Source organism: Oncorhynchus keta, chromosome 28 (genome assembly GCF_023373465.1).
Source record: "Oncorhynchus keta strain PuntledgeMale-10-30-2019 chromosome 28, Oket_V2, whole genome shotgun sequence".
NCBI lineage: Eukaryota > Metazoa > Chordata > Actinopteri > Salmoniformes > Salmonidae > Oncorhynchus > Oncorhynchus keta.
Genome location: NC_068448.1, coordinates 22,425,213 through 22,679,514, shown reverse-complemented (window position 1 = coordinate 22,679,514; position 254,302 = coordinate 22,425,213). Strand labels below are relative to the sequence as shown.

General features: G+C 42.9%; 5 protein-coding genes, 2 long non-coding RNA genes and 1 pseudogene across 24 annotated transcripts in view; 1 reads left to right on the top strand and 7 right to left on the bottom strand.

The window, feature by feature from the left end:
- LOC118360856 (segment polarity protein dishevelled homolog DVL-1-like) overlaps positions 1 to 12,084 on the bottom strand; it is a 65,668-nt gene extending 53,584 nt beyond the window's left edge. For all 5 annotated transcript variants that reach the window (XM_052485137.1, XM_052485133.1, XM_052485134.1 and 2 more), the window contains exons 1-2: positions 11,669 to 12,084; positions 4,873 to 4,942 (exon numbers count right to left, since the gene is read on the bottom strand). In XM_052485137.1, the coding sequence (XP_052341097.1) occupies positions 4,873 to 4,942; positions 11,669 to 11,838 (240 nt within the window). In that variant the 5' untranslated portion in view covers positions 11,839 to 12,084. The remainder of the gene's footprint in view (positions 1 to 4,872; positions 4,943 to 11,668) is intronic.
- Positions 12,085 to 26,896: 14,812 nt separating this feature from the next.
- On the bottom strand, positions 26,897 to 45,799 carry LOC118380073 (matrix remodeling-associated protein 8-like). Its single transcript, XM_035767073.2, has 10 exons — positions 45,515 to 45,799; positions 42,189 to 42,215; positions 41,724 to 42,029; positions 41,480 to 41,581; positions 40,861 to 41,370; positions 33,069 to 33,233; positions 28,372 to 28,402; positions 28,167 to 28,246; positions 27,950 to 28,003; positions 26,897 to 27,815 (listed from the first exon to the last, which is right to left on the bottom strand). Exons 1-10 carry the CDS (start codon positions 45,531 to 45,533, stop codon positions 27,790 to 27,792), a joined length of 1,320 nt encoding a protein of 439 aa, XP_035622966.1. The 5' UTR covers positions 45,534 to 45,799; the 3' UTR covers positions 26,897 to 27,789.
- Positions 45,800 to 46,144: 345 nt separating this feature from the next.
- LOC127913021 (aurora kinase A-interacting protein-like) lies at positions 46,145 to 47,181 on the bottom strand (annotated as a pseudogene).
- A 4,220-nt stretch (positions 47,182 to 51,401) lies between these two features.
- On the bottom strand, positions 51,402 to 142,041 carry LOC118380075 (rap1 GTPase-activating protein 1-like). 12 transcript variants are annotated; one of them, XM_052485121.1, is made up of 24 exons: positions 141,895 to 142,041; positions 116,235 to 116,270; positions 87,530 to 87,632; positions 72,506 to 72,541; positions 71,133 to 71,180; positions 70,611 to 70,649; positions 70,258 to 70,446; positions 69,531 to 69,634; positions 68,884 to 68,962; positions 68,694 to 68,747; positions 68,494 to 68,577; positions 67,418 to 67,518; positions 66,111 to 66,240; positions 65,173 to 65,328; positions 64,992 to 65,063; positions 64,799 to 64,885; positions 64,531 to 64,671; positions 62,059 to 62,136; positions 60,811 to 60,920; positions 57,996 to 58,127; positions 54,190 to 54,328; positions 53,971 to 54,082; positions 53,557 to 53,636; positions 51,402 to 52,958 (listed from the first exon to the last, which is right to left on the bottom strand). In XM_052485121.1, exons 1-24 carry the CDS (start codon positions 141,936 to 141,938, stop codon positions 52,863 to 52,865), a joined length of 2,250 nt encoding a protein of 749 aa, XP_052341081.1. In that variant the 5' UTR covers positions 141,939 to 142,041; the 3' UTR covers positions 51,402 to 52,862. The 12 variants fall into 12 exon arrangements, with proteins under 12 accessions (XP_052341081.1, XP_052341083.1, XP_052341082.1 ...); XM_052485123.1 differs by having other exon boundaries at positions 54,190 to 54,307; XM_052485122.1 differs by having other exon boundaries at positions 57,996 to 58,124.
- A 28,934-nt stretch (positions 142,042 to 170,975) lies between these two features.
- Positions 170,976 to 177,142, bottom strand: LOC118360855 (uncharacterized). 2 transcript variants are annotated; one of them, XR_004820931.2, is made up of 6 exons: positions 177,001 to 177,142; positions 176,214 to 176,342; positions 175,669 to 175,730; positions 175,410 to 175,541; positions 175,037 to 175,136; positions 170,976 to 171,772 (listed from the first exon to the last, which is right to left on the bottom strand). It is a non-coding gene; the product is annotated as an uncharacterized LOC118360855 (long non-coding RNA). The 2 variants fall into 2 exon arrangements; XR_004820930.2 differs by having other exon boundaries at positions 176,214 to 176,299.
- A 2,052-nt stretch (positions 177,143 to 179,194) lies between these two features.
- LOC127913253 (uncharacterized) lies at positions 179,195 to 183,741 on the bottom strand. The gene is made up of 3 exons (XR_008085436.1): positions 183,570 to 183,741; positions 181,092 to 181,420; positions 179,195 to 180,969 (listed from the first exon to the last, which is right to left on the bottom strand). It is a non-coding gene; the product is annotated as an uncharacterized LOC127913253 (long non-coding RNA).
- Positions 183,742 to 185,527: 1,786 nt separating this feature from the next.
- LOC118360854 (protein bicaudal D homolog 2-like) lies at positions 185,528 to 220,220 on the bottom strand. Its single transcript, XM_035740336.2, has 10 exons — positions 219,875 to 220,220; positions 218,801 to 219,129; positions 211,113 to 211,325; positions 210,683 to 210,835; positions 201,882 to 202,379; positions 192,639 to 193,553; positions 191,882 to 192,058; positions 190,427 to 190,578; positions 188,419 to 188,767; positions 185,528 to 187,398 (listed from the first exon to the last, which is right to left on the bottom strand). The coding sequence occupies exons 2-10, from the start codon at positions 219,044 to 219,046 to the stop codon at positions 187,393 to 187,395; spliced, it is 2,709 nt and encodes a 902-aa protein (XP_035596229.2). The 5' UTR covers positions 219,047 to 219,129; positions 219,875 to 220,220; the 3' UTR covers positions 185,528 to 187,392.
- An 8,559-nt stretch (positions 220,221 to 228,779) lies between these two features.
- Positions 228,780 to 232,376, top strand: apex2 (APEX nuclease (apurinic/apyrimidinic endonuclease) 2). 2 transcript variants are annotated; one of them, XM_035740334.2, is made up of 6 exons: positions 228,781 to 229,201; positions 229,425 to 229,508; positions 229,845 to 230,028; positions 230,201 to 230,344; positions 230,477 to 230,546; positions 230,684 to 232,376. In XM_035740334.2, the coding sequence occupies exons 1-6, from the start codon at positions 229,087 to 229,089 to the stop codon at positions 231,869 to 231,871; spliced, it is 1,785 nt and encodes a 594-aa protein (XP_035596227.1). In that variant the 5' UTR covers positions 228,781 to 229,086; the 3' UTR covers positions 231,872 to 232,376. The 2 variants fall into 2 exon arrangements, with proteins under 2 accessions (XP_035596228.1, XP_035596227.1); XM_035740335.2 differs by lacking the exon at positions 229,425 to 229,508 and having other exon boundaries at positions 228,780 to 229,201.
- Positions 232,377 to 254,302: the final 21,926 nt, after the last annotated feature.

Sequence of the window (254,302 nt, the reverse complement as noted above, 5' to 3'; positions counted from 1 at the left end):
CAGAGACACACAACAGATAAACAGACCCAGATACACACAAACAGACATAGAGAGAGACACAGAGACACACAACAGATAAACAGACCCAGATACACACAAACAGACATAGAGAGAGACAGAGACACACAACAGATAAACAGACCCAGATACACACAAACAGACATAGAGAGAGACACAGAGACACACAACAGATAAACAGACCCAGATACACACAAACAGACATAGAGAGAGACACAGAGACACACAACAGATAAACAGACCCAGATACACACAAACAGACATAGAGAGACACACAACAGATAAACAGACCCAGATACACACAAACAGACATAAAGAGACAGAGACACACAACAAAACAGACATAGAGACATAGAGACACAGAGACACACAACAGATAAACAGACCCAGATACACACAAACAGACATAGAGAGACACAGAGACACACAACAGATAAACAGACCCAGATACACACAAACAGACATAGAGAGAGACACAGAGACACACAACAGATAAACAGACCCAGATACACACAAACAGACATAGAGAGAGACACAGAGACACACAACAGATAAACAGACCCAGATACACACAAACAGACATAGAGAGAGACAGAGACACACAACAGATAAACAGACCCAGATACACACAAACAGACATAGAGACAGACACAGATAAACAGACACAGATACAACAAACAGATAAACACAGACCAACAGATACAGACACAAACAGACATAGAGAGAGACACAGAGACACACAACAGATAAACAGACACAGATACACAGATACAAAAACAGACATAGAGACACAGAGACACACAACAGATAAACAGACCCAGATACAACAAACAGACATAGAGAGACACAGAGACACACAACAGATAAACAGACCCAGATACACACAAACAGACATAGAGAGAGACAGAGACACACAACAGATAAACAGACCCAGATACACACAAACAAACAGACATAGACCCAGAGACACAGAGACACACAACAGATAAACAGACCCAGATACACACAAACAGACATAGAGAGACACAGAGACACACAACAGATAAACAGACCCAGATACACACAAACAGACATAGAGAGACACAGAGAGACACAACAGATAAACAGACCCAGATACACACAAACAGACATAGAGAGAGACAGAGACACACAACAGATAAACAGACCCAGATACACACAAACAGACATAGAGAGACACAGAGACACACAACAGATAAACAGACATAGAGAGACCAGATACACACAAACAGACAGAGAGAGACACAGAGACACACAACAGATAAACAGACATAGAGACAGATACACACAAACAGACATAGAGAGAGACACAGAGACACACAACAGATAAACAGACCCAGATACACACAAACAGACATAGAGAGACACAAAGACACACAACAGATAAACAGACCCAGATACACACAAACAGACATAGAGAACTATCTGAGAGACATAAGAGAGAAATACTGTCTAAATGAGATGCACCGAAGGGGCCTGAGGAAAGCTGGTGGCTGGTGGCTGATGGCTATGTATAAATACATTGGGAAACAGAGGGAACGACGCAGCTCACATTGCTTTCACTCTGGTGACTGTGTGCGTGTGTGAGCACAAAGGCTTATGTAAAATGGCCCATAGATACAGCTGCTCTGCTTTCAATTGAACCATAATAATGAGTGTTAAAGGAACATGCCAGAGGGAGAATCTAATAACACTGGGACATGATTAAGACACTGGGACATGATTAAGACACTGGGACATGGTTAAGACACTGGGACATGGTTAAGACACTGGGACATGGTTAAGACACTGGGACATGGTTAAGACACTGGGACATGATTAAGACACTGGGACATGATTAAGACACTGGGACATGGTTAAGACACTAGGACATGATTAAGACACTGGGACATGATTAAGACACTGGGACATGGTTAAGACACTGGGACATGGTTAAGACACTGGGACATGGTTAAAACACTGGGAGGACATGATTAAGACACTGGGACATGATTAAGACACTGGGACATGGTTAAGACACTGGGACATGGTTAAGACACTGGGACATGATTAAGACACTGGGACATGGGACATGGGATTAAGACACTGGGACATGATTAAGACACTGGGACATGGTTAAGACACAGTGGGACATGGTTAAAACACTAGGACATGATTAAGACACTGGGACATGATTAAGACACTGGGACATGGTTAAGACACTGGGACATGGTTAAAACACTGGGACATGATTAAGACACTGGGACATGGTTAAGACACTGGGACATGGTTAAAACACTGGGACATGATTAAGACACTGGGACATGATTAAGACACTGGGACATGATTAAGACACTGGGACATGGTTAAAACACTGGGACATGATTAAGACACTGGGACATGATTAAGACACTGGGACATGATTAAGACACTGGGACATGGTTAAAACACTGGGACATTATTAAGACACTGGGACATGGTTAAGACACTGGGACATGGTTAAAACACTGGGACATGATTAAGACACTGGGACAGGGTTAAGACACTGGGACATGGTTAAAACACTGGGACATGATTAAGACACTGGGAGGCCTATCTACAAATGGCTTCCAACACTACTCAGCAAACTGGATGTGAAGTCTATCACAGGCTGGCACCTTATACCACTGACATGGTTAAAACACTGGGACATGGTTAAAACACTGGGACATGGTTAAAACACTGGGACATGATTAAGACACTGGGACATGATTAAGACACTGGGACATGGTTAAGACACTGGGACATGGTTAAAACACTGGGACATGGTTAAGACACTGGGACATGATTAAGACACTGGGACATGATTAAGACACTGGGACATGGTTAAGACACTGGGACATGATTAAGACACTGGGACATGATTAAGACACTGGGACATGGTTAAAACACTGGGACATGGTTAAGACACTGGGACATGGTTAAGACACTGGGACATGATTAAGACACTGGGACATGATTAAGACACTGGGACATGGTTAAGACACTGGGACATGGTTAAAACACTGGGACATGGTTAAGACACTGGGACATGGTTAAGACACTGGGACATGATTAAGACACTGGGACATGATTAAGACACTGGGACATGGTTAAGACACTGGGACATGATTAAGACACTGGGACATGGTTAAGACACTGAGACATGGTTAAAACACTGGGACATGATTAAGACACTGGGACATGCTTAAGACACTGGGACATGATTAAGACACTGGGACATGATTAAGACACTGGGACATGATTAAGACACTGGGACATGATTAAGACACTGGGACATGATTAAGACACTGGGACATGATTAAGACACTGGGACATGATTAAGACACTGGGACATGATTAAGACACTGGGACATGGTTAAAACACTGGGACATGATTAAGACACTGGGACATGGTTAAAACACTGGGACATGATTAAGACACTGGGACATGATTAAGACACTGGGACATGGTTAAAACACTGGGACATGGTTAAGACACTGGGACATGGTTAAAACACTGGGACATGATTAAGACACTGGGACATGATTAAAACACTGGGACATGATTAAGACACTGGGACATGGTTAAGACACTGGGACATGATTAAGACACTGGGACATGGTTAAAACACTGGGACATGGTTAAAACACTGGGACATGATTAAGATACTGGGACATGGTTAAAACACTGGGACATGATTAAGATACTGGGACATGGTTAAAACACTGGGACATGGTTAAGACACTGGGACATGGTTAAGACACTGGGACATGATTAAGACACTGGGACATGGTTAAGACACTGGGACATGTTTAAGGTACTGGGACATGATTAAGACACTGGGACATGGTTAAGACACTGGGACATGATTAAGACACTGGGACATGGTTAAAACACTGGGACATGGTTAAGACACTGGGACATGATTAAGACACTGGGACATGGTTAAAACACTGGGACATGATTAAGATACTGGGACATGGTTAAAACACTGGGACATGGTTAAGACACTGGGACATGTTTAAGGTACTGGGACATGGTTAAGACACTGGGACATGATTAAGACACTGGGACATGGTTAAGACGCTGGGAAAAGGTTAAGACACTGGGACATGATTAAGACACTGGGACATGGTTAAGACACTGGGACATGTTTAAGGTACTGGGACATGGTTAAGACACTGGGACATGATTAAGACACTGGGACATGGTTAAGACACTGGGAAAAGGTTAAGACACTGGGACATGGTTAAGACACTGGGAAAAGGTTAAGACACTGGGACATGGTTAAGACACTGGGAAAAGGTTAAGACACTGGGAAAAGCTAATATAAAGATCTCTATTTACAGTTCCCAATATATAATTCACAGTAATGGTATGCAGTACAGTCTGTCATGATAATGTATGCTCCACTGCTCCTAGCACTATGTACAACTCGTATCCTTAGGTAGGCCAATGTAAATTATTGTTAGCTGACCTCATTTGTTGGTAGAATACTGTATGATATTGCTAGTAAAACTGTCAAGCTTGGACTGTTGTGATGTTGTTGTGTAACCATGCCTTAGTTCATCTCCCATTGGCAAATTCACACCTGTGTAAGGCACTTAGCATAGAAGCTCAACAATGAGTGAGTCCCTCTCTACTGTCTTGTACTGTGGAGGCGTGCCAGTGTGATCTCTCTAGGTAGATACACTATATGGAGCGTTACACTACACGTATCTTTAGCTACCGCTGAGCCAGCGAGCCGCAGCGAAGTGGAGAGGAGAGCAATGAGACGGGGAGAGGAGCTACGGGACAGGGGGTGACACCGCGGAGGCGCCATTCATCTCACTTACCCAGGACACCACTCTCCCGTTGAAGCAGGGCAACTTGGCGTTGTCGTCGGAAATCTCCTCTTTGACAACCCTGTGGAGTGGACAGGCAAACACACACACGCGTGCACAGAGAGAGAGAGGGTGGGAGAAAGAGAGAGAGAGAGAGAGGGTGGGAGAAAGAGAGAGTGGGAGAGAGAGAGAGAGAGAGAGAGAGAAAGAGAGAGAGAGAGAGAGAGAGAGAGAGAGAGAGAGGGTGGGAGAGGTGGGAGAGAGAGGGTGGGAGAGAGAGGGTGGGAGAGAGAGGGTGGGAGAGAGAGAGAGAGAGAGAGAGAGAGAGAGAGAGAGAGAGAGAGAGAGAGAGAGAGAGAGAGAGAGAGAGAGAGGGGTGGGAAAGAGAGAGGGTGGGAGAGAGAGAAAGAGAGAGAGGGTGGGAGAGAAGGTGGGAGAGAGAGAGAGAGAGAGAGAGAGAGAGAGAGGGTGGGTGGGAGAGAGAGAGGGTAGGAGAGAGAGAGGGAGAGAGAGAGGGTGGGAGAGAGAGAGGGTGGGAGAGAGAGAGAGGGTGGGAGAGAGAGAGAGAGAGAGAGAGAGAGAGAGAGAGAGAGAGAGAGAGAGAGAGAGAGAGAGGAGAGGGAGAGGAGAGAGGGAGAGGGAGAGGGAGAGGGAGAGGGAGAGGGAGAGAGAGAGAGAGAGAGAGAGAGAGAGAGAGAGAGAGAGATAGTCAGTGCTCGGGACACACAGTTGCTAGCCTACAACCCAGGGATAATTTCTACTACCCTTTCCTGCTCTGTACAGATTCATGCTTCATCAGTAGAATTTTCCACTTTTTGACCGTAAAGGGCTTGGCATCTATGTTACTGTTGACTAAGTTCATTGAAAGCTGATAGATGTTGAGTCTCAGCCTCCATAAGTGATTAATGGCCCTGACTAAGTACAACAACATGATATTAGTGCAGAAACATTACATGGACAAGCACATAGATCAACAGCAAAGTGAAGACGAGGCAGACCTGTTTGTGCTCTGTGTGCTGTATGTGTATATGTGTGACAGGTCTGGGCATTGAGGAAATACATTGAATCTGTATTTATCGTGTGCACACAATATATTGTACATATCGTCATCACATCCAATTCCAAATATATAGGCTATCCCCTACACTCTTAGAAGAAAAAGGTACTATCTAGAACCAAAAACGGTCCATCGGCTGTTCCCATAGGAGAAAACTTTGAAGATCCCCCTTTGGTTCCAGGTAGAACCCTTTTGGGTTCCATTTGGAACCCTTTCCACAGAGGGTTCTACACGGAACCCAAAAGAGTTCTAACTGGAAAACCCTTTTGGAACCATTTTTTCTAAGAGTGTGCCTCTCCACCCAGCCCAGGCCTAGAATAGTGAGAGTGGTTGTGTTGCGGTGAAAAGGGGACAAGGTACTACCCGCCTGGGTGTCAGGAGCTAGAGGGGTATTAATAGACTGGTTGACTTCAGCATGTACATCTTAGACTGTAAATTCCCAACAAAAATACCTCCCATTTACCCTCTGACCCCTGGGACAGGGTTCAGCAGTAACCATTGCCAGTAACCAGCCACACCTGCTGGGCTCCTGTCACACAGTACAGACTAGAGCAGGCCTGGTCTGGAGGCAGAGGATATACACAGACACACAGAAACCGTCCTGGGCTACAGTCCTGGGCTGTAATTATCCCTATCCCAAAGGTGGGAGAATAATAGCGAATAAATAGATAATATAGGTGTGAATTCTGGAACGTGAACAGGACAAAGAGACGACTTGAAAGGAAAGCAAGTCTGATGAAGACGTTATACTGCATTTCTATTAAACTGCTGCTCCATTGATTTGATTATTTTTCCCTTCAGACATTGCCAGGAGTTCCTACGCACATGACAACACATGGTAACTTACTAACACAGTAGACAGAATGCTGCTGTCTGTGTGGCCGGTTCTGTTCAACCACAGAGAGGAAGAGGGGGTGTGATTCTCATCGTTAGGTAGGAAGTGTATGCATCCTCTACAGCCACGTGACCAACTGAAGGTGACTTGGGAGGATGTGGGAGTGGTCAATAGAAACAGAACGCCTATAGTCAAAGTCATCGCCTTTTAACTCTTAAGGTCTCTGGATGGGACTCTGATATATTATTAGCAGTGCTAATTTAATGCGGTTCCAAACTGAACAACATCATGTTGGTAAATTAGTGGTCAAGGACCCTGTTTAAGGGTAATAAATTGATCAAATAAGCTAGATACAACATGAATTGTAACAATCTCTCTCTCTGCCTCTCACTCTGTTAAAAGCATTAAAACCAAAGGAATCCAGACAAACATCCAAAGTAAACAAAATGATGTGCTCTCTGTAAACCATGACCTTTCTTCATGCATACTTTCATATTCCAACTGATTTCAGCATCACTATTTGCTCCACCGAATCCCCATGCACAAACACATCCAGTAGCTACCCACTGGGCACACACTGGTTGAACCAACGTTGCTTCAAAGTTATTTCAATTAAATTACGTTGAACCAACATGGAATAGACGTTGAATTGACGTCTGTGCCCAAGTGGGTAGATGACACACACACAGGAGAGCTCAGTTTAAAATGTGACAAGTGTCAGACACTGGGTTCCGGTCATCACAACCCTCACTTCTCAAAGCCGGCAGCTTAAACAAGTCTTAACAGATTTCACAGGCTAATGACACAAGATTTAAAGGGAGATTGCTGCATAATGTAGTGGTGGACCATGGTACGGCAGGGCTGGCTGTGTGTGTGTGGGGGGGGGGGTTGTAGGGATTAGAGGACTTTAATTATGCCCAGGGCAGGAGGGAAGCTAGTTATCATCTGGCCTAACAGCACAGGGTCAGGAGGGGCGACAGCAGGCCCATAGTCCAAACATTTCACTCGCCACAATAGTACACAAAATATCTATGATTCAAATTAGAATGAAAATGTATTTAATTATTCAAGAGGATTGGTTCCTCAACCTTAGCTCAGTGCTATTCCTGAAACCTCATGTTCTCAGAACATATCAGGTTACTGTACTAATAACAACAGTAACCTTTCAAGTGAGGTAAGGTGGATGTGGCGCAGGTGGAAAGATCTCCATATTCAGCTGAGTATCCTCATTCATGCCAAGAGCACTTACTTCCTTTCCTTATACTATTACCTTCAGTGATCCTCTATGACAAAGGTTTTACTAATGTCTCAAACAAACATCTCAACCGTTGCCATAACAAAACAGCATATTGACCATACAATTAGGAATTTGAATACTAATAGTTATTTAATAGGATCTCTATGATATCAACCTCAAAGCTCTACTCATTCATATGTGGTTGAACAACATTATAATGCAGTCTTTTGTCAGGCCAGTGAGGGATAAAAATTCAACAGCAAACCGGATTTACATTCTATCCTACACAAATCTATGTTTCAACTGGAAATGGACACACAATATTTCACGAGATATAAGACAGACAATAGATGCGTAATCATACACAGATGGACTAAATATATTTTATGGACCCCCCAAAAAAATCATAAAAACCACGTAGACCACATGAACTAATCCTGGTATTATCAGCACAAATCTAACATTTTATTACAATGAAATAAAAAATAGCTTGCTTCCCCTTCACAACAGGGGATCTACTATGTAAGACCTGGCACTGACTGAACATTTACATATCAAACACTGTCTATAACTGCAAGGGATTCCGTGTTTTCCCTCTCTAATGGAGTCTGATTATTCCCTAGTTCATTTCTCTAACAGCTATACTGTCTGTGTCTATGCGGTACACCAGCCTTATTATCCTCTGTGTGTCTGTCTGTGTTGTTCCCATACTGTATACAGCCAGTACACTGAGTACAATGCTGCTCAAGGATTTCACTTTCACATGTGACTTTCAGTGTAGCCTTTGCCTACTTATCTACTTTAACAATGCTACAGTTATCAGACCATAGGAATGTGTTGATTGAAATGACAAGACCAATACCACCACTGCCCTGGCCCTTGTGAAAGGTGGACCATGGCACGAAGCCTAACACTGCACTCAGCAACAGAAATCTGTAACTCCATGTGGAGGCCTAACCCTAACTATAACTCTTTAGAAGATTATTTGTTTCCATAATCGGATGATGGATCTCCTCACTTGGGGCCTCATGGATCAATCTGCCCTGGCTGGTGACTGGAGGGACAGGGACAGGACAGGAAGGCCCTGCTGAGGACACAGTATAGACCCAACTAACTAACCTGCTACCAGGAAAAAACAGTTCCCTCACAAGGTCGTGCTGCCTGCTGTAGGAATTTCTGACATGACGATATGACGTCCCTGTGCTAGAGACAGACGACTGTCTGTGTCTGTGTGTGTGTGTTTCCTCCTCTGATGATTGTGATAGTGTGTACTAAAAACAGTTTGGCTGTGAAATCGCCTCAAAACATCTTAAAAACTAGAATAACTGGAAATCGCCTGAAAACATCTTCAAAGGTAGAATAACTGGAAACAATAGCACCTTTTGGTAAATGGAATAAAGCTAAATGAATGAATCCCTGAATAAGATAATAGGTTTCAGAATGAGTCATTGCTAAGTTGATGACTCAAACCAAATAAGGGAAATACAATCATATTCACACCAGATGGAGTCAGGTCTTTTACAGAGCTATGCCTGTGTGTGTGTGTGTGTGTGTGTGTGTGTGTGTGTGTGTGTGTGTGTGTGTGTGTGTGTGTGTGTGTGTGTGTGTGTGTGTGTGTGTGTGTGTGTGTGTGTGTGTGTGTGTGTGTGTGTGGCTGTGCCCCTGTGTGTCTGCGGCTGTGTGCGTTTGTTTGAGTGCAATGTGGTGCCATGTGTGCTGTGTGTGCGACTGTGCGTGTCAGAGGAGAAACAGACATTAACACAAATATGTCATCCTCCAAGGAGGACTCTATAACAAGTGAACCTCTGACCTGCAGCTATTAAAGGTGTCCATGTTGTCTGAATGCATGGGAGCGGGGGAGGGGGAAGGAGAGGTCAAACACATCTATTAACAGGACCATAACTAGAGACTTCTACCATCTCTTTAGACCTAGCTGCCTGTCTGGGGAGATATGTCGGTGCAGAAAGACTGAGGAATGACAACACAATACTGAGTGCAATGGAAAGGGTGAGAGGAAATACTACATACAAGAATAAAAACATACTTATAAACTGCATGTTAGGCCTATGGTGAATTATACATAAATGTATCCTGCATTAATTCTAAATACTAGACCATTTGAAAGAACAGAGGATAAATCCCTTTCAGTAAAATAAAATATCAGTGAAAATAGGCTGTTGGCAACATGTGAAAAAGAATGTTAAACATCTAACAATTCAGACTATCATCCTATTTGATATCAGTGAGCATAAATTAAATGTCTGACAGGCAACAATGCAATGAACTAATTGCTACCACTAACCACAGACAATCTATTGGCCAATAGAACTGTAGTGTACATTCACAGGACAATAGGCAGAACTATTCAAACTGAGACAAGGGTCATTAAAATACGTGTTATTAATTAAATTAAATGTCCAATGGAGTATTGGTGTTGGCCAACTGAGCTTGTTCGACTGATTTACATGATGTATGTCAATAAAAAAATGTATGCGCGATTTGAGCGCTATTTGACAATTATGGCAGGCCGTCAGTCCACGGCACTCGCCTCTTTCAGGGAGTGCTCTTCTACCGGGCAGCCATGTTTCTACTCAGGCATTTTTAGCTGATTTGCGGCCTAGGGTCGCATGGCAAAATGGCAAAAAAAAGAGCAAAATCCCAACAACGAAGAGTGAGCTTTTGGCTCTTCAACGCATTCGTTATATAACATGTATGGCGAACACACGGCGCGTTGTTTTCCATGAAAATTGATGTTCGCTTGATTCACCTTCAGCCTAGAATCGGAGGAAATTACCTTTATGCGTGTGTGTGTGTGTGTGTGTGTATTCGTGCGCGTGCTCGTCTGTGCGTGTAAAACAGAGCGACATGAGAGGGATACAGGATCCCTACTGTGACAATTTCAGTCCATCGGAAGCCTATTTGACGCATCGGATTACTTTTTAGACTATCCTATTAAATGAAATGAGATTAACATGACATAGATAAATCAAAGTTCTCATCATATAGTCATGCTGTCACATTTGATAAATGTCTCCTGAAAATCATGATTGGCTACAGTTAATATGTGACTATTATCGATCGGCATCAATCTCTATTATGCCTTTCATTTTCTTCTCTCTCTTTATGACCTATTGCTATAAGTGCTACAAAGTCATGAACACACAAGAGAAACCTGTCTGGCAATAATTCATTTGGAATCGATCCCGAACTCGCGCCACGCAGCAAACATGTGGAGGATTTGTCAATGTAACGTCTATATCATTAAATTAGATGGGTTTATTACATGACGATGACAACACAGCACAACCTCCGAAATGAGATATAATCACTTTTGTGCAGGCTACAGTAGCCTATAACCAACATCGACAACAATAAAAGCGTAACGTTAATCGCGTTTAATGTCCTATGAGATATTGGTGTTACGGTTCTGAACTTCAAAGGACCAATTCTATTGCGCATTGGTTACAATGAACAGGTGCCAACCGCGGATCAGACATTGCACAATCAGTCTTGCGCAAATGTTACAATGTTACCAACCTTTGTTGTGAAATTGGACACATGGTTGTGTCTGTGTAATAACCAATTAGCGCTGAGATACATTTATACTTATATGATAACAATGACAAGACCGCAACACAGACAGGAAGAAAATATAGGATATTCATGGGTGGATTCTTACCCAAAATCCTGGTCCATGGATTTGAAAAAGAATTTGTAGCTATTGACCGGACGATTGTTGAGGACATTTTTAAAATCCGCTAAAGTGACTTTCTCAGGAGAAACGGATAATTTCACTAGATAAGGAGTCTCCTCCTCGTCAATGTGATATATTATTTTAGTCTCCGCCATAAGAGTGAGGGTAGGAGAATCATTGACACAGGAAAGGAACAAGGGTTGGCAGCGCAATAATAAATATGTGGCTATCTAGCTACCTAATAAGACGAAACGCTAACGTGACATCATTAATAAATATAACTGTAGACCTCACGCTGGAAAATAAATAACCTTGTATTTGATAAAATAAATATAAATCTAAACATAATCGAGTCCTAAGTGACTGTATTCCAGCTCCAATGTGTCTCGGTACGGTGGCCCTCTCGGTACTAAAACAGGAAGGGACGGTCCACATCCTTGCGATATTGAGTGGAGAATATTTCTATTTTTTCCAGTAATTCTTTAGACAGTGCTGTCATCTAGTGGTGTGTTTAGGCTAGAGTCCTACTGTTCCCCATTATACAGTACTAGTCACAGCTGGTGTTCTGCAGTCTGCAGTGCACCACACATGAAGAGAGGATTAGAGAACACATTCTATTCAGTAAACCTTTGGAGTGGATTTTACTCAAGCTACTGTAGGCCCTTTCTAATTTACCATAGGCTACTGTATATCAATAGTAACACTGTTAATTATAATGGTTTTGATCAGTAATAATAGTTTGTATTAACTGTTGAAAATATTGATAATTATATTGAGAGCAGAATTATATAATATTACTAACTTATTATTATATTATTAATTAATGTCATTATTTTTGTTATTATTAGCCTACATTATGGAATTCTAATTATCACAATTTAGTAACAATATATCTAATAATAGCAGATAATATAATCATTATAAATCCATTTTATAATCACAAATGAACTACAATAATTATGATCATGTAACGGTTTTCTAGGTGTGGTGAAGGAGAGTCGGACCAAAACGCAGCATGTAGATTACGATTCATGTTTAATGAAAAAACACACTAAACACAAACACTACAAAACAATAAACGTAACGAAAACCGAAACAGCCTAAACTGGTGCAAACTAACACTAGACAGTTACAAGGACACTAAGGACAATCACCCACGACAAACTCAAAGAATATGGCTGCCTAAATATGATTCCCAATCAGAGACAACGATAAACACTTGCCTCTGATTTAGAACCACTCCAGACAGCCATAGACTTTGCTAGATCACCCCACTAGCTACAATCATATACACACCAAAACCCCAAGACAAAACACACCACAATACAAAAACCCCATGCCACACCCTGGCCTGACCCAAAACATAAAGATAAACACAAAATACTTCGACCAGGGCGTCGACCCCCCTAAGGTGCGGACTCCCGAACGCACCTCAAAACAATAGGGAGGGCCCGGGTGGGCGTCTGTCCATGGTGGCGGCTCCGGCGCGGGACGTGGACCCCACTCAGTCAATGTCTTAGTCCCCTCTCCTCGCGTCCCTGGATAGTCCACACTCGCCGCCGACCATGGCCTAGTAGTCCTCACCCAGAACCCCACTGGACTGAGGAGCAGATCGGGACTGAAGGACAGCTCGGGACTGAGGCAGCTCGGGACTGAGGGGAAGCTCGGGAGTGAGAGGAAGCTCAGGAGTGAGAGGAAGCTCAAGAGTGAGAGGAAGCTCAGGAGTGAGAGGAAGCTCAGGCAGGTTGATGGATCTACCAGATCCTGGCTGGCTGGTGGTTCCGGCAGATCCTGGCTGACTGGCGGATCCTGGCTGACTGGCAGATCCTGGCTGACTGGCAGATCCTGGCTGACTGGCAGATCCTGGCCGACTAGAAGTTCTGGCGGATCCTGGCTGACTGGCGGATCCTGGCTGACCCTGGCCGACTGGCACCTCTGGCAGATCCTGGCTGACTGGCACTTCTGGCGGATCCTGGCAGACTGGTGGATCCTGTCAGACTGGCGGATCCTGGCTGACTGGCGGATCTAACTGATCCTGACAGACTGGCGACGCTGGGCAGACTGGCGGCGCTGGGCAGACTGGCGACACTGGCGGAGCTGGGCAGACTGGCGGCTCCTTGCAGACTGACAGCTCCTTGCAGACTGACAGCTCCTTGCAGACTGACAGCTCTGGCTGCTTCATGCAGACTGACAGCTCTGGCTGCTCCATGTAGACTGGCAGCTCTGGCTGCTCCATACAGGCTGGCAGCTCTGGCTGCTCCATGCAGGCTGACAGCTCCTTGCAGACTGACAGTTCTGGCTGCTTCATGCAGACTGACAGCTCTGACTGCTCCATGCAGGCTGACAGCTCTGACTGCTCCATGCAGGCTGACAGCTCTGGCTGCGCTGAACAGACAGGAGACTCCAGCAGCGCTGTAGAGGAAGAAGGCTCTAGCTGCGCTGAACAGGCGGGAGACTCCGGTAGCGCAGGAGAGGAGAAAGGCTCTGGCTGCGCTGAACAGGCGGGAGACTCCGACAGCGCTGGAGAGGCGAGGCGCACTGTAGGCCTGATGCGTGGTGCTGGCACTGGTGGAACTGAACCAAGGACACGCACAGGAAGCCTGGTGTGGGGAGCTGCTACCGGAGGGCTGGGGTGTGGAGGTGGCACAGGATGGGCTAGACCGTGAAGGCGTACTGGAGATCTTGAGAGCAGTGCTGGCACAGGATGTGCAAGGCTAGGGATGTGCACAGGAGTCCTGATGAGTGAGGCTGGCACCAACTTCACCAGCCGACTAACACGCACCTCAGGACGAGTATGGAGCGCTGACCCAGGTGTCATCAAATCCCCGACACGTTCCGTCGGGCGAATTCCATGCAAAAAGCACCAACACACCAACCCCCTCATTTCTCTCTCCTCCAATTTCCCCATTAACTCCTTCACAGTCTCTGCTTCGCTCACCTCCAACACCGGCTCTGGTTCTGGTCTCCTCCTTGGCTCCTCACGATAAACAGGGAGAGTTGGCTCAGGTCTGACTCCTGACTCTGCCACACTCTCCCTGAGCCCCCCCCCCAAGACATTTTTGGGGCTGACTCTCAGGCTTCCATCCGCGTCGCCGTGCTGCCTCCTCATACCAGCGCCTCTCCGCTTTCCTCGCCTCCAGTTCTTCCTTGGGGCGGCGATATTCTCCAGGCTGAGCCCAGGGTCCTTTACCGTCCAGTTCTTCCTCCCATGTCCATTTCTCCAGGTGGTGCAGCCTCTCCCACTGCAGCTGCTGCTGCTCCTGCTGCTGCTGCCTCTCCTGTGGCTCCTGCCTGTTAACACGCTGCTTGGTCCGTTTGTAGTGGGTGATTCTGTAACGGTTTTCTAGGTGTGGTGAAGGAGAGTCGGACCAAAACGCAGCGTGTAGATTACGATTCTGTCACGAATCCCGTTTCCTGAGTCTGTTTTTTGCCTGTGTTCTGTCCTGGAGTGTTTTTTCCGGCGTCCTGGAACGCACCCTGTCTGGTTGCCGGGCAATGTAGCCAGTTGGGAGTTCTGATTACCCGCACCTGTATCCCATCAGCTATCTGCACACCTGGTCCTGATCATCTCTCCTCTTCATAAGCCCGGACCTGACATCCATTCCCTGCCGGATCGTTAGCCATGAACAGTATGTTGTGCCATAGTATCAGCCTCAAGTTGGATAGAATTTGTTTTGTTGTTTTTTTACGTATTGCTTGCCTTAAACTTACCTCCGTTTGTTCTGTCTTCAGTTACTCACCCGGATCATTTACCCCATTCCCGCCTGGTCGTCGGAGGATTCCGCTACCCCATTGGATCCACCTATTTACTCCCATCAACTCACCACCGCTGCCCGCTACGCCACCTGGATATATCTACCCATTCACATTCACTTGTAAATAAATACTCACCTTCTTCCTACTCTCCTTGTCCTGGTCTGCTTCTGGGTTCGATTTTGAAAGAACGTGACAGAACGATCTGGCCAAGGATGAACCCAGCGGACCTGGACTCCGTTTGCCATGCCATTACCCAGCAGGGGAAGATATTGGGACAACACATGACGGCGCTACAGGAGATAGCGGGTTCAATCCAGAACTTATCTGCTAGCTTGACACAAATCCAGGATCAGCTCAGTTTGCCCGCGATTCATTCATCACCTGTTTCACCCATCTCACCTGCCGTGTCTGGTGCGGTTTCCTTCCGTGAACCCAAGGTACCGGCGCCTGATAAATATGAAGGAGATTTGGGAGGATGCCGTTCGTTTCTTATGCAGTGTGGGTTAGTGTTTGATCTGCAGCCCCATTCTTACGCCACTGACAAGGCTAGGATAGCCTTTGTTATTGAACTGCTGCGTGGAAGAGCTCTGGAATGGGCTTCAGCCGTTTGGGAACGACAGGAGACCTGCATGGCTTCATACCAGGAGTTCACGGGAGAGATGAGAAAGCTTTTTGACCATCCAGTCCGAGGTAAGTACGCAGCTAAACGTTTGTTCACTCTTCGCCAAGGAGCTCGCAGTGTGGCAGACTTTATGATCGAGTTCAGGACATTGTCTGTGGAGAATGGTTGGAATAAGGAATCACTACAAGCGGCTTTTTACCAGGGGTTGTCGGAGCAACTCAAGGACGAGCTGATCTCCTATCCAGAGCCTAGTGACCTAGATAGTTTGGTCACCTTAGCTATTCGGGTAGATAATAGAGTCCGAGAGAGAAGGGGGGAAAAGCAGTGGGGTCCATCTAATCAATCTGAGACTCGGTTACCATTCGGGTCAGGAAGTGGACCAGAACGGGTTGATCATTTTCCCTCACACGGGATTAGTGGAGGAGTCCTGCCGCCAGATCCTGAACCTATGCAAGTGGGGCGGCACGGGTTAACTAAGGACGAGCGCCAACGTAGACGTGAGACCAACAGCTGCCTCTACTGTGGTAGCTCGGGACAATACATCTCCGTTTGTCCTCAGCGTCCGTTAAACTGCTCGGCTCGTTAAGTTTGGGAGGTTTGTTAGCGAGCCAGTTTCAACCTCTCAAGAGCCCTGTCAGACCTCGTTTTCCTGCTACCCTCATAAATAAGAATCAGAGTTTAGCGATTAACGCTTTCATCGATTCAGGTGCCGATGACAGCTTCATTGATGCCGACTTAGTGGAACAGCTGGGGCTTTCCAAGGAGCAATTACCGGAAGCCATTGAAGCAACCACTCTGAACGGCAGTAGTCTGGCACGGATCACTATGAGGACTGAAACGGTTAAGATGTTGTTGTCGGGGAATCATTCAGAGGTTATTTCTTTTGTCATTTTGCCTTCCCCCCATGTTCCTCTGGTTCTTGGATACCCCTGGCTAAGAGAACACAATCCTTCGTTCGATTGGGTGACTGGTAAGGTAACTAGTTGGAGCATTGAGTGCCATGCTAACTGCCTCAGGACTGCCTGTTCTCATGCTGTCCCCAGTCAGGTCAGTGAGTCTGCTCCTCCTGATTTGTCCCTGGTTCCTGAAACATATCACGAGTTGGGTGTGTTCAGTAAGCAGAAAGCTCAGTCCCTTCCTCCCCACCGACCTTATGATTGTACAATTAAGCTGTTCCCTGGAGCTGCCTTTCCCAAGGGACAGTTATACAGTATTTCTCGAACTGAGCGGGAAGCCCTGGAGACCTACATAAAGGAGTCTCTTGCTGCAGGTCTCATTCGTCCCTCGTCATCACCCCTGGGAGCTGGATTTTTTTTTTGTGAGTAAGAAGGATGGCTCTCTTTGACCGTGTATTGATTATCGGGGGTTGAATGATATTACGGTCAAGAACAAGTACCCCTTGCCCTTGATGAGCTCCGCTTTCGATTCTTTACAGGGTGCTACTGTGTTTACGAAGCTTGATCTACGCAATGCGTATCATCTGGTTCAGATCAAAGAGGGGGACGAGTGGTTGACTGGATTCAATACACCTATGGGACATTTCGAGTACCAGGTGATGCCGTTTGGACTTTCCAACGCTCCAGCAGTGTTCCAAAGTTTGGTGAATGACGTGCTGAGGGATATGATCGGTCTGTTTGTGTTCGTTTACCCGGATAACATCCTGATTTTCTCCAAGGAGCTTTCCAGCCACATCCAGCATGTTAAGCAGGTCCTGCAGCGGTTATTGGAGAACCGTCTGTTTGTGAAGGCAGAGAAGTGTGATTTTCACGCCCACACTACATCCTTCCTCGGGTACATCATCTCCAGGGGTGAGATCAAGATGGACCAAGAGAAGGTTCGGGCGGTTCGGGATTGGGCCCGGCCTGGTACGAGTTTGCAGCTCCAGAGATTCCTGGGATTTGCGAACTTCTATCGGAGGTTTATCCGGGATTACAGCCGGGTGGCCGCCCCTTTAACTGCTCTGACGTCTTGCACCAGAATTTTCTGTTGGACTCCTGAGGCAGACCGAGCATTTCTGAACTTGAAGAGCCGATTCACCAACGCACCGATTCTCTCTCAACCTGACACTTCCCGTAAGTTTGTTGTTGAGGTGGACGCGTCTGATGTGGGGTTGGGCGCCATCCTGTCCCAGCGTAGCTCCACTGACGGTAAACTCCATCCCTGCGCCTTCTACTCTTGTCGTCTTTCACCAGCTGAGAGAAACTACGATGTGGGTAACCGGGAGCTTCTCGCTGTGAAGCTTGCCTTGGAGGAGTGGCGTCACTGGTTGGAGGGAGCGGAGCAACCGTTTGTGGTCTGGACTGACCACAAGAATCTGGCTTACGTGCAATCGGCTAAACGTCTCAACTCCCGTCAGGCCAGGTGGGCTTTGTTTTTTGGACGCTTCAATTTTTCCCTGATGTTCCGGCCTGGGTCGAAGAACGGCAAAGCGGACGCCTTGTCCCGGATGTTCTCCAAGACGGATGAGAGTGGGGCCAAGACTGAGACTATTCTTCCCCAGAACCTTGTCGTGGGAGCCGTTACATGGAAGATTGAGGAGGATGTGATGGCGGCCCTTCGGACGCAGCCCGGCCCCGGTAACGGTCCACCCGGTCGGTTGTTCGTGCTTGAGTCGGTCCGTTCTGCTGTTCTTCAGTGGTCCCACGCCAGCAAGATAGCTTGTCACCCTGGCGTTGCTCGGACTATGGTGCTACTGCGCAGACGATTTTGGTGGCCTGCCATGGGAGAAGATACCCGGAGGTTTGTTGCAGCATGTCCTGTTTGTGCTCAGAACAAAAGTACCAATCGGCCCAGCTCTGGGCTTCTTCACCCCCTACCTATTCCTCGGCGACCTTGGTCGCATCTGGCCCTGGATTTTGTCACGGGATTGCCCCCTTCTGTTGGGAACACGGTCATTCTGACCATTGTGGACAGATTCAGCAAGTTCTCATTTTGTCCCTCTCTCCAAGCTTCCATCTGCCACGGAGACGTCCGAGATCCTGGTTAGGGAGGTTTTCAGGGTCCACGGATTGCCCAGTGACATTGTTTCTGATCGTGGTCCTCAGTTTACCTCTGCTGTCTGGAGATCCTTCTGTTTGGCCATTGGAGGTACAGTCAGTCTCACTTCTGGATTTCACCCACAATCTAATGGTCAGGCGGAGAGAGCCAACCAGAAGATGGAGTCCACGCTGCGTTGTCTTGTCTCCTCTGATCCCACCTCTTGGTCATCTCAATTACCCTGGGTCGAGTATGCCCATAATACCCTTCCTTCATCTGCCACTGGGATGTCCCCCTTCCAATGCCTGTACGGATACCAACCTCCCTTGTTTCCTTCTCAGGAGAGGGATCTTTCGGTTCCTTCTGTCCAGGCCCACATTCGTTGTTGCCACCGGACCTGGCATCGGGCCAGGCAGGTCCTCCTTAGAGTTTCTGACCGGTATCAGATCCAGGCGAATCGTCGCCGTATTCCTGCTCCCGCTTATACCATCGGAGATAGGGTTTGGTTGGCTACACGGGATCTTCCTCTATGGACTCAGTCGAGGAAACTGTCACCGAAGTTCATTGGTCCGTTTGTAGTGGAGAAGATCATTAATCCTGTTGTGGTCCGACTCAAGTTGCCTGCTACACTAAGAGTACATCCCACCTTTCATGTCTCCTGCCTCAAGCCGGTTCTCCTCAGTCCTCTGTTGCCCCCTCCTCCTCGTCCTCCTCCTCCTCGGATGATCGGAGGTGGTCCTGTCTACACGGTGCGCCGCATCATGGACTCCAGACGGCGGGGTCGAGGGTTCCAGTATTTAGTGGATTGGGAAGGATATGGTCCTGAGGAGAGGAGTTGGATTCCTCGGCGTCAGATCCTTGACGATGACCTGCTTCGTGACTTTTACCGCCTCCACCCTGGCGCTCCGGGTGGTCCGCCCGGTGGCGTTCGTCGGAGGGGGGTACTGTCACGAATCCCGTTTCCTGAGTCTGTTTTTTGCCTGTGTTCTGTCCTGGAGTGTTTTTTTCCGGCGTCCTGGAAAGCACCCTGTCTGGTAGCCGGGCAATGTAGCCAGTTGGGAGTTCTGATTACCCACACCTGTATCCCATCAGCTATCTGCACACCTGGTCCTGATCATCTCTCCTCTTCATAAGCCCGGACCTGACATCCATTCCCTGCCGGATCGTTAGCCATGAACAGTATGTTGTGCCATAGTATCAGCCTCAAGTTGGATAGAATTTGTTTTGTTGTTTGTTACGTATTGCTTGCCTTAAACTTACCTCCGTTTGTTCTGTCTTCAGTTACTCACCCGGATCATTTACCCCATTCCCGCCTGGTCGTCGGAGGATTCCGCTACCCCATTGGATCCACCTATTTACTCCCATCAACTCACCACCGCTGCCCGCTACACCACCTGGATATATCTACCCATTCACATTCACTTGTAAATAAATACTCACCTTCTTCCTACTCTCCTTGTCCTGGTCTGCTTCTGGGTTCGATTTTGAAAGAACGTGACAGATTCATGTTTAATGAAAAAACACACTAAACACAAACACTACAAAACAATAAACGTAACGAAAACCGAAACAGCCTAAACTGGTGCAAACTAACACTAGACAGTTACAAGGACACTAAGGACAATCACCCACGACAAACTCAAAGAATATGGCTGCCTAAATATGGTTCCCAATCAGAGACAACGATAAACACCTGCCTCTGATTGAGAACCACTCCAGACAGCCATAGACTTTGCTAGATCACCCCACTAGCTACAATCCCAATATATACACACCAAAACCCCAAGACAAAACACACCACAATACAAAAACCCCATGCCACACCCTGGCCTGACCCAATACATAAAGATAAACACAAAATACTTCGACCAGGGCGTGACAGATCATGTTAACAAGTGATCATCATCATAATCAATATTATCATCAAGATGGGCAGACTTTCTTGATCACCTGAGTCCAACTTGTGACAGTAGGTGGTAGTCTTGTGCTGCTGTACAGTGTAGGCAGAAATATTGCCGCAGCCAGTGGGTGAAGAAACCTATAGAATGAACGTGGCATTTCTAACCTATGCAAACAAATACCTGTGGCCAAATCTTTTGTTCTTATTTTGAATTATTTTCAAGAAACCAAAACCATTTCCTAATAATTATTTATTGTGAGGCTCTTTCTTGAATAAAATCTAATTTGACCAATATTTTTCTTCATATTCATATATTCAGTGTACCAGTATACCACGTTGTACACATTGTAATGACCTTATATTGATCAAAACACTATGGTTTGTTTTTAACCTTTATTAGAGGGGAAAGAATGGACCAACAACATGCAACTGCATAGATACGTTGCTTGTATGTAAAACATCCAAATAGAAATATTGTCAGGACTTTATATTATATTGTCAAGAATCCAACTGCAATAGTTGAATTCATCATCTTTTAAACACCAGTCTCAACGTCAACAGTGAAGAGGCGACTCCAGGATGCTGGCCTTCTAGGCAGAGTTGCAAAGAAAAAGCCATATCTCAGACTGGCCAATAAAAAGAAAAGATTAAGTTGGGCAAAAGAACACAGACACTGGACAGAGGAACTCCCGGAGTCGCCTCTTCACTGTTGACGTTGAGACTGGTGTTTTGTGGGTACTATTTAATAAAGCTGCCAGTTGAGGACATGTGAAGTGTTTCTCAAACTAGACACTAATGTACTTGTCCTCTTGCTCAGGTGTGCACCGGGGCCTCCCACTCATCTCTCTATTTTGGTTAGGGCCAGTTTGTGGTGTTCTGTAAAGGGAGTAGTACACAGCGTTGTACAAGATCTTCAGTTTCTTGGCAGTTTCTCGCATGGAATCACCTTCATTTCTCAGAACAAGAATAGACTGACGAGTTTCAGAAGAAAGTTCTTTGTTTCTGGCCATTTTGAGCCTGTATTCGAACGCACAAATGCTGACACTCCGGGAACTCAACTAGTCTAAAGAAGGCCAGTTTTATTGCTTCTTTAATTAGCACAACTGTTTTTAGCTGTGCTAACATAATTGCAAAAGGGTTTTCTAATGATCAATTAGCCTTTTAAAATGATGCACTTGGATTAGCCTTCACAACATGCCATTTGAACACAGGAGTGAGGTTTGCTGAAATTTGGCCTCTGTACGCCTATGTAGACATTCCACAAAAAATCTGCAATTTTCAGCTACAATAGTCATTAACAACGTTAACAATGTCTACACTGTATTTCTGATCAATTTGATGTTATTTTAATGTGCTTTTCTTTCAAAAACAAGAACATTTCTAAGTGACCCCAAACTTTTGAATGGTAGTGTGCAGTCAAATTTCAGCCCTGCCACAAAAGGACCAGCTGACATCATGTTAGTGATTCTCTCGTTAACACAGGTGTGAGTGTTGACAAGGACAAGGCTGGAGATCACTCTGTCATGCTGTCGTGACGTTGTATTAGTTAATGTGATGACTGTTGTTCATCGAATTATTAAAGTTTCTAATTGCGTGATTATCTGAATCAAGCAATTATTAACTCATTAACCTGGGGCACCATGGGAAAACTAGTTTTTATTTTCTATTTCCCAAATTAACTCAAATAATATCAGAATATCAATTTTACAACAGCCGCTAATTAACCAGTTGCCTCTACCAGTCTCGTTCTGAACGTCGTATAGCCCGTGAATCTGCACGGACCCGGGTCTCACCAATGAATTCGTACCACACCAATCTTAGTTGAATATTTATTTACTAAAAAGCTAAAATGATAATAAAAGATACACATAGACAAAACACATTATAGGCTATTGATTAGAACTTAGTATAACGGGCCAACACACTATGGCGCGTGTTACCCACGATGGGGATTTCAATAGAGAGAGAAAAAAGAAAGTACACAAGAGAAATATACATTTGGGTGAATTTGTCAGCTATGCTATTCTAACCCTAGCCTTGCCCCAAACTGCCGCTCTTATGGGTCAGAATATAATGATGTAATTACGTGGGGATGATCTCCGTGGATTCTCTGCATAGGCCTTCAGCTGTTCGATGACGCACTACCCCGGCGCACCTCTCTGAGAGTCCTCCCAATGTCAGTGTCCTTTTTTGGCTTAGGAGTCTGTTCCCTCACCCTTTGCTCTGGAAGGGGTCTTCTGAGGGCAGGCAGCTCTGTAGCTCAGAGCTCACAGCATAGGAATGAAACCCTTTAGATACCACGATTTGATGGGAGATGGAGGCTAGGTGGTTCGACTTGAATTCACCCGCTTAGACACAGCTACTCATACGTAGCTTGGGTAGAAAAGGATTCCTTTGTCCTCAAACTTGCGTTGCGTTCTGGGTTTGTTGACTTTTTAGAACTTGCTGCAGCTGGGGTCACGTAGTCTTCCTGTAAATTCTATACTCACAGGTTTTATACCCTTGGGTCAGAAGTGGGCGTAACCGCCTTTAGGGCAATTCTCTGGGCGTACCAGGTTAATGAGGCAAGGTCTAGATTTTACTCAAATCCAATTTTAGACAACTAACCTAACATTTCATCTTCCCCAAAACATTCTCTTTGATTTGGATATTTTCCATACAATTTATAAACATCAAGCATCTACTAGGAAAACTCTATACGTTACAATGTTTTCGTAATAACGTCATCTATTAACCTTTAATAACAAAACCAAAATGACATACATTTTCATATTCGATCTATCGTCATGACCACCATTGTGGCTGACGGAAACCATTGTTCCAAAGTCCTTTTATTTCATGTTTAATGTTCTGAGGCTGGTTCTCCATATTGTGGCAAACCTCTTCAAGGTTATGAGCGTTTGTCACAACCTAAGTGGGAAACTGTCACCAAATCACCCAAGAATGAGAGTTCTTTCACACAGTACCTGTGTGTTTGTTTCTTCGTCCTGGTCCACCCAGGCCGTAGGCAAGGTCAAGGATAGCAGGGTTCGGTACACAAATCGGGTTCTCGTTAGGTCCAGGTCCAAATGCCAACAGGTAAGTCCAAAACAGTCCAGCTCAAACATGGTAAATCCAGCCAATCTCTATTGTCTCTTTATCTATTGTTCATAGATCCTTCCAGCCCTCTCGCATCATCTTCCTGGTTTTTCTTGACCCTTTATCTGTGGGTCGGGGTGGCCATTTCTGATCACTATGGCCATTTTAGTGATTGAGCAGAGCCTGTTTATTAGTTCTGCTCTCACATATCTGCTATTTATCACTCGACCCCCTTCTTTGCCACAATAGTAACAGGACAAAGGAATTTGTCTGTGGCCTGAGATTTACCACTGGCATGAGGGGTCATAAAAAAAACACATCTTCAGACCTTTAGATCTCTCCTCCTCTGTTGGGGTTGAGAGATAATCTGTAGGGTTGTGGTCTCCTGTAACCTGACCTGGTCAGGACAGTCATGACAATGCTGATTGAGTTTGAATAACAGACTGGAAGCTTCAAAAGGAGGGTGGTGCTTGGAATCATTGTTCTTCCTCTGTCATTCATGACAGACTGGCGGCTCTAGTTCTTGTGTTATTTGTTTGCTTTAGTTGGTCAGGACGTGAGTTGGGTGGGTATTCTATGTTTTGTGTTTCTAGGTTGTTTTTCTGTGTTTGCCCTAGTATGGTTCTCAATCAGAGGCAGGTGTCGTTAGTTGTCTCTGATTGAGAATCATACTTAGGTAGCCTGGGTTTCACTGTTGTTTTGTGAGTGATTGTTTCCGTGTCTGTGTTTGTGTTTGTTCGCCACACGGTACTGTTTCGGTTTAGTTCACGTTTATTGTTTTTGTATTAGTGTTCATGTTGAGTTTTTAAATAAACAACCATGGACAATTACCACGCCGCATCTTGGTCCGATCCTTGCTACACCTCCTCTTCAGACAAAGAGGAGGAAAACCTTTACAGAATCGCCCACCGACCAAGGATCAAGCGGCGTGGTAACAGACAGCGGCAGCAGCAGCAGCAGCAGCAGCAGCGGCCAGCATCACAGGTCTCCTGGACATGGGAGGAGATTTTGAACAGAGAAGGACCCTGGGCACAGGCTGGGGAATATCGCCGCCCCAAAGCAGAGCTGGAGGCAGCGAAAGCTGAGCGGCGGCGACATGAGGAGGCAGCACGGCAGCGCGACAGGTACGAGAGGGGGGGCACACGAGGAGTGTGGCTAAGCCAGGTAGCAGACCTGAGCTCACTCCTCGTGATTATTAGAAGCAGTGCGTTACTGGTCAGGCACTGTGTTATGCAGTTAAGCGCACGTTGTCACCAGTACGTGCCCATAGCCCGGTGCGCTATAGGGCAGCCCCCCGAAAGTGTCATGTGAGTGTGGGCATCCAGCCAGCGTGTCTGGCCGCCGATACGCCGCTTCGGTCCAGGGTATCCTGCGTCGGCTCTGCGTGCTGTGTCTCCGGGGCGTTGGGAGGGTGCAGTGCGTCCTATGCCTGTGCTCCTCTCGTGCCGGGCAAATGTGAGAGTGGAGCCTAAGGGAGAGGTGCGCGTAGTAGGCACACAGCCCGGTTCAACCTGTGCCTGCACTCTGGAGGGTCCGGGCTAGAGTAGTTATCCAGCCTGGGGGAGTGGTGCCAAGGCTGCGCACCAGAGCTCCAGTCCTTCACGTGCCTCCTTCTAACACCAAGCCTCCTGGAAGTCTCCCCAGCCTGGTGGGTCCTGTGGCAGCCTCACGCACCAGGCTGTCTCTCTGTCTCTTCCCTACAGGTGCCTCCCGCCTGTCCAGACGTGCTAGAGTATCCCGCCTGTCCAGAGCTGCTAGAGTCTCCCGCTTGTCCAGAGCTGCTAGAGTCTCCCGCCTGTCCAGAGCTGCTAGAATTCTCCCGTCTGGCCAGAGCTGCTAGAGTCTCCAGTCTGTCCTGAGCCGCCAGAGCCGCCAGTCTGTCCTGAGACACCAGAGCCGCCAGTCTGTCCTGAGTCGCTAGAGCCGCCAGTCTGTCATGAGCCGCCAGAGCCGCCAGTCTGTCGTGAGCCGTCAGAGCCGCCAGTCAGCATGGAGCCGCCAGATTCACCAGTCAGCATGGAGCCGCCAGAGGCGCCAGTCAGCTTGGAGCCCCCAGAGTCATCAACCAGCCAGGAGCTGCCAGAGCCGTCAACCAGCCAGGAGCTGGCGGAGCGGTCAGTCAGCCAGAGGCTGCCAGAGCCATCAACCAGCCTGAGCTACCTCTCAGTCATGATCTACCCCTCAGTCCGGAGCTGCCTCTCAGTCCGGAGGAGTTTGTTAAGTCCGGAGGTGTCCCTCAGTGCTGTGGGCCTATTTATTAGGGTTCCCAGGTCAAGGTCGGCGGCAAGGGTCGCCATTCCTAGGAGGCGGACTAAGACTAGTGGGGTCCACGTCCAGCGCCAGAGCCGCCACCGCGGACAGATGCCCATCCAGACGCTCCCCTATAGGTTCAGGTTTTGTGGCCGGAGCCCGCACCGTGGCTCGGGGAACATTGATATTTTGGGTCCATGGCCAAGAAAACTCCCCAGACCTTAATCCCATTGAGAAGTTGAGTTCAATCCTCAAGAGGCAGGTGGACAAACAAAACCCCACAACTTCTGACAAACTCCAAGCATTGATTATGCAAGAATGGGCTGCCATCAGTCAGGATGTGGCCCATAAGTTAATTGACAGCATGCCAGGGCGGTTTGCAGAGGTCTTGAAAAAGAAGGGTCAACACTGCAAATATTGACTCTATGCATCAACTTCATGTAATTGTCAATAAAAGCCTTTGACACTTATGAAATGCTTGTAATTATACTTCAGCATTCCATAGTAACATCTGACAAAAAATATCTTAAGACACTGGAGCAGAAAACTTTGTGGAAATTAATATTTGTGTCATTCTCAAAACTTTTGGCCACAACTGTACATTGTCAACAACCCCATCTGGACGCATTGATTCTGTTTAAGGCTTGATTTCCTGAGTTTTATTCCATGTATAGCCTTTCTTTGTGGTCCATGATCATCAATCGCATGAACTTGGTAAGAATACCATTATAACAGGTATAAAGGCTTAATACAGATTTCTAAGCAAGTTATGAACTAATAATTAACAGCATAGCTATAAAATACTTGTGACCCTTTACAAACCCTTTACACACAGAATGAATGTTACTAGTATATTACTAGTAAATTACAGGTTTGTGCAAATACTTTAATAAACATTCTCAACTAATTCTGAGCTTGCTGAGCTCTGAAATCAGAAAACAGAACATGACAGTTTTCCCACATACATTTAAAGACAACATGCTTTCGGAAAATGAAGTCATATGGTGATAGAAGGTATTTTGTTATGTACCAAAAGACAAGGAATGTTGAAAAGCACACACTGGTTGTTTTTTGTAATATAAAATACTTGACATCAAATATCTGTGTAGTACAATATAAAATTGAAGACATGTTTAGCCATATTGAAATAACAGCAGATCCGAATACAGAATACAGAATACACAAGTATGAAAATTTGAAATAAAATATTAAAAACTGGCGCAGCAACAGAAACGCTTTGGTAAGAGTGTTTGGTAAGACTGTTTGGTAAGAGTGTTTGGTAAGAATGTTTGGTAAGACTGTTTGGTAAGACTGTTTGGTAAGACTGTTTGGTAAGAGTGTTTGGTAAGAGTGTTTGTTTGGTAAGAGTGTCTGGTAAGAGTGTTTGGTAAGAGTGTTTGGTAAGGGGTGTCTATAAAAAGAGAGTCCCTCCTGTCCTTTTTGGATTCCACCATTATAAACCCTTGTTTCCTCTTCATGTGTGTCTGCTCTGGAGCCGCCAGCGGCATATCAGCTCTCTCTGTCTCATATCCACAACTTTCCATCCATTTCTAGAGAGAGCGAGAGATGGAGGAGGGAAGAATATGTGGTAGGAAAGAAATGAGAAGTGACATTAGCAAAAAACAATGGCATTAAATGAGACATGCAATTGTTGTTTTGAACCCCTGCTGTCACATACTCTGACCTTTATTGCAGCCTTTAGACATATCTCTCTCTTTCAGTAGGTTGTTTTTGTAGTCTAAGGATAGAAAGTGCAAAAAGGTGGGTCATTAAATTCGCCATGTCATGATGTACCACGCCATATGAGATCTGTGCAGCGGCAGCCATTATTGAGTCACCCTGTTCAAACTCTCTAGTCTATATGAGGTACAGTAGGTTCTACAGCAGCATGGGAACCTTACCTGAATTTGGGTATTCCTGGGTGCAGACCTTCAGCTCTGTGGCATCCAATGCGATGTCATCGTGGCCAGTCACATGACTCCTGTTTACCAGTAAGAGAGGGAGGTGGTTAGTGTTAACAGTTCAGTGAGAGTTTAGCTCCTCCTTAAAATGAGTCATGTTCTCATTATCAAGTGTGACCATCCACCATACTAAATCAGTTCTGACCGTTCAGATCTTCGCAGGTCGTACTCCAGCCCTAAAACAAGATTAAACATACTTTAATCTCACCATTACAGATCACCAATCACACACAGAGCCATTTAACTGATTTAAATATGAAATTGAGGACATTCATACAAATATATAGTTTGGTTGTGTGTGATAAAGAGTCACGAAGAGACATATACAGTTGAAGTCGGAAGTTTACATACACCTTAACCAAATACATTTAAACTCAGTTTTTCACAATTCCTGATATAAAATTCAAGTAAAAATTCCCTGTCTTAGGTCAGTTAGGATCACCCCTTTATTTTAAATGTCAGAATAATAGTAGAGAGAATGATTTATTTCAGCTTTTATTTATTTCATCACATTGGATGAGGAGGAATCAGACCAAAGCGCAGCGTGGTAAGTGTTCATGCTTTTTATTTAAACTGAACACTATAACAAAATAGAGACATAAAAAGCTCTAAGGTCAGGGTGTGACAGGGTCAGAAGTTTACAAACACTCAATTAGTCGCAGTTGCAAATGAGAACTTGTTCTCAACTAGCCTACCTGTTTTTAAAATAGTTATTTTTTATTTCACCTTTATTTAACCAGATAGGCTAGTTGAGAACAAGTTCTCATTTGCAACTGCGACCTGGCCAAGATAAAGCATAGCAGTGTGAGCAGACAACACAGAGTTACACATGGAGTAAACAATTAACAATAATATAATAATAATAATATAATAATAATATATGCCATTTAGCAGACGCTTTTATCCAAAGCGACTTACAGTCATGTGCGCATACACTCTACGTATGGGTGGTCCCGGGGATCGAACCCACTACCCTGGCGTTACAAGCGCCATGCTCTACGAACTGAGCTACAGAAGAACCACGGTCAATAACACAGTAGAAAAAAAGGGGGAGTCTATATACAATGTGTGCAAAAGGCATGAGGAGGTAGGCGAATAATTACAATTTTGTAGATTAACACTGGAGTGATAAATGATCAGATGGTCATGTACGGGTAGAGATATTGGTGTGCAAAAGAGCAGAAAAGTAAATAACTAAAAACAGTATGGGGATGAGGTAGGTGAAAATGGGTGGGCTATTTACCAATAGACTATGTACAGCTGCAGCGATCGGTTAGCTGCTCAGATAGCTGATGTTTGAAGTTGTTGAGGGAGATAAAAGTCTCCAGCTTCAGCGATTTTTGCAGTTCGTTCCAGTCACAGGCAGCAGAGTACTGGAACGAAAGGCGGCCAAATGAGGTGTTGGCTTTAGGGATGATCAGTGAGATACACCTGCTGGAGCGCGTGCTACGGATGGGTGTTGCCATCGTGACCAGTGAACTGAGATAAGGCGGAGCTTTACCTAGCATGGACTTGTAGATGACCTGGAGCCAGTGGGTCTGGCAACGAATATGTAGCGAGGGCCAGCCGACTAGAGCATACAAGTCGCAGTGGTGGGTGGTATAAGGTGCTTTAGTGACAAAACGGATGGCACTGTGATAGACTGCATCCAGTTTGCTGAGTAGAGTGTTGGAAGCCATTTTGTAGATGACATCGCCGAAGTCGAGGATCGGTAGGATAGCGGCGTGAGTGAAGGAGGCTTTGTTGCGGAATAGAAAGCCGACTCTTGATTTGATTTTCGATTGGAGATGTTTGATATGAGTCTGGAAGGAGAGTTTGCAGTCTAGCCAGACACCTCGGTACTTATAGATGTCCACATATTCAAGGTCAGAACCATCCAGGGTGGTGATGCTCGTCGGGCATGCGGGTGCAGGCAGCGATCGGTTGAAAAGCATGCATTTGGTTTTACTAGCGTTTAAGAGCAGTTGGAGGCCACGGAAGGAGTGTTGTATGGCATTGAAGCTCGTTTGGAGGTTAGATAGCACAGTGTCCAATGACGGGCCGAAAGTATATAGAATGGTGTCGTCTGCGTAGAGGTGGATCAGGGAATCGCCCGCAGCAAGAGCAACATCATTGATATATACAGAGAAAAGAGTCGGCCCGAGAATTAAACCCTGTGGCACCCCCATAGAGACTACCAGAGGACCGGACAGCATGCCCTCCGATTTGACACACTGAACTCTGTCTGCAAAGTAATTGGTGAACCAGGCAAGGCAGTCATCCGAAAAACCGAGGCTACTGAGTCTGCCGATAAGAATATGGTGATTGACAGAGTCGAAAGCCTTGGCAAGGTCGATGAAGACGGCTGCACAGTACTGTCTTTTATCGATGGCGGTTATGATATCGTTTAGTACTTGAGTGTGGCTGAGGTGCACCTGTGACGGCTCGGAAACCAGATTGCACAGCGGAGAAGGTATGGTGGGATTCGAGATGGTCAGTGACCTGTTTGTTGACTTGGCTTTCGAATACCTTAGATAGGCAGGGCAGGATGGATATAGGTCTGTAACAGTTTGGGTCCAGGGCGTCTCCCCCTTTGAAGAGGGGGATGACTGCGGCAGCTTTCCAATCCTTGGGGATCTCAGACGATATGAAAGAGAGGTTGAACAGGCTGGTAATAGGGGTTGCGACAATGGCGGCGGATAGTTTCAGAAATAGAGGGTCCAGATTGTCAAGCCCAGCTGATTTGTTCGGGTCCAGGTTTTGCAGCTCTTTCAGAACATCTGCTATCTGGATTTGGGTAAAGGAGAACCTGGAGAGGCTTGGGCGAGGAGCTGCGGGGGGGGGCGGAGCTGTTGGCCGAGGTTGGAGTAGTCAGGCGGAAGGCATGGCCAGCCATTGAGAAATGCTTATTGAAGTTTTCGATAATCATGGATTTATCGGTGGTGACCGTGTTACCTAGCCTCAGTGCAGTGGGCAGCTGGGAGGAGGTGCTCTTGTTCTCCATGGACTTCACAGTGTCCCAGAACTTTTTGGAGTTGGAGCTACAGGATGCAAACTTCTGCCTGAAGAAGCTGGCCTTAGCTTTCCTGACTGACTGCGTGTATTGGTTCCTGACTCCCTGAACAGTTGCATATCACGGGGACTATTCGATGCTATTGCAGTCCGCCACAAGATGTTTTTGTGCTGGTCGAGAGCAGTCAGGTCTGGAGTGAACCAAGGGCTGTATCTGTTCTTAGTTCTGCATTTTTTGAACGGAGCATGCTTATCTAAAATGGTGAGGAAGTTACTTTTAAAGAATGACCAGGCATCCTCAACTGACGGGATGAGGTCAATGTCCTTCCAGGATACCCGGGCCAGGTCGATTAGAAAGGTTAAGGTTAAATAAAGGTGAAATAAAATAAAATAAAAAACGTATTTGGTAGCATTGCCTTTAAATTGCTTAACTTCGGTCAAACATTTCGGGTAGCCTTCCACAAGCTTTCCACAATAAGTTGGTTGCATTTTGGCCCATTCCTCCTGATAGAGCTGTTATAATTGAGTCAGGTTTGTAGGCCTCCATACTCGCACACGCTTTTTCGGTTCTGCCCACACATTTTCTATAGGATTGAGGTCAGGGCTTTGTGATGGCCACTCCAATACCTTGACTTTGTTGTCCTTAAGCCATTTTGCCACACCTTTGGAAGTATGCTTGGGGTCATTCTCCATTTGGAAGGCCCATTAGCGACCAAGCTTTAACTTCCTGACTGATGTTTTGAGATGTTGCTTCAATATATCCACATAATTTTCCACCCTCATGAAGCCATCTATTTTGTGAAGTGCACCAGTCCCTCCTGCAGCAAAGCACCCCCACAACATGATGCTGCCACCCCCGTGCTTCACGGTTGTAATGGTGCTCTTCGGCTTGCAAGCCTCCCCCTTTTTCCCCCAAACATAACAATGGTCATTAAAGGCCAAACAGTTATATTATTGTTTCATCAGACCAGAGGATATTACTCCAGAAAGAACGATCTTTGTCCCCATGTGCAGTTGCAAACCGTAGTCTGGCTTTTTTTATGGCGGTTTTGGAGCAGTGGCTTCTTCTTTGCTGAGAGACCTTTCAGATTATGTCGATATAGGACTCATATTACTGTGGATATATATACCTTTGTACCTGTTTCCTCCAGAATCTTCATCTTCAAGGTCCTTTGATGTTGTTCTGGTATTGATTTGCGCTTTCCGCCGCACCAAAGTACATTCATCTCTAGAAGACAGAACGCGTCTCCTTCCTGAGCGGTATGATGGATACGCTGTACCATGGAGTTTATACTTGCTTACTATTGTTTTTACAGATGAACGTGGTACCTTCTGGCATTTGGAAATTGCTCCCAAGGATGAACCAGACTTGTGGAGGTCTGCATTTTTTTTCTGAGGTCTTGGCTCTTTTCTTTTGATTTTCCCATTATGTCAAGCAAAGAGGCACTGAGTTTGAAGGTAGGCCTTGAAATACATCCACAGGTACACCTTCAATTGACTCAAATTATGTCAATTAGCCTATCAGAAGCTTCTAAAGCCATGACATAATTTTCTGGAATTTTCCAAGCTGTTTAAATGCACAGTCAACTTAGTGTATGTAAACTTCTGGCCCACTGGAATTGTGATACAATTAATTATAAGTTAAATAATCTGTCTGTAAACAATTGTTGGAAAAATTACTAGTGTCGTGCACAAATAAAAGTCCTAACTGACTTGCCAAACTATAGTTTGTTAACAAGAAATTTGTGGAGTGGTTGAAAAATAAGTTTTAATGACTCCAACCTAAGTGTACGTAAACTTCCGACTTCAACTGTACAGAGGAAGACACACACACACACACACAGATACTACCTCTCTTTCTGCGTCGTCGGGTAAGCACAATGACGATTGTTATGATGAAGGCTAGGAGGAAGAAGGTAGCCAGGAAGTAGACCATCTGCTGGAAGAAGTGCCCTGAGTACTCAGGGAGGATGACGTTGACTACGCGTGGTCTCTCAAGTTCAACCACATCAGGGCCTGAAGGTAGAAGGACAACAGCACAGTGGATTCATCCGTCCACTAATAACACTCAATACTTTATAAACACAGTCTGGTGGTTCAAAGTACATCAAACTATTTATCTTAATGATAGTTCAAATTGTTATATGTAATGTCTATATGTAATTTATATTGCATTTTGAAGGACAATTACAACAGTATGTTATTTCTGCTTCAGTTAAAAACAATTGTTCTTATTTTAGGCTGGTTTTCATTTCTCTCAGGGAGCGTAAGGAAGAGCAGCTTTATGTCAAAACACGTTTCAGCTGTAACGACTTCCAGACCTGATGCAATGCAGCTGCTATTTTTCTCCTTAAAATAGAAATACAGATTAACCAAGAAAGGAAAGGGAGAAAAGAAAGGTGGGAGGGGAGAGGGGAGGAATTCTGTTGTGTGCAGACAAGTCTGTCTGAATGAGTTTTCCAGTTATTTACTTATTCTCATAAACACTGTCAACCTTTTGCACAGTATGGAAAAATAAATCCTAGCCGTTGCCATCTCTCTCAGTCCCTGAAACTCCACCAGTCTGACTGGTCCATGTGAGCAGACATATGACAACACTCACCTCACAGTCATCAAGTCCTCTGCAACACAAACACAACTTCTGCCAGTTTTCAGGCAGAGTTGTGCAATACACCAAAATATCAGACAGAGAGATGGAGGAGGGAGAGGGATTTGTTAATTGTGAAAGCCATATGATTTAATAGATACATTTCAGATTGGCATATACAAGTGTTTCTTCCCTCACTGAGGTGTTTCTTCCACTGTCTAGAATCTGCTCAAACCCTATGCACACAATAATATGTCATCCATCCATACTTTTCCATTAGACAATAACAGTTACTGCACCATAACCCTCAATCAGCATGCCACTGTTATCAAACAGGTCTCGCTCTCACCTGTTGTGGTGAGAACAGAAATTATAGTAATTGGGGATGATGATGGTGGAGACCAAGCTTGGGAAGGCTGATGACACTAACAAATCAAATCAAATGTATTTATATATTATTTACATCAGCTGATATCTCAAAGTGCTGTACAGAAACCCAGCCTAAAACCCCAAACAGCAACCAATGCAGGTGTAGAAGCACGGTGGCTAGGAAAAACTCCATAGAAAGGCCAAAACCTAGGAAGAAACATAGAGAGGAACCAGGCTTTGAGGGGTGATCAGTCCTCGTCTGGCTGTGCCGGGTGGAGATTATAACAGAACATGGCCAAGATGTTCAAATGTTCATAAATGACCAGCATGGTCAAATAATAATAATCACTGTAGTTGTCGAGGGTGCAGCAAGTCAGCACCTCAGGAGTAAATGTCAGTTGGCTTTTCATAGCCGATCATTAAGAGTATCTCTACCGCTCCTGCTGTCTCTAGAGAGTTGAAAACAGCAGGTCTGGGACAGGTAGCACATCCGGTGAACAGGTCAGGGTTCCATAGCCGCAGGCAGAACAGTTGAAACTGGAGCTGCAGCACGGCCAGGTGGACTGGGGACCGCAAGGAGTCATCATGCCAGGTGATGGCACTACTCCATACCCTGCTGAGACCTGTTAGATAACTCAACCCAACCAAAATAGTAGTGATTTCCATCACCTTGGGGCATTTCTCTAGTTTAAATCTATTGTCCTTGGCCAAAGCGCAGTTTTGTCATGACTAGCCTGAGGATATGTAAGAGGTTGAGGCAGGCTTCAAATAAGAAATTATCTGAGGACAGGTACCACTCCTGGGTGGATCTTGCAAACCGCACCAGTCTTACAGAACAAATTGTAGTCAATTAATCTAATTTAACACTTCCCAAAGGGCATCAAAGTTGCTAATTATCTCTTGTCTGTTTTGAATTATGTTAATATGCACAAAACCACCGTGTCACGATCAAGGTTAACTCTCTGGAGAACAATTTGTCAAGCCTCAGTTCTCTCTTCGTGTCTCAGCTGTTGACGGTTTAATTTCCCCTGACAGATAAAATGAGAACATACACGCAGAAACACAGTGTGACGTGCCATGCAGACTGCAGGGGTCACACAGGGTGTGGTTTTAGTCTTGTTGAAACATTGTGGTTAATTTGCAGCCAATGAGCTGAGGGAAGACATCTTCATTTAAACAAGAAGACACTGACAGCATATTCTATTCTATGCTAGCTACACGCTGTTACTGATACTTATGCACGTTCTTGTGGTCACAACAGAACTGAGTTCTACTTCAGCTTGCCATAAATGATTACAGTGTAACAAAAGAGAGGAGTAATGACTGCTGCAATTGTAGAGGATTGTAGAGGTCAGCACAGATAAGAGTTGGCTGGATTTAACAAAGGAAAGGGCACAACTACGTAGGAGAAAAGTAAAGATACAATGAAAGACCTCAAGCCATATATGCATTGATCCATGTGAATATCTTCCCTGCATACTTTACAATGCTGTTAAATGGGTCAACCTATCTTAAAAGGGTGAAGCAGGATCCAAATCTAACACAGAACCCCCCAACTATTCCCTTTTATGTCCCAGCTGGCCCAGATGCTGAACAGATGTAGCACACTTCCTTCTGCTGCTGATAAACACGCCACAAGCAGAGGGCCAGAGAGAAGGAGAGAGACTAGAGATGAAGTGGGTAGGGATATACTACTGTTCTGTAAAGATAGGCTACTGTTCTGTAAATATAGGGTACTGTTCTGTAAAGATATACTACTGTTCTGTAAAGATATACTACTGTTCTGTAAAGATAGGCTACTGTTATGTAAATATAGGGTACTGTTCTGTAAATATAGGCTACTGTTCTGTAAAGATATACTACTGTTCTGTAAAGATAAACTACTGTTCTGTAAAGATAGGCTACTGTTCTGTAAAGATATGCTACTGTTCTGTAAATATAGGGTACTGTTCTGTAAAGAGAGGGTACTGTTCTGTAAAGATAGGGTACTGTTCTGGAAAGATAGGCTACTGTTCTGTAAAGATAGGGTACTGTTCTGTAAAGATAGGGTACTGTTCTGTAAAGATAGGGTACTGTTCTGTAAATATAGGGTACTGTTCTGTAAAGATAGGCTACTGTTCTGAAAAGATAGGGTACTGTTCTGTAAAGATAGGGTACTGTTCTGTAAAGATAGGCTACTGTTCTGTAAAGATATACTACTGTTCTGTAAAGATATACTACTGTTCTGTAAAGATAGGCTACTGTTATGTAAATATAGGGTACTGTTCTGTAAATATAGGCTACTGTTCTGTAAAGATATACTACTGTTCTGTAAAGATAAACTACTGTTCTGTAAAGATAGGCTACTGTTCTGTAAAGATATGCTACTGTTCTGTAAATATAGGGTACTGTTCTGTAAAGAGAGGGTACTGTTCTGTAAAGATAGGGTACTGTTCTGGAAAGATAGGCTACTGTTCTGTAAAGATAGGGTACTGTTCTGTAAAGATAGGGTACTGTTCTGTAAAGATAGGCTACTGTTCTGTGAAGATAGGGTACTGTTCTGTAAATATAGGGTACTGTTCTGTAAAGATAGGCTACTGTTCTGTAAAGATAGGGTACTGTTCTGTAAAGATAGGGTACTGTTCTGTAAAGATAGGGTACTGTTCTGTAAAGATAGGCTACTGTTCTGTAAAGATAGGGTACTGTTCTGTAAAGATAGGCTACTGTTCTGTAAAGATAGGCTACTGTAGAGAGTCTGGGAGAGATTAGGGATGGATGGAAATGTACAGAATCGGAACCTGGAGGAAAATGGGGGAGGGTCATGATTTTTACATTTTAGTCAAGGGGAGGGTTTAGTATTTTTTAAATCTAGTCCAGGTGAGGGTCATGTAGTCTGTAATTGATGACATTTAAATATTTCTCTGTGTTTTAGAATGAGTTGCTCATTAGTCTATATATTAATGTGTGCCCGATGCCGCACCTCATGTCTGGGGAATATCAAGTGTGCCTATAGGCTATGTAGTGTGGTCGCTATCAAATGACCCACAGCCTGTAGGCTATAGGCTATGTAGTGTGGTCGCTATCAAATGATCCACAGCCTGTAGGCTATAGGCTATGTAGTGTGGTCGCTATCAAATGATCCACAGCCTGTAGGCTATAGGCTATGTAGTGTGGTCGCTATCAAATGATCCACAGCCTGTAGGCTATAGGCTATGTAGTGTGGTCGCTATCAAATGATCCACAGCCTGTAGGCTATAGGCTATGTAGTGTGGTCTTAATCAAATGATCCACAGCCTGTAGGCTATAGGCTATGTAGTGTGGTCTTAATCAAATGATCCACAGCCTGTAGGCTATAGGCTATGTAGTGTGGTCTTAATCAAATGATCCACAGCCTGTAGGCTATAGGCTATGTAGTGTGGTCTTAATCAAATGATCCACAGCCTGTAGGCTATAGGCTATGTAGTGTGGTCTTAATCAAATGATCCACAGCCTGTAGGCTATAGGCTATGTAGTGTGGTCTTAATCAAATGATCCACAGCCTGTAGGCTATAGGCTATGTAGTGTGGTCTTAATCAAATGATCCACAGCCTGTAGGCTATAGGCTATGTAGTGTGGTCTTAATCAAATGATCCACAGCCTGTAGGCTATAGGCTATGTAGTGTGGTCTTAATCAATCCATCTTAATCAAATGATCCACAGCCTGTAGGCTATAGGCTATGTAGTGTGGTCTTAATCAAATGATCCACAGCCTGTAGGCTATAGGCTATGTAGTGTGGTCTTAATCAAATGATCCACAGCCTGTAGGCTATAGGCTATGTAGTGTGGTCTTAATCAAATGATCCATAGCCTGTAGGCTATAGGCTATGTAGTGTGGTCTTAATCAAATGATCCACAGCCTGTAGACTATAGGCTATGTAGTGTGGTCTTAATCAAATGATCCACAGCCTGTAGGCTATAGACTATGTAGTACATGTTCGGGGGAAGCACAGAGCAAAGTTATATTTCCTAGATAGCTGCTGGGATGTTTTAAATTAAACTGGGCTACATTATGTACTGCAATGGATATTCCAACCATGAGCCCCGGCCTGCTCTACTCTTGTTGATCAAACCTTTTGTGCTGCCTAACCAATGCTGTGCTGTGTAGGCCTACAGTGGCAGTACAGGAGGAGAATCCCAAAACTTTTCAAAAAATAATTTTTGATTAGGCCTAGTCCCAAAAAATGCAATATCTTGCACAAGGACCGGCCTATAGCCTATGCTCTCCCGTATGGATTACTGCAACTCGCTGTTGGCTGGGCTCCCTGCCTGTGCCATTAAACCCCTACAACTCATCCAGAACGCCGCAGCCCGTCTGGTGTTCAACCTTCCCAAGTTCTCTCACGTCACCCCGCTCCTCCGCTCTCTCCACTGGCTTCCAGTTGAAGCTCGCATCCGCTACAAGACCATGGTGCTTGCCTACGGAGCTGTGAGGGGAACGGCACCTCAGTACCTCCAGGCTCTGATCAGGCCCTACACCCAAACAAGGGCACTGCGTTCATCCACCTCTGGCCTGCTCGCCTCCCTACCACTGAGGAAGTACAGTTCCCGCTCAGCCCAGTCAAAACTGTTCGCTGCTCTGGCCCCCAATGGTGGAACAAACCCCTCACGACGCCAGGACAGCGGAGTCAATCACCACCTTCCGGAGACACCTGAAACCCCACCTCTTTAAGGAATACCTAGGATAGGATAAGTAATCCTTCTCACCCCCCTAAAAGATTTAGATGCACTATTGTAAAGTGGCTGTTCCACTGGATGTCATAAGGTGAATGCACCAATTTGTAAGTCGCTCTGGATAAGAGCGTCTGCTAAATGACTTAAATGTTAAAATGTTATGTTAAGTTAAGACCAGGATCCGAATTGAGGGGTATGAGAGAGTATGCCATAGGCCTTAAAGACAATGGCAAAAAAGCACAGGCTTAGCTTGTTGTTAGCTTACCATTTTGAAGAAAATCAAACGGATCCGATTATAAAGTGATATATAACAGTGCGTTGGTCGGCGATTATTTATGATTATTTATGCTAAAAACAAGCTGTAAAATACCCGGATGCATATGGGAATATCATTGTTTAGTTTCTTTGACATTCAGAGATGGAGCTATAACCCTCTATAGCCAAGGATACAAAAAATGTACTTTGTTTGGGAAGTAATCTAATTCTGTCACTATCAATTGATTTAGCTATTCACTTTCTGTACCATAGAAGATGTTTTAACCCAGACATCTTTTAGGGAAACACTAGCGACCTCCTCTCATTGGGTTAACCCACGGAAGAAGAGTAGCTAGCAGTTAAAGCATACATTTTTCTGCATCAGGTAGACCTAACTTTTGAAAGTACCATGCTCAGATTCATAATAATGTCACAGATGTAATTATTTGCAAACAGAGACAGTTTTTTGCCAACAAGACAGACTGATTTGGCATTGGATAAATATGATAAGATGAACACATAGGCCGAGCCTGTAATTTCAGTCATTTGTGTGGTATTAAATATATTGTGTCAAATTACATAGAATTGCATGAAATGTTTATAGAAGGATCTTTTTTCTCAAATACGATGAAAGAACAACATTCTGGCCCACAGCCCTGTGTGCTATCAACATTCTTGCGTTGCCATGTAATGCTCACAGGATGAAGAACAGTTTCTAGAAACGGCATATCTAAGGCTCTGGTCTGTCCAAAAAGGGAGGGTAAATGGTAGGCATGTTCTCTGCTATCCACTTTATGTTTAAAAAAATTGAAGCGCTCAGGGAGGGTTTTGGTCAAATATATTTTGCTGAAGGGAGGGCTATCCATTTTCATTTCAGACAGGTCAGATTTTCTCCATGTAACCTTTACTATAAATAACGTTCACTCCCTAATGAAACTAAAAGAGACTAACAGAGAAATCCCAATGCACCAGATACAAAGCCTAACCATGCTCCCTCTTTCCCCTGGAGTCTGGCTTTACTGCTCCTGTCTGACTCTGTGGAGCTAAAATGGTGAACTAAGCCATTGCTCAACTGTGGAAAAAGGAAAAAGGTCTCCAATGAAAATGAGAGCACTTCCGTTATGGCCAATTAGTGGCCTTCCAGACAGAATTTTTCAGACTGCCTGCTGTCCAACATCATAGTCAGATTCCCCTTCTCCACACTCCAAAACTCTCAGTTCTCTCTTGCTCTGTCTCCCTCTATGACTTTTTATTCTGCAGCCAAATGCATTATTTCATTCTTTTTTTCTCGCTCACTTTTTCTCAGTCTGTTTCTTTTGTTGCCTCTTTCAACCATTCCTCCATTCCCTCTTTCTCTCCCCCTTCCTCTCGTGCGGACAGGGAAAAGGTTTGAGGATCTGCCACAAAGATGCACTGACTTAACCAACCAAAAATGCCTATACGTAAAAATTATCCATAAATACATCCCAGGAACAGTGTTCTCAGACCACAAAAACTGCTGAAAAGACAGACACACACCAATCAGATTAGGGAAAACGAAACTCAGAGAAGATGTGAAAAAGAGATTATAGAGAGAAGATAGAATGATTTATAGTTGAAAAGAGAAAGAGAAAAGAGAAAGTGCTTTCAAAGAACAGAACTGTGGTTTCATTCTTTGTCATGTTCTAATGAAGATTTCAAAAGGTTCACATTTCCCATCAGAAAAGCAATTTCTAAAATAAAGGGTAATGCTGAGTCTCTTACTTGGGTCATCATTGGGGAGTGTGTGGGGGATAGCAAGGACAGTCGGGACAGCAGGGGCAGCAGGGGCAGCAGGGACAACGGTGAGGACCGGAGGAGGTGGGGGCAGTGAAGGCCCCACCATGAGCCTGTAGATGAGTCTCTCGTGCAGGCCGCAGTAGTGGTGGTGCAGGTGACAGGAGTACAGGCCCTTGTCAACAGGCTGGAGATTAGAGATGGTCAGAGAGAAATCCCCTACAGAGAAGGCATCCTCAGAGACACTCATCTTGTCCACAGGGAAGAGTGGTCCATACTGCCGGCGCTCTCCAGAGGCGTAAAGGTCCACCAGGCGGTCAGCTCCATCAGGTCTCACCCCAGGTGGCTGCCAGTCCCAGTGGGCTACCTGCTGCTGGTCCTCCTGCTGGCCCTCCATCCACAAGGGCCGCCTGTTCACACAAGGCAACACCACAGAGCTCCCCAGCAACACCACAAACACTGTCTTGTCCCCGTCCCAGTAACGCTTCTCCTTACGGACTGAGACAGGACAGGTTGAAATGTGTTATTAAAATAAGCTAAACAAATAGCGCCAATACACAAAATGAATTAGATTGTTACTATTCAGAAATGTATTGAGGGTAGTCACCTGACTTGGTGGTGTTGAGCTGTATCTTGATGGACTGGTGAAGCTGGCAGTAGTGGTGATGGAGATTACAACTATAAACACCTCGATCAGCTGTTCCTACATCTGGAAGAATAACATACATTACAAGTACATTTCTAGATTCCAAGAATTTGTGTAATATTAATGTCGTCCAGCATGAAATGACTGAATATTTTATGGAGCGTTTGCAGTCATGAGCATACAATAGACCACAGGCCCGACTCACTGTTGATGACGAGGGAGAAGTTCCCGTCAGTGAAGGCGGTTTTGGGGATGGTTATGCGGCCCTTGTTGAACCCATTGTAGACTCTCTCTTTGACGCCAGCAGACATGTCCAGTATCCTTTCCACAGAGTACTCTGGTGTGCTCCGGAACAGGTCCCAGTGGACCACCCTCTGGCGATCCTTCAGCCGGTCCCGGGTCCACACCATGCGGGGGCTGTGGCAGGGCAGCACGGCCTGGGTCCCGGCTGGGAGGGTGATGTTACGGGCCTCCACCACCACATCTAACTTGCTGCTGCTCTGGCCCCACGCTAATGCAATGCACACACATGGGACGTATTAGTAAACTTGGCAAAGACCTAAAACCCCATGAGTCACACACTACAAAACAAAGCCGCAAACACATGCATAAATGTTTTCAATGCAATAAAATGAGTTATAGAATTAAGTCATATTTTATGAGGACGTACCACTGGGCAGGAAGAAGACAGAAGAAACTGAAACAAATCATAGAAAATGCAACTGAGTCATTATAGGAACAACAACTATCTGTCTGGCAGGGTTTGACCTGAGCTGATCCCTGACTTCTGGTCATGATGCTGCTAATACAGTAGTCAGGACTGACTGGTATTACAGCTGGGTAACTGAGACAACTGGGTGGAGGGATAGAGAAAAATAGGCCAACAGAAAACCAAGAAGAATATGTAAGAATGAAGCAGGGAGGAGGAATTTAAATAATAGGGAGTGTCAGCACCAAAGGAACAATAAAGACCATGATTGTTTTCATTAAAATACTGTATATGCCTGAATTTAGAATTTAGAGAAATAAGTAAATGAGATGTACAGTACCAGTCAAAAGTTTGGACACACCTACTCATTCAAGTTTTTTTTCTTTCTACATTGTAGAGTAATAGTGAAGACATCAACACTATGAAATAACACACATGGAATCATGTAGTAACCCAAAAAGTGTTAAACAAATCAAAATACATTTTATATTTGAGATTCTTCAAAGTAGCCACCCTTTGCCTTGATGACAGCTTTGCTCACTCTTGGCATTCTCTCAACCAGCTTCATTAGGTAGTCTCACAGCCCTTTGTTTGCTTTTTCCAGGCCCATCCCTCTCCCCCGTCTCATCGACGGCTAACCCGGCATACACGGTGAGGCACCTCCTGAAGGTTCGGCCGTGGGGCAGGGGATCCCAGTACCTGGTTGACTGGGAAGGTTATGGCCCGGGGTAGAGGTGCTCGATCCCCGCTAGGAACATCCTGGACCCAGCCCTCATCACCGAGTTCCATCGCAGGCACCCCGGTCAACGAGGTATACGCCCAGGTAGGACGCCAGGGGGTGTCCCTAGAGGGGGGGGGTACTGTCACACCCTCATCTGTTTCTTATGTCTTTGTGCTTGTTTCCGTCCCCCTCCAGGTGTCGCCCAATTGCCCCGTTATCCCCTATGTATCAAAGCATTCTGCAGCAATACACCATCCCATCTGGTTTGCACTTAGTGGGAATATCATTTGTTTTTCAACAGGACAATGACTGGCCTTCACAAGCACTTGACCTCAACTCAATTGAGATGGTTTGGGATGAGTTGGACTGCAGAGTGAAGGAAAAGCAGCCAACAAGTGCTCAGCATATGTGGGAACTCCTTCAAGACCGTTGGAAAAGCATTCCAGGTGAAGCTGGTTGAGAAGAACACCAAGAGTGTGCAAAGCTGTAATCAAGAATCTAGGCAAAGTGTGGAAACTTTGAGGAATATAAAATATAAAATATATTTTCATTTGTTTAACACTTTTTTGGTTACTACATGATTCCATATGTGTTATTTCATAGTTTTGTCTTCACTATTATTCTACAATGTGGAAAATAGTACAAATAAAGAAAAACTATTGAATGAGTAGGTGTGTCCAAACGTTTGACTGGTACTGTATATACTTCTCTACATTTGTGTTTTTACTCTTTTGGGACTGAAGGATTCCCTGTTGCAAGTCATCTTTTACTAACCCAGATTTCCACTGAGTGCCATTACATGTGCTGTTTACCTAAGGGCCAGCAGCAGCAGTGAGATGTATACAGCCCAGGCAGCACACAGAGGCTTTATTCATTCCCTGATAACCTCTTTCAAGGCCAAGGTCCTGGGAGATAACACAAAGTGACCTCTGCCACAGCCCAGCACTACAGCTGGCTGCCTATTACATAGGTCATAGATGTCTATTGTAATACCAGTGTATGTTAGCTATTCTTGTCAAGTCACATAGGTTTAGCAGGCAGGTTTATGTTTTGTTTAAATTAACGCCATAAAATGGATCATAATGGTTTTGAGTAGGCCTAAAGTATTCTGTTTTGAAGGGGTAGTTGTGGGGTTTATGAGAGACAATAGAGCCATTATGTATTTCAAAGGATCGTTCTAGATTAAAATGACTCTCATCCACTTCTGACAGTTTAATGCTGATGTTTTATATAACTAGACGATACCTAGAAGAGGCTAGATGTCTCATCTATATGATCAACATGTCTATGCATGTCAATGAGTGAAAAAGTGTCAGAGTTTGAGTGACTGCAGTCGGAGGGTTTTGTACAATGAGCTCATAATAGTGCAATACTGAGTATGCCACTGTACTTGTATGTGAGAGCCTACTGGAAAATGGTGGCGTGAGCAGCACTGAAGTGTATAAAGTATTCTGTAGACAGAGAAGAAACTGTCTAAAACCCTATCATTTTCTCCTTGATCTCTGATGCAGTAGCTGACTGACTCAGGCAGCCAAATGAACACTTAAAGACTTAACTACATGCTACTGGATTGCCATGTTTAATGACTGCAACTTTCACAATAACTTAAATATTAAGGTGAATCTCTATTGTGTTTTATATTCAATGTTCAGTTTTAACATGAATTTATTCATTAATGAGGCCACAGGAAGAAATCATGCACATGGTTTCCTCTCGTACGAATCTTTGCAACCACCACGATATTGGTAAATCATTCAGCTGTGAACACGTTATCACACTAATACTTTTCTTTTGCAAGAATTCATGAAGAAATTATTTTTTTCACAGTTCATATAAGACATTGTTATTTGCTAGGAGTCTAAGTCCCCTAAATGTTTTTTTTCGGAGTGGTAATCCCCTTCCCCTGTATCTGGAGTAACTTCAGCTCATTTATGGTGAGACACTCATTACTGACACATATAATGACAGGCTGCAGGGATTGTGCTGACTCTCCTATTCTGACCGCAGTTAACTCAAAACACATCATAATGAACCCATAAGAAAAGCACCTTCACACCACCAGATAACTGAGGCAGACATGATGCACATTTTTTGGGGGGTGTTTACCTCATTTGCACAATGCCTGTCCCGGATAAATGAACATTTGTTCAATTCAGTCTATTTGATTTTTATACACTACTCTATCACGGATCGGTCAAAATGATACACATACACTTCATAAGTAGATCAAAAAATAAATAAATAACAAGGGGGTCAAGATTGTAATTATGATTGTTTTTGGCTTACACCATAAAAGTAAGGTGATGGAGATCATCACCTATAGCTACTTCTTTCACATTGTACAACAAACGTTTAATTGTCAAACAGAACAAACAAAATACCAATGGAGAACAAATGTTTGACTAACCACAGTACAAGAAACACCCCCTTAACTGTGTATAACATCTTAGAAATACATTTATTAAAGCTTTACCATCTTCCCTGGCATTGACTCTTTAAAATGGTTTGCATAGCCTACTTCTCAAAGCGTTGTTCTTGTTTTAGTAAAAACATAGTTGGAACTTACTTAGAAACAACCGCAACATGTCTTCCAGTCTTTCTTCTACAACTCTTACTCAAAGAAATGGGATAAAAGTAGGTAGGTTACGACACAGTGTTTTGCGCATCAATGGATAGAGGACAGCAACACCTGAAGAAAGTTCATCAACCAGCAACAACAAAACTGCAGAAGTCTCCAGAGTGTAAACCAGCTGTGTATGTCCCTCCTTCGCTTGCCTGTGAAACCCTACACCTTCCTGGCACTGCTACTGAGTGAGAACATCTTTGAAAGTGATCACTTCTTCTGACCTAATATCACAGCTTACCAGAATAGTTTTATAACTTTGTCACTGACTGAACAACAATAGACTATTTCAGCTGAACATCTTTGAGACTGGTATTACGATGTTCAATGAAACAAAGGTTGTACAATACTGCCACCCACTGTTTAACTTAGGAAACTGCATAGGAGAAGGTATTAAATAACAGCCTATTCTAAGAAGGTATGAACTCACTGGTATGATATATTAAATAAGATAAGTAGAGTGAATAATCAGGATGTGGAAAAAATGGTATTGTTTTTTTTTCACCTACTTGCAACAACCATCACACTTAACAGGAGAGGGCAGAACACAACTGGAAAATGTCCACATCACTAATGTCTTATTTCAAGTAGCAGAGAGGAGAGCAGGCTGATGAGAAGCATGTGATTCCTGTCAGTCAGCAGTGTGCCAGAAGAGTACAGACGTTCAGTCTGTACTCTTCAATCTCTCTGAGACTTTGGATTGTTTGTTGAAGATCCTCTGTGTATTCAATCCTTCTGGGGATTTCTTTAGTCCAGCTCACATCCAGATCTTCTGAAGATCCTTCTCAAAGCGTTTCTGGATACACAGACACAGTCACTGTTAGATATCTCATAATGGCTATAATAATACAGTAAACAGGTCAGTTCATAATATGTTGGATGCGTTGGGAACATTATTACTGAGGTAAACTTAGCTGTGCAGTTAAGAGTTACTGAGTTACACATACTCATAACAATAACAACTAATAGCACAACATTCTTCCTCCCATCTCCGGCCAAAACACTGACCTGCTTCTTTTTCCTCCTGCCATCCAACACTCTCCTCCTCAGGAACTAGGTGCGTTTCAGCAGCTTCTTGTACTTGCTTCTTGTGCCTGTTCATCTTCCACCGCCGGATCTCCAGCACGTTCTTACAGCGGAGATTCTAAGCTACTTAGTTACTGAGCCTTCACCCTCCTCCAGGAGAGGGCCTCTTAATTACCGGGGGCAGTACCGTGGTGTCCTCCAAGGCAGAGGAGACACTAGAAGGGGAGGGAGTAGTGCAGCTAGAGTCAGCTCTTATGTGGGGACACTGATGGATTACGAGGGATGAGGAACTCTTCCAGCTCTGGCTCCAGTGTTGGGGAGGCTGTGTGTTGTCTGCTGCTGGTTTTACATTTAGATAAGAGCAACGAGTAGGAAAGACAGGAATTAAAGATTCACTCAATGACTGTCCTGGAGTCTGAAGTGCACCTGAGCATTGAAGGAGAATAAACAGAATTGTATTAATTTACTGTTTTCAAGTGATAGTGCCACACTTTAGGTTAGCTATAGATCTGACATGTCTTACAACACTTACCAGTACCTCTGCAAAGCAGACTTAGGTGAGGGGCCACCCTTGAGATAAACATATCTATGACTATTCAAGTGAAGTCATCAGGAATGAATAAGTGAATATGTTTCTCCAGTGCATGCAGTACCCTAAGGAAAAATGTTAGATAACAACAGTCATGTCAGATGTAAAACATGCAATATTAAAGGGAAATTTCACACATTTTCAACTTAATTTTCATCATGTCCAGCACCACCACAACATCAACGTATGTGAAAATTGCACATTTCTATGTTTTGTAGTAAAAATGATAGAGGAAATAAGTGTTCCCAATGACATCATTGGTGTGCATTGTGTAATTGTAAACAATTATGAGTAGGCATTGCCTACTAATTGGTTGATGATGTCATTGAAAACACTTACAGTGGGGCAAAAAGTATTTAGTCAGCCACCAATTGTGCAAGTTCTCCCACTTAAAAAGATAACAAGTTCAAACAGGTGCCATTAATACAGGTAACGAGTGGAGGACAGAGGAGCCTCTTAAAGAAGAGGTTACAGATCTGTGAGAGCCAGAAATATTGCTTGTTTGTAGATGACCAAATACTTATTTTCCACCATAATTTGCAAATAAATTCATAAAAATCCTACAATGTGATTTTCTGGATTTTTTTTTCTTCATTTTGTCTGTCATAGTTGAAGTGTACCTATGATGAAAATTACAGGCCTCTCTCATCTTTTTAAGTGGGAGAACTTGCACAATTGGTGGGTGACTAAATACTTTTTTGCCCCACTGTATCTATCTTTTTTACTACAATTTTCACATATGTTGATGCTAAGGAGGTGCTGGAGATTATGAATATAAATATGAAGAAGAGAAATGGTGAAATTTCCCTATAACTAACTGTATTGCTGGCCCATAGTTTACACTTCAGGCAGTTGGTAACTAGCCAGCTGCTATCTAACATTAGCTTAGCTGACAGCTACCACAGAGATCCTGTTGATTTCCTTGAATGGTCGCTGCTTTGATAGCTAGCTAGTTTACGCTACTCTGAACACTCAGATTATGATGAAATAGTCCCCAAACAGTATTTCCAGTATGACGTTTACTAACGACACATGATTGAATCGACAATTAAACTAATTGATTCCCAATTACTTACTTGGCAATAGCTACAAGTGTAGCTAACATTAGTATAGATTTTCATTTTTAATGTGACTCCAGAAAAAGACTTCCGGTCAGCCCCGAGCCACTTGGTTTCCACTCGCTAGCTACCACCAACACAAGTCAAAATTGGCTATACATCATGAAAACAAAAATGTGATTTTTGGTCTTAATTTAAGATTAGGATCAGGTTTAAAAACACATTTAAGATTTAAAAAACAAACATCCATAGGTGGCGTGGAAGCTAGCCACAATAAGATTTGTCACAGTAATGGCATGTACAGTTCACCTTTAAAATAAAAGTCCCCCATTAAAAGTCCATAAACCGGATACCAACAGTGGAATCATGACATATTTGGACTAGATAATGCTAAACAAGGTCGGAATGTTGCTATATACATTCTACGAAAGACAATAATTAGTTAGTTTGACACAATAAAAGTATAAATCTGTTGAAATCGCACTTTGAATGTATTAGACTTAGATTTGCATAGGGAGACTTCCACTGAGCGTACAAAACATTATCGACACATGACAAAGATGGACCAAATGAATCCAGATGAAAGCTATGATCCCTTATTGATGTCACTTGTTCAATCTACTTCAATCAGTGTAGATGAAGGGGAGGAGACAGGATAAAGAATCATTTTTAAGCCTTGAGACATGAATGGGCAAGACAAAATATTTAGGTGCCTTTGAACAGGGTATGGTAGTAGCTGCAAGGCGCACCAGTTTGTGTCAAGAACTGCAACCAACGCTTGTGGGGTTTTCACACTCAGCAGTTTTCCCATGTGTATCAAGAATGTTCCACCACCCAAAGGACATCCAGCCAACTTGACACAACTGTGATAAGCATTGAAGTCAACATGGGCCAGCATCCCTGTGGAACGCTTTCAACACCTTGTAGAGTCCATTCCCCGACAAATTGAGGCTGTTCTGAAGGGAAAAGGGGGTGCAGCTCAATATTAGAAAAGTTCCTAATGTGTTGTACACTCAGTGTACAAATTGGCATAAAAAAACCCACAACTATTTACTCTATTGCAAAAGTGATATTGAATTGTGTTTGGTTTCCAACACAATCAAACATCAACATTTGAAGGAGATGCATATTCTGCTTGGATAGTTCCATCTGTGCCACTGGCATTACTTCCAGTTTGTCTACAAATTAATAATTGATATGTTGTCTCCATCAACAACCAAACACGTTAGTTCAAGAATATGACTGAATCAAGTCAAACTTTAAATAACGTTTTATTTGATTTAGTCCTATTCTTTAAATTATATTTTTGGTTTAGATGTGAATCCAACATATTAATTATTAACTTGTAGATTCAATTTGAAATCAACCAGAGCTTAAAAACCTAGTCCTATATGTATTGTATATTTTTTAGGTGAATCCTGGGTTGAATTGAAACAATAGCTGTTAATGACATCTCATAAGCTATATAGACGTAAAAAGTATTAATGATGATATACAGTTGATTCATAAAGTATGGTACTATTTGATTTGCTCTCTTAAACACATACCTTGAAATTACTTTAAGATCACAGTCAATCTATAACAATTTTAAGTAGAGACCGCTCAATAGTTTTTCTCACCATAGTACATTGGTAGTAGTCAGTGGTAAATATCTAAAGCTAAGCAGGGGATTAGTTCAAACCAAGGTTGAGAGACCCAAGGTGGAGCTGTAGATAGATCAATTCTCCTGTAAGAGGTGCTGCCCAGCCTACTGACATTGTTTCAAAGGTACAAATTCAACATATTTTATATGTTTGTCTATGCAGAAAATTGGTTACCATGATGACATAATCGTGGGGTTGAAATTTGATAGATTCATGTCACGTTTACGTGACGTTCACGTTTCATACGTTTACAAATTACATTGAAACAATGTTGGTGCCCAGTGGGAAGGGACATTTAGTTTAGTTTTCCTATGTAAATGTGTGTGGCTTTGCTGTACAGGCAACAGAAAGCATGATGCACTCGCTCACTACATCAAACTTTGCTTCCCCAAAAAGCCATGAATCTTTATAACAAAAAAACGGTACTGTAGCGATGTAAAAAATAATACAATTTTCTCTAGAAAATTCTAAACTCAGCAAGACATAATGCATCTGTCGCATTCATTTTCACACATTAATACCATTTCTAGCCCCCTTGAGTATGATAAGTTACTGACTCAATAATTATTAGGCCATGGCTACGAATACAGAGTTTTCGCTCACGCACGGCCGCTACGGAAACCTTTTGCTCAAAGCTAAGAATCCGGATCACGTTCTGCGCAAGTGTTATTTTACGCACACTACGTAACTACTGCTCACACTCCACCTCTCTTTACGTTTCTATCTTTACTCACCCTCTTCCGAACCATGATGATGTAGCCTATCTTTCTGAACAGCTGAAGAAGAAAAAAACCCTGTGGCGATTTGAATGAACATTCATTATTATGCTGCTCTGGTCCATGTGGCACAGTTATAGCATGTAAGAGGAGAGGAGTAGAGGCGCCTCCACTTCTAGAGGGCTCTACTTTTCGAGACTGGTGGTGTTATCCACATCTAATAACGTATTTATGGGACATTCCTTCAATGGTTTCATTCAGTAAAAAAAAACGAAAAAGAGGTATACAGTAGGCTACACACGTTTAATTGTTTAACTGTCACAAGTGTTATGATGGCTTGTGGAACCATGTTGTAGTTAGGATAAACGTTGGGAGGAAATACCATATGATCAACTGCATCTTTCTTTAAGTCATCTCTAAACAGGGATCTAGGGCAAGAGGTGAATGTGTACAGTAGCATTATTCACAAACTATAGACATAAGAATGAAATAATATCCAAAAGGCAATTGATTATAAATGCTATCAGGGCAATTTTAGTTAGATATATAGGCATTGATTGAACAGTATCTGTTCAATCAATGCCTGTTCTACATTCAACCCTTTTTGTTCTATGTTGCCATTCCTCACACATAAGGCAACCCACAAGTTACTTTATAGTTCGCTTTTGACCTTTTATTGAGCAGACAGTGTGGGCTAGTTTTTGTTTACTTTCAAACTTATTTTCAAATTGTACTTGAAAGCTAACAGCACCAGTAATAAAAAGATGGCACACAATGTGAACATTTGGCAGTACTCAATAGAATAAACAGGGTTGTATTTATTATGTATAACTTACTGTATGACACAATCAGGATTTCCACTTAAAGAAATGTAATTGTTGGGCTACAGTAGATCTGGCATGTCGTGTCATCTGAGGTTCCATGGTGGGTAGAGGACTATACTCTATATAACAGGCACAAACTGAAGTATTCATCTCTGTACATTATCAATCTATCAACAGCCTAAGAATTGTTTATAAAACAGTGAAATATACTGTATAATAATAGGCATACAGTGGTGCCCCATCTCATCCCCAAATAAAACCAAATAAATACATACAAACATGTTTTTCTTCGACGGTACTGATGGCAACACTTAAGCTACAGGATTTGTTATATAGAGTACTGTAGATCGGCAGACAAGTTGATTAGATGGACTAATACAGTAGATTATCCAATACAGTTATGAATTACCCTTGTAGTCATCAACACATTTCTACATACCCGACCTCGGTAACCTGCTTGATACACATCATAACAGAGAGCTGTTTCTGAGGACAGAAAGAACAATGCTAACATTGCCTGTTAGCTTACAATGATACAAATATACGGTGGTTCACAATAATAAATAGGTACCAGTTAGCAATGAGCATCCTGTGTGCAAAAACAGTGTGGAACATAAAACCGAACTTCCCCAAATCCATGTAATCTGAAACCACGCATTGTCCAATTAATTACTGGCTGCTTCTGGCCATGTTGTGATAACGGTATTATATTATTATAAATTAATTATGAAGGTATAGAAAAACTGTGTTTGAAAAGTTTAAGGCTATGTCCATTCTTTCTGGTTACATATCTATCATCAATTTCATTTACAGTATGAGCAGGCGAGGCTTGAAGTACATTGTAATGACAATATCCCAGCTATTGTATATTGAGAAGAAAATATTCACTGTCAAAGCAACTGTTTTTGGCTGTACAGTTAAAGCTATGGCTAATAGACAAATTACAATGACTTCACCTGTAAAATCACTACCACATTCAACTGTATTCAACATAACCTACAATTAAAAATGCACATATATTTGTTGTTGGATATTTGGTATTTGGAATGAAATAGGTTCAATTAATAGATTTTTTTCAGGCAGTGCTACTGTCACTATATTGTACAATCCATGTGACTATACCAACATGCCCCTCCCAAAGTCTCTGGCAGAGTTCAATGTCGCTATAGCTACCATGTGATCCACGTGTCTACATACAGTAGGCGTCAACAAAACTGAACCAAAGGTACCATTTGTTCACTGAGACAAATACACCTATTTACACAAAACCAGGCAGAAGATGTGTGTACAGACAGAGGCGAGGGAGTGAGCAGAACGAAACGACACTGTGCAAAAGTTGGCCCCTCTGTGTTTGACTTCCTCTCCTGGTACGACACCACCAACACCACCGCCGGGGCTTCTGGGAAGGGGTGGTCTGGCCTCACTGACTAGCAGACTATCCAGGGTCCACCTCATCCTCATCATCATCCTTGGTTATGGCGAAAGCCTGTGCTCGTCTCACCTCCCAGAAGGACTGTGTCTTATGGGAATGCTTTAGGGACAGGAGACACAAGACAAGACTCTTACTTAAAGTTGACATGACAAAATGAGATGTAAATGAGGCTACAGTATATAAGTGGATAAGCAGGGCAGGATGTGTGTGTTCTTTTGAGGAGTTCTAAAACACATGAGGAAATACATGTACAGTAGTTACAGTATATACTGTATAATGGAGTCCACCACTTTCTATCATTCATCCATGATAAAACCCCATTCAGAGAGAGACAGGCAACCTACAGATGGACACCCAGGAAATAACCAGGCTAACAGTTCTGGACAGGAAGGGTACACAGACAGAGATGCATAGAGTGCAACAAGGAGTTACACAACAACCACAACAGTTATCACGTGACCACAGTAATGAGAATACAACAGCAGCCACAGTAACAGAAGTACAACATCTGAAGTTACAATGCCAATGTTCACTTAATATAATAAAATAAGGATTCATGCAAAGGCAGAGAGCACACATCTATTTACAGTGAGCAAGGCATTTCAAACTGTACAATCTGAACTATTGTATTAGACAGAGGAACAGCTGTAGACCCCTAGCCCTTTGAGGCCTAGACCCAGTATGGATGATGTCTCACCGATGAGGACCGACTATCTTTTGGCCGGTCCAGTTTAATGCGGATCTCTGACCCTTTACCCCCATCAAGTTGACCAGGACCTGGATAATAAAACACATGACCTCAACAGTTATGATCCTGGACCAGGTTGTATTGGGAGAAATGTACAGTATATTGCCTTTCTCGGACTCAATACCCCTATAAATCAGACATATCTACATCATCAAACTGACAAATGTTGTATTTATTTTGGTAGGACCTTTATTTAACCAACCCCCTTTTACAATAACAACCTGGCAAGCAACAGTAACTGACTTCGAGACTCATATGTACCTTATGCCCTCTTTTGTGTACGTCTACATTCTCCCCTTAGCTCCCTAGCCTCCTAGCCTCCTAGCCTCCTAGCCTCCTAGGCCCCCAGGCTCCCCTTCTCACCTGGCGAGCTGCCTCGGCTGGTGGTGCTTGTGCTGCTCATACTGTCCTCTAGCCATGTGCTGTAGGTTAACGAGTCCTGCTTGTGTGGCGTCCCCGATGATGACAGGCTCTCCTGGGGAACACACACAAAAGGTTAGAAGCATGGGCAAAACACGCACACACACATACACACACAACGCGGGCATGCACCTACACACACAAGCACACACACACACTCACCATGCCAGTGTCATAGTCCTCCGTGGCCTCGGTCTCGTTCTCCTCCACCACACTGGCGAAGCTGCTGTCATTGGAGGAGGAGCGGGAAAGGTCGTGACCCTCAGGGATAGACTGAGCCCTGTTGTTACAAAGAGCAAAACTACATCCTGAGTCAGTCAGCCATCCACAATGTGACAGGACCATGCCTGCATTAATAGTCCACCAATAGAACCAGGCACTGTCACACACATACACTGTCTGGAGTAGAAGACGTACATATTGTAGGATATTTGGGGGGGGTACCTAAATCACATTGTCCTAGTGATGTTAAACTTGATAGTGCACTACTCATGTTGATATGATGCTTACCTTTGAATGTGAATGATAATATTGGCCTATACAGTGCATTCGGAAAGTATTCAGACCCCTTGACTTCCCCTCCAGAAATTCCACAGTGCTCTGGTGTAGGTTTTCATCGAGGATCTCATGGTCTGTACATTGTTATGTTCTTTAATCAACATACAGCTGGCTGGTTATACGCTGTATCGGCAGGATAGAACAGCAACGTTTGGTAAGACAAGGGGCGGTGGACCATGTACTTTGTAAATAACAGCTGGTGCACGATATCTAAGGAAGTCTCTAGGTTTTGCTCACCTGAGGTAGAGTATCTCATGATAAGCTGTAGACAACATTATCTACCTAGAGAGTTTTCATCTGTATTTTTCGTAGCTGTCTATATACCACCACAGACTGAGGCTGGCACTAAGACCGCACTCAAGCCAAAATTAAAGCAGGAAGCACCAGTGACACGATGAATAAAAAAGTTGTCAGATGAAGCAGATGCTAAGATACAGGACTGTTTTGCTAGCATAGACTGGAATATGTCCTGGGATTCCAGTCTGTGCTAGCAAAACAGTCCTGTATCATTGAGGAGTACACCACATCAGTCACTGGCTTCATCAATAAGTGCATCGATGACGTCATCCCCACAGTGACCGTATGTACATACCCCAACCAGAAGCCATGGATTACAGACAACATCCACACTGAGCTAAAGGCTAAAGCTGCTGAATTCAAGGAGCAGGACTCTAACCAAGAAGCTTATAAGAAATCCCCATATGCCCTCTGACGAACCATCAAACAGGCAAAGCATCAATACAGGACTAAGATCAAATCGTACAACTGGCGCTGATGCTCATTGGATGTGGCAGGGCTTGCAAACCATTACAGACTACAAAGGGAAGCACAGCTGAGAGCTGCCCAGTGACACGAGCCTACCAGACGTGCTAAACTACTTCTATACTCACTTCGAGGCAAATAACCCTGAAACATGCATGAGAGCACCAGCTGTTCTAGAAGAATGTGTGTTCACGCTCTCCGCAGCTGATGTGAGTAAGACCTTTAAACAGGTCAACATTCATAAGGCCACAGGGCCAGATGGATTACAAGGACGTGTACCGCGAGCATGCGCTGACCAACTGGCAAGTGTCTTCACTGACATTTTCAACCTCTCCCTGTCCAAGTCTGTAATACCAACATGTTTTAAGCTGACCACTATAGTCCCTGTGTCCAAGAACACTAAGGTATCCTGCCTAAATGACTACCGACCTGTAGCACTCACGTCTGTAGCCAAGGAGTGCTTTGAAATGCTGGTCATGGCGCACATTAACACCATTATCCCAGAAACCCTAGACCCACTCCAATTTGCGTATCGCCTTAACAGATCCATAGATGATGCAATCTCTATTGCACTCCACACTGCCCTTTCCCACCTGGACAAAAGCAACTCCTGTGTGAGAATGCTATTCATTGACTACAGCGCAGCATTCAACACCATTGTGCCATCAAAGCTCATCAATAAGCTAAGGACTCTGGGACTAAACACCTCCCTCTGCAACTGGATCCTGGACTTCCTGACGGGCCGCCACCAGGTGGTAAGGGTAGGTAACAACACATCTGCCACGCTGATCCTCAACACAGGGGCCACTCAGGGGTGTGTGCTCAATCCCCTCCTGTACTCCCTGTTCTCTCATGACTGCACGGCCAGGCACTACTCCAACACTATCATTAAGTTTTCCAATGACACAATAGTGGTAGGCCTGATCACCAACAATGACGAGACAGTCTATAGGGAGGAGGCCAGAGACCTGGCTGTGAGGTGCCAGGACAACAACCTCTCCCTCAACGTGATCAATACAAAGGGGATGATTGTGGACTATAAGAAAAAGAGGACCGAGCATGCTCCCATTCTCATCGACGGGCTGTAGTGGAACAGTTTGAGAGCTTCAAGTTCCTTGCTGTCCACATCACCAACAAACTAAATGGTCCAAGCACACCAAGACAGTTGTGAAGAGGGCACGACAAAACCTATTCCCCTTCAGGAGACTGTAAAGATTTGGCATGGGTCCTCATGCAAAACTTCCTGCCATCCAGAACCTCTATACCAGGCGGTGTCAGAGGAAGGCCCTAAAAATGGTCAAAGACTCCAGCCACCCTAGTCATAGACTGTTCTCTCTGCTACGGCACCGCAAGCAGTATTGGAGCACAAAGTCTAGGTCCAAGAGGCTTCTAAACAGCGTATACCCCCAAGCCATAAGCCTCCTGAACATCTAATCAAATGGCTATTCAGACTATTTGCATTGCCCCCCTTTTAAACCTCTGCTACTCTCTGTTGTTATCATCCATGCATTATTCGTACGTATATATCATTTTTAAACTGCATTGTTGGTTAGGGGCTCATAAGTAAGCATTTCACTGTAAGGTCTACTACACCTGCTGTATTCGGCGCATGTGACTAATACAATTTGATTAGATTTTTCCCTCGATCCTGACAATTCTTCCAGTCCTTGCCGCTGAAAAACATCCCCACAGCATGATGCTGACACCACCATGCTTCACAGTAGGGACGGTGCCAGGTTTCCCCCAGGCATGATGCTTGACATTCAGGCCAAAGAATGCAATGTTGGTTTCATCAGACCAGAACATCTTGTTTCTCATGTTCTGAGAGTCCTAGGTGCATTTGGGCAAACTCCAAGCGGGCTGTCATGTGCCTTTTACTGAGGAGTGGCTTCCGTCTGGCCACTCTACCATAAAGGCCTGATTGGTGGAGTGCTGTAGAGATGATTGTCATTCTGGAAGGTTCTCCCATCTCCCCAGAGCAACTCTGGAGCTCTGTCAGATTGACCATGGGGTTCTTGGTCACCTCCCTGACCAAGGCCTTTCTCCCCCGATTGCTCAGTTTGGCCAGGCGGCCAGCTCTAGGAAGAGTCTTGGTGGTTCTAAACTTTTTCAATTTAAGAATGATTGAGGCAACTGTGTTCCTGCAGACCTTCAACGCTGCAGACATTTTTGGTATACTTCCCCAGACTTGTGTCTCAACACAATCCTGTCTCGGAACTCTACAGACAATTGCTTGGTTTTCGCTCTGACATGCACTGTCAACTGTGGGACCTGGATATATAGACAGGTGTGTGCCTTTTCAAATCATGTCCAATCAATTTAATTTACCGCAGGTGGACTCCAATCAAGTTGTAGAAACATCTCAAGGAAGATCAGTGGAAACAGGATGCACCTGAGCTCAATTTTGAGTCTCAAAGCAAAGGGTCTGAATACTTATTTAAATAAGGTATGTCTGTTTTTTTTATTTTGAATACATTTTTCAAAAATGTCGAAAAACCTGTTTTCGCTTTGTCATTGTGTGGTATTGTGTGTAGATTGATGAGGATTTTATTTTATCCATTTTAGAATAAGTCTGTAACGTAACAAAATGTGGTTCTGAATACTTTCCGAATGCATTGTATAGCTGTGTTAAAATGTAATCTACTCACATGTTCTTTGTAATGAGCACTTCTGGTGAGCTTTGATTGGAGGAGTTCTCAGACTTGGGGTCCTGAGAGGCATGGTCACTGTCAGGAGTCTTCTGTGTGCCAGGTAAACACTCCCTACCGCTGTGGCTGCTGCTGAGTGGGGAGTGGACAGGGCGATAGATGGAGACAGGGACAGGGCGATAGATGGAGACAGCGACAGGGACAGGTAGATAGATGGAGACAGGGACAGGGCGATAGATGGAGACAGGGACAGGGACAGGGCGATAGATGGAGACAGGGACAGGGCGATAGATGGATACAGGGACAGGGAGATAGATGGAGACAGGGACAGGGCGATAGATGGAGACAGGGACAGGGCGATAGATGGAGACAGGGACAGGGCGATAGATGGAGACAGGGACAGGGCGATAGATGGATACAGGGACAGGGCGATAGATGGAGACAGGGACAGGGCGATAGATGGAGACAGGGACAGGGCGATAGATGGATACAGGGACAGGGCGATAGATGGATACAGGGACAGGGCGATAGATGGGACAGGGACAGGGCGATAGATGGAGACAGGGACAGGGCGATAGATGGAGACAGGGACAGGGCGATAGATGGAGACAGGGACAGGGCGATAGATGGAGACAGGGACAGGGCGATAGATGGAGACAGGGACAGGGCGATAGATGGATACAGGGACAGGGCGATAGATGGAGACAGGGACAGGGCGATAGATGGAGACAGGGACAGGGCGATAGATGGAGACAGGGACAGGGCGATAGATGGATACAGGGACAGGGACAGGTAGATGGAGACAGGGACAGGGCGATAGATGGATACAGGGACAGGGCGATAGATGGAGACAGGGACAGGGCGATAGATGGATACAGGGACAGGGCGATAGATGGAGACAGGGACAGGGCGATAGATGGAGACAGGGACAGGGCGATAGATGGATACAGGGACAGGGAGATAGATGGAGACAGGGACAGGGCGATAGATGGAGACAGGGACAGGGACAGGGCGATAGATGGAGACAGGGACAGGGCGATAGATGGATACAGGGACAGGGACAGGGAGATAGATGGAGACAGGGACAGGGCGATAGATGGAGACAGGGACAGGGCGATAGATGGAGACAGGGACAGGGCGATAGATGGAGACAGGGACAGGGCGATAGATGGAGACAGGGACAGGGCGATAGATGGAGACAGGAACAGGGCGATAGATGGATACAGGGACAGGGACAGGGCGATAGATGGATACAGGGACAGGGACAGGTAGATAGATCCAGGCACAGGAAGATAGATACAGGCACAGGATCAGGACATCAGACAGAAACACAGGATATTATAACTAACATATAATGGGTATCATAAGCATTAACCCCCTTGGAGCTTTTCACATTTTGTTGCGTGACACAGTGGGATTTAAATAGATTTAATTTAGATCTACACCAGATACTCCATAATGTCAAAGTGAAAAGAAATGATACATATTTTAACAAATTAATAAAAATATAATAACTAAAATGTAGATCAGGAGTAAAATCTGGCTCAACATAAGTTACATGGACTGAAATGTGTGAAATAATTGGGCTAAACATGATTTTTTTAATGACTACCCCTTCCTTTGTTCCCCATACATACAACATCTGTAAGGTCCCTCAGTCAAGTATTACATTTCCAGCACAGACTCAACTACAAAGACCATGGAGTTTTTCAAAGCCTCAAAGAAGGGCAGTGATTGGTAGATAGATAACAAATCAGACATTGAATATCTCTTTTAGCATGGTCAAGTTAATAATTATGCTGTGGATGAAGTATTAAACCACCCAGACACAACAAAGATACAATTGTCCTTCTGAACTGAGCTGCAGGACAGGAAGGAAACTGTGAGGTCATTGGTGATTTTAAAACAGTTCAATGGCTGTGATAGGAGAAAACAGGATGGATTAACAACATTGTAGTCAAAATAATAATACATATACAGAATAAAAAGGCACAAAAGTAATCCTGCAAAAAAACACGACAAAGGAATACTTTTTTGGCCTAAATGTTTTGGGCAAATCCAACACATCTCTGAGAAACTGCCTCCTTATTTTCAAGCATGGTGGTGGCTGCATCATGGTATGGGTATGCTTGACATCAGCAACAACTGCAGAGTTTTTCACAATAAAAAAAAACAGGATGGAGCTAAGCACAGACAAAATCCTAGAGCAAAACATCCTTCAGTCTGATTTACACCACTGGGTAGAGGAATTGACCTTTAATCAATTGCCTACAACACAAGGCTAAATCTACACTGGAGTTGCTTAGCAAGAAGACAGTGAATGTTCCTGTGGCCAAGTTATAGTTGACTTAAATCTGCTTGAAAATCTATGGCAAGACATGAAAATGGCTGTCTATCCATGATCCCCAACACCTGACAGAGCTTGAAGAATATGTGAAAAAATAATGGCCAAATATTGCACAATCCAGGTGTGCAAAGCTCTTAGAGACTTACCCAAGAAAGGGTTTCTAACATGTATTGACTCAGGGAGGTAAATACTTATCTAATCAACGTATATTAGTGTTTTCATAAATTAAAAACATTATGTAAAAACGTTATGATAGCATTTTTCTTCCACTTTGACATTATAGACCATTCCAAAAACATCACAATTAAATTAATTTAAATCCCACATCTTAACGCAACAAAATGTGAAACTAAATGTGAATACTTATGATACCCACTGTATGAACATCATATACAAACATCTATCAACATCAATATGCATATCTATGAACATTGACCTGTCCCTGCTATATGACTAGGTCACACTTACATTTTCTGGTGGACTTCCTGGATATTCTCAATACCGATGGCACTGCTACGTCTGGAGCTAAAGGGACCAGACTTTTTCCTGGTTGGACTCTTCCCAGGGATGATCAGAGACTGACAGGACAAGAAGAAAACAACCACTGAGCATCCATGACACCATATCTTTCACAATAACAGCCTATCAATAGCCAAGAACATGGTATCTGTCTTTAATGCTGTGGTTATTGCATCGTTATGCTCTGTTCATTTGTTTCTAGTACGTTAGGTGTTATTACACAGTATGTCATCCCTTGTATTTTACAAATGTCATGACTTTCCAGGTATTGTATCATTATTCACTGTAAATCTTGAGACAATTTAACCGTCTCTGCGGAAAGTACAAGATGTTCTATCTTGCATAAGAATGAATCATTTTTATCAGGCTACGTACAGAGTAACCATCCTTATGCCTTGGAGTTGTGGCTAACAGAGATAAGAAAACATTAGAATATGCACTTAGAGGCTCAGCAACAAGCCCCAGTTCCGCTCAGATTGGCAAGCGAGAGCAGAGCATGAGATGAAAGATGAGTTGTAGAGCTCCAGGGCTTACCACTAAAATGTGCTTTCTGACTGAACACTTTGTTCACTCAATCTCCCTTTGTAAGCTCTCAAAATAAGGACTTGAAAAATAGATTGTGTTTAATGTGGGCTTCAAAGAGCTTGAGAAGAATCTATGTTCTCTAAACCATTAATATTCATAGTTTTAAACAAATGGAGAATTAGCTAAACAAGATTTGCATGTTGAGAGATATGCTTGTGGAGACTACAGAGGGTGAACACACAATACAATAGAATAACAAAACAAGGAAATAAGGGCATTAAACGGACCACTTGTCTCTACAAAACGTTATTTGTGCTAGTGTTGTACCTACAGTATATCTGATGTCATATGGATCAAAGGCTAGTGTACCGTGTGTTATGTAGTTCAAACAGTTGAGAGAGGCAAGTCATTTCACAAGCCTCAGTAATACCATAGCTTTAAAAATAGGTGTATAATACTGTATAGATGCAATCTCCTGCTAAGAAAGTCACATATTTCAGAATAGGAGTCGTCCTTTTGCATTTCTGGAGGGGTTGCCCTGGAATCCTAAAGTTGTGGTTCACTGACCAACCACAGGAAAAGTGTTTGTCAGGATGCAGTGTAGTCATGCTGAGAAATAAGACACAGAGAAGAAGAGTAGGAAGGAGGGAGTAGTTAGAATTCGATATGAACCTCTTCTACTGTTCCTATCCCTATGGCACTGCCTCGACGTCCATGTTTACCGGGACTTTTCCCTGGGACAAGCAATGACTGAGTCATACAGAGAGAGAGAGTGAGAGAGAGAGAGAAAAACACCATGAGATTAATTACATGCAGCAAGTTACTGTTTGTTAATAAAACAAAATACATTAAAGCATGTGTTATATCTGAACTTTACAAATAAAAGCACAGTTTTAAAATATAGACAGAGAGTGAGACTTTGGGCACCACGGGTGTGACACAGACAGTGAAATAGGGAGACACACTTTAGCAGAGAGAAAAAAATGGCCCACAGAATTGGGCCTGTAAAGAAGAGGATGATGGAGTCATGGAGAAGAAAGAGGAAGAGTAGAAAACAAGTACACATACATATGTTACAGCGTTGGAGAGCGCAGCAGACATGGTCACGAACAAGAAGAAAGCCTCCAGTAGAGTCACATAGAGGTTAGTTACAAATACTTTTCAAAGCACTTGTTATTTGTTTCATGCTTCATCAATATGTTTTCTTTGAGTCTTGTCTATGTATGTGGCATCTTAGACAAAGGGGTGTGACTTAATAGAGAAAGATCTTGTGACTTCCCAAATTAGGTTCCTCTCAGATTTGATATAAATGTATATCATAAGTTTCATCAAAAATCTTAGTGGTATAATACATCCCCAAACATACAGGAAACATTCAAACAGTCATGAGCCACACTTGTATCACTTAGAAGGGCAACTCTTCTGCCACTGGAGTGTCAGACATATCATTCCATCTGTCTGACAAATGGCAAAAACATTCTCGCCATGTACGCACTACGCACTCCCCTTGAACTCTTATAACTAACAAGCTTGTTTTTGATATAAACATCACAAAGCAAACATAAAGTAGGAGCAGGAGCTGGCATGTACACAGAGCATACAGTGCTGGGACCCATTCTGATGCAATGCATATTCATGGAATTTTTATCATGAAAACAATATTAAATTGCATTCAATGTTAAAAACACATTTGATCCAAAGAGATGACTCAGCTCATCCACTATTAATATAAAGGCAAGGGTAATGACAGTCTAGTAATTCTAGCTGTGTGAGTGTCCAAGTCTAATCATGTGCAAGACTATTGTGCAAAAGCTCAGACACACCGGTAGGATTGTCAAATGTTTGTCTGCCGACAGTATTTAGCACCTCTGAACAGTGTTGGCAGTCAATCTCTTTTGTTTACACAGCCGAACCAGAAGGTGGCAGTAGCATTTTTTGCCAATGCATATCCGTGTGTAATACTTATGGTCTAGATTCCAGGCTATCTGCGCTAATGTTTCTATTTTTATAGAAAGCCCTTGTTGATGCTAGCCAGATGGCCAAAGCTAGATAACTACCTAGCAAAATGACGAATAAACATAATCCCATACTGCCTGTGCCAGCCCATAGCCAAATGTTTAGCTAGCTAACTAACTTTAGCATGTTCACTAGCTAGCGCAACATAGCTCATGGAAACTAGCTAATCCGCTGTGACTTAAATATAATGTCAATACTAGCTACTGGTTAGCTAGCTTGGAGGAAGTATTTAGTGTTGTGTGCTTAGCTAACTACCATCCCATAGCTTACATTGCTATGAAGTATGACTGGCTCATCCGTGGGTGTACAGAGAAAAGGCCCTCTGTTTTAATTTCTGTTTGTTGGCTCCCGCATGTTGGAGTTTGTACTCTCTGATTGGCTCAAAGCGAAGTTGTTGGCCACTGATTCTACATTGCGATTCTACAAGTAGAAGCGGTAGGTTCGTCACTACTATGTCGGCACGCAGTAGGTACCGCTTTTGTTCTAGCAAGAGAAGGAACAGCCTTCCACTGTGATAAGTACCTATCAGCAGTGAGATTCTCTGTGTGTTTCATGCTTTAGAAGTTAGTGAGTTGAGTTAGGGCTGGGCCCTATCAAGGGTTTCTCAGGGAAGGGAGAGGGAGCATCGCTCTCCTCACTCTGGAAGGGTGAAACAGAAGGAAATGTATGTCAAATGTATGTCACAAACACATGGTAGAATGCTGCAGACAGAACACAACACCACATAAAGCTTGACATTGAGAAGCTGGTGTGCCATTTGACAGAGCAGCAGAGCATAGACACAAGGATGTTCCCCAGACAGACTAATGGTGACTGATCAAGCAGTTGATGCCAGTGTCCTGTATTATAGATAAGGACATTCTTGGAACCCCCCAGACAGACAACAACCTGTACATCCAAGGGGAACAACAGAGAAATAGTGGCGTGTAAAGAAATGTGTAATTTCCATAAGATGGAAATGATCCTCTGTTTTAGTTTCATAATTCAAATGAATTACAAATAGTTTTATGAGGGTGTTCCGTTTAGTACTGTTACATATTCAGGAACAAGTGATCATATGTAAAAACACATTAGTCAGTGCATACTAAGCTTATTGCCCCAAGCCTTTTCCCAGCCGTGCTGGGTTACCTTAAAGGTTTCAAAGAAGCCCCCTCCTCCTCCGGACCCGTTCTCCATCTTGTCCTCATCTCTTCCCAGGCCCATCATGGCCTGGCTGTTGATGTGCAAGTCCTCATACAATGTCTCCAGTAAGGCTGACCGTGTGCGCTCCTGATAACACAAACAGGTGACAGTTAATATGTAATGATAGGCTGGCAACACTGTCTACCAAGGATGCTGGCCTGTGTCCCTTAGTTGGCTCCTGAAAACAATGACAGAGATCCTTTGAATAACTCACCTTCAGTTTGGCAAATTTCTCAGCTTTATAGCAGGCATACTCAGCATTGATGAGCTTCGTGAAGAGGAACTCCTGGAATTCTGGGCCCTGGGATAAAAGAGAACTGGACTGAGTGACACAAAAGAAGGAGGAGAGAGAAACAACTACCTGACCGGTGTTTTATGGAGTTGGGATTGTAGTTGTGCCAACTTACTTTTCTAAAGACAGCCGGGTCTGGCAGGGGTGGTCCAAAGAAAGGTACGTCATTTCTCGCCGTCACTGACACCTAACAGATGACAATCAAACTGGCCATGAATGATCAATGGTCACAGTATTGTATGTTTGGTATGATGTTGGTTGGCTAGTTTAGTGAAAATCAAGGAATGCTTTAGCACCTTGTACAGTACATCACCAGTGCAGGCGTTCTCCACCTGCACCACTACGTAGGAATGGAGGAAGTTGGAGGCGATCATATCTGGTACAAACGGAGTGCTTTCCTCCTGGAACACTATGGCCACAATGTCATTCCCTATGTGCCTCTTCCTCTGCAACTGCAACACAGGACAGCACGTAAAGCAAAGCTGTATTGAACATTCATGTCACATGGAAATGCTTTCAAGAACAGTAATGAATTTGTCTGTCATGTATTGCTTGAGTAGGAGTAATACAAGTTTTTTATTAAAACTTTCAAACTACTGAATGTTGCAAATGCCTTTCTCTACCACTCTGGGGAGTCCCTTGTCTCTCCCCCTCTCCCCCTCTCTCTCCCTGTTTGTCTTGGCAGGTTTCTGTCTGTCCACAGATGAGCCAGGGTAAACCAACACCAGTTGGAGGGTTGCTGCTCCACCATATCAACCTGGACAACAGCTCTGATTGACTTAACTCTCCGGGAAACCAATCAGCTGCTCCCACTGCAGCTGTGGGCTCTGATTACACATTGTGTGTTCGTCCTGATAACTTATGGTGTGTGTTCGTCTAGATAGGCTTAAGACATTCTTCTGATAAGGTGTCTGTCTGTGTTTGTGTTGGGACAGTTTCCCTGATGAGTGAAGACTGAGGAAGTTTACACTGTAAGACATTATACAGTAGTGCTCCACTGAAAACTGCACTGAAAGAGAAAGATACTGTTTCTAAAGAAAACATACAATATACATAAGCTTTATGGATGCTTCCAGGATGTTCCCAATCATAACGGATCATATGGATACCAATACTCATGTCATACCAGTACACAACGTTCTACTCATTTAAAACATGATCCATAACAGAATAAACAGTGTGATGATGACAGTCTGCATCAGTAGGAGGAGATCAGAGGGGTTTGTAATAGTACCTGTTGTGTGTCCCCCTCAGTGTAAGGCAGCTTGGTGGACACATGAAACATGACCTCCTTGTTGCGGTAGTTGTGGTAGACGGACTCAGATCCTGTCTGCCCGTGGGTCACATCCAACCCACCACGAAACCTAGACAGATAGGACCATTCAGTGAAACCCTCTATCTATTTCCAACACACTGTTCAAGACACAATCAATTGCACAATTGTGGTTGTTGCTATTGAATGTACACTACCGTTCAAAAGTTTGGGGTCACTTAGAAATGTTCTTGTTTTTGAAAGAAAAGCAATGTTTTTGCCCATTAAAATAACAACAAATTGATCAAAAATACAGTGGAGACATTGTTAATGTTGTAAATGACTATTGTAGCTGGAAATGGCTGATTTTTAATCAGTGTCTAGTTTGAGAAACAGACGCCTCACAAGTCCTCAACTGCCAGCTTCATTAAATAGTACCCGCAAAAAAACAGTCTCAACGTCAACAGTGAAGAGGCAACTCCGGGATGCTGGCCTTCTAGGCAGATTCCCTATGTCCAGTGTCTGTGTTCTTTTGCCCATCTTAATCTTCTTGAAACAGGTGTTTTGTGGGTTCTATTTAATGAAGCTGCCTGTTGAGGACTTGTGAGGCCTCTGTTTCTGAAACTAGACACTCTAATGTACGTGTCCTCCTGCTCAGTTGTGCACCGGAGCCTCCCACTCCTCTTTCTATTCTGGTTAGGGCCAGTTTGCGCTGTTCTGTGAAGGGAGTAGTACACAGCGTTGTACGAGATCTTCAGTTTCTTGTCAAGTTCTCGCATGGAATAGCCTTCGTTTCTCAGAACAAGAATAGGCTGATGAGTTTCAGAAGAAACTTCTTTCTTTCTGGCCGTTTTGAGCCTGTAATCGAACCCACAAATGCTGATGCTCCAGGAACTCAACTAGTCTAAAGGCCAGTTTTATTGCTTCTTTAATCAGACAACAGTCTTCAGCTGTGCTAACATAATTGCAAAAGGGTTTTCTAATGATCAATTAGCCTTTTAAAATGATAAACTTGGATTAGCTAACACAACGTGCCATTGGAACACAGGACTGATGGTTGCTGATAATGGGCCTCTGTATGCTTATGTAGATATTCCATTAAAAATCTGCCATTTCAAGCTACAATAGTAATTTGCAACATTAAGTATGTCTACACTGTATTTCTGATCAATTTGATGTTATTTTACTGGAACTTTTATTAGCTTTTCTTTCAAAAACAAGGACATTTCTTAGTGACCCCAAACTTCTGAACGGTAGTGTATATTAGAACGTTGTGGTGAAGTTCTTACCCTTTGAAGTCATACAGCTCGACCTTCTCCCCCAGAAACTCTAGGAATTCAACAAAGGCAGGACTCTCAACACTGTTCCCAAACAGCTCTTCTTCTGATGTCTGCAAACCAGGAGTTTATAGAGGTTGACAGCAGTCAGAAACAGAAAACAATACCACTGACCAAAGCACTATGAGGATTATACAACTTATTGTATATGAAGCTCTCATGATAACATACTTAAGATTTACGCTATATTGTGAATAGAATAGAACTATAATAACTATAATAATAATAATAATGAGTGAACTATAATAATGAGTGAGGAACAATAACACTTTGATCACATAAAACCTCTCTGTGTGTGTGTGCGAGTGTGTGTGTATCCAGTCCTCAGTGTCTCTCCTGTATGTTAATGTCTCTCTGGGTGCTGAGAAGAAGAGGAGAGGGTTCTTGAGGCCCCTGGAGCCCCTGTGAGGTCGAGCCTCTGCTGAGTGTGGCCCTTTCCTTTAAAGTTTATAGATCAAGGATGTGGAGCTCCACCCCCTAGGCTCCATCATAGGATACAATGACCCTCTACTGAGGCTATGCTGAGGCTTCTCCAGCTCCTCTGGCTCAGTGCCGTAAACAATAGGGTTGTTATTGTAATGAGAAGGAATATTGAAGAGAAACATATGGTTGGCTTAGGCTTAGAGAGACTATTAATGTGATGGGGAGGAGGATAAGCATATTGTGCATTCTCTTATGAGAATTGCAAGAGATGGTACTTGTGTTAATGCACTCAGGTCAGCTCTTATTCAGTACATTAACTTTTCCATTCTAGTCATTTATCTGATGCTCCAGATCGACAGATCTTAAGATGGTTAGGTGGGACAAGCACATATCACAGTCATAGTAAGTACATTTTTCCTCATGAAAGTAGCTATCAGCTGAGTCAGTGCTGGTAGGAAAAGTCAAGTGCTCGTTCATTTATTCATCTTTTTTGTTGTTCAATGTGGGGGTCTGTGTGGGATTGAAGAGTTTGGCATTATGATGATGATGATGATGATTTGATTCCCAATCGTTTTAAATGATCCTAATGTATCTCCAAGGCTCACCTGTCCAAATTTCTGGTAGATGACTCCGAACTTGAAGTTGTTGCTTATAATGTGTTCATCAAAATTGACAATGAGTCTTGAAGCCTGTTTAGAGATCAAAAATTGAACGAATAGTCAGGAGTACGACATTTGTATTATCCATGTAAAAAACATATTTCTGTGGTTAATTATCTGAGTACACTTCAAAACCTAATGCTTACTTTTGGGTAGAGGACAGGGTAAAAACGATCCACATTCACCTCTTCACAGACAAGCTAAGGGTCAAAAAGAAAAACATAGAAATAACTGCGCTGAGATCAAATTGATGTAATCACGGTACAATTATGACACTTTTCAACATCTTTTCCACAAACAGTACATGTTGATATTCATCCCCAACCATGATCTCACCTTGGCCATCTGCACCACGTTAGGGAACTCTGTGAGACAGGATATGGGGATAACATCATGGTATGTCTCCAGTTTGGTCCTGGTAGTTTAGACAACCACAACAACATGTTCTCGTCATGATCATAGTTATGCTTCTTAGAAGCTGTCAGTCTGTCACATGGGCTGTGCATCTGGAATGGATCATCTACCCACTGTAACTAACCCAGCCCTGGCCCTAGTCCCTACATCCGCATCCCTCTACCCTCCACCCACACACTGCCTAAATCTGTCACATCATGCAGAAATGACAGTGTGCTGTTTACACTCTCACTGGCTTTATGACTCCTATGAGGATGGGATTATCACCACAATAGGGAATGATTCATAAACACTGGAAGTGAATGGAAAATCTTGTTTTTAGCAACTTTCCATTGATTACAACAGTTACAACTGTGCATTTTGCATTACTCAGTTGCACAGACACAGAATGATGTGAACAATACCAGTATGGTTACAGTTTAGTACTGTATGTACTGTATGTATCCACAGCATTCAGATAAAGGAGAACGTGGGGATGAAAGAGGAGGAAGGGAAAGGGATGAGAACGGAGAGAGAGATGAGAGCCAGCAGAGAGAAGGAGGTGATGGAGGAGGCTACGGGTGTTTAACCTGAGCATGAGGCGGAGGTCTTCCTGGTCTCCGATCTCGTCATACTTCATGGACAACACCAGATGTCCCAGAGTTCCGTCCACTGAGTAGTAATTCAAGTGCTCCTGGGGACACAGCACAAGGACAGAGTTTAGCTGAAGGATACATTTTCTGTCTTTCATACACACACACACACCAACCCAAACACATTTCAATGAGTTAATGAACTATGTCTCAACTGTATGTGCTAGCCAACTGCTGTCATTCCATTCAGGTCTCTGCTCTCCTCTATGGGCACATTAGATTAGTTCATATTACTCTGACTGGTGTGAAACATGTGGCAAAGCCTCTTCATTACCACCCGTCTCTGAAGTGCCACCCGACACGTAGAGTAGCTCTTATTAGGTTACCCAGCTGGGATTGTTCTAACACTCATTCACTTTCATTACCATAATGAATAGGAATCTATGTGAGTTATGGTGTCTTCATATCAGTTGTATGCCCTTTGGGCTGCAATATGTTGTATGAATAGAGGGTGCTTAACAAATGTTTCATACACATGTAGCCTCATTATTCTACAGACAGTGTTTGTTTTGTCTTGTGTTTTAAAGGCAGTTGGAAAAATATGTGATGGAAGGAGAGGAGGAGACAAACTGCAAAAAGGATGAACCGGAAATCGAACCCCGGTCTCCTGCAGTATAACCACTCAGCCAAACTCCAACACAACAGTCCCAGTGTTCAGCCTCACCTTGCCCAGAAAGTGCTTCCTGTACATCTTGGCGGTGGAGTTACTCTCCAGCTTGTGTGTGGTGGGGGACAGAGGCTGGATCTGGTCTGGCTCAGCACTGTCACCAAGCTCATGGTTGTTGCCCTCGATCCAGTAACCCCCAAACTGAGGCAGCAGAATCAGTGGGAACCCACTCTTTCTCCCCAACACCTGGTTCAAAACACAGAGTAGAAGACACAAGAGGGTCATTTTTCCCCCCAAGAAATGTGATAGTGATTTTCAATGAATACTGAAATATCAACCATGAGGCACAAATTGCCAACATCCATGTTACTGGTGAAATGACTGCATTGAAGTTGAGTCTCTGTATGTACCTCATGGACACTGGGGTAAGGAATGTAGTCCTCTTCAGTCTGTAAAGACAACAATACAGACACATCAATTATTCATCTGTCTCAGTAAGAGTCAGTGGTGCTCTACAACTGATTTAATTGATGCTACTGATTTAAAGTGATGCTTTTATTACCATGGAATCCAGCCAAAGTGCCTGTCTGTTTAACGCATAAACAGACAATCATGCTGCATGGTTGATGTTTATATTACTCTGTAACAATAATTGTATTCTAACCTTGTTAGTCTATACATTAGTTGGTAGGGAGGGCTGCTGGATTCGAGCATACCCACTGGGCACAGACGTCAATTCAACGTTGGTTCAACGTAATTCAATTGAATTGACGTGGAAACGACATTGATTCAACCAGTTTGTGCCCAGTATGTACCCACTGAGTGAATACAATTCGACAGTCAGTAGTCAGATACAGAGAGATATGAGGAGTAGTGACACAACGGGTGTATTGTGAGAGAGAGAGAGGTCAGGAGACCCAGCGAGAGCGTACTTTGAGTGGGGGAGGAAAGGTGTATCGCTGCTCCTCCATTCTGTTGCCCTGAGGGAGAAACACACACACAGAGAGAGAGAAGAAGAAGATAATTGTCACACGCTAGTTACACATGACAGATTATGTTACATTCCAAACCCAGGTCATCGGAGGTCTGGAGATGTTCATCATCATTACTGATTCACAGCCGTGTCGTACGTCTTATCTGACAGATTAGTTACATTTGAATTCACAGTTTTAGAGGAAGTAACAAAGTACAGGGAGGACTAATCATATTATCAACAGACAAAGAGGTTACAAAGCCATCCATATGTTTATACAGATAGCAGAAGAGCAAAGGGATGCAGAGTGGGGAGTTGGAGAGAGATTGGTAGGGAGATGCACAACAGAGCAGCCAGTTAACAGCTATCTGGACAGAAAGGCATGGAAGCAGTAATAACACCTTTGGGGCTGTGTCACACAGACTTGGCATACGAACAGTACGTGGCCTGAAATTCCCACACTGTCCGTCAGTCCATGAGTCTGCACAGATACTGGCTACAGACCTATGGGTAAAGGGCTGTGAGTCTGTCTGATATGATGGAGCAGATAGTTGCTGCTGTGAGTTTGATGCGTTGATATGCGATCTGTTATTGAGGAGAAGCGGAATCCCTGGGGCATCTGATATACAAACCGACGAGGAATCTTCTGTTCAAAGAAATGGTTTAATACATAACTATGTCAACATACATACAGAATAAAAACACAAGCCCATATATAATATCCCCAAGCCCAAATATTATGTATATGTTTATGAATAATAATCCTTCAGAAATACATTAGAAATAGAGAAGTAATACAATCTCCATACAGACTTTGTATTACAGCTCTTAAAATAACGTCATATGTTTCTTTATATGACACTGTAATAAAAATGTAGGTTCAGACAGTGTAAAAAGCACACCCTGTTCACCAATGTACTGTATCAAACACAGTCTTGCCTTATGATAAGTAGTAAACTGCTGTAATGTTAACCTGTATTCCTCTAGTTTGTGCATGGAGGCTGGCTACAGTTTTCAAAGGCCAGGGGACAGGGGGTTATTAGAGGCTCTCTGAAGTTAGGTAATTAGCTGAGGGTCTGGGAATAAGCATCAGGAGAGGGGCTGACCAGAGTCAGGCACACTGCTCGTGTCCAGACATCTCCTCTCCAACACTGTCTGTCCCAGCTCTGCTAACCTCCAGTACAGAGCACAGGTAAGACAAGCCGTTGTTACAGGAGAGCAGAGCCAGAAAAGCAGAGTTTACAGTAAAAGAGACTAAATCACTGGTTAGTGTACATTGCCTAGCTTAGAAACATGAGTTAATAAAGGAACAAGAGATCCAAAATACATTACCTGCATCTTCTCAATCATTTCAAATAAATCTGTGGTCTGTAGAGAGGAGAATGAGATGAAGTGGAAATTAAACTCGATTCAGTATTCTATCAGCGTTAGCGTGGGATGTGTTCCCATTGTACTACAAACTGAGTCTTAGGACTGACTGTGTGAACTTTCTACTATAAAATATTATTTCATAGAACCATCACATAATGAATTTGTTACACATTAGTTCTCCATGGCATTGCACATCTGGCCCTGCGGAAACACACACTCATTGTTTTCTTCCCCTCAGAAGTGAGATGAATCTTTCAGTGGAATAATCCTTTAAAAAAAAGACTGTTTACATCTCCGAGAGCAACAGATACATAAATCACCAGTGTGATAAACATAAACTGATACAGTATATTGAAGGGCCTGGCGTGTGAGCCTGAATGGAGATACACGTCCCATCTCACAGAGAGTCTTGTCTGAGCCACAGCTCTCTTCCCTTTGATGATACTGTTTAAAATAATTTTCCCTGACAATAGCAACAACAAAATGATAGTATGTCAGCATGTCTGAGTCTCTTTGGGTTGTAAATCTATATGCTAGGAGATGGTCTGCATCATGCTCAGTCTAGGCAGGTTGCCAGCACACGATTCATCAACATCAAGATGGAAAATGCTGTATCTTCCATGCAGCATCAAGTACGATGCAGTGACATGTTATGTAGGACTATAACGTCCTAAAGGCACTTTGGCATCGTCCATTTCAGAGTTTCAACACTTTACTGGACTTTTTAACAGATTCCATCTGTGTGAACTAATCCGCCCCTCCCTGGTTGAAGTGGACCCTGTTTCATAGTCAACACACCAAAGTAAAGATTGCTTCAACATGTAATATTATTCCCTCACCCTTTCACATGCTGAGAAGTTGATTAGGGTTGGTACTCAGTATCTTAACAGACCTCCGTCTGGATAACACAAAAATATGAGAATTCTGGCCTCAAAAGAAGTCAGAATCCAAAAGGCACACTCACTCAAGGCTGACATGACCAAACAATTTGTGTACAGTACTATATGATCTGAGTGTCCAGAGTGAGTCTGAGTCCTCCGCCATATGCAAACAGTACAAACTAGTACAAACCCTAAAGATAAATATCACTGTCCTGGAAAACACACTGTTGAAAACGATGACACTGTCAAAACATTATGGTCAGCTGAAATATTCAGACACACATGACATCCTCATTGTCTACATACAGAACAGTCAACTGTCAGAAACACAACTGGAATATGTATACATTATAGGATTTTTAAAGGCACAAAGACATTTACAGTATATTGCCTTTACCACTAAATGAACAAGGAACAATCAACATGGTAGTATTCCATAATACTGACCGGGATTTGAACCGGCAATAACCCAAGCTTTTCATCTAAAAAAAAGTTCTGTGAATGGGCTCTTTGAATTAAATCTACAAACAACGGTCCTCGTCTTCTTGAAGCCTGGTTTGTTGTGATGTTGTAATGTAGTTTACTGTACTTTATAATAATATGAGAGGGATAAATCATTCATTTTTGATATGCTAATGTTACTTGATGAAGACATTTTGTTAGCAGTAACTCTGTGCTTTTGTCTTGAAGCTAAAATGTATTGAGTGTAGCCTACAGACAAGAAAAAATGACTTTAATTGTCCACACATGCTTGTGAATTGTTGCATTATTCAACAGTGTAATATGGTTCTGTTCCAATAATTAATAGTGTAGGCCTAATATAGTTTGCGATGCTTAGCCTCCTGTCTAGTGGCTACTGTGACATTTAAGATACTTTTGAGCTGCGAAGCAAGAACGTCAACCGAAATCTCTCTCAGCTCGTGACATTCCCGTCACTAATGTGATTTGAAAAGTGTATGTACATATTATGTAAATTGACATTTCAACCCGATAACTCTCTTCGGTGAGAATAAGCCCTTTATTCTTACTCTAGTCCTAATACTTCAGACAATCAAAAGAAGAGATCTCTGTCAGAGGTGTGACTAATCTACCCAAGTACTTACTTCGCGGTGTCTCCTCCACGGTCCCACTGTCACCAGTGGAGCATTGAGATGAATCTGGCTTTTAGACATTTTCAAAGTAGACTATTTTTCCAAGGAAAAATCCTGCAGCCGAAAAATGATTCAGAGTCCCTGGTTTGTGAGTTCAACTGTTAAGTTCAAGTGTCCAGGATTAGAAGAACACATTGCCTGATGTGTCTTTGTCCAGCCCCAGAGACATGCCTGTATTCCACTGTGGTACTGCAGAGTTCCTCACCCACAGCACAGTGACTCCCCAAATGACTACAGCCATGACCAAGAGTCACAGAGGAGGCAGAGGTGGTGACAGACTAAAGGAATCCTCAACTGCATGTTTGTATAATGTGTATGTCCGCAGGTGTGTGTGTCGTAGGTTGTTCAGCGATCCTCAGTTAAAAATGGTGTCTTTTTACTCTATCTTTGTCTCTCTGTCACTATCTAGGAAGTAGAAAGGGAGGTAATGCATTCCCGAAAGAGCACTGTGTGTACAACACTCCTCCTCTCTCTCTGTGTGTGTCTGGCAGATGGCCAGAGGTGGAGCATGGTCCTACTCCTCAGGCCGTGATGTACTTTACAGCTCAGACAAGTCCCTGCAGCACCCGCCTACCCACACTGGAGCTAGGGTAGTTGTGGGCGCTGCTTCACTTTATTAGAGACAATGTTTTGGGCTCATATAGTTCGGAATAACTTTATTGTAATACAATTGTAGGCGTACATCAACTGCCATCATTTCAATGAAATTCTTTTCACTTTTTTGGGCTGCTCATTATAGCAAAGCTGGATCAAAGAGAAAGGGAATAGAATAGAGAAATAATACTATAAGATCTCATCCCACATATGGCATATTTCCACTAAGGACTTACCCCAGTATTTTACCCAAATGGCTCAGACTTTTGTGTTTCCACCTCCACGGCCTGGCTCCAGTATCTCTCTGGGCCATGACCTCAGTGGACCTGCTCTCCAAGGACCTGGACACTGATACTTTACATAACAATGGCTAACCGGGTACATGGGTTGACACCTCCCACCATTAACACCTCACAAAAAACTATCTTGATGAAGCAGAGGTTGTTGATACTGCTCTTTACAAGTCCTCGGTATCAGCCCAGTTCCCTAAAAATAATACTAGGGCTGATATTAACATAATGACTGGTGACACACTGATGCTATACTGGAAAACACCCAATAGTGTAACACAGGGAGCAGAGCAACACCAGCCAGCCGGTCTGAGAGGTGGCCAACAGGGAACACCACGTCACTTCAACGTGGATAATTGGGTCATATTTGGTTGAGACATTGATCAATGAGATTACAACCTATATTCAGCCACTCAAAAAGACAGCCAAAAGTTAGCTGAATGTTCAGTGTGTTATCACTATGTTTTCAACCATCTGAAAGCACAATAAAATTCCAATTGAAAAACAATGTCTGATTTTTTACATTTAATTGTCACCCAAATGCCTCACTGTGCTTTCAACCATTGAAAAGCACAGCAACGTTCAAATGGTAATATAATGTTAGATATTTAGCTTATTTATATTTGACTGAATAATGTGCTATCCACTGTACTTCAATCAGTTTGTGCCTAATGGGGGAGGAGTGAACAGCAGTGTGGAATCTGCCTGGCTCAGCCTCAGTTATATTGCCCTGCATGCAGGCCTAGTGCAGGTGTCAGAGCTGGGACCTCTCCTTAGAAAAGACCAATAGGCCTATCATTAGTATAAGGAGCAATAACTCCTCTCTCTACCAGACCTGTTTGTCAGCTGCTACTCAACTCCACCCACCCATCGTCTGTCTTTCTGAGCTACTCGTTAAAACTTTGGAGAGAAGTATCTCTATCTGTGCATACAGTACATCAGCTGGGTCCAGACTCCTGGACACTACATAATACAATACATAATAAAATACATACTACAATATATAATAAAATACACTATACAATACATAATAAACGACATAATACCACACATGATAAAATACATAATACAATACATAATAAACTACACATAATACAATACATAATACAATACAAAATATATGCAAATAATCATCATGCTGTAAAGTGTTCTTTTATCATTTTTCTTAATCTGATTTTATTGCTAGTTTGAGTTACTTGGGGTGGCAGAGAGTTGAACAGACAGTTCAGTACCTTTAACCCTTCAACAAGTTACACAAAGACCAATAGTGATGCAGTCAATCTCTCCTCAACTTTGAGCCAGCTTTGAGATTGACATGCATACCACTGACATCTGCCCTTTGTGTAAATCTAAGTGCAATACGTGCTACTCTGCTCTGCACCAACTACAATTTTCCTATGTCCTTCTTTGCCGCACGTGACCACACAACTAGGCAGTAGTCCAGGTGTGACAAAACTAGGTCCTACACGACCTGTCTGGTGGATTAGATGTCAAGAAAGTAGAGCAATGCCTTATCATGGACAGACCTCTTCCCATTTTAGCAACCATTGAGTCTATATGTTCTGACCGTGATAGTTTGCTATCTAGGGTTACACAGAGCAGTTTAGTCTCCTCAACTTGCTCAATCGTCACAGTAAATCAGTAATACATTCAGTAATACATCTAGATGAGGTTTAGTTTTTGAGATATTTAGCACCTGCCTATTGCTGTTTAACCGTTCAAAAACTGACTGGAGCTCTATGTTAAGAGTGTCAGTTATTTATTTGACTGTCGTAGCTGTAGTATGTACTGTACAGTTGAGTCATCAGCGTACACAGACACACAGGATTTATTCAAGGTCAGTGGAAGGTCATTAGTAAAAAACAGAAAACAATGATGGCCCAAGCCAGCTGCCCTGCGGTACATGGACTCAACCGAATGCTTCCATTAAAGAAAATCCTCTGTGTTCTATTAAATAGGTAGGATGTAAGTCCATGACACCGAAGATTTTTCAGCAATAGGTTATGATCAATGATATCAAAAGCTGCACTGAAATCTAACAAAACATCTCCCACAATCTTCTGATTATCAGTTTCTTTCAGCCAATCATCAGTGTCCTTGCCGAGCATGTTGAGTGCCCTTCCTTATAAGTACACTGAAAGTCTGTTGTTAATTTGTTTTCTGCTGAGCTAGCTTTTTTGCCCAGAATTTCATTTAAGTTACTCCAGAGCTTTTTACTATCATTCTTTCTAAATCATTTATATTTGTACCATAGTATAGTTTCTTCTTCTTTTTGTTTAGTTTTGTACAATTTACTGTATGTTTGTCCAATCTGCTGTGTTGTCAGAATTATTTGCTATTCCCTTTGCCTCATCCCTCTTTAGCCATAGAGATTTTGGACTAGTACATCAAGTCATAGTGCTGACATCCATAGATCTAACCATGGGGATTTGGCTGTTCTAACAGTCAGTTTCTTGATGGGCGCATGCCTATCAGTAAGCGGAAAATAAGCAATTTCATAAATGCTTCAAGTGCAGCGTCAGGTTGTTCCTCATTACACACATCCCACCAACAAATCTTTTTCACATCTCAAATCAAATCAAATGTTATTTGTCACATACACATGGTTAGTAGATGTTAATGCGAGTGTAGCAAAATGCTTGTGCTTCTTGTTCCAACAATGCAGTAATAACCAACGAGTCATCTAACCTAACAATTCCTCAACAACTACCTTATACACACAAGTGTAAAGGGATGAAGAATATGTACATAAAAATATATGAATGAGTGATGGAACATAACGGCATAGGCAAGATGCAGTAGATGGTATCGAGTACAGTATATACATATGAGATGAGTAATGTAGGGTATGTAAACATTATATTAAGTGGCATTGTTTAAAGTGGCTAGTGATACATTTTCCATAAATGTTTTCCATTATTAAAGTGGCTGGAGTTGAGTCAGTATGTTGGCAGCAGCCACTCAATGTTATTGGTGGCTGTTTAACAGTTTGATGACCTTGAGATAGAAGCTGTTTTTCAGTCTCTTGGGTCCCTGCTTTTATGCACCTGTACTGACCTCGCCTTCTGGGTGATAGCGGGGTGAACAGGCAGTGGTTTGGGTGTTTGTTGTCCTTGATCATCTTTATGGCCTTCCTGTGACATCGGGTGGTGAGCCTGGAGAGCCTTACGGTTCTGGGCGGAGCAGTTGCCATACCAGGCGGTGATACAGCCCGACAGGATGCTCTCAATTGTGCATCTGTAGAAGTTTGTGAGTGCTTTTGGTGACAACCCGAATTTCTTCAGCCTCCTGAGGTTGAAGAGGCGCCGCTGCGCCTTCTTCACCACGCTGTCTGTGTGGGTGGACCAATTCAGTTTGTCCGTGAAGTGTACGCCGAGGAACTTAAAACTTACTACCCTCTCCACTACTGTCCCGTCGATGTGGATAGGGGGGTGCTCCCTCTGCTGTTTCCTGAAGTCCACGATAATCTCCTTTGTTTTGTTGACGTTCATTGTGAGGTTATTTTCCTGACACCACACTCCGAGGGCCCTCACCACCTCCCTGTAGGCCGTCTCGTCATTGTTGGTAATCAAGCCTACCACTGTAGTGTTGTCTGCAAACTTGATGATTGAGTTAGAGGCGTGCATGGCCATGCAGTCGTGGGTGAACAGGGAGTACAGGAGAGGGCTCAGAACGCACCCTTGTGAGGCCCCAGTGTTGAGGATCAGTGGGCTGGAGGTGTTGTTACCTACCCTCACCACCTGGGGGCGACCCAGGGTCTCGAGCTTGATGATGAGTTAGGAAGGTACCATGGTGTTAAATGCTGAGCTGTAGTCAATGAACAGCATTCTCACATAGGTATTCCTCTTGTCCAGATGGGTTAGGGCAGTGTGCAGTGTGGATGCGATTGTGTCGTCTGTGGACGTATTGGGGCAGTAAGCAAATTGGAGTGGTTCTAGGGTGTAAGGTAGGGTGGAGGTGATATGGTCCTTGACTAGTCTCTCCATAGTCTCTCCATGATGACGAAAGTGAGTGCTACGGGGCAGTAGTCATTTACCTCAGTTACCTTAGCTTTCTTGGGAACAGGACCAATGGTGGCTCTCTTGAAGCATGTGGGAACAGCAGACTGGGATAAGGATTGATTGAATGTGTCCGTAAACACACCAGCCAGCTGGTCTGTGCATGCTCTGAGGACGCCGTCTGGGCCTGCAGCCTTGCGAGGGTTAACACGTTTAAATGTTTTACTCACCTCGGCTGCAGTGAAGGAGAGTCCAAAGGTTTTGGTAGCGGGCCGTGTCAGTGGCACTGTATTGTCCTCAAAGCGAGCAAAGAAGTTGTTTAGTCTGTCTGGGAGCAAGACATCCTGGTCCACGACAGGGATGGTTTTCTTTTTGTAATCCGTGATTGACTGTAGACCCTGCCACATACCTCTTGTGTCTGAGCTGTTGTATTGCGACTCTATTTTGTCTCTATACTGACGCTTAGCTTGTTTGATTGCCTTGCGGAGGGAATAGCTACACTGTTTGTATTCAGTCATGTTTCCGGTCACCTTGCCCTGGTTAAAAGCAGTGGTTCGCGCTTTCAGTTTCACGCGAATGCTGCCATCAATCCATGGTTTCTGGTTTGGGAATGTTTTAATAGTTGCTGTGGGTACGACATCGCTGATGCACTTGCTAATAAACTCGCTCACCGAATCAGCGTATTCGTCAATGTTGTTGTTTGACGGAATGCGGAACATATCCCAATCCACATGATCGAAGCAATCTTGAAGCGTGGAATCAGATTGGTCGGACCAGCGTTGAACAGACCTAATCGCGGGACCTTCCTGTTTTAGTCTCTGTCTATAGGCTGGTAGCAATAAAATGGAGTCGTGGTCAGCTTTTCCAAAAGGAGGTCGGGGGAGGGCCTTATATGCATCACGGAAGTTAGAATAACAATGATCCAGGTTTTTACCAGCCCTGGTAGCACAATCAATATGCTGATATAATTTAGGGAGTCTTGTTTTCAGATTACCCTTGTTAAAATCCCCAGCTACAATGAATGCAGCCTCAGGATATGTGGTTTCCAGTTTACATAGAGTCAAATAAAGTTCATTCAGGGCCGTCGATGTGTCTGCTTGGGGGGGAATATATGGGGCTGTGATTATAATCGAAGAGAATTCTCTTGGTAGATAATATGGTCAACATTTGATTTTGAGGAATCCTAAGTCAGGTGAACAGAAGGACTTGAGTTCCTGTATGTTGTTGTGATCACACCACATCTCGTTAATCACAAGGCATACCCACCCTGCCCCTCTTCTTACCAGAAAGATGCTTGTTTCTGCCGGCGCGATGTGTGAAGAAACCAGCTGGCTGTACCGACTCCGATAGCGTGTCTCGAGTGAGCCATGTTTCCACGAAGCAAAGAACCTTACAGTCTCTTATGTCTCTGGAATACTACCCGTGCTCAGATTTCATCAACCTTGTTGTCAAGAGACTGGACATTGACGAGTAGTATGCTAGGGAGTGGTGCGCGGTGTTCCCGTCTCCGGAGCCTGACCAGAAGACCGCCTCGTTTGCCCCTTTTACGGCATCGTTGTTTAGGGTCGCCGACTGGGATCTGATGCATTGTCCTGGGTGGTGGGCAAAACACAGGATCCGCTTCGGGAAAGTCTTATTCCTGGTCGTAATGATGGTGAGTTGACGTTGCTCTTATATCCATTAGTTCCTCCCGACTGTATGTAATAAAACCTAAGATTACCTGAGGTACCAATGCTTGTTTGACATAGGAGATTACCTGGGGTACCTGACAAACCTCTTGTATGATCGCTTATACAGAATTTTAAGTCCAGTCATTGGAACTTTTTTCTAGATATGGGTATTACATTATAATCACTCCATCCGACGGGTGTGGATAATGCTTTAGACCAGCCGCATTAGCAAAGATGTGGTCAATACACGTGGATGATTTACTTCCTATTCTTTTTGAAAATATCCTGGTAGGTTGACTGATAACCTGAACCAGATTGCTGGAATCGGTTACAGCTTCAAGCTTCTTTTTGAGTGGACAGCTTGATGACAAGCAGTTAATATTTAGGTCACCCAGAAAATATACCTATCTGTTGATATTACATACATTATCGAGCATTTCACACATATAGTTCAAATAGTGACTTTAAGCAGTTGCTGGTCTATAGCAACTTCATACGAGAATAGATTAACCTGTAGCCATATTACTTCTATATCATCTGACATGAGATCCTCTGCAGCCTAACAGGAATATGACTCTGGGCATATATAGCAACATCTCCTCCATTTGCATTTCTATCTTTCCTGTAAATGCTATAACCATGTAGAGATACTACTGCATCATCAAAGGAATGATCAAAGTGTGTTTCAGAGATGAAAAGAAAATGAATATTTTCTGATGTTGGTAAGTTTCAAATTTCATGAGCCTTGTTTCTCAGAATACATACATTATGCAAATATGGGCTGTTTTAATCATTTTCTGGGTTGTGTAACGGATGTGAAACGGCTAGCTTAGTTAGCGGTGTGCGCTAAATAGCGTTTCAATCGGTTACGTCACTTGCTCTGAGACCTTGAAGTAGTAGTTCCCCTTGCTCTGCAAGGGCCGCGGCTTTTGTGGAGCGATGGGTAACGATGCTTCGTGGGTGACTGTTGTTGATGTGTGCAGAAGGTCCCTGGTTCGCGCCCAGGTATGGGTGAGGGGACGGTTTAAAAAAATTATACTGTTACATTGATGCTGTTGACCCGGATTACTGGTTGCTGCGGAGGAAGGTCAAAAGGGGGGTGAGTGTAACGGATGTGAAACGGCTAGCTTAGTTAGCTGTGTGCGCTAAATAGCGTTTCAATCGGTTACGTCACTTGCTCTGAGACCTTGAAGTAGTGGTTCCCCTTGCTCTGCAAGGGCCGCGGCTTTTGTGGAGCGATGGGTAACGATGCTTCGTGGGTGACTGTTGTTGATGTGTGCAGAAGGTCCCTGGTTCGCGCCCGGGTATGGGCGAGGGGACGGTTTAAAATTATACTGTTACAGTTGCTTGTTTGTTTTTAGTACTATTCTGAGAGATTGATCCAAGGTAGACATGTCAGTGACATTTACATTTGAGCCAATGGTACTGAGTGGTCTGCCCGCAGAGTATTCTTCCTAAAGCAGACCGTTTCAGTGGAAACAGTGGACATTCTATGGGCATATGATTATTGCTGACAATATTGCTGACAATACCCTCGGAACTCAAAGTTAAAGGAACATAGATTGGGTTACTTACATTGATTTCACTTCTCTTTCTCTGGGATAAAATACAATTTCCATGTCCTCTGAGCTTATTATGACAGGGATGACTGTGCTTGCATGACTGTTCCTGGTCTGTGAAATTATGAATTTGACAGTAGAACTGAAATAATTACAGTAGAACTGCCAGTCGCTACAATGGCATGTTACACCATGTTTATCACCTTTGGTCAAAGTCAAGTGAAACAATCTGTACCTCCATGAAGTCAGAGCAACAATGTGTACCTCCATGAAGTCAGAGCAACAATGTGTACCTCCCTGAAGTCAGAGCAACAATGTGTACCTCCCTGAAGTCAGAGCAACAATGTGTACCTCCATGAAGTCAGAGCAACAATGTGTACCTCCATGAAGTCAGAGCAACAATGTGTACCTCCATGAAGTCAGAGCAACAATGTGTACCTCCATGAAGTCAGAGCAACAATGTGTACCTCCATGAAGTCAGAGCAACAATGTGTACCTCCATGAAGTCAGAGCAACAATGTGTACCTCCATGAAGTCAGAGCAACAATGTGTACCTCCCAGAGCAACAATGAAGTCAGAGCAACAATGTGTACCTCCATGAAGTCAGAGCAACAATGTGTACCTCCCTGAAGTCAGAGCAACAATGTGTACCTCCATGAAGTCAGAGCAACAATGTGTACCTCCATGAAGTCGGAGCAACAATCTGTACCTCCATGAAGTCAAGTGAAACAATCTGTACCTCCATGAAGTCAGAGCAACAATGTGTACCTCCATGAAGTCAGAGCAACAATGTGTACCTCCATGAAGTCAAGTGAAACAATCTGTACCTCCATGAAGTCAGAGCAACAATGTGTACCTCCATGAAGTCAGAGCAACAATGTGTACCTCCATGAAGTCAGAGCAACAATGTGTACCTCCATGAAGTCAGAGCAACAATCTGTACCTCCATGAAGTCAGAGCAACAATGTGTACCTCCATGAAGTCAGAGCAACAATCTGTACCTCCATGAAGTCAGAGCAACAATGTGTACCTCCATGAAGTCAGAGCAACAATGTGTACCTCCATGAAGTCAGAGCAACAATGTGTACCTCCATGAAGTCAGAGCAACAATGTGTACCTCCATGAAGTCAGAGCAACAATGTGTACCTCCATGAAGTCAGAGCAACAATGTGTACCTCCCTGAAGTCAGAGCAACAATGTGTACCTCCATGAAGTCAGAGCAACAATGTGTACCTCCATGAAGTCAGAGCAACAATGTGTACCTCCATGAAGTCAGAGCAACAATGTGTACCTCCCTGAAGTCAGAGCAACAATGTGTACCTCCATGAAGTCAGAGCAACAATGTGTACCTCCATGAAGTCAGAGCAACAATGTGTACCTCCATGAAGTCAGAGCAACAATGTGTACCTCCATGAAGTCAGAGCAACAATGTGTACCTCCCTGAAGTCAGAGCAACAATGTGTACCTCCATGAAGTCAGAGCAACAATGTGTACCTCCATGAAGTCAGAGCAACAATGTGTACCTCCATGAAGTCAGAGCAACAATGTGTACCTCCCTGAAGTCAGAGCAACAATCTGTACCTCCCTGAATTCAGAGCAACAATGTGTACCTCCATGAAGTCGGAGCAACAATCTGTACCTCCATGAAGTCAGAGCAACAATGTGTACCTCATGAAGTCAGAGCAACAATGTGTACCTCCCTGAAGTCAGAGCAACAATGTGTACCTCCCTGAAGTCAGAGCAACAATGTGTACCTCCCTGAAGTCAGAGCAACAATGTGTACCTCCATGAAGTCAGAGCAACAATGTGTACCTCCATGAAGTCAGAGCAACAATGTGTACCTCCCTGAAGTCAGAGCAACAATGTGTACCTCCATGAAGTCAGAGCAACAATGTGTACCTCCATGAAGTCAGAGCAACAATGTGTACCTCCATGAAGTCAGAGCAACAATGTGTACCTCCCTGAAGTCAGAGCAACAATGTGTACCTCCATGAAGTCAGAGCAACAATGTGTACCTCCATGAAGTCAGAGCAACAATGTGTACCTCCCTGAAGTCAGAGCAACAATGTGTACCTCCATGAAGTCAGAGCAACAATGTGCTAATATACAGTAATTCCAGAGCGGAGACATTTAGAAGAGAAAGCAGCAGGTCATATTTAATCTAATCTCTATGGTTGAGAGATGGACAGAATATGAATGTTTTCTGATGTTACTAAATTGTCAATTTCATGAGTCTTTTCTCAGAATACATACAGTATGTTAATATGGGCTGTTTTTAATCCTTTTTTGGGTTGCTTGTTTGTCTTTAGTACTATTCTGAGAGGCTGATCTAAGGTAGACATGTCAGGGATTTTGGCAATGAGGATACCATGCTAGTTGGCTAGGGAAACTGCTTCCTTCATACTGGACACAGAGACATAAACACGGTATTCACAAGCTCATCTGACTGTGGGGAAGTAGATAAAGGGCCTCATTGCCAAAATCCTGAAGTATTCCTTTAACACACGGCCTTCTCATTGTAATGCTACAGATGACTGTAATGGTCCAATCCTTCACAGATGGTGTTAATTAGGGATTGGCCTGATTTCACCACAATGCTCACTGACTCTTGATCTGGTAAACCGTCCACGACTCCCTCTCTACATCCTGCTTCTCACACCGTCTATCCATCCCCTCCTCAAGATTCAATCCTTCAATCCTACTCTTGGTCTGCTACTTAGGTCTAATGTCGGGAAGGCCTACTCTAAGAACTATGCATAGGTGTTGGCTGGATTATCAATGGAATTGAATGATTCAAGTTAAATAACCCAATCTAAATAACCCAATCTCAGAACACTGTCTTGATCTTTCTCATTCTAACCATTACATTCTGTTCAGCCAGTCAAGTGTAAGTCCTTCCTTTCTCAGTGTAGGGAATCCTCTTAAACCTCACAGACATCATCAAGATTATATCATCTGAATCACCAAGCTCAGATACCTTTAATCTAATACCTCCCAAAATATCTGAGACAGATTAGTTAGCCTTTCAGTTCAGATGTAAGACCTGTCAAAAGGTATATATTCTTTGAAATGGATCATTTGGAAATGGGTGCTGAAGTACTATTGCCACAATTTAAATTGTGAATGAATTTAGAGTTAGGTTGCCAAGTCACTGTAAACCATAAGCAGTATAGTAGTACATTAGTAAGGTAGGTGACACATTGTGGTTTTGGGACAGGGTCATTTTACCTTTAGAATTAATATTATTCAGACAGGCTTTAGGGTAGAGAATAGAGACACACAGGACCGACATTATGAGTACAGTCTCATGTTACACAGGGTCAGTCCAGACAGAACAGATATGGTGAGTACAGACAGACAGAACTGACAGAACAGACAGGGTGAGTACAGAGAGACAGAACAGACAGGGTGAGTACGGTCTCAGGTTACACGGGGCCAGTACAGACAGAACAGACAGGGTGAGTACAGAGAGACAGAACAGACAGGGTGAGTACAGACAGACAGAACTGACAGAACAGACAGGGTGAGTACAGACAGACAGAACTGACAGGGTGAGTACGGTCTCAGGTTACACAGGGCCAGTACAGACAGAACAGAACAGACATGATGAGTACAGACAGACACAGCAGACAGGGTGAGTACAGACGGAACAGACATGGTGAGTACAGACAGACAGAACAGACAGGGTGAGTACAGACAGACATAACAGACAGTACGAGTTCAGACAGAACAGACAGGGTGAGTACAGACAGAATAGACAGGGTGAGTACAGACAGACAGAACAGACAGGGTGAGTACAGACAGACTGACATGACAGAACAGACAGGGTGAGTACAGACAGACAAGGTGAGTACAGACAGAACAGACAGGGTGAGTACAGACAGACAGAACAGATAGGGTGAGTACAGACAGACAGAAATGTCAGAACAGACAGGGTGAGTACAGACAGACATAACAGACAGTACGAGTACAGACAGAACAGACAGGGTGAGTACAGACAGACATAACAGACAGTACGAGTACAGACAGAACAGACAGGGTGAGTACAAAGAGACACAACAGACAGACAGAAATGACAGAACAGACAGGTTGAGTACAGACAGACAGAATAGACAGGGTGAGTACAGACAGACAGAACAGACAGGGTGAGTACAGACAGACTGACATGACAGAACAGACAGGGTGAGTACAGACAGACAAGGTGAGTACAGACAGAACAGACAGGGTGAGTACAGACAGACAGAACAGACAGAACAGACAGGGTGAGTATAGACAGACATAACAGACAGTACGAGTACAGACAGAACAGACAGGGTGAGTACAGACAGACATAACAGACAGTACGAGTACAGACAGAACAGACAGGGTGAGGACAAAGAGACACAACAGACAGGGTGAGTACAGACAGACAGAAATGACAGAACAGACAGGGTGAGTACAGACAGACAAGGTGAGTACAGACAGAACAGACAGGGTGAGTACAGACAGACAGAACAGATAGGGTGAGTACAGACAGACAGAATTGACAGAACAGACAGGGTGAGTACAGACAGACAGAACAGACAGGGTGAGTACAGACAGACAGAAATGACAGAACAGACAGGGTGAGTACAGACAGACAGAACAGACAGGGTGAGTACAGACAGACAGAACAGACATGGTGAGTACAGACAGGCATAACTGACAGAACAGACATGGTGAGTACAGACACAGAGAACATAGGGTAAGTGAGTATAGGTTATGCTGGGGGGTGTAAGCTGGGGACGGGTGTCCACAGCACACAAATCCAAACCTCTCCATCCATCCACTCCCCTCCCACCCTCCCCTCCCCTCCCCTCCTACCTTGAGGAACGGTGGAGCGGTATACGGGAGAGGGGACAACAGGGGCTGGAACAGCGGTGGATCTAGTGTGGTAGAGATCCGCGGGTCACCCCCATTTTGTTTCCTACAAACACAGAAAACACACAGAGAGAAACATGAACATCAGACAGATCAGAATAAGTCCCTCATATCACATTGAGGTCATGAGGGGAGAGAAGGGGAATAAACAATGTGGCTGAATGCCTCAGGGTTCTAGGGTTAGAATCCCTTACAACTGCAACACAACACAACACAATACACAGCTATTTAGGAAACACTGGCTGCAGCGTGGTGCCCATTCTGGGAAGCATCACAATGGCCTACGGTGTAAACAGTAAACTGAGGTTGAAGAGCAGTATGAAGAGACTGAGTAATCCAATATCATTCTAACTCCTCATCTCTGCTCTGACTTCCTTCCTCTATTGTTCTGGCAGTAGGGTATTATTAGATAATAGATATGATGACTCAGTGACCGGAGGAAAATATATTGTATTAAATTTCAGGCTAAATAAGGTTTCTGGGGATATGAGAGTTGAGCTAAAGGGTGACTTTCAATATCTTGTAGAAACCAATACAAATACTGGACGAGCTTGAGATTCGGGAATATGTTACAGTCAACATTTCTGGTGAATACAGGAAATGTATTGCCATTTCTCCCTGATTGTGAATCACACTGTGTCCAGATGAAGATCAAGTTTTAACTTGATTTGTCCCATAGAGCAATTGGTTTTGCAGCAAAGGAGCATAAAACACAATATTAAACATACAAAATCCCCATGGAACACAATGCCACAGTTATAGTGAATACCATTATATTGCTAGTACATCATGTCATAAGGCTGACATCCATCAATATGCATACACTGTATATACAAAAGCATGTGGACACCCCTTCAAATTAGTGAATTCTGCCATTTCAGCCAGACCCGTTGCTTACAATCAACCAATCAAATGTATTTATATAGCCCTTCTTACATCAGCTGATATCTCAAAGTGCTGTACAGAAACCCAGCCTAAAACCCCAAACAGCAAGCAATGCAGGTGTAGAAGCACGGTGGCTATGAAAAACACCCTAGAAAGACCAGAACCTAGGAAGAAACCTAGAGAGGAACCAGGCTATGAGGGGTGGCCAGTCCTCTTCTGGCTGTGCCGGGTGGAGATTATAACAGAACATGGCAGGTGTAAATTAAGATTTTTAAAAATTGTGAATTAATATAGTGGTTAGTAGAGCTATGTGTTGTTGGTTGGTGAGGCTGAATAAAGCAGATTTCCAGTCGCTGTCAGATTAGTTTTAAAAAGGTATACGGAGCAGGCTATATGAGTAGGCTGTATGAGTCATAGATTATAGTATGTGTTTAAACATATACATGATGGTAAAGTCATCATCACATTTGCTGTGTCTGACTGTCTGACTGTCTGACTGACTGACTGAGCTGAGCTGTGTAATGCTCCGGGTGTCGTGGGTGTGAAGTCAAATGCAGGAGACAGAGTTCAATGCTGTGCGTCTTTTAATAGCACCAACGCACCACAGGGAGTTCACAAAAGTTACGTTCCCAAAACACAGGGAATCAAAAAATACAATGGAAAAATACAAGACCAGGCACTAACACGTACCTTTACAACAGAGCCGAAGGTTACAATGAAATAATCCCGCACAACAACCAGGCGGGCCGGCTGACTAATAAAGACAAACTAATTAACATAAACAGGTGCTACCACTAAACATACAAGGAGGGGGAGGAAAAACAATCAGTGGCAGCTAATAGGCCGGTGACGACGACCGCCGAGCTCCACCCGCCCGGGAAGGGGAAACACCCTCGGTCGAACTCGTGACAGTACCCCCTGACGCGCCGACACCGGCCTCGAGGTCGCCCGGAGGACGAGGCGCAGGGCGATCCGGATGGAGGCGATGGAAATCCCTCAACATGGATGGATCCAAGATGTCCCTCACCGGTACCCAGCACCTCTCCTCCGGACCGTACCCTCCCAGTCCACGAGGTACTGCAGGCCCCTCACCCGGCGTCTCGAGTCCAGAATGGCCCGGATCGTGTACGCCGGGGACCCCTCGATGTCCAGAGGGGGGGACGACCTCCGGCACCTCACTGTCCTGCAGGGGACCAGCTACCACCGGCCTGAGGAGAGACACATGAAACGAATACGATAATAGGAAGGGAGTTGTAATCGATAACACACCTCGTTTATTCTCCTCAGGACTTTAAAGGGCCCTACACACTGCGGACCCAGCTTCCGGCAGGGCAAGCGGAGAGGTAGGTTACGGGTTGAGAGCCAGACCCTGTCCCCCGGTACAAACACGGGGGCCTCACTGCGGTGGCGGTCAGCACTCCTCTTCTGCCGTCCACTCGCTTGTCGTAGAGAATCCTGGACGGCCCTCCAGGTCTCCTTGGAGCGCTGTACCCATTCCTCCACCGCAGGAGCCTCGGTCTGGCTTGGATGCCATGGTGCCAGGACCGGCTGGTACCCCAACGCACACTGGGAATGTATCGTGCCCACTCCCCTGGCCGATCCTGGCAATACGACCGCAGAAACCTACCCACCTCCTGGTTCATTCTCTCCACCTGCCCATTACTCTCGGGGTGATAACCGGAGGTCAGGCTGACAGAGACCCCCAAACGTTCCATGAACGCTCTCCATACCCGAGACGTGAATTGGGGGCCCCGATCAGAAACGATGTCCTCCGGCACCCTGTAGTGCCGAAAGACATGGGTGAATAATGCCTCAACAGTCTGTAGGGCTGTAGGGATACCGGGCAACGGGAGGAGACGGCAGGACTTAGAGAACCAATCCACAATCACTAGAACCGTGGTGTTCCCCTGAGACGGCGGAAGATCGGTCAGGAAATCTATGGACAGATGTGACCATGGCCGCTGTGGAACGGGGAGGGGTTGTAGCTTCCCTCTAGGAAGGTGCCTAGGAGCCTTACTCTGAGCGCATACTGAACAGGAGGAGACATAACCCTTAACGTCCTTAGCCAACGTAGGCCACCAATACCTCCCCTGAAGGCTCCCCACTGTCCTCGTCACCCCAGGGTGACCCGAGGAGGGTAGGACATGAGCCCCACCGAATCAGTTTGTCCCGAACACCAAGCGACACGTACGTTCGCCCCGCTGGACACTGGGGAGGCGCGGGTTCAGACCGTAACGCCCGCTCGATGTCCGAGTCCACCTCCCATACCACTGGGGCTACCAGCTTTGAGGCGGGAAGGATGGGAGTAGGTTCGGTGGACCCAACCTCTGTGTCGTAAAGGCGGGACAGTGCGTCAGCCTTCACGTTCTGGGAGCCCGGTCTATAAGACAAAGTAAAACGGAAACGGGTGAAGAACATGGCCCACCTTGCCTGACGTGGGTTAAGTCTCCTAGCTGCCCGAATATACTCCAAATTCTGGTGGTCAGTCCAGATGAGAAAAGGGTGCTTAGCCCCCTCAAGCCAGTGTCTCCACACCTTCAGAGCTCTAACCACCGCTAGCAACTCCCTGTCCCCCACATCATAGTTACGCTCCGCTGGGCTGAGCTTCCTCGAGAAGAAAGCGCAGGGGCGGAGTTTTGGTGGCGTACTCGAGCGCTGTGATAGCACGGCACCCACCCCAGCCTCGGACGCGTCCACCTCCACTATGAATGCTAGAGAGGGGTCCGGATGCGCCAACACGGGCGCATCAGTGAACAGCGCCTTCAACTTGTTGAATGCTCCGTCTGCCTCTGCTGACCACTGCAAACGCACCGGCCCCCCCTTCAGCAGTGAGGTAATGGGAGCCGCTATCTGGCCATAAACCTCCGGTAGTAGTTGGCAAAACCCAAAAACCGCTGCACCTCCTTTACCGTGGTCGGAGTCGGCCAATTACGCATGGCCCTAATGCGGTCACCCTCCATCACTACCCCCGAGGTGGAAATGCGATATCCCAGAAAAGAGACGGCTCGTTTAGAGAACACGCATTTCTCAGCCTTGACGTATAGGTCATGCTCCAGCAGTCGACCAAGCACCTTGCGCACCAAAGACACATGCGCGGTGTGAGTGGCCGAGTAGATCAGAATGTCATCGATATAAACAACCACTCCCTTCCCGCACAGGTCCCTGAGAATCTCGTCTACAAAAGATTGAAAAACGGCTGGAGCATTTTTTAACCCATACGGCATGACGAGGTACTCATAGTGGCCGGATGTAGTACTAAATGCGGTTTTCCACTCGTCTCCCTTCCGAATACGCACCAGACTATACGCGCTCCTGAGATCCAGTTTTGTGAAGAACTGCGCTCCGTGGAACGATTCCACCGCCGTAGCGATGAGAGGTAGAGGGTAACTATACCCCACTGTGATGGCGTTTAGACCTCTATAATCGATACACGGACGCAAACCTCCCTCCTTTTTCCTCACAAAAAAGAAACTCGAGGAGACGGGTGAATTGGAGGGCCGAATGTACCCCTGTCCCAGCGACTCCGTGACATATGTCTCCATTGCCAACGTCTCCTCCTGGGACAGCGGGTACACGTGACTCTTGGGAAGCGCAGCGTCTACCTGGAGATCTATCTTACAATCCCTTCCCGGTCAATAAGGTGGTAATTTAGTCGCTTTCACTTTACTGAAAGCGATTGCCAAATCGGCATACTCGGGGGGAATGCACACCGTGGAACCCTGGTCTGGACTCTCCACCGACGAGACCGAGAAGCGTTCCGCCTGCCATCTCTACTCCCAGACGGACCCCCCCAGCACCGATCAGACATGTGTCCTCTCCGACCACAGTTGGTGCAGGGAAGGCCTCCTCCTCCGGTACCCCTTGGCGCAGCCCCTCCCAACTCCATTGGAATGGGGCTGGAACGCACAGAACCCTCTCTGAACGCCCGCAGGCAGCCAGCAGATTATCCAGTCGAATGGACATGTCAATCAGTTGATCCAGTGACAGAGTGGTGTCATTTACATTACATTTAAGTCATTTAGCAGACGCTCTTATCCAGAGCGACTTACAAATTGGTGCATTCACCTTATGACATCCAGTGGAACAGCCACTTTACAATAGTGCATCTAAATCTTTTAGGGGGGGGGGGGTGAGAAGGATTACTTATCCTATCCTAGGTATTCCTTAAAGAGGTGGGGTTTCAGGTGTCTCCGGAAGGTGGTGATTGACTCCGCTGTCCTGGCGTCGTGAGGGAGTTTGTTCCACCATTGGGGGGCCAGAGCAGCGAACAGTTTTGACTGGGCTGAGCGGGAACTGTACTTCCTCAGTGGTAGGGAGGCGAGCAGGCCAGAGGTGGATGAACGCAGTGCCCTTGTTTGGGTGTAGGGCCTGATCAGAGCCTGGAGGTACTGAGGTGCCGTTCCCCTCACAGCTCCGTAGGCAAGCACCATGGTCTTGTAGCGGATGCGAGCTTCAACTGGAAGTCAGTGGAGAGAGCGGAGGAGCGGGGTGACATGAGAGAACTTGGGAAGGTTGAACACCAGACGGGCTGCGGCGTTCTGGATGAGTTGTAGGGTTTAATGGCACAGGCAGGGAGCCCAGCCAACAGCGAGTTGCAGTAATCCAGACGGGAGATGACAAGTGCCTGGATTAGGACCTGCGCCGCTTCCTGTGTGAGGCAGGGTCGTACTCTGCGGATGTTGTAGAGCATGAACCTACAGGAACGGGCCACCGCCTTGATGTTAGTTGAGAACGACAGGGTGTTGTCCAGGATCACGCCAAGGTTCTTAGCGCTCTGGGAGGAGGACACAATGGAGTTGTCAACCGTGATGGCGAGATCATGGAACGGGCAGTCCTTCCCCGGGAGGAAGAGCAGCTCCGTCTTGCCGAGGTTCAGCTTGAGGTGGTGATCCGTCATCCACACTGATATGTCTGCCAGACATGCAGAGATGCGATTCGCCACCTGGTCATCAGAAGGGGGAAAGGAGAAGATTAATTGTGTGTCGTCTGCATAGCAATGATAGGAGAGACCATGTGAGGTTATGACAGAGCCAAGTGACTTGGTGTATAGCGAGAATAGGAGAGGGCCTAGAACAGAGCCCTGGGGGACACCAGTGGTGAGAGCGCGTGGTGAGGAGACTCTCGCCACGCCACCTGGTAGGAGCGACCTGTCAGGTAGGACGCAATCCAAGCGTGGGCCGCGCCGGAGATGCCCAACTCAGAGAGGGTGGAGAGGAGGATCTGATGGTTCACAGTATCGAAGGCAGCCGATAGGTCTAGAAGGATGAGAGCAGAGGAGAAAGAGTTAGCTTTAGCAGTGCGGAGCGCCTCCGTGATGCAGAGAAGAGCAGTCTCAGTTGAATGACTAGTCTTGAAACCTGACTGATTTGGATCAAGAAGGTCATTCTGAGAGAGATAGCGGTAGAGCTGGCCAAGGACGGCACGTTCAAGAGTTTGAGAGAAAAGAAAGAAGGGATACTGGTCTGTAGTTGTTGACATCGGAGGGATCGAGTGTAGGTTTTCTCAGAAGGGGTGCAACTCTCGCTCTCTTGAAGACGGAAGGGACGTAGCCAGCGGTCAGGGATGAGTTGATGAGCGAGGTGAGGTAAGGGAGAAGGTCTCCAGAAATGGTCTGGAGAAGAGAGGAGGGGATAGGGTCAAGCGGGCAGGTTGTTGGGCGGCCGGCCGTCACAAGACGCGAGATTTCATCTGGAGAGAGAGGGGAGAAAGAGGTCAGAGCACAGGGTAGGGCAGTGTGAGCAGAACCAGCGGTGTCGTTTGACTTAGCAAGCGAGGATCGGATGTCGTCAACCTTCTTTTCAAAATAGTTGACGAAGTCATCTGCAGAGAGGGGGGGGGGATTCAGGAGGGAGGAGAAGGTGGCAAAGAGCTTCCTAGGGTTAGAAGCAGATGCTTGGAATTTAGAGTGGTAGAAAGTGGCTTTAGCAGCAGAGACAGAGGAGGAAAATGTAGAGAGGAGGGAGTGAAAGGATGCCAGGTCCGCAGGGAGGCGAGTTTTCCTCCATTTCCGCTCGGCTGCCGGAGCCCTGTTCTGTGAGCTCGCAATGAGTCGTCGAGCCACGGAGCGGGAGGGGAGGACCGAGCCGGCATGGAGGATAGGGGACATAGAGAGTCAAAGGATGCAGAAAGGGAGGAGAGGAGGGTTGAGGAGGCAGAATCAGGAGATAGGTTGGAGAAGGTTTGAGCAGAGGGAAGAGATGATGGAAAAGGAGAGAGTAGCGGGGGAGAGAGAGCGAAGGTTGGGACGGCGCGATACCATCCGAGTAGGGGCAGTGTGGGAAGTGTTGGATGAGAGCGAGAGGGAAAAGGATACAAGGTAGTGGTCGGAGACTTGGAGGGGAGTTGCAATGAGGTTAGTGGAAGAACAGCATCTAGTAAAGATGAGGTCGAGCATATTGCCTGCCTTGTGAGTAGGGGGAAGGTGAGAGGGTGAGGTCAAAAGAGGAGAGGAGTGGAAAGAAGGAGGCAGAGAGGAATGAGTCAAAGGTAGACGTGGGGAGGTTAAAGTCGCCCAGAACTGTGAGAGGTGAGCCGTCCTCAGGAAAGGAGCTTATCAAGGCATCAAGCTGGTCATTTATGAACATTTGAGGGAACCTGGAGGGCGATAAATTATAAGGATGTTACAGCTTGAAAGGGCTGGCCACTGTGACAGCATGGAATTCAAAGGAGGCGATAGACAGATGGGTAAGGGGAGAAAGAGAGAATGACCACTTGGGAGAGATGAGGATCCGTGCCACCACCCCCTGACCATGAAGCTCTTGCTGTGTGCAGAACACCTGACTGGCGGACGAAGAGTTTCAGAGCAGTTCTGCCTTAGCAGTGTTATCTGTGGTGATCCATGTTTCCGTCAGTGCCAAGAACAGTCGAGGGACTGGAGGGAGGCATAGGCTGAGATGAACTCTGCCTTGTTGGCCGCAGATCGGCAGTTCCAGAGGCTACCGGAGACCTGGAACTCCAGGTTTCTTCCTGGGACCACCAGATTTCTAGGGTTTTTCCTAGCCCACGCTTTTACACCTGTTTGTTTGGTCTGTTTGAGGGTTTTAGAGAACTGGGATTCTGACAGACACATAGTTGATCAGGCTGATGAAGAGGGCTACGCTAATGCAAGGAGATTGGAATGACAAGTGGACTACACGTGTCGAATGTTCAGAAAGTTAACTCTCGTAGCAAGAATCTTATTGACTAAAATGATTAAAATGATACAGTACTGCTGAAGTAGGCTAGCTGGCAGTGGCTGCGTTGTTGACTTTGTAGGCTAGCTGGCAGTGGCTGCGTTGTTGACACTACACTAATCAATGACCCGTTGAGTGTAATAGTTTCTACAGTGCTGCTATTCGGGGGGCTGAGCTGGCTAGCTAGCAGTGTTGATTACGTTACGTTGCGTTAAAAGAACGACAATAGCTGGCTGGCTAACCTGAAAATCGCTCTAGACTACACAATTATCTTTGATACAAAGACGGCTATGTAGCTAGCTATGTAGCTAGCTACGATCAAACAAATCAAACCGTTGTGCTGTAATGAAATGAAATGAAAATGTGATACTACCTGTGGAGCGAGGCGGAATGCACCGGGTTGTTGAGTGCGGAAGTTCTATTCGGTAGACGTTGGCTAGCTGTTGGCAGCTAGCAGTGTCTCCTACGGATAGGACAGACAAATAGCTGGCAGCTAACCTCGGTAAATTAAGATAATCACTCTAAGACTGACACACTCTAAACTACACAATTATCTTGGATACGAAGACAGCAAAGACAACTATGTAGCTAGCTAACACTACACTAATCAAGTCGTTCAGTTGAGTGTAATAGTTTCGACAGTGCTGCTATTCGGTAGACTGGACGTTTGCTAGCTGGCTAGCTGCTGCAGATAGCAGTGTAGACTACGTTAGGACGAAAATACGATAATTACGCAATTATCTTTGATACAAAGACGGCTATGTAGCTAGCTAAGAAGAAATTGCTAAGATTAGACAAATCAAACCGTTGTACTATAATGAAATGTAATGAAAAGTTATACTACCTGCGGACCGAAAATGCGGATGCTACCTGCTCCAACCCGGAAGTAACGAGTAACCCCTGTCTCCACTAAATTTTAGGATTGTGCCGGGCCAGCCAGGAGTCCCCAGTACCACTGGAAACGCAGGCGAATCAATAATAAAAAAAAACTGATACGCTCCCTATGATTCCCCTGCGTCACCATGTCCAGTGGGACCGTGGTCTCCTGACCATCCCTGACCCTAATGGCCGGCTATCTAGGGAGTGCACGGGGAAAGGAGAATCTATCGGCACCAGCGGAACCCCTAACTTAAGGGCGAGTCCGCTCCATAAAGTTCCCAGCTGCGCCTGAATCGACTAGCGCCCTATGCTGGAAAGAGGGGAAAAAGAATCAAATCAAATCAAATGTATTTATATAGCCCTTCGTACATCAGCTGATATCTCAAAGTGCTGTACAGAAACCCAGCCTAAAACCCCAAACAGCAAACAATGCAGGTGTAAAGGAAAAGAAAGGAAAAAGTTTAAGACAAACATGTGGCCAACAAGGGGTTCTGGGTGAGTTTGATGCTGACTCACCTGGGGTGACCGAGACTACGTTCCGCCTGCCATCTCTACTCCCAGACGGACCCCCAGCACCGATCAAAGACGTGTGTCCTCTCCGACCAAAGTTGGTGCAGGATTAGACAAATCCTCCGGTACCCCTTGTGCTCCCATAATTGAAATGGGAGCGGAGGGGCTGGGTGGTGGAATGAAAGAGCCCTAATGAACGCCCGCGGAGCCAGCAGATTATCCAGTCGAATGGACATGTCAATCAGCTGATCCAGTGACAGAGCGGTGTCCCGACACGCTAGCTCCCGGCGGACGTCCTCTCGGAGACTACACCTGTAGTGGTCCATAAGGGCCCTGTCATTCCACCCAGATCCGGCTGCCAAGGTCCGGAACTCCAGCGCGTAATCCTGGGTGCTCCTCCTCTCCTGCCTGAAATGAAATAGTCGTTCTCCCACTGCTCGGCCGTCTAGAGGGTGATCAAACACGGCACGGAAGCAGCAGGAAAACTCTGTGTAGTGCTCCCGCGCTGAGTCTGGGCCATTCCAGACTGCGTTCGCCCACTCCAGAGCACGACCCGTGAGGCAGGAGATGAGGACACTCACCCTCTCTGCTCCTGAGGGAGTGGGTCTGATGGTGGCCAGGTATAGCTCCAGATGAAGCAAAAACCCTGGCAACCCGCCGCTGCTCCATCATAAGCCCTCGGTAGCGTCAAACGGAGGGTGCTGGAGTCCGGAGATGGGGAGTCCGGAACCGTGGGTGCCGAAGGTGGAGAGAGGAGACCCTTCCTCTCCCATCTGTCCATTCTCTCCATCACTTGATCCATTGCGGATCCGATCCGATGGAGGACGGTGGTGTGGTGGAGAACCCGTTCCTCCATCGATGGGAGAGGGTTGGCTGCTGCTCCTGCTGACTTCATTTGATTTTTAGGTGCGGGATTCTGTAATGCTCCGGGTGTCGTGGGTGTGAAGTCAAATGCAGGAGACAGAGTTCAATGCTGTGCGTCTTTTAATAGCACCAACGCACCACAGGGAGTTCACAAAAGTTACGTTCCCAAAACACAGGGAATCAAAAAATACAATGGAAAAATACAAGACCAGGCACTAACACGTACCTTTACAACAGAGCCGAAGGTTACAATGAAATAATCCCGCACAACAACCAGGCGGGCCGGCTGACTAATAAAGACAAACTAATTAACATAAACAGGTGCTACCACTAAACATACAAGGAGGGGGAGGAAAAACAATCAGTGGCAGCTAATAGGCCGGTGACGACGACCGCCGAGCTCCACCCGCCCGGGAAGGGGAAACACCCTCGGTCGAACTCGTGACAAGCTGAGTGGTTGATATAGCAGCTCTCGTCATCTTACTGAAAGAGAGACCCTCCTGATTGACAGTTTCTTGAGGAGATGAAGCTGAAACCAGTGTGTCTTTAGTGGAATTCAATGAGGCCATGCAGGCAGCTCCAGTATGTCTCATGAGAGATCAAGACAGAACTTTAGCTGCCCAACACAGCTAATTAGACCTGACACAAACACTGTGTATGGAGTGCACACACACACACCCAGACACACACATGCACGCACACACACTGTGGATGGACAGTGCTGGAGTACACACACACACCCAGACACACATCCAGACACACACATGCACGCACACACACTGTGGATGGACAGTGCTGGAGTACACACACACACCCAGACACGCACATGCACGCACACACACTGTGGATGGACAGTGTTGGAATACACACACACACACCCAGACACACACCCAGACACACACATGCATGCACACACACTGTGGATGAACAGTGCTGGAGTACACACACACCCAGACACACACATGCACACACACACACTGTGGATGGACAGTGCTGGAGTACACACACAGACACACACCCAGACACACACACAGTGGATGGACAGTGCTGGAGTACACACACACCCAGACACACACATGCACACACACACACTGTGGATGGACAGTGCTGGAGTACACACACACCAGCCAGCAGACTAACTCCCTAAGGAGGAGGTGGTCCTGGTGGTTGTGGGATGTATTTAATTTAGATGTGTAATTTAGAGAGAGAAGATCTGTCAGAAGTTCGGAAAGAGATTAGCGACTTGAGTGAGTGATTGCAAGTGTGCGTAGTTCTAATATAGATGACTCATTCTTCCCCAATGACATGAATCAGGAGAGAGGAAACACACTGTACCATGCACCACACACCACGCACAAACTGTCAGAGCACATAAATAACAACGATATCACATCAGAGCAGTAGGGGACCCTCTCTCCTCTCTCCTTACTAGGGCCATGACCATACCAGTATCATGAAACTCCTTAGTATCGTGGCAAGGATACAAAACACAAAGCAGATTTCACCTAATTAGGAAAACAGCCCTAATGTTGGAAACAAACATCATTATGTTCTCATCCAGAGTCCCGCCTGCCCAAAGCCCGCCAGTCCGCCCGCCTGCCTGCCTCGTAAAACTCCTACATATCAGTTTGTAGGAAGTACAAAGCTGCCACAGCTTCACCCCCCCACCACCACCACAACACAGATTACATAACAAATCCAACCTATATATAATGCTACAGAATGAAATCATAGGGTCATAAAGTAAAAGCCGTAGGTACTATCAGAACAAACATGATGAAACAGAAATAAGAGCAAAGTAAGTTACTCACTCTGTGTCAGCTGTGAGCAGTGTTGCACCTGGATAAATGTATCAGAGATCAGTTAAAAAGCAGATGGCTAGGACTCTCTCTCTCTCAACTCTCTGCCTCTGCCTGTCACACACCTGCTCTCTCACGCACTCCCTTTCTCTTTATTTCTCTCTCTCAATGCTCTTAGCTCTCTTCTCCTTCCTCCCTCCCTCTCTGACACGGTGCCCCTCCCCGCCCATACTGGGACTGGGAGAAAGAAATAAAAGAGAGAGAGAAGGGAGAGAGTGAAGCCTGCCGCTCTGCTCTGAGTTTTTTAGAGGTTTGTTCTCTTCTCCTCTGAATACACCTCACCTTAATTAAACAACGTGCCTCACTAGCTAGGACCGGTTGCTCCGGCAACCAAATCAGATGAGTCTCCCAGACAACGGGACAGACGCATGCAAAACACAGACAAGCACACACACACAGGCATCCACGCACTCATGCACCTAACCCCAACCAACAACACACCTACACCCACCCACCCACCCACACACACACTGAATAGTGTACTTTGTATATTAAGTGTGTGTTTCTATAGTTATTCTTCCAGTAAGAGAGAATACTAGAGGAGACATACTCTGCCTTGCAGTACCACAGTTTGGAGTGAGAGGCTACAAGCAGAAGAGCTTTTAATTACTAAAATGATCAGCGATTGCACTCCTGCAATAAAAAGGAACGCTTATATTTAGTCTATTACTGGAACATGTTGAATGTCAGTTTCGTTTGAAGTCCTTCCGCTCCCACCAGTCCTAATGTCTCTGGCGATGTTCTCTTCTCCTAAAGCATGTTTGTTTGTCCCCTCAGGTACGTAGGAACACTAATGCACTTTCTGACCTGTCTGCCAGTGAGTGCACTGACCTTTCTATTCTTCCCATAGTTTGAGTCAAGGACCAAGTGGACCTGCTTTCACTAAATCGTGTGCCTTGAAGCACAGTCGTGCAGGAGTAGGATTCATCCTACTAGTAGTGTTTGGTATGCTAGGAGAGATAAAGGATTATAGTCTTTAAAATTGTGTATTGTAGTAATCATTACAAAAAGTCATCCTCACGGTTTCAATTCCCAATGACAGAATAAAAGTGAACAAAAGATTTACTGTCCATTCAGCATGAACAGCTCAATGCCCAGCTTATTCCATTGGAGTTGGGAGGACTCTCGCTGTTTCTCTCTTTACCTCGCCTCTCTTATTCTCTGACCGCTAACCTCACCTACTGTACCAACATGGTCTCTACATCATTCAAGGCCTTCACACTCTGATGGAAGATCACAAGGTGCCATCATAATATTCCCCAGCATTGCATTCTGGGATGACGCAAGTTAAGTTTGAAGCGAGTTGTTCAACTCGTCTGTGAGCTATTTTATCCTAACTTATAGGCTATTTTATATTTTACTTACTCGAGTGTATCGACCGACGGCCTGTACAGGTCCGAACTGATGCACTTGTTTTTTTGTTTGTTTTTGTAGCCTATTTGAGCTATTCATGGAACACACTGCCTTACTGGACTTTAAGCTATAGGGCTGCTAACTGTGGCTAGACTGCTCTTGTTCTTTAGCATTATGGCTACCGACGGCTATCCAATGGATATCCCTAATGCTACCACTGTGAGATGTTCACTAACCAGAAGGACAGACAGCATACGGAATGGCCAACCATTGAGTGTCTAATGCTACCACTGTGAGATGTTCACTAACCAGAAGGACAGACAGCATACGGAACAGGGGTGTCTGGAAAATGTGCCTTTGGTGTGACCGGAAGATGGATGATAACGGGCGGGCTGCAGAGGGGCATTCCCCAGCTAACCTGGACAATAAGGAGACTCTCATTGGTGAGTTCACCAATGTAGCTGTAGCCCAGGCTAAACACATCTCATCGCTGAACATCTCTCTCGCCCAAGGTGGTAGAGTTGGTCGAAGTCAATCTGGCCCACTTCTCAGAACAGGTGGCTCAATTGACTCCACTTCACCAAAAATACTCGGCAGAGGTGGTTAGGTGAAAGGGCCCCAGGGAGCCTTTCCTGCCTTGGAGGAGTCGCTCTGCCTGGTAAAACGTTTTGCACCGCTGGAACGGGACTGTCAGGCCCCAGGACTCTGCTCTGGTCCTGGAGACCCCGATGCCAGGACCAGGTAATCGCCAACATCAAACAACAGGGCGACAACATCCCTCTGACGGGCTGACCCTGTTTATTTGACTGGTCGATTGTTTGGTCAATACAACCGAGATTGTTTTAGTCAAACAGTTGCAAAAAAAAGTGGACTATTCATTGAGGATTCCATGGTCCAAGAAGAAGGGGAGTGTGGCTAAGATGCACAAAGGCACATCTCTTTCCTGCCATTTCGTTCGCATTCAATGTTTCATAACTTCATTGTGTGAATTGTTTGCCCTTTGATTGTTAGTGTCTATGAATTCCACATGACATATGTCACCAGTAATGGCCAACATTTACGCTTAATTCACATAATTTCTAATCTAGAATGCTCGTTTGGTTACAGAAATTTCTGTTATTGCCTTCAATATATTATTATTACAATTGTTTAGCGTTCTCATTGTCAGAGTGGACACATGGTTTGCAGAGCTCACAACCTATGCTACACTTGTGAGAAACACATTTTGGTTCATTTCATTCCATTTACCCGTATTATCAATTTATTAATGGTCTTTTGTTTGGGGCACACCTGTCAATGTTGGGTAAGGACACGCGTCTGATTACGCATCAAAAAGCAGGCCTAGGCTACCTGTCCTGCATGCTAATGTAGGCCTATAAATATACCCATTTGGGGATGTCTAAAAGTATTTATGATTGTCTGAACAAAGTCATTTTTTCTTCACCTCAAACAGCAAGTAAACAAAGCGTGCTTATAGAATCCATTGAGAAGGACAATAGTTCCTCAATGTATTTCTACCACTCGGCATCAAAGGGAAAAATGTCATAAAATACCTGATTACTTCTTATCCCTTGGGACAAGGGACACAAGGGACAGCATACAGCTGCGTCTGTCCCGAGCTCACTGGTGTGGGAAACTGAGGGCCCACAATATTTGAGGCATCATTTCATTTAGAAACTATTTCAATTAACCACATGACAATGATTTTGAGATACAGACTATTGTAAAATAAATTAAATTGTTCCACGAATATGTGCATATGAAAATCATAATTGGCATGCAATTGTAAAATAAACTGTCAGTCCAAATGGAAAAAGGTTGCCGACCCCTGGTGTAGCCTATCTGCAAAGGTCAGCAGCAGCGAGAGGAGGAGGGTTGGGAACAGAACGAGCAGAACGAGTAGTATGGCTGGTGGCATTGTCATGCTGGAGGGTCATCGGGAATCTGACCATCACTCCCGGTGAGACAAAACCGCGACTCGTCAGTGAAGAGCACTTTTTGCCAATCCTGTCTGGTCCAGCGACGGTGGGTTTGTGCCCATAGGCAACGTTGTTGGCGGTGATGTCTGGTGAGGACCTGCCTTATAACAGGCCTACAAGCCCTCAGTCCAGCCTCTCTCAGCCTATTGCGGACAGTCTGAGCACTGATGGAGGGATTGTGCGTTCCTGGTGTAACTCGGGCAGATGTTCTTGCTCTCCTGTACCTGTCCCGCAGGTGTGATGTTCGGATGTACCGATCCTGTGCAGGTGTTGTTACACGTGTTCTGCCACTGCGAGGATGATCAGCTGTCCGTCCTGTCTCCCTGTAGTGCTGTCTTAGGCGTCTCACAGTACGGACATTGCAATTTATTGCCCTGGCCACATCTGCAGTCGTCATGCCTTCTTGCAGCATGCCTAAGGCACGTTCACGCAGATGAGCAGGGACCCTGGGCATCTTTCTTTTGGTGTTTTTCAGAGTAAGTAGAAATGCTTCTTTAGTGTCCTAAGTTTTCGTAACTGTGACCTTACTTGCCTACCTGTAAGCTGTTAGTGTCTTAACGTCCGTTCCACAGATGCATGTTTATTCATTGTTTATGGATCATTGAACAAGCATGGGAAACAGTGTTTAAACCCTTTATAAATTGTGAAATTATGCGTTTTACGAATTATCTTTGAAAGACAGGGTCCTGAAAAGGGGACGTTTCTTTTTTTGCTGAGCATCAGACACGCTCAGTACATATACAGTACCAGTCAAAAGTTTGGACACACCTACTCATTCAAGGGTTTTTCTTTCTACATTGTAGAATAATAGTGAAGACATCAAAATATGAAATAACACATATGGAATTATGTCGTAACCAAAAAAGGGTTAAACAAATCCAAAATATATTTTAGATTTCAGAATCTTCAAAGTAGTCACGCTTTGAAGGAGTTCCCACATATGCTGAGCACTGCTTTTCGTTCACTCTGCGGTCCAACTCATCTCAAACCATCTCAATTGGGTTGAGGTTGGGTGATTGTGGAGGCCAGGTCATCTGATGCAGCACTCCATCACTCTCCTTGGTCAAATAGCCCTTACACAGCCTGGAAGTGTGTTGGGTCATTGTCCTCTTGAAAAACAAATGATAGTGCAACCAGATGGGTCTTTTACTTTTACTTCACTACGTTAATGTAAAAATAATGTACTTTTACTGCATACGTTTTCCCTGACAGCCAAAAGTACTGGTTACATTTTGAATGCTTAGCAGGGCAGGAAAATTATCCAATTCACGCACTTATCAAGAGAACATCCCTGGTCATCCCTACTCCCTCTGATCCAGAGGACTCACAAATGCTTTATTTGTAAATGATGTCTGAGTGTTGGAGTGTTCCTCTGGCTGCCCATAAAAAGAAAAATACATGAGAAAAAGAAAATGGTGCTGTCTGATTTTGCTTAATATAAATAATTTGAATTTTACGTTTACTTTTGATACTTCAGAATATTTTAGCAATTACATTTACTTTTGATACTTAAGTATACTTGGGTGACTTTCACTTTTACTTGAGTCAATTTCTATTAAGGTATATTTACTTTTACTAAAGTATGACAATTGGGTACTTTTTCTACCACTTTGATTGTGAAAATTAATTTTATTGTAATTCTGGCTTCTCAAATCAACACGTACATTTGTATTATTACTGGGACTTGCCAGACTTGTCTTCCTTCATGTCTTCCTTCCAGCAGCAGCAGCCAGCCATTCTGGGCTTTAGGCAAAGTAGCACTGCACTGGCAGGCTCTCCACAGCCAGATTGAGTCATCCTCTGGAATATGTACACAGTTGACTGAACACCAACAACAAGATACCTGATCCTGAACCCCACTTCATTGTATGGGGAAGTATAGATGAATATTGACAGACTGTATGTAAAAATGTGCTACACTGCAGGTTTGTCAATTTATGAGTCAACCCTTCTGGCTTTCCGTGTCTCATTTGCTGGTGTGTCAGAGAGAGGTAGGAGAAGTGTATTGCGTGGATGGATGGATCTGTGAGATCTGTCTCTGGGTGGCTGTCTGCGTGTGACCATCCGTTGACCCCAGAGCAGCCTGCCCGGTCTGGCCAGGGGTTTACAACCCCATCACAGACACATCACACACGGGATCTGAGGCATGGAAAACATGCCAACAAATCAGACCTCAGTATTACAGAACTGACAGGCTGCTCAACGCTCAATCTCTCTCAGCTGCTCTTTTCTCATTGAGAGCTTACATGTGATCAGAAATATCCGTAACAGCAGATACTGTATTTCTCACAGGAAAAACTAGATACATTTTACCACTTCAAGCTGTGATAAAACTGAAGGAATGAGCAGGTCAGCTGCTCTCTACATCTTCCAGTATGATCAATGTGATCTATCACAGTTGTAAAATTAACTATTACAGTGTTCATATTGCTCTGCCTAGGATAACAGATGGTCTATTCATGTTGATTAGGGGTTTGAGTGGTGTGATAGCCTGTCCTCCCTCCCTCCCTCTGCCACTACATCCCCCCCATCCCTCCCTCAGCCCAGATGACCATGCTGTGAAGGGGCCAGGGAGGTGAGGAGAGGAGGAGAGAACAGATGGGACATCATGTACAGTATGTATGAATGTTGTGTATTAAAGGTCAATGAGAGAAGGAGGGATTGAACATCCCAGCACAGGCAAGGTAACACCCTCCAGCATCGCCTCAGGAGGAATTGGACCAACGAATGGCCGGCCCACACGACACTATTTGGTCCAGCATCACTGTAGATTATCTCTAATTCCTTATTCCCTCCCGGGTTCAACAAACATTTCAATCAAACACCAACAACCCCCCCAAAAAACCCACTGATATTTAAAGATAAGGAGGAAGTCTGCTACATACATTGAAATATATATCCTGCATGTCCTCCATGGTCCCCATGGTCCCCCATTCCTCTAATACATTAGCATCATGACAATGAGGAGCTCAGATGTTTTCAGTCAGCCTCTGGCTTAATCTGTTCTAAATAGGTCACATGACAACATCACCTGCTGCCCTGGTCTGCTTTGGTCCGGTCTGCTCTGGTCTGGTCTGGCTGCCACCAGTCACTCCTGTACTACCCTGTCCTTCCTTTTCCTCTAACAGCCACAGACAGGAGTAGTCCATATGTGTTGTGGACTGAGATCCACCTGCTCCCTTCAGGGGCCCTTGAAATCTTCACCCCCACCCCAGCCCCCAGGCGGTGTGATAGAGCTGTCCGGAATGGGTACAATTTCAGAGGGATGGGAGCTGAGGTGATGCATCACTGTCTCCTCTGTGTGTGTGTGTGTGTGTGTGTGTGTGTGTGTGTGTGTGTGTGTGTGTGTGTGTGTGTGTGTGTGTGTGTGTGTGTGTGTGTGTGTGTGTGTGTGTGTGTGTGTGTGTGTGTGTGTGTGTGTGTGTGTGTGTGTGTGTGTGTGTGTGCGTGCGTGCGTGCGTGCGTGCGTGCGTGCGTGCGTGTGTTGTGTTTGTTTCAAAAGATGATGCGCACGTACATTTACGAGTTTCTTTTATCGTAAAACATTACAATTCAAGTACTCATCATGCGTGCAATAGTATTCATCTCTCCGTGTCTGCACGGAGCCAGACATTATGTGTCACAGGCATCACACACGCTGGCATGCTATGTCCTATCCCATCCGCTCAGAGCAATATGACACACAGGTCACCTCTAGGCAGATATGATGAATTGCATATCCTACTAAAAGTGCATCATTCTCAACATTCTCCTCTGGCAGCATAGTGCGTTTTAAGACCATAATCTCCCCTTCCAAATGAAAACTACTTCTTGCCTTAAGAGACAGCAGATCTTGCTAATATTGGACCGCAGTCAAAAGGCAGATTGGTCTGATAGAGAGTCATTCTTAATTGGTTCCTCAACAAAAGCCATTTGGGAAGGTCCATTTGGCCTGTCATTTAACGATAAGGAAACAGTTCTCTTAGTTGTTCCTTATCAAGAGTGTTTGGCTGCGAGGGCAAACATAGCACAGTCTGGGAAAGCTTGAAGCATGACTCTTGTTCTTTCAAATATCTACAAATGGGGCCAGTTGTAAGTCATGAAACAATGGCAATCTGTTGGCAGACAAAATACAAACTATTGCTCTTTCAAAATGTTAGCTCTTTCGATATGTTGAATGACTAAGTAAAGTGTTCCATTTGTGAGCAAAGTGTTGTGTGAGACCAGCATCCTACATGCACCTTATTTACCTTTGCCTCCCGCTGACAGTTGCCTGTATCATTAGTATGCATTAAAAAGAGCAGGTGATTCTCAATAAACCATATCCTCTCTCTTGCAGCTTCAGATTCCCAATCCCCAATGTTTTCACTGCAGCTGCTTCCCTCCCTCCTTGCCTGCCCAGATATTCCTGGAAAATAACACCCTCGGGAAATCACCATGATGCCTTTTAAACAACAGTGGGAAACAAAAACAATCACTTGTATCTCTCTGTTGTGATGTATTATTCTGCTAGGAAACTTGGATCCTCCCTCGTTATCACTGAGTGCTGTCTGTCAATCAGATAACAATAACAAAATAGGAAGAGAAAATCCCTACTTTGGAATACTTTTTAGCCAGTAGTTCTGAAAGTAGCACTCACGAGACAAAGTGATCCTAGTAAATTGCGTACTACTTCACATATGGGCAGATGTAACCGATGTGAAATGGCTAGCTAGTTTGCGGGGTACGCGCTAATAGCGTTTCAATCAGTTACTTCACTCGCTCTGAGACCTTGAAGTAGTTGTTTCCCTTGCTCTGCAAGGGCTGTGGCTTTTGTGGCGCGATGGGTAACGATGCTTCGACGGTGGCTGTTGTCAATGTGTGCAGAGGGTCCCTGGTTCGAGCCTAGGTAGGGGCGAGGAGAGGGAGGGAAGCTAAATTGTTACACAGACATGTGCATTATTCTCTCTCTTGCGCTCTCTGCTGTGTCCACTGAGCTGTTGGGCCCGCCCTGCAATGTATGGAAGTAATTCTGCTTATAGATTATGCATGTATGAACTACACACTGACACAACCAGTCCAAAGTGGGAGGTTTAAAAAATATTTTCTTAGTCGCCAAAGTACTGGAGCATGTCTTTACACCTCCTCTAAACAGGAAGTAGAGTGTAAAATGTACTGGAATCATCTAACCTCAGCTCAGTGACTGGCCTCTGTTGGCTTAAAACACAAATTCTCCTGTATCTAGCCTTCCCACAAAGGACATCCTATTGTATGCTGTTTAACAATCCACACACATCACAGATGGTTCATCCTTAAAGGACCTTAATGTGGAAGGCCAACTTATCTAACTTCGTTGTTCAAGTATAAAAAAACATGAGATACCAGACCTGCTCACAGGGTTGGTTAACTCTTGAAGTTCCTTGGGCCTCCACCGAATTCTCCTCATTTTTGGAACCAACTGCAAAATACACTGCAATTGGACGCTCTGATGCAGCTTGGGCAATTACACACATTGATTGGGGAACTATTTGCTGAGGAATGTGTCTGTTTCTCTTGATTGCTTGTTGTACTGCATTATATCTTACTTAATAATCTAATTTTGATTTGATTTGTCTATGAATTGTATGTGCAGGGCTCCCTTGTGAAAGAGACCCAGGTCTCAATGGTGACTCACTGTTTAAATAAAGGTAAGAATATCATATAGGAAATGTGTACATGTTCAAAGATGTTAACACACAGGATAATAATATTAAAGGGGCAATCTGCAGTTGTTCCATACATTGTTTTACTTGTAATTTAAATTAATTAATGATATGTACCCATTGATTCTTGAAGAATATAACTTAGAAATGCTTCATGAGCTTAGTCCAACTGTCGTACCCTATCATAACCCCAAATATATATTTGTTTTACTCCAAATAAAGGACATTTAAACAAACTCTATATAGCCTCACAATTCAATACATGGTTAAAACTATAATTTCTCCAGGCCCATCCCGTAGCTTTTTACTGAAACAGAGGCAGGGATACCTTTGTTATTGTTCCAACTGTTGAACTACCCAAAAGGCTACCAAATGTGACAAATTCAAACTCGATATCAAATGAGAAAAGAACAAAGTTTTCTGTCAAGATTACCACACCTGGTGTCTTGATCTCTGAATGTTTGTTTAAGAATTCCAACTGACATTTATTTACTCTTGAGGTGCTTAACTGTTGCACCCTCTATAACCACTGTGATTATTATTTGACCCTGCTGGTCATCTATGAATGTTTGAACATATTGAAGAACAATCTGGCCTTAATGACCATGTACTCTTATAATCTCCACCGGCACTGGCAACCCCTCAGAGCCTGGTTCCTCTCTAGGTTTCTTTCTAGGTCCTTGCCTTTCTAGGGAGGTTTTCCTAGTCACCGTAGAAGCACGTGCACCATGCTTCTACATCTGCATTGCTTGCTCTTGGGGTTTTAGGCTGGGTTTCGGTATGAGCACTTTGTGACATCTTTGATTGACTGTATTTAGACTGGTGTGTCTGTGAGAAGTTAGAACCAGGGGGTTAGCTTGTTTCTCTCTTGCTATATTTAGCCCTGTCCCCCTCTCTCTGCCAGCCAGACAACTCAGCTAGCTACATGCACAGAGGAGTGTGCACATGCAAGTTGTCATCTTAATTTGAACCAGTTTGCACAACAGGAGAATGTGAATTATTATGTGGATTATAATTCATGGCAATATTTGTAGTGGTTAATACATTGTGGTGAATAATACAATGGAAAAGGCCAAACTTGAAAAAGTGGAAGCCTTTTTAAACCTCAAATACACAAAACATTTTAAAAGTCTTGCACTGCAGGAAAGTTCTCCTGCAAGAGGGTGACCAAATTAAGTTCCTACATCTGTAAGCCTGGGTTACATACTCAGTGACTGCTTGGCCTCTTCCCTGGTCCTGGAGAGTACACAAATAGAGGAGCGTGCACAATGACATCTCTAACCTCAGTTTACCCTAAACAGAGGGAGGGTTCAGCAATGGGTGTTCACAGAACATAATGACAAAATCAATTTCCTGAATGCAAATCTTTTAGACTTTCAAGCTAGAGGCTGAATCCATTGGGTAGGGTACACTTGGCCACTAGAGGGCATACAACCACAGGCAAAGTCACAGCATACACCACCCATACAACACCCTTTTCTTAACCACTGTGCCTGAAGTGTAATATTGTGAAATATGCCTCAACAAATTAGCAGTGTCTGCTCATTTAGACATACATTGAAACAGATCATTTGACAACGGGCATGACATTTTGTTCTTCTGTGGCTCAGTTGGTAGAGCATGGCGCTTGTAACGCCAGGGTAGTGGGTTCAATTCCCGGGACCACCCATACGTAGAATGTATGCACACATGACTGTAAGTCGCTTTGGATAAAAGCGTCAGCTAAATGGCATATATTGTTGTTCCCCTGTAAAACTGATTCCAAGAATCAGTATCCTTCCTTGAGGTTGTGGTTGTGTAAACCTTGCGGCCTGTGTTGATAGTGAGGGTATCTGCAGGAGTAGCCTGCCTGTGTGAGGTCTCTCTGGGGGGAGCTGGGGCATGGATGGCCCTGATTGAGGCTCAGGGTCCACCACATGAGGAGTGGAGAGGAAGTTCCACAATGTCAGGCTGGCTGGCACATGAATCCCCTAGCTCTATGGACAGAGGGGAGGAGTATGGGCTAGGAGGGAGGGTAAGGGAGGTAGGGGGAGAAGCTTCTTACACAACACCTCAGGCACTCCTCCCTTCATCCCCTATCTTCCTCCCTTCATTCTTCATCTTCCTCCCTTCGGCCTCTATCTTCCTCCATTTCCATTCATCCTCTATCTTTCTCCCCTGTCAGCTTACCAACCAACATGGGATTCCAACCAATTACTGCTATCCCTTTCAGAGGCTTTTAGACAAGTTAAATGGGGGTCCAGCTGTTTCTGTGACACAAGTGCTCACTCTAAGACCTTGTCTGACAACAAGTAAAAATGTGGATGACCATGATAAAATCTTGTGAGTTATTCACATGTGTTTCCCAGAGGATTATTCAAATCCGGCAGTAGCAGCAGGAATGATAAAGGGAGATGAAAGCATGTACAGTAGATCGTTCACAGACTGACTCTGTCCTGGCTTTGTCCTTTGCAGTACATGACATGACATTGAGCAAACACAGAGTGCTGAATCCTGGTTCCACAGTAAATGCTAATGAGCCCATACAGCATGCAGGGAGCTAATCACACTCAAACTGTCTTTACTGCACAGCTCAGTGTTAATGCTAATGTCTCAGGTAGGTACAGGCACTACTCTAAATAACTCAAAGGGAAGACCAATAGGGAGAAACAGACTGGTCACAGAGGAGATTGCAAATCAACAAAAGTGCCATTTATCCCAAATATCTGTTGTAGGAAGTAAGCCATCTACCTGAGAAATAAAAACTGGCACCATTATGAAGAAGTAGAGAAAATCACGCTAGCATTTTATCAGCATCTGCTTCTAATCAAATTCCAATTTGCTGATATGGTTTGCCAATGGGCCAATCAAAGGTCTGAACACAAGGTTATCTGCACTTGGTAAATTCTAATCTGGCGTCTTCAGGCTTATCCCAAGTGAAGTGGGTCAACAAATACCTTTATCAATATGTGATTATGCACAGAAAATGTCCTTGCTATTTCTACATGCAAAAACAATGGAAGAATTCCTTTCTATCGCACAAACGAAAGGTAAACTCACCAGAATCTTTTTGGCCTTCCAATTCGGAAAGGTGAGCAAGGCATGTTGGTGTCTTGTGCTTTTATTGTCCTTGTTTAGAGGGTAATAGAGAAGCACTAGGCTTCTCTATAATACCTTGTACTGTGTGATGTTTCCTGGAACAAGACCTCTATGTGGGCCTACAAAACAAACAGAACTTTCTGGAAGCCCTCTGTCCAAGCCTGAAATGTAAATGCAGCCAGACGATCCCCTTGGCTTTGTTAGCAATGAGTTTTTTTTTCCACATTGGAGAGACGTTGAGAAAGGACTTTGAGGATAGCTGATACCATGTACAGCCTGTGTCATTCAACTTTCAACTATGCTCCGCCCAGTTGGCCATGCGTTTTTGTTCCAAGCGTTGATCCGGTCTCTCCTCCACTCCCCTCTCCTCCTGTGTTCTAGGTAGTGTTGAGTAATGCAGGCCTGGCTCAACCAGGCAGAGAATGGAGGGTCCTGAGGGCGTACTCTCACAGGGACAAGGCAGAGAGGCACTATCCCGGTGCGGTCACCTAGAGAGAGAGGGTTGGAGGTCGGGCTGACATCCAGGACATCCAGTGCTACCTTTCAACCTTCAGGACAGCCATGGAGAGGTGTGCTCCATCTGCTCCTGTCTGTGTGTCTGCAGTGCTGGTGCCAGGTCCACTCCGCATCACAACAGAGCCTCAGCCTCACCTTGCCTGCGCATCAGCACCACCCTATGCTGCCAACACTGCAGAACAGTTAGGCAGTGCGTGCCTGCAGTTACTGTGGCAACGGGACCTGGGAGGGGGACTGCAGGCAGGGAGAGCGATTGGGCGGGACAGTGTCCCATGCTCGTCGTCTCTCTCAGTGGCTCATTTATCTTGCTTACTCTGTTGCCTCTTAAGTGATACTGTTCAAGTTCGTATCATATTACTAGTGTCTCACTAATGTCTCACAAACTGAATGCCCTGTAGAGAGCCAAAAGCCTTACTTTTCATTCACCTGTATGTACACTACAATACCAAAAGTATGTGGACACCTGCTCGTCGAACATCTCATTCAAAAATCATGGGCATTAATTAGGGTTGGTCCCCCATTTGCTGTTATAACAGCCTCCTGTCTACTGGGAAGGCTTTCCAGTAGATGTTGGAATATTGCTGCAGATACTTACTTCCATTTAGCACAAGAGCGTGAGTGAGATTGGGCGATTAGGCCTGACTCGCAGTCGGCATTCCAATTCATCCCAAAGTTGTTTGATGGAGTTGAGGTCAGGGCTCTGTGCAGGCCAGTCAAGTTCTTCCACACCTATCTCGACAAACCATTTCTTTATGGATCACACTTTATTGCAAGGGAGCATTGTCATGCTGAAACAGGAAAGGGCCTTCCCTAAACTGTTGCCACAAATTTGGAAGCACAGAATCATCTAGAATGTCATTACATGATGTAGAGTTAATATTTGCCTTCATTGGAACTCAGGGGCCTAGCTCGAACCATGAAAAACAGCCCCAGACCATTATTCCTCCTCCACCAAACTTTACAGTTGGCACTATATATTGGGGCAGGTAGCGTCTCCTGGCATCCACCAAACCCAGATAAATCCATCGGACTCCCAGATGGTGAAGCGTGATTCATCACTCCAGAGAACGCGTTTCCACTGCTCGAGAGTCCAATGGCGGCGAGCTTTATACCACTCCAGCTGACGTTTGGCATTGCGCATGATGATCTAGGCTTGTGTGCGACTGCTAGGTAGTGAGTGTTGCAACTGAGGACAGGCGATTTTTACGCGCTATGCGCTTCAGCACTCGGCTGTCGCATTCTATGAGTTTGTGTGGCCTACCTGTTGCTCCTAGATGATTCCATTTCACAATAACAGCACTTACAGTTAACCGGGGCAGCTCTAGCAGAGCTAGACCACACAAATGTATACATGTATGCCTGACCACACAAATGTATACATGTATGCCTGTAAGTCGCTTTGAAGAAAAGCGTCTGCTAAATGGCAAACAGTGTACTCAGAAAGTATTCCAGACCCCTTGACTTTTTCCACATTTTGTTACATTACAGCCTTATTCTAAAATTGATTAAATTGCCCCCCCATCATCAATCAACACACAATACCCTATAACGACAAAACAAAAAAACAGGTTTTTAGAAATGTTGGCAAATGTAAAATATATATATATATATAAAAAATGAAATTGCCATTTACATAAGAATTCAGACCCTTGACTCATTACTTTGTTGAAGCACCTTTGGCAACGATTATAGCCTTCAGTCTTCTTGGGTAACACGCTAAAAGCTTGGCACTTTATCCCATTCTTCAAATCAAATCAAATGTTATTAGTCACATGCGCCGAATACAACAGTGCAGACCGTACAGCGAAATGCTTACTTACAAGCCCCCAACCAACAATACAGGAACGCACAATCCCTTCATCAGAGCTCAGACTGTCCTGCAAATAGTATCCACTTGATTAGGTGTTCAGGAGTCTTAGAAGCTGTTTAGAAGCCTCTTGGATCGAGAATTGGCACTCCGGTATCGCATGCCGTGCGGTAGCAGAGAGAACAGTCTAAGACTAGGGTGGCTGAAGTCTTGGACAACTTTTAGGATCTTTCTCTGACACTGCCTGGTATGGAGGTCCTTGATGGCAGGAAGTTTGGCCCCAGTGATGTACTGGGCTGTTCGCACTACCCTCTACCTTTTGCAGCAATTACAGCTGCAAGTCTCTTTGGGTATGTCTCTATAAGCTTGGCACATCTAGCCACTGGGATTTTTGCCCATTCTTCAAGGCAAAACTGCTCCAGCTCCTTCAAGCTGGATGGGTTCCGCTGGTGTACAGCAATCTTTAAGTCATAACACAGATTCTCAATTGGATTGAGGTCTGGGCTTTGACTAGGCCATTCCAATACATTTAAATGCTTCCCCTTAAAACACTCAAGTGTTGCTTTAGCAGTATGCTTAGGGTCATTGTCCTGCTGGAAGGTGAACCTCTGTCCCAGTCTCAAATCTCTGGAAGACTGAAACAGGTTTTCCTCAAGAATTTCCCTGTATTTAGTACCATCCATCATTCCTTCAATTCTGACCCAGTCCCTGCCGATTTCCCAGTCCCTGCCGATGGAAAAACATCCCCACATCATGATGCTGCCACCACAATGCCTCACTGTGGGGATGGTGTTCTCAGGGTGATGAGAGGTGTTGGGTTTGCGCCAGATATAGCGTTTACCTTGATGGCCAAAAAGCTCAATTTTAGTCTGACCAGAGTACCTTCTTCCATATGTTTGGAGAGTCTCCCACATGCCTTTTGGCGAAAACCAAACGTGTTTGCTTATTTTTTTCTTTAAGCAATGGCTATTTTTGGACATTCTTCCATAAAGCCCAGCTCTGTGGAGTGTACGGCTTAAAGTGGTCCTATAGACAGATACTCCAATCTCCGCTGTGGGGCTTTGCAGCTCCTTCAAGGTTATCTTTGGTCTCTTTATTGCCTCTCTGATTAATGCCTTCCTTGCCTGGTCTGTGAGTTTTGGTGGGCGGCCCTCTCTTGGCAGGTTTGTTGTGGTGCCATATTCTTACCATTTTTAAAATAATGGATATAATGGTGCTCCGTGGGATGTTCAAAGATTCTGATATTTTTTTATAACCCAACCCTGATCTGTACTTCTCCACAACTTTGTCCCTGACCTGTTTGGAGAGCTCCTTGGTCTTCATGGTGCTGCTTGCTTGGTGGTGCCCCTTGCTTAAAGGTGTTTCAGACTCTGGGGCCTTTCAGAACAGGTGTATGTATATATGCTGAGATAATGTGACAGATCATGTGAAACTTAGATTGCACACAGGTGGACCCTATTTAACTAATTATGTTATTTCTTATTCTTCCTTATTTAGGGGCTTCACTTTCTGTTTTTTTTTTCTTTGCTTTCTTTTCTTCTTCATTTCACTACACCAATTTTGACTATTTTGCGTATGTCCATTACATGAAATCCAAAATAAAAATCAATTTAAATTACAGGTTGTAATGCAACCAAATAGGTAAAATGGAGAGGGGGATGAATACTTTTGTAAGGCACTGTAGACAGGTGTGAGCCTTTCCAAATCATGTCCAATCAATTGAATTTACTACAGGTGGACTCCAATGAAGTTGTAGAAACATCTCCAGGATGATCAATGGAAACAGAATGGATCTGAGCCTCGTAGCTCATGAATTTCGAGTCTCATAGCAAATGGTGTGAATGGTTCAATAAATACGGTATTTCTGTATTTTTTTTAAACTTGTTTTAATTTTGTCATTATGGGGTATTGTGTGTAGATTGATGAGGAATACAATTAATTTAATCAATTTTAGAATAAAGCTGTAACGTAACAAAATGTGGAATAAGGGAAGGGGTCTGAATACTTTCTGAATGCACTGTACATTCGATTAGAATGTATTGTAGCTGATTCTACATGACACAGAATCAGAAGATGAGCAACTCACCATATGCTTCTGGCCCTGGAGAAGGTCTTGTCCACTCTAAAAAGAACGAAACAGAGGTGAGAGTTAGTCTGGCTGCTGTCCCTTATTATCCATTCACTGTTGTTCTGTGGAATTGCTGGATTTGGCCAAATTACACTACAAAAACAATAGATTTGTGTTTACGGTATTGTGCTCATTAAAAAGCCAGCTTCATACAGCTATTCTAGAAATGATCTGGCTCGAAGGACCAGGGCTAGAAAAGCTGTCTAAAGGAGCTGGCCTTTTTAACAATACTTCTCACAATCCAGCCATCTCAATCTACTATAATCAACCATTGTAATACAGGGGGTAACCCAAGAGATGGGAGCACTGTCAACAACATGAATATTTCATGTTTGTTTGTTTTCTAACAAAGAGAGACAGTGCAGTACACATAGAAATATAATGAATAGAATGGACTGGCAGTTCTAGCCCTGGTAATTTGAAATGTAAACTAATGGGTACTCTCACAATGGCTGCCTGGTATTGTGATGCAATAATTTCCATGGTAATGTAGAATGTTCATTCAAATGATACCAACTGACGAGGCTCATGCAATGGAATATATTTTTTGTAATGTCTGTTGATTTGGCTCAATACATCACAGCACAGATTGAAGGGTGAACTTCCTGCTTTAACTTCCTATATAGGTTAAGACAACGTCATCACAAATCTGGGACCAGCACCTTTGCTAGCTACCAGTGCCGTTGCTAGCTACCAGTGCCGTTGCTAGCTACCATAGCTGGTCCCATTGTTGCAAAGAGTCATGGGATATTTAGAATCCCGTTGTCTTAACCTTTGTCATCTTCAACCTAGGCATGGGTGCACTCAAAATGGCTAACATGTCCACCCATTATGCCATCATTGACTTGAATTGAGACGTCCTTTCTAATCATTCTATTTCTATGGCAGTACGCAAACACTATAGTACAGAAAATGGGTTGGGGAGTAGCAGTTACTCTAAATAACTCAGGCCACCTGCTAAAGTGGCAATTGTATGGATCGGTACCAGTCCTGCATTTCCTGAGCACAAACTCAACTTGATCCATATTGATTGCGTAGCACACCTGTCTTTCGGACAAAGTATGTATGTATGTATGTATGTATGTAAGCAAGGATTTTATTTTATTTAACCTTTATTTAACTAGGTACGTCAGTTAAGAACAACATCTTATTTACAATGATGGCCTACCAAAAGGCCTCTCCTGTGGGGACTTGGGCTGGGATTAAAAATATTTATATATGTAGAGAAAAACACAACACTACATAAAGAGAGACCTAAGACAACAACATTGCATGGCAGCAACACATGACAACACATTATGGAAGCAGCACAACATGGTAGCAGCACAAAACATGGTACAAACATTATTGGGCACAAACAACAGCACAAAGGGCAAGAAGATAGAGACAACAATACATCATGCGAAGCAGCCATAACTGTCAGTAAGAGTGTCCATGATTGAGTATTTTAATGAAGAGATGGAGATAAAAAGATCAAGATTTCCTATGCTTCAGGTCATTTTTTGAGACCAGAAGGGTTCAAATGGCTCTATTCTTATGATCAAATGATCCACCGTGGATGTGAATGAAATAAACTGCCAGCCTGCTATTCTCAGTTTATGCCAGTAGATGGTACTATGTGACATGGTACACAAACCCATTTCTGACCTGTACATCTGATCTCACATTAAAGTTTACCCGCTGCTAGGCTGACAGTACATGATCAGATGTCCAAGGCTCTAGTCAAACGTAGTGCACTATGTAGGGAATAGGGTGCTATTTGGGACACACTCTAGCTCAACACCCAGTTCACCAGAGGCCCTGAAAGCCCCTGACCACAGATAGGCCTCTGACAGGGTCCCCCCCAGTCTCAGAGTGGAGCTGCAGGAATCCAGGCCTCTTACTCATCTTTCCAGGGACCCGTCTATTTCTCACCAGGATTGGTCTACATTTTCTATGGAATCACAACCCAACTTACATCCCAGGAACCCCCGTGCTGTTACTGGAAAGAGAGCTGGTGTGAAAACAACTGATGGGTGACGTCTCTCTGCATCACAAGATAGGCATATTTGTAATTTGAGTTAGAATAGCTTGTTATACAAACAGCAATCAAGCAAAAACAAACAAGTTTTTGTTTATAGCAGTACCTTTTCACTGATATTTTGTTAATTTTGAAGGAAAGCCCCATGTGGTTCCTTTACAGAACCAAGAAAACTCTTAAAGCAACTTCCTCTTTCTCAGAAAATAGAGCCTCATTGAGGGGAAACAATGATTCAGAGGGGTAATGACTATTAATTGTACTTTCACAAATCACTGTCCTCCTTGTTCTTAAAGAAGGACTATTGTCATGTTGTTACAATAGTCCTGAGGGTGCTGTATGCTTGACACAAATACTGTAGATAAAAACATTGTTCAGTATAGAAAATACATACAATTCCTTTGTCAGAATAAATTATATTACATTTCTTGGGATGGAGTCTGCATTAACTTAATCTGGATCTTATTGTAAGAAGGGTAGTGCAGGTTTCCTTAGCATCACAAGCATAATATTATCTAATCTTCACATTGTGAGTCTCATTCATTCTCAGGTTGCCTGGAATTCCCATAAAATGAAATTGGCTAAATTCTTGGACAGTGGCTCCAACCTAAAATACCTGCTGGGAATATGTTCTATCCTGTTCTGTTCACGACTATGAAAAGGGTTGGTCAACATAATAATGTGACACCCACATTGAGACCGAACACGGGTTGTATGCTAGTGCACTTCAAAACAAGATTGTGGCATCACTGTGAACATTAAGCTACAGTACACACTAAGCTACAGTTCACACTAAGCTACACTAAGCTACAGTACACACTAAGCTACAGTACACACAAAGCTACAGTACACACAAAGCTACAGTACACACTACGCATTAATTTACATATTTGTTTGGCAATGTTGACATACTTGTCAACTATCATTGTACATACTGAAGAAGACATGTTTTCAGATAAAAGATTAAACTGGATCAGGACAAGAACATGATAGGGGCAGGACATACAGAGTTTAAAAATCTGCTCATCCTCATTCTTGTCATTGAATTGTGGGGTGTGTGAAGGGAGTGTGGATGTTTGGGTACATAGTGTATGTACAGTCCAGTATGGGTGTTTGTTTTTCATGCTGTAGGAGGTGTAGCCTTCTGTACTTGACAGGATAATTGAATCAAACCCTAGTTTGATTGACTGGGTGAGGGTTAAGTCAATACAAAAGGAATAAGAAGTAATAATGGAGGAGAAACTAAGCATTTGTGAAGGCAAAAAGTCCTATAATAGTCTAATGTCAGACACATTGTATAAGACTAGTCATTATGTTGCTAATGGTAATATCCAAAAGTTAAAATGTTTCCACAACAATGAAACCTGACCTTTATCTGACTGTATCAGTGCAATCAGCACAAAGTGGAATCCCAGTTGCAGGCTGACACTTAATGGTGATGCACAGCCTTCACAGACAAACTGACACCTTTACCAGCAGGACAAAAGTACTTTCTGTTGGTCTCATGCATTATAATATGGGTCAGTCATATTTTCACATTCTCAGCCAAGCACTCTATGCATGGCCAGGGCCAAACTATAACCACATTGTCCCCAAACAATAGAAGCAATGGCTTTAGTTAGGTCTAGGTTGATAAGTAAAAAGTTATGGATGAGTAGAGCGAGTCCCCTCAGATAAATAAATGGGTGAAATATAAACCAATGAGGCAGCGCACAATTGGCCCAGCATCGTCCGAATTAGGGGAGGGTTTGACCAGCCTTGTCCCATCGTGCTCGAGCGACTCCTTGTGGCGGGCCGGGCGCCTGCAAGCTGAATTTGGTGGCCAGTTGGATGGTGTTTCCTTCGACATATTGGTTAAGTGAGCAGTGTGTCAAGAAGCAGTGTAGCTTGGCAGGGTCATGTTTCTGAGGACACATGTCTCTTGACCTTCGCCTCCCCGAGCCAATAAGGGAGTTGCAGCGATAGGACAAGACTGTAACTACCAATTGGGAAGAAAAAGGAGTAAAAGTAAAAACGTACAATATGTTACGAATTTGCAAACGATGTAATATGTTACGAATTTGCAAAATGTGTGATATGTTACGAATTCTATCTAGGTGGCTAACATTATCTAGCTCGATAGGGGTTAGGGTTAAGTTTAGGAGTTAGGTTAAGGAGTTAGGGTTATGATTAGGGGAAGGGTTAGCTAAAAGGGTTAAGGTCAGGGGAAGGGTTAGCTAACATGATACATAGTTGCACAGTAGCTAAAAAGTAGTAAGTAATTGAAAAGTTGTATAATTTGCTAAAATGCTAAAGTTGTCCATGATGAGATTCGAACTCGAAACCTTCGGGTTGCTAGACATTCACATTATATGCTCACCCATCCACGCAAACCAACCCTACTTTCATTTTTGCCTTAAGTAACCATTTGCCTTATGTAAACATACAAAGTTTAACATGCTAAACCGAGCGTCCCGGATTTACATACAGACTAATATGAAATGCTCTGAGCCCAGGTTGAACATGGCTTCCACCGTGACATGGGATCTCACTTCAGGCAACTGGGTAAGGCTGTGTCTACACTTGACATTTACATGTGACTTCTGCTATCAGAATACAAAGACTGCATTGAAAAGACAGGTCTAGATGCACAAAAGTCACATTGCAGTCTGATTGTGTTCAGATCTGACTGCCCACCTTCTGACACATTGGGTGCGTATTTCTCCTGTCTGGACGCCATCAGGCTAACGAAAGCGCATACAATGGGCGACTTCATCAGCACTATGCCCACAAGTCTGTGTTATGGGAGAGAGGCACCTTTTCATTTTAAAGTTGGGGGAAATATGTTCCTAGCGTGTGAGGAACGTGTTTGCTGGGCTCAAAAATGCTGTTGAGAAAACACATTTTTGGGGGGGCTACAGTTATGCTAACCTGTTTGCAATCCCTTTAGCTTTGCTTGCTAGCTTGTTGGCCAGCTACATAACTGCCATCAAGTCAATCAAATACACATATTTAGCAGATGTTATAGCGGGTGTAGCGAAATGATTGTGTTCATAGCTCCAACAGTGCAGTTGTATCTAACAATATACATCTCTAAAAGTAAAAGAATGGAATTATGAAATATACAAATATTAGGACGAGCAATGTCGGAGTGGCATTGACTAAATATAGTAGAATAGAATACAGTATATACATATGAGATGAGTAAAGCATTATGTAAACATTATTAAAATGACTAGTGTTCCATTATTAAAGTCGCCAGTAATTCCATGTCTATGTAGATAGGGCAGCATCCTCTATGGTGCAGGGTTGAGTAACCGGGTGGTAACCGGCTAGTGATGGCTATTTAACAGTCTAATGGTCTTGAGATAGAAGCTGTTTTTCAGTCCCCGCTTTGATGCACCTGTACTGGCCTCGCCTTCTGGATGATAGCTGGATGAACAGGCCATGGCTCGGATGGTTGATGTCCTTGATCATCTATTTGGCCTTTTTGTGACATCGGGTGCTGTAGGTGTCCTGGAAGTCCGGCAGTGAGCCTGTGGTGATGCGTAGGGCAGACCGTACCACCCTCTGGAGAGCCCTGCGATTGCGGGTGGTGCAGTTGCCGTACCAGGCGGTGATACAGCCAGACAGGATGCTCTTAATTGTGCATCTGTAAAAATGTCTGAGTGTCTTAGGGGCCAAGCTGAATTTCTTCAGCCCCCTTCTTCACCACACTGTCTGTGTGGGTGGCACATTTCAGATTGCCACTGATGTGTACACCTTGAAGCTTTCCACCTTCACCACTGCGGTCCAGTCAATGTGGATATGGACGTGCTCCCTCTGCTGTTTCCTGAAGTCCACGATCAGCTCCTTCATTTTATTGACATTGAGAGAGAGGTTATTTTCCTGGCCCCACTCTGCCAGGGCCCTCACCTCCTCCCTGTAGGCTGTCTCGTCAATGTTGGTAATCAGGCCTACTACTGTTGTGTCGTCTTTAAACTTGATGATTGAGTTGGAGGCGTGCGTGACCACACAGTCATGGGTGAACATGGGTTGTTGTGTTATTATCATATTTGGCCTATTCCACCGTTTGCAGAATGCATACTGGCATTTAAAATGATATAGCCCATAAAAAGGGAATTAGGACACTATGTGGACATGGTGGACACATTTAAATGATATAGCCCATAAAAAGGGAATTAGGACACTATGTGGACATGGTGGACACATTTAAATGATATAGCCCATAAAAAGGGAATGTGGACATGGTGGACACATTTAAATGATATAGCCCATAAAAAGGGAATTAGGACACTATGTGGACATGGTGGACACATTTAAATGATATAGCCCATAAAAAGGGAATTAGGACACTATGTGGACATGGTGGACACATTTAAATGATATAGCCCATAAAAAGGGAATTAGGACACTATGTGGACATGGTGGACACATTTAAATGATATAGCCCATAAAAAGGGAATTAGGACACTATGTGGACATGGTGGACACATTTAAATGATATAGCCCATAAAAAGGGAATTAGGACACTATGTGGACATGGTGGACACATTTAAATGATATAGCCCATAAAAAGGGAATTAGGACACTATGTGGACATGGTGGACACATTTAAATGATATAGCCCATAAAAAGGGAATTAGGACACTATGTGGACATGGTGGACACATTTAAATGATATAGCCCATAAAAAGGGAATTAGGACACTATGTGGACATGGTGGACACATTTAAATGATATAGCCCATAAGGGAATTAGGACACTATGTGGACATGGTGGACACATTTAAATGATATAGCCCATAAAAAGGGAATTAGGACACTATGTGGACATGGTGGACACATTTAAATGATATAGCCCATAAAAAGGGAATTAGGACACTATGTGGACATGGTGGACACATTTAAATGATATAGCCCATAAAAAGGGAATTAGGACACTATGTGGACATGGTGGACACATTTAAATGATATAGCCCATAAAAAGGGAATTAGGACACTATGTGGACATGGTGGACACATTTAAATGATATAGCCCATAAAAAGGGAATTAGGACACTATGTGGACATGGTGGACACATTTAAATGATATAGCCCATAAAAAGGGAATTAGGACACTATGTGGACATGGTGGACACATTTAAATGATATAGCCCATAAAAAGGGAATTAGGACACTATGTGGACATGGTGGACACATTTAAATGATATAGCCCATAAAAAGGGAATTAGGACACTGTGGACATGTGGACATGGTGGACACATTTAAATGATATAGCCCATAAAAAGGGAATTAGGACACTATGTGGACATGGTGGACACATTTAAATGATATAGCCCATAAAAAGGGAATTAGGACACTATGTGGACATGGTGGACACATTTAAAAAAAGGGAATGATATAAATGCCCATAAAAAGGGAATTAGGACACTATGTGGACATGGTGGACACATTTAAATGATATAGCCCATAAAAAGGGAATTAGGACACTATGTGGACATGGTGGACACATTTAAATGATATAGCCCATAAAAAGGGAATTAGGACACTATGTGGACATGGTGGACACATTTAAATGATATAGCCCATAAAAAGGGAATTAGGACACTATGTGGACATGGTGGACACATTTAAATGATATAGCCCATAAAAAGGGAATTAGGACACTATGTGGACATGGTGGACACATTTAAATGATATAGCCCATAAAAAGGGAATTAGGACACTATGTGGACATGGTGGACACATTTAAATGATATAGCCCATAAAAAGGGAATTAGGACACTATGTGGACATGGTGGACACATTTAAATGATATAGCCCATAAAAGGGAATTAGGACACTATGTGGACATGGTGGACACATTTAAATGATATAGCCCATAAAAAGGGAATTAGGACACTATGTGGACATGGTGGACACATTTAAATGATATAGCCCATAAAAAGGGAATTAGGACACTATGTGGACATGGTGGACACATTTAAATGATATAGCCCATAAAAAGGGAATTAGGACACTATGTGGACATGGTGGACACATTTAAATGATATAGCCCATAAAAAGGGAATTAGGACACTATGTGGACATGGTGGACACATTTAAATGATATAGCCCATAAAAAAAAGGGAATTAGGACACTATGTGGACATGGTGGACACATTTAAATGATATAGCCCATAAAAAGGGAATTAGGACACTATGTGGACATGGTGGACACATTTAAATGATATAGCCCATAAAAAGGGAATTAGGACACTATGTGGACATGGTGGACACATTTAAATGATATAGCCCATAAAAAGGGAATTAGGACACTATGTGGACATGGTGGACACATTTAAATGATATAGCCCACACTATGGTGGACACATTTAAATGATATAGCCCATAAAAAGGGAATTAGGACACTATGTGGACATGGTGGACACATTTAAATGATATAGCCCATAAAAAGGGAATTAGGACACTATGTGGACATGGTGGACACATTTAAATGTAAGTGTAGACGCATGATGTGTTCAGACTTCCATGATCAGAACTTCATGACCAGAATATAAAAACTGCATTAACTGTCAAGTGTAGACACAGCCTAATACACACACTTGGCAAAAAATATTGCTTTGCATAACACATGTTATGTTAGAATAGAAATGACATTTTCTGAAATGAGTAACACCAACACTAATTATAAAGTCAATTTAAGCAATTGAGTCATCACCGGGCAAGATTGCAAAGGAGGTTGTGAGGAGATTGTAAACAAATGTAGGAATATTCAATTGAAAGCTCAAACAACTGTCCTCTTGTAGCTCCAGTGTGTGGCTGACAGAATAGGAACACAACCAGGACGTGTTCCATCTATTTTTTATTTTCTGATCATTTTAAATGCAGAATAAAATTGGAATAATGACTCCTATATTCCCCATGCAAACTATTTAAAGCTGACAGTTAGCTGTACGACATTGTGTTTTCGTGCATACATCATTCGCATCATGGACATGTGCTTTCTAAAGGTATTGTAACCATGAATTCAAAGGCTCTATGTTCTGTATATAATAGCATTCACTCAAATGAAAGGTGGCTGAATATCTAGAGGTGGTTGAATGTCTATTCTGCGTTTTAATAAAGCTGATTCTATCCTCCACCCTTCCTCTATTCAGCTGACTAGAAGAACTGTGATGAAAATAGAAACTAACTGGGAATCATTCAAAATACAGTACCAGTCAAACATTTTGACACACCTACTTATTCAAGGGCTTTTCTTTATTTTTTACTATTTTCGACACTAGAATAGTAGTGAAGACATCAAAACTGAAAAAACAAACATGGAATCATGTAGTAACCAAATCTAAATATATTTTAGATTCTTCAAAGTAGACACCCTTTGTCTTGATTCCTGATGACAGCTTTGCACACTCTTGGCATTCTCTCAACCAGCTTCCAACAGTCTTGAAGGAGTTCCCACATATGCTGAGCACTTGTTGGCTGCTTTTCCTTCACTCTGCGGTCCAACTCATCACAAACCATCTCAATTGGGTTGAGGTCGGGTGATCATGGAGGCCAGATGCAGCACTCCATCACTCTCCTTCTTGTTCAAATAGCCCTTACATAGCCTGAAGGTTTGTTGGGTCATTGTCCTGTTGAAAAACAAATTATAGTCCCACTCAGCGCAAACCACATGGGATGGCGTATTGCTTCAGAATGCTGTGGTAGCCATGCTGGTTAAGTGTTTCTTGAATTCTAAATAAATCACTGACAGTGTAACCAGCAAAGCACCCCCACACCATCACACCTCCTCCTTCATGCTTCGCAGTGGGAACCACACGTGTGGAGATAATCCGTTCACCTTTCCTGTGGCAATCCTTGTGAGAGCCAGTTTCATCATATCGTTTGAATGTTTTTGCAAATGCACTTGAAGAAACTTTCAAAGTTCTTGAAATTTTCCGGATTGACTGACATTCATGTCTTAAAGTAATGATGGACTGTCGTTTCTCTTTGCTTAGTTGAGCTTTTCTTGCCATAATATGGACTTGGTCTTTTACCAAATAGGGATATCTTCTGTATACCACCCCTACCTTGTCACAACACAACTGATTGACTCAAATGCATTAAGAAAGACAGAAATTCCACAAATTAACTTTTAACAAGGCACACCTGTTAATTGAAATGCATTCCAGGTGGCTACCTCATGAAGCTGGTTGAGAGAATGCCAAGACTACAAAGCTGTCATCAAGACAAAGTGTGACTTTGAAGAATTTAGATTTTTTTTTTTTTTGGTTACCACATGATTCCATGTGTTATTTCATCATTTTGATGTTTTCAGTATTATTCCACAATGTAGAAAATATAAAAAAATAAAGAAAAACCCTGGAATGAGTAGGTGTGTCCAAACTTTTGACTGGTACTGTAGATCGGAAAGAAATAATTACAAAAAGCCTCTGAATAACGTCTTCCATACCATCCTCCAATTCAATATCTGATATTCACTATTGTTGTTAGCCAATAGTTATATGAGCCCAGTTCTAGAGCCAGCAGGCTCTGTACTATATAACATGGGCAGCTGAATGAGCCCATTGATGGAGTAAATGAGAGTGAAGTGGCTGAATGTGCACATTGATGCTCTGGTACAGTGGAGTACAGTGAGTCTGTGTGGCTGGGACTGTGAACACACACTGGTACCAGAGCAGAGCAGAGTAGAGCAAGACCATGCTAACAGGGCGAGGCTATGCCATTGCTGGCCTGGCTATAACAGATTACACCAGTCACCTCTGAGACACACACACACATACAGCCTCAGGAGCCTGAAGGTCAGCACACTTGTTTGGTAACACATGTCTTAAACCATGCATCATTTTGCCTTGATCAGAAACATGACAGCTGTCATAGCTTCTATGATAATTCTTGACAAATGGCCTTTCAATGCCACGTGGTCCAAAGTTCTATCTTTGCTGGCTAACCAGTAGCTGAGATCTATACATTCTGTTTTTACAGGAGCACTGTGTTAACAGGCATCAATTACAGTATACACACAACTGCAGTGTACACACAACTGAAACAACACTTCCCACCTGTTTTGTGCAAGTCATTATTATGTTTCCAAGTTCATCTCATGCTTTTCCCTGTTCCTCTAAAGCAGGGTACAGTAGATTTCCATTGTGAATATCAATGTGAATGTCAGTGTGAATATAAATACTGTTAACTGTGATTGACTGGCACCCTCTCCAGCCCTCTTGCATGGCATAGATATCCTGCTTGTTTTGCCCTACGCCTTGCCATGTAATCATTGACTGATCTTTTGTCATGCAAACTTGACCATGATGACAAAGAAATTATGCCCACTCCATGTTGTTTTTGTATAGGGACGAGCATGGTTAATTAAATATTTGAATATCTGAATGGACTTTTGTATTTGATTACTTGGGAGAGTATTACATTTTGAGAATAAAAAAATATAGGCCTATTAGCAATGAAAAGGCTTCAAATGATCTATGTGGCGTTGCTAAATAGCCTACAAGGATAGACCATTCATTACATTTGAAATTGAAATAAAACAACAGTTTTATGACAGTTTTTATGAGTGCACCCCTTAAAAAAAATGCACAGCAAAAAAATGCATAGCAAGTGAAGTGGGAGATTTCTAATCAATATGAAATGGATCAACCAACAGGTGGACTGTTGTTTCATATGAATGGAGTTGTTGTAGACAAGTATGGGGAGCGCAACAAAATAGCCTCAAGCTACTTTAGCTACATTGAACAAAAATATAAATGCAACATGTAAAGTGTTGGTCCTATGTTTCATGAGCTGAAATAAAAGATCCCAGAAATGTGTTTACAACCCTGTTAGTGGGCTTTGCTCATTTGCCAAGATAATCGATCCATCTGACAGGTCATATCAAGAAGCTGATTAAACAGCATGATCATTACCCAGGTGCACCTTGTGCTGGGGACAATAAAAGTCCACTCTAAAATGTGCAGTTTTGTCACACAACACAATTCCACAGATGTCTTTGATGGAGTGTGCATATTTAAAAAAATGTTTTTTAACCAGGTAGGGCAGTTGAGAACAAGTTCTCATTTACAACTGCGACCTGGCCAGCAAAGCAGTGCGACAAAAACGACAACACAGAGTTACACATGGGGTTAACAAACGTACAGTCAACAACACAATAGAAAAACACATGTACAGTGTGGGCAAATGTAGTAAGGTTAGGGAGGTAAGGCAATAAATAGGCCATAGTGGTGAAATAATTAGAATTTAGCATTAACACTGGAGTGATAGATGTGCAGATGATAATGTGCAAGTAGAGATACTGGGAGAAAAAAGAGCAAAAAAATAAATAACAATATGGGGATGAGGTACAGGTACAGTGATCGGTAAGCTGCTCTGACAGCAACATAAATTGGCATGCAGGAATGTCCACCAGAGCTGTTGCCAGAGACTTATAATAGTCTTTTCTTTACCATAAACTGCCTCCAACGTCGTTTTTAAAAATTGGGCAGTATGTCCAACTGGCCTCACAACCGCAAACCATGTGTACACGCTCCAGCCCAGAACCTCTACATAACGTGACAAGATCCTGAGGACCATTGTCGTGCCATTCATCCGCCGTCATCATCACCTCATGTTTAGCATGAGGTGCACCAGCATGATAGTGCACAAACCCATGTCACAAGGATCTATACACAATTACTGAAAGCTGAAAATGTCCCAGTTCTTCCATGTCCTGCATATTAACTAGACGTCACCCATTGAGCATGTTTGAGATGATCTCAATTGAGTGTACAACAGCGAGTTAGAGTTCCCGACAATATCCAGAAACTTCCCACAGCCATTGAAGAGGAGTGGGACAACATTCCACAGGCCACAATCAACAGTCTGATCAACTCTATGTGAAGGAGATGTGTCGGGTTGCTTGAGGCAAATGGTGGTCAAATCAGATACTGACTGGTTTTCTGATCCACACAGCAAACTATAGTTTTGGCAAGTCGGTTAGGACATCTACTTGGTGCATGACACAAGTAATTTTCCCAACAATTGTTTACAGACAGATTATTTCACTTATAATTCACTGTATCACAATTCCAGTGGGTCAGAAGTTTACATACACTAAGCTGACTGTGGCTTTAAATAGCTTGGAAAATTCCAGAAAATGTTATGGCTTTAGAAGCTTCTGATAGGCTAATTGACATAATTTGAGTCAATTGGAGGTGTACCTGTGGATGTATTTTAAGGCCTAACTTCAAACTCGCTGCCTCTTTGCTTGACATCATGGGAAAATCAAAAGAAATCAGCCAAGACCTCAGAAAAAAATGGTAGACCTCCACAAGTTTGGTTCATTCTTGGGAGCAATTTCCAAATGCCTGAAGGCACCACGTTCCTCTGTACAAACAATAGCTCACAAGTATAAACACCATGGGACCACACAGATCAATCTCAGAACAACAGCAAAGGACCTTGTGAAGATGCTGGAGGAAATAGGTACAAAAGTATCTACAGTATATCCACAGACAAAGATCATACTTTTTGGAGAAATGTCCTCTGGTCTGATGAAACAAAAATAGAACTGTTTGGCCATAATAACCATTGTTATGTTTGAAGGAAAAAGGGGGAGGCTTGCAAGCCGAAGAACACCATCCCAACCGTGAAGCACGGCGGTGGCAGCGTCATGTTGTGGGGGTGCTTTGCTGCCGGAGTGACTGGGGCACCTCACAAAATAGATGGCATCATGAGGTTGGAAAATTATGTGGATATATTGAAGCAACATCTCAAGACATCAGTCATGAAGTTAAAGCTTGGTCATAAATGGGTCTTCCAAATGGACAATGACCCCAGGCATACTTCCAAAGAGGTGGCCAAATTGGCTTAAGGACAACAAAGTCAAGGTATTGGAGTGGCCATCACAAAGCCCTGACCTCAATCCTATAGAAAATGTGTGGGCAGAACTGAAAAAGCGTGTGCGAGCAAGGAGGCCTACAAACCTGACTCAGTTACACCAGCTCTGTCAAGAGGAATGGGCCAAAATTCACCCAACTTATTGTGGGAAGCTTGTGGAAGGCTACCTGAAATGTTTGACCAAAGTTTTAAACAATTTAAAGGCAATGCTACCAAATACTAATTGAGTCTATGTAAACTTCTGACCCACTGGGAATGTGATGAAAGAAATAAAAGCTGAAATAAATAATTATCTCAACTATTATTCTGACATTTCACATTCTTAAAATTAAGTGGTGATCCTTACTAGGATATAATGTTAGGAATTATGAAAAACTGAGTTTAATGTATTTGTCTAAGGTGTACGTAAACTTCCGACTTCAACTGTATGTATTCCCAATCATGTGAAATCCATAGATTAGGGCCGAATTAATTTATTTAAATCCTTATCCTTATTGCATGTTGATTTAATATTTTATATTTTTGTTCAGTTAGCTGACTACCTTAGCTGGCTACTGTAGCTAGCTAGCTTCTTTACTATGATTTGATGCAGTCAAGACAAGCCCTAACAGATTGTCTATCTATCATACTGACTTGTTGCAGACATAAATGATCTAACTAGCACAAGTCGGTTTGTCTACTTCCTTTCTCTCCCTCTCTGCCACACATATAGACTGTCACACACACCGGCCCCTGCTCGTCTCTCGCCCCTCCCCCAACCTCCATCTGAAACAAGCAGAGCACAGGGCACAGGCTTTCTCGGGTCGCCCGAGCAAGTCTTAATTGAAGTAGAAAAAAATAATCATTACAAAATTAAAACTCATGTATTTCAACTATCCAGATATCCGAAAATATAATGATAATGAAATGCCCATCCCTATTTGTGAGTTCTGTCGATTTGAGAATTCCATTTAAAAAAAAACTCAAACACAGACAAGGTTGGATACAACCCTCTTGTGAGAAAGTGACATAGTGCGCTTATAGGTGAATATTGGTTTTAAACAACAATAAAGTATCCTTCAGTAAAAGTAAGGCATCTTTCATTCAATTGACCAGAACTATCATTGAAGGAAGCTCCTCTCCTCAAATCAGCTGACTGCTTTGCTATAAATCTAATATTTGTTGCTGGCCTGCTCCACTTTCACAACAATTAGCCTTCCACTCTGCTGTTCTTGAACAGGGTCTACACACACTGATCCATGTCTTTTTTTCTCTCAGTGCTTTGCAAATGCATTGCAGCAAAAATAATAGAAGGGGAGAGATCCATAGTGAGCGCATGCAGCCTCTCTGTCTGTGTGTCTGGTCTTGAGCCATGGGGGAGATGAGTGTATGTTCAGATCTGGGACAAAGACATACCTCACTGTTTATTTCATGAGTCCCATGAAGAGTGTATGAGGAAGGGGATATGAGCTGTGTGCTAAGGGAGATACCATGGAGGAGACTACAAAAATGGAGGAGACTACAACATGGAGGAGACTACAAAGAGATGACAAATGAAACTGTCTCATTTAGTATATGACAGAGACAGAGCCCGTGGCTCACCATATATTGGGCTCGACTGCTTGGGGGAAACCAACCCACAACCCCTGTTTAGTCTATACAAAATCCCCTGCATGGAGACAGCAGTCCTAAAGAGACCCCTAAAAAAAGGAACTGAGTAGGACTGACTACCGCAGCACCACATAATAAACTGTACAGTATACTATGTCAATGAATCCATTGGATTGTGAACAGACTTGATTCTGAGAGGAGAGCATATCCATATCAGTATTCATGAAATATCTTACATGAGGTGGAAACTAAAAACATTCAAAGGATTATGTGACAAATGGTGTTGGAAGCCCTGATTTGGAGATGAGGAGCTGCTCCTCTGACATTTAAATGAGACAAAGTAGAGTGACGGAAATACCAATCTATAGACAGAATAGTTGAATTCCTCACAGTGAATGCCAAAGGGAAGCAAGGGAAGGATACAGTGGGTGTCACCTGGTGATGTGGGTAATCAGACTGACCTATCAAAATGGTCAAATTGCAAACAAAGTGGAAAGTACCAACAGATATACAATTAAAATCCTCCTATTTCTTCAAATCTGTTTTCCACAAGCAACTGGAACAATCTCTATTCCTCAGGTTTGCACACTCTGAATAATAGGGACATGCACATACACACATGTCCTTGAAAGAGGCTATTTGGACATACCATAGAGCACCTGTTACAGTTTGGCACATTTTTCAGATGTAAGTGGTATATTTTCAAAACGGCAAAAGTACAAAAATCTAAACTGATAACACTTTTAATACCCCCTATCTTATGTTCAGAACCCTTGCAATATTTGAGTAAATAAAGTATCATTTTCCATACAGTATTTGACTATATTGACCAGAACTATCACAGGCACCATTTTTTAAATCATTTGTATCCAATGGTAGGTTGTGAGCATGTTGAGAAATATTGTATGTCAGTCTTACAGTTTCATTATCCTCAGACCTATTATCCTATTTGTAGGACAAATCATCCCAAATAGGGGTATTGAAAAGCAGTTGGCTACTGTAAAAACATAGCACGGTGGTGTATGCCCTTTCTGCTCCATGCAACATTGTACAAGATCACCTTTTCGATGTGACTTGTCGACTGATAGAGTATTGTCTGTCTCTGTGCTTGATATTCATCAGCTTACAGTGAGTGTATTGATGACATTCAGATAATGAGTGGAATATATTGTTATATATAACCCAGGTATTTTACCAGTGCGTTGTACACCACACCATAATTCCAAATGGTAGCACAAATGGTAGCACACTTTTTCCTATTAAAGCACACTGGCTGAAGGAGAATGGTGATACTGTATCAGTTGTCGTAGGAAGTCACATGGAAAAGGTGATCTTGTACAATGTGCAGAAAAGGCACACATGCTACATTTTTACAGTAGCCAACTGCTTTACAATACCTCTTATTTATGATGATTTGTCCTATGTATGTACTGTATGAGGATAACGAAACTGTAAGACTGACATTTCATAACATGCTCACAACTTGCCATTGGATGCAACAAAAAATAATAATAATTTGCATGTCAAGTTATAGTCAAATACTGTATGGAAAATTATATTTTACCATCCACTATTCTTTATATTCAGTTCATAAAAAATAATTGTTTTGAAATGTGTTTCTCCTTTTTGCTATTGTATTAAATGGTAGTTTAAAGCTCCAGTGCTTTTCCTGTGTTTTATATATATTTCCACACTATGAGGTTGGAATAATTCAGTGAAATTCAGCCTGTTGTGGTGGGATGGAGTTTTGACCTGCCTAGTGACATCACCAAGCGATAAATTAGTTAAAATCTTATTCAGGATAGGGGGCAGCATTTTCACTTTTGGATAAATAGCGTGCCCAAATTCAACTTCCTGCTACTCATCCCCATAATATAAGATATGCATATTATTAGTTTCTAAAACTGTTTGAATCATGTCTGTGAGTATAACAGAACTTATGTAGCAGGCAAAACCCAGAGGACAAACCATTCAGAGTTTTTTTTTAGGTCACTGTCTATCCAACGAGCTTTCATTGGGTAACCAGATTTCTAAGGGACTTGTTTGCAGTTCCTACCACTTCCACTGGATGTCATCAGGCTTTAGAAATTGGTTGAGGTTATTCCTTTGTGTAATGAATAAGTATGGCCATCTTGAATGAGTGTCACTTGAAGTGTACTTTTTGAGAGATGACTCGAAAAGTAGCGTCAGTTTGTTGTCTTCCTGTATTGAACACAGATAGTCCCGTCTTCAATTTGATCAATTAGTAACATTGAAAAATACCTAAAGTTGTATTACAAAAGTAGTTTGAAATGTTTTGGCAAAGTTTACAGGTTACTTTTGAGATATTTTGTAGTGACGTTGCGCAAATTGGAAGCTGTGTTTATCTTGATCAAACACGCCAAATAAATGGACATTTTGGATATATATCGACGGAATTAATCGAAGAAAAGGACCATTTGTGATGTTTATGGGACATATTGGAGTGCCAACAAAAGAAGCTCGTCAAAGGTAAGGCATGATTTATATTTTATTTCTGCGTTTTGTGTCGCGCCTGCAGGGTTGAAATATGCTACTCTCTCTTTCTTTACTGTTGTGCTATCATCAGATAATAGCATCTTATGCTTTCGCCGAAAAGCCTTTTTGAAATCTGACATGTTGGCTGGATTCACAACGAGTGTAGCTTTAATTTGGTATCTTACATGTGTGATTTAATGAAAGTTAGATTTTTATAGAATTTTATTTGAATTTGGCGCTCTGCATTTTCCCTGGCTATTGGCCAAGTGGGACGCAAGCGTCCCGCCTATCCCAGAGAGGTTAGACCAATAAGAGAGTTTTCCCTCTTGACAGACAGTAGGACACTGTCAGACAGTCCTTGCTAAATTGTTGCTTGAGAATTTGCTCTTTGCTAAGAAGCAATTTTTTTTTTTTTTTACCGTTTTTATTGAAAACAATCACAGTAAGGTACTTAATTGTTACCCAGAAATTATTTGATATTGAGATAAAAACGGCTGCATTGGACCTTTTATATTGCTAAATGGTGAGTCTATCTTTATCTGATATATTGGTGACTAAACAAAGTGTTCTCATATTTCATGGAAAACTTGGGCTTGATTTTGGATGAATGACTCAGGTGTGAAACCGCACTGAATGCACAATCAAAGCTTATAAACATAAGATGGGGGCATAAGTGTTATCAGTTTTGAGTTTTGTAATTAGAGATTTGAAAATATACCACTTATATCAAAAAATGTTCTGACAAAGTGATTGAAAAATGTTTTATGTACAGAAACTTTGATTATACATCATTGGGGTTTCACATATCTTTCACCCCTGAGTCAACCCACCTCTAGAATCCAATCCATTGGCCAGCATGCATTCACTGGAAAATAAACTGGATGATCTCTATCTTGTTTCACCGAGTCATGGCTGAATGAAGACACAGATCATATTGAGCTGGCTTGGTTTTCTGTGCATTGGCAGGACAGAACAGCTACGTATGGTAAGACGAGGGGTGAGGGTGTGTGTCTATTTGTCAATAACAGCTGGTGCGCAATGTCTAATATTAAAGAAGTTTCAAGGTATTGCTCGCCTGAGATAGAGTACCCTATGATAAGCTGTAGATCACACTATCTACCGAGATAATTTTAATCTATATTATTTGTAGCCGTCAATTTATCACCAGAAACCGATGCTGACACTAAGACCACACTCAACGAGCTGTATAAGGCCATAAAGCAAACAAGAAAATGCTCATCCAGAAGTGCCGCTCCTAGTGGCCGGGGGACTTTAATGCAGGCAAACTTAAATCCGCTTTACCTCATTTCTACCAGCATATCACAGGTGCAAGCAGAGGGGAAAAAAACTCTAGACCACCTTTACTCAACACACAGGGGTGCATACAAAGCTCTGCCTTGCCCTCCATTTGGAAAATCTGACCATAATTCTATCCTCCTGATTCCTGCTTACAAGCAAAAACTAAAGCAGGAAGTACCAGTGACTCACTCATTATGGAAATGGTCAGATGGCGCGGATGCTATGCTACAGGACTGTTTTGCTAGCACAGACTAGAATATGTTCTGGAATTCATCCAATGGCATTGAGGAGTATACCACCTCAGTCTCCGGCTTCATCAATAAGTGCATCGAAGATGCCGTCCCCACGGTGACAGTACGTATATATCTCAACCAGAAGCCATGGATTACAGGCAACATCCGCACCGAGCTAAAGGCTAGTGCTGCCGCTTTCAAGGAGCGGGACACTAATCCGGAGGCTTATAAAAAATCCTGCTATGCCCTCTGACAAACCATCAAACAGGCAAAATGTCAATACAGGACTAAGATTGAATCCTATCACACCGGCCCAGACACTCTTCGAATGTGGCAGGGCTTGCAAACTATTACGGATTACAAAGGGAAACCCAGCCGCAAGCTGTCCAGTGACATGAGTCTACCAGATGAGCTAAATGCCTTTTATGTTCACTTCAAGGTAAGCAACACTGAAGCATGCATGAGAGCAACAGCTGTTCCGGAAAGCTGTGTGATCATGCTCTCCGTAGCCAATGTGAACAAGACCTTTTAACAGGTAAACATCCACAATGCCAAACTGCAGTCAGGTCAAGACCCTCGTGAGGACAACGAGCAAGTAAATAAGCTTTCCTGAGATGGTTTCCGACCATTTGGGCAAAAGTTATTCTGTTTTGCAAACTCGCAGTTTCATCAGCTGTCCACGTGTTTTGTCTCAGACGATCCCGCAGGTGAAGATGCCGGATGTGGAAGTCCTGGGCTGGCATGGCTACACGTGGTCTGCAGTTGTGAGGCCGAATAGACTTACTGCCAAATTCTCTAAAATGAGTTGGAGGCGGCTTATAGTAGATACACGAACATTACATTTTCTGGCAACAGCTCTGGTGGACATTCCTGCAGTCAGCAAGCCAATGGCATGCTCCCTCAAAACATTATTTTGATTCAGTAGTTATCAGTTTTGATCAGTTTCAGTAAGTGTTAGTTTATTTATATTGTTAACAAATGAAAAGAAAATTATATCAAAAGTAAAGTGAAAATTGTATTTTGAAAATCAGATAGATTGAATATACAGTGGGGCAAAAAAGTATTTAGTCAGCCACCAATTGTGCAAGTTCATCATAGGTACACTTCAACTATGACAGACAAAATGAGAAAAAAATATATAAACTTTTGTTATTGACAAATACGTATTTTCCACCATAATTTGCAAATAAATTCATTAAAAATCCTACAATGTGATTTTATGGATTTTTTCCCCCCTCATTTTGTCTGTCATAGTTGAAGTGTACCTATGATGAAAATTACAGGCCTTTCTCATCTTTTTAAGTGGGAGAACTTGCACAATTGGTGGCTGACTAAATACTTTTTTGCCCCACTGTATATCCAAATTGAAAGATTTATTTGGTGCAGTCAACAGGTGAATTTGTTTGTTGTATTTAGCCAATTGAAAATGGGCTTAGTATTTTTAAACATGAGCCACAAACTTTTGAAATTGCAGGAAAGTGATTGAAAAAAAACTGTACTAGGAAACATATAGAAATGCATTCTGTTCAGCAGTTATCAAACTATTAAAAACTCAGCAAAAAAAGAAAAGTCCTCTCTCTGCGTTTATTTTCAGCAAACTTAACGTGTAAATATTTGTATGAACATAACAAGATTCAACAACAGACAAACTGAACAAGTTCTACAGACATGTGACTAACAGAAATGGAATAATGTGACCCTGAACAAAGGGGGGGTATCTTGTGTGACCACCAGCTGCATTAAGTACTGCAGTGCATCTCCTCCTCATGGACTGCATCAGATTTGCCAGTTCTTGCTGTGAGATGTTACCCCACTCTTCCACCAAGGCATCTGCAAGTTCCCAGACATTTCTGGGGTGAATGGCCCTAGCCCTTGCCCTCTGATCCAACAGGTTCCAGACATGCTCAATGGGATTGAGATCCGGACTCTTCGCTGGCCATGGCAGAACACTGACATTCCTGTCTTGCAGGAAATCACGCACAGAACGAGCAGTATGGCTGGTGGCATTGTCATGCTGGAGTGTCATGTCAGGATGAGCCTGCAGGAATGGTACCACATGAGGATGTCTTCCCTGTAACGCACAGCGTTGAGATTTCCGGCTATGACAACAAGCTCAGTGCGATGATGCTGTCACACACCGCCCCAGACCATGACGGGCCCTCCACCTCCAAATCGATCCCGCTCCAGAGTACAGGCCCGCTCATTCCTTCGACAATAAACGCGAATCCGACCATCACCCCCGGTGAGACAAAACCACGATTCGTCTGTAAAAACAATTTTTTCCAGTCCTGTCTGGTCCAGCGACGGTGAGTTTGCCGGTGACGTCTGGTGAGGACCTGCCTTTACAACTTAATTGCCTACCGTTTGTAAGCTGTTAGTGTCCTAATAACCGTTCCACAGGTGCATGTTCATTAATTGTTTATGGTTCATTGAACAAGCATGGGAAACCCTTTACAATGAAGATCTGTGAAGTTATTTGGATTTTTACGAATAATCCTTGAAAGGCAGGGTCCTGAAAAATGTTTACGTTAAGTAGGCACTACATCATTTGGTTCAGTAGTTTTAATTTTAATTAAGAGATAGTTAATTGTATTGTTAACAAATGACAAGAAATCACATCAAAAGTAAAGTGAATATTGTATTTTGAAAGCAGATACTTACAATGAATATGTATTCAAATTGAAACAGTGATTTGTTGCAGTGAACAACTGACTTTGTGAATTTGTTTGTTGTACTCAATGAGTCAATGAGTTGTTATCAATAAAAACATCACAATAAGGTGCAGAGCGTTCGATTTGCCTGCTGAGGGGCAAGGAGACCAGCATCTCTTCTTAAACCATTAATAAGTGTGTGATGTTTTCAATGGATTGTTAAATAAATGTTAACTATTTGTTTGCAATATCACCACAGTCAGAACTACAACTTTCAGATTACTCCATGCAAAACAATTGTGCACATTAAGCTCTATCATCATCAGAGTTATAGGCCACTGCCAGTAACTGCATTCTTTTCATGATCAGTAAACATCACTTTTGATCATGGAATTTCAGATAAATGAGGGTAGCCTCACGAAATCTATCAATATTGGCCACCATTAATTGGATATTTGAGTGATAGAAAATAAAAGTGAACTATACCTGACAAGTATGAGTGGTTTAGGTTGATTTCCCATCCTTTGTGGGCTCGGCCTGTCAAACATCAGAAGGGCACATTTTCCGATGCACTGTTAACTGATAATGTTCACTTTGCAAGCTACCGGTAGAAACTTTGTACAGTTGGCTAAACAACATAGGCCTACCTAGTGAAGTTAACTAACATGATCCCCTTTTCACATTGTTTTTAAGTGTTTCAATCGCGATTGCTGCTGACAGACATGATTGATGGACCACGTCAAATTGGCTAGCTAGCTAATAACAGATAATATCAATATAGCTAGTTAGCATGGTCATTTTCAGGGGATAAACTAGATAGCTATATCGAAATGTTGGTTTGCTTGCCATCTATGGTGGTGATGACAGTAGTCCGACTGACAACTTTACTAGGACGAGGACTTGCCGATCAAGCTCTTTCCAAAAGCCTTATCACAGATGAAGCAAGTTAAATTACACGTGTTGTTTCCTTAGCTAGCTAGCTAACTACATGCCAAATGGATCTGTCAACCCTCAGAATTTCCTAATGTGAACCATGCCTCGAACAAAAAAGATCTCAGAAGACCTAAGATTAAGAATTGCTGACTTACAAAAAGCTGGAAAGGGTTACAAAATCTCTAAAAGCCTTGATGTTCATCAATCCGTGTTAAGAGAAATGATCTATAAATGGAGAAAGTTCAGCCTTGTTGCTACTCTTCCTGGGAGTGTCTGTCCTGCAAATATGACTGCAAGAGCACAGCGCAGAATGCTCAATGAGGTTAAGAAGAATCCTAGTGTCAGCTAAAGACTTACAGAAATCTCTGGAAAACAATAACATCTCTGTTGACGAGTCTATGATTACGTAACATCTTAAACCAGAATGGTGTTCATGGGAGGACACCATGGAAGAAGCAACTGCTGTCCAAAAAAAAACGTTCGCAAAAAGTGCTCCTGGATGTTCCACAGCGCTACTGGCAAAATATTCTGTGGACAAATGAAACTACAGCTGAGTTGTTTGGAAGGAACACAACACTATGTGTGGAGAAAAAAACACACAGCACACCAACATCAAAATCTCATCCCAATTGTAAAGTATGGTGGAGGGAGCATCATGTTTTGGAGCTGCTTTGCTGCCTCAGGGCCTGGACAGCTTGCTATCATTGACGGAAAATGAATTCCCAAGTTTATCAAGACACTTTGCAGGAGAATATAAGGCTATCTGTCCGCCAATTGAACAACAACCCAAAACACAGAAGTAAATCAACAACAGAATGGCTTCAACAGAAGAAAACACACCTTCTGGAGTGGCCCAGTCAGTCCTGACCTCAACCCGATTGAGATGCTGTGGCATGACCTCAAGAGAGGAGTTCACACCAGACATCCCAAGAATATTACTGAACTGAAACAGTTTTGTAAAGAGGAATGTTCCAAAATTCCTCCTGACTATTGTGCAGTTCTGTTCCGCAACTACAGAAAACGTTTAGTTGAGGTTATTGCTGCCAAAGGAGGGTCAACCAATTATTAAAACGAAGGGTTCCCATACTTTTCCCACCCTGCACTGTGAATGTTTACACAGTGTGTTCAATAAAGACATGAAAATGTATAATTGCTTGTGTGTTATTAGTTTAAGCTGACTGTGTTTGTCTATTGTTATGACCTAGATGAAGATCAGATCAAATTTTATGACCAATGTATGCAGAAATCCAGGTATTTCCAAAGGGTTCACATACTTTTTCTTGCCACAGTACATGATCAATTGATGTTGACTAATCATGAAAGTATGCAGTTACTTGCTGAATAACTCTGATGATAGCGCTAAATGGGGAATAATTGGAAATGTGTCGTTCTGACTATGCTCTTCCAAGAGGTGATGATATTAAAACCAAATAGTTTAATTATTTATTTAACAATCTCTTGAAAACGCCATGTAGTTGCCAATGGTTTAAGTATAGCTAGGGGTCTCCTTGCCCCCCAGCAGCCAAATCGAACGCTCCGCACCGTATTGTGACGTTTTATTGATAATGGCCTATTGAAAATGTGAGTTTTGAAACACAAGCCATTTTGATTATCTGTTTTAAAGAGTTGTGCCTAGAGTTGTGAAAATGCACCAAAGTGATTGAAAACACCTAATTGTGGTGTTAATTCCTACATGTCTATAGGGAAGTATCCAGCAGGTCAGAGGAGGGAGACGCCACCTGAGTCCTCCATTTACACTATTACTGGAAAACCTAGGATACCGAACAGTACAACACAAAACATACACAGTGTGCACATGATCAGACAGATAGAAGACTTTAGAAACATGTGTTGTGCACACACACTCATACTGTGTATAGACTCTCCTTAACCAATCTGTAAGTGAGGAACCTGTTGCGTAAAGAGAGTCAATCAAATCAAGATCGCTTGATAGATTGATTAAATAGACTGATTTTGTTTACAGTTAACAACCTGTGTGTGTGTGTGTGTGTGTGTGTGTGTGTGTGTGTGTGTGTGTGTGTGTGTGTGTGTGTGTGTGTGTGTGTGTGTGTGTGTGTGTGTGTGTGTGTGTGTGTGTGTGTGTGTGTGAGCCACAGTGTCTACTCTAATTCAAACTCTGACGGGCCTCTCTCCCTCTTTACAGTCTTCTATCAGAGTTCCTGTCTGTGCAGCTTCCACTGAAACTCTCTTCTCTCCCTCTTCACCACCCTCCACCCTGCCAAGCCTCCTGTGCCTGTCAGTCAGTCAGGAAATCAGTGTTTAGCTGGGGTTGAGTCTGTAATAGCTGATGTTAAATAATGCAGCACAACCAGGGTCAATTGCATTGTCATTTTCAGGGAAGCAGGGAATGGTTTATAGCAAGCACAGCGATTTCAAACAGAAATCACACCCCTTGGTGACAAGCAGGCAGGCACACACAATCACACACAAGCACACACACACAGTAAAAGGTGCAGAGTAAGGTTGAACAGCTCTGTAAATGAGAATGCTATTCCCTCTTACCCTCCATACGCTCCAAAGGTGAAACTCCTCTTTCTCTGTGCCATGCCGGCTAATGGAGTGCGAAGTGGACCAAGAGTGTGTGAGTCAACTCAGCACTGAATGGAGCCTCTACTTCTGTCACTGACTCCCTCACGTCGAATCTGTGTGTGTATGAGAGGGAGTGTGTGGCTGTCTGCTCTGCTCCACTCCCCGTTCCTCCCTCCATCCCTCCCTTCCTTCCTCCCTCCCTCGTACCCTCGCTGACTCGCTCCATCCATCCCTCCCTCCCTCCCCTCTCACGCCTCCTCAACAAACAGGAGGAGGGGGGAAGGGGAGTTTAGGGGGCGGCTGACCATATCAGTCTCCCAGAGAATCAGTAGGAGCCCTCTTCATCCCCTTACCCTAGTCATTGTGCCCAGAGGGGACAGGAGGACAGGCACCAAATGTCTATCTCCTTATCTCCAATAGATTCATCATCGGATAAGGATTAATTCAATAGTTTGCTGATGGGTGCAATTAATGAGAGTACTATTTATACAATTCAGATGAGGACAGAAAAGGAGTGCCATTGGAGGTAATGTTATAGACGACAGAAAACAACAAGTTCAACGGGGTGAGAAATGTGATGCAGCTCTTTATCTTCACAATCTGTTGGGAACTTGTTTTTCATTCCTCTCTCTATGTTTCTCTATGTTTCTCTCTCTATCTCTCCGTCTATCTCTGTCTCTCGCTCTGCGGCAGCTGGTCAAACAGCACAGTGCCGGAGGCTTTACTGATCAGGCCAAACAGATCATTAGTCTTCTCAAACATTGAAATCACAGAGACACCACCAGCTCCAGGATATCAACTGTTCCATCATAGTGAATATGAGAGCTCCCAGTTACAAGAAATGAGTCAAAAACAGGAAGGAAGAAGTACCACTCTCTCACCACTTACTATCTCTTACTACTTAGTCACTACCACATACAGTAATTCCCCTTAGCAGGTAGTGTAACCCTAGTGCTACAGGAGAGATGTTTAGATCTGATACTAGGGTGTGTACAATCCTGTAGCGTTGTATATCACTATAGAGATTGACTTCATTGATTACCTGGAGTACATTCTTGGACAGAATAGTCAACTCCTCTGGCAGACAGCTCCACTTGAGTCACTGGTAAAGCAGGATCACTGCTACCATAGAAATAGAGTCAAAAAAACACATTATTTTTATTTATTAGGCAAGTCATTAAGAACAAATTCTTGTTTACAATGACAGCCTACCCCGGCCAAACCTAGACAACGCTGGGCCAATTGTGCACCGCCCTATGGGACTGCCAATCACGGGTGGATGTGATGCAGCCTGGATTCAAACCAGGCATGGCAGTGTCATCTTTTGCACTGAGATGCAGTGCCTTAGACCGCTGCGCCACTTGGGAGCCCTAATCTACAAGCAACATTCAAGTTTTAGACAATATATATATATATATATATAAAACACTAACACTATATATATATATAACACTTCATTCTTAACTATGCTAAAGACAATTACTCAAACTGTGATTTACCTACAGAATGCAAAAAGGCGTAATTGTAAGTGAACGTAGGATTGGACAGACAGAGACATTTTCTGTTGGAAATAAGACGTGTTTTCAATTCTGACTGGAAATAATTCCATCATGAACGAGGAACAAAACTCTCCAATCTAGTTGCTCACTTTCCCCTTAGGACCAGTGAAGTCCAACACCATAACTGCAGAGCACTCATTGTAATTAGAAAGATAGGCACTTAATTAATCAATGTAACTGATTAATAAACATAAACAGATAGACAGTTACATCATCTGTTTGCTCAAATAACGTACTGTATGCTGGATTAATTGAACCATCTGAAAAGCAGAAGAGAATTAGAACGTCCCAACAGTCTTGACGTGCTGCTGAATTGATAAACAACAGAGGACGTTTCAGCAGTGTCTGCTCTGTGTTGTAGGGCCAGTGAGCTGGACTAGTAAGTATACTGACTGCAGAGAGAGATTACAGCCAGAAGACAGAGACAGAGGTCATTACTGAAGACTCACACAGGCTTAACAGTTTACACGATAAAATGTTTACATCTGCACACACATTAGTGTTAGTGTAGCTCAGGCAGACTCAGCCCTCAATTAAAGAAATGGAGGAATTATTGGGAAAGCTCAATCAACAACATGAAGTCATGATAAATAAACTTGAGTTGAAAGTGTCAAGACTTTTGGGATGTTCTGTTTACTGTCTGCATTTCAGACAATTCAATTCATCTAAGCTGTGAGTAACTGCGAGTGAGTGAGTGAGTGAGTGAGTGAGTGAGTGAGTTTTAATCACAGCAGCAGGAACAGGACTGCAGTCCCATAGGTCCTGACTGGCTACTCTTTTGTCTTAAAAAATAGTGAGATGGCAGGAAGACCCTCAACAAAGGAACAATCTAATATTGTTACGTCCATCGTCGGAATGAGACCGAAGCGCAACGTGGAAAGTGTACATCTTTCTTTATTTTAGATGTACACCAAAACATAAACAAACGTAAGGTTCTGCAGGCTACACAGTAACTGAACAAAAACAAGAACCCACAAACTTAGGTGGAAAACAGGCTGTCTAAGTATGATTCCCAATCAGAGACAACGATAGACAGCTGCCTCTGATTGGGAACCCTACCCGGCCAACAAAGAAATAGAAAACTAGAATTCCCACCCAAATCACACTCTGACCTAACCAAATAGAGAAATACACAGGCTCTCTAATGTCAGGGCGTGACAAACATACCCAAAATATTTCCGGGCTGTAGGAGCGTGGAATCGCCCAACACTGATATCACCCTCTAGCAAAACAACACAACATGAAAAAAAGAAACAGTGCATTTTACAAAATATAGAGTTGAACTTAAAGAGTAAGTAGTCATTGATCCACTATACATCACCCTCCAGCCAAAAAAACAACAACATGAATGAAAAATAAATAGTTTTACAAAATATAGAATTGAATTAAGTGGGGAGATAGTCAAAGTTAGGATAACCCATATATAATTTATTCTCAACAACAAGCATTGTTCAGTGGCACAGGAGGTTGGTGGCACCTCAATGGGGAGGACGGGCTCGTGGTAATGGATGGAGCGGAATAGTGGAATCGTATCAAACACATCAAACATATGGTTTCCTTGTGTTTGATGCCATTCAATTCACTCCGTTCCAGCCATTATTATGACACGTCCTCCCCTCAGCAGCCTCCACTGATTGATGGATACCTTATAAAAAAAGTACATTGAGTGAACAAAATATTAGGACCTTTCCATGACATAGAATGACCAGGTGAATCCAGGTGGAAGCTATGATCCCTTATTGATGTCACATAAATCCACTTCAATCAGTGTAGATGAAGGGGAGGAGACAAGATAAAGAATGATTTTTAAGCCTTGAGACAATAAGACATGGATTGTGTATGTGTGGCCTTCAGAGGGTGAATGGGCAAGACAAAAGATTTAAGTGCCTTTGAATGGAGTACGGTAGTAGGTGCCAGGCCCACCGCACCGCAAACGCTTTCAACACCTTGTAGAGTCCATGACCTGACAAATTGAGGCTGATCTGAGGGCAAAAGTGGGTGCAACTAAATATCAAGAAGGTGTTCCTAATGTTTTCTACACTCAGTGTATATTATGAACACACAACAGAGGCAGTCTTATTACATCCTCTGTTGTAAATGGAGCAGGTTGTCTCCTCCTTTAGACCAGCAATCTGTTAATGTGTAAATAAGGCTGCGTGCATTCAATAATGTATCTCCAATCTGGGCTATGTGGAGAGGATAGAGGGAGAGCAGGAGATATGGCCAGGGAGGGCTGATGCAGATTGGGCTCTGGTTTCAGCAGCCAGGTAGGAAATGTGCTATTAAAAAATAAACCAGTGTGTGTCTGGGCTGGACGAGCGGTGGCTGATGAAACGAGCAGCTTTATGTGTACAGCTCCTATATTTCAGGTCTGGGACCCCCATTCATCCTTTCTATCCCTTTTTAAAAGAAATCACATTTTCCCTGTGGAGAGGTGTAATGTGTTAAAGGCAAGCCAAAAAAATATCAATCATGTGGGTTTGCAAACAAACTAGGCTAAAACAGGCCTGGGCCCACAGCATCATCTCTCCCTTTACCTCTTTATGCTCTCCACGTTTAAAGTCGAGTAAAATAGTTGATACATAGATTTATCCTTGCCGATAACCAACAGATTTCTTTCATCCAATTTCCACCCAGCAGAGGGTCCTCTTTAAAGATGAAATACGCAGTAGGGGAAACAGGGCCACTATCCGCCCACCGGCATTGTTTTTGTTTTGTTGACGAAGTGAAGGCGAGGAGCGTCGTGCAAAGTGTGAAAATAAAGCTGCAGGTCATATTTTGCTGTTCAATCGCGTGTGCAATGATGTACGGGGACAAATGTGTCCGTTGTTTGCAGTAACTTCTCATATCCCTGATCTGACCTGTTTCAATACGCAGAGGCAATATCCCTCATCTGACCTGTTTCAATACACAGAGGCAATATCCCTGATCTGACCTGTTTCAATACGCAGAGGCAATATCCCGCATCTGACCTGTTTCAATACACAGAGGCAATATCCCTGATCTTACCTGTTTCAATACGCAGAGGCAATATCCCTCATCTGACCTGTTTCAATACGCAGAGGCAATATCCCTCATCTGACCTGTTTCAATACACAGAGGCAATATCCCTGATCTTACCTGTTTCAATACGCAGAGGCAATATCCCTCATCTGACCTGTTTCAATACGCAGAGGCAATATCCCTGATCTTACCTGTTTCAATACACAGAGGCAATATCCCTGATCTTACCTGTTTCAATACACAGAGGCAATATCCCTCATCTGACCTGTTTCAATACACAGAGGCAATATCCCTGATCTTACCTGTTTCAATACGCAGAGGCAATATCCCTGATCTTACCTGTTTCAATACGCAGAGGCAATATCCCTCATCTGACCTGTTTCAATATGCAGAGGCAATATCCCTGATCTGACCTGTTTCAATACGCAGAGGCAATATCCCTGATCTGACCTGTTTCAATACGCAGAGGCAATATCCCTCATCTGACCTGTTTCAATATGCAGAGGCAATATCCATGATCTGACCTGTTTCAATACGCAGAGGCAATATTCCTCATCTGACCTGTTTCAATATGCAGAGGCAATATACCTGATCTTACCTGTTTCAATACGCAGAGGCAATATCCCTCATCTGACCTGTTTCAATACACAGAGGCAATATCCCTCATCTGACCTGTTTCAATACACAGAGGCAATATCCCTGATCTGACCTGTTTCAATATGCAGAGGCAATATTCCTCATCTGACCTGTTTCAATATGCAGAGGCAATATCCCTGATCTTACCTGTTTCAATACGCAGAGGCAATATCCCTGATCTGACCTGTTTCAATACGCAGAGGCAATATCCCTGATCTGACCTGTTTCAATACACAGAGGCAATATCCCTGATCTGACCTGTTTCAATACGCAGAGGCAATATCCCTGATCTGACCTGTTTCAATACGCAGAGGCAATATCCCTGATATGACCTGTTTCAATATGCAGAGGCAATATCCCTGATCTGACCTGTTTCAATACGCAGAGGCAATATCCCTGATCTGACCTGCTTCAATACGCAGAGGCAATATCCCTCATCTGACCTGTTTCAATATGCAGAGGCAATATCCATGATCTGACCTGTTTCAATACGCAGAGGCAATATCCCTCATCTGACCTGTTTCAATACACAGAGGCAATATCCCTGATCTGACCTGTTTCAATACGCAGAGGCAATATTCCTCATCTGACCTGTTTCAATATGCAGAGGCAATATCCCTGATCTGACCTGTTTCACTACGCAGAGGCAATATCCCTGATCTGACCTGTTTCAATACGCAGAGGCAATATCCCTCATCTGACCTGTTTCAATACACAGAGGCAATATCCCTGATCTGACCTGTTTCAATACGCAGAGGCAATATCCCTGATCTGACCTGTTTCAATACACAGAGGCAATCTCCCTGATCTGACCTGTTTCAATACACAGAGGCAATATCCCTGATCTGACCTGTTTCAATACGCAGAGGCAATATCCCTCATCTGACCTGTTTCAATACACAGAGGCAATATCCCTGATCTGACCTGTTTCAATACGCAGAGGCAATATCCCTGATCTGACCTGTTTCAATACGCAGAGGCAATATCCCTGATCTGACCTGTTTCAATACGCAGATGCAATATCCCTGATCTGACCTGTTTCAATACACAGAGGCAATATCCCTGATCTTACCTGTGCACATAGACATCTCTTGCTTTTAGGTAGGTTATACATAATATCTCTCTCACATACAAATTCATCCTTAATATAACAAAAGGTTCTATGTTGTTGTTGACTGTTTGACATGGGTGGTGTTGAGGCCACTGGGCTGTGCGTGGTTGTACAGTGTCTCACAGGGCCCTGGGAGCTACACACACATCCGCGTGCACACGCACACCATTGGGATGTGCTCCACACACTGTAGCCTTTCATAGGGTTTCATTAGAGGGGCAGGATATTATGGCGGACACAGCACATAAAAAGTAGTGTTGTTGTTCAGGCTACCCTATTGGAACTCTCTCTCTCACCTATTACCTCACTCACTCTTTCTCTTTCTGTGTCTCAGTCAACACAACAGCTAGGCCTACATGTTTAATGTATACTGCAGATGAGAGGGAGACTCACAGGTGACCAATGGAAAGCGGATGGAAGTGAATAACATTTTAACCTCCTGAATAGATCTATTTTATAAACTGAAGACATGACATGACAGCTATTAGGCTTCATATACTGTATTATGAATGACTTGCAAAGGCAGTTCTGTGGTGAGGTGAAGGCGATAGGGACACATTGCTCTTAGGCATCGATCGATCTCTGTTCCCAGAGAGAGAGAAAGATCTATTTCAGTTGTAATGGATCCTTTGTGGCCCAGGCAGCCCCTCTCCCACGCAATCCATAGAGACCCAGCCCGGTGAAGACAGACTGAACAGCACAGAACATAACACAACTCCACTTGATTTCCCACGGCAGAGAGAAAAACGATAGATAAATGGCTGTTTTTAGTCTTTTAACGACTGTAGGATAGTGTACAAGTGAAAAGCTGACATGCCTTGCGTTGGAATAACCCAGAACAATATTACCTGTTTGGATAAATGAATAGGCATGCACAGTGAAACGATCAGAATCAGATTAGAAAGTATTAATAATAATGAACCAAACACTTAATGTTTTATCAACAGTGTGACTAAATCAATGTGCACTGTACTGTCCCTAATAGCCTTGTGAGGATGTCCATGGGGGACAGGGCAAGGAGGGCAGAGTAAGAGTGTCCTCTGCTGGAAAACTGAGGAATTGATACATTTCATCAGCCATCAAGGAGCTGCCGAAGGGGTGACAGTGATAGCTCTCGTTATATGTCCTGAGCCACAGGCCTACTGGAATACTCCTCAGTATGCCCAGGGGTCCTCCACAGTCACTTTGTAAATGAGGGGAGTTTCTAGATGTGTCAGCCAGAGAGATGCTCACAAAATAGTGAGGCGTGAGGGTAGGGGGATAAGGCAGGGAGTTTGGGGCCCCGTCATGCACATGGCACACTAGGGACAGTCACACTGACAGGGGCCTGGCTGGCTTTACCTCCCTGAGACTGTCTGCAAAGATCAGCCTCCTTATGGAAAGAGAGTGAGAGAGAGAGAGAGAGAGAGAGAGCGAGAGAGAGAGAGCACAGACCATTCCGTAGGGGAGAGCAGGAGAGTGTAAAGAGCAGAGCAGCGACAGGGGCTACTAAAGCTAATACTTATGAATGTATTATTTAACTCAAAGGGTGGACGAGCAGCCATTGTGAGTGTACACATAGCAAAGCAGGAAGTAAAAGCAGGAAGTGTACACTGCAATATGTGCTGTGAGTTGTTGATTCAACTCAACTGATATTACTAAAAGTACATTCCACTGTATGAGCCACATCAGTTAACATCATTTGAATGACCATTCTACATTACCATAGAAATTATTACATCACAATACCTGGCAGCCATTGTGCCTGCATCCATGAGTTTATCAGTCAAATTGCCAGGGTTGGAAGGTCCAAGGCGGCAGGGTAGCCTAGTGGTTAGAGCGTTGGGCTAGTAACTGGAAGGTTGCAAGTTCAAATCCCCGAGCTGACAAGGTACAAATCTGTCATTCTGCCCCTAAACAGGCAGTTAAACCCACTGTTCCGAGGCTGTCATTGAAAATAAAAAAAGAGGGTCCAAGCCCGTTCTACTCATTATATTTCTATGATGACTCATTCACGGCCAATTATCATGGTACATGTACTGTATCTAAGTAACCTACAGTAAGACAGCACAGAGAATACCAATTCCCAGCGAGCTAGTGGTTAGCTACATCAGCAAACATATGGCTGAGGTTGAGGTTATATAATACCATACTGCATGTATTTGGATAGACATTGTAAGACCAACTGTCAATCTATTATGGTCAGTGTCCCAACATGCCTATGATAGCAATATGAACTGACCACAGTGTACACAAAAAGGCAAAAGAAAATGAGTTTCACATGCTTTTATGACAAGGGTAGTCAGTCAAGTCATGCCTGAAGGCCACTGATGCAGGAGTTATACATGCCTCCTTGTTGGCTTCCACAGGTGAAAAATGTCATAGTATATTTTATTAATTCATTACTATTGACTGGACTCACCATGTTATTTGCAACTCAGTGGGACAGGATGCACACAGAGAGGAAACAAGCCAAAATCATTACAGGGGTAGAAACTGGGAACCCACAGCAGGCAGTCAGTCAGCTAGTATATATTTAAGAAATAAGGCACGAGGAGGTGTGTTATATGTCTAATATACCACGGCTAAGGGCTGTTCTTAGGCACGACCCAATAATGACAAAGCAAAAAAAGCTCATTTCTATTTAAAAAATGTTTTTGTAATTTCAAATAAGTATTAATACCCTTTACTCAGTACTTTGTTTAAGCACCTTATGCAGCAATTACAGCCTCGAGTCTTCTTAGGTATGACACTACAAGCTTGGAACACCTGTATTTGGGGAGTTTCTCCCATTCTTCTATGCAGATCCTTTCAAGCTCTGTCAGGTTGGATGGGGAGCGTCGCTGCACAGCTATTTCAGGTCTCTACAGAGATTTTCGATAGGGTTCAAGTATGGGCTCTGGCTGGGCCATTCAGGGACAGTCAGAGACTTGTCCCAAAGTCACTCCTGTGTTGTCTTGGCTGTGTGCTTAGGGTCGTTGTCCTGTTGGAAGGTGAACCGTCGCCCCAGTCTGAGGTCCTGAGCGCTCAGGAGCAGGTTTACATCAAAGATCTCTCTGTACTTTACTCCGTTCATCTTTCCCTCAATCCTAACCAGTCTGCCAGTCCCTGCCACTGAAAGAAACATGCTTCACTGTAAGAATGGTGGCAGGTTTCCTCCAGACGTGATGCTTGGCATTCAGGCCAAATAGTTAAATATTGTTTTCATCAGACCAGAGAATCTTGTTCCTTATGGTCTGAGAGTCCTTTAGGTGCCTTTAGGAAAACTCCAAGTGGGCTGTCATGTGCCTTTTACTGAGGAGTGGCTTCCGTCCAGCCACTCTACCATAAAGGCCTGATTAGTGGAATGCTGCAGAGATGGTTGTCCTTCTGGAAGGTTCTCCCTTCTCTACAAAGGAACTCTGGAGCTCTGACAGAGTGACCATTGGGTTCTTGGTCACCTCCCTGACCAAGGCCCTTCTCCCCCGATTGTTCAGTTTAACCGGGTGGCCAGCTCTTGGAAGAGTCTTGGTAGTTCCAAACTTTTTCCATTTCAGAATGATGGAGGCCACTTTGTTCTTGGGGACCTTCAATGCTGCAGATATGTTTTGGTACCCTTCCCCAGATCTGTGCCTTGACACAAATCTACAGACTATTCCTTCAACCTCATGGCTTGGGTTTTGCTCTGACATTCACTCTCATTTGTGGAACCTTATATAGACAGGTGTGTGCCTTTCCAAATCATGTCCAATCAATTTAATTTACCACAGGTGGATTCCAATCAAGTTGTAGAAACATCTCAAGGATGACCAATGGAGACAGGATGCACCTGAGTTCAATTTCTAGTCTCATAGCAAAGGGTCTGAATACTTACGCATGTAAATTTCTGTTATTTGTTATATATATATATATATATATGTACATTTGCAAACATGTCTAAAAACCTGTTTTCGCTTTGTCATTATCGGGTATTGTGTGTAGATTGATTAGGAAAAAAAAAAATTTAATCCATTTTAGAATGAGGCTGTAACGTAACAAAATGTGCAAAAAGTCAAGGAGTTTGAATACTTTCCGAATGCACTGTAAGTTTATTTATAACGTTATATAGGGAAATGGTATGTGTGAATGGAACACTCGTGTTTTGTGTGGGAAGAAATGAAAAGGGAGATGAAATGGTATGTGTGTATAATCGGTTACTTGACATTTGATAAAGTAGCAATGGAAAAAATAATAATAATGTACAACTTGCACAGCCACACTTATGCCAGTGGTGTAAAAAGTATTAAGAGAAATCAATAGTATAATGGCCTACTAGACTTTACAAAGGAACAATGTATGAATGTATAATGGGTTACTACATTTACATTACATTTAAGTCATTTAGCAGACGCTCTTATCCAGAGCGACTTACAAATTGGTGCATTCACCTTATGACATCCAGTGGAACAGCCACTTTACAATAGTGCATCTAAATCTTTTAAGGGGGGGGGGGGGTTACTAGAGTTGAACTTGCTAGGTAGAGAAACATATTATGCACAAAGCACGCCATCTATAGGTGACTGATAGACAGTGCCAGCCCATCATGAAAGTTGATCCCAGAAAGTTTCTCTTTTACTTTCTGAGTTGGCCAATGTATTTTATAGTTTAGGCGCATTACATTTGAATCTCAAAAGAATAGATATTTAATAACTGTGAAGAATATACAACAGAAATGTGTAATAAATATATAGAGCAACATTGTTAGGGTGGACTAAAATAAAAACAATTCCTTCCAATAGTAATTTAATTTGTCATTTGAATAATTCAATCTTTCAAAACAAGGTCACATGACTAACAGAGGGATTGAGCGTTGTGACTGATTAAATTAGAGGCCGCCATCTGGTGTTTGGGTTAGAGATAAGCTTCCTGTGGACAAATAGATAGCTGCCAGTACTCACTGAACTCAAGCAGGATGTAAGGGACATAGTGAGACATTTGGGACAGAGGTATGAATAATTGAATAACCAGTGATTTCAGTAAGAAGGTAATGTCATCTAAAACAATCATCTGTTTCCATTATGTGGAACTGTGTCCAAAATTGATGTAGATCCATGTACCGAATATTGAGCTGATAAGCCAGCACCAACTTTTTGAAGGACCTGCAGTGGCAGATGTGTTAAACAACAGGTTTCATATTTTGACTAGTTGATGGGAGAGTCAGTACAGGACATACAGTACCAGTCAAGAATAGTGAATACATCAAAACTATGAAATAACACATATGGAATCATGTACAGTAGTAACGAAAAAGGTGTTAAACAAATCAAAATATATTTGAGATTCTTCAAAGTAGCCACCCTTTGCTTTGATGACAGCTTTGCTCTTTCAACCAGCTTCATGAGTGCCTCACCTGGAATGCATTTCAATTGACAGGTATGCCTTGTTAAAAGTTAATTGGTGGAATTTCTTTCATTGGCGTTTGAGCCAATCAGTTGTGCTGTGACAAGGTAGGGTTGGTATACAGAAGCTAGCCCTATTTGGTAAAAGACCAAGTCCATATTATGGCAAGAACTGCTCAAATAAGAAAAGAGAAATGACAGTCCATCAATACTTTAACACATGAAGGTCAGTCAATCCGGAAAACGTCAAGAACTTTGAAAGTTTCTTCAAGTGCAGTCGCAAAAACCATCAAGCGCTATGATGAAACTGGCTCTCATGAGGACCGCCACAGGAACGGAAGACCCAGAGATACTTCTGCTGTAGAGGATAAGTTCCTTAGAGTTAACTGCACCTCAGATTGCAGCCCAAATAAATACTTCACAGAGTTCAAGTAACATCAACTGTTCAGAGGAGACTGAGTGAATCAGTCCTTCATGGTCGAATTGCTACAAATAAACCACTACTAAAGGACACCAATAAGAAGACGAGACTTGCTTGGACCAAGAAACTCGAGAAATAGACATTAGACCGGTGGAGATCTGTCCTTTGGTCTGATGAGTCCAAATCTGAGATGGTTGGTTCCAACCGCTGTGTCTTTGTGAGACGCAGAGTAGGGGAACGGATGATCTCCACATGTGTGATGGTGTGATGCTGTGATGGTGTTGGGGTGCTTTGCTGGTGACAGTCAGTGATTTATTTAGAATTTAATGCACACTTAAACAGCATGGCCACCACAGCATTCTGCAGTGATACGCCATCCCATCTGGTTTGGGCTTAGTGGGACTATCATTAGTTTTTCAACAAGACAATGACCTAACACACCTCCAGGCTGTGTAAGGGCTATTTGAACAAGAATGAGATGGAGTGCTGCATCAGATGACGTGGCCTCCACAATCACACGACCTCAACCCATTGTGATAGTTTGTGATGAGTTGGACCGCAGAATGAAGGAAAATCAGCCAAAAAGCACTCAGCATATGTGGGAACTCCTTCAAGACTGTTGGAAAAGCATTCCAGGTGAAGCTGGTTGAGAGAATGCCAAGCGTGTGCAAAGCTGTCATCAAGGCAAAGGGGGGCTACCTTGAAGAAATTTGTTTTACACTTTTTTGGTTACTACATGATTCCATATGTGTTATTTCATAGTTTTGATGTCTTCACCTATATTCTACAATGTAGAAAACCGTAAAAAAATAAAGAAAAACCCTGGAATTAGGTGTGTCCAAAATTTTGACTGGTACTGTATGTGTGAAATTTGTTTTGATTTAGAATGGACCATTATCATGCACCTGTCTCTAACCAGGAAAAGAAAAGACATGGTCTATCCTCTCTCTCGCTCACACACATATGTACTTGTTATCCCAGCACCCGCCAATCTCAGCGACTCGCCCTAAATGTAAATTATATGAGTGTCATAGATACAGGCCCTCTGGTAATCATGTAATGAAACCAGGCAAGCAAGTATGCATCACCATGAGTACACCTTGATAAATAACCACTCACAGAGCCAAGCCAGTGATGCGGTACAGTGCCTTGCGAAAGTATTCGGCCCCCTTGAACTTTGCGACCTTTTGCCACATTTCAGACTTCAAACATAAAGATATAAAAAAAATGTATTTTTTTTGTGAAGAATCAACAACAAGTGGGACACCATCATGAAGTGGAACGACATTTATTGGATATTTCTAACTTTTTTAACAAATCAAAAACTGAAAAATTGGGCGTGCAAAATTATTCAGCCCCTTTACTTTCAGTGCAGCAAACTCTCTCCAGAAGTTCAGTGAGGATCTCTGAATGATCCAATGTTGACCTAAATGACTAATGATGATAAATACAATCCACCTGTGTGTAATCAAGTCTCCGTATAAATGCACCTGCACTGTGATAGTCTCAGAAGTACGTTAAAAGCGCAGAGAGCATCATGAAGAACAAGGAACACACCAGGCAGGTCCGAGATACTGTTGTGAAGAAGTTTAAAGCCGGGTTTGGATACAAAAAGATTTCCCAAGCTTTAAACATCCCAAGGAGCACTGTGCAAGCGATAATATTGAAATGGAAGGAGTATCAGACCACTGCAAATCTACCAAGACCTGGCCGTCCCTCTAAACTTTCAGCTCATACAAGGAGAAGACTGATCAGAGATGCAGCCAAGAGGCCCATGATCACTCTGGGTGAACTGCAGAGATCTACAGCTGAGGTGGGACACTCTGTCCATAGGACAACAATCAGTCGTATATTGCACAAATCTGGCCTTTATGGAAGTGGCAAGAAGAAAGACATTTCTTAAAGATATCCATAAAAAGTGTTGTTTAAAGTTTGCCACAAGCCACCTGGGAGACACACCAAACATGTGGAAGAAGGTGCTCTGGTCAGATGAAACCAAAATTGAACTTTTTGGCAACAATGCAAAACGTTATGTTTGGCGTAAAAGCAACACACCATCCCCACTGTCAAACATGGTGGTGGCAGCATCATGGTTTGGGCCTGCTTTTCTTCAGCAGGGACAGGGAAGATGGTTAAAATTGATGGGAAGATGGATGGAGCCAAATACAGGACCATTCTGGAAGAAAACCTGATGGAGTCTGCAAAAGACCTGAGACTGGGACGGAGATTTGTCTTCCAACAAGACAATGATCCAAAACATAAAGCAAAATCTACAATGGAATGGTTCAAAAATAAACATATCCAGGTGTTAGAATGGCCAAGTCAAAGTCCAGACCTGAATCCAATTGAGAATCTGTGGAAAGAACTGAAAACTGCTGTTCACAAATTCTCTCCATCCAACCTCACTGAGCTCGAGCTGTTTTGCAAGGAGGAATGGGAAAGAATTTCAGTCTTTTGATGTGCAAAACTGATAGAGACATACCCCAAGCGACTTACAGCTGTAATCGCAGCAAAAGGTGGCGCTACAAAGTATTAACTTAAGGGGGCTGAATAATTTTGCATGCCCAATTTTTCAGTTTTTGATTTGTTAAAAAAGTTTGAAATATCCAATAAATGTCGTTCCACTTCATGATTGTGTCCCACTTGTTGTTGATTCTTCACAAAAAATACAGTTTTATATCTTTATGTTTGAAGCCTGAAATGTGGCAAAAGGTCGCAAAGTTCAAGGGGGCCGAATACTTTTGCAAGGCACTGTATACTGTAGCACAATTATAGAGTCAGAGGAGAGGATGGTGGTGGTAGTGACTCATTCCAAAGCCATCAAAGAGAAAGTATTCTTTCCAGCTTTAATAATCTGCTAGCTGTCAGTTCTTGTACAGTTGACATCACATCTGCATCCCAAACACTATTTCCTACATCTTGCACTACTTTTGACCAGAGCCCTATGCACTACTGTATATAGGCAATTGAGTGCCCACATCGTCAGAGTGGGTGTTGAAACAGCAGCACACAGATGTGGTCTCCAGATAAATCATTGATTGCAGAGGAAACGGATGCATTCATAGCACCGTGCCTTGTAAAAAAAGACCATTAGTACCAACATCCACCTCTAGATAGTGTTTGTGCTACAGTAGCTAGCTGCCTGGCCTGCAACAGCTATGAAGACCACTGAATAGATGTATTATTACCACATCATTGTTAACAGAGCTATCAGTAGGCACACGTACAGTACATTTCAAACAGGAATAGAAATAGAAAAAAAGATGGCGTTACTTCAGTGTGTTAGTCCTGCAAGTTATACTAAACCACCTTCTGAGCCTCCTTGAACAACATTGACCCTAGTAATTACAAGCCTGTAATTGAGACAACACTGATCGTGCTATAATTAAGATGGTGTTCATTACCATATTATAGCACAGCACAGTACATCATACTGTAGAATGTAATTGGGGAGAGAGAAAATGAAAGAGAGAGAAAGAGAGAATGAGGAAGTGAGAGAATGAAAATGAGAGAGAGAATGAGGAAGTGAGAGAATGAAAATGAGAGAGAATGAGGAAGTGAGAGAATGAAAATGAGAGAGAGAATGAGGGGGGAGAGAAAAAATAATCTGATGCACACCGACAGACCCCAATGTCACATAGTTTGACTTCTACAGTGCAGTGAGAACACAAGCAGCATGATAACGAAATAAGCAGAGAGAGCATAATCTCCTGAGCAGCAAGCCCAGCGGCCTCATAGACTTCTAGCTACTGCATAAATAATCCATGATATGAGATCTGGCGGAGCTTTAATGGAAATTGACTGGGAGAAGTTCAGAGGCTTTTCTCTCTCCTCAGCTAGTTCTGATGCACTGGAGGTACTGGAGTGAGAGTAATGAGCAGCACTGAGGGGCTGACTGACTGGCTACACTGTTAGACAGACTGAATGTAGGTCTGATGAATGCTAACTGATGCTTAGGTTGGCAATAATGTGGAAGGGTAATGTTTTAGGATGTACTATTTTCATGGCAGTTCGATACAAAGTGATTTTCATAGTAGTTTAGGAGAGCATTTTCGCTAACCTGTTTCTCCTAACATGCTGCGTAAATTTGCCTAACCTGCTGTCATGACGTTGGCCTGTGGGTAAGGTTTATGACCCTCCATAAATACCTTTTCCCTTCCTTCTCTCTTGACTCTACAGAGGGACTCTTGAATAGCCTTTGTTAAACTGAGATTCTGAGGACATCAGAAGGTGGGGGGAAATTAACCATATTTTGGTAATCCAACCAGTTGATCATATGCGTTGGTACTTAATGAAAATGATGTCAGTTCGGTTGTCAACTGAGACATTCTCATCAATGATAGGATGACATAAATGGTACAGTGGAAAGTCTACACATTATAGTTATCAGATTCACATGGAATTGTTGTGCAATTTAAATGTTTGAATATTAAATTATTTGGGAGGGGATGAAATGTGATTTTAGCTTCTAAAATGTGAGAATTGGGTTTTCATGAGTGAAATAGGCCCGACTCAGTGGCCCGCCCACGTGAAGAGACATTGGTTGTAAACTATGAAACACGCCCTCCTCTCCCTTCCTATATAAAGCCTTGACGACAATATAACTTTCTGTTCTGGTTATATTAAGATAACGATCCGATGTCAGAAGGGTTCAGATAATAACTACAGAACGAAGCCAACCTCAGTGTGAGCTTTGGTTGCGAATGGTATGAACATTGAACTCTTATTCCCTACAGAAGTGTTACCTCCTAGCCATTGAGTTAGCAACAGCAGCAGCAAACGTGGGCTAGGAAATAACAGACAGAGTATCCCGTCTACCACACAACGACGTTACTACAACATATCTAATTTACGACCAAAGACATTCTTCAAAGGACAAAGGACTCTGTTGGGCAACACAGGCTTCCATCTACCACCAACCTACCGAAGCGCAACTCAGAGTAAATATTTATTGCATTTTCCTTTTCCAAATGGGCGGTAATTTAGAATGCATAAGATTCTGTATTTACGATAGAGTAGTTGCCTACGGCAACGATAGAGTAGTCGCTTCTCCCTTTGTTCTTCAGTCTTCCCGCTCTTTCACTCAAACCCAGCCCCCTTTCCTTTGGGTAACCAGCTGTCATATCTGTTCCGTCCCCTAGGGACGTTTTCCTTTGTGACGTAATTTGTAATCAAGGTATGATTCATTCTGTGTATATGTAATTCTGTGTGATTAATTTGGTATTTAGTAAATAAATAATTAAACCCAATTTTCTATTGCTGATTCAACTTGTTAGCCAGGGTTCGTGAAGATAACCAAGAATTTACAACTTTCAGATGAGACTGAAATAAGGTGACGATTAATATTGACTGCTATTGATGTAAAATTTCACTAGGTCTTTAAGAGTTTATTTGGAAGATGACTGCTCTATAAATATTCTTTCTAGTTAATTACATTTACATGATTAGCTCAATCAGGTAATATTAATTACAGAGAAAGGATTTTATAGAATAGCATGTCATATCACTTAATCCGGCTTCAGGTGATTAGATGAAAATGGTAGTGTCACGACTTCCACTGAAGGTGGCTCCTCTCCCTGTTCGGGCGGTGCTCGGCGGTTGTTGTCGCCGGCCTACTATCTGCCACCAATCCATTTTCCTTTTCGTTTGTGTCTGTCTGTTTTGTTTACACCTGTGTCCTATTAGTTGATTTCGGTGAGTTTATTAACCTCCGCTGCCTGCTTGTCTTTGTGCTGGATTGTTTGCTGTGGTTACTTTGTTAGGGGTGCGTGTCTGCACCACAGGGTTTTCTTTCTCATGGCAGTTGTACCGGTTTGGTATGTGTTTAGGAGTAGAGGTTTCTCCCCCGTGTGTAGCGTTTATTTCCCTGTGTGTGGCTTTTCTTCCCCGTGTGTAGCGTTTATTTCTCTGTGTGTGGCGACCTCGTTTGGGCGTATTCCCCCCCATGTTGTTGAGTTGGGACTCAACATTAAACTATTGTGCCACTGGGACTTTCTTGCTCTCCTGCTCCTGATTCCCGCACCTCCCTCCTTCTCGGAGGCACGTAACAGGTAGGTTATATATTTAGGGTATCAATTTTGTAGAATACAGTTATTAATTGGTCCTACTTGGCAGACAACTGAGTGGCGCAGCGTTCAAGGCACTGCATCTCAGTGCTAGAGGCGTCACTACAGACCCTGGTTTGATTCCGGGCTGTATCACAACCGGCCGTGATTGGGAGTGCCATAGGGTGGCGTACAATTGGCCCAACGTCGTCTGTCTTAGGCTGGGGTAGGCTGTCATTGTAAATAAGAATTTGTTCTTAACTGACATGCCTAGTTAAATAAAACATGTAAAAAACAATACAAAGCTGCAACTGTCTTATTCTGAGCTTCAAAATCCCTGGCTTTATGCCAACAAAGGTTAATGAGGTCAGGGAAGGACAGAGAAACAAGGTAGGAGATTCAGTGCCATCCAACATAGTGAAACATGAGCCAAGCTTTAACCGAGGAGCAACCATAAAATAACCATTGGAAGTACATTGATCAAGATGTCTTATATTTGATGTAATTTGATATAGATGATGTAATGTAAATGTTATATTTGGACTGATTTACTGTGCATGTAAATAAATCAGGAGACCAATACAACTGTAAAAACCATCATGCACTCCATGGCCTTGTAAAGTTTATGTAGCCTATATTCATTAACCCAGTAATGACCTAGACATACTATGTAGGTAAGGAATACAGAATTCACACACAACTCCTGCCTACACAATAATACATCATAATAAATGCCTACCTAATGTATGCAGCAGTGGGATATGTTCCATAAAGGTGCCCCCAACAGTCCCAGGTCCCTAGAGACATACAGACAGAAAGGAGCCAATTATCAGCTGGCCTCAGGCTACTGTCCCCAGAGTCCCCCGTGAAGCCACAGGATCCAGGGTGAGAATGGGATTTCCAAGGTCACTGTTCTGCAGCTGAGCCCACAGACTGTTTTAACCCTCTAACTGGCACACCAATAAATAAATACAAAAATCAGAAATGATGTGTATTTAGCTTTAAAGGGGAAGTTTACCTACATTTCCTAAGTGATTCCATACATTGAAACTACTGTAGTTAGGTGGAGTTTGCCTTCTTCCTGTAGTCTATAATTGGAAAGCTGCAAAAACGCACTACTAGCTCTGCTCTGTTGTGAGTCATAGAGAGATTGGGAAATCAGCGAATTGTGGACAAATTCTTTGTTTCATTGAAAGCATATGGCAGAGTTAGCTATTTTTTAAATCAAAGGTACTATCGGTTTTGAGTTAGGAAATATAAACTTTTCCACCTAAAATGATTGCAAAAAATCCTTATTTTTATGTGGCGGACTGCATCAACAACGGAGATCTGTAACAACTGCATGCAGCTCTGGTGGGGCCATACTCTGTGACGTGTGCCCTTGTTTGGAGCTTGACATCACAGATGCAAGTTTTATGAAAGACTCATCACAGGTAGCCTAAAGTTTGTTCTGAAAAGTGGAAATCCGAAGAGATGGCAGCAAGAGCAAGTCCCTGGGAGAGGAAGGAACAAAATGTCCCTGTTTTCTGTTGAAAGATGCAGAAGATGGCAAGTAGCTATAAAAATCTGTAAATACAATGTAAACACTGCGACAGCCAATCTTGCAAATCTAATGTACATGTGTGTAGTAGCCTAAGCAATTCATCAACAATGGCTACCAGAGAGATATACAATCAGAAATGGGGGAAAAACACTGAAGAAAACTGTTCACAGCTGTTCCTTCTGTATTCCCATGGACTGGATATGCTGCCGTGCCAAAATACAGAGGCAAGTGTCAATGCAAACATGCAGAGGTACAGTATGTAGTCTAATCAGCAGTTCGAGTGGATCTAATTCTGTTGTAACCATTGCACCATATTATGTAAACATTACCTAGGCGCTCTACCGGTTAGCATATGTGCCCTGTGTTTATGACAAGGGGGTTAAGGAGATCATAGACAGTAATTGTGTCACCTTACATTGCAGAATAGACTGAATAAAAATGAAAGGTGTTGTTGCATTTTAATTACTTAGGATCTGTCTACTCGCTTTTTTTCATAATCATAATCTCTAATGTCTGATGTGTTGGCGAGCCATGGTTTATTTGCATGAAAACATATCATGCTTTTAACAACTGTAAAGTCTTGTGTGAAATAAAATGCCCCAGGAATCACCCAGGGTAGGCCTATTCGGTTGCATGTTGTCTGGTCTATTGTGTATTCTTAACCCCCAACTCATGACTATCCTAAAAATATAATACATTTTAGTCCCATTGCCATAAAAAATATATTATACAATATAAACTTGGTATCACTTTATACTTGTATGTTAGGATGGATGTTTTTCTTTGTCAATACACATAACAACAACAATTTGCCATATAACCCAATTTATATCAACTGTCAATACCTTTCACATTTAGAATTGTATGTATCGTGAACTCACATCGTGTCACAAATAACAATGAGGTCAATTTCCGCATCCCACTCGCATGTTAAGTCCTCAATAGATTGGACTTCAAAGGACCAAGCAACAGCAAGCTCCTCTGGCACCCGTGTGAAGTGATGTTGTCTCCTAGATATGTTCACACCTTTTCCCAATGTCTGATGTGTTGGCTAGCTATGGCTTATTTGTATGACAACATTTCAGGCAACTGTACAGCCTTGTGTGGAATGTCTGAACCCAGGAACCAGACTTCTAGCACAATGACCATAGCAAAACAGTTTTACAGGTTAGTAAACATGGTATCACTTGACTTGTGTGTTAGGGTGGAAGAATATAAACTTGGTATCACTTGACTTGTGTGTTAGGGTGGAAGAATATAAACTTGGTATCACTTGACTTGTGTGTTAGGGTGGAAGAATATATACTTGGTATCACTTGACTTGTGTGTTAGGGTGGAAGAATATATACTTGGTATCACTTGACTTGTGTGTTAGGGTGGAAGTTTTTCTTTGTCAATACAAATGTTTATTTTATTTAACCAGGCAAGTCAGCTAAGAACAAATTCTTATTTACAATGATGGCCTACCCCGGCCAAACCCGGACACATAACAATAATAGTTTGGCTTATAACAATGACAATCTGGGCAGGACACAAGCTACAACTGCCACTGGTACTTCAATTAATGGATAAATCCGATTGACTTTATTTTTATTATAAAATGTATCAAGCATGTAAACTGCATCTACAAAACATTTTAAGAACACTTGCTCTTTCCAAAACAGACTAACAAGACTAGACTAACAAGACTAGACTAACAAGACTAGACTAACAAGGTGAATCCAGGTGAAAGATATGATCTGTTATTGATGTCACCTGTTAAATCCACTTCAATCAGTGTAGATGAAGGAGAGGTGACAGGTTAAACAAGGATTTTTAAGCCTTGAGACAATTGAGACATGGATTGTGTATGTGTGCCATTTAGAGGGTGAATGGTCAAGATAAAAGATTTAAGTGCCTTTGAACGAAGTATGGTAGTAGGTGCCAGGCGCACCGGTTTGAATGTCAAGAACTGAAATGCTTCTGGGTTTTTCATATTCAACAGTTACCCGTGTGTATCAAGAATGGGCCACCACCCAAAGGACATCCAGTCAACTTGATACAACTGTGGGAAGCATTGGAGTCAACATGGGCCAGCATCCCTGTGCAACATTTGACACCTTGTAGAGTCCATGGCCCAACAAATTGAGGCTGTTCTGAGGGCATAAGGGGTTGCAACTCAATAGTAGGAAGGTGTTCCTAATGTTTTGTAAATTCAGTGTACATCACACTCGGAATACATTATGTTTAACATAATATAAAGTACCATCTTTCCTGTTAAAACATAAGCTACTTGTATTTTGTGAAACATCAACATTTAGGCTGTTCCTGAAACAGTCCAAGCAGTGGGTTGCCAAAACAATCTATTAACCAAAACAATTCCAATTCATGGAGAAACTGGTTGACCAGGTGTTGGAGCGGCGACAAGATCTGACGGTTTTACAGGGATCCTTCATCCCACCTGCCCAACCATAATCTTCCAGCCAACATTGCCACAATGGAGAGACCTGATAATGAGGATCTGGTCAGAAGAAATTGTTCCAGGATTAATGTTGCCATAAACAGACTTTTGGGATGCACATACAACAGTTGCTTACAGTGTGCTAAATGCTAAGTAGTTTTGTTTTCTATATGCAACCAAAAGTCTTCCATAAACAATGTGTTCATTTTGTGCTCCATTTTTTGTGACTACAAAAACAACAAAATACTTGCTTTATTGATCTATTTGCATGGATATTCTTTATTTTTACAGTCACAGTACGAAACCTGACACACAACACACACATCACAGGCTGGGAGCAGCACATACTGTACCTGTAACTTTGACTATTCACAAGTCCTGTGAATCTTCCACTTCCTGAGAACCAGTGTGAAAACCCCATATAGCGATATTTAGCTCGGATGGCATTTACCACGCAGGATGGGAGAGGAATCATGACTGCTGGACGCAGTGTCTCACCACGGATGACCCACTCCAAAACGATGCGGTATGAGACCAGTCTGAACTGTCTGGAATGACAATTACAGATAGAAGGGTATAGTGGATTTGATCATCTGGAGCAGCAGTCATGTTTTTTTGACAATATGAAAACAGGTCCTTATTTTCTGTTCTTCGATTTTGTGTCACATCTGCTCCTGCAACGCCCTCTACTTTTGTGTGTGTGTGTGTGATTGTGTAGGCGGAGACAGGTGTGCTGGAGTCAGAGCAGATCCCCACCAGCTGCAACCTGTTCCATAATCAAGACCTCTACTAATACTCAGCCCTGCCACTTCCACGCTGCCAGATTGTAATTTCTGCTCATTCTGCCCACTCTGACTCTGGTCCCTGTCTCCAGTCCCACGTCTCGTCACCCTGCTACACTATCCTGGATTCCCCACTCTACTACTCCCTCAGATTCCCCTCCAGTCTTGCTTACACTGTCTCAACCCCTCTCGCCTCAGCCTCCACACCTGGTTTCCAGCAACCCGCCCGGGCTTCCCCTGACCTGCACTCCATCTCCCCTCTGTGTTTCAATAAATACCTTGGTATACTTTATCCCAGTCTCCTCGTCTGTCTGCTCTTTGGTTCCCCTGTTCCACTCCGCATAACATTTTGCTGTTATTTCAAGTTCAAATTGTAGGGCTATATTTCGTACAGTGCCTTCAGAATGTATTCATACCCCTTGATTTATTCCACAATTTCTTGTGTTACAGCCTGCATTCAAAATGTATTTCAATAGATTTTTTCACACCATGTACACACAATACCCCATAATGACAATGTGAAAACACGTTTTGGAAACGTTTACAGGGCCTCCCGAGTGGCGCTGCGGCCAAGGCACTGCATCGCAGTGTTTCAGTGTCTTTACAGCTTTGATCCCAGGCTGTGTCACAACCGGCCATGACCGGGAGTCCCATAGGGCAGCGCACGATTGGCCCAGCCTCATCCGGGTTTGGGGGGGCTTTACTTGGCTCATCGCGCTCTAGCGACTCTTTATGGCGGGCCGGGTTTCTACAAGCTGACTGCGGTCGTCAGTTGAACGGTGTTTCCTCCAACACATTGGTGCGGCTGGCTTCTGGGTTAAGCGAGTGGCTGTTAAGAAGCGCAGCTTGGTGGATCATGTTTCAGAGGACACATGACTCGCCCTTCACCTCTCCCGAGCCCGTTGGGGAGTTGCAGCGATGAGACAAGATCGTAATTGGATAAAAAAATTGGGGAGAAAAGGGGGTAAAATTACAACAACAAATTAGGAAATGTTTTCAAATGTATTAAATGAAATACAGATATCAAATTGACATAAGTATTCACACCCAAGTCAATACTTGGTAGAAGCAGCTCTGGCAGCAATTACACCTGTGAGTCTTCCTGGGTAAGTATCTAAGAGCTTTCTATAACTGGATTGTGCAACATTTGCCCATTATTCTTTTGAAAATTCTTCAAGCTCTGTCAAATTGGTTGATCACTGCTAGACAACCATTGTCAGGTCTTGCCATAGATTTAAGTAGATTTATGTCAAAACTGTACCTCGTCCACTCAGGAATATTCAGTCTTCTTGGTAAGCAACTCCAGTGTAAATTTGCCCTTGTGTTTTAGGTTATTGCCCTGCTGAAAGGTAAATTAATGTCCCAGTGTCTGGTGGAAAGCAATCGCTTGTTGCAAACAGGATGCATGTTTTGGAATATTTGTATTCTGAACAGGCTTCCTTCTTCTCCCTCTTGTCAGTTATGTTAGTATTGTGGAGTTACGACAATGTGGTTGATCCATCCTCAGTTCTCTCCTATATCACAGCCATTAAACTCTAACTGTTTTAAAGTCACCATTGGCCTCATGGTGAAATCTCTGAGCGGTTTCCTTCCTCTCTGGCAACTGAGTTAGGAAGGAAGCCTGTATCTTTGCAGTGAATAGGTACAGTATATTGATACACCAGCCAAAGTGAAAATAATAACTTCACCATGCTCAAAATGATATTCAATGTCTGCTTTTTATTTTAACCCATCTACCAATAGGTGCCCTTTGTGAGGCCTTAGAAAACCTCCCTGGTCTTTGTGGTGAACTTTGTGTTTGAAATTCACTGCTCTACTGGGGGACCTTACAGATAATTGTATGTGTGGGGTACAGAGATGTGGTGGTCATTCAAAAATCATGTTAAACACTATTATTGCACACATAGTGAGTCCATGCAACTTATTATGCAAATTGTTAAGCACATTTTTACTCCTGAACTCATTTAGACTTGTCATAACAAAGGTGTTGATTACTTATTGACTCAATACATTTCAGCTTTACATTTATTTTCAATAGATATTTCTTCGTTCAGGACACCAGAGTTGATGTGCTCAGCAAAATCCCTGAAAGCAAACTGGATCATGTAATCAAATTCTCTGCAGCATAAGCATTCTTCATGAGTCGGCATTGGATCACACTTTCCACAACTGCTCCACCAATCTGTGTTAATCCTGGGGGTGTGGTCTCGCTGCGGCCTTGGTGGCTAGAGCCGCCATATGAAGCTCAATTTGCCTCAATTCTTCGTCAGAATTCTCTGGCTCAAATAAATATGGTTAGAAAACAGCATCAGCGCACCTCAAGTATTTTTCCTATCACTCGCAAGGTTTTTTGTCATCAGACATGTTTGGTTGTTTCATTTGTATAAGTAATATGTAACGCTACTGTCTTCACTTCTACCCCAAAAGAAACTTGAATAAGGGTCTTACATGCAGTTTTTAATAAAGGTATTCCCCCAGGAGAGCGCACATTTGCAGTTGTTACCTATCTCCGCTGTTGTTGCAGTTGGCTACATAAAATAATATAAATTAATCGCAATCTTTCTAGGTGGGAAGGTACACATTTCCTGACTCAAAACCGATAGTACTTTTGATTAAAAAAAATATCTAATTCGGCCGTACGCTTTCAATAAAACAACAAATTTGTCCACAATTCTCAGATTTCTTAATCACTCTTTGACTGACAACAGAGCAGAGCACAAAGAAACCTCACAAGACACATGGCCCGTTTTTGCAGCTTTCCAGTTCTTGACTGCAGGGAGAGACAGGGGCAAACTCCACCTAACTAGTTTCAATAAATAAAGGGGTAAACTTCCCCTTTAATATTGACCATCAATTCATATTCTTTTTATTTGCATGACTTAAAATTTTATAGATAATGCATCACAAACATCTCAACCAGCCGCTTGAGTTGTCCAATTAGGGGTTTACTAGAATTTTCTGACTTTTTAAATAATACAAAAAATGATACATTCATTAACATTATGTATGCTTCAGTTACTTATAATGGAAGACAGATGTAGTTAAATGAGGACTGATATCAAATATGAATGAAATATTATACGTGTGTCAAAATATGAATATTTAAATATATGTAAATGAATGCATACGACATGCCACCAGAGGTCTCTTCACAATCTCCAAGTCAAGAAAAGACTATTGGAGGCACACAGTACTACATAGAGGCATGGCTACATAGAACTCTATTCCACATCAGGTAACTGATGCAAGCAGTAGAATCAGATAAAAAATAACAGATGATGAAAATATACCTTAAGGAACAGTGGGGACTATGAAGAGATACAGACACACACATACAATAGACATGCTAACACACTCTACACAGACATATACATATTTTGTATTGTAGATATGTGATAGTAGAGTAGTGGCCTTTTTGTGAAAAGTGTTATGAAATGTCATGTAATATTTGTAATTGTATATAACTGCCTTAATGTTGCTGGACCCCAGGAAGAGTAGGCAGCAGCTAATGGGGATCCTTAATAAATACAATGCTCATAATTCCTGTAAAATGACATGTACTGAATAATATTGTGAAACATATTGAAGATTACAGGCAGATAGTAAATATTGATATTTTCATATTTATATGTTTTTATTTGCACAGATCAACAACTAACAAATGTTTATCCATTGTCCATAACAGCTAGCTTTGACTAAATTGCATTCCTTTAAAACCTCTGATGTAAAGTCCCGTTTAAATATGTATTTTCCACTATAAGTGAGGTGAAATCTTATAGTTACTCATTTTCTAACTTGATTATACTATATTTAGAAAGTATAAGTCCTTTCAAGCCTTATTCATTCAGAAATTCAGTTTTGTTGAATAGGAAATACAAATATGAAATATTTGATATGATATTTGTACTGTGTACATATTTGTACTGTGTACTTGAGCTTGTGTCCTCAAAAGTGACTAAAACTCAGCAATTTATAACTATTTTTACCAGAAAGGTGAGATTTTAACATTTCTTGGGAGTATGCAGCATTACTAGTTATTGTTTATGGCCCTCATGAGAAATCATAATCCCAATCATTTTTGGGATTACGTAGATTACATTTTCCATTATACATACTTACATCTAACCACCTGGTAGAGCATATTTTTTAAGAGTTTTATACACAATTAGTACTGAAAATGTATGATAAAAAAAAACTTTATTTTACCTTTTCTAAAATTATCTGGGATTTATTTTCGAGAACAGATTCTGAAGCTCTGAACTGGTTAAGAAAATCATATTGCTTCTTTGAGACCATTTAAATCATTACAATTTCTCAGAGGATGAATTATAGATACTCAAACTCTTTCATTCAGATTTCAATCAAAAAAATCCTTGCCAAGAGTGAGAATCAAAAATGCAACTGTCAACAATACTTGTGAATGTGTTTTTAGTTTGTGCCTCCCGCTAACTACCAACCGACACAGTGGGCCAAGTGGAACACAATACTGGCAGCCTAGGATGGAGGCTCAACCTGGGAACTCACAATCAATGCTCAACTCTGAAGCTGCCTGAAGTGGAAACAGTTATAATGCTTCTCAAATGCCACCCTTTTCTCAATATAGTGCACACATTTGACCAGAGGCAAAAACACCACATCACTTTCTTTCCTTCCTACGCATATTTGAGAACAATCAATACTCATCATCCATGGTAGTGTATCGAAGACCTTTAGTCATTTAATCAAGGAGACGTGTCCTATATAGACAGCAGTTTTCCCCAAATTCTCTCTGCTGAGATATAAAGGAGGTGAATGGCCTATAGGACAGTTTTGTTCAATGATGTATAAACCCTGTCAGCTCTATGGACCAGGTCAATTAACTTAGAACAGCTGAGACTAAGGAGAATATCAATCAATACATCATACATGGCAGAGGAGATGACCTATGCATAACATGCTGTCACAGTTAAAAACGATTGAACAATCCAAAACGATGTAACCGACATGGGATACAATGAAAAGGCTAATGTGAACAACACATTCTGACAGATTAAGCTGCTGGGAAAATACAGAAAGAGTCTAGGCCTAATGAATTCAATAAAGGGGAAAAAATCTGCTATTGAGAGTTCTGTTTTGTCTCTGTGTGACAGCTCCTTATAAAAATGAATTCTAAAATCATAAAACCAACGCCCTTAGTATTAGACAAAGCCCGACAGTGGGCCCTTCTCAAACTAAACTTACGTTCTGTAGAAATATTTAACAAGTTAAAACAATTGGGGGAAAAAGGTGCACTAAACAATCTGTTTCGATGGTCAAACATGTTCACTTTCAAATTCACGCCCCATGCCCGTATTAACTACAAAAACACTTTCAAAACGAGCATGTAGCCTAATAACCCTGATTCAATAACGCTTGAAATAAGTATGAAACATGCATTTTTGCTTACCTCTTTCTTTGACAGGAGTTTGGGTGCTCCGTCTGTCTCGTGTGGCTGCAGCAGCTGAGGTGCACTGGTACTCTGCTCAGGATGATGATGATGAGGTGCTTGCTGCCTAGTGACGCGCAACCATCAGCCAATGAAATCATTTTCAAGAAGAATGTGCAAAATAGTCAATGCCTTCAGCTTATCATACAGGAGCTTCAATAACAGTTGAGAGCCAGCTCTTGGTAGTGGAACAGTTGGTTTTTCTCAGTCAGCCATAATGACATTTTAAAATGCATAATCTGGGAAAAACTGAAGTGCCTTCAGTGTATCGGCTACAGAATAGCTTCAATGTGCCTTGGCATAGATTCTACAATGTCTGGAACTCTACTGGAGGGATGTGACGCCGTTCTTCCACAAGGAAATTCCATCATTTGGTGTTTTGTTGATGGTGGTGGAAAATTCTGTCTCGGGCGTCGCTCCAGGATCTCCCATAAGTGTTCAACTGGTTTGAGATCTGGTCACTGAGACACACACACACACACACACACACACACACACACACACACAATTTAAACCCCCTATGTCCCTTTGAGACCCTCTTTCAAAGTCCCTGGGATCTCTTCTTCTAGTCATGGTAGACTAAATAACGGGCAACTGGGCATTTTAATACATGACCATAAGCATGATGGGATGTTAATTGCTTAATTAATTTGGGGGAACCACACCTGTGTTAAATATACTCTGTACCCCTCATTTACTCAAGTGTTTCCTTTATTTTAGTAGATAACTGTATGTGATAGCTCAAATCAATTTGAATAGATGCCTACCTCAATAGTTCATACACATTTCTTGATTTACAGATTTTGATTGTCTAACTTCTTGTTCTTCCAATGCACAATTACATTTTTATGGACATGAGAGCTTGAATTGGATCCGTCAACAATCAATAGGCTACACATGCAACATCATCACAAATGAAAAAGGTTACAACAGTGACACAATTGTTTAAATTTAGCCATATTCTATTGAATGTATACAAGCACAAAAACAGGTTTTTAAAAGCAGCTATAGTATTTTGAACATACATTGTTAACATACAGTACGTGCTATGTCTTCATCACGAAATAGACATGTGTCCATGATGGGCACATGCTGCATCGGTCTTTGCATGCTGGTCATCAAATGCAACCAGATATTTTGTTTGCCAGTCATACAGGGATGGGTGTATGACCCATTAGTTAATAACAAACATGTACAATGAAGGGTGTTTAAGTTAAAGGTTTCTGAAGTTCATGTCTATTATTGGTTCACTTAGATCTGCCAGAGAGTAACTCCTATATAGGCCATAATACTACTCACAGTATTCAATTACAGAAATAGCAATAACCTAAGCTTATTCTCTGAATAATACTGATCTACAGTGCCCTCTAGTGGGCTGCTTTGTGAATGTCCATGTTGAGAACCCAGCAATGACAACACATTGTTGGCTCAGCAGATGTGGGCCATCTCCTCTAGGAAAGGGCTCTTCATGCAGCCACTGCAAATCTGGTCCATCCACAGGGGCACCTCATGCTGTAGAGGGATGCATAGGGGGTAGAAGGTATAGGAGAGGTTGTAATTTAGCACACAGCTGATGGAGGCCATGTTGAACAGGTTCTTTGTTCTTAGTCTGAAAAGGGGGGACACGGTCCTAGAAGAGGGAGAATACCATGTAAAGGACAGTATGTGCCAAGGTTTAATTAGTGAGTGAAAGAATAGAATAAAAGATAATAGTATTTTGTTCACCAGAGTTAGGGCCTCTTTAACCTACACTGACGACACAAACTAGGTCCAGGAGAGATACTGTGTAAAGAGACAGATCTAGATTCAGATCCTTCCAGTCTGAGTGGTACAGTGTAAAGACAGGCTCTCCCACACCACATGTCCCTGCAAGAATTACCTTAACACCAATAGACAGCATTTTTATTCTGTTAGCCACATTGAAAATGAAAGGCTTTTAAAATATCCACACATTTGTGAATCAGTGCATTAATCAAGTGTGCAACACTATGTGGAATATGGTTTAGATGAGAAGCTCCTGTATAGTTTGAATTGCTATCCTTATTTGGTTTGTCTATATGCAATGGTATTTACTGTATTCTAATAGCTGTACTCATGAAGCAGGAATGTGGCTTGGGCCACACCACATCCAAATCTGATGAAGAGAAATAGATCTCACTCAACATATTTTACTGATGTGCATACACCCTTAGCTTCTGTCTTGGGTTTCACCTCTCAGCATGAACATACGTTTCATAACTGTGTTCATATGACTTCAACATGTGTCTAGTACATTGGTTCCTACTGTAGCTTACCATTATAATCATCCATCAAATCAAAGTTTGCAGATGTTATCGCAGGTGCAGCGAAATGCTTATATTTCTAGCTCCAACAGTGCAGTAATATCTAGCAAAAACAATATACACATAATCCAAAAAGTTTAAAAAGTATAATATCAGAACAAGCAATATAAGCATGAGCAATGTCAGAGTCCAGAATATAAAGTATGTCGGTATGGTCAGTACATTAATAGAAAATGTGCGTACAGTATTAATTATATAGGATAAACCATGACTAGAATACTGTATTCGGAAAGTATTCAGACCCCTTGACTTTTCCACATTTTGTTACATTACAGCCTTATTCTAAAATGGATTAAATCAATAGTTTTCCTCATCAACCTACACACAATAACCCATAATGACAAAATGAAAATAGCTTTTTACAATTTTTTGCAAATGTATTAAAAATAAAAAACAGAAAGACAGATGCATCCTGTTTCCATTGATCATCCTTGAGATGTTTCGACAACTTTATTGGAGTCCACCTGTGGTAAATTAAATTGATTGGACATGATTTTGAAAGGCACAGACCTGTCTATATAAGGTCCTACAGTTGACATTGCATGTAAGAGTAAAAACCAAGCCATGAGGTCGAAGGAATTGCTCGTAGAGACAGGATTGTGTCGAGGCACAGATCTGGGGAAGGGAACAAAACATTTCTGCAGCATTGAAGCTCCCCAAGAACACTGTGGCCTCCATCATTCTGAAATTGAAGAAGTTTGGAACCACCAAGACTCTTCCAAGAGCTGGCCACCTGGGCAAACTGAGCAATTGGGAGAGAAGGGCCTTGGTCAGGGAAGTGACCAAGAACCCGATGGTCACCTTGACAGCGCTCCAGAGTTCCTCTGTGGAGATGAGAGAACCTTCCAGAGGGACAACCATCTTTACAGCCCTCCACCAATCAGGAATTTATAGTAGAGTGGCCAGACGGAAGCCACTCCTCAGTAAAAGGCACATGGCAGCCCGCTTGGAGTTTACCAAAAGGCACCTGAAGGACTCAAATCATGAGAAACTAGATTCTCTGGTCTGATGAAACCAATATTGAACTCTTTGGCCTGAATGCCAAGTGTCAAGTCTGAAGGAAACCTGGCAACATCACTACGGTGAAGCATGGTGCTGGCAGCATCATACTGTGGGGATGTTTTTCAGCGGCAGGGACTGGGAGACTAGTCAGGATCGAGCACTCAGGACTTCAGACTGGGGCGAAGGTTCACCTTCCAACAGGACAGCAACCCTAAGCACACATTCAAGACAATGCAGGAGTGGCTTTGGGACAAGTCTCTGAATGTCCTTGAGTAGCCCAGCCAGAGGCCAGACTTGAACCCGATCGAACATCTCTGGAGAGACCTGAAAATAGCTGTGCAGCGACGCCCCCCATCCAACCTGACAGAGCTTGAGAGGATCGGCAGAGAAGAATGGGAGAAACTCCCCAAATACAGGTGTGCCAAGCTTATACCGTCATACCCAAGAAGACTCTAGGCTGTTGATGCCAAAGGGTCTGAATAGTTATGTCAATGTGATATTTCAGTTGTTTTTGCTTTGTCATTATGGGTTATTGTGTGTAGATTGATCAAGGGAAAAAAACGATTTAATCCATATTCTAATAGGGCTGTAATATTTTTAAAAATAATGGAAATAGTCAAGGGGTCTGAATACATTCCGAAATGCACTGTACAGTAACAGTATGTAAACATTGTTAAAGTGACCAGTGTTCCATGCCTCTATATACATGGTGAGATAAAAGATTCACTCACAGCTAAGTCACTATAGATGTAACAGATGTGAAACGGCTAGCTAGTCAGCGGTGGTGCGCACTAAATAGCGTTTCAATCGGTGACGTCACTTGCTTTGAGACCTTGAAGTAGTGGTTCCCCTTGCTCTGCAAGGGCCGTGGCTTTTGTGGAGCGATGGGTAACGATGCTTCGTGGGTGACTGTTGTTGATGTGTGCAGAGGGTCCCTGGTTTGAGCCCGGGTATGGGCGATGGGACGGACTAAAGTTATACTGTTACATAGAGACAGTCCCCAAAGTAGAGCACACTGGACCCTCTCCAGCCTGTCAGCCTCAGAAAGTCATACAGAACACAACAACCAAATGTTTCTGTATGATGTTCATGGGGGGGATCAGGTCACAAGCATTGTAGTTTAATAGTGAAGGTGTTCAGACTTGTTTGTACATCTGTCCTTTGTCCAGACTGTTTATTTTGTCCCACTAGAGGTCCCCATTTCCATCTAAGCGTCTAAAAGTTCTGTGAGATGGTCTGTGAGATGGTCTGTGAGATGGTCTGTGAGATGGTCTGTAAGATGGTCTGTGAGATGGTCTGTGAGATGGTCTGTGAGATGGTCTGTGAGATGGTCTGTGAGATGGTCTGTAAGAGGGGCAACATTGGACAGCGATTTGAATATGGTTCCAATAAACACATGACAACACGGCACATAAAAACACTTCATACTCACTTCACCGTCATTGAAGAAATGTGGTTTGTCTGCCTGGACAATGACCCCATCAAAGAAGTCCCTCCAATCTCTCCCCACCATGAACCTCATGCCTTTATCCCTACAATCAGAGTAATCATAGCGATTGGGCCAATCTTACAGAGAAAGCAACAGAGCAGTGTCTCGTTCCATTCATCAAAATACACGGTGCTCACTGTGAATGACATATGCTCGTGCTTACTCTTCCCATTCAGCAATACTGTTCTGGCTGAATGATACTTCAGTGTTTGTGCTTCCGCTATCAATCATGTTCGGTATTTATGCAAAATAAGTGGTTGACATTAGGAGAATGACTCATCCTCTTTAATGTCTATCCTAATTATGGTCAATTTACCATCAAATCAATATGTCATCCAATCCAACATATGACCCTAGGTCTTCATCCTCATGAGGAACACTTTCTTCCCGTGGCTGATCAGGCATTGCAGAAAAGCATAAGGCTCGTCCCCTCGCAGAATGTACTTCTCTATGGAGGGGGGAAGACGAGGGAAATGTACACAACAACGACAACAATTCAAACTTTTACATTTTGCGGGCGTAAAAAAGAAAAGGTGTTTGACTGGACATCACAAACAGAATCCAACATTGCTCACCCAGATCTCTGCATGATCCATTTGTACATGTAACCTTTGATGTGAACCATTCTAATGGCTTCCTGAGGATAAAAACATCAATAAAAACATCAATGTTTCCATATGCCTTTAAGGAGCACAAACAGTAAGTGCACATAAATATACTTAAATTCAGCTATAGTATGTACTCATAGAAAATTATAAATTCAACATGCTTATACTCAGGTTTTGAATATCACGCTCTCTACTCAGACCCAGTCTAATTGATGAGGGAGGATATAGAGAGCTAGATCTCGTCTTTCTCTGGCAGACAAAGTGAATCTGAGCGGGACAAACTGTATCCTAAACCCTTTCACCCCAGTGTGGAATGAGAACCACACGTCTGAGTCCCTGGCAACCTCTCTCTAGGTAGACAGACAGCTGAACCTGCTGGTGAACATCCCCACTGTGCCCAAACGGTCAAATGAACCAGGCAAAGGGTTTATAAAACCAGCAAGAGGGAGTGAAAGAACATTACACAGGGTGAGAAATGGCATGAGAAACAGGCATTGTGCTGAGACACTCACTGAGACATCTTTGATGAGGTGCTCAGGATCGTACTCAATGTCGTCGGAGATGAAGAAATCATTGGCCACCGCCAGGAGGGTCATCTCTGGGATGGAGAAGATGTTCATTAACTGCTTCACTTTGAGATCCTATGGACAATTACAAGTCAACTACTTACTGTATGCTTATAAACTGACTTATAAACCCTCAGTTTTGTATGCTTATAAACACACTCGTCAACATATTACAATGGCTCTAAAATTGGGTGTGATTAGCAAGAAATGCAGTTACAAAATGGGTATAAAATACTTATTTCTAAACATGATATTACCACCCGGTGCTTCTAGCTCTAATGAAATGAGGCACCATGTCTGGAACCACTCTCTTTCCAAGGAGGAAAAAATGAAATCAGTGCCCAGAGAGCGAGGCCTGTACACAGAGCTAATCTCTCATTTATGAAGACAGGGAGCCCAGCACCAGACCCAGAGGATTGTGGGTAGTGGGAATACAGTATGTTTGAGATGGAAGATTAGGAGGCAGGGGAAGCATGTTGTGCTTCCTCCACAAGGAGGCATTCAATAGACATAGAAGAATGTGAACCTGAGTGAAAACATCAAAGCCCCAGGTCTTACAGACTGAACCTGATGAACAAAACCTCCCTGCTGGAACAAAGTGCTCCACTCACTCAATTTGCAAGTTACGGGAAAGTCCATGTTCCAAATGTCGCCTAACCTTCCAGAATTCAAGACGCTAACACCTGTGAAATTGTGATTTGTCCAAAGTACCGGAACTAACGTTGCACATTACCTCACACATCCCGATGTATCATGAATGATCTATGGTACCATTTATGTTTATGTAGTCTGTCCATAGAATTCGCTGATCTGGTGTAGGGGGACATGGTGGGTAGCCCCACAGAGCCTCAGGACCTCATCTGGAACTGGGTTCAGCCCCCTACAGGGTCAACACAGTTTTAGTACCAAACAAATATACAGTACCAATAAAAAGTTTGGACACACCCACTCATTACAGGGTTTTCTTTATTTTTACTATATTCTACATTGTAGAATAATAGTGAAGACATCATGTAGTAACCAAAAGTGTTAAACAAATCAAAATATATTTTATATTTGAGATTCTTCAAAGTAGCCACCCTTTGCCTTGATGACAGCTTTGCACAATCTTGGCATTATCTCAACCAGCTTCACCTGGAATGCTTTTCCATCAGTCTTGAAGGAGTTCCCACATATGCTGAGACCTTGATGGCTGCTTTTCCTTCACTCTGTAGTCCAACTAATCCCAAACCATCTCAATTGGGTTGAGGTTGGGTGATTGTGGAGGCCAGGTAATCTGATGCAGCAAACTATCACTCTCCTTCTTGGTCAAATAGCCGTTAGACAGCCTGGAGGTGTGTTGGGTCATTGTCCTTTTGAAAAACCAATGATAGCGGGACTAAGCGCAAACCAGATGGAATGGCGTATCGCTGCAGAATGCTGTGGTAGCCATGCTAAATCACAAATTTGAACTAATCAGACCAAAGGACAGATTTCCACCGGTCTAATGTCCATTGCTCATGTTTCTTGGCCCAAGCAAGTCTATTATTCTTATTGCTGTCCTTTAGTTGTGGTTTCTTGGCAGCAATTTGACCATGAAGGCCTGATTCACACAGTCTGCTTGAACAGTTGATGTTGAGATGTGCCTGTTACTTGAACTCTGTGAAGCATTTATTTGGGTTTCAATTTCTGAGGCTGGTAACTCTAATATACGTATTCTCTGCCGCAGAGGTAACTCTGGGTCTTCCTTTCCTGTGGCGGTTCTCGTGAGAGCCAGTTTCATCATGGCACTTGATGGATTTTGCAAATGCACTTGAATAACTTTTTAAAGTTCTTGAGATTTTCCGGATTGACTGACCTTCATTTCTTAAAGTAATGATGGACTGTCGTTTCTCTTTGATTATTTGAGTTGTTCTTGCCATAATATGGACTTTGTCTTTTACCAAATAGGGATATCTTCTGTATACCACCCCTACCTTGTCACAACACAACTGATTGGCTCAAACACATTAAGAAGGAAAGAAAGTCCCTAAATTAACTTTTAACAAGGCACACTTGTTAATTGAAATGCATTCCAGGTAACTACCTCATGAAGCTGGTTGAGAGAATGCCAAGAGTGTGCAAAGTTGTCATCAAGGCAACGAGTGGCTACTTTGAAGATATATTTTGATTTGGTTTTTTTTGGTTACTACATGATTACATATGTGTTCTTTCATAGTTTTGACGTCTTCACTAATATTCTACAATGTAGAAAATAGTAAAAAGAAAGAAAAACCCTGGAATGAGTAGGTGTTTCCAAACTTTTGGCAGTTAGAATATATATATAATATATATTTTGCACACTTGGCATATATATATATATATATACACATATATATATTCTACCTAGATATATATACCTACCTAGATATACATATATATATTTTACCTTAATTTTATCAGGAAGTCATAGTGAGACCAAGGTCTATTTTACAAATGAGCCCTGAACTACATAAATAACCGAAAATACAGACATCAATATATAAATACAAAATGCAAGCAGAAAAAAGAGACATAAAAAACAGACACATTCATCAGTGAAAATTGGTCTAGAGGCTTAGAATTGAAAGGGTCTCCATTCAAGTCAATGATGGCATAATTGGTGGACTGGCATCCATTTTGAGTGTACCCATGCCTAGGTTTAAGATGACAAAGGTTAAGACAACAAAATTCTAATATCCCAATACTCTTTGCAACAAATGGGACCAGCTTTGCTTGTTAGCAACAGCGCTGGCAGTTAGCAATGGCACTGGCAGTTAGCAACGGCGCTGGAGCCAAACCTGTATATTTTTGACCTAGACCCATGCCAGGAAGGAAAGCAGGAAGTGTACCCTTCAATCTGTGCTTTTTTTAAAAAAAAAGCTATTTTTTTTATTAACAACAAATCAATACAGAAAGTACATGAGGGAGCACAAGTATATACAGTGGGGCAAAAAAGTATTTAGTCAGCCACCAATTGTGCAAGTTATTTTTTATTAGTAGAGTATTGAACGGTCTTAAAATACAGTTCCATTTATTTTTGTAGGGTAAGAAAATTTGTTTTTTTGTTTGTAAATGTACATTTGTGTATATGAAATTTGGCCAAAAGAATAATGAAATAAATTACATAAAAATGTTTCAGCTTATTTCTATTGTATGTAAAGAATCCAAGCAGTACATCTCTCCACAAGTGTAAAATCTTCATAAATCTTCATAAATAAATTATAAACCTTCTGATGTCTTGCCACAGTTTTCTTTCATGAATACAATGCCAAAAAAGATGCAACACTGTTTCTGGGTGGTCATTACAAAAGGAGCTATTTGAGTTGATGTTTTCCTTAACCTTCTTCATATGGTGGTTGGCAGGATAATATTTATGAATAATTTTAAAGGAAACTTCCTTCATTTTGTTAACAATGTGTGTGGCAACATCCAAACTTTTTTCCAACAGATATTATCAATAAATCCATTCTAATAAGACATGACATAAATAGATACAACATCCTGCTGAAACAAGGTTCGTATTGCTCTGTTGTTGAATGGACCAAAAGAGAAACAAATCTTTCCTACTGATGAGTCAACAGGGTCAATAGAAGGTAGGCTCTGAGGGTCAGGTCTTGACACGTTCCTGAATAACAGAGCAACACCTGAGGGAAAGGCATCTAAAATAATTGCAAAATCTTTAGGTGTTAGAAGGACCTTGTAAAGTGATAAGAATTCCTTAAAACTGAGTAAAAGACCCTCTGCATTTACCAGTTGGCTCACCAATAGGATATTATTTCAGAATCAATATTCTAAAAACAAAGAAGTATTTTTAAACAATATATCCCGATTATTCCATATATAATATCTGTGTGGAGAAAAATTGTGTTTATACATTTTTATTTAATTTAACCAGGTAGGCAAGTTGAGAACAAGTTGTCATTTACAATTGCGACCTGGTCAAGATAAAGCAAAGCAGTTTGACAGATACAACGACACAGAGTTACACATGGAGTAAAACAAACATACAGTCAATAATACAGTATAAAGAAGTCTATATATGATGTGGGCAAATGAGGTGAGATAAGGGAGGTAAAGGCAAAAAAAAGCCATGGTGGCAAGAAAACCTGACGATGAAAAGCAGAAAATTTCACTGGAATTTTGTCAATATTATAATTGCAAAACAACATGAAGTTAGGGCCACCAAAAGTAGAGAAGACATGATGAGGAATAAAATTCCAGATAGAAGTGGGTCTTCTTAGGAATTGTTTTATGCAATTGATCTTAAAAGTATTATTTAAAGTAGTAAATTCCAGAAAATTCAGCCCACCATTCTCATAAGCGTACCCTTCAATCTGCACTGTGATTTGTTGAGTCAACTCAACTGACATTAGAAAAAATACATTCCATTACATGAGCCACATCAGTTAGCATTATTTGAATGAACATTCTACTTTATTAGCATGGCAACCCAGCATCAGTTTATAGAACATTCCAAAATACCCTGGAAATGATTCCATCACAATACCAGGCAGCCATTGTGAGTGTACCCATGAGTTCACCAGTGAAATTGCCAGGGTTAGAGTTTCAAGCATGTTATATTCATTATATGTATATGTTTAGTACACTGACTGACCCATACATTGCAGAGTGTTATTCACCTACCCATAAACAGAACTCACTGATACACAGTCCCCAGCTGAATGTAATGGAAAGCATCTATCTTCATCAGGAGACCATGGGGAGGACAAAACAGTACTGTAAACCCATGGTACCTTGAGATTATATGTTTAAATAAGGGCAGAGCGATGTATTAGAGAGGCATAATTGCTGTATGATGTTTACCTTTTGAATATCATAGTGAAGACCCCGTGCGGTGAAGTTTGGGATGTAGTAATATAGGCAGATACCTTCAGGATTCTGTCAAACAAGAGCAGAAAATGACCAGTATGTGGTAGTGTATTGGCAGTTTAGTTAGAGCACACAAACCTTGTAGTTCTCGATGAGGAAGTCTGGCAGTGTTATAGATCATGTTGTTGAGGGTGTTGTAGTAGAAGGCCATGGTGTAGTCATAGTCAAACCCATAGATGTCCACCTCAGCCAGGCTGACCTCATTGTTTGCATAAATAGTGGAGGTGTTGAGCAGGTTACACACACATCTGGTGGTATCAGGTCTGGGGAGAGACAGCACAGAGACATATTAGAGAGACAACATAGTAGACTGATACTGTGTTTTGGATATCTCAATCAGCATCAGAGATTACATAACCAATGTTCCTTCTGGGCCTCCAGAGTGACACAGGGTCTAAGGCACTGCATCGCAGTGCTTGAGGCGTCACTACAGCCCCGGGTTCGATCCCAGTCTGTGTCACAGCCGACCGTGACAAGCTGACTTTGGTCGACAGTTGTATGGTATTTCCTCCGACACATTGGTGCAGCTGGCTTCCGGGTTAAGCGAGCAGTGTGTCAAGAAGCGGTGCGGCTTGGTAGGGTCGTGTTACGGAGGACGCTTGGCTCTCAACCTTCCCACTTCCGATTCCATACGGGAGTTGCAGCGATGGGACAAGACTGTACTACAAATTGGATATCACGAAAAAGGGGTACAAGTACACGAAAAACGTTCCTTCTAACCTGCGTGGATGCGCAGTAGCCCCGAGACTGCCACGCAAATCTTTGTGAATGCCGCACAGAGCGCAGAAGAAATATCAGGCACCAGATTGAACTTCACTCAACTATTTCGAGTTTTCCCCCTTAGTTAAGACAGTATAGGGCTGTCGTGCGCAATATAATCATGCTCTGATGCATTCTGCTTACAACAAAATCTCTTGCATAGTTTGTTTTGGTATTTTGGCACCGTGCGGCATAACCAATCAGAGCTGCAGTAGGCCTATTTAAATGATAATGCCCTCGAAGCCGGTGTTTGGAGGACCCTTGGCAAGGGTGTTGTTAGCAGCAAACAGTGCCAATATATCGTCCATACACCGGCTTCGAGGGCATTATAATGTTTATACCAAGAAGCCTTATCACTTTTATACAACGGGTTACCAACATTTTCAAATAATGATTAACATATTTTCATAAAAAATATTTTGGTTAATTTATTCATACAATTTCATCCTTCCACAAGATAAAGTCACGTCACAAATCTAAGGTTGCTACCCAAGCAAGCTCGTCGTTTGTTCTATCAGTTCGGTTGCCAGAGACTTGACCCAGTCGTTCAGTCTTTTGTTCTGCATCTATGGATGTGTGTTAGTCATTCGTTCTAAATGTTCCATTGCCATAAAGACTGGCAACATTCTTCTCCCTTGCTTGCTAGTCAACTACGGCTAATTTACAGTCACGTCAAAATGTGCAGCCAGAATGCACAGCAAAGTAGCTGCATTTGCATAAGCTGTTTTCTAGTGAAATTTGTTTGGATACATGCATAACAATGAGCTAATGAGGCACGATTTCGCCTGGCATAGAAAATGTGTTCACTCGTCAGGACACTGTTGTTCAGAGGAGCTAACCAACACCTCAGCTAACACAATACCTTCAAACTGAAGCTGGAAAGACTGCAAACTAGCTGCACTTTGATTCATTTGATATTTCTTTGAATATATCCATAAAAATTATGCCAGCTGATTCATGATATCTACTGTCTGAGAAACGCTGCCTGCCTGTCTGTTAGATTACTTGTTAGGTATTACTGCATGGTCGGAACTAGAAGCACAAGAATTTCGCTACACTTGCATTAAAATCTGCTAACCATGTGTATGTGACAAATAACATTTGATTTGACTCGACTATGGGACAGCTGGGGATCAAATTTGAATATTGAAACAATGTAGCGAATGTCGGAGAGACAGAGAGCAAGGTTTATATACATTTCAGCTATTGAAAACTAAATGTTAGAAGAAATGTGAGATAATGTTTAGCTGCTTTTTATAGTGGAGATCAACGTTTATAAAGTGCCTGGCTGAGCTGATGAGACAGGGGATTGCACAGTCAGATGGAACAGAGTAAATAGACATTTTAACATCATATATTTAGCAGGTGGTAACTTGTGGAATAGACACCGTCTGGAATGCAGTTTTTGTTCATACCATTTGCTAGTTAGTGAGTTATTAGCCCAGTTATTGTTTTTGATGTTAGGTCTACATTATGATCAAATAGCCACATTAGCCTACCTGGCCACTGTCAAAACTGTAACTTAAAGCAGGTACAGTCTCAGTGTTTACAGTCAACGTGCTCTGGAAGTTGCACAGAATTTTCAAAGACCTGAAATTTGCTCAGTGCCAAAAAAATAACATAACTACAGCTTTATACGATTTAAGGACTTACATTTTCGGTACTAATCAGTTTGAGGTGCTGCCAGCCGGAGTGCACAATGACTATGTACCTGAAGCAAAGAACAAAGTTTAGGCAAGCAACAACAGGATTACAGGGAAGTCATATGGGGTAAGACATTTGAAACACTGTACAGGATTTGAAGAGGCAAATTTACTTTTGCCAACACACAAAAACAAACAGCAGAATGTGTTTATAAGATAGATCACTGGACCAAAAAGTTTAGCAAAATTACTGACTTATTTTGTGTGATTTGTAAGGATTTCAACAATGCATCTTTTTTTTTTGCTCTGTTATTCCTGAGCAATCATATCAGTTACACAGCAAACACAGACTCAGATTAAAAAGATGGCCAACATCAGTTTCCCAATCGGTCACAAAATTCCTGGAATATGACCATGGGGCCACATTTAATTTGGAGCTGCCTATAACAGATAAGTGGGTCACAGCCTTTTAGATAAGACAGGAGTGACAGCAGCTGGCCGTCAACATGATAGATTTCCCATATCTAACTGGTAACCTCATTCTCGAGTCTATCTCTCCCCCTAGAGTATCAAGACCCTTCTTATGTCTTTATAGTGAGAGTTTTGCCAGGAGCGCAACTTTCACTGGGGACATGTCCCCCCCGTTTAATAATTGCAATGTGACACAAAACGAGGCAACGTTGTACTTTAGGCCCATGCGGAAGCCTCCGAGCAGTCGGGTAGGCTGTTTGGAGTGTTCATCCTAAATGATCATTTACAAAATATGTTTATATTCCCCCCCACTTCTAAAACCAAAGTAGCACCCCGGGGTTTTGCTGTGTGTGTGCCGACATAATGATGCTATAATCTAGTGACCAGATAATGAAACAAAATATGCAATCATATGGCTAATGGGTAAATGAGTGTGTCAGACCATGGCCTGCCCTGCAGGGGTTTGGGATTAGTCCTGAGGTTGTTTTGATATTCCCTGGATGAGTGTTAGTTTCAACAATTTGATTTTCTCAGAACAAGACCAATAACTGACAGGACTGCCATCCAGCTGTCATGTTAGACCCACTTTAAAACCTAAGGAAGGATGAACTGTTACAGCACTAGTCTAGAAGAGGATGAACTGATACGATCCTGATGACAAAACTGACATCAGTGGCTGGAGAGTACTGAATCCGTCCCCATCAGCACCCAAATGGCTGTAGTTGCACATTATAAGCGATATATGTCACCATAAGTGGATGCACATTACAAATGATGGGAATCCCTTCAAGTTTAGCCTACCTGACGTTGAGAGTGATAGGGGGGATTTCTGACAAAGGAAAACTGAGTTTACTCTACTACTTATCGTGCACAAGCCGTTTCCTCTCATTACAACGTGCCCATAAGTATGTCCTATGATCTGCTTTTGGGTCGGTGGAGGAGTACGATCGTCCGGACATGGCTCCTCGGGGCGCTTCTTGCCTTCAACCTAATGTCTGAGCGGCAGGTGTCGAGGAAGCAGCAGGTAAAGGTATCGCTGCCGACCTGTAATTTAATTCACAGCTTTGATCTTTACATTTCTTCTCTCCATTAGTTCAACCATTTTCTTTAATGCACAGCCCAGTGCGATATCCACGTTTTTGCAGGTTATTCTAAGAAAAAACATCAGAACCAATGCATACAAATATACCGGTATTGTTTACAATTACTATAAAAAGGAACCAATGAATTTGCTGGCTGATTACAGATAAATAAATGTGCCGATATAACAGGTTTAACTTCCCTCTACGCCCCCGGTATAGGGAGAAGGGCCCGGAGTTCATTGAACCAATTACAATAAGTTGGGCAAATCCAATGTAACAAATGAAACATCAAATAAATTGGACACAACATGCTTCAAAAGATGCATTACCTCATCATATTAGGGGAAGGATCTTTAAGTATTAATCATAAAGGCAAAGAAAACGTACAGTAAGATTAATGTCATCAACCCAACAATTCCTGACAGTGGTGTTGCTTTATTCTCCATCACACAATAGGTTGTTCACAGGTCAACAAAATTAACTTACTTTACATACACAGAAATTGATGCAGACCATTTGGGCATATTAGGTTCTATCGACAAAATAAAATAAATGTACTAATTCATTTTGTCCCCACATTCAGACGTATGATGATCAGTTACATTTACAAAACACCTACCTGTACAAACACATTTGTTAAAGAGTGAGAAAACGGGAGGGAGGGTTTAAGGACAAAGAAATGTACAAACTACAACAAATACCAAAGAGCCTATTATTAGTTTCCCAAAAAGCTAAACAAAGCTCCATAATCATTTAAAAACTTAACTACACATCTCATCACTACAACAGTGTTCAACATATTTAAAAAGGTGATTTAGTCTAAACATTAAATGACTGGAGCAAGAGGAAAACCAAGGCACTGTTTTCAATATTGGAACCCCCAATTAGCATGATGTATTGACCTTCACTAAACACAGCACAGAAACCCACCTGGACCAAGTTGATTTGAGCCTGTTTTTGTATTATTTATTTTTAAATTATAAAACAAATTGCCAAATCACTAAGGCTACTAGATACAAAGGTGGATGTGCCCCACCGTGGACCCTGCACTGTAGGAGGCTGGCAGTGTGGTCCAGTAGGAACACTATATTAGAAGACCCACGACCACTGCAACCCTGCTGCCAGGAGACGAGAGGGAAATTAATTAGTTAGAATCCATAGAAATATAATTAAACAGATGTCTGTTCTCGTAATTCTATTTTTATGGAACAGTCAACCTTTGAGGCCCTCCTTACTCAGGTCCTGGAAAACAGCAGTCTGCAGGGCCTTCAGTCTCAGAGCTATCTGCATAGTTTGAAATGAAGCATGCCCGTCAAATATCTCCCATCTTTTTGTTAGCTAGTTCATTCAACTGTGATATAAACCTGAGGTGCTGAGGCTACAGATGAATCATTTCCATCAGTGATATTGATCTGCTGACTGAAGGGTATGGCTGGTAGGCCAAAGCCAAACAGTCAGGTAAGTCACAGGACAAAGAGAAGGATTTAACAGTTACCGCCAGTAGAAGATGCAGAGCTAAAGAAATAAACCTCAAAACACCAGAGAGACAGGACTCTTCAGTGTGCATTTAGTATTTCAATTATGATTAGTAAGGCTGCTGTGTTTTAAAATGCCCATGAAACCAAAACGGCACACCTATTCCCTACCTATTGCACTAGTTTCAACCAAATCACCATGAGCCCAGGTCAAAAGTAGTGCACAATACACAGTAGGGAATATGGTGCCATTTCAGATGCAGCCATGGAGGTCACGCTATGCAGCAGTTGTCCAGGGGGGATGCTGCCTGACACTAGAAGAACGTTGCATGTTGCCAGGCAGACTTCAGCATGTTGCCAGGCTAAACGTCTTCACTAGTGTCAAAAAACTTGCAGCAGCATCAAAATGGAATATATTTGCATAAATATACATCAACAGCAGGACAGGGTTTTCAGTTTGAAAGAAAGTGGTAAATAATACTGTGTAGGTCAGAAAAACAGTCCTTTACTTCATAACATTATAAATAAAATCAGAGTATGTTTTCTTCTTTAACTCTCCCTTCCTGGTTGCATGCAGGTAGGCATCTTGGGTCCATACAGAGGGTAGGAAGATGGAAGGGAGAAACGGAAAGGGCAGCCAGTCCACTGGGTCTGATGAGTAGAGTAGAAAGGTCTGGGAGTTGACTCAGGAGGTCTGGGATGAAGAGGATGTGTTTGGAGGAAGGGAAGGCGTTTGTTTCAGGAGGTGGACATGGAGAACACGGTTCTTATGGAGGACTGGGGGGATCGTGACGACTGACTGGTTTTACCGCTGCAGACACAGGGGGAGACAGATACATAAAAGGACATTTAGTAATAAACCGACGGACCAAAACAAAACTGAAAAAGGATACTGTCACTGATCCACAAAGCAGAACAATTGGTTAAGACAACAGGTAAAAAATAAAAATAAAAATAATAAGTATTAACAAGAGGTTATGAGACTGTGGTGCCATCAATAGACAATCAATGTATTTCCATGTCTACTTTCAATAACTTGGGCAACATTCTTGATCCCTTATGCTGATAAAACTCCAAAGGGTCATTGGTTGTGTGAGCGTGATCCTCTGGGCTGTGAACTACGAGCCCTGGCTGGTTGTGGGTGAAGAGGATCACTGGTGCCCCTATAACTAGGCCTACTCAAACGACTCTGTGATTCTGAGCCTGGGGCCCGTCTGGTCCTACTGGACTGACTTGGGAGAGAGAGGGGAGCTGCTGTAAGGCACCTTGGGGTTGGAGAAGATCTTGTGGACACCACCTCTGAAGAATTTGATTTGTAAACAACGTTTTGTTGTTTTCTATGAACAGAAACCTCCAAGGTTGGCTTCAACACTGGCTTAACAGTGCCTTGTGGGTCTAATACGTTGACAGAAGGGATAAAGAGAGACCTGGAAGTGGCCAGATTCTCTATCGATCTGGAATAGGAAGACTTTACTCTGGAGGCAGAGGACGAGGAGCACAAAGTGTGATTGGTGAAAAAGGTATCTTCATGATTAGGGCCTGAAGCCCATCTGGCACCCCTTACATGAGCCCTCCCAAAGACTACGCTATCCAGGGAGCTGGAAGACCCTCTACAGGAGTCAGACTGGGTGTCATCCTGTTCCTCCCAAGGACTCAACCCTGCTCGGAACACATCAGGGACACTACGACTTCTAATGAACGTGGCATCCCTGGGGAGCTTGGCTGCTCTGCAAGGACGGGGAGTGGTACGGGTAGAGGAGGAAGGGGTATATATAGGAGGAAGAGGGTCAGGATGGAAGGAGGTAGTGGTGGAGGAAGACCGGGTTCTTACAGGGCTGGTGTGGAGGCTGTGGGTAAGGGCTCGGAAGTGGTGGCTGGCGGTGCTGGACACACTGTTGGTGAGGACTGGGCTGGAGCGGGGACTGTTCCTGCTCCGTACGGGGCTGTTGCGCCGGGGGCTTCGGCCCGTTTTGGTGCCCAGCTCCTTGGCCCTGACGCGGCGAGGGCTGTTGCCAAGGCCGTGGGGGGACATAGGGGCCTCCAGGTCCTCCAGGCGCTGGGTCAGGGCCAGCTTCTGCTGGATGGCCATGCGGAGCAGGGAGTTCAGGGTCTTCTTCTCATCCTCAGCCGCTGCTAGCTGCCTCTGCATCTCGTCCAGCTGGGTGACATACTGGTCACACCTGGAGACACATGCATGTTAGAGCAACACAATCACACACATTTAGTAGACATGTTAGACAGATAAAAGTTATACAAACTGTACACACATAGAAAACATTATCTGAATAATGTACTGCTCATCATCTCAACAGCTATGACAAACAAACACACAGAGGAAGATGACATAGCCATTTATGAGACAAGACAGACAGTAAGATCACATGGGACAAACCCAAGAGAAGAGAGAAACCCAAGAAAATACAAAGAAAGCAACATTTCATTTCTGAATTTGTTGAATCATAATTTGAGTTTGAGGTACTCTATATTACCACATGATGGCACCATTACAAAACATTTCCCAAATCAAATTTCAGTCAGGGTCTCTGGCCGTAGCAGCAGACTGTAGGCTTTTGCCACACCCTGTATTATAGGGCCTTTCAAACACCAGGCTTAATCAAATGGCAGCTCATTTAATGCCTAGTGAAGAGACAGAGCTTAATGTCTTTCCAGGGGGAAAAAAGCATATTCAGAGAAAATACTCCTTTCCTTGAAAGCCCTTCTGAGCTTGCAGTACTGAACAATCGCTAAATTAACACCCCTCTAATAGTAACACACACATACATTAAAAACAACACATACACATGTGGAAACACTACAGTAACAGTAGCTACAGTATTCAATACCGTACAGAACTGTGCAAGCAATGACAGACACGATCACAAATAACAAATTCCTTTGTCCCACCACACACTAGTTCAGGACATACATGCCAACACTGACAAACACATCTGCCTGCCAACTAACAGTGTATCACACGTGAGGCAGGCTCTGCACAGGTTAACTCGGTCTCAGTCCACTCTTGGTTGCTAGCAGCTTTCCCTAGAGACTGTTGGAGGCGGGGTAGAGGGGGAGAAGGGACCATTGCGTGGAGAGTCTCCCTGACCCGATGGACAGGTCGGTCCAGGCTGAGGCTCCAAACAGAGCAGTAGCACGTGAGTGCTAACCTGCACGTGAGGAGAGGGATTGTGGCGGACTGCAGAGGGGTAATCTGATTAGATGACACTGTAGTGGCGGAAGCTCTAGCATGCATCCCAAATAGCACCCTCTTCCCTACTTAGTGCACTATTTTTGACCAGGGTCCTTAGGGCTCTGCTCAAAAGTAGAGCACAATTTAGGGAACAGGTTCCATTTGGGTCGCAACCAAGCTCTAGTCTACCATGTCATGGAATGTCTGACTGTCTCATCTAAACATGAGCCACAGGAGCACAAACATGACGATTAGCTGCTTAAAGATGGAGAACAATTAGTTCCACTGGAGTGTCTACTGTCAGGTGTAGATCTGCTCACAGCAGCAGAGGGAAGCTAGTCTGTGGATGTGCAGCTGGGTAGAAAATAGGCCTGGAACGCTAATCTCAGAGTAAGCCTAACAGGAATTTGGACATCATGCAATATGTATATTTTTGATTGCAGCACATCACCAATTGACACACACAACTGAAATCCTTTTTGTGTGTGTTTCCTCAGACTTGAAATACAGTGTATTCACTTGTGATGCTGATTTCTGTTTTTAAATTGTTAAACAAATAGAGGTTACTGCACTCCTCCAACTCAGGTCTCTAGATTGCTGTTATTCTTGGTGATTGGGAATATAAAATAGGACAGTATATAAATGACTGTACCGGCTGGCGAACATCACCCTCAGTGAGGAGAAGGTGGCAGCGTCCTCCTTCAGGGCCTTAAGCTCGTTCCTCAGCTTCACCATGGTCTCAGACACCATGCTCTTCTCTGTCTCGTACTTGGTCTTCAGGTTGCTCAGAGCCAACTCTGCTGTCTGGAATAGAAACATTAGGATTCATTGTTACAGCTGGGGAAAATACATCAAGTACATAACAGATGGCAAAGTTCACCTCTCATCTGTTAGTGCAACGCAAATTTAAAAAAAATGGCAGATGGGACATTTTTAGCAATGAAAATATCAACCCTTTATTTAAACAGAAACAAGAAATACAGCATCGACCCTGTCAAAGCAAATTACCAATAATTAACTGGTAAATATCTTAATTCTAAAGTTTACTGTAAGTCGCTCTGGAGTGTCTGGTAAATGACTACAATGTAAATAAAGGCCATATTTACATAACTGTGCTAGAAGGGAACTGTGCTAGAAGGGAACAAAGGTTAACCACACATGTTTTATGATAGAAATTTATTAAAACATCATAGTTCTGAATCTGTCTGAATCTTTGTGGCAGTAGAATAGAAGAGCACCAGACATCTGAATTCAGAGGCTAACCCGTGACAGAGACGCTCGCCTAATCGAGCAGAGATTAGCCTTAGAGTTTGTGTGTGTGTGTGTGTGTGTGTGTGTGTGTGTGTGTGTGTGTGTGAGACAGCGGGAAAGAGGAGAGAAGAGAGCGAGAGAAGGGGTTGACAGAAGAAGGTCAGCCAGGGCTGGAGGCGTACAGAGTAGAGGGGGAGGAAGGAGAAGTGTACTGGAAGATCTCTGAGGAAGACGTCATCATACTCCCTCTCTGACTCAGTCTACACTCAGACCGTCCAATCATGTCTCACCCACCCCTTCCCCTCCCCTTTTGGGAATATCATTTGTTTTTCATTTAAAAATATATATAGATCGCAAACAAATATGAGACAATTGAACGAGGAACATCCCCTCCAGGCAGACTGATGGTTCTAGCAGTCAGAAGACAGACCTTACTGGTGTGGCTATGGGTCAGATACCCAAGGCTTTATTGACAAGCCAAGAAAACAGAACAGGATACACAAAATAGAGAGAAAGACCAGAGGAAAAGTCTGATTGAATGTTCAGTTGTTATCGAGTCAGGACATTATCTAGTGACTCTGGTCTGAGGATTACAGGTCATGGACACGTCAGGCTGAGAGTCAGTCTGCCCCAGACCCTCAATGAAAAAATAGATTCAACCTCTTTTCAAGACAAAAATAGAACTACACCTCATTGATGACCATTTGGTAAGACCAATTACGATAGTCACGTCGGTACATCTTGTTACACAGTAAGTGACCCATCTGAGTCTGATGGTTGTGTGTGTCGTGTGTGTATGTGTGCGTGTTCAACTTGACGTGTCCATTGTAAGACCTTGTTTGTTGTTGTACATTACCTGTTTGTTGGCTTTGAGGACAGTCCTGAGAGTGGCAATCTGTTCTCTCTTGGTGCTGAGGAGAGACTTGAGCTTCAGCACCTCCTCCGTGAGGGCCTCACTTTCCAGCTCCCCTCCACAGCTGATCCCTCCCGAATAGGGCAGCGTGCCCCGGTGGCGACACAGGTCCACCGCCACCTGAGGGAAACAGGCATGACGAGTGCTTATTGCCTTAGTGATGTTATTCAGCATACTTTCAGTTTCACTGACATGATGGAGCACTCAGGAAACACCTGTGTCTGAATAGGTCTTTCCACCGAACTAAAGCAATGTAAAAATGATCCAAAATATCTCTCATATGTAGTATTATTAGTCTACTATACTACAGTTCCCATATATCTGCTTCCCAAATAATACCAAGCGCCAGACATTCTGCTTAACAGCTTTCTGAAAGAAGCCAAATAATACATTCTGTACCGTGGGACCAGAATTCAGCATGGCATACTATGTCTACACTTAAGGATCCAACCCTTGTTTTCAATTTTTGCCTAAAATGACATACCCAAATCTAACTGCATATAGCTCAAGACCTGAAGCAAGGATATGCATATTCTTGATACCATTTGAAAGGAAACATTTTGTGGAAATGTGAAATGAATGTAGGAGACTATAACACATTAGATCTGGTAAAAGATAAAAAGAAACATGTGTTTATTAAATTAACTCTCCATTAAATATGTATGTTTAGTGGAAGACAACATGGCGGCGGCACTCGTACCTGGAGGTGTTTGATTTGGCAACGGATGACAGCCACCAGGTTACGTACGTTGGAGGGGTCCCTGAAGTCCAGCGTGGGGGAGCCAGGGCAAACTGGGGCGGGGGAGGAGCAGCGTGTCGAGGGGGAGTTGTCACGGGAGTCCTGGGGAGTACCAGGCCTACTGTCTCCATCCCCTCCGTGCACTGCTTTCGCAAACAACTCGTTGGAGCGGCGCTTGTTACGTCCGTGATGGGGGTGCAGGTGGTTGGACCTCCCTCCGCTCCCCCCTGACTGCCCCCGGGCCCCGTCGCGGTAGTAGTCCAGGGTGACGCGTTTGGGCGTGAGGTTGTTGCACACACAGATGTGGTGGTAGAGGTTGGCCAGCTCCTCAGAGAAGGCCAGCAGCTCCTCCTGTGCCACGCTGAGATGACCCTCAGAATCAGTAGCCACTTTCCTCGTCGCTCCGATCTCCTTCTCCAGCTCGCTGATGCGCTCCTGGTCCTGCCGGCTGGACTTGATGCACTGGCGGATCTTCTCAGCCAGCTCATGGGCCTCTCCCCTCCATCGCTCCTTCTCCTGCCGGCAGCGCTGCTCCAGGGCCGAGTAACGTTTCCCTGCCTGAGACAGCTCCTCACGCAGCTTCAGCAGCTCCTCGCCGGCCGCCTTCATCCGAGCCTCCAGCACCTCAGCGCTCTTTACGTCCAGCTCATAGTCGTAGTCATCCGCACCGTTCTCCAGGGTCCTGCTGCTGCTGTCCCCCCGGTCACCTGCTGCCTTCCCCTGGGGCAGGATGTGTTTCTGCAGCTGTACGGCCTCCAGCTGCTGGGTCAGGGAGCCCACCTTGTCTTCCTGCTCACTGAAGGCCTGCTGGGACAGCTCCAACTGCCTCTGGAGGTCCTGGACCGTGTTGGCCAGACCAGTCTTATCCCGCTCAGCCTAGAGAAAGAGAGGAACAGAAAAAAGGACTGAAAATCATTGCTTAATTTTTTATTTGGCTTTGTACTGCTAAATATACACTACCGGTCCAAACTTTTAGAACACCTACTCATTCAAGGGTTTTTATTTTTCCTATTTTCTACATTGTATAATAATAGTGAAGACATCAAAAAATAACATATGGAATTATGTAGTGAGTAAAAACCTGTTCAACAAATCAAAATATATTTTATATTTGAGATTCTTTAAATAGCCCCCCTTTGCCTTGATGACAGCTCTGCACACTATTGGCATTCTCTCATCCAGCTTCACCTGGACCAGCTTCACCTGGAATGCTTTTCCAACAGTCTTGAAGGAGTTCCCACATATGCTGAGCACTTGTTGGCTGGTTGAGAGACTCATCTCAAACCATCTCAAATTGGTTGAGGTCGGGGGATTGTGGAGGCCAGGTCATCTGATGCAGCATCACTCTCCTTCTCGGTCAAATAGCCCTTACACAGCCTGGAGGTGTGTTGGGTCATTGTCCTGTTGAAAACCAAATGATTGTGGGACTAAGCCCAAACCAGATGGGATGGCATATCGCTGCAGAATGCTGTGGTAGCCATGCTGGTTAAGTTTGCCTTAAACTCTAAATAAATCACAGACTGTCACCAGCAAAGCACCCCAACACCATCACACCTCCTCTTCCATGCTTCACGGTGGGAAATACACATGCAGAGATCATCCGTACACCCACACCTGGTCTTACAAAGACATGGGGGTTAGAACAAAAAAAATCCCATTTGAACTCCAGGCCAAAGGACAAATTTCCACCGGTCTAATGTCCATTGCTCATGTTTCTTGGCCCAAGCAAGTCTCTTCTTCTTATTGGTGTCCTTTAGTAGTGGTTTCTTTGCAGCAATTCCAACATGAAGGACTGATCCACACAGTCTCTTCTGAACAGCTGATGTTGAGATGTGTCTCTTCTTGAACTCTGAAGCATTTATTTGGGCTGCAATTTCTGAGGCTGGTAACTCTAATGAACTTATCCTCTGCCGCAAAGGTAAGTTTGGGTCTTCTTTTCCTGTGGCTGTCCTCATGAGAGCCAGTTTCATCATAGCGCTTGATGGTTTTTGCGACTGCACTTGAAGAAACTTTCAAAGTTAATGAAATGTTCTGCATTGACTGACCTTCATGTCTTAAAGTAATGATGGACCGTCGTTACTCTTTGCTTATTTGAGCCATTCTTGCCATAATATGGGCTTGGTCTTTTACCAAATAGGGATATGTTCTGTATATCACCCCTACCTTGTCACAACACAACTGATTGGCTCAAACACCAAGGAAAGAAATTCCACAAATTAACTTAATGTACACCTGTTAAGTTAGGGCTCATGCGAATTTTCGCCGCTTTTTGTTAAAAATCGTGCAACATTTCAGCGCCCTGCTACTCATGCCAGGAATATAGTATATGCATATGATTAGTATGTGTGGATAGAAAACACTCAGACGTTTATAAAACTGGTTAAATCACGGCTGTGACTATAACAGAACGTGCGTTTCATCGAAAAGTGCAGGAAAATCTGATCACTGAAAATGGGAAAATATATCCATGCGCCACTTCAACCAATTGTTAAACGTGAACCACATTGCATGGGGCCGAGGTTGCAATACCTACAGCTTCCACACGATGTCAACAGTCTTGTCATTTGTCTCGGATTTGTTTCTTGGTCAAACCGAAACAAGGCAGCGCATTTTTTCCGGTCTCTGGCCAGATGTTTTGGTTGAGGAATATTTGGACACGATATCAGGACGTGGAGCTATTGAATATACATCGCCCCGTGATCATTTTGACAGATTATTAACGTTTACTAACACCTAAAGTTGCATTACAAAAGTATTTCGAAGTGTTTTGTGAAAGTTTATCGTCGACTTTTTTCATTTTAAAAAATGACGTTGCGTTATCAAACTCAGTTTTTTCCTTGATTACACAGTCTTCATAGATGGATATCTAGGCTATATATGGACCGATTTAATCGAAAAAAATACCCATTAGTGATGTTTATGGGACATCTAGGAGTGCCAAGAAAGAAGCTCGTCAAAGGTAATGAATGTTTTATATTTTATTTCTGCGTTTTGGGTAGCGCCGGCTACCGCAAAATCTGTCGTGTTAGGTGACGTTGCAGTATTTTGGGGGTACATGCTATCAGATAATAGCTTCTCATGCTTTCGCCGAAAAGCATTTTACAAATCTGACTTGGTGGATATATTCACAACGAGTGTAGCTTTAACTCACTACCTTGAATGTGTATTTTAATGAAAGTTTAAGTTTTATCAAAAACTATAGGTGGCGCTCTGAAATTCCGCTGAGTGATGTTCCTTCATGGGAACTGTATTCTGCGTCATCCTTAAGAAGTTGAAATGCATTCCAGATGACTACCTCATGAAGCTGGTTGAGAGAATGCCAAGAGTGTATATATGCCATTTAGCAGACGCTTTTATCCAAAGCGACTTACAGTCATGTGTGCATACATTCTACGTATGGGTGGTCCCGGGAGTGTACAAAGCTGTCGTCAAGGCAAACGGTGGCTATTTGAAGAATCACAAATATAAAATATATTTACATTTGTTTAACACTTTTTGGGTTACTACATGATTTCTTCCAGATGTTATTTCATAGTTTTGATGTCTTCACTATTATTCTACAATGTAGAAAACAGTCAAATTAAAGAAAAACCATTTAATGAGTAGGTGTTCTAAAACATTTGACTGGTAGTGTATAACAGAATGAATTACATATTTTCCAGCTATTTAAAAGTGCCACTTTGTTCAAAAACCATTGCTTAAAACAGGTATTTGCTTCATAGATTGTTAAATGTATAGCAAAACATGGCATTTTTAATTTCGAGTTTCCTGACAGATTATTTACTGTACTGTACCAAGAATTCAGGCGACTGCACAGAACACATTCAGCACTAGACAAGTGATGTCAGTTATATATTTCAGCAGGTTGATATTTCTTCTCAGCGAGACAAGAGATATTCTCAGACTGTTAACATACATTTCGCCCTGGAGTGCCTTTTCATCCAACTAATTTATTATTCATGTAGTGGAGCAGCACTGGCTCAACCCACTCAAGTACTCGTATAACACCTGCTGGGCCTGTGTTGAGCAACAGCAACAGCAATACCAAGCCCCAGCTAAGTGCATTATACATTTACACAGTGCTGGACTTGAGCAGGAACTCACTGGAACGTACCGGACCTCACATTTTCTAGTGCTCGAGTCCCTGCACCTCTTACAGAATATTAGCTCAAATGCATTGCACATCAAATATAAACAATACTGGCACTCAAAATGAGTGCAAGCACCTATTTCAGTACAAGTCAAGCATGGCATTTACATACATAATGGAAATAGTAGACCAACGGCAACAAGAGTTCTGAGCAGAGCTATAGGAACGTGTAGGAAAGACTGAGCAGAGCTATAGGAACGTGTAGGAAAGACTGAGCAGAGCTATAGGAACGTGTAGGAAAGACTGAGCAGAGCTATAGGAACGTGTAGGAAAGTGCCAATTTAATGTGCAATACGGTCTTTGTTGAGCCATTTGAACCTTTACTGTCAGTAGCGTCACGAGAGAGACTCATTGAGTGATCCAATTCTATTTGTAGCAGGATGTGGTCTATAGGCGGAAACAGCAAACATAGCAGGTCTGCCTCTCAGTCATGCAAAGCTAACCTGCCTGAAACCTTCATAATCTCATAGAAAGTACAAGCCCAAAGGACAAGTAGCAGAATTAGAGCAGAGCTACATCTAGGCACTGACACTGGTCTACAGGCCATGTCTGTTTCAATGTGGTTGCATTTAAACAATTCTTCACTGAAAGAAAATGTAAACAGATGATTCCTTGAAGTGAGTTAGTATACATTACATACAGAATGTGCCTGCTGAACATAATCATTATAATTCCCTTCTCCCAGCTGCCAATCGTCATGCTCAGAAGCACCTCTCACTCACAAGGCTCTCTCAAATATCTACATTCTTATTAGCCAATGTTCGTCACGTGATCGGGTCCTTCTCACAGGCATCACAGCTCCGAAGCAGGCTAAAAGTGAAGACCGATATCGGGACACAATTGCACGCATCCCTCTTATTGAACTCCTAGGTGCATATTGAAGATGTTAGAAACTGTCCACGTATACTTTGTCAGCCAACAAGATGAGTAGGCCTAATGAACAGCAAAAGCACTAGCCTATGTAAATCTACTATCCCCATAGTGCAAAAGTTGACCTATTATATTGGTCAGCTTATCCTGTGTGAGAAATAAATATTCCAAACATACTCTGGAACAGTTGTGGGACGAGATAGATCCCACATTCATACAACCACTGTACATCAAAAAATATTTTCAAAGAAATGGGGCTGATGCAACAGATCCGAACGTTTAGCTTAAAAAAATGTTGATTAACTATTAGTCCATTTCTTCACATTATAAGCGCTACGATGTGCACGTGGCAGTACACTATTAACGTGGATGTTCCAAAATGCAATTGGCGGTAAAACACTGTTCTCAAAAGTGCACCGCAAATGCGAGCGGTTTCACATGACAGAGTAAAATATCCTTCAGAAATGTTGAAAGATCTAAAGACAACAAGCATGGGTTGTTAATATGAATAGGATTGTGTCTTGGGTTGCTGGACATGAAAGAACGTTGCGAAAATGAGAGAATTACTGGTTTCGATGGCTTATGAGAAAGTGTTCATAAAATAATCCCTTTAACAATCCTATGGTCGAAACATGGTAAGTCATACCTCATGAAATTACAAAAAACTAGCAGGTTAAACAATTACATTTATGGTTAAATCGCTTCAAAATGTTGACTGCCTCCGCTCAAATTGCAAGGTGGGCGATGTTGCAGTGAGCAACAGGCATTGGCCTTTCGGAACGAACATGGCTCAAGTGTGTCGACAGAATCGAGCCTTTAGATATTAATAATGATCCTGCATTATAATTCTCAAACATGACTGGCGTTTAGTGTATATACAGTTGAAGTCGGAAGTTTACATACACCTTAGACAAATACATTTAAACTCAGTTTTTCACAATTCCTGACATTTAATCAGAGTAAATAATCCCTGTCTTATGTTAGGATCACCACTTTATTTTAAGAATATAAAAATGTCAGAATAAGAGAATTATTTATTTCAGCTTTTATTTCTTTCATCACATTCCCAGTGGGTCAGAAGTTTACATATACTCAATTAGTATTTGGTAGCATTGCCTTTAAATTGTTTAACTTGGGTCAAACATTTCAGGTAGCCTTCCACAAGCTTTCCATAATAAGTTGGGTGAATTTTGGCCCATTCCCCCTGACAGAGCTGATGTAACTGAGTCAGGTTTGTAGGCCTCCTTGCCCACAAATCTTCTATAGGATTGAGGTCAGGGATTTGTGATGGCCACTCCATCCAATACCTTGACTTTGTTGTCCTTAAGCCATTTTGCCACAACTTCGAAAGTATGCTTGGGGGTCATTGTCCATTTGGAAGACCCATTTGCGACCGAGCTTTAACTTCCTGACGGATGTCTTGAGATGTTGCTTCAATATATCCACATCATTTTCCTGCCTCATGATTCTAACTATTTTGTGAAGTGCACAGTCACTCATGAAGTAAAGCATCCCCACAACATGATGCTTCCAACCCCATGCTTCACGGTTGGAATGGTGTTCTTCGGCTTGCAAGCGTCCCCCTTTTTCCTCCAAACGATGGTCATTAAGGCCAAACAGTTCTATTTTTGTTTCATCAGACCAGAGGACATTTCTCCAAAAAGTATTATCTTTGTCCCCATGTGCAGTTACAAACCATAGTCTGGGTTTTTTTAATGGTGGTTTTGAAGCAGTGGCTTCTTCCTTGCCGAGCGGCCTTTCAGGTTATGTCGATAGAGGACTCGTTTTACTGTGGATATAGATACTTTTGTACCAGATTCCTCCAGCATCTTCACAAGGTCCTTTGCTGTTGTTCTGGGATTGATTTGCACTTTTCGCACCGCGTCTCCTTCCTGAGCGGTATGACGGCTGCGTGGTCCCATGGTGTTTATACTTGCGTACTATTGTTTTTACAGATGAACGTGGTCCCTTCAGGCATTTGGAAATTGCTCCCAAGGATGAACCAGACTTGTGGAGGTCTACAATTTCTTTTTCTGAGGGCGTGGCTGATTTCTTTTGATTTTCCCATGATGTTAAGCAGAGGCACTGAGTTTGAAGGTAGGCCTTCAAATATATCCACTGGTACACCAATGATTGACTCAAATGGTGTCAATTAGCCTATCAGAAGCTTCTAAAGCCATGACAATTTTCTGGAATATTCAAGATGTTTAAAGGCACAGTCAACTTCGTGTAAGTAAACTTCTGACCCACTGGAATTGTGATACAGTGAATTATAAGTTAAATAATCTGTCTGTAAACAATTGTTGTTAAAATGTACTTGTGTCATGCACAAAGTACATGTCCTAACCGACTTGCCAAAACTATAGTTTGTTAACAAGAAATGTGTGGAGTGGTTGAAAAACGAGTTTTAATGACTCCATCCTAAGTGTATGTAAACTTCCAACTTCAACTGTATGTATCTATGTATGTATTTCTACACACACACACACACACACACACAAACTTTCAAGCGCCTACATGTCAGCATCGCTCTGGACATGACAGGCTATAGCCAATAATCATTGGCTGTCATCTACACGAAGGCAAATTATTTATGTACATTAACATAAACGTACACCATGTTTTTCTTAACCTCTTGAAACTAGGGGGCACTATTTTTTTTTTTTGAAAAATAACGTTCCCAAAGTAAACTGCCTATTTCTCAGGACCAGATGCTAGAATATGCATATAATTAATTGACAGCTTAGGATAGAAAACACTCTAAAGTTTCCAAAACTGTCAAAATATTGTCTGTGAGTATAACAGAACTGATACTGCAGGCGAAACCCTGAGGAAAATCTTAGCGTTGTGACCGCTATTTCCGGTGGATTTCTGAACATAACGTGACAAACAAGCGGGGATATTTTGGGTATAAAAATAATCTTTATGGAACAAAAGGTAAATTTGCTGTCTAACTGGGAGTCTCGTCAGTGAAAACATCCGAAGATCAAAGGTAAACGGTTGATTTGATTGCTTTTCTGATTTTCGTGACCAAGCTTCCTGCTGCTAGCTGGACATAATGTTATGCTAGGCTATAGATAAACTTGCACATATGCTTGTCTTACTTTGGCTGTAAAGCATAATTTCAAAATCTGAGATGACAGGATGATTAACAAACAGCTAAGCAGTGTTTCACTATATTTCACTTGTGATTTCATGAATATGAATCATTTCTAGTAATATGTTTTGACCGTTGCGCTATGCTAATTAGTGTAGTTGATGACAATTCTCACCGATACGGGATAGGTATTTCCAAGAGGTTAAAAGAATAGCTCGTAAAGGGCCTCCTGGGTGACGCAGTGGTCTAGGGCACTGCATCGCAGTGCTAGCTATGCCACCAGAGACTCTGGGTTCGCGCCGAGGCTCTGTCGCAGCCGGCCGCCACCGGGAGGTCCATGGGGCGACGCACAATTATCCTAGCGTCGTCCGGGTTAGGGAGGGTTTGGCCGACAGGGATATCCTTGTCTCATCGCGCATTAGCGACTCCTGTGGCGGGCCGGACGCAGTGCACGCTAACCAGGTGCACAGTGTTTCCTCCGACACATTGGTGCGGCTGGCTTCCGGGTTGGATGCGGGCTGTGTTAAGAAGCAGTGCGGCTTGGTTGGGTTGGGTTTCGGTGGACGCATGGCTTTCGACCTTCATCTCTCCCGAGACCGTACAGGCGTTGTAGCGTTGAGACAAGATAGTAACTACTAACAATTGGATACCACAAAATTGGGGGAAAAGGGGTGGGAAATTCAACAAAAAAAACAAAAAATATCTAGTGTTTGTCAGTTTTCAAATAAATGTAATTGGCTATTTTGGTTAATGGCCTTGGTGCCCTAGTAGATGGCCTTTGCGTCCTGAAATATATATTTTTACCCTTATTTCACCAGGTAAGATGACCTAGAACACATTCATATTTACAGCAACGACCTGGGGGATATTTACAGGGTAGAGGAGGGTATGAAAGAGACAATTGGAAGCTGGGGATAATTAGATGGCCATGATGGTATAAGGGGCCAGATTGGGAATTTAGCCAGGAGACCAGGGTTGACACCCGTACTCTTACAATAAGTGCCATGGGATCTTTAGTGACCATGAAATTCTAGGCCTGCATATAGTAATTTAATGGAATCTCTGTGGATATGAGCCCATTGTGTACCTGCATGAGCTGCTGTTTGAGCTTCTGGCTGTCTGAGAGGTGCAGCTCACTGAGAAGGTCAGACACCAGGCCAGGGGCAGGCCTCAGGAACACATCACTGTTCCTGGGGGTGGAGAAGCGCTGGACGTGCCCATTTGCCTTGGGGTTAGGATTAGTAGGAGCGCAACCAGACCCTGGGCCATTGTTGTAACCACTGTCCTGGTCGTGCTCCTGGTCCTCAGAGCTCCTCTGGCCCCCTCCGCTATCGCCACTGTCATCCAGCTGCTCCAGGTGCAGCTCCAGGTTGCCCACAGAGTCGAAGGGGTTGAGGGCCAGGGCCGAGAGCTCCCTCCTCAGGCTGTTCTTCTGCTCCCTCTCCTCTTTCAGGGCCTCCAGGGCCTCGTCCAGTTGATGCTCAGCGATCTCCCTCAGCCGCGCCGCCTCCTCCAGCTGGGCCCTGAGAACCTCGTCCTGCTCCTCCTTGTGGGTGAGCTCCAGCTTCACCGCCTCAAACTCCACCTGCAGATGACAAACGAGGGGGCATGTGAGGACAGAAACTCAGAGAGAGTAGGCCTGAGTATGTTTACACTGTGTTAGTAGTGTTTTGAATGTTCCGGAAAATAAAAGTGAATGTTATCTGGTCATGTCTGTTGGGTGGTACTGGACTAGGAATGTGTAACTGTAAAATGCATAGATTATTATTACTCTTGACCATAGAACATCAACAGGAATGTTCTACATCGATTACTTATGGCTGGCAGTTGGTAAAATATATTTTTTTAAACTTTTGAATAATTGATCCGCACTACTTGGCCAACTCATGAGTAAAATGACAAACGAGTTAGCACAGTTTACATCACATTTACAGTAGGCTTACGCGTGACCAGGATGAGAATCTTATCTCTCCTGATTGTTCACTGAGAAGTCCCACTGGAGCGATGCCATTGTCTCACATCAACTGAGATGACTCCCCAAAAATGACTGTGTGTCAAGACAGATTGACAGGGACAAACACAGTCAAGGCACTGTCAGCCAAACTCAGAACATACACCAGACAAGGCTAGCCCTTATTCATGAACCACTGGGAAAGAACCCTCAGACACTAAACCCAGCAGGAGATGGCGACTCAAATGGACAGGAAGAATAGAAACCAACCCGACCACAGAATGATCTGGAACCCGCTATTGTCCATTTAGAAATAAACACATTTCTACTGTTTGGTATGACATGGCACATTTTTCAGCAGTTACACAAGGTTCTGAGTAAATCTGGGTATGCATTCCATGACCCTTTTTGGGAAGAGTAGGAGTATTCTGGCCCAAGTCCCAAACTGGCTGTTGATGGGAGACCAGGGTTTGTTCAGTAGGGCACACTGCGGTTAAACTTCATTCAATAGAAAACTACAATCATATTGGACAAGTTCAGCTATATCCTCCGTTTCAATAAATGTTCTTCATACTGAACACGGCTCTGTGTTACCAGAATGTTGATGACATAGAAATACAATGAATAGAATGGGCTTGGAAGCTCTAACCCAGTCAATTTGACTGGTAAACTCATGGGTACGCTCGCAATAGTCTGAGTCGATACTCATGTCATAATAAGGAATTCCCCTCGACCACGCCCACAAACACTCTTTCCCACTGACCCCCCAGTGTAAAAGAACCAACTTCGCAGTTCATTTTTGGTTATACAAAAATAACAAAACATGCCAAAATGCTGCTGTGTTGTTCCATGTACATGTAACCAGGTCAAAAATCCCACATAGGGAAATGGAGCCTGCGAAAAGAGCCCTGTGGCTGCAGGCAATTCAGCATGGGAGAGCAGGGACCCAGTGTCCAAGCAGACTACACATAGCTGTTGTATGTGTGTGGAAAATATTTCAAATCACAGAAAAGCTCCTTCCATCAGCAAGGGCATTGAAACGTGGCTGGGTCTTTCAGCATGACAATGATCCCAAACACACCGCCCGGGAAACGAAGGAGTGGCTTCGTAAGAAGCATTTCAAGGTGCCGGAGTGGCCTAGCCAGTCTCCAGATCTCAACCCCATAGAAAATCTTTGGAGGGAGTTAAAAGTCTGTGTTGCCCAGCAACAGCCCCAAAACATCACTGCTCTAGAGGAGATCTGCATGGAGGAATGGGCCAAAAACAGTGTGTGAAAAACTTGTGAAGACTTACAGAAAACATTTGACCTCTGTCATTGCCAACAAAGTATTGAGATAAACTTTTGTTATTGATCAAATACTTATTTTCCACCATAATTTGCAAATAAATTCATCAAAAATCCTACAATGTGATTTTCTGGATTTTTTTTCCTAATTTTGTCTGTCATAGTTGAAGTGTACCTATGATGAAAATTACAGGCCTCTCATCTTTTTAAGCCAGAGAACTTGCACAATTGGTGGTTGACTAAATACTTTTTTGACCCACTGTATGTACAGCAGATCCCCTTATTGTATTGGACACTTAACATCTACTTTTAGAGGCCATTCAATACAGTACTCATTAAAACAAAATCAGTTTAGGTCAAACGAGATTAGACTAATAAAGGAAATAGAGGAAGTAACAGTGCAGGTAGATGGTAATGATACTGTACTAGAGGCACAAAATAGGTTAGAGGAAAAACAAAGAAATGGAGGTACTTATTCAAGAACGATTAAGTGTAATTTGTTACAAAAATAAAGGAAATTGGATGGAAAATTGTAAAACGCACAACCTTTTATTTTATTTTTAATCTTCAACATAGAAATGCTACCAAAAATAATTTACAGAAACTCGTTAAATGGAGTCATTCATGAGTCACCATATTATATTTGGAAAGAGGAAGCAAAATATTTTCTGCATGTTTTCTTTAAGTCTTCATTTCCACTGAATGATGTTAACTAAGGATTTCTTTCATAATAATAATGTAAAATGATCAAATTTACAGAAAGACCTGTGTGAAGGCCAACTTACAGAAGAGGAACTTTGAAAATATTTCATTGCCCCAGTCTGAAAAAACACCCGGGCTTGATGGTATACCAGTATCAGACCTTTTTTGATGTTCTCAAAGATCCATTATTAGCATGTTTTAATTACTCCTATATAAATGGTAGACTTTCAGGTACTCAACCAGGTCTGATTTCATTACTACTAAAACAGGACCCAGGTGGTAAGTATAAAGATCCAGTCTAGGCCTCTAACACGTCAATAATGTGGATGCGAAAATCCTGGTGAAATGCATAGTGCACAGAATAAAAAAGGTTTTATCAGATACAAGTTTTATTTACATGGACGATATATTGGAGATAATTTACATGAAAACAATTGAACATTATGAAATATCAAAGATTCCAGGACTGGTCTTCACAGCAGATTTTGAAAAGGCGTTTGATAAAGTATGACTAGAATATATAAATGCCTGGATTACTTTAATTTCTGTAAATCTTTTATACAATGGGTTAAAGTTATGTACAGCAACCTCAGATGTAAAATAGTAAATAATGGTTACTTCTCAAAGTATTGAGCTTTTAAGAGGACTAAAACAAGGCTGTCCGTTGTCTCCATATCTACTTATTATGGCCATTGAAATACTAGCTATTAAAATTAGATAAAAACCAAACATCAAGGGGTCAGAAATCCAGGGGATAAAAACAAAAGTGTCAATGTATGCCGATGACAAGTGTTTTCTTAAGTCTGCAATCTGGATCCCTGCAGTCTCATTAAAGATCTTGATCACTTTTCTAGCCTCTCTGGACTAAAACCATATTACGTATGGATTGTAAAAAAAATATCAAATTAAAAAGTGTTTACACTACCTTGCAGTTTAACAATAAAATGGGCAGATGGTGAAGTAGACATACTTGGTATTCACATCTCAAAACTATAAATTAACTTACCACAATCAATTTCAATAGAAAGTTAGCAAAAATAGAAAGAATTCTGCAACCATGGAGAAGTAAATACTTCACATTGATGAACTCTTTGGTCCTATCAGTTCACTTACTGACTAAATGGCACTGCCTACTCCAGACTTGTTTTTAAAGTCAAATGAGCAAAAAATATTTATTTTAATTTGGAATGCTAAGCCAGACAAATGTAACGTGCCTATTGATAATGATTATGAGTTTGGGGGGCTAAAATTTTTACATTTTAAAGCGTTAAACCTCTCACTAAAAGCTTCACTCATACATAAGTTACACTTAAACCCAAAATGGTTCCCAGTAGATTAAGGCTCATCCTTTTTTTATACTGCCATTTTGCCTTACAGATAGCTTCTCATTTCCAACTAATTGAAAATGAAATGTTGTTTAAAGTATTGCCCTTTCTTAAACAAGCTATACAAAGCTAGTTACAATTATTAAAAAAATATAAAACAAATATTACAACAAATGTTATGGTTAAAATATAAAACAAATATTACAACAAATGTTATGGTTAAACTCAAATATAATGATTAATATAAAATAAATTATGGGGGAAAATAATAATAATAATAATATTATATTTATTAATGATATTATGAATAGGATCAGAGGAGTTATGTCACATATGCAGCTATGCGAATATGTGCTCAATACAAATTTACAACCACCTGATTGCAACATTACCAAAAAAAATGGAAGAGGCAAGTGTAAAAGGGAGAAGGCAGGGAACTTATTTGCCGGCCATATATTAAAGATACAAATTGGCCGAAAGGAATTAGCACAAATAGAAAAATATACCAGTTTCATTTGAGGACAAAAATGGTGACAGCTGCGCCATACAGGTTGCAAAAAAATATATTTCCGATGATATTTCATGAACTGGTACAAAAAAACAACACTTGATTCAACACTTTTTTCCCCAAGTTTTTCTATTTAAATACTATTATTTATCATAGGTACACTTCAACTGTGAGACGGAATCTAAAACAAAAATCCAGAAAATCTCAAATTGATTAAATACATTTTCCCCCTCAATCTACACACAATGCCCCATAATGACAAAGAGAAAACAGGTTTAGACATTTTTGAAAATGTATTACAAATTTTAAAAAACAGAAAAACCTTTTGAATAAGTTTCAGAATAAGTTTGCTATGAGACTCCAAATTGAGCTCAGGTGCATCCTGTTTCTATTGATCATCCTTGAGATGTTTCTACTACTTGATTGGAGTCCACCTGTTGTAGATTCAATTGATTGGACATGATGTGAAAAGGCACACACCTGTCTACCTAAGATCCTGCAGTTGACAGTGCATGTCAGAGCAAAAATCAAGCTAGGAGGCCAGAGGAATTGGGGAAGGTCTGGGGAAGGGTACCAAAAATGCTCTGCAGCTTTGAAGGTCCCTGAGAACACAGTGGCCAAGACTCTTCCTAGAGCTGGCCGCCCAGCCAAACTGAGCAATCAGGAGGAGGGCCTAGGTCAGGGTGGTGACCAAGAAGATGGTCACTCTGACAGAGCTCCAGAGTTCCTCTGTGGAGATGGTTGTTCTTCTGGAAGATTCTTCCATCTCTGCAGCACTCCACCACGCAGGCCGTTATGGTAGAGTGGCCAGACGGAAGCCACTCAGTAAAAGGCACACGACAGCCCACTTTTGTTTGCCCGAGTTTGCCGAAAGGCACCTAAAGGACACTCAGACCATGAGAAACAAGATTCTCTGGTCTGACAAAACCAAGATTGAACTCTTTGGCATGAATGCCAAGCGACACGTCCGGAGGAAACCTGGCAACATCCCTACAGTGAAGCATGCTGGTGGAAGGATCATGCTGTGGGGATGTTTTTCAGCGAGAGGGAATCAGGATCAAGGGAAAGATGAATGGCGCAAAGTACAGAGAGATCCTTGTTAAAAACCTGCTCAGGACCTCAGACTGGGGTGAAGATTCACCTTCCAATAGGACAATGACCCTAAGCACACAGTCAAGACAACGCAGGAGTGGCTTCGGGACAAGTCTCTGAATGTCCTTGAATGGCCCAGCCAGAGCCCGGACTTGAACCCAATCTAACATCTCTGGAGAGACCTTAAAATAGCTGTGCAGCGACACTCCCAAGCCAACTTGACAGATCTTGAGTGGCTGCTGCCAACATACTGACTCAACTCCAGCTCACTTTAATAATGGAAATTGATGTAAAAATGTATCACTAGCCACTTTAAACAATGCCACTTAATATGTTTACATACCCTACATTACTCATCTTATATGTATATACTGTACTCGATACCATCTACTGCATCTTTGCTATGCCTTTCTGTAACATCACTCATTCATATATCTTTATGTACATATTCTTTATCCCTTTACACTTGTGTATAAGGTAGTAGATGTGGAATTGTTAGGTTAGATTACTCGTTGGTTATTACTGCATTGTCGGAACTAGAAGCACAAGCATTTCACTACACTCGCATTAACATCTGCTAACCATGTGTATGTGACAAATAACATTTAATTTGAGAAGAATGGGAAAAACTTCCCAAATACAGGTGTGCCAAGCTTTTAGTGACATACCCAAGAAGACTCAAGGCTGTCATCGCTGCCAAAGGTGCTTCAACAAAGTACTGAGTGAAGAGTCTGAATACTTATGTAAATGTGATATTTCAGTTGTAAATGTTTAATACATTTGCAAGTGTGTCTATAAACCTGTTTTTGCTTTGTCATTATGGGATATCGCGTGTAGATTGATGAGATATATTTTAAAATCTATTTAAGAATAAGGCTGTAACGCAACAAAATGTGGGAAAAAGTCAAGGGGTGCAAATACTTTCCGAATGCACTGTACATACAGGCCTAATGAAAAATATAGTAACCTGTATTTAAATGTAGCAATTCAACAACAAACGCTTTCCATATCAAAGTGTAAGAAAAATAAGTTAACAGATTATGAAATGGCAAGTCTGTAGTGCGTTCTGCCAGGCTGCGGTCCCCGGGCACGCAAAGCTCCACTATTAATTAGGCCTTGGCCTACATTTTTCTACAAGGAAATTGCTATACCTGGGCTATAACACAGCACAATGAGGAATGTATTATTGTTATCAAGTGAATACACAATTATTGTAAACTGAAGTGATTTAGGCTCATTTGAATAACCCCCGAAATAACTGCATATTTGGATCAGTTTGGATCTATTCTCGACAGTTTAGAAGAACCAGAAAGGTACATTTGCAGGCCACTCATATGGTGTAGGCCTATTTCATCAGGATGCAGCACGGCAGTAAGACAGGAAAATATGGGCTTCTCCTTGAATGCTGTAGCCTATTTTACATTTAGCAAGCAAGAGCAATCTCTCCTCCAATACGCTATTAGTAGGCTAAAGGAAATAAGTCGAAATAAGTGTCCAACAAGCTTTTGTAATCTGTCTTTTCCTGGGACTCCACAAGATTAAAAAGGAATAGTCGTTGCAGCAGAGAGGCCAGGTGCGTAATTGTGCAACAGAACAAAGACAGGATCGAGATCTAGCCTATAGCGTAAGTAGAAGCATATGCATATTAGACCATAATTCATAAGCTCAATATTATTCTTAATAACGCAGTGAATGTTAATCAGATAACAAAATCATAGGTAGCCTTCACTATGTGGGCTCCTGAGGCTGCGCTGAGTGCACTCCCTCACAGTTCCCGGATACGCAGCTCGAAAAGCTACCCTATCGTTTCAGTTTTTTTAGGGACAAGAAATATTTCCTCCTTGGCTACAACAAGATAATGTAATGTAGAATGTTATTATTGTTTTCAAGGGAGTACAAAACTCTAGTCTACACTGTCAACTGCAGTGAATAGCGTGTCATTTGAATAACCTTTCAAAAGCCTGGGGTTTTGAATGCATATTCATTTTGAAATAACTTGCCTGCCTGCGATTGGGCAACCACTTGGATCAGTTAGTTTTTTTTCTTCTCTCTACAGTTTAGGCTTCAAGGTCAAGGCACATTAACAGGACAGTAATATGCAATTTTTTGTCATGACGTATCAGCTAACAGAAATGCTAATGCAAGGATTTCTAGTGAGGCACATGTGAATTATGATAATGCACAAGCGCGGAGGAAGTTATATCTATAGTTTCCACGTTTGGCTTTAGTCGTTTAAAAGACTTCTTAAAAATTAGGTGGACACACAAGAGCGTATATATCATTAGGAACACCTTTCCATAACAGTTTTCACCTGGATTCACCTGGTCTACCTATGATCTATTATTGATGTCACCTTTAAAATCCACTTCAATCAGTGTAGATGAAGGAGAGGAGACAGGTTAAAGGAGGATTTATTTTGCTGCGAGACAATTGAGAAATGGATTGTGTATGTGTGCTATTCAGAGTGTGAATGGACAAGACAGAAGATTTAAGTGCCTTTAAACGGGGTATGGTAGTTGTTGCCAGGCGCACCGGTTTGTCAAGAACTGCAACGCTGCTGGGTTTTTCATGCTCAACAGTTTCCCGTGTATCAATAAGGTTCCACCACCCAAAGGACATCCAGCCAAATTGACAACTGTGGGAAGCATTGGAGTCAACCTGGGCCAGCATCCCTGTGGAACGTTTTTGATACCTTGTAGAGTCCATGCCCCAAACAATTAAGGCTGTTCTGAAGGCAAAAGGGGGTGCAACTCAATATTAGGAAGGTGTTCCAAATGTTTTGTACACTTAAGTGTCCATCATTACCCATTATGCCAGCTTTCTGATTGCATTCTGTATTTATATTTTGATGTGTGTATTTTCTGTAATTCAGGGCTCATTTGTAAGAGACCTTGGTCTCAGAGTGACTCCCTGATAAAAATAAAGGTTAAATAAAATTGACTTGAATGGAGACACCTTTTCTATTCATTCTATTTCTATGGTTGATTATCAGTGAGGTGAGTGGTGAGAAGGGAGAGACTCTGACCTGGTTCTCCTTGAGTACAGACACCTGTTTCTGCAGACAGGTGTTCTCCTCCTCCAGCTCACTGTTGTCCTGGAGCTGCTGGAGCTCCCGCACCTTATACTCCTTCATCTCATTCCTCATGTGGCCCTTCTCCGCCTCCCAACACTCACACTCCTGTGAACGCAAACACGCGCTCAGTGGAACTAATTACACATTAACGTTATGGAAGCACTGCACATTGCTCCTTACTAAACATTAAGACACAAGAGACTAGCAGGAATTAAGGGTGTAAAGTAATTCCTTATTTGACTAATACTAGGAATACCTACATTTGAGTTGAATGGAGAGACTAACAAATTACATTAAATAGTTTTATCTTTCCATATGCAAGAAAATATTGGTGGGTAAAGCATTCAGTATCTCAGTGAATGGATAGGCCGTATATTTATACCTTCTTTAGCTGGGATGAGAGGCCAGCCAGACGGTCGATCTCTGCGTGAGCGTTGCCCAGAGTGATACGCGCCTGCCGTAACTCCACCTGAAGCTCAGCCATGCTGGTTGCCATGGCAGCCTCCTTGCTGGCAGTTTCCTGCAGCAGGCACTCCTCCCGGGTCTCCCCATCTGCTGCTGCACGCTTGTGGTGGTTCACAGAGTCTGACAGAGCCTAGTACACACAGACGGAGACAAAGCAAAGAGATAGGCATTTATTTCGGTGTCACGTAGACTCTGCCAGAGCCTACAAACAGACAGACAAAAGCAAAAAAAGGCACCATTTATTTGTAGAGTTGGTTGTGTGACCACCATATGGTGGTCTGTATGGCATAAGGTCTATCACTGGAGTGAAAACTACAACACAGTGCCAAATCTACTGAAAACACAGCACTTTTTACTTAGACCCAAAACAACAAAGATGTATATCTGTGCCAGTGGAAATAGGACTCCACAGACCAGCTGTGGAAATCTGAGCAGTCTTGAGTACATCCCATGCATAACTTAGGCCAACATTTCCTCAGTTGAGAATGTGGTACTACAAACCAGATTAACCTATGGGACAAGCCAAAGAGGAATATATTCTTTCAAATGACAGTTGACATCACCAGTCTGTCTAGAAAATCAGTCAATGAAATAAACTCTCACTAAAGGATATGGAACACACACCGAACCACTGGCCATGACTATATGTGAGGGTTAGATGGATTGGACATGGTAGGAAAAAGATTGTAGAATCCCATGAGAAGCTGTCTCTAATCATGTCTGTTGAGCAGCCATGCACAAGGACAACGCCCCATGTCACTAGCCAGGGAAGGATTACTACTGAGACTGCCTGGTGCTGCTACTGCCCTAGCTCAAACCAGTCTGGTAAGATATATATCAAACTAATTTGAATTTACGTTTTAGCGCAATATTTCAAATGCTTGTATCTCCTTCGCTCCTTCTGTGCTGAGTAAACTGTGCACCTTCCCACTCGCTCACAGATACCAAGCCACTCCCCCTGCCACTCTACAACAAAGACAAAAGATCACTTCTTCCTCCCTGACAACAAGCAGTTTCAACTTGCTATTTGCATTTGATGTTTGGTCCATCAGAAATCAGTCGATTTCCCTTCTAATGAAACACTTTACATGTCTCAAGTTCCAAATTTAGAACATAGCAGACCCTACAAAAATGGGAGTATCAAAGAACATGATTGTGGAACATTTATTTTCTGTTTCTTTCGTGCGCTAGCAGCATTTTACCCACATACTGTTGGGTGCTAGCAGTCTAGTCCGTGTTTTATAAATGTGCAATGAGCATAACATGCATTTATATAAGGAATTGACTTGACAACTCGTTCTCATTCTTAGAAATGCTAATCTTCTTATCCAGGTAGGCCACTTGATTTCAAAACCTAAACAAAGTGAACAGACTGTTGTTCAAACAGGTTGCAGACGGACAGGATGGTGTATTCAAAACAATTAAACCACACATAGAACAATGAGACAGATATTTCACCGGACGTATCACTGTGAAGCACCCGTTTGGCATTCACACTCACTACCATCCAGAAGGCGAGGTCAGTACAGGTGCATCAAAGCTGGGGCCGAGACTGAAAAACAATTTAAATCTCAAGGCCATCAGATTGTTAAATAGCCATCGCTAGCCGGCTACCACCCAGTTACTCAACCCTGCACCTTGGAGGCTGCTGCCCATCTACATAGACATGGAATCTCTGGCCACTTTAATAAAGGGACACTAGGAACACTACTGCAAAATGTGTGTGTGACCAATACAATTTGATTTACAGAAATAAACAAACCCGTAGCATCGGTAATCTCTTAACAAGGACATGCCGAGCACAGACATGTAAACCCTTTCGCCTAACTTCATTCTATTCTCGCTGGACTCTACCTCACTAATATAATTTGGTCCTTACACTAGGCGACATACCTGTTGACTCATTCAACGTCAAAACGTATTACGGTGGTGGTAAATAGGCCTATATCTCATGATTAGTCAGGGCTTGACATTAAGGCTTGTCCAGAACAAGTACATATCAAAAATTAAATAAAAAAAATCAGACCACAAAATAGTTTTCAGTAAAAGAAAATATACCAATATCAAACAATTACTCTGATCAGAATTGGATGAAGAAAACATTTTAGACAGAGCTAGTCTCAACAAGGCAGTGCAAAAGTCCCGGTCAAAAATGTTTTGTTATTTTCTCTCTCCAATAAACGTAGAATGATCTGGGCCAATAGCCGAAGTCTATTTTCTATAGCGGACACTCAGGTGTCATATTGTTATAGAAACTCAAATGGTCTATTTTCTCTACATTTTATATGAATATGTCTTGGCCTAGTAAGGCACTCTTTCAGTTTAACGCATGATAGATTTATCCTACCGCGCTATTTCATGATCAGTTCTAGGCCCTCAAAAAGTTCAAAGTTGGGCCTATGGTAATAATGAGATGGGACAAATAGCAAGATATAAAAATCGAATGAGAAATTTGAACAAAGCTTACAGTTGAGAAAAGCAGTTATAAAGACAAAAATGATGCACATGAAAAAAAATCCCTCCTTGCCGTTTGCGAATCAAACGACCAAAAGGCTAATATCTGAAATATCATAAAACCATACATTTATTAAGAATATTTTCAAAACTAGTCTAATAGTGTTTAAGTTGCAGCTTTTAAATGGGAATAATTATGGAAGTCGGAGTCCATGCTCTTCTCATATTTTTTTTTGAATTACAAATATATTGGGCCACAAGTGAAATTTAACAACAAATATCAAGATGACAAGTCAAAAGAAAACAGGCTACATACAGCTGATAAAAGCTCATGAAATAAATGCCCAGTTGGTCTAAGCCTATTTCCATATTATTTTAGGAATGTGTAACCTACCTAAAATGCATATAGTAGCCTAATAAGAGAAGAGGATGAGACAAACATGTGAATCAGTTTATAATGATCCAGTTCTGAGGACATCAGAGTTGCTCTGCAGCCCACGATGACTTACAACCCATCACAAGACGCACAGCCAGCGAGGCTCGTTGACTGTGTCACTCACTTCGGCACACACTTCAATGCCACACCTCCAGCAGAGTTCAATAGGCTATTCGAAAATATTTGGCTCCACTAAATATATTGGGTGTTTTGTCTATGTCATGATTCCTCTCGTCTATGGGCAAGCGTAGAAAAAACATTTCTGATCTCTGCTATGTACTCAACCCTTTTCTGCCAAAGGTGTTTCTGGCCTTTTGGGGGGGCTGACTTGTCCGAAAGCTGACTGCTTTCGGACAAGTAATAATAATAATAATTTTTAAAAAAAGAATAATCTGTCCTACTGGTCCGATTATGTAATTTACTAAAGAAATGTGAACAAGCAACCTTTGCTGAACATGCAGTTACATAAAATATGGTATTTACTCACAACATGCAATGCATGATGGGCAGTTCCATTGTAACAGAATTACGCTGAGACTCCACTTTAAAATGTATACCAAACAAAAAACATTGATTTCAAAGTTTAAAGGCCCAATGCAGTAAGTCTGGGCGATACGTCCTAAAAAACCATATCCCAATTTTTTCAAATTTATGGGCGAGTCACAATATATATCTAGATCTTTTAAAATGTCCTCTAAATATGCTTTGTTGTACAATTAAAAAGGTTTAAAAAAACACTGCTTTTCAAACAGTCAGCAATAATCTAATAAATTAAGGGCTTATGAAGTTATACATAGGCTAAATATAAACCTTCCAAAGACCAGGTAGGGAAATCTTGGCAGATGGATAAAAAAATAATCAATAATCTAACAGCCAAAATATTTTTGACAAACAATAAAAAGGTTGTCCCGGGTGGCACAGCGGTCTAAGGCATTGCAGTGCTAGAGGCGTCACTTTAGACCCGGGTTCATTCCCGGGCTGTATCACAACCGGCCATAACCATACTTGGCTCATCGTGCTCTAGTGACTCCTTGTGGTGGGCAGCGCACCTGCAGGCTGACCACAGTCGTCAGGTGAACGATGTTTCCTCCGACACATTGGTGCGGCTGGCTTCCAGGATAAGTGGGCGGGGGTTACGAAGCGCGGTTTGGCGGGTCATGTTTCCGAGGACGCATGACTCGACGTTCACCTCCTGAGCCCATTGGAACGTTGCAGCGATTAGACAAGATCTAAATTGAGGAGAGTAGATGATGTGCTCCTAAATAGAAATGTAGAAGCAAACAAATACATTTGAGAACAATTAAAGTATTGAGTGTTTTAACCTGTTGGTACTAGGGGGCAGTTTTTTCATTTTTGGAAAAAAAATCCAACCCTAATCTAGCACATCTGATTCAATAATGAGCTGGTTGATAAACTGAATCAGGTTAGTTACAACTGGGGTTGGAGCGAAAACGTACAAGAAGTTAGCTCTCAAGGAACAGGGTTGGAGAGCCTGACCTAGGACATCAACAGCCAGCCAGGGTTTCATTAAATATAGGCACAATATCTCTCTCTCTCTGCATATGGCATTCGGACAAAAAAAATATTCCCAAATGATGTGTGACCACCCGCCAACGTGGCTGGTGAAACAGACATTCTTACCAGCCAATGACAAAAATCATCCCGGATTTGGAAGGTGTAATTTCCAACCCTGCATAAGAACCATAATTGAATGAATTGTATATAAACTGTTTAACCTGTTTTTTGCAATAATCACTTATTTACTTTCAAGTAAATGGCCTTTCTGTTACAAATTTGACCAGAACCATGCTTAATGCACATTCACTAATAAATACTAACTTTTTGTAGCAGGCATTATAGACACAGGTCTCAAACAAGCTCTCAAGCACAAGGCCACCTGCTAGTGAGTTGCCAGTTAATCTTTATATTCAAGTTGACTTGGATCCATTTGCAAGCTAACAAGGCATAACAGTTTCAATTGAACACACCCTACTGTCCATCTCCAAACAGTTTGAACAGCATGCTAACCTGTCCACTTTGTTCAGATGTTGAAATCAAGGGACCTAACTTTGCTCAGAATGAGAACGGGTTGCCAATTCCTTATAGAATTATGTTTAACGCTTATTGCACATTTACAAAACACAGACTAGACACCTAGTATAACAGTCTTTGGTTAAAATGCCGCAAGCAGTACATGGTACCGCAATGCCGTGCGTGACAAACTGAGCATACATTTCCCAGAATCAATGTTCATTGACAATCCCCTTTTAGTAGTGTCGCAATTGGCGGAGCTGAGACATTAAAAGGGTATCGTTAACTTCTCTATTATAGTAAAATGTTTCAATGTGTTTCAGTGTCCATATGACCAATTCTGTTGGACTAAACCTCAAATGCAAATAGGGAGTTGAAACCGCTTGTCAGAGAAGAAGAAGTGATCTCTCATATTTGTTGTTGTGAGTGGCAGGGGGAGGGGCTTGGTGTGTTTGTATAAACAGAGGGGAAGAAGCATTTTTATGAACTTATTTTGGATCTTAGCTTATTGCCTGCATTCCCACATTTGGGACAACGACTCCCATTGTTAGGGTAGAGACATGAGCATCTCGTCATTATAAACAGATCTCTGGTGTAAATGGTAAGGTGCACACAGCACAGAAAGAGCGAAGGAAACAAGACCAAAATGACAGAACAAACAGACAAACGCTCATGAAAGGGAAAAATAACTTGATTCTTGTGATACGGTCATTTGGAATATCACTCAAAAATATACATTTGAGTTAATCGAATTCAATAGATATATTGCCCAGCCCTACAATGCAACCTTTTTTAAAATCATAATATAAAATTATTTCTGGGTAACAAATAAGTACCTTACTGTGTTTTCATTTAAAATGGTCAAAAAGAAACAAATAGATTCTTAGCAAACAGAAATTCCTTAATTAAGCAAGTATTTTGCAAGGACTGTCTGGGAGTGGCCTGAGTGGGTAGGGGAAAACTGAAAATGAGCTGTTATGGCAGAGGTTTGGAAGTGTCTTGTTGGTCTATCAACTAATTTACCACCTGGTGATGTCTCCAGGCAGGCCAAAACTTCCATCCACCAAAACAGGCTGACATTTCAGGCGGTCTTTTCAAACATCTCTTACACTAAAAGGGCATTATCATAATTGTCACAGTATTATTCCAGCCTCAGTGTGGAAATATATATAAAAAACACAGGGAAACTAAATTTGACTGCACTGGGCCTTTAACAAACCACAGAACTATGCACAAGGACTAATTTAACAATTTACACTGAACATTTTATAAAAACACATTTACAGGACAAACTGAAGATACAAGGTTTGGTAACAATAAAACTGAGGGAGTTTTACCGTAATTCTGCACAGTTTCTCCAGTAAAATTGTAGTTTTTTCCCTGTGTAAATTGTTCAGTCGTCACTGTGCACAAGAGTTAGGGTTTGTTCAAATTTGAAATAATTTGTTTTTGTTTAGCATACATTTGAAAGTGAAAAATAATTGTACCTTACAATGAGGCATTTAAAACAGAATGGTAGCCCCATTTGTGCAGGGTCTATGTTGGATGCTACTAGCTGGAATAATGAATTAACAAAAGCAATAGTCAGAATGTGACTGTACGTTCCTTTACAATATACATTTTGAGATTATTTATTTACATGAATGCCGCTTAACCTTTATATTAATGATAATTATTTGCGTGCTATGAATAATATCTTTCCCTGCCCTGTTCACCCCTCTAATGCCATGCAGTCTACATTCAACAGAGCAGCTTAAAATTAATTCCAGTTTCCACTTCCAACATGGGATATGCTGACTAATGTGCCCTCATCCCTCCATCACAGATCCCTAGCAGAAATAAACAGTATCACATCTATACACATCAACATCATACGACACTACAGGAGCAGAAACCGACCTGTCCTCCTCTATCACACAAACTGAATGATTCATATGAACCCTAGGCTATGTCTCTTGAGTCTTGGGGAAACTGTCATTCAGCCAAGTTAGTAACAAGAGTTCAAGACGATAGAATATCTTCATGGAACCTATCAAATGTTCAGTAGGCAATACATACATTTCTACGTAACACTGGATTAAGAACAACTCCTGGCCAAACATTATGATTGTGATTATTTCTTTGTTTAGAACAGTTTAGCTAAAAGCTTCTGTCCGAACAGGAAGTCCATTGTGTGGCTAATCCTAGGTTGGTCAATACAGAGCAGCGTGTGACTGGCACTACTTGCACATCATCATCTGCTCATTTATCACTCCAGTGTTAATTTGCTCAATTGTAATTATTCGCTCCTATGGCCTATTTATTGCCTACCTCCTCATGCCTTTTGCACACACTGTATATAGACTATTTTTGACTTGTTTATTGTGTTATTGGCTTGCTTATTGTTTACTCCATGTGTAACACTGTGTTGTTGTCTGTGTCACACTGCTTTGCTTTATCTTGGCCAGGTCGCAGTTGCAAATGAGAACTTGTTCTCAACTAGCCTACCTGGTTAAATAAAGGTGAAATAGATCAAATCAAAAATGTAAAAACTTGTTCACACTGAAGTAGTTAGTGTGGAGCCTGATTAGACAAAGCAATACAAAATCTATCACAGAAAATGTCACCACCATGCACACGTAGTAGTAGCTTTAAGGTTGGAATTAAGGTTGGTATAGCTATAGACATTGAACACTTCTGCTGACCTCTTTGAGTTGCTGTTGCTCTTGTTTGAGGGTGTCATACTCCTCCTCCAGCTGGATGTGTTTCTTCTTCAGTTCAGCACTCTCCTCCAGCACCACTAAGCCATAACGGGCCGCCTGTAGTTTCTCCTCATTGGCCTCCCGGAGCTCCAAATTCAGCCTCACCACCTCCGCCCTCAGGTCATTGCCCCCCATCTCCATCTCATCCCTCTCCGCCTCAGTCCCTGCTTGGCCTGCCTCCTCAAGCATCTTGTCCTCTTCCACCTCCTTCCCCAATACTCCGCTTGAGACACCTGCTTCCTCTTTCAAGCCTCCTGCCTCATTACTGCTTGCTGTGGGGGATGAGGAAGGAAACAGCACAGGAACAATGATTGTTTCATCGGACAGTTCAAAGTCACAAATAGTAACCAATGAGTTGAAAGCAACTTCAAACTAACCTGAGGATTAACAATATGATTTGCCATCTTAAGAGTTGCTGGCAGCTGACAACTGGCTAAAATGGCGTGAAGTGAATAATAAACTTGGCAGCCCAGTCACAGACGGTCAAGAGTCAGATTATGTGATTAACGTTAGATGAGGTAAACTGGCTCTTCTCAGTCACTTTACTTGTGATCTTTGTTGTCAGGGTAAAGGCCATGGTAAAGAAAAATGTAACTGTCCGTCTGTAGCTAACGTTACTGTGTGCAGGCTATCAATCAGCTTATAGGCTAACGTTAACTTGCCAACCATGTTGGAAACTAGCTAGAAGCATTTCGGTGCACCTGCAAACTATGTGTAGGCGACCAATACAATTATATTTAATTTGTTAACAGTAGTTAGCGAAATAGCTAACGTGTTAGTTATGGCTTTAAGTTGATTCTTAAAGCGAACAAACAGTTAACGTCACCAGACATGGAGATTCGCAGATGGCTAGCCAACGTTCTCATTTTCTTAGCTAGCTACACTACTTAGTTGTCAGAACTGTCAAAACAAAGACTTCTGGCTATCTGTGGTCAGACTAGCTAGCTAGGCTAATTGTCTACCTAGAATTCAGCCGCTAACATAGCAATCAAGCGCATAGCTAACCAAATTACTTACCTCCAATATCGATTCACGTGTGGCCAAAAGTACAGTTGGTTATTTCAAAATCTTGTGTCGAAATGAAGCTAACCGGCAACCCTCAGAGAAAATATGACACTTCGTCGTCGAGTTTGTGTGGACAAGCTAACCGCCCCGGTTTTCCAGCCAATGTGCTTTTTGCTTTCTAGCTTGAGTTAGCACTTTGAAAGTCATTGCGCGCGGAAGCAACGAGAGTGAGTAGACACAGACCAGTGAACGACTGCCCCCTAGCAACGTCCAGTGTCACAACATTTGGAATGACTACAGACCATAGAAGTACAGACATCGCATCATTGAATCTGTACTACTATAGCGTCTGTGAGAGTACGGGCAGTGACATTGAATCCATTTTGAAGTTGGGGTTGGAACCGGTTCAGGGAACAGAACAGAAAAAAGAACTACATTTTTGAGGAACAGAATCAGAACTGGGAACGAAGGTGATCTATACAGTTCCGGAACAGAACCATTATTTTAAAAGCATGGGAAACGGTTAATCATGTTATTTTAGTTCCTGGCATGTTTTTTTCAGTCCCACAAAAAAACGCAACAAAGTACCTATACAAAGCCCTGACTCTGTCACTCAGAAACATATTCCAGTGCCTGTCTGTCAGATGGAAATATTTTATAGTCTGTTTATGCTACCTTCCTCACCCCCTGCGAAGGATAGGTTACTGTATCCTACTGGCGAAGTTACAAGCGTGATTCAGAAATTAGGTAGAGATTTTTAATTAGAGAATCATTTATTTATTAATAATTTATTAAATTTTTCACTGCTCTGAGTTTGCTAGTTTGTTATCACATTTCACATTTGATTTATTAACTACAAAAAGGTAAGATGTACATTTTATTCTGGTGCTGCTCTGCACACACAAGCTTGTTAGCTAGCTAGCTATCTAGCTAGCTAACAATAGCTCTAGTCCATTGTTAAGGCAACTCTCAGAAGTTCAAATACATTCAAAGTTACGTCATAGAAGCCGCTCCTCCGTAGATATAATTCTGTGGGCCTAATTCAGATAATGCATAGCATAACAAGATTCTTAGTGCTTCAAGCCAAGCCTCATCCTCCCTCTCTTGCTCTCTCCCCACCCACAAAATGTAAGTCTCATCTTGCTCTGTACACTTTTCTGTCTATCACGCATATAAACCACTAGGCTATTGCTTGCCAACTCCATAGTAAGCTGCTCTATCAGCACTGATTGGTGGTTATTTAATGTTGAGCTAGATGTAAAAAACAAATTTATATAAAAAATATTAGGTTTAAAAAGGAATAGAAAGGAACGACATAAACAGTACTTTTTTGGGGGGTTCTAAACGGTTCAGAACTTTTTTTTTGCTAGGTTGAAAAAAATATGGTTCTGTTCAGAATGTAAAAATTGACAATAATTTTGGTTCCAACCCCTGTTTTGAAGTAGTCAATAATCTTCTTATTTTACTACTTCTTATGAGATGGCAAAGAAACTGAAAAGGTGCACACAGTCCTGGAGTGTGTTGTTTGAACAGGTATAAAGCCAAGGTTGGCGATTTAGTGCCACCTGCAGTTATGGAGTGTTTGCGCACGAGTATAGTTCATTGGCTGATACCTACTGGTGACCTGGATGAAGAAGTCTCAACCCAGTTGACTACTTCAAAATGGTGATAGTCATCATGCTAAAACAGGGGTTTGGGCACTAGAGTTCTCTATCTATCTCTATGCTACAGACAGACACACAGATAATTATATTTTGTCAAATCAATTGTTACTCTGTTACAAAAAGCTTTCATTCCAAAGATAATGTCAAATAAACAGTTAAAAACAACGCATACAACTCGTTGCATGCTTCTGATCCATGTTCTCATTTTCTTATTGGAATAGCATAAACTCTTATTTTATTTTATTCATTATACAAAATGATCAACAATCTTGTTGATAGTGCTGTTAAGAAGGTAAAATTAAACATGTCTAGCAAAACGAAACAAGGGTATATAAATAAGAAAATACAGAATACATACAAAAAAAATATAAAAAATATATCCCAAAAAATATTTTAAAAATATGACAATTCCAGTGCATTTGTATTCACTCAGAATTGTTTTTAATTATAATGATTCAGGACATGCTAACTGGTTTTATAACTACAACGAGGTAGCAAGTCTGACATCTCTGAGTTTGCTAGTTTGGACTAGCATGTAAATGTGACATAAAACTGTTATGGTTAGGTATTTGTATTTATTATGGATCCCCATTAGCTGCTGCCAAGCCAACAGCTACGTTTTCTGGGGTCCAGCAAAATTAAGGCAGTTTGTACAATTTTTAAAACATTACAATACATTCACAACACACTATGTGCCCTCAGTGTCTTACTCCACCACTACCACATACATGTGTATAGTCCGTATGTTATCTTGTGTGTACGTGTAAGCATGTGTCTGTGCCGATGTTTGTGTTGCTTCACACTTCACGCTGTTCCATAAGGTTTTTTTTAATCGGCTTTTTAAAAATCTAATTTTACTGCTTGCATTTTTCCGAGTCCCTGTTGTCTTGAAAGCACCATCATTACTACTACTTAACCAGAGTTGGATGACCACTCAAAACGATTTTTCCCAGTCTGAGCTCATTTCTTTTCAAGTTCCCATTTGTCTTGAAAGCACTGAAGTCGGGAAGTCGTAGATTTCCGAGTTTCCAATTCCCAGTAGTTTTGAATGTGGCATTAGATGGGAGTTTCTGACTGGTCTTGGAACTGTGACAACAGGCATCCTCTCCCCGCTTTGCTCAATGAGATATATAGTGATTCTACCCTCAACTGACTATTGTATATGTTGATTAAATCGGACTTTAATAATATAATGAGTAATTCAGGAATGTCACGACTTAAGTGACACAAGAAAACTCGTTAAAATAGCAACTCTACAGATCGCAATCTTCTTCTTCTTCTGTGGAGTTTAACAGGGGTTGGCATCCAACAAGTTGCATTACGTCCCCAACTGAACTATAGTATCAATTCATTACACTTTGTGATACAAAATGGGGAAACAGGAAAATTTTTAAATATCATTTTAAATACCCTACCAACTAACTCTACACTTAAAACTGGTCTGCTAATGCAGGACGATTAGGCCCGGTGCTTTTGTGATTTTTTTTGTTAAATGAATATATATTTTTTATTCCGATTTTTCAGAGGTTACTGCAGCACCCTCAGAACCCCTACTTCCCACGGCTATGCCCTATTCTATTACTTTAACCCGATCTGATCCTACCCCAGGCCAACGACCTGAGAGGACGGGACACTACCACTCAACACACCCTCTAACTCTTCTGAAGTCAAATATCGTACCCCCAGGTACTTCTCTGCAGCTGCCACAACAACATCTATTTTGTGTGACTTACGTTCCATCTCTGCAGTACAGTTTAAAACCATTGCTATGAACGCTAAGAAGCCAACCTTACTGAAACATAGGCTGTATCACTCATTTGCCTATCCCTCTGACCTGTTACAGATCTACTATACACAGGAATCCTCTCAGAATCCCTCACCCTTCATCCACCCTTCAGTACTTTCTTCACTGCCTCAGCATACAACATCTTCTGCTCTACTCTGACCCTGGCCACCTCAACCTGCCTCTCTCGCACCGGACACCTCTGATCCCAGCAACATGGACACCCTTACAGTTGACAAATCAAATCGAATTGTATTGGTCACATACACATGGTTAGCAGATGTTATTGCGAGTGTAGCGAAATGCTTGTGCTTCTAGTTCCGACAGTGCAGCAATATCTAACAATAATCGAACAATTCCGCAACAACTACCTAATACACACAAATCTAAGTAAGTATTCATATAAATATATGGATGAGCAATGACAGAGTGGCATAGGCAATCTGCAAAATATGGTATAAAATACAGTATATACATATGAGATGAGTAGTGCAAGATATTTAAACATTATTAGCCCGACCAACCAGTGCCTCCGCACATTGGCTAACCGGGCTATCGGCATTGTGTCCCGCCACCCGCCACCCACCACCGGCCAAACCCTCTTTTATGCTACTGCTACTCTCTGTTTATCATATATGCATAGTCACTTTAACCATATCTACATGTACATACTACCTCAAACAGCCTGACTAAACAGTGTCTGTATGTAGCCTCGTTACTATTATAGCCTTGCTACTGTATACAGCCTCGCTACTGTTATTTTTCACTGTCTTCCTACCTATCTCTCTGATTTGGTCCTGCCGTACATACCTACACGTACGCTACAGTCACAAGACGCAGGCCTCCTAATTGTCCCTAGAATTTCTAAGCAAACAGCTGGAGGCAGGGCTTTCTTCTATAGAGCTCCATTTTTATGGAACGGTCTGCCTACCCATGTCAGAGACGCAAACTCGGTCTCAACCTTTAAGTCTTTACTGAAGACTCATCTCTTCAGTGGGTCATATGATTGAGTGTAGTCTGGCCCAGGAGTGGGAAGGTGAATGGAAAGGCTCTGGAGCAACGAACCGCCCTTGTTGTCTCTGCATGGCCGGTTCCCCTCTTTCCACTGGGATTCTCTGCCTCTAACCCTATTACAGGGGCTGAGTCACTGGCTTGCTGGGGCTCTCTCATGCTGTCCCTGGAAGGGGACTGAGTGGGTTGATTCACTGATGTGGTCATCCTTTCTGGGTTGGCGCCCCCCCTTGGCTTGTGCCATGGCGGAGATCTTTGTGGGCTATACTCAGCCTTGTCTCAGGATGGTAAGTTGGTGGTTGAAGATATCCCTCTAGTGGTGTGGGGGCTGTGCTTTGGCAAAGTGGGCGGGGTTATACCCTTCCTGTTTGGCCCTGTCCGGGGGTGTCCTCGGATGGGGCCACAGTGTCTCCTGACCCCTCCTGTCTCAGCCTCCAGGATTTATGCTGCAGTAGTTTATGTGTCGGGGGGCTAGGGTCAGTTTGTTATATCTGGAGTACTTCTCCTGTTCTATTCGGTGTCCTGTGTGAATCTAAGTGTGCGTTCTCTAATTCTCTCCTTCTCTCTTTCTTTCTCTCTCTCGGAGGACCTGAGCCCTAGGGCCATGCCCCAGGACTACCTGACATGATGACTCCTTGCTGTCCCCAGTCCACCTGGCCGTGCTGCTGCTCCAGTTTCAACTGTTATGCCTTATTATTATTCGACCATGCTGGTCATTTATGAACATTTGAACATCTTGGCCATGTTCTGTTAAAATCTCCACCCGGCACAGCCAGAAGAGGACTGGCCACCCCACATATGCTCTATCTAATTCTTTCTTTCTCTCTCTCGGAGGAGGACCTGAGCCCTAGGACCATGCCCCAGGACTACCTGACATGATGACTCCTTGCTGTCCCCAGTCCACCTGGCCGTGCTGCTGCTCCAGTTTCAACTGTTCTGCCTTATTATTATTCGACCATGCTGGTCATTTATGAACATTTTAACATCTTGGCCATGTTCTGTTATAATCTCCACCCGGCACAGCCAGAAGAGGACTGGCCACCCCACATAGCCTGGTTCCTCTCTAGGTTTCTTCCTAGGTTTTGGCCTTTCTAGGGAGTTTTTCCTAGCCACCGTGCTTCTACACCTGCATTGCTTGCTGTTTGGGGTTTTAGACTGGGTTTCTGTACAGCACTTTGAGATATCAGCTGATGTACGAAGGGCTATATAAATACATGTGATTTGATTTGATTTTGTCGTTTTTATTTCTTTACTTACCTATTGTTCACCTAATACCTTTATTTTATTTTATTTTTTAAATTGCACTGTTGGTAAGTAAGCACTTCACTGTAAGGTCTACCTACACCTGTTGTATTTGGCGCACGTGACAAATACACTTTGATTGTTGAAGTTCCAGTGATCCATTTATAACTTTTCCCACCAAAACTACACATTCCTCAGTCCCATATCGTCCTGCACACTTCCCACATCTTAGAATCTCCCTCCTACACACTGCTGTGACATGCCCATAAATCTGGTACCTATAACACGGCAGTGTATTCGGCACAAAAGCTCTAACAGCATAACTCCCCACAGAATGTGCATCGCAGCAAATGGCGGGCGTCACAAACACCAGGAATCTTCAACTTAAATTGATCGCCCTCCACACTTAACACTACCCCAGATATCACTCCCTTCAATGGTGCCATGTACTGAAATGCAAAGCAAGATACAGGTCTTTCCCCAAATTACGTCACATGGAGCACCTGCTCCCTCTAATCTGAAGAAACACCAACAAACATCACAAAAGGCCTGGACCCACCCTCTTCAAAACTCCCACTCCCACTGGACCAGACATATCTTTATCATGACCATGACCATCGATGCAAGGCTCGGGCACCAAGTTCCTCACAACACCTTCTACCCCTTCCATTTCATCTTCAGAGCTCGAACTGGGGTCCGGCTCACTCTGTTTAAACCTGACACCAATCTTCCTCAATATACCCACCCTCTCCCTTGTTATTTCTAGCTTCAACAGATTGAAACCTATCCTCTGCCTCTCTCAATCTTTTCAACCTCCAATCCACCTCTAACCAATTACCCAACTCCTGAAAATATTCAACTTTTCCCTGCCAAAATCCATTTTTAGCCGCCTCGAGAGACATGCTAGATCATGTACTTTCTCCACTTTTATTTTTATTTAACCATTTTTTAACTAGACACGTCAGTTAAGAACAAATTATTATTTACAATGACGGCCTACCCTGGCCAAACCCTAACCCGGACAACGCTGGGCCAATTGTGCGCTGCCCTATGGGACTCCCAATCACGGCTGTTATGATACAGCTTGGAATCGAACCAGGGTCTGTAGTGACACCTCTAGCATTGAGATGCAGTGCCTTAGACCGCTACGCCAATCTCAGTTTGAGGTTCCAAACCATCTAAAGATTGCGATCACTACAATGAATGGCTAAATTACTTCAGGACACGAAGGGTCCACAGAACTTCTCCCATATCAATCAATCAATGTTACAAAGTGCTTATATAACCACAAAGAGCAAGCAATGCAGATGTTCTTTGACCAAAGACAGTACAGTATAAAGATAGACAAAAACTGCTTTTCCAATAGAAATCCCAGATCACACTTGTATGCGATGCATGGCGACGTTGGCTAGCTAATCTCATGTGCAGAAACACGTCATCGGGCCAACAGTAACTGTTATCTCGCTCCAAACTGCGCATGTGCAGGCCACCAAATCAAAGAAACTCCTTCGATAAAAAGTTGATTTTGACGAAAATGAAAACGTGTCAATTTGTCTCTTTCAAAAAAGCAAATCTAAGAAGGTAGTAGATGTGTTCTATGCTTCTGTGCTTCCCGTTCTTAAGTTTCGTTTTTTGCTCATTTTACTCTTAGTTGTGTACATCAGCTTAAAACAGCTGAAAATAAAATATTTTTGGTTATGGAAAATATATTTCACAGCGGTTTAGATTAGAGGTCGACCGATTAATCGGAATGGCCGATTAATTAGGGCCGATTTCAAGTTTTCATAAGATCGGAAATCGGTATTTTTGGACACCTTTTTTACACCTTTATTTAACTAGGCAAGTCAGTTAAGAACACATTCTTATTTTCAATGACGGCCTAGGAACGGTGGGTTAACTGTCTTGTTCAGGGGCAGAATGACAGATTTTTACCTTGTCAGCTCGGGAATTCAATCTTGCAGCCTTACAGTTAACTAGTCCAAAGCTCTAACCACCTGATTACATTGCACTCCACGAGGAGCCTGCCTTACTGCGTGAATGCAGTAAGAAGCCAAGGTAAGTTGCTAGCTAGCATTAAACGTATCTTATAAAAATACAATCAATCATAATCACTAGTTAACTACACATGGTTGATGATATTACTAGTTTATCTAGGCTGTCCTGCGTTTCATATAATCGATGCGGTGCGTATTCGCGAAAAAGGACTGTCTTGCTCCAATGTGTAAACATAAACATCAATGCCTTTCTTAAAATCAATACACATGTATATAATTTTTAAACCTGTATATTTAGTTAATATTGCCTTCTAACCTGGCTCGTTGCGAACTCTGTGAAGACTATTTCTTCCTAGCAAAGACAGCCAACTTTCTCCAAACAGGGGGATGATTTAACAAAAGCGCATTTGCGGGAAAAAACACAATCGTTGCACGACTGTACCTAACCATAAACATCAATGCCTTTCTTAAAATCAATACACAGAAGTATATATTTTTAAACCTGCATATTTCGTTAAAAGAAATCCAGGTTATCAGGCAATATTAACCAGGTGCAATTGTGTCACTTCTCTTGCGTTCATTGCACGCAGAGTCAGGGTATATGCTGCCGGATATATATTACCTGGGAACATTGAAGACTCCTGTTAAAAGGAACCACAAGCTTTCATTTGTTCTCATGTTCTGAGCAAGGAACTTAAACATTAGATTTTTTACATGGCACATATTGCACTTTTACTTTCTTCTCTAACACTTTGTTTTTGCATTATTTTACCAAATTTAACATGTTTCATTTTATTTGAGGCTAAATTGATTTTATTGATGTATTATATTAAGTTAAAATAAGTGTTCATTCAGTATTGTTATAATTGTCATTATTACAAATACATTTTTTTAAATCGGCCAATCAATCGGTATCGGTTTTTTTTTTTGGTCCTCCAATAATCGGTATTGGTGTTGAAAAATCATAATCGGTCGACCTCTAGTTTAGATGGTACAATGATTCTCGACACTAGGGGTGTCAAACTCATTCCATGGAGGGCCTAGTGTCAACTATTTTTAGTTTTTTTCCTTTCAATTAAGACCTAGACAACCAGGTGAGGTGAGTTCCTTACTAATCAGTGACCTTAATGAATCAATCAAGTCCAAGGGAGGAGCACAAACTGAAATTAGGGCGAACTACTTTAATTTTAGCAACCAGGTAATGGTGGAGTGATTTCTGCATAGTGCATTGGCTCCTATCAAGGTTGTGTTTTTAGATTAAGAAAATTGAACAACTGAGGAAGAATTGTTCATTTCTCTCGTTGACTTCTCAAACCCTGGCCTGGTCTGCTTGGTTTGTTTTTGCAAGCTTTCCCGGAAGTGTAACGATTTTGTGCCTCTGGGTTAGGAAACTCTGTCGAAAATGATCTTATTCGATTGACGTACTTCCGGGTCACTTCCGTGTTATCCAGTCGTCACCTTTCAAGTACAATTTTTGGAAAGCAAATTGTAAAAAATATGTGAAAAGTTGGTCACGAGTGTCGTAAAACCATGAAGATTGTCAGTTGGAACATTAATGGCATAAGAACCTTCAAGGGCGGAATTAAAAATGCGCTTGAGTCGCTGGATGCTGACATCGTATGTGTCCAAGAGACAAAAGTAACAAGTAAGAATTTTACGCGGGAGAGTCTACAGTATATTTTGAGTGACGAGTTGGCAGGCATGCTAGGGCAAACCGATTGGCACTCGGGCTAACTTGATAATGTAACGGAAGATATGATAAATATGTGATTGTACAATACATGTAAGATTCTCTGCTACAATTTGAACTCTGACAGTGTCACAGCTAGGCTAGCTACTCATTCTGTCACCCTGGGTTTGTCTGACAGGAGACCTGCTGGATGAGAGGACTGCTATTGTTGAAGGTTATAACTCATATTTCAGCTTTAGTCGTGGACGCAGTGGCTACTCAGGTTGGGACCATTCATAATTTTCCAAAGTATTGAGCTTGAGGATCACAAGCCCAGATTGTCATTTTCGTCTGTACAAAATAGCAACATAATCCCTTTTATATCAGAGAGCAAGACACAATGACCCTTGGGTCCCCTGAAACAGTGTACCTGGTCTGTTTTTGAATTAGATCCCATGGATTGCATTGGTCCATTAGTTCCATTATCACAAATTCCTGACAAAAAAATAATGACCCACAGAAATAGTATTCCGTATTAAAGGATGTTTTGAGTCCTATGTTCTCCCATTGTGCCATCACATTCCTACATTAGTATGTACCTCATCTGTTTATTAAATAGGAGTTGCTACTTACTGCAAAGACAGTGCCACCCCATTTGCTGCAGAAGAGGGCTTGACCGGTCTGCTGACCACCAACCACGAGGGGACCATTGGATGTTATGGTGACTCGAGTGAGTTCTCCAGTGAGGAGCTACAGCTCCTGGACAACGAGGGAAGGGCTGTTCTCACACAGCACAGAGTCATGTACGGAGGAAAAAAATAGACCTTTATCACATGACTTGTCCCATGCTATTCTTTAGGTTTTCTGAAATAATGTCATGGATTGGATCAATCGTTAACCTGTTGTGGCACTGAAAAGCCATTGTGTTTCCCCAATGATCTGAGTGTTTCTTTGTGCCCACTTGCTTTTTCACAGGTGTGAAGACACACCTGAAACAGTTACGGTTATCAATGTATACTGCCCACGAGCTGACCCAGAAAAGCCTGAACGTAAACATTTCAAACTGCAGTTCTACAAGCTGCTTCAATATCGGGCTGAAGCAATTTTAGAAGCTGGGAGGTGAGTGGGCTATATGCAGGAGGGCTTGGGTTGGGTGGGTATCATAATAGGGGACAAACTGATATGAGATTTGTTCAATGTGTTTTATTGGAAGTCTAATTTCTCCTTGTTTTCTCTGACCGGTCCACCCAGCCGTGTAATCATCTTGGGAGATGTGAATACATCTCACCGGCCCATAGATCACTGTGACCCAGATTACATAGTAAGTGAAGTAATCAGAATTCTTTCAGGTGATAGGTTTGATGTCTTCATTCAGACATAAATCACATTTACTTTTGAGTTTTGACTTCTGTTTATTAATAGCTGATGATGTTACTCCTATCTGTTTACTTTTATTAGGAGGATTTTGAGGATCACCCCGGGAGGAAATGGCTAAACGGTTTACTGGTTGATGACAGTGAAGGAAAGGAGTATGAAAAAAACAATGAGGAGTCTGAGAATACCTCATCAAAACCCCTCTGCAGCGGCAAGTTTGTGGACACCTTCCGCCATTTTCACCCAACACGCTCCAAGGCCTTCACCTGTTGGAACACTATGACTGGAGCCAGGCAGACCAACTATGGCACACGTATCGACTACATCTTCGCAGACCATCTCTTGGTTAAAATGGGGTTTGTGGCAGCAGACATCATGCCAGAGGTGGAGGGGTCTGATCACTGCCCTGTCTGGGGGAAACTGTGCTGCCCCCTCCTGTCCAGCGCCAAGCTGCCTCCCCTCTGTACCCGCAACCTACCAGAGTTCGCTGGCAGGCAGCAGAAACTCTCACGCTTCCTCGTCAAGATGGACCAACAACAACCTGCCAGAGAGGCTTGCAGGGACCCACTACCAGGATCTCAGGAGACTGGGGAGACCCGAGAGAACCTGAATCCACTGGGATCAGCAGGGACCACCTCCACTGGAATGAAACGGAAGTTGGCAGTGGAATCTTGTGTCCCAAAGAGCAAAAAGATTATGACACTGAAGGCTGCTACCCCAAAGCCCCAGGGCAACCTCCTAGCCTTTTTCAAGCCCAAATCCATACCTGTGGCCCCAACCAGGGAAGATCCTGTGAGTCAGTGTGAGAGGGGAGAAGAGAGAAATGAAGTGACTCCATCACAACCACATACCTTCAAGGGAGGACATTCTGCAGGACAAGATGTTCCATCAATTCCAGGCACGCCGTGCACAGAATATCCCCAGGGTGTCTGTATGGGAGACAAAGTCCATGTACCGGGCAGCAACATACAGGATGCCAGTGTCAATAGTCAAAACCAGGAGAAGGATGCAGCTCTGGCTTCTGAGGCTACTGTAGACCCCCCATGTCCCAGGAAGGGGGCTTCACTGGGCGGGTTCTGGAAGACGGTCCTGCGTGGGCCACCTCCACCGCCCCCCTGTAAGGTTCATGGGGAACCCTGTGTACTCCGCACAGTCAAGAAGGCAGGTCCAAACATGGGCAAGCAGTTCTTTGTGTGTAACCGCCCTCAGGGTCATGCATCCAATCCCGAGGCTCGCTGTAACTACTTTTCTTGGGTGGATAAAGGAAAATAGTGACTATGCTGTAGAAACGCACTGACATTTCCTCCATGTGGTGTTTTTATAAGCATTGTTAATCTGTTTGATATATTAGTCAAATAAAGACAGTAGTTTTATAAATGTTTTAACTTCGCTAATGTATTTCACGTAATCACATTGGGGCCTTTCTCACCGTATGACAAGCATCCCAAAGATTCTGTTGGTGTGTGTTTTTACTACTTATGAAATTACAATGGATGCTAAACTTAGTCAGAGTGATCTGTTTCTCTTCAACTATATTGCAGCATGAATATACAGTGTTTCTTTTCAGAAAATAGTATTCCTTGTGTTCTTTATGAACTCTAGATGGTAGCAGGTCTCAAGTATGATCATCATAGGTCTGCATCAATATTTTTACAATTATCTCAATGTAATTAATCATTTTATAGAGCTCAAATATGGAGTTGGGTATGCCATGGTTTCATATCCTTCCTATGCTTATGAATATACATTTTTATTTGTGGTCTTTCAACTTTGCATGTCAAGAGCTGAGGAGGCTCTTGTGCAACCATTAGAGTCCCCATATTATTTCTATTTCCCCTATTTAATTTGCAACACAGTGCTGATGGCAGTAGTTTCCATTAAAATTGGTCACCTTACTATAGAAGTTCTAGGTAAGACGGCCCCGAAAAAGTACTATATTTTTGTCTGATGACAACTTTATTCTCGGATCAATATGTTTAATCAAATCAACGTTTTTGTCACGTGTGCCGAATACAACAGGTTTAGACCCCACAGTGAAATGCTTACTTACAGGCTCTAACCAATGGTGTGGGAAAAAAGGTGTGTGTGTGGGTAAGTAAAGAAATAAAACAACAGTAAAAAGACATTTGAAAAAAGAGTAGCAAGGCTATATACAGACTCCTGTTAGTCAGGCTTATTGAGGTAGTATGTACATGTAGGTATTGTTAAAGTGACTATGCATACATGATGAACAAAGTACAGCCCCGTCGATGAGAATGGGGACGTGCTCGGTGCTCCTTTTCCTGTAGTCCACAATCCTCACCTTAGTCTTGGTTACATTGATCACCGTCGTTGTCGGTGATCAGACCTGCCACTGTTATGTTGTCAGCAAACTTAATGATGGTGTTGGAGTCGTGCCTGGCCATGCAGTCGTGGATGAACAGGGAGTACAGGAGAGGACTGAGCACGCACCCCTGGAGAGCTCCAGTGTTGAGGATCAGCGTGGCAGATGTGTTGCTGCCTACCCTCACCACCTGGGACGGCCTGTCAGGAAGTCCAGGATCCAGTTGCAGAGGGAGGTGTTTAGTCCCAGGATCCTTAGCTTGGCGATGAGCTTTGAGGGTACTATGGTGTTGAACGCTGAGCTGTAGTCAATGAACAGCATTCTCACAAAGGTGTTCCTTTTGTCCAGGTGGGAAAGGGCAGTGTGGAGTGCAATAGAGATTATTTTATTGAACTTACTTGATGAAACATCTGTAATATGTTAGGACACAGAGCTTCATTGTCTTTTCATTTAACATGTATCTATTTGTAGTAGGGAATTTGAAAACCTGCTGTAGGTAATAATCTGACTTCTGAATGAATATTCCCCCATGTACTCCTCATAGTGATGATCTTGTTGGTTGTGTTGTGGAACAGAACATCGCAAGGCCTTACTCCTACTTAGCAACTCCCAATACTTACAGTATCTGCTTCTACTCCCATGCAGTTTCTCTCTCCTCCCCAACCGAGCCCCCCCCCCCTCACTTCCTCTCGCAAGGAATGTGTTTCACTGTACTTGTGCATGTGACATTGAAACCCGAAACTCCTCTCATGCAGTTCCAAACGAGACTCCGTGGCTTACCGGTATAAATTAGGACATAATGAGCAACACTTGTATCTGCAACTGAAGCATTTGTGCAGTATTTCCCTGGCAGTCGCCGAGAGACTGTCTGTCTTCATTTAATAGACTAAAATATGGAATCACAATGTGTTTTTGGACCACATAATCGAAGATAGGCTTACAACATTACGTTCTGAACGGTAGCTGTTCATGGTGCTGATATTCCATTGGCCACGGACTAGCCCACAAAGTCCAACACAGGGTTCCAGACCTTTCTATCATGCCAATGTGGGCATGTTTGCTGGGATGTGTCTCACTGTTCAAAGGTTGACATAAAGCTTCCTATGACCTAGTTTTTTATTCAAACTAATCTGTTTTGTATTCTAGGGACTACTGAGTAGACTGGACCATGTTTTTATGGACACACACACAATGGATTGTTTTTCCTGTACAGTGCTATATTTGTACCCTATAGTGTCCGGGCACCCCACTTTAAGCTCGTTGACCACAGTAAAAGTCCAGCAACACTTGCTTTGTTCAAATGTACCTGTTTTGTATTCTAAGGCCTCTAGTGAGTAGACTGGACAATGGTTTTATGGAGTCACAACTGTTTTTCGTGTACAGTGCTAGTAGCCTATGTGCTGTATACAGAAATATTATTCTTTACATTTAAAACATGTTTCAAGGTCAAATCATGTAAATGTCTTAAATATGAACAAATGTCAAGCATTGTTAATGTTTAGATACATTTTCTTTCATATCATAAATACAGGTTGTTGACACTTCTATTATGTGAGGAACTTTTATTCAATCAAAGTTCCATGATAGGAAAGTGTTTTTTTTTTATTGTTGCGGACGAGACACCATTCATATTTTTTAAGTGGTCAAAGCAGACATGATGCCTACATTTCTCTGCCGCCTCTGGCTAATGTACGTTATCAGTTGATCTACTGTAGTTTATTGTATGCAATTGTTTCTAGAAGAAAGATCCTAATCTATAGTTATCTGTTTTTTGCGATTTATAGACACAGTCAAAGATTTCTCTGGGATGATTGACGGTCGTTGTGTTTTTGTTGCTGAAATGTATCCCTGTTTATACCTTTAGCATACTACTAGTGTTTTTTTCTATGATCATGTGACCGTCACTATATATTATCAGTAAAAGGGAAACAAATTGCACTCCCGTAAGTATTTATTTGGACAGTGAAGCTAAAATGTTTTAAAGTAACTGTCCAGTGTTTCCAGATTTCTATGAAATATGACCAATTAATTACAATAAGTGAAATAGTTTTCCTTTAAAAAAAAGAGAAGGTAAATAAGTATGTTTAAAAAGCAGCAGTTCTGTGTTGGAATGATGTGGGCATACCCCAACAACAGAATGATGTGGGCATACCCCAACAACAGAATGATGTGGGCATACCCCAACAACAGAATGATGTGGGCATACCCCAACAACAGAATGATGTGGGCATACCCCAACAACAGAATGATGTGGGCATACCCCAACAACAGAATGATGTGGGCATACCCCAACAACAGAATGATGTGGGCATACCCCAACAACAGAATGATGTGGGCATACCCCAACAACAGAATGATGTGGGCATACCCCAACAACAGAATGATGTGGGCATACCCCAACAACAGAATGATGTGGGCATACCCCAACAACAGAATGATGTGGGCATACCCCAACAACAGAATGATGTGGGCATACCCCAACAACAGAATGGTGTGGGCATACCCCAACAACAGAATGATGTGGGCATACCCCAACAACAGAATGATGTGGGCATACCCCAACAACAGAATGATGTGGGCATACCCCAACAACAGAATGATGTGGGCATACCCCAACAACAGAATGATGTGGGCATACCCCAACAACAGAATGATGTGGGCATACCCCAACAACAGAATGATGTGGGCATACCCCAACAACAGAATGATGTGGGCATACCCCAACAACAGAATGGTGTGGGCATACCCCAACAACAGAATGGTGTGGGCATACCCCAACAACAGAATGGTGTGGGCATACCCCAACAACAGAATGATGTGGGCATACCCCAACAACAGAATGGTGTGGGCATACCCCAACAACAGAATGGTGTGGGCATACCCCAACAACAGAATGGTGTGGGCATACCCCAACAACAGAATGGTGTGGGCATACCCCAACAACAGAATGATGTGGGCATACCTCAACAACAGAATGATGTGGGCATACCCCAACAACAGAATGGTGTGGGCATACCCCAACAACAGAATGGTGTGGGCATACCCCAACAACAGAATGGTGTGGGCATCGCTGCAGAATGTATCGCTGTAGAATGCTGTGGTAGCCATGTTGGTTAAGTGTGTCTTGAATTCTAAATAAATCACAGACAGTGTCAACAGCAAAGCACCCCCAGACTATCACACCTCCTCATCCATGCATCACGGTGGGAACCACACTTGCTGAGATCATCTGTTCACCTACTCTGTGTCTCACAAAGACATGGCAGTTGAAACCAATAATCTCAAATTTGGACTCATCAGACCAAATGACAGATTTGCCCTGGTCTAATGTCCATTGCTTTTATTTCTTGGCCTAAGCAAGTCTCTTCATCTTATTGGTGTCCTTTAGTAGTGGTTTCTTGGCAACAATTCGACCATGAAGGTCTGATTCACGCAGTCTCCTCTGAACAGCATTTATTTGGGCTGCAATTTCTGAGGCTGGTAACTCTAATGAACTTATCCTCTGCAGCAGAGTTAACTCTGGGTCTTCCTTTCCTGTGGCGGTCCCCATGAGAGTCAATTTCATCATAGCACTTGATGGTTTTTGCGACTGCACTTGAAGAAACTTTCAAAGTTCTTGAAACTTTACGCATGTCTTAAAGTAATGATGGACTGTCGTTTCTCTTTGCTTATTTGAGCTGTTCTTGCCATAATATGGACTTGGTCTTTTACCAAACAGGGCCATCTTCTGTATACCACCACTACCTTGTCACAACACACCTGATAAAAATGAACTTTTAACAAGGCACACGTGTTAATTGAAATGCATTTCAGGTGACGACCTCATGAAGCTTGTGAGGTAGTCAGTCACCTGAAGAATGCCAAGAGTGTTCAAAGCTGTCATCAAGGCAAAGAGGTGGATACTTTGAAGAATCTCAAATATAAAATATATTTTGATTTCTTTAACACTTTTTTGGTTACTATGTGATTCCATATGTGTTAGCTCATAGTTTTGATGTCTTCACTATTATTCTATGATTTTTTATTTTTTTATTTGACCTTTATTTAACCAGGTAGGCCAGTTGAGAACAAGTTCTCATTTACAACTGTGACCTAGCCAAGATAAAGCAAAGCAGTGTGACACAAACAACAACAGAGAGTTACACATGGAATAAACAAACATTCAGTCAATAGCACAATAGAAAATATGTTTACAGTGTTTAAATGAAGTACGATGCAGAAAATAGTCAAATTAAATAAAAACCCTTGAATGAGTAGGTGTGTCCAAACTTTTGACTGGTACTGTAGCATATGAACAAGTCATAAGCCATGAAATAAATGATTAGTATTACAGGAAATTAGCTGCAGCATTTTTTTCTCAGCCTCACAGTGATTCTTAAAAGTCGGGACAATCATTGTCTGGCAGGGAAACTTGATTTTTTTCAAGACATTTACATTTATGGTAAGTTTTTAAGGGAAAGATTTGTTTGGGGATTTTTGGGGTGGGGCCACAAGAGGATCTTGGACAGGTGGGGGATTGCACCAAACTATACCGGTACATGATGGAACGTACCGGCAAGCACTTATGGAGGCTCAACCAATTCAGGTCCTTGAGCCTGTTGTCCAGACCCCGCGCCTGCACTCCCTCCCAGACCACTTCCGAGATGCCCACTACAGGCGCCGGACTCCCTGCCTTTCTGACCTCCTCGTACAGGTGCCTGTGATCTAAACCTACTTGGGCAACTTCAACCTCAGGGTGCACACGCAGCTACTTGCCGCATGACCAAAGTGCCACGGCAGCTGTTCCACCCGAGGACCCGTGTTAGACCACACCATTACGCTTCTCCCCTGATACGAGAAGAACACCCGCAGGAGGTAACCGGACGGGTGTATCACTGGATGAGTAAGCTCCGTTAACAAGAAAGAAACAAAAATTGTGTCCAGCTTGAGGGGGAAATGTGGTACCCCCCTACCTCCCTCCCCAATGGGACAGATCATGCGTGCCCTGGTGACCCACTCACACCTGCCACTCCACATGAACTGAAACACAAGCCTCACTAGAGGCCTCCTGAGACAAGCCGGCAATGGGTAGATGTACGCCAAATACAAAAGAGACGGCAACACATCCACCTTTAGGACCAGGACTTTGCCCATAAAAGACAAATACCTAGCCTTCCACATTGCTAGCTTCCTCTGTACCACTGCGATACGCATGTTCCAGTTTAGCGTCGCTGAGCTGGAGGTCTCAAAATGGACCCGAGAATCCTCAGGGCCCCCTCACAGAGATAACCCCCCAGGCACATCCGTTCTACCGCGCCATCTTCCGAAAAACTTGACGGAAGACTTTGCATGGTTCAGAACTGCTCCCGACGCTCGGGTGAAATCCCCAAAGATGGCAAGGGACCTTGTCAGGCACGAGTCCTTGCACAGCAGCAAGGAAGTGTCGTCGGCGTACTGCGTCATCTTAACACGCAGCCCACCACTTCCAGGGATCAACAAGCCTTCCACCCCTGTGTCTGCCCTAATGGCAGCCCCCAGAGGCTCCATGTACAGAACGAAGAGGAGAGCCGAGAGTGGGCACCCCTGCCTGACCCCAGACGAGAGGTCAAAAACGTCACCCAAGTGACTATTTACACTAACTCGGCACCCCGCTCCGACATATAATGTACGAATCCATCCTATGAACTTCTTCCTAAATCCTAATCGACCTAACACTCTGAATAAAAGGGATCTATTCACGCGATCAAAGGCTTTCACCTGATCTAGCGCTGCTACCATTAAAGGCAGTCCTCTATCTTCAACCCAAGCGATGGAGTCCCTGATTAACTGTTGGTTCCATCTAATAGAGCGGCCCTCTACCCCACACGTCTGATCCTCATGGACGACGTAGGGAAGGGCTGTGCGCAACCGGTCTGCTAAAACCATTGCAAGTAGCTTGTAATCTACACACAGCATGGTCAACGGCCACCAGTTGCAAAGGTCTGTTACTTCCCCCTTCTTATATAAAAGTGACAGCACACCAACAGCCATTGATCCCCCCAAGACCCCCGTCTCAAGGATGGCCTTCAAGACTTCGAGGACCACTGGTCCAAGTATACCCCAAAACTTGAGATAAAACTCAGCCGGCAGCCCATCCATCCCAGGCACCTTCCCTTTTCCCATCCTCCTAAGAGCGCTCTCAACCTCTTCTAGTGAGATCTGGGCCTCCATCACTTCTCTAATGTCCTCCGGCAACCGCCTGGACAAGTGTTCTAAAAACACATTTCCTGCTCTACATCTATTTCCCTTTCCTTAAATAAACCTTGGAAATGATCAGTTGTCACCCTGACCACATCCTCTGGTTCTCTAACTATACTACCATTTTCTTCCCTAACGCCATGCATTACCTTCCTACTCTGTCTGGCCCTAACCGACTTATAGTACATAGCAGAACAAGTCTCATTATGTTCTAGAAAGCCACTATGCGCACGCTCCAGGAATGCTCAATCCTTCCGCTCCTGCAACTCCCTGAGCTGCGCCTTTAGGGTTGCGGATCTCTCCCAGTCAAACGACCCGCCGAGGTTAGCTGCCTCGTATTCGAGTTCAATTAACCTTTGGATACGATCCACCTCCCTCCTCTCCTCCCTTTTTTTCCTCTTGCAATACCCTATTATAAAAGCCCTAATCCTCACCTTAACTAATTCCCACCACTCTAACACCCCCTCGCACATGGACCGGAGGCCTTCAAGCCTCCAAAAGAAACCATAAAACCTGTCAACAAAAGCCTGCTCCTCCAGCACATCCCAATCTAACTTCCAGTACCCCCTACCAAAGAGGCAGACTGGCGACCCCACCTGCAGGAGCACCCCGTCGTGATCCGAAAAGAAAACAGGCAACAGCCGCCCAGACAACTTACCCAAAGACCTGGGTACAAAAATATAGTCGAGCCTCCGCTCAACCCCCCTGGAGTTGCGTCATGTAGGACCAGCCATTTTCGGAGTAGTGTGCAGACCACCATCTACCAGACCATGGCAAGCCATTAGCCCGGTAATGGCGCCTGCACTGCTATTCCCCCCTATTCCTAAATCTGTATTAAAATCCCCCCCTATCGCTAATTTCCTATGTGTGACACACAGGGGCGTCAGACAGTCCACCATCTCCCTCCTGTCTGCCACCACCTGTGGCCCATACACCACCACTAATCTAAACTTACAATCCCGTATCGTGACATCCACCCCTATAACCCTCCCCTGCATTACCACAAAAGAATCCTCCACTTTTACTTCCCTGCGCCCACACAAAATCCCTACCCCGATGAGTGCACCCCCCCAATACCCCAAACCGACTCCCCCTTGTCCCACTCCCTCTTAAACGTACTAACATCCCCTCCATCCCTCAGGTGAACCTCCTGTAAAAAACAAAAATCAAACCCCACACCCTCCAAATAACTAAAAACCGCCCTCCTCTTAACAAAATCCCTTAAACCCCTTACATTTAAACTAACAAAAGTAAAATTAGACCCCATGAAAGAATAAAATAAAAACATGTAATACACTCAAATTCTAAACGCAGACAGAAAAAAAACAGGAGACTCACCCGATGCTCCCCTGCTCTATATCTACCAGTGAGAACACCATCCGTACTCCCGACATCCCCCCCTCTTCCTCCATCTCACCAACCCAGGATGCAGGAATAGTGTTTGGCCCCAGGGTGCCCTACCCCCACACTCCTCCCCCTCCCCAGTGCTGCAGCTGGTTTGGAAAAAAATCGGGGAGGCTGAGTCCCCAAACAAAAAACTCCCCACCTCCTCCTGTACCCAGTCCTGAGTCTTGTTAGGTGTGTCCCCACCCAACAGAAGTTGAGGGCCTGGGGAAGCCAGCAGCAACCCAGAGGTTTCTCCCACCCCCATCACTCTCTTGGCCATCCCCTCCCTCTCACTGTCGGCCAATCGCACCCTCCTCTTCATTCTCTTCTTTGGTGATGGCGGCAGTGGAGAGATACCACCCCCCCTGCAAGCTCCTCCACCATACCCCTCATCTCTTCCACCAGGGCACTTTCCCCCAGTCCACTTGCTCTTCCACCGTCTTCTTCTCCAACACTCATCCCTCGCTTTCTTCTCTCTCATGCTCCTCCACTCAGTTGCCTTCTTCCGCCTCTTTTCCTGGTTCTCCTACTCCCGTGCCTTCCGTTTCCTTCTCTCTTCCATCCGCCGCTTCTTGCTCCTCCTCCTTCCTTGCGGCCTTCCCCTCTGGACCTGTACTCTGGTCATGAGGTGTGCTTCCTTCCCCTCCTCTTCTTCCCCCATCCCCCGCTCCTGCCCCCCAGCCGCAGATGCATATGACCTCTGACGAGCCGGGCACCCCCGCCACAGGTGTGCTGACGAGCCACACCCGTGGCACGCCTTAGGCTTGTCACAATCCCTCGCCTCGTGTTCCTCAGATCCACAACATCTGCATGTTCTTGTGCTGCACGAAGCGAATATGTGGCCGTAGGCCATACAGCACCTGACGTGCATAAAACAACGTCCTCCTGTCAGCCCCTAGGGAGAACATAGCAGGAGGATGGAGGTAGCCACCATGTCCCTTTGGGTCCTCCCTGAGGAGGGCCTGGAAGCCTCTCCTCCCATTCCAAAACCCAAGGGAGTCTTTGAGGTGCCTTGCTGAGGAGACGTTATCCATGTATCTCCCCAGAAAAGCCCTCACCTCTTCGTCCTTAACGTAAGGGTTGTAAATGTTGACAGTTACAACCCTAAAGTTGTTCTTCGCCAGGCTTGTTATTTCATAGTAGCTCATCGGCCTCTCACCTCCCACTGCTCTTGCCCTTCTCAGGATATCATCGTGTTTCTCCTCTGTATATAGTGCCACGTCGTATGCTCCCTCCAACGAGTTGCCTTGTAAACAAAACACGTCCTTCACCGTCAGCTTTAGAATCCCCATCAATATTATCCTTCCAAAAGTTTCCCGTCCTAAAGGCTCCAACTCCTTTTCCTTCCAAGCAAACCAAATTGTGTTGGCCAGCCCAATCCCAGGGACCGACCGTGTTGATGGATTTAGCACCATCTCCGCAAGGAGAATGCCGCTCGTTCTCTTCTCTTCCAAAACAAGGAAAAAAGAAAAAACAAAGTGACTGAGCCTATCTGGTGAAAACTAACACAGAGACAGGAACAATCACCCACAAAACACTCAAAGAATATGGCTACCTAAATATGGTTCCCAATCAGAGACAACGATAAACACCTGCCTCTGATTGAGAACCACTCCAGGCAGCCATAGACTATTCTAGACAACCCCACTAACCACAATCCCATGACCTACAAAAACCCCAAGACAAAACACACCACATAAAATAACCCATGTCACACCCTGGCCTGACCAAAATAATAAAGAAAACACAAAATACTAAGACCAACAACATCTCCTCCCCGCTGATCCTCAACATGGGGGCCCCACAAGGGTGCATTCTGAGCCCTCTCCTGTACTCCCTGTTCACCCACGACTGCGTGGCCACGCACGCCTCCAACTCAATCATCAAGTTTGCGGACGACACAACAGTGGTAGGCTTGATTACCAACAACGACGAAACGGCCTACAGGGAGGAGGTGAGGGCCCTCGGAGTGTGGTGTCAGGAAAATAACCTCACACTCAACGTCAACAAAACTAAGGAGATGATTGTGGACTTCAGGAAACAGCAGAGGGAACACCCCCCTATCCACATCGATGGAACAGTAGTGGAGAGGGTAGCAAGTTTTAAGTTCCTCGGCATACACATCACAGACAAACTGAATTGGTCCACTCACACTGACAGCGTCGTGAAGAAGGCGCAGCAGCGCCTCTTCAACCTCAGGAGGCTGAAGAAATTTGGCTTGTCACCAAAAGCACACACAAACTTCTACAGATGCACAATCGAGAGCATCCTGGCGGGCTGTATCACCGCCTGGTACGGCAACTGCTCCGCCCTCAACCCTAAGGCTCTCCAGAGGGTAGTGAGGTCTGCACAACGCATCACCGGGGGCAAACTACCTGCCCTCCAGGACACCTACACCACCCGATGTTACATTAAGGCCATAAAGATCATCAAGGACATCAACCACCCGAGCCACTGCCTGTTCACCCCGCTATCATCCAGAAGGCGAGGTCAGTACAGGTGCATCAAAGCTGGGACCGAGAGACTGAAAAACAGCTTCTATCTCAAGGCCATCAGACTGTTAAACAGCCACCACTAACATTGAGTGGCTGCTGCCAACACACTGACATTGACACTGACCCAACTCCAGCCACTTTAATAATGGGAATTGATGGGAAATGATGTAAATATATCACTAGCCACTTTAAACAATGCTACCTTATATAATGTTACTTACCCTACATTATTCATCTTATATGCATACGTATATACTGTACTCTATATCATCGACTGCATCCTTATGTAATACATGTATCACTAGCCACTTTAACTATGCCACTTTGTTTACATCTCATATGTATATACTGTACTCGATACCATCTACTGTATGCTGCCCTGTACCATCACTCATTCATATATCCTTATGTAAATATTATTTATCCCCTTACACTGTGTATAAGACAGTAGTTTTGGAATTGTTAGTTAGATTACTTGTTGGTTATCACTGCATTGTCGGAACTAGAAGCACAAGCATTTCGCTACACTCACATTAACATCTGCTAACCATGTGTATGTGACAAATACAATTTGATGTGATTTGATTTGATTTGACCAGGGCGTGACACTTTGTTAGTGGCCTGTATAGCCCTAGTAAGCTTCACGTTCGTTTTTGCTGTTTCTTGTTTTGTTGGCGACATTTATAATAAAGTAAAATGTACGCTAACCACGCTGCACCTTGGTCCGGTCATTTCCACGATTTCGATGAGCATGTCAGGAGACTTGTATTACATATTTGAATAATCTAATGTTAAAATTAAACAATCAATGCCAATAAATATTGGTTTTGAAAATTATTGTAAAATGTAATGCCTTTTATGTGGCGGCAGGTAGCCCTGTGATTAGAGCGTTGGACTAGTAACCGAAAGGTTGCATGATCGAATCCCCGAGCTGACAAGGTAAAAATCTGTCGCTCTGCCCTGTCATTGAAAATAATACTTTTTTTCTTAACTGACTTGCCTAGTTAAAAAAAGGTCAAACAAATTTTTAAATAATAAAATGATGGTGCCTGAGTGAGTTGACATAAATCCAGTTTGTTGCATTTCATAAAAAAAGTATAATAATATGTTGTTCCTTTAAATAGTGTAAGAGCTAATACTTTGGTCTAGAAAAATATATATTTCAAATGTTGGATAATTTGTATCTTGTTAAAACAAATTGCTCTGCTTGGCTTGGTAAGTAATATCGACAAAATAAGCTATTTTTACCCTCTTTGCATCAGATATGTATGCTGCTGAGACAAGTTAATAAACAAAATCATAGTGACAGCGCTTCGAACAATGGTGCCAAAAAAAGTCCATGTTGGAGGAAAAGCAGAACAATCAATTGGTGTGCTTGCTGAGAATACATTTTTGTTAATTCTATCCCTGAAGGGGTCTCCCCCTTCCCTGGAAAACGGAGCTGTCCTCGACCCAACCAACCAGCCATGGAGGTATGTCACTCGCCATGGAAGTCGAAAAAGGCGTCCTCTGGCAACGGGGGTCTCCATGGAGATGTTGAGCCCGGAACTGACACAGACCAGAAACAGCATTGCAGCTCTAGATCCAGAGGTTCCGGCGCCTTCGTCCTTGGTGGCTTCCCAATCAACATCGGATCCGGAGGTACTTGCGTCTTCGTCCTCGGTTCTGTCTCCCTCTCTGGTGGCTACTTATTAACATAAGTTACTTATTAACATGAGTAGCCTAAGAAACAAGGTCCATGAAGTCAATAACTTGCTTGTAACAGATAACATTCATATTCTGAAACTCACTTAGACAATATCTTTGATGATACAGTGGTAGCAATACAAGGTTATAACATCTACCAAAAAGACAGAAATGCCAACGGAGGCGGTGTTGTGGTCTATATTCAGAACCATATTCCTGTAAAGCTTAGAGATGATCTTATGTTAAATACTGTTGAAATAATATGGCTACTGGTTCATCTGCCTCACCTAAAGCCCATTCTTGGGATGCTGCTATAGACCACCTAGTGATAACAGTCAGTATCTGGATAATATGTGTGAAATGCTTGATAATGTATGTGATATGTTCTGGGTGATTTTAAATATTGACTGGCATTCATCAAACTGCCCACAAAAACTTCAAACTGTAACCAGTGCCGGCAGTGCCGGCAACCTGGATCAGGTTAGCAGTCAAACTACCAAGGTAGTTACAAACAGCACATTAATTAAATCATCAACATGTATTGACCACATATTTACTAATGCCACAGATATTTGCTTTAAAGCATTATCCAAATCCATAGGATGTAGTGATCACAATATAGTAGCCATATCTAGGAAAACCAAAGTTCCAAAGGCTGGGCCTAATATAGTGTACAAGAGGTCATACAATACGTTTGATGTAAAGAATATTTGCTGGTCTGTGGTGTGTAATGAGGAACAACCAGGTGCTGCACTTGACACATTTATAAAACTACCTATTCCAGTTACTAATAAGCACACACCCATTAAGAAAATTACTGTAGAAACTGTTAAATCCCCTTGGATTGGTGAGGAATTTAAAAAATGTATGGTTGAGAGGCAAAGGGTATGGCAATTGAGTCTGGCAGCCCAACTGATTGGCAAACGTACTGCAAATTAAGAAATCATGTGACTAAACAAAATAAAAAATTAACTACACAATGAAACAAAGTTAAATTATTTAAAGAAGGATGGTAAAAAACGTTGGGGCACCTTACATGACATTTTTTGGGAAAAAGCCAACTCGGCTCCTTCATTCATTGAATCAGATGGATCATTCATCACAAAGCCCAATGATATTGCCAACTACTTGAATTACTTTATCGTTGGAAAGATAAGCAAACTTAGGGATGACATGCCAGCAACAAACGCTGACACTACACATCCAAGTGTATCGGACCAAATTATGAAAGACAAGAATTGTACTTTTGAATTCCATAAAATCAGTGTGGAAGAGGTGAAAAAATGATTGTTGTCTATCAACAATGACAAGACACCTGGGTCTGACAATCTGGATGGAAAATTACTGAGGATAATAGCAGACGATTATGCCACTCCTATTTGCCACATCTTCAATTTTGTGCCCTAAGGCCTGGAGAGAAGCTAAAGTTATTCCGCTACCCAAGAATAGTAAAGCCCCCTTTACTGGCTCAAATAGCTGGCCAATCAGCCTGTTACTAACTCTTAGTAAACTTCTGGAAAAAATGGTGTTTGACCAGATACAATGCTATTTCACAGTAAACAAATTGACAACAGAATTTCAGCATGCTTATAGAGAAGGACACTCAACAAGCACAGCACTTACACAAATGACTGATTGGCTGAGAGAAATTGATGATAAAATGATTGTGTGGGCTGTCTTATTAGATTCAGTGAGGCTTTTGACATTATCGATCATAGTCTGCTGCTGAAAAAACGTGTGTGTTATGGCTTTACACCACCTGCTATAATGTGGATAAAGAGTTACTTGTCTAACAGAACACAGAGGGTGTTCTTTAATGGAAGCCTCTCAAATATAATCCAGTTAGAATCAGGAATTCTCCATGGTAGCTGTTTAGGCCCCTTGCTTTTATTTTTTTTTACTAACGACATGCCACTGAATTTGAGTAAAGCCAGAGTGTCTATGTATGCGGATGACTGCAACACTATACACGTCAGTTACTACAGTGACTGAAATGACTGTAACACTTGCAGTTAGTTTCAGAGTGGGTGGAAAGGAATAAGTTAGCCCTGAGTATTTCTGAAACTAAAAGCATTGTATTTGGAACAAAACACTCACTAAACCCTAAACCTCAACTAAATCTTACAATAAATAATGTAGAAATTGAGCAAGTTGAGATGACTAAACTGCTTGGAGTAACCCTAGATTGTAAACTGTCATGGTCAAAACATATTGATGCAGTAGTAGCTAAGATGGGGAGTCTGTCTGTCTATAATAAAGCGATGCTCTGTCTTCTTAACAACACTATCAACAAGATAGGTCCTACAGGCCCTAGTTTTGTTGCACCTTGACTACTGTTCAGTCGTGTGGTCAGGTGCAACAAGAAAAGGACTTAGGAAAATTGCAATTGCAACCTGAAAGTCAAGCGTCACATCTGGAGGAAACCTGGCACCATCCCTACGTTTTAGCATGGTGGTGGCAGCATCATGCTGTGGGGATGTTATTCAGTGGCAGGGACTGGGAGACTAGTCAGGATCTAGGTAAAGATGAACGAAGCAAAGTACAGAGAGATCCTTGATGAAAACTTGCTCCAGAGCGCTCAGGACCTCAGACTGGGGAGAAGGTTCACCTTCCAACAGGACAATGTCCCTAAGCACACAGCTGAGACAATGGAGGAGTAGCTTCGGGACAAGTCTCTGAGTGTCCTTGATTTAACTAGGCAAGTCAGTTAAGAACAAATTCTTATTTACAATGACTGTCTACACCGGCCAAACCCTAACCAGGGCGATGCTGGGCCAATTGTGCGCCACCCTATGGGACTCCCGATCACAGCCGGTTGTGATACAGCCCAGGATCAAACCAGTGTCTGTAGTGATGCCTCTAGCACTGCGAAGCAGTGCCTTAGACCGCTGAGCCACTCAGGAGACTTGAACCCGATCGAACATCTCTGGAGAGAGCTGAAAATATTGGTGCAATGTATTCAGACCCTTTACTCTATGAAGTACTGAGTAAAGGGTCTGAATACTTATGTAAGTGTGATATTTCAGTTTTTCTATTTTAATACATTTGTAAAAATGTCTAAAACACATTTTTTCTTTGTCATTATAGGGTATTGTGTATAGATTGATGAGAAAGAAAACACAATTTAATCAATTTTAGAATAAGTTTGTAACTTAACAAAATGTGGGAAAACTCAGGGGTTCGGAATACTTTCCGAATGAACTGTATTTGGTTACTTTCTGATGTTAGTTCATAAAGATGACCTGCCATTTTGAAAGGGGTTCTGATCATGTAATGATTGCTTGGTCCCTATAGGAGGAGCTGTTGTATAACGGCCATGAGATTCGAGTGTTTGACATCCTCATGGGGAATGCAACCAAGCACTGCAGTGCCCAGCGCCCCAGTGGCCTTTGGAATGGGCGGGAAGTCTTCATCTCTGCTATGGTGGTGAGTGCTGGAAGCCTGTGTGAATGTCAACACTGAGGGCCGAATAAAATCCTAACTTGAGATCTGTGCTTGTGACTTAGGCTTTTGTTTAAATCATAGATCGATGTCGTGGCATGAACTTGAATTTGAGTTAAATAGATCTTTGTTAGGATTCAATCAAATCCACAGTGTGGTATTTACACTGTTGAAGGACCTGGTTCAATAAAATCACAGAATGGTTTTGGTTGCTGTAAAAACACTCAACTTTACTTGAAGGGGGTATACACAAGGCATTCATAAAACCTTTACAAAACCAGTCATGACACATTTTGAGTTTTGCAGTATCATTCATAATCTTGCATTACACTCATGTGGATGGGGGGGAAATGTGACGTGTGTGTGTTTGCCACATATAGAGTGGAGATGCATATTTTATCCGTTCGGGACCAGAGGAGTGTCTACTGAGCAACAGTCTGGAGTTTGAGGCTGAGCGGGCTTGACTGGAGTACATGGTGCTCTGTGGGACTGACTTGGACTAGAGGGCTACATGAATCGGTGAAGTGAAGGGACATCATTTGAATCATAAACGTATAAATATTTCAACACTAATTATTATGACAGAGCTCACTCAGGCAGCACATGAAAATTATGAAGTAACTGGATATTTAATTTGACTGTATATCATTTGTAGATAGGTCTAGTGTTTTGACTGTTTAATACCCTATGAAAGTCTCACCTACTTCCTTGTTCCCGTACAGTTTTTAAATGGGCTTCAAGCTTACAGTATGTCAGCAAATTCGTGAAAAAGTGGTCATATGAGATATATATAAAATGATCAAATGAAATAACGTGTCACATGCTTTGTAAATAACATGTGTAGATTAACACTGAAATGCTTTCTTATGGGTACTTTTCTGAACAATGCAGAGTTAAGATAAAGATTTAAAAAATAATAATAATTGAAATAGTAACAGGAAGAATAGTGACACACAGTGAATAGTTAATTACAATAACGAGTAAAAGTAACATGGCTATATACATGGCATACCAGTACTGAGTCAATGTGCAGGGGTACAAGGTAACTGAGGTAACTATGTACATATAGGTAGGGGTAAAGTGACTAGGCAACGGAATATATAATAGATAGTAGCAGCAGCATATGTGGTGAATGTGTGTGTGGGTGTATATGTGGCATCAGCATGTGGGTGTATGTGTGTATGGGTGTATATGTGGCATCAGCATGTGGGTGTATGTGTGTGTGGGTGTATATGTGGCATCAGCATGTGGGTGTATGTGTGTGTGGGTGTATATGTGGCATCAGCATGTGGGTGTATGTGTATGTGGGTGTATATGTGGCATCAGCATGTGGGTGTATGTGTGTGTGGGTGTATATGTGGCATCAGCATGTGGGTGTATGTGTGTGTGGGTGTATATGTTCCATCAGCATGTGGGTGTATGTGTGTGTGGGTGTATATGTGGCATCAGCATGTGGGTGTATGTGTGTGTGGGTGTATATGTGGCATCAGCATGTGGGTGTATGTGTGTGTGGGTGTATATGTGGCATCAGCATGTGGGTGTATGTGTGTGTGGGTGTATATGTGGCATCAGCATGTGGGTGTATGTGTGTGTGGGTGTATATGTGGCATCAGCATGTGGGTGTATGTGTGTGTGGGTGTATATGTGGCATCAGCATGTGGGTGTATGTGTGTGTGGGTGTATATGTGGCATCAGCATGTGGGTGTATGTGTGTGTGGGTGTATATGTGGCATCAGCATGTGGGTGTATGTGTGTGTGGGTGTATATGTGGCATCAGCATGTGGGTGTATGTGTGTGTGGGTGTATATGTGGCATCAGCATGTGGGTGTATGTGTGGCATCAAAGCTCTAGCCTTTAGCTCAGTTCAGATGTTGCCTGTAATCCATGGCTTCTGGTTGGGCTATGTGAGTACGGTCACTGAGGGTACGACATCGTCGATAAACTTACTAATGAAGCCAGTGACTGATGTGGTAAGCCCAATGTTATTGGATGAATCCCAGAACATATTCAGGACAGTGCTAGCGAAACAGTCCTGTAGTTTAGCATCCGCTGCGTCTGACCACTTCTGTATTGTGGTCCGATGAAGCGGTACTGGTACTTACTGTTTGAGTTTTTGCTTGGAATCAGGAGGATAGGCTTGTGGTCTGATTTGCCAAAGGGAGGGTGAGGGAGGGCATTGTATGCATTTCTGTGTGGAGTAAAGGTTCTCTAGTGTTTTGTCAACTCTAGTTGCACAGTTGACATGTTGGTAAAAATAAGGTAAAACGGATTTCAGTTTTCCTGCATTAAAATCATTGTCAACAAGAAACGCTGCCTCTGAATGTGCATTTTCTTGTTTGCTTATGGCCCTATACATCCCGTTGAGTGCGGTCTTAGTGCCAGCATCAGTTTGTGATGGTAAATACACAGCTATGAAAAATGTAGATTAAAACTCTCTTGGTAAATAGTATGGTCTGCAGTTTATCATGAGGTATTCTAACTTAGGCTGAATGGAATATGAATGAGAGTCATCCAATATGCTGTAATAGAAATAAGGCCATGCTCATGAAAACAAATTGTCCTCCCTCGTCCTAAATGGCACTGACCGCCACTGGTAACTTAGTGCACATTCCATGAAAATGACGTTCTTTAATAAAATGTGATTATTTGTGGATTTGGCCAGTTAATCGCCTAACCACAGTGACGCAACATTGACTAAACCTTCAAATCCTGTTGCTTCTGGATTATTTGGTTTTGACAATTCTGGTCAAATAAAGATCCTACATCTGTATGTACTGTTTGTCATGTTAACAGCTGTTTTCATGTGAGAAACATTAATGTCTTGTATGGAACTGGAGTCAAGGCCCCCTAGACTATCTATGCAAACTATCTATCTAAAGTTGTCCATCTTTATGGACCTTTGCCATTTTTATTTGATTTTGATTAGTGGAGAGGCTGACACACTTTTTCAAATAATGCATTTTATTTGACATCTTTAAATACTTACACAACTTTTAATTTGATTAACAAATACTGAAGACTTTAATAAAATGTTGCAACTAATGGTTTGCAGTGTTATAAAAGTAACAGATCAATTAATGGCTTATGAAAGCAGGGCTGTCATCCCCCGTTTGCAGCTACCAGGGATGAGGTCACACTACCTTGGGATGAGGTCAGATTACCAAGGATGAGGTCAGATAACCAGGGATGAGGTCAGACTACCATGGATGAGGTCAGACTACCATGGATGATGTCAAACTACCAGGGATGAGAACAAACTACTGGAGATGAGAACAAACTATTGGAGATGAGATCAAGCTAACAGGGATGAGGTCACACTACCAGGGATGTCAGATTACCAGAAATTATGTTAAACTAGCAGGGATGAGGTCAAACTACCAGAGATGAGATTAAGCTACCAGGGGTGAGGTCACACTACCAGGGATAGGTTCAGACTACCAGGGATGTCAGATTACCAGGAATGAGGTTCAAACTACCAGGGATGAGGTCAGATTACCAGGGATGTCAGATTACCAAGAATGAGGTCAAGCTACCAGGTGTAAGGGTTTTCTTCTGGTGAAAGAGAGGCGGACCAAAATGCAGCGTGGTGGTTATTCATGTTTTTAATAAAGACGACTATACAAAACAAGAAAAGCGAAAACCTACACAGTCCTATCTGGTGCAAACACAGAGACAGGAACAATCACCCACAAAACCCAACACAAAACAGGCTACCTAAATATGGTTCCCAATCAGAGACAATGACTAACACCTGCCTCTGATTGAGAACCATATCAGGCCAAACATAGAAATAGACAAACCAGACACACAACATAGAATGCCCACCCAGCTCACGTCCTGACCAACACTAAAACAAGGAAAACACATACGAACGATGGACAGAACATGACACCAGGGATGAGGTCAGATTACTAGGGATGAGATCACACTACTAGGGATGAGATCAGATTACCAGGGATGAGGTCAAACTACCAGGGATTATATTGTGGACACTATTTGGCTACTGATTCAGGGTAAAGCTAGAGTCAGGTTGGCCATCCATGGCTATATGACTGAGATGGTCCGTGTTGTGTGAATGGAAGGCCTCGCCCTCATCATGACCAGCAGGAGCAGCTTGACCATGAAGAGGGGCTTCACCTCCTCTGTGTCATTGTCATCCCTAAAAGAGTAGTATTGCGTTACCACAATAAAGTTATACTATACATTTTATTTGTATGGTTACCACACTTCCAAGTCTTGCTTTGTCACGTCCTGACCATAGAGAGACCTTATTTTCTATGGTAGAGTAGGTTAGGGCATGACTGGGGATTAGTCTAGTTTATTAATTATATGTGGGGTTCTAGTTTTGTTTTTCTATGTTGGTGATTTTGTATGATTCCCAATTAGAGGCAGCTGGTAATCGTTGTCTCTAATTGGGGATCATATTTAAGTAGTTGTTTTTCCCACCTGTGTTTGTGCAATATTGTTTTGTGTTTGTGCACCACTTAGTTATGTTTCGTTGGTTGTTTATTGTTTGTTTTTGTTTTGCTTAAGTTTCACTTAGAAATAAAGATGTGGAACTCAACCTTCGCTGTGCCTTGGTCCGTCTCTACACACGATCGTGACATGCTTTCACTTACTATTTACTAGCAAACGTGAGAAACCTAGCAAACTAGGTTCTTAAAATAGTACACTCATTTGTCCTCGATAACAAACTAGTTTGTCCTCCGGCAAGGTTGTAAAGACAGTTGTTAAAAAGTTTCCCTATGGTGCAGCACAGGTATAAAAAACATGAGCTGCAAGGTGGATATCACTGCATTGTCAGGGGTACATTTCAGAAACAGAATGTGTTTCATTACATACAGTAGGTTATTGTTACAGGAATACAAACTAACTTGCTGCTGTCCCACTGTCTGTTCATAGTCATCCCTTTGTGGCATTAGATGTTACAGATTCTATATTGAAGACACATGCACACATATATACCCATAAGTGGGAGGCTCAACGGTTGTGTTTTGCCTAGGCAGTGGTGGTCTGAGGAGCTGTCTGGCCCAGTTGGGAGGTGAGTACAAAACATGTCCTGTTGTCTACTATCTGACACCATGCTGCTGTCTGCCATGTGGGTCTTGAAATTGAATTTAGCAATAGTAGCGATAGTAACAACCTTAAAAGTAATTACGGTGACGTAAACTGTAAATTTGAGTTCAGATTATTTCAAGTTATTCTTTATGTGACATTCAATTTGGTTATACGTGCTGAGATGACATGCACTGGGAAAACCATGCATAATTTAATATGATTTTGTTGTTGATGTTTTAATGAAACAGAACAGACTCATTCATATTCATTGTGTGTTAACCAAAATGCAGTTTTGATTGAATATCAGCCCTCGTCTAAAGAAATGCTGTGGTGAAGTCAGTCAAATTTCAGAAGGATGATTTACAGTTGTCAAACACTAGAAGAACATACTGCAATGGACCTGAACAAAGTTAAATATTTGATTTGATGGTTATGGAATGCTTGTAGATACTTTTTCCATTCCTACTCTACTTTTTTAGTCCAATGGTGCTCCATTTGAACCAGCAACCCCTCTGGTCATATTCTGTACCTCTGGTTTCATAGCCTGGTACTGCACCTACATGTGTTTGAAATTGTCCCTTTCACTCAATGCAAACTGTTTTCTTTCATTTTATTGGTGGTAGTGTTTTTTTTTTACTGTATGTCATTGGTAGATAAAGAGAATGTGGGTGTTGGTTGGGTGTGCTGGCAAAACTCATATCTCTGACTGACTTACTTTGAACTTACGTTGCCACCATTGAGTTAAACTACACATACCAGAACATAGACAGACTAGACATGGTCCATGTCCTCTTTAACAGCTAAATAAATGACCTACAGTACATGTTGCATGTGTTCTAAGGCTGGATGAGAGGTTTGGCATTCTCCCAAGCAGAACCCAAGGATTGTAAGATCATTTCATCTATGTATTCAGTTCAACACTGCTTGTCTCTGTCTACGTAGGCCTAAATGTGTGTCCATCTGTGTTCAGGCACATGATCAAGTGTTAGCGTGTGGAATGTTTACAGTCTTAAAGCAGAAGTACATGCAGGTAACCTTAAAAAAGCACTTATCTCCTAAGCTAATTAAGGCGCTGTGGCCTTGATCTATTCTAGCAGG

What these genes read in the sequence shown, in the direction of transcription:
- LOC118380073 (XM_035767073.2), bottom strand. An exon ending in CTTCTCCCTCGTCATCAACA is followed by an intron (nt 41,582 to 41,723) that starts GTGAGTCGGGCC and finishes TTATTCTTCCAG; the next exon opens with ATGTAGGAACAGCTGATCGA. An exon ending in GTCTAAAGGCTGCAATAAAG is followed by an intron (nt 27,816 to 27,949) that starts GTCAGAGTATGT and finishes CGCTCTCTCTAG; the next exon opens with AAATGGATGGAAAGTTGTGG.
- LOC118380075 (XM_052485121.1), bottom strand. Translation starts at nt 141,938, where the DNA reads ATGGCACAGAGAAAGAGGAGTTTCACCTTTGGAGCGTATGGAGG. An exon ending in CTGAGGGGGACACACAACAG is followed by an intron (nt 65,329 to 66,110) that starts GTACTATTACAA and finishes CCTGTGTTGCAG; the next exon opens with TTGCAGAGGAAGAGGCACAT. An exon ending in CTGGTGATGTACTGTACAAG is followed by an intron (nt 65,064 to 65,172) that starts GTGCTAAAGCAT and finishes GTCATCTGTTAG; the next exon opens with GTGTCAGTGACGGCGAGAAA.
- LOC118360854 (XM_035740336.2), bottom strand. Translation starts at nt 219,046, where the DNA reads ATGCTTGAGGAGGCAGGCCAAGCAGGGACTGAGGCGGAGAGGGATGAG. An exon ending in TCTCATCCCAGCTAAAGAAG is followed by an intron (nt 210,836 to 211,112) that starts GTATAAATATAC and finishes TTGCGTTCACAG; the next exon opens with GAGTGTGAGTGTTGGGAGGC. An exon ending in TCCTCAAAGCCAACAAACAG is followed by an intron (nt 190,579 to 191,881) that starts GTAATGTACAAC and finishes TTTCTATTCCAG; the next exon opens with ACAGCAGAGTTGGCTCTGAG.
- apex2 (XM_035740334.2), top strand. Translation starts at nt 229,087, where the DNA reads ATGAAGATTGTCAGTTGGAACATTAATGGCATAAGAACCTTCAAGGGC. An exon ending in CTCACACAGCACAGAGTCAT is followed by an intron (nt 230,029 to 230,200) that starts GTACGGAGGAAA and finishes GCTTTTTCACAG; the next exon opens with GTGTGAAGACACACCTGAAA. An exon ending in GCAATTTTAGAAGCTGGGAG is followed by an intron (nt 230,345 to 230,476) that starts GTGAGTGGGCTA and finishes CGGTCCACCCAG; the next exon opens with CCGTGTAATCATCTTGGGAG.